Genomic DNA, 288,358 nt, shown 5'->3' with positions numbered 1-288,358 from the left:
AATAGCTAACAATACTATTTAATATTAAAAAAACTAAAGCGGTCTTATGTGAAATTTTCTTGTTGAGGGATAGATTTTCGTAAAAGATAGGTTTTTCTTGTGTTGTTACGTGAAGTTAACCAACCGGTGCCAGAAGAGAAGTATCTTATTTTTATGTAAGAAGCGTTAAATAAAAAAAAAAAGTAAAATAATATTCTTTTTTGGCTCTATAACTCCGTAGACCAGACCATCTCACTTTGGTTTGGCCTTTATGGTCTTCACAGTCTGCACAATCCTATGAAGACCGTGTAGAGCTCTTTCTTTAAAGGATGCAGCCCCAGAATTGAGGTGCAGCTATAGTGTACTGTATAAATGAGCAGAAGTTGTCTTGTTACAGTATATCAGTTGTCATGAAGTCATAACATTATGACCACTTGCATAATATAGAGCAGGTCGCCCCTTTTCCACCAAAACAGTAATGACCTGACACATTTTTGTTGGAACCAGCATTAACCTTTTACTCAATTTGAGCTACAGTAGTTCTTCTATTAGACCAGACCTCATGGGAATGAGTGAACATTTTCCCCTGTATCCACTGTACCTCACATGTCACAGTCACATGATGTTCATTGTTTTTAACTGAACCTTGTTGTGGTCAATTTACTTGTTGTCCTGATGTGTCTAGTTCTTTATCCATGTTATGTTGTGGTAACATTAGGGTGATAATTAGCCTTAGCATTAGCCTTGCTTTTTGGATGTCATGTTTGATTTTTGGAATGATGAAACCCCACCATATTAAAAGGACATACAGTAGGTGAGTACCCTGTATGTTGCATGATGACCATACAGTACTCAATGGTCTTGAGTTACCCCTCATTTCTTCATATTAAATTTAATTTAAAAAATGGTAACAAATATTTTACTGTCACAAGCTGCAAAGATTCAATTCAAAAAATCGGTTGTTTGTGTAACGACTTCAGCAGCAACCTCATTTCCCCTCTTGTCTGTTCTGACCACTCAATATTCAGCATCACCGGTATACTAATCACCAGCCTGATCATCTGTCATCATCCGCTACGGTTTCTCACTGATTCACGTGTTTATGCTTGTAAAAAAACATTGCTCTGAAACCGCTCAGGTACAGCGACTGGACTGAAAACAAGAGCTATAAACATCCTTCGGGAAGCCTACAGCGGTCCTCCAAAGTCCTCCAGCGGTACCTCGAGGGACGAATTTAATCCATTCCAGAGGCAAGTCCTTAAGGTGAAATTTCTTATTGAAAAACACTATTTCCTATAGGAAATCATGTAAATGCAGATAATCTGTATCAATCATATAATCATATTTTTGCATAGAAAAACAATCAAAACATTTAGAAAAGACATGTTTATAAGGTAAAATATGAAATAAATAGACATTAAACCTCAATCAAACTTAGTTCTATGATTAGAACAAGGTGGTCGTTGCTTGTAAGCCGAAAATGCTTTTGCAGAGGCAAAGCCAGGGTGCTTGTATGTTGAAGTACCACTGTATTCCTTAAGACTACATCAAAAATAGAGGAAGGTTTGACTCTTTAGAAGCCAAATATGAAGAAATTGTGTGAGTTGGTTGGGGGTTCAAGACAACTCATGCCATGTTACTCTATGAACAGTTTACACTGGGTTATGTTAGGATCATTTTACATTGAGTTATTGAGTGTAAATAATGATTATAACAAGAAGGGAATGTCCACAATCACAAATTCGTATTCCTGGATGCTGAGCATGTATCCATTAGCTGGTGCTGTATTTACTACAAGTGCTGGTAAATGTGTAATATCACACTTCTCAGTTCCACACTGATTACTGGCTGCTAAAATTTGGAGCTGAAACACTGTTGGATATACAGAACATTGTTTCTTTAGCTAAGTCTGTGGTGTCAACATGAGAGTGAGAAATCAACTGTAACAATCTGTTCACGGTTTTTTTTTTCCAGGAAATTCTCTGCATTAGTGTAGTGATTGAAGTGGCTTTTGTTACAGCAGAGTTTAAATTGATGAAATCTGAACCACTCGGTGCCCTGAATTGATTATTCGCCACTGTTATGAAACTTTATTGCTTTTTCAGATGAAACAATTTGACAATAGTTGTAGTATGTCTTATTCATAAGCAAAAGATTTGCCATTTTTATAAATTTTTTTATAAAAAGCTGAAAAAAAGAAAGAAAAAAAAAAACATATTCACTTGCCGGACTAATGTAAAATGAAACACTTTGGTTTCAAATCTTATTTTTGTAAGTAGCTACTCAACGCCAATACTCAAAGGTGCTAAAGGAAACTTTCTAGGTAAGGAGCAGAAGATATTGGCATGAACAGGTTGAGATTATGTCACCTTGTCAATCACTCACCACCCACACATCAACCTGGGGCGACAGCAGCTGATGAAAATCCACCTGTGTGAAAGCATGGCCGCGGCTAGAGTACTAGCAGTGTTCAGTGGGTTGTCATTGCCTGAGATGTCATTGTCCGTTCCTGTTTCGTGTTGTTACAGGTGGCAATTTTCTCTCTGTCTTTCTCACTTCACTCCTCTCTCCTTCCTTCTATCGCTTTCCCTTCAACTCAGTCTGACAGACTGGCTAACTACTCAGCAGGGAGATTGCTAGAGCAGCACAGCTGGTAACCAACTGCCTTGATTTAAAGCACCACAAAAGCTCCTGCAGATGTCCTGCGTAACGTTTCTGGCAGCTCCTGTAGCGCTAGCCCGACAAGCCTGCCACTGATAATGCGGAAGCTAGTGCCGACACCTAATCAGCAGCATGCATGTATATTGTACAGCCTGTCACCTGAAGCCATGAATGGCCTTCTAAACTGAGATGATTTAAGTCTTACTACAAAGGTAATCAGAGACAATCAGAGTGCAATCACTGGAGAATGGAGTTACTGTAGGGTGAATTACGGCACAAAACCGTATATATATACTGTACGTATATATCGCACATTAAGTTAACGGCTAGCACTAGCAGGTATAGTTTAATTTGGATATTGCTATCTATGATATATTGCTGGCCAGAAAAAGTGGCCTACATTGCTAAAGTTGTGACAGGACATTTATGAGACGTGACAAGCCAAATGATTTTCATCCATAACTTTTAGCCTTGCCGTTTTTTAATGTGCACTTTATTTAAGTGGGTAACCAGTAACACATTGCCCATAAAACCTTCCCTCCACTTTGGCCCTTGGCCTTGTCTAAGGGAAGCAACTTCTAGTAAAAAGTCAACCAATCCGCACGCTGGTGGGAAACATGTGAACTTTAGCCTCAGGGTAGGTCAGAGACAGGACACTGGTGACCCTTTGTTTTAATAAAAACAAGTGAATGCATTTGCAATGACTAGCAAGATAAAGTGTGAAGTTTTGGATATTATAGAAATATAATGCCTTGTGCTTTAAAATGGAGTTGGGCTGATGTTATCTACATAAACACTCTTGTACTTATAGCATGTTTTTAGATTCACAAAATAACCTATTTCTGCATTCAGCTTTAAACATTTCCTGCCATAAAGAACCTCCTGCATGACATAATGGTATGAAATGGTGTACAATGATTGTTCAGGACAGTATGACAAAAAGTGTTATTTATTTCAAAAATAAAAATCAGTCAAAAAGGTTTTAAAGTTCAGATTTTCTGGAACATCTACACTTAGATGATTAGGGGTTTTTGGCTTCCTAAAAGTGTTGTTTTTAGACCTTATTATAAAGTGGACATCCTCTGTTCTATGGGTCCACATCAGAATATTATGAGTTTCCCGAAGGAACAAACATTCCATGCAAGGTCATTTTTATTATAAAAAAATATGCATAATTTATAATGATAAATGGGTCAAAACCATATTGATTCACTACAAATATTAAATCTGCACTACAAATGGTAAATATTAAACGATTTATTCTCTGTACTGCTTATTTTGTACAAGGTCACAAGAGGCCCGAGCCTATTCCAGGGTACTTGGGAAACTAGGCTTGGTAAACCTGGGACGTTGAGCTAATCAAATGCAGGTCACACAAACACTCATACACACTCACATGCTACAGGAAATTTGGAAATGGCATTTAGACTAATCTGCAAGTCTTTGGCATGTAGGAGGAAACTAGAGTACACCGATGAAACCCACCAAGCACGGGGAGAACATGCAAACTCCACACACACCGACCTGAAGCAGAAATCAAACCCCTCTACAAATGTAAATGTCGAGCATTATAAAAAAGCATAAAAATGCACAAAAATGATAAAAATTACAGTACAAAGAGGAACAGGAAGAAAAAGAGTAAGAGGATGATAATTGCTGATATAACCATTTCATAGTTAGTGAAAAAACATTGAAAATTTTTTTATGTTAAAATTCACTGTTTAAGCGTGGTAGAGTTTGATAGAGTTTGTGAAGGACTGACTCAAATGTCACATCCATATTTTACTCTAAATCATTTATCACAAAAATGGCAACCTTTTTCTCCAATCTACATTTTTTTCATTCAAGTCTCTTTCACAGAAAAAAAAATTAAGTTTCTGCAATTACTTTTAAAATTCACAGAGTTTGTAGAAAACCTACACGTTCAATGGTTTGTTAATTTAATCCATAATGTTGAGAAAATACTGTTTACTGAACTAATTTTATGTCTTTTTAAGATTTTTTTTTAAAGATTTGTTTTTTTGTTTTAGCTGAAGAGATTACATTACAAGCTTAGTACCAATTATGCAAAATCATTACTGATACTAAGCTTGTCCTGGCACCGAGGCTTTTTGGTTTACCAATATGGGTCCAAATGTCACATCCGTAATACCTGTAACTGCCCTATGGGCTACTAAATCTAACCCTTTCTTTCACAAGGCTTTGCTAGAATGCTGGTCGGCTAATAAAATTTAATTATACAACAATCTTTTTGAATTCTGACAGTAGTTCTAACCGGAGGGTAAATTAAAGGTGTCAGCAATGGACATGGTTCCACATTTATTATAGTAATTCTATTATATTTTGTACAGAAATAGGTCTTCAACTTGTTCTTTTATCTTGAGAGCATAGAATGAGTGTTTTTTATCATAATACTTACAGAAGGTTTTTCTTAAAATAATTCAATGTAATTGAGTTTACTGTAAATCAGCCTTATTGCCATAACAATACCAGGCTTGTATAGTATAACAAAACACTATCAGCCCACTTCTATGGTACAAGAGAACATATTAAGACAGTTGTACATGTTTTATTTATATATATATATATATATATATATATATATATATATATATATATATATATATATATATATATATATATTTATTTATTTATGTATTTTTTTTTTACAACAGATAATGCTTGTTTTATTATCCGTGCACAATCAAAAATTAATCGCAGCTGGCTGACTCAGATGTGTTTTTTTGTATTCCAAAACCCTTACACATTTCCCTCTTCTTGTTTATTTAAATTTGCCATCATGTCTGTTTCATGATCTGTATTGCATTTGTCAGACTCAGTGTCCATTAAAAGGAGCATCACTTATCCAAATACATCATCTCGACTGCTACAGCAACCCCCGCCTCGGTCCTCCCTCTTCTTCCCCACAAACTAAACAAAGATCTGCACCCTGAGGCACTCACAGACAGTATCACTTTCATAACACCATATGAAGAAAGCATCAGATCACTCGGTCTTTGGAGATACAGGCTGAGGTGTCCACAGCGGGTGGTGGTCTCTCACAGAGACATTCCCAACGCTTGGGTGTGTAATTTTTAAACAAGGTGCTATCCAGTTCTGTAATCTCTGTGGATTGTTTCTCTGCTCCCAGGCATCCTTTGGGTCAGAGTATTTGTTCATGTTTTTCCAAAGAATGACTGTAGTGAAACCAGCTGAAGCAAACAGTCTTTAGATGGTATCGTTGTATTTAAGTGTAAACAGGTGCGAAGAGCATCACCTGGGCCAACTCTGATTTCATCAACTCATTATATTCTAGTGGTGTGTTGGTATAAGTGATCTTATCCTTGATCTCTTCTTTCTTTAGTGAAGTAAGTCAATAAGACACGCCCATGAGAACTGAGACAGGGAACTATATTCTATATGGGTGTTTCAGAGCAAAGTCAGTTTTGTATGGATAGGCATGGAAGTACTGTAGAATTCTGCCTTCAGTTCTCTGGACAATGGAAGAGGAGTAGAGAACCACAGAAGTGTTGCTCATCTCCAGGATGAAACTATCCTTCAGCAAAGACCCTGACTTTACCACCAGATGAATGTCAATGACAGAATTAGCAACAAGGCTGATAGTGATTTAGACTTGAGGTTCTTTTAGATTACTTTTATATAGTATATTATATACATATGTGTGTGGTGGTGATAAATAAGAAGGATGAAAAAAACACCAAACCTCCCACGTTTCTGTATATTTATGTGGAGCAGTTGTGCAGAGAGGAGATGAGGGTTAGATGAAACATTTCCACAAATGCGACATAGGCAAGACCAGAGGCAGTATGTACTCAATGTGTTTATTTCTGCTTCGGCATGATGCGTAATCATTTTGAGGGTTAAAAATTCCAAACACCGGCATGCAGAAGAGGTGAAACACAACATGAACAAATTCATAAATGTACACAGTGGAAGAAGGCAGATAAGGTCGAAGATATGGGAATGCGGGATTTTCGGGTAAACACAGGAAGAGGAAATGAGGCTCAGAAACGCTACATACACAAGCAAAGCTTCAAAAGACATAAAGGGAAACAGGGAGCATATACACAGACCGTGATTACACGGCTAACAAGGCGCACATGCAGGTGATAATGAGCAGGTGGCGGTTGGGTGAAGGGGAACCAAAAATAGATCAATCAGATACAGTTTGGACATTGACACCATTTTTATGATTTTGCCTCTTTCTAGCACAACAATGCCTTTAAAATGAAGCAAACGATTTGCAATAAAAGTCTAGCATTTCATGTTTATTGTAAAGGTTTTAATAAAAAATAAGGTATTAAAAAAGTGAGTGGACAATTGACTGATAACAGTTTAATTATATTATTTTACGACAAATAAACAAGATAAAAAAATCTAGAGCTTGGCAATATAATAAACTATTTATTAAATTAGTCCAGTAGACCAGAAAAAAAAAAAGGTATTTTATACCAGATAGACAATCTAAAAGCTGTCCAGAGGAAATAAAAAGGGTTGGTGGAGATGTTATAAGGGCAAAGCTTGACGTACAAGTTATTACAGAGCCAAAAGTTGAAGGCAAATGCCATGCTTGAATATTGTTTTTTTTCCCCACATTTTATATCCTGACACCTCGTATCTAATAAATGTCTTTATTTTTGTCCTAAGGGTATGCAAACTTGTACTTGCACTCAGCTGTTTCAGTAATATAAGTAGAAAATGCACTCAGTGCTGATGTTATCTACTTTTTTTGTTTCAAAAATATATCTCTCAAAGTGTGTACATGATTCATGCCCTCCATGCTGAGAAATAAAGTTTATAATATATATACCTATATTAAAAATATAATACACAAGTCATGCACTTCAATATTTTGTTGGGCGCCATTTTGCTTCCATTGCGGCACCCATTTGGAGTGGGATCATTTGGATAAACTTATACAATGTCAAACATTTGTTTCAGTCCAGAGTCACATTAATTTCTTTGCAAGATCCTTATTAATTCATGTGTTAAAATGATGTCTCAAGCTCCCTGAACCACTGTTTAACAATTAGAGCCCAATGAATCCTGGCATCGCCTTCTACACATCATTGGAAATATGCCCATGCCATTATGGAAGAAAAAAAATATATCAATGGAAAGTCCTAGACATTCCATACACGTGGGTTGTCAGATGACTTCATTTTATTGCCACATAACGTTGCTGAGCCTGGACCAACTGAAGCAACCCCAGATCATAACAGTGCTTCCACTAGGCATGTTGCATCACTTTATCCGCCTCTCTTCTTCTCCTCCTGATGCGCACATCACTCTGGGTAAACAAGATAAATCTGGATTCATCAGATCAGACAGTTTTCTAAAGTCTACACAGCTGTTTAGACACTTTCCCTTGAGTTCTCTTTGCATTGTACATGTAAAAATGCTTTTTAAAGAATAGAACAATGTGTTTTATTGATGTTTTTTTTTTTTTTTTTTTTTTACAATTATTATTATTTTTTTTTACAATTTGATATCACCAAACTTGTTGTACTGTAAGGGATCTTCTTTGATGCTCATTCAGGGTAATTTTCCGACCATATTTCTTTCTTGAAGGTGATGGTTCAACACTATCCTTCCAGCAAACTCCTTAGTTGTTTTCTTTGCTTGATGCAGGTCAATAATTTTACCCTTCTGAAACAGACTACGCTCTTTGCACCATGAGCACAGGATATGACTTCTGAAATGGTGGTTTAGCAAATGAAAAGCTACACACTATTAGTTATATAATAATTATTTGCCAGTTGAGACATAATGTATCAATCACTGTATGTTTCCAATGGAAGGCTCTTAACTATTTGTTTAATTAAACCCAGGTGGTGACTTTTTTTACCTGGGCAGGGTATATACATAAACATAAATATATATTTTGATGCAGTGGATTACAAGTACTTTGTACTTCGAAGCTCTTAGTATTTAAGTGCTTAAATCATTTTTAATTTCTGTAGTTAATGCAGACAAACTGTGCTGACGAACCAGCCTAAAGGCAGGTCCTCACACTAAAATTTTGTAAAACTTTACATTTCATAATGGATTTCAAAGGGGCCAGACACAACCTTTTCCAGGAAAAGCTTCCGTCCTTTGCTTGAGTCTCCAAGGCCATTTTCTTTCATTTACTGTCCATGTGCTGTGTGTTCTGGAGGCTGTTACAGAGGCCCCGGTCAGGCCCATTTTGGTACAAACATCTGCTCCAGGCTATAATGACACCGTAAATGTGTGAGCGCTCATTGTATTGTTGAGAGTGCCGCAGGCAAGAGAATCCACCATCAGTTCAACAGAAAGAATTTGTAGTACATAAAAATCATTAATTAATAAGATCAACAATGAACTAATTTGTATTTTTATTCTGTTAAAAATAACATGGAAACACAAGTAGTATTTGTTAGAAAGAACAAATTAAACCAATTTTGGCATGTCCAGGGATTTATTTTTTATTTTTTTTTTTACATCTAATATAATTAAGTCTAATTAGATCTTTTTAAAATTTGCACATAAATAAAATCAACAGTATAGTTTTAAGAGTTTGATATTAAGATTTAGTTTACAAACCGTGTGTGTATATATATATATATATATATATATATATATATATATATATATACACACACACACACACACACACACACTAAGAAGAATAAACTGTTGCAAGATGAAAAAGAAACACTCTTACATACTCACTTATCGTCTATACTGGTTTATCCTGTATTCAGGGTCACGGGGGCCTAGAGCCTGTCCCAGAAGAGGACATGAGGCCGGTACACCCATAGGGCATCACAGGATACACACACATACTGTACACACACTCATTCACACACTACGGGCAATTTGGGAATGCCAATTAGCCTAATCTGCATGTCTTCAAACTGGTTAAAAACTCTCTTTATGTCTTTATATAATCGCCTGCTACACTAAAGCACTTATCCCTGCATTTCACTAGTGCATGGATTTCATCAAGGTAGAAAGTCTTCTCAGTACGTTGGATGATGAGTCCTCCATGATCAGACTGCCTGCTTCACATCTGAAATGCTGGCCTCCCAGGAACTCTTTTAATGGCCCAAACATGTGGAAATGGCTTGGAGCGAGAGCAGGACTGTACCGGTGGGTGGATATGGGGATATGGCAATAACTCCAAGCTGAATTCCTGTAATGTTCTAGTGGTATTGGTAAATGATTGTGTGCACATTTTCCACAGTCTCTATTGCAAGTTAGCCAAAAAGTTATTTGTTGATTTTCAAGAATGAGGCGTTCCACTTGCTGAAAGTTCATGTGAATGGATGCAGTCACTTATGGACATATCTCCTTATTTTAAAATGTTTATTGTTTAAATGTTTTATTAAGACTCTCATATACTGTACTTGAAGTCTTCTGTAAATGTCAGTGGTTTTATGCCTTTGCTCATAATAATGCTCCTCATATTTTATAAGTGATATTAATAAGATATTTATTAATATATTACTTGAATATCCTAGAAAATAGATAAAGAATGTTCAAAGAGACTAAGCAAGGTTGTTAATAGTCAGCATTCCAGGGCAACACCTTGGGATAGCACAGAATCCACAGGTTCCTATATTGCGGCTGTCCTCAAATAGGGTGTACCACAAATCAGTAGATCAATTCTCTGTACAGCAAAAACAAAATGACTTTTATGATGCAGAATGTTCAGCAAAAACAGCCAGGACTCCCAAATGCTTGTGGTGTATAAATGATATCTAATCTGACCGAATTCACTGTGCTTTATGTATAGTTTATGTTAAGCATCCTGCAGTTTTGTTCACAGCTGTGTCCGCTGCAACATTAAAGCATGAGCATCCCTGGCATGGCAGATGCTTATCAGACGCTATCAATCAACACAAGGCGACACTTCATATGGAAACTGATGACTGCCAGATCTCTTGCTACAGTATGTGTGACCACTTACGCTGGCAGTCTGCTTGCCTCAGGGATTCAGATTTAGTTAAGTTCAGAGTAAATATTTGCTCATTAGAACCACTTTGAGATTTTCTCGCTCTCAAGCCATGTTTATGAAAGAGCCATGCCTCCTTCCATATGTCATACATGCAGCTGATGGTGTTTACTAGAGAGGCTTGGAAGTAGGAACACATGTTAAGGAGGTGGCCAAGGCATTTATGGGCTAACCAGAAGCCAACAGGAACTCTTTAATCTTGCCCAAGGAAACATTTAACCCCTGAAATGTATCTGGGATCCACCTTTAGATGGAAAAAAAAAACCTCAAGGTAGAATAATTTTATATTAAGAATATGAATTTAGATTTGAAGCACATACCGTAGCTGCCCGGCTGATCTGATTTCAACTGGTGATATTATGACAATTTGATATTTTAAAGTGCAAAGTGTCAAAGTGTAATTAAACCTTCCAACCTGCTCCTGGATGCCTGATATGAGTACAATTTTATAATTACAGGTCCATGTTTGAAATGGACACCTTTCATACTTCAGAAGGAAATGTTGATTTCACAGTTGCTTAGATACCGAGACAACCCGTAGCAGACTAAGTTGTGGATTTGATCTATTTTTAATGTTAAGGATGATGTCTTGAAAAGTCAATAGGTATAGGAAATTCGGACAAGGATCAAATAATCTGAATAGAGATAGCGCTTAAGGTTTTCCAAATAACACAGTCAACTTTAATCCTATATTCAGATGAATATAGAAGTATCTTGAACTTACATACATGGATTATGGAAATGAAGATAGTTTATGGTGGTTTCTAGAGGTACTTTATTTTCTCTACCTTCATGAAATAGAAAAATACACTAAAAAGTAACATAAATGTCATTTAATGTTTTACCGCCTAGGCTATCTGCAGACCTTACAGGGGTTCCTAGATTTTTTTTTTTTACTAAATATTCCAAAGGACAGTGCGTTCAGAAAGTCTTAGCCATGTAGTAGTAGTAGTAGTAGTAGTAGTAGTAGTAATAGTAGTGCGTCGATGGGATCTTGTTTGGCGCCACAAGTCTTTAGTACGTATCCGAGAAGTTCTTTGCTTACCGTCGCCGTTTTTTTTGTTTTGCCATGAAAAAATGTTGTTTTCTAGCAAAGCATGCAATTAAAGTGAAAGTAATATTAAACATGAGTGAGAAAATTAATAATTGTATTAAAGGAATATTTTCTCTACGTGGCTAATGTGGAGGGACTGTACTGTAGGTACACATGTTATTAGGAATATTATTAGGATATTCATAAAATTCCAGGAGTATGATAGCAGATAACTCTAACCTTAAATTTTGTAAATTAAAATTTTTATACTTTTATATGTACCATAAATGATTAAAAACCTAAAGGAGTATTGCTTCCACTGGATGATTAGTTAAGTATTTAGCACCCTGCCAATTAATAAATCAAACAATCAATAAATTGGACCCTTTTGCCAAACATTCAAAAGTAAGTAAGTATTATAAAATTCTATTTTAATACATACAGAACATACAATTATACTCTCAAACTTATGGCATGGCTGCATACAGTACCTTTGTCCTTTGTTTTTTGTTCTTTCTCTGTTTTTTTTTTTTTTTTTGTCTAAACTGGGCACCTAATGGCTTTGACCTTCTCTTATTTATTTATTTATTTATTTATTTATTTATTATAATTCGATGAGCATCAGGACATCACCCACTCCAATTAAGTGCAGACTGGTTATATAATGTTTTTAACAATTTTGCACAAAACATAAGAATGAATTGTTATTATTTATTCCCCGTGTTATAAATGAACTGTGGTTTATTTGTTACCATCTTATAGTGTGATTGATTTTACTTAGATTAGATACTGTATGGGCTGTGATGCAGTCAGCTTCTAGTGAGAATACCTAAGATGATGTCCACTCAGCCACCTACACCTCGTACAACTAAGTGAGGGACCTTCCTACTGTGGTCCTGTCCCCTGCCTCGCTCACAAAGTAGAATTTGGGGACCAATGAGGATAATTGACCGGCATGGTAACATGAATGTGACATGCAAACAAGTGATAGAAAACCAATCACATAAATGTTAAATTCTGGATGTGTCTCCCTTCCTTAAATCTGTCACTGATGTGCAGAAGCAACAGCAACATGAGCAGTATAGTTCATGCACTCATTGTGAATCTTATAAAACAAAAATTTAAAAGCAACACACATAAGATGGCTTGTCAGAGCTGAAACATCCGTGTTCATTAGGTTTCCAGATCAAAGTGTATAAAATGTTTTGTGATGCTTTTCTTTTAAGCCTCCTTTTTGATTGTAGTCATGGGGTACATCTCAGATGTAGAACCTAGACCATGCCTTTAAAAGGATTTACAAATCTCTGGTACATAAAACAGACCTTTTTGTAGATTAGACGGCGTCATGACGAGTTTCTTTTTTTTTTTTTATTTAAATATCAACTGTAATAAGAAAACTGGTTAGTGTTAGTGCTCATTAGAGATCCAGAATCTAGCAGTTTGAGAGCCAGTGCTAGGTTGTTTTGCGAAGAAGATACAGTATTTGTCCCTTTTTTCATCGTTAAACTATAATTAGTGCAGAATGTTGGACTAACAAAAGAGACCAATACATTGTACAGGTTCAATGCAAGCATTCTTGAGGAATGTTGTAAAACACCAGAAAACAAAATCTACCTTTGCTATATCTAAAATAATTATGTAAAATAAAAGAATGAAACAGAAATGACTGGATGTCAAATTGTAAATTTATTAACCCATGGGCGGTCAGAACCCCTAGTTTGCGATCCACTTCATTATGTAGGTTAGGAATAGTTTATATATATATATATATTTGTGTAAAATGAGTTGGCATTCCATCTAGTGTGTACCTCCCCTCGTGCCCTAAGTCTCCTGGGATTAGCTCCAGGCCTTCCATGACACTGTATAAAGGATAAAGTGATATAGCTGATGAGATGACCAAGCTTATGACCAATCAGAATAAAGCCTTCAACTTAGCTGTTATATAAGAGTGTTTATTAAGAACAAAGTGTTTAAAGCACAAACGACACTACTGTACTGTACCTGTAACACTTACGTCAGCACCACACAAATTAACATGCCATTATCTTGGCAGTGTCACTGCTGTGCTGAGAGTAATCCATCATTTGAACAATATCTGGTCAGTGCTGGTCCTGTGGTGGTCCCCTTTATTGATGGGGGAAGTAAATAATACTTGACAAACTGATGAAAAGTGCACATAAGCTTGAAGAACGTCTTCCCCTGAGCGACATTTTAACATTCAGTGCCTTGTCATGTCATGCTAACAGGATGTTACTGATGCACCAGGTATCAATAATGCATGGGATTGGATCAAAAGTCTTCACAGTATAGTTTCCTATTTATAAAAGATACTTCAATCACAGAAAAGCTACTGTAGTTTGAGGATGTCTTTCAAGGCCCTGTTCATCATTTATTCCATGGATGTACCCATGCTGGCCTTCCAACTCTATTTCTTTGCGACAAAAGAAAAGAAAAAAAGGGTGAATGTATTTCCAGTGTGCAGCGCTAATAAAGATCAAGTCCAGCCAGCGGAGCATGCCTTTTCTTTTGGGTATATTTATAGCTTTCGTGATTGCAGATTGTTGCACATACACTTTCCATAGCGGAGTCACTCGGTTTGATTTATTTGGTGGTGACCATGAAATATTTCATCATAAAGTAATATCAGGGGGGATAAAAAAAAAAAAAAAAAAGAAGATTTTGGAGTTGGTTTATATTGCAGCAGATTTAAGAATATGAAAGGATTTGTCCGAAGCCAGGCTTCTTCATTCCCTTGTTACACCCCGTCACCGCTCCCCTACCCCTCTCAAAGCTCTCGGCTCAAATCTGACTTCAGGTCAAAACATGGCTTTAGTACAGCGTCCCATCTGTTTTAATTAAAAGACCACACAACTACAAGAGACTGTGTGCATGGTCACCGTGCTCCTGCTCCCCTGTTTTATTTTGAGTTTTCCGAAAGCTTGTTTTGTCTGTGTAGTGGTGTGTGTGTAAACATGACTGAAACAAGCCAATACATAATATATATCATTATATCAAACATTGTCATTGGTTGTAGTATCAGTAGTTTTACTTTACTATATACGTATTTTCGCGGCACGGCGCCTTGCACCTCCAGGGTTGAAGGGTTAGATTCCCGCTTCGGGTATGTGTGCATGGAGTTCCTGTGCTTGGTGGGTTTCCACAGGGTTCTCCAGTTTTCTCCCACAGTCCAAAGACATGCAGATTAGTCGAATTGGCGTTCCAAAATTGCCTGTAGTGTGTAAATGTTGACCAGAGGTCCTACCACGGTTTGAAATAAGGCCTTCAATGGTCACCTTCGTCCTCTACGGTCCCTAGAATAGTTTCTAGATGGATGGATGGAGTGATGGATACTCATACAGTATGTGTACGCATATACAGAATATGCCTTTATGTAATTGTAGCTGATATTACTACTATTTATGTACATTCTGAGTCACATAAACAGGACGTACTAACGTAGTACACCATTATAGAACGTCTGCATATTGAAAGCATGTCCTCCGAACGAATGTTTCTTCAGCACATCATCTAGTTTTATATATTTCTTCATTCGTTTCGGCAGCAATCATCACCGCCGCAGCAGCAAATACACTGAGATCTCCCGAGTGCCATAAAGAAGGCAAATATGTTTTCGCTGTGATTCTGTTTTGAACATAGGGAGCTCTTTATAAAATGAGAAGATAGTATTATAGCCCTCGTGTGCCTCGTCTTGCTGCCTGTGATGCTTATTAATTCTTATAGCAGGGTTCAGAATGGAGAGCAGAGCGCATCGCCAGGCACCAGCTGTTCAGAATGGACACAGGCACGGCCTCCGAGGGACAAAATCTAGCCTGCAGGGTTATAAAATTGATTCAAACCGTCAAACTTAAGTGTCACATTGAAAGCACAAGTGCAGTTTGTAAGTATAAGAATGATTATATAAGTATATACAATAAGTAGTGTTTATACATTGTCACTGTATGGTACTTTTACTGTATATGTCTAATGTATGGTTGAATGAATTGGATTTTTTTTAAATAATAATTTGAGAAGGCAACTAAACTTTTAAAATAGACTAAATTGAAAACATAAGCAGTATAACTTTTTACTGTATAATGAGTCGTTATGAGTTGGCACAGTGGTGCTGCTTGTAGTGTAGCAGCCTTACAGCTCCAGGGTCCCTGGCTTCACTCTCAGATTACTGCCTGTAACTGGCGTTTCCGTGTATGTCCTGTGCATGTCCTGTGCATGTCCTGTGCATGTCCTGTCTATGTCCTGTGATTGTCCTGTGTATGTCCTGTCTATGTCCTGTGATTGTCCTGTGTATGTCCTGTGAATGTCCTGTGCATGTCCTGTGAATGTCCTGTGCATGTCCTGTGTATGTCCTGTGCATGTCCTGTGCATGTCCTGTGTATGTCCTGTGTATATCCTGTGTATGTCTTGTGAATGTCCTGTGCATGTCCTGTGTATGTCTTGTGCATGTCCTGTGTATGTCTTGTGCATGTCCTGTGTATGTCCTGTGCATGTCCTGTCTATGTCCTGTGCATGTCCTGTGTATGTCCTGTGTATGTCCTGTGTATGTCCTGTCTATGTCTTGTGAATGTCCTGTGCATGTCCTGTGTATGTCCTGTGCATGTCCTGTATATGTCCTGTGAATCTCTTGTGCATGTCCTGTGTATGTCCTGTGTATTTCCTGTGTATGTCTTGTAAATGTCTTGTGCAGGTTTTTCCAGCTTGAACGCATGTGGAGCTGCAATAATCGTTCTTACACCCGCAGTGGGAAGCGTATCGCAAATGTAACGTGATGTTTTCTGATTTTCAGCTCTAAAGCAAAACAGTGGAATGCATGTTGCCTCGGTAACAAACAAGCATCACATGGCATAAGCAGCAGCTGTGAGATGGACAAACATTACCTTCAGCAACATTTCCCAACACGATTGCGTGTTCAGTTTTTCAGTGTTCAATATTTACAGAATTTATAAGAGTCATGAATGTTGCTTTTAATTAGTAAATTAGAGCCAAGCGAGAGGGTGGTAAGGAAATGATTTTTAGTTGTATCAACATGAGTAACAACAAGAATGCAGCTATTTTGCTGATGTTCTGCAACCCTAAATATACAGTAACTACAAATAGATGAGCTATTTTGTTCTTGAATAAAAATAAATAAATACCAGATATTATTGTATATTGACATTAGTGTGCCAAAAGTCATCGTCCTGTGGGCCAAAAGACATTGGGAGCAACTGACTTCATGCTATTCTGACTTTATGTATTGATCACCACATCTGCACTTTTAACCTGGACAACAAGTTAGAACAAACAGTGAACTTGAAATTGTGAGCAAATATGACACAGAGACGTTTGACATGATTTGTGCATGATTATTGTCGGAGAAGTTCCTCACCCATCCTACTGCAAATAATAATAAGGTGTTATTATATGTTATGTGCAAATAATAATAAGGTGTTATTATATGTTATTTATATTGTAGTAATAAGTATTAAAGTATTTTTTTTGTAAAAAAAAAAAAAAAAACTAATCTTGAAATGTTTTATCACTTTGTGAAAGTAAGACAACTTTATAACCTTTAAAATATAAATATCACTGTAAAAAATAAAATGTTGACTCAAAAAAAAAATTAAGGCAACTTGTTGCACAGCTTCTTTGAGTTCGCTCAATTAACTGGGTAAGGTGACATGTCTTCCAAATTATATTTTTTTAAAAGTGTTTTGATAGTTTAAAAGACTTATTAATTTAATAAATGTGAACTTGTCATATTTTTTTACATCCCGGGTTTAAATTTATTGAAGCAGGTTTTTTGTTTTTAGTTAACATGTAACACAATGTAATGTAAAAAGCTGTAAATGCATGCTTGAAAGTTTCTTCCAAATTGTATTTTAAACCAAAAGTAACACATTATCACAAATAAAATTAAACTAAAAAGAAACATGACAAAATGCTTTCACAGTCTAAACTTCACAAAACAAGGAAAATAGTACAAAACATTAATAATAATTATAAAAAAATCCATCACAACAGTGAAGTTTATGACACTGGTCAAAGTTGGTAGGGGAGTCATCATCTGCAATCGCAATAGGACGCCCACTTTCATCCCTCTGGTATGTCTGTCACCAGGACAGTGCAATAAACAGTATAACAACAACAACAACAACAACAACAACAAAAATCACTTTTGAGATCTATCTTTTCAATGTTGTTACATTTCTTTTTGTTTCATAAAAGTCTTGGATCCTACTGTACTAGAATAATGTAGACAAAATATATATAAAAAAAAAAACACCTCATAAATTCTTAAAATTAGTTTGTCTCTGAGCTAAATAAGTTCAAGATAATCAGCTAAAGTAAAATAGGAGCCTGTTCTCTCAATTCTACATACAAGGTGAAGTCCCAGCTTCAGGAAATCTGGAAATGCATTTGAGAGAATGTGTTCTAAAATGTAAAATGCAACGATTACAAACACATTCATGGCACAAATACTGTATATTTTGATGAGTTTCGAAGAGTTATTAGGAAGTCTTCCAGCTTTTTCACTGTCTAACGTTAATTAAACAATTGCACCAAGCACTACAGTATGTACCTTGCAAAAAGCACCATATAATAACGCTCATTTATGTTAAGAGAATTTCTACAAAGGACTTCAATATAAATAGAGACACTTACCGAAGTTTAAAAAAGTTGTCCGTTAAACGCTAATGCTGCTAATTTACATGATGTTCAAAATGCGCACAGCGCCCACCATGCATGTTTAAACTTCCAAACCAACTTCTACTGTATGCATGTTAACTTGCATTAGCAAGTCTGTTCAGTAATTAAACCTTAGTTGTCCCAGCGTTTTTTTTAATGAACTTGTTTTCTCTAGTTTAGTCAGCTTTTTCATGTCTTATTGTCCAAATTATTAAGAAATACTCGTTATGCCAACATTTTTCTAGTTGGATTTTTTAGTGTTTTAAATGCATCAATGTTAACATTCTGCTTGCTTACATTCACATTGGTTGATAACTCAGTGGACTGTAACTGTAAAATCTCCAATGTCTAGATGATATTATTACATTCAACTTTAAGTTTTAGCTAGTATAGAAAAACAAACTTACTACATCATATACAAATGCCATTGTTCATGATCTTCAAGGATCTATTAGCCTTTAGAGCATGAATTTCTGTAGAATCATCTTTAAACATCATGTTTTGGATTACATTTTAAAGGTTCCTTATTTTCCTTATTTCCTTACCAAGTTAACGAGTCTCAGAGCTCCTCCAAAGTGTGTCTGTTAATGAACAATTGACTGTTATTACAGTACAGCGTTCTTTAGGCATGAGCAATGCCTGCCATCTTTTCATATTGTTCCACTATTACAATTATATTCACTTTTGTCTCCATCATTATTGCTTGGCACTTCAGCAGTACCAGCTTCATTGCTGGGGCTTTGACGGACAGCCTGGACTTGTACTGTACTTGCAGAAGATGCACGCCTCACGCTTGTAATAATGTATGCTGGACATGTGATCTAAATTCCACGATTTAACATGTGCTCACTCATGTTCGTATCTTCGAAAGTTTGTAACTTGAATGCTAGTATGTAGGGAACTTACAGTATTACCAAGCCCTGTCTATTATGAGCACTGCAGAGCTGAGCAGTAATCCAGGGAAGTGTTATGCTTTGTATGAGGTCACATCGGGAGGAACATTTAATTTGCTTGTTTAAGCTCAGGCCAATAAAAAATTCTTCAATGACAAAGAAAAAAGCCAATTTCGCATAACTACTGTATATATTTTCTTCCCCCTTAAGAAACTACATCATAACTGAAAGCAGGAAATTGCATGGTGAATTTGTGTTTGCTATTGGCTTCTTTATCTAATGTGAATAAACTAGAGTTTAACAATACAGCAAGCTCCAAAGACTATATGGCATGTCTGTGTAATGACATAAATGTGACAGTGATACAAAATCCTGACATTTGCCCAGACAGTAAGACTGAGAGAAAGATATTAAATGATATTAAATATATTAAACAACAAAACCCCCCATTAACTTCTATTTATTGATTAGCTAATGTATTTAGTCACTGTACTTACAAAAAGATTGAATCTTTTGGGTTGTTTTTAATCTTTAAAATTCAGATTATTAAAAGATTGATAAAAAAAAATGTGTGTGGTGATAAAAAAAAAAAAAATCCAGTGGAACATGTTATCCTTTCTGTCTCTTCTCCTCCTATCTTCATGGCTGCCCTTGTTTCTTCTGACAGTCTACATGCATGCTGTGAATTGAGTCTCTCACCTCAGGCCTGGACATGTCTCTTTTAAAAACGTGAACACGAGAGAAAATCAGAGAACCATATTTCTATCTCCACATCATTTCACAAAAAAACATAGCTTTGACAGGAAAACAGTCTCTCTATAGCTGTCTTCTCTGTCAATTTGTCTCAAACACCAGCCTCTATGTCTTAATCTATTTCTGTCTCAATTTTCTCAAGTTTCTCTCCATTGCTCTTTCATTCACTCGATCTTCTTTTCTCTTTCTTAAATTCAAATACAATATTAAAGGGGACCTATTATGCAAAATTTACTTTAAAATTATTTTGATATACAGTATACAGTGAGTTTTAAGTGTGCGGTGACTAACAAAAAAAAAAAAGAGCGGGAAAAAACCCTTGTGTAATTTTTTTATTGGCTGGGATCATTTAGATTTCACCCCTAATGTGACCTCATATACCGTAGGAAGATCCCCTCCCATAGTTCTCTGGTGGGAATTAAAGAACTTTCTTCGTTCTCTCTGTTGGTCTCCGTCTCTTTGTTTCTTTCTTTCCTCTCTGTCTCTCTTTCACTGCCTCTGTTTTACCTTTCTTGAATCTGCCTGTCTTTCTCTTTTTCTCCTTGTCATTGATTTTGTATCATTATTTTTAACTGTCTCTCTGTCTGTCTGTGTGTTTATCTTCCTATATTTTTGTGTCCATGTCTTTCTTTTCCTCTTGATTTCATTTCAATTAAACAGTGTTTTATTGGTATGATATCATTGTTAAAAAGCAAATAGTGCAAGTTGATTAAAACAAAATGTACAGAATACACTTATCTGTATCATATATGTCTTATAATATACATTTTATTTTCTTAATGAACGTACCCCATTGTGCATTTAAAGTAGAAATCTGAACAGTCAGTCAATGTCAGGGAGAAATTAAAAATTTTACTTGTTATATTAAACTAGACAGTGTTAAAAAAGCACAGGTCAATACTCTGCTAAGTGTTGGTTTAATGCAAAAAAAAAAAAAAAAAAAAAAAAAAGCTAATTACAAAATAACCAAGATCAGAGATGTCTGGATAAGACAGGACAAAGCTTTATTAATCTGTCTGCAAAAGAGTATTAAATCTTTTTTCCCCTTTAGTTAGCCAGTTACCTTAATGTCTTGACAATGATGAAATAATGGCTGTGAATAATGTTTAAAAAAAATGTTGTATGAAGATTAATATGAAAAATCTTTAATATGAACAAATGCCTGGATCCAAAACCTACAGTACGTATCTTGGGAATTCCGGGCATGAAGTGGGAGTACATACAGTAGTCAGTAGAACACATTTTCAAACACTTATTCATACAGTAATTTATAAATTTTAAATTATAAACTTTAAATAATGTTAGTTTGTTTTATTTTTTTTCTCTAATTTATACATTTTTATGAATATAACATATCTTTTGCATCCACTAAACAGTTGGCACCCCTTATATCTAGCGCCGCTCACTAAAGCTTTCAGCTGATTTGGCACTAGGTTTTGGGCTGGCCTTTGATAAATCAATGAATCTTTTATTATCCATGATAGATGCAAACACTCAAAAGTATTGATATAGTCTTGATCATTATTACATACACTACTGTATATGTGCAAAAGTATGTGCACTTCACTGTATCTGCATGACAGTGTCTCTGTGCACAGAACGATCTCCATGAAGACATGAGTGCTCACCCAGTATCAGTGCTTGACCTCAGTAATGCTCTTGTGTCCCAGTTACTCAGCCATACTCCAAAATCTAGTAGAAAAGCTTACAAAATGTGTATATTGTGAAATTAGATTTTTGAACAAATATTGCTAGGACTTTATGACTTTTGTTGCACCACAACAGAATTTGTGCCTCTAATGTCTGTTGTTAATATTCTGTTACGAATCTGTGCACGATATGAGTTACTTTTACTAGGACTTTGTGTTGGATCTCATTTAACACTAGTGATTTGATTGTTCTGATAAAAGTTTAAAGACATACACATAACGAGTTTTTTTTAATGTATCATCACGCAGGCAGCATGGTGGCTTAGTGGTTAGCACTGTTGCCTTGCACCTTCAGAGTCTGGGATCGATTCCCGCCTCGGGTCTCTGTGTGTGGAGTTTGCATATTTTCCTCGTGCGTTGTGTTTCCACCGGGTGCTCCGGTTTCCTCCCACTGTCCAAAGATGGATTGGCACCCTATCCAGTGCCACATGCCTCGAGTCTCCTGGGATAGGCTGCAGGGCAGAATTTGCTGTCATTCCCATAACATACTGTATCTCTGTTCAACTCGTACTCCTGAGTGTTTGAGCAATTGGTTTAATGCAGCATGTGGCACATTTACATAATACAACATGTGCAAGTGTGTTTCAATGTGTATCAGAGTGTGTACTATGTTGTAAGGGCATAACCATAGGACACTAGGTTGTGAACTCTGTCTGGGTTTTATACACTGCTGAGTTTTAATGAGATAAGATCATTAAGGTCATTCTGGGTGTTTTAATTATTAATTAAATTTGCATATGAATGCTTTTACAGTACAGGCACTGAAGGCTCGCAGTGACAAAGTCTGGTTGGTTTTCCACTGATCTAAGTTTTGTGGGTCCCGACAGCGCACTCGGAGACTATTAAAAAGAATAAAAAAGACAGCGATCCTGGCTAGAATAGGGTAAATCTTAACGATGGAAGACACTGCACTGGCCCTGCTTTTAGCTTAAACTAGGAGCAAATTATCTCTCGGCTTCGATTTTCCACAATTCAGACATCAGAAAAGTATCCACATCCGACAGATTTTAACTGAGCCCATTTCACAGTATAACACACTAACGCAGCCTTCAAGTGCCTCTCAAATGCTCCCACTTGGCAAGCCGTAATTATGGTTGCTCATTTGAACACCCATTTAGAACATACTGTTCTAGTCTCAATGAGTTCTTCGCTTTATCTAATAACAGCTTCTTGATCATTTCCACATATAGCCTTTTGTTAGTGCTGGAGTGAAGGAGCATTAAAGACAAAGTTTTTGGGAAACAGCCCACACATTCGCCATCATGTTGATCGACATGATGTCCAGCATTGCAAAGGCAAGCACACAGCCACACCTAACAATACGGAGGCATCAGCAGTTCCTCTACAAGTTTATAGGTGTGGTGGTCTGGGAAACTGTTCTAATATTAATGCTTGAACATTTACTGCTGGGAAGTGGCTTGCATAATTGATCTTTATTTTGTTTTTGTTTCATTAAAAAAATGGATCGGATTATACTGTATGTCATGAATGTACATGTCTGTGTTTGGCCTGGTTAAATACCTCAGTAATTGCATACTTGTATCAGCGAGTCAGTCAAGAAATCAGGATTTGAACTCCTACTCAAAAGTATTGCATAGAGGTTAGTGAGATCATGAACGCGTGCTATTGTTTTGGTGTTTTTATTTCCTTTCCCTTGGTGGAGGGACTAAGGGAGATTTATAAGTCCTAATAGAGTAGAGGCGGGTTTGTCACTGGAGATGGAGTTTCTTTATAAGCAATCTTCTCTTCAGACATGTATACTATAAGACCAAATCAGGAGCTTGGCACTACTTGATTGACCTTGATTGAAATTCTATATAGTTCTCGGCCAAATTGAGAGTGGAGTTTGGAAGAATTCTAAATTCTAGATCTAAAATCTTGCATAATAATTTCAGCACCTACTGAAACATTTATTACGTTTATTAACCAAACTGTTGGCCTTTAAAAAGCTCTTTTTATGTGTTTTAGATTCTCAGCAATTGACGGAGCAAAAAGGGATAGCTACAATAACACAACGCAATAAAATCCTTTAATACTAGCTAATAATGTTTTAAATTGCATGTGTGTAGTATGTGCATGTAGTACAACTAGTTTGCACACTTGACAAAAAGCCAACAAGCCAACGATTTAGACATAAGATGTGGTGTTCTGTGGCCACTTGAAATATAAAATACATCATTCTGTATTTCCTGTCAGCTACGGTACAAGTTGAGAACTGTTACTCTGATATGATATCTCAGATACTCTCATATCCACCTCTTACTTTTCCTGGTATGTACTTTCTGACAGTAACCCATCTTTTTCTAGGGACATTTTGTCAGTCCCTCTCTCTACCCTGTCAAACTCCACCTCCACCTCAGTCCCTCTATTTACCACATGGATCGATGGAAAGAGCGCAGTGCTGACCCAGTATTATTTGGGTAGTGGACCATTCTCAACACAGTAGTCTGTAAGTAACAGTAAGACAACAAAGCTGATTTCTTTCCATTCACAATGTGTGCTCTACCCTTTAAGCCCTGTCGCTTTTGACCACAGGACTGCTACTGGTTGTATATTTTCTAGCTAATGAACTGTTTTTTAGCACGGGCGTCACAGTAAGTTTTTTTGTGAAATCCCAGAAATACTGCTGTGCCTGATGCACTTGAAGCAGGACCACACACTACCAAGATAGCGTGACTGCTGTGCTGAGAATGGTCCATCACAGAAATGATATCAGGTCAGCAGTGGTCATAGGATTGTAGCTTTCCTTTGATGGACATGGTACTCTGGCTGAAAAATTGCACATAGCAACACTGTCATTTTTACGTGCAAAGTGATGGTAGATCCATCTGATAAAATGGCCAATCAGTAAAAAAAAAAAAAAATGCAATTCATGAAAGACAATTCCTGATTTTTGCTCGTGTTTAAAGGGAACAAAAACTCCAAGCTGAACAGAGTGGTGTGGAAATAACAGCATAGGGTGTGCAAGGACAAAGTGCCCTTCTCTTACTTTGATTTATGCGGCTTTAAACTAATATTAAATGGTAATATCCCATAATTACCCTGACCTACTTGAAGCATAATTCACATTCACTTTGTAAAGGTCCCCTTTGCCTTTCTTTCATTTCCCTCCAGGTGAAAAAGGTCAGCTGATATAACTCGGTAGCAGCTGCCTACCTTTTTACATTCTTCCCTTTCAGCTAATACTGAAATGCGTAAATGTCACAGACAATGTTTGTCTCGGTGACTGGGAAAAATTTAACTCCAGCACAAAGCTTTTGGTTTAGTATAAGTTGAGGGATTGGCTCAGGATTAATCATGTGTTAAATAGGTAAACATCTCATTCACCATGAACTGAAGTATTACGCTCTAAGATCCTGTAAATGTCAACTCCTGACATATCAGAGAAGGAGGCTTTAGATTGGATGATTTGTAACATATATAATATAATGTTGTAATAGAATATATGTATATAACACTGTCTGGCCGAAAAACCCTCATCATTTGAATTGAAATAAGCAAATACATAAGAGCTTTTAATCAGGTAATTAAGACAGTTATTTAAATATTTCTGCTTGTAACAGTTTCCTAAAGCTTCTCATTTCTTAACAACCATGTCAAAAGATAAACGCTGTTTTCATGAAAAAGATGTTTCAGAAGGGTCCAACTATTGGCCCCATCAAGCAAAGAAAACTGGGATTGGGTCGGGAACTGAACCATCAACTTAGAGGGAAAAAATGTATCACTTAAATGCTTGGTGAAGTTTTATCATAAAAAAAAAATGTCAGTACAAATCATAACTATATTTAATAATGAAAGAGTTTTTCAACAGGTGCACACTGCATCAAAAACTCACAGGATTGGGACTAAATAGCTGTGTGGCCATAAAAACAAAAACACTTGTGAGGCTTATACAGTAGGTACTGTAGCATATAAAGTAGATTGGACTTTGGAGCGATGGAAAATGGTCATGTGGTCTGATGAGTCCAGATTGACCCAATTCCAGAGTAATGGGCGTGTCAAGGTAAGAAGGGAAGCACATGAAGCGTGGCGCCCATCATGAATAGTTCCCATTGTACAGGTCTCTGGAGGCAGTTTTAAGATCTGGGGTTGCTTCAGTTGGTCAGGTCTGGGCCCAGCAATGCTACAGTACTGCATATGAAGTCAGCTGATGACCTGAATGTACTAAATGAGCTGGATATCGCATGTGTGGAGATTTTATTTATAGTGGCACAGGCATACTTCAAGATAAAAATGTCAATATTTATTCAGTTTAACTTGTGAAAGAGTAGTTTTAGAGCATAAACAATCATTTCCACACATGAGTTGCCCACTACAGAGTCCTGACCTTAACCTCATGGAAAGGCTGGAGAAGACCTCAAGAATGGATATAACTCTGGATGAAGATGAATGTTAAGTCATTGCTCAAGGTTGTTAAAACAATGTGGTCGAAGATAAATGTGGTCCAAAGAACCACATTTTTTAACAGGCAGTAAATATACAATATACTATACAGTATATATTAAAAGACAGATGAATGTTCTGTGCATTTACATTATAATACTGAAAAGTAAAATTTTATTTAAAAGTTCAGCAGACAGTGATTTTTTTTTTACTTAATAAACAAGTGCAGTCTGCTTAAGGGATTTCTGAATAGAATAGATTGATGAAAATTTAATTAGACTGTACAAAGCATTAAAAAATAATAAAATGGGAAGATTGGTCCAAACATCCAAGAGAACATTTCACTGCTTGCTGCAGACTTTCTCTCTCACCTGCTTGTTTTCTCTGCATGTTCTCGGCACAGAACATTGGCTTTGCCAAGGTGATACCATTAGCTGCAGAAATCGTTAACTTTTTCCTTTTTTTTTTCTTAACCAATTTATTTGAAGTTTTGGAATAAAAAGCTTTGACCAAAGTATAAAAAAATCTTAAGTTTCTAAGTATTTTGGACAGTACAGTACTTAAAAGTAGACTGAATCTCCTCATTAACTAGAAAATAACTTTTATGGACATGTTCAGTAGACGTTCATTTAATGACTATAATTCCCCCCCATCCCCCAATTTTTTTATTTTTTATTATTTGGCTCTTTATTTAAATGTTTGCAGTAAAAATGCCTGGTTACTTATAAAGCCCTTGAATTATTTCTAACTGCTGATCATTCCATAATAACTTTTGACATTATTTATTCTCTAACACATTTATAAGTTAGTTATTTTCAGATTTAGATTTTTCTATTTAAGTGAAAGTATCTATCAGTTACAATAAATCAAATACCAAGTGCTGTATACTGTACATTACCGTTAGTAATGATGCAGTGTGATTTTTACCAACCCATAGCAGCATTTTAACTTTGAGATCACACGGTATAGCAGCACATCTGCAGAACTGCTGATTCTATATGGAAAACTTTTCCCCCCATTTTATTTTGTAGACTGAATTCCTCCTTGTTTTTTTTTTTGTTTTGTTTTGTTTTTTTCCAGCAACAGCTACAACCTTTTTTGCTCTATAGTTAGAATTTTCACTATCAACCCACGGCCATCAATCTGTAAGTGTGAAGGCTCAGCTGTACCTCCTTCCAATGTGCAAAAAGCCTGATGCAGCACCTTTTCTACCTCCCAACCATGGAGCATTGTCAAACACCTCAGTGCGCTTGGAGGAAAATTCTGCCTGCTTGATCACACCACACTGCAGGTGTCTGGGCTTCTGGGACTGTGGGTGCTTTACAAAAAAAAGAAAAAGTAACACTAAGGCCAAAGAGATAGAACAGGTTTGAAGTAGGTTTGTTTGTGAACTCATATGAAAAAAATCGAAAGCGGAAAAAAACATCAAGTCGACTGATTTCGATACCAACATTGATTTTTGGAATGTAATGCCAAGTACAAGATTGCAGTGCTAAAGTAATGGCACCCAATGAATTATGAGAGCTAACTCTCAGGTCATAAAATAAAAACAGATTAAACAGATTAACATGATCAATATTCAAATTTTTTCTACCAAACTGGATACAGTACTTACTCGTTTATATTTTGTAAAAAATAATCACACCCCTTTAAAATGATCATAAGACAAATACAGATTTCTTTAATCCAACTGTAGTTATTCAATGCAATGTCTAACAACGCCGACAGGTAAAAAAACAAAACAAAAAAAAACCAGAATCACTGATTTTGAAAAGGATCATCAAAGATTTGATTATTTTAAAGGAAGGTGATTCTTTTCTCCACCCACGGTAGTTCTCATTCTGCAAAAAATACCTAAAAAGTAATATGATTAATATTATGTCTTGAAGATTGTCTGCAAAAATAACCATTTGACACATTTAGTATGATAAATCATATATTACTCGTTCCATTAAAAAAAAAGAAAAGATGTTAATATGGCATCAGTTCTCTTTTCTGTTTTTTTTTTTTTTTTTTTGGGGGGGGGGGGGGGAGTTCTCTTACTCATTGATAATGTTAATCTGTCCAATAAAGCAAATGGAATTTTGTTCTAATATAAATTCACTTGTGGCAAATTTCAACACATGATTTTCAGGAAGAAATCAAGCAGGCATGGATACGGCAAATGATTTCAAAATACTGCAGACGTCCTTTTTGACTCTATAGGCCCATCGGCTCCAGCAGGTTTTAAAAAATAAAGGACATTATACTAATCATCAAGTGTTGTATAGCAAGTTCATTGTGTAAAATCGGGGTAGCTCAGCTGTTAAAGAGTTTAACTACGGATTGGAAGGTCCTAGGTTTAAGCCCCAGTTCTATCAAGTTGCCAATGTTTGGCCCTTGAGTAAGGCTCTCAACTGCTCATATGTAAAATGAGATAAAAGGTACTGTAAGTCGTTCTGAATAAGGGTGTCTCCCAAATGTCATGATGTAAAATAACTTGGCATTATTATTATTATTTTTTTTTAAAGAACGTCATAAAAACATTAAATTTCAGTTTAGTCTTAATCCTTTTGGCCACCACTATCTTTTTTTACACTTAAAAAAAAAAAAAAAACCTGCATATAACGATAGCCAGAAATGTTTTCAGTGCATCAGTGTGTGTCTGGACTGGGATCCTGCAGACAATAACAACAACAGCAAAGCATGAGCATGAGCTGCCAGTTATAAAGCCCAAATAAAGACCACAGTCATGGTAATAGCAGGCTTTGGTAAGTGCCTAGCCTGGGTCATGGTGGCTTAAATTAAGCTGTTAATGTGTTTTTATGTGCATGAAAAGAGCTAACTAAATCTGTTTAAAAATAGCAGGAATGTACTGTAGGTATACAATTAACCCTGTGAGCAATTCTAAAAATGAAAAAAAAAAAAAGGTCCCAGACACGCAGAGATCAATTATGAACTGATTAATGAAGAAATGGTCAGGAATTCACAAGCCATGTTGACAGTACTGGCCTTTCTACTTCTGTTTTTTCCCCACATTCTTTTCAGGGGTATAGGGTTCATTTTAAAGGAACCAAAAGACCCATTCCTTTTCAGTTTGACACAATATCCCATCCTCTTCTACAGTACATCATGCTTCTCCCCTGTATGGAACTGACAAGGGCTTTCATGCAGATAGAAAGGGAACACATGCTAATTATTCTAATAGGTTATTATAAGTGTTATCCTTTCAAAATGTCAATCCAACAACATGCATTCTTTAGGATTTTTGTAATAGGTTTTCATGCTGGTACACATTCTTGAGGTGTCGACAAGCCGCTATGACAATGAGCAGCTTTGGTTTGAAGTCAGTGCTTAAGGTATCTGAATCTTTGAAGTCTGATATACTGTATGTATGAGGCTGGATAAAAGCAGGAAAGCTTTTGATGCCTTTTGCTTTAGCGCCCTTAAGAGTGAAAGGAATCATAGAGTTTGTTTTGGAAATAGTGCGGTCAAGAGAATAACATACAGTATTTATTCATGTCTATTGATGTGGGCAACAAAATTTAACTTTTATTCAGTTCCCTAGCCAAAATAAAGTCATGTTAATGAAATGACTTGAAATAGGTTAAGAATCGTCTAACACATTATTAAAACCTAGAAGTACAGCAATGGTGTTGCATTGCGAAAAATAACCAGTAGAAAGCATACAGTAGCTACTGGCATGTTTAACAGTAAACGTACAAGCATTTTCACACTTGTAATAAGAACCCAGAGGGTTTGGACTAAACAGCTGTGTGTCATGAGTCTAATATATACTGCATCTACAGTATATTGTAAATATCAGTTATATCAGTTAATATAATGCTGATCAAATTATTCATGACCCACACACACACACATCATAACTTACTGTATACATTGTTTGTGCCAATGATTGTAAAGAATGCTAATCAACAAAGGGAAATTTAAGCAAATGGTACTTATTCAATTGAAGATTATTTCAGAACAGCAAATAAATCAATAAATAGATGTTGGTTTTAAACTTATTGCGGTCTTTTAGCAGAAATGGAAATTGCATTTTTCAGTTCAGGAATATAGTACTGTATATACTAGGGTCATTTTAGTTAAACCTTTTTTTTTTTTTTTTTAGCAGCATAACAGAGCACAGTTATAAGAGTAAACTTTATACTAAACTAAATAAACTAAGTAAATACTAAATTAGTAAATAAAAATTATAATAAATAACTTATTTTTCTGTGCAATCCTCTGCTACAGTAATACCCTTATCCCAGTGTTTGTAGTACCATCGAGGTAGAAAGTTTGCTCAGTATGCCAGAGAAATAACTAGACTGCCTGCTTCCTCCCTGAAACACTGGCCTCCCAGGAACTCCTTTATAAGCCCAAATATGCTGAAATGGCTTGGAGTGAGATTAGGATTATACTGTACAGCTTTGGGGCTCTGAGCAACCTCGGCCGGGATCAGGGATTTAAGATTCAAGGATGAATAAGTTCTTTAAATTATCTATACCGATTAAATGCTTTACTGTGACTAGGGGTTTTATCACTGTACTGTGCTTGAAGTCTTCTGAAAATGTCAATCGGTTTTATGCCTTGATCACAGCTTTATATATACAGTACAGTGGAAAATATGAACATTTAACCATGCAGTGAACATATCTTCAGATAATAATTTCTTTTAATATATTTAAGGGAAAAAAACACTTACATACATAAAAATAATTAGACTGCTTATTGTTCATTATTTTATCTAAAGACAGACAGCACCACCATACTGTCTTTTAACTTTAAGTCCTGATTTATATTACAGACAGACTTGGGTGTTGGGCTTGGCTGTGTATCTTATTCAGAACTCAAGTGGCATGTGCTTCATGCTGAACACACATGCAGCGGGAAACAGATTGTCATGAAAGCAGCTTGCTTCCTTTAATGTAGGCATAAAAAGAGGGAAACTGTTTCTGTGGCTGAAATCTGTAAATTTCAGATGGTCAAATAATGGAAGCTTTATGATGGAAAGGGAACATTTTCCAGGAGTTAAGCACTGGAAATAGTAAAACAGCAAAGCTCCCGAGTGCTTGCATTGATATTTTTGGTCATATAGGTTCATAAGCATTTAAGATTAGTAGATTGTTGCTTTTTAAGTGTTTGGAATGAAGTTTTTACATTTCATGTTCAGATAGTATTTGCAGGTGGTTGAAATAGACAGAGTTTACCATTTTCTACCTTTTATCTTCCACCTATCTGAATGCTAAGACTTTTGGATACCCTTGATGGCTACCTTTTTAATGAACCTGGTATACATTCAAATAATAGTTAATAACCTTATTCTAGCTCGTTTCTAATGATGTAACACAGTATAAACATTGACATTGACATTTAGGCATTTGGCAAGCTCTGATATCCAGGACGACTTACAAAAAAGTGCGTTGAAGTTTCCATCATTGGATAGATACTTATACTGGGTTACTAGGTTACTAACTAAGTGCCATCAGTCAAACAATTGGGAAGAGGATTTACCTTGTATTTAATAGTTAAAAAGCGAAATATTGCCTTGTTGAATCATGGCTAAATTTACAGTATGTTACATAGGTAGTCTAATGGGGGCAGTTGTGGCTCAGGTTGTTGATCAGAGAATCTGGGTTCGAGCCCCTTCACTGGGGTTTGGGCCTGTTGGGTCCATGTTGAAGACCCTTACCTCTATGTCTACCCCGGCATGGTATGCAGTGCTGGCCCCAATACCAGATAGAAAAATGGGACAGGAACGGTCACCAGATGTAAATTGTACTGTATATATATATATATATTAGTGCTGTCAATTGATTACAATATTTTTATCTAGTTAATCACAGTCATAATCTGTGATTAATCATAATTCATACCATTTTAAAATGTTGGAATAAAGAAATGCATGAAAAACTGGTTAGAGTAACAGATTATGCAGTTTTATAATATCTCAAACTTTAATATTTAACAAATGTAAAAATCTCTCGAATCAAACCGACATTGCATGCTAGTCGTATGGGTTGGGGCAACCCACTGATTTCAGGGCTCAAACCCGGAGTGTCAGATCCAAAAATCCACACTGTGATTATGGAAAACCATTGAGGTCAAACTTGCTCATATGATTAATTTGCGTAAACAAAAACAGTAATGCATCAGAATTTCTAGATTGTATATAGCTTAATACAGTATGATCTTTTATAAATGCTTTTTTTATGTAAATATTTTAATAATGTTAGCTCAATGATTGTATAATGTAGATTACACAATATAATAGTTATTACAGGTTTAACTACAGTAGCTGCGTTGTGCTTCATTTTATTTGTAGTTCATCATTAGCTAGTTTAAGAAATTAAGGTAACTATAAGTGATACTGCTGTAGAAATATTAATATTAATATTAGATAAATAAATACATGCATAAACAATACAAAAGGTGTAAATATCCTGTGTAACCAGAGCTGCTTTAATCTCAATTAAAGTAAAGTTTAAATGTAGACAGATGTGAATCTAATCTGCGTCAGTGATTGCTCTAGGCATTCTTCCATACAGTGTGCTGATTAAATTTAAAATGAAAGTGAAATATTTTTTTCACAGCAGTGTGATTTCTAACTTGCTTCAGTCAAACACTCTATAAACAGTCATATTAGCATTCAGAATTTAATCTAATGAATGTTTGTAATATCCTCCCTACAGCTTCGGCTATATTGTGCATACTTTGAATACTTTATTTCTTAATTAGACCCCATCTATAATGGAGAACTGTTTACTTGAAAGGCAGTTTACCCAAAAGCGATTACACAGTGGATTATACGGATTATAGAGCTTTATTTTTATTGCTCCATCTGAAGCAGAAACATACACACACACACACACCCTCACACACACACACACACACACACACACACACACACACACACACACACACACACACACACACACTTTTTCTCTCTTTTATATATATACTCATGTCAAGGTTGGACAATAACTGATTTTTACATTTTTCAAGATTCTATTTTAGTCTTAATAAATACCTCTTAATCCTACTCCTAAAAGTAGGAGCAAATTGGCATCATTCTGAGAATTTTGGCCACTTACAGTAAGAGCAATTTCCTTCTCTGAGACGCTAAGCAAATATGGCTCAGGACCACTAAGTGACTGCAGTTGCCATCAGCCGAGACCAGGACTGTCTTCATGGTAAAATGGAACCGTTTCCAGTCAGCAGATGGGGACTCTTGACGGGGACTCAGATGGAGATCTTCAATCAAAAACAGCCCACCTGTATAAGACAGACAGTTCCTGAGGGCAATCAGTGCTTCCTCCTCAGACAGAGACCCAGTATATGAAAGACTGAAGTGAAGACTAGTGAGAGAAATCTTCACATGGAGTTTACCGATCAGGAATCAAAGCTAAACTTACCTACCTGAAACTTAAATCAAACAATGTAATCACTACATGGAATGAACAGACTATTAAAAGTTTATGCCTCCCCTCTCATTCCCATTGGAAATGCATTATGGTCTGACCGGATGAGGTAAGTTTATTCTGATTCTAAGACTGAGGTTTATTCTGAGATTTATTTCAATTGGCTTTTTATTTTAATTATTAGTGGAATATTGGAGTCATTGTAAATAAACTTTGTGTTCTGAGATGCTTTTCTGCCCAAGATCTGATTTACTGTAGCCTTCCTGTCAGCTTAAACCTGGCCCTTCGACGTCTCTGATTGTCGAGGTGGTTCAGACAATAAAACTGAAACTTAACAGGTTTTCATATACTTCTATGTAAAAATGAATGATCTCAAGTAATCATCTATTTCCAAAATACCCACGCCAGTTCATCTGGAAATAACAACATTGCCAAGATCAAAGGTCACATTTTGGTGATTGATGTCTGTCAACATTGACTGAACCTCTTCACATGTATCTGAACGAATTGATGCTGTATGCTGCTACTGTATGTTGGAGACAGTGTAGACTACTAGTATCCCTGCATTGTGTAAGATATAAACAAGCTAGTAGCCTAATTTATACCACCGTGACCCCGTCCAGGCAATTACTAAGGATGAATGCACCTTGCAAATCCAAGGTATTCGTTCACGTTTTCACATTAATGAATGTGGGCTTTCATCATATTCTTTCTAAGTCTTTTTGGTGTGTGTCATTACCATGACCAGACTACTTCTTCTTCTTCTTCTTAACATTGTATTGATTCAGATTTCAGCATTAGATTATGGGTGGCCAATTTATCATGTGCAGAAAAAGATATGTGTGCAACATAGACTTTTATTCCTTGGCAGTTAATTATTAATGTGGTTTCGTGTATATAAAAGGAAAATGACCAGGCCTTCCGTACTGTCATTCCTTTACCATGGGTTTACAATTATGCTTTTATTTTTATGCCCAAATTACATAGGCGAATCGTTATTGGCAGTACGAGCCGCAGAAATTCTTGGCTGGGGTATCTGGGGAATTAATTTTACACACAGCGGCAACCATTTGCTCTCATCTGTCATAGCTTACCACTTTGTCCCCACACACATACACGCACACGTTCCCACCGAGCCTGGCTATGAAGAAATGAAAATGAATTGGAAACTGTATTATGAAGCTGATCCGGCTCTCTGAGCCGGTATGGCTGAGGCTATAAAGAATCCAATTTGCTGTAGGGGTAATGGGGAGGATAGTACTTCGAGAGCACAATGGCGTATCTGTGTGTATTTCTTTTTGCTGATGTCTGCCAGTGGATTGTTCATTCTCCTTGAAAAGACAGAAAAGACACAACACATCTCACAAAGCATCCTTCCTGCAGGAGAAAAGGACAATCCTTAATGTAAGAAACAGTGTGAATAAATCATGTAATCCTTCTAATATGCATATTGTGACATTTCCACATATTTCTCTCTGACTAATGAATTAAGCTTTTCCGACTAGCTTGGCTCATTCGCAGCTTGTCTATTTAAGGCCTGAGGAAATAGCTGGCAGGCAGAACACTTTTGACACTGCCCTGCTCCAAGCTGTGATGGGCGTCAATGCTTTTAAGCTTACCGTACTGCTGTCTGCTCATCAGGCACCAGGAAAAAAAGAGTGTGTGCTGATCTGAATGAGTGTAATGGGGCCTGGCGAATACTGGTCAATGCGCTGAGAGCCTGAACAATTGATGTGCCCATGTGCCAGCAGGCCACATGCCGCCATGCGGGAGCTCCTGCTCGAAAAAAGCATCATGATTAAACAGCCCCTAATGCTGTTCCAGCCCTAATTGGTCTCCCTTTAGAGACAACCAACATGGTGGAAACTAGGGCAGTAGCTTTATCTCATGATACTAGTGAAAGCAAAGAAAATGCAGTACATTCAAAATGAAATTTATCTGCAGAATTTAAAGAGAAAATCGATGTCAAGATTTATTCTCAATATGTAATCTTCACTGATAAGCAGTGCTGCCAACTTTTCAGAAATGTTTGAAATGAGATTCTAAAAATAAGAGCATTGGTTCTGCACTTACACAAACATAATGCCTCCAAATTATTTATTTATTTTTTTTTTCTATTTAACACATTTTTTTTTTTTGATGGTCCGGTGGTGGCTCGGTGTGTAAAGGCTCTGAGTAACTAATCATAAGGTTGACGGTTCACGCCCTAGCTCTGCTAGGTTGCAGCTGTTGGGATGAATTGAGGCCCATAACCCTGTCTGCTCCAGGGGTGTCATAAAAATAGCTGACCCTGCGCTCTGACCACAGCCTTCTAACAAAAGAATTTGCCGATATGCGAGGAATAAAGAATTTCACTGTGTGGTAATGTACAGTATACAGTATGTGACATTGAACTTAACAATGCACGTATCCAGCCATTTTGTCTAACACTAACCATACATCTTCCTCTGCATGGCTCAGGCTCTGTATATTTCATTACTGCATATTTTAATAGATGCACATAAAAAATTTGATTATTGTTGGTACAACTAACATTTTAAATATTTACACAAAAAAAAAAGAAATAGGTCCTAGCTTACTCATTGGCCAATCACCTACAGTACAGTACATGCTCTCCAACAGCTTCATGTCTGGATCAAATTCAAATATATACAGTCATACACAGTGCAATATGCAGTGAAATGCTTAGACGACTGCTCGTGACTTTAAAATCTAAATTATCAATAGAAATAAATTGAGGAATAAAAATAAATAAATATAGAAAAGCTGCAGAAAAAAAGAACAAAATCCAATCTGTGGGATTTAAAAAAAATATTTTAAAAAGAAAAACCTAGCTGTACAAAATATACACAATAATAGCTGTACAAATATGCAAAATAATATGAATATAAATGTCCAGAAAGTATGCAAAATGAAATAATGTATAAATGTCTAGGTATGTCCAGGGTGAGTGCAAATATGAATGAATGTACAAATGTATGGACTATAAATGTCAGTTGTGAGAAATGTCCAAAACTTACATACCTGTACCATACAATTTTATTCCAGACTTACAAGGGCCCTCCCATTATTGGGCCACTGGGAAGTCAGTCCCAGTCCGAGGTGGGTAGAGTAGCTGCACTTCAAAATAATATTACTCAAGTAGAAGTAAAATGTAGTCATCCAGAATATTAGTAAAAGTAAAAAAGTATTCGTTGAAAAGACTACTCTAGTACGGATTAACTTTTTCAATCATAATGTCCGATTAATTTTTTTTAGAAATTATTGTAATTTACAGTACAATATATAAAATTATATCTATATCTAAATCTATATATATATATATATATTTAGATACAGTATACGGTAGATATATTTTGATATCTATATTATTATGTATACTATGTAGATATATTTTGATTATCTATATTTTATTCTGAATAAAATATTGAAATTTGAAACTTCCACTTCATTGCATTTTGTTTTTATTCACAATTTGTACAGTGTCCCAACTTTTTTAAAAGTAGGATTTGTACATCCAAACATTGCAACATTCAATAAAAACAGATAAACTTACCGCGACATGTTTTCTCAGGTTAAAAGTCGATAGAGATAGACAGATAGAGAACACACGGCAGTATGAAGCTTTTCCTTTGCACTTTGTGTAAGCGAAACATGTTTTGTATATGATGCCAGGGATGCCGGCTAAAGAATTTTTCCCGCTATGCCTCCAGTTTGTGTGTGGTCATGTGACTACATATGTTTATTGTTGCTGCATCTGATTGATGAAACAAGTATGTGGTAATTCGACCGGCTGCATGTGTGAAATAAATGGTTGGTGAAGTAATGAGTCGAGTGTAGCCGATGCAGCGGAGTAAGAGTAGCGTTTCTTCTTCACAAATCTACTCAAGTAAAAGTAAAAAGTATGGTACAGTAAAAATCTCATAGAATTAAATTTTTTGTTTAAAAAGATACTCAAGTTAATGTAATAGATTAAATGTAACTCGTCACTACTCACCTCTGGTCCCAGTCTCTACTACAACGCCCCTGAGGGCAGTGAAATTATCAGGGGCTAACACAGTTGATTATGAGAGATTAGAACAGAATGCACACAATAATACGTTAAATGCAGCAGCCATGCGAGAGCCGTGGAACAGAGAGAGTGTCGAAGAGCAGCAAGGAAACTTAGTAGATGAAAAAAAGGGTGAAAAATAGAAAAAATCTGGATATTATAAACAATAAGGACAGAAAGATCCCCCAATATAAAGTGGCATTGTGCTGGATGTATCTCTATTAATCAGGTTTGTTAGCCTTTGAGTGTTTTTATAAATATAAAACATGATTAAAATCAATGCAAATATGTTAATGCCATATTTTAAATAAATAATCACATACAATATATTTCCCTTTTTGCATAATACAGTAATACTATGTCACTCCAGCTGGTGGGTAACTTGGCTGCAGTCTGTAAAATGCATTTGAATGTCAATTTATTTTATTAATTATTGATCTGTTAAGCACTATTATGACTGTTTCAATTACTATCCCCTCTTTTGTGTTTAACTGAAGCCTTCACGCAGCTGTAAATGTGTGTTAACTTCAAGGCAAATATTATTTCTCTCTACTTGGAGAGAACAAAGCGGCGGAGCCTCGTGCCGGTGTGTTCCCGTTGCTTTACACCTGTGTATTGTGATGGCAAGTGATTTGACTTAAAAATAAGGGCAGTTTATGGCTGATTCTTTAGAAAGAGGTTGGAGTGCAGTGATTTTGCTCGCGTCTTCCAAAGACAATTGTTTTAAATATGAAAGTATGAGGAATTAGAAGTGTGACGTGAAAGCGTGTAAAGATGTGTGACGATGTAAGTCTCACTCTCAGTGATAAAATTTATTTTTTTATATTGAAATTCTGAGCTTTGGTTCAAGAATGAGGGACAACACTGAGGTATCTTCCTTGACTGCTTCTTATGATAATGGTCTTGATATAATTTTAATGTGAAATGATATAAAAATGCATATTAACAGTGAATATGTGTGGCAACATTCTGGCTTAATGGTTAGCAATGTTTGCTTTGAGCCGCTATAGTTGACGGTTCGAATCTTGACTCTCGAGATTTCTCCCACTGGCCAAAGACATGCAGGATCGGCTGATTGTTTTAAATTTTTCACTGTTTTTTATAGCCCGTAGTGATGTTAATGTTACAGTGGTATCTCAGGATACAAATGTAATCTGTTCCAAAGGTGAGTTCTTAAGGTAAGATTTTGTATTGAGAAATGTATTTTCCCATAGGAAATAATGTAAATGCAGATAATCTGTTCCAGCCACACAATATTACCGATATTGCACATTTACAACACTATAATCATGTTTTTTTGCGTAAAAAAACAATGCAAGCATTTAGAAAAGATGTACAGTAAATGAAGTTAAATATAATATAAATAGACCATACTTAACCTTAATGTATGATTCCTTTTGGCACCGACTGCTTTTTCTTCATGATACCGGTCTCGATATCATGGTGCTATGTTTTCATTAAATCTTGCACAAAATGCAAAAAAAAATCAAAGCTTGGCTTTCACACATGGGTAAAAAATAACATGCATTACAGATTTGAAGGGCTTCCTCTACTGTATGTAGAGGCAAGCCAGCACTAAGCTCGACTCGGTTTGGATGCTCGTATGCCGAAAATACTTCAAATGCCGAGGCAAATTTCTTTCCGCTCTTAAGGCAAATTCCAATGCCAAGGTACCACTGTATTTTTTGAGAAGGTGCACATTTCATGCTCTAAATTACAGCCATTTTGTGTTTGCATTGTTGAAAATTGCATTGTGTAGCTGCACCTCATTCAGAAACGTACTGCATTGTGTGTAAGGTTTCTCATATCAATATGGCACTTACTGTAACTGAAAATGCAAAATAGCCTAAAATAGTAAGTGAAAAAATAAGGTCTTGCTTATTAGTTTGTTGAAGCTAACAATGCTCCTTAGTTATGTTGGAGATGATTGATTTCATTGTTTTAATAATTGTTTTACATTCAATTGTAATGTAAATGCACTAACCATTTAAAAAAAAATTCTATCTACTGTATGATGTCATTGCGACAATAACCTATTAACTTTCCATGAGCATAATGAAAAACATAGCTAACCAACAAATTAGCACCATTAGAAGTATTTCAGGCTAGAGATTTCCTTTACATCCACACATGTTTAAATACCCACACACCCCATGCTGCACTCGAGTTTGCTTCAGCCATCCTTCCAGCATGAATAATATTGTGCTTGTTATTTTATTTTTTCTCACAGTGGACATGGGAATGCCAAAGGAAATGCCTAGGGAAGAAAAAAATACACTTTGTCTCCCCCCAGGTGGTCTTGTATGTGACACACCATGGAGGAAACATAAAATTCAATATTAAATCTCAGTGGAATAAGCTCCCCAGGTACTGTTTCATAATGTGTTGTGATTCTTGTAGTGCTGTAGTCAAAGAACTAGGTGTAATAACAGTGGTTTTTGCCTTGACAAGGCAATTCAAAGAGCTCTTTGAGTTTCAAAGTGTTGCTCCTCAAGCTGAAGGCCATTTTTATCTGAAACATTCTGCTTGTCTAATCAATTACACTGGATAAGGGAATGTAGAAGGGAAAACTACGGACTGTGTGTGCACTGATCTAAGGGGGTTGTGTACTTCATGCATATTATTATTTTTTTTTTTGGTTTTAGAGGAATCATGCTGAAGTGTTTTTGTCATGGTGTTTTAAAAATATCAAGGACTCGCACTATTAAGCAAATGTAAATGTAGTGATTTTCGTTTTTAAATAAACAGATTTGAAAAAGATCTAAAAGAATCACTTTTTTTTTAATATAATTTCAGCGTTTTTACTCTGGTCAGGGCTTTAACATCTCATCAACACTGAGCACGAGGTTGGAATACACCCTGGATGGGATGTCAGTCAATCAGAGAGCACCAGACAAACACATTCAAACATTCATTCACACCTACAGGCAATTTAGTCTTGTAAATTCTTTGACTAAACATACTGTACATGGACACAAAAAGAAATCTGGAGCAGCGTCACAGTGCTATCCCTAATCTGTGGGCTTCTTAAATACAAAGAGTGTTCAAGTCAAACCAGGACTGTTATAAGAGTTTAAAACTCCCTTTATTTCTCTATCTAACCCCCTGCTACACTAATGTATCATATTCACTCGAGCGTTTCACTACTGTTTGGATACCATCAATATAGAACTATAGAACTAGATATTTTCTCAGTACACCAGAACCATGATCAGACTGCCTGCTTCATGTCTGAAATGTTGGCCTTCATAATCCAAACCTATGTAAATAGTCAGGATTGTATGGGCTGTCACAGACATACCGCCTTCTTTAAAACCTTTCGGCTATGCAGCTAAGAGTCTCATTACTGTACTGCACTTAAATTATGTAAATGTCAATTGGTTTTAACCCTTTATTCATCGGAAATGTCAGGATTTACTTGAAAGCCCTTCTTAAAATGTACATGGTAAACGTTGTACTTTATAACAAGGTTATAAATCATACATTAATTATAATTTAAGTTTGAGAACCTGAAAATCTTTCATTAGATCAAAATCTTTAATTATGAGATTCTTACTGATCTCATCTATTGCTCAGTTTAAGTACATGTATTTGTAAAGGTCTAAATGAATAGACTGACAAACAGAAAGATACCGGGGCACTGGCCAGTGTTATCGTGTATACATTGGGTGTATGTGTGTGTATATGTGTGTGTATATATATATATATAATGTTTTTACTCCATTGCTTTCTGGCAGTAAATGGCGCTGAATAGTGCAACCTGATTTTGATTATCTTATGTGATAGCAGGCAAATGAGAAGCCTAGAAATTAATAAAAGAAAACAACGGAACATTTTGCAAGCTTTTGAAAATAGAAAGCACCATGTTGTAGGCAGGGAAAATTCTGCTGAGAGCAACAGTAACACTGTTGAGTCTGGCGTTTGAAATGCATGTGGTAGGGTAATGAAAGTTTTATGGTGTTGTTGTATCATAAATGTATATAAACACATTACTGTCAAGGAATAATAATAATAATAATAATAATAATAATAATAATAATAATAATAATGTTGCTTTTTAATGTTATTTCAATCAATAGATTTTCACATTATATTGTCAAATAAAAAAAAATATTTAAAAAATCTTTAACTTGAAAATATTTAAAAATGTAAAAACATTGTTATAACAAATTTCATGTGAATATTATTACATTAATTCCTATTATTATTATTATTATTATTATTATTATTATTATTATTATTATTATTGTTGTTGTTGTTGTTGGTGTTGGTGGTGGTGTTGCTGTTTATAACAACAACAACAACAACAACAACAACAACAACATTAATAATAATAATAATAATAATAATAATAATAATAATAATAATAATAATAATAATAATAATAATTCTACATCTAGTATTATTTTGTGGCAGCTAGAATGCAAAAAAAAGTTTCCATAGTAATGCTAATTAAATTTTTTTTATTTTTTTTTTATCTCTCTTGCGCTCTCACTCACTGAGTAGTCATATGTGCGTACATTGAACCACACAGTAAAGGTAGCATACAAGTGGGCAGGCGGTTCTGGTACATACTATGAAATATAAGCCTGCTGACACCCCTGGATGAAAAGACAGATATATATGTATATAGAGAGATGGGTAGATAGATAAAGATATTAACCCCAGATAGAAATAGATTACAGCAACAATCCTAAATATAGATTGTCCCACCCAGAGTGTTCAATATACCAAAAATAATCATATTCATTACATTTTTTTAAGTGGATATAGCTTTACACACATCCTCTGAGTTTAAGTGCAATACTGGACTATTAACCCAGAAGAAGACGAATGATTGGTGGGCTCTATAGTGCTAGCTGTGAAAAATTTCACATGAATTTGACTATAATCAACAGAGCGACTGTTGTACAGCTGTACAGTGCAGTAATATGATAAGTGCCATCCGCGCAGTAAACAGAATGCAACCCAGTGTCAAGATGTACCATATGTCCAACCAGCTTTCTAGGAAAGGGCTCTAATGCACAATAACATCTGGGCATAGTGATTAACTGTGATCGTTGTTGGCACGAAGGCTTAAAGGCTTGTGTCCAAAATGGTTTAAACATTTATTAAGCTTTAGAATACAACTTCTTGAATGAAGTATCTTCTAAATTTCATTTCTACTTTATATTATGATGCTGTCAATTTACATTTACAATGGTTATAAAAGTTTGCTTCAAATACAAATACATTTGTTTAAGAAGCGTGTATGTTTTACAGTATCTAGACTGAATGAATGATTTGCTTGATTTTTGTTTTAATAACTTTTATATTTGTGTTTTACAAAATTGAATGTAAATTATATTGACATATTATCCATTTAATTATTATAAATAAAATGACATATTATCCATCGAACCATCCATCATTTTGCTATAGCCCTTATTCTGTGTATTGGTCTAAACCTATCCCGCCCTGTTGCTTGGCACAGTCACGCAAATTCACATGCCCAATCATACACTAATGGCAAATTGCAAATATCAATCACCACATTATTACAACACATACCACAGGGTACCCGGAGGAAACCCACTAGCACATGTAAATTTCACCCTTTACAGTAGGTGTGAGGTGACAGTGCTAGCCACTTAACCATCATGCTGCCCTATATGACAAGTTATATTGTAAGTAGTAAGAACTGTATCTATTGACAAATTACTATGTTTTTATACTAAAATAATACTTCTTATACAAAATCTTGCTAACTGAGTGTTATTTAGGTATTCTTTTTTCTTTAATAGCACATAAATCCTATAATGCCAAATAAATTTAGTCTATATGTGTTAGAATATTGCTGTTAATGACTAATGTGCAGCACACATCCTTTAAATCACTTTCCTTCACATAAAATCCTCTGTGGCATGCCAATAATGTGGTTTAGAGGTCAGATAATGTGAAAAATATCTGATTTAAAATACACTTTATTTCTCAATGTCAGACATGCAGCATGTTCACTGTCTTCAATCTTTGACTTCCTTTTCTTATTTTATCCCTAGGCTTGTTAGGTAACCTGTTCGAAATATATAGCGAGATTCAATGACCCTGCATGTCTTTTCTCTTCCACTTCCTGCTCCAACCACAATATTTTCTTTTCAGCCTGATGCTGTAAATGGCAGTAAATTGCACAGGCAGTATTTTTTTTTTATTTTTTTTTTGGTTGACTACATAAAAGGGGGCATGAAGGGATTTTTTGAGCCGGAACAACTTATATGTGAGACACGGTCTAGTCTGAAGAGTAATGTAAGAGCTCCGCGTTTCCCCTGCTATTATGCTGATTAGGTTGAAGGTTGTTTACTGAATATAAGGACATCACAACCGGGTCTGAAGCTACCAGGACAGTCATGATGATTAAGATGCTATGCACTTACAGTACCAAGCTGTAGAGTTGATGGCAGTTGGTTGAAGCAATTTCCCACCCTTCAGTTTTTAAATCCAAATGGGAATAATAATTGTAAAAGACTAACTGTTCGAGGCACGCGGGCTAATTGACACAGCACAGCGTTTATCTTTTCCTCTCTGCTTTGTCGGGTGGGTCCGCCGCTGCCTCAGTAGGCTAATCTTGTCCTTGCGTTTGATTTTAATTTTCCTATGTCACACAGTACTGATTTATAATTCTAACATTTGCGAATAAGTATACCGATGCTTCTTGTGGGCCAGAATTACTTATTCATCGGTGCATGGTGTCAAGTGATATTACAGAATGCGTTAACGTAAAGAGCGCAGTTTCTCAACCGTCTCTTTCAAAGAGGACTTAAAGGGCACCTCTCCATTGTGTGAGTACAAGCAATGAATGTTAAAAAAAATACATTCCCATCGGTCTTGTGCTATTTTTTTTCTTTGTGTGTGTTAGCCAGGGCTTAAACAATCCCATTAGATTTTCCCCCTATTGTGACCTCATATGAGGGGAAACCCTCCCCCAGCTTGAGTTCTTTGGTGGGGCATGACTTGGCAGTAGCTTATTTTCAGCATGTAGGCACTGACACAATAAAATATGAGACCTTAAAACCGAACTATACTCTATATAGTACCCTGAAATAGCTTTTTTTCCTCAAATTTTCTTTAATTCATTTTTACATTCCTCGCACTGTTACAGTGGAATTTCTCCCTTCTTTGCCTGTGACTAAAAACCGTGATGCAACAGTGCTTTAGAAACAAAAAACAGGAGGTTCACAGTTTAGGATTTGAAGTGATGTGTTACAGTATGTATGGAATAAGACACAATGCATTATGATCTTTTAATAAAATTATATTCCAAACCATTGTAGTCTGATGTGGCTCTGTAAAAAAAAAAAAAAAAGTCTGATTGCGTTGCTATAACAGCACATCCCAAAATAACCTGTTAAGACTTTTTTCATACATTGCTGCACAGTCAAATCCTTTTCTTTACATATCCCAGGTTGTTAGGAAGCTGGAGTCAACCAGAATAACTAACCCCTGGAGCAGACAGGGTTAAGGGCCTTACCTTTAAGGAACCAGACAGCAACTGGGGCTTGAATTGCCAACCTCTTTGATCAATTTTATATTGATGGCTTAGAGACAGTGGCACTGAAGAAAAGACTGGAGGCAGAGCTGGAGGTAGCAGAGATGAAGATGTTGAGGTTCTCTTTGGGAGTGACAAGGATGGATAGGATGGAGAATAAGTTTATTAGAGGAACAACCCATGTTAGATGTTTTGGAGATAAAGTCAGAGAAGCCAGATTGAGGTGGTTTGGACATGTTGTAACGAGCAGCTAAATTTGGATTAACTGAAGCTACAAAAATTAAGAGATCTTTATCTTTGTGTTAGTGTTGCATTAAAAACTGGGTGAGCAAAAAGAACAAATACGTAAACAATTAAATAAATCAAACATGTATATTACAAAAAAAAATCCACCATAACAACTCCTGGTCCACCATAACTACTCCTCCCTCTCGCTCTTTCCCGGCTGTCCTTTTGAAGCCAGATCAGGTGACCTTTTGCTTTATCTCTTACTTCAGGCGACCGGGTAGGGTAGTTTCGCGAGGGGGGAGTGAGGACCAAAACACAATCCTTGGGATACATAACCGACCACGTCCTTTTTATAAAGACACAGCTGTTTTTCATTAATCAGCCTTATTTTTATGCCCTCGTTTGGCAATGCCTGAAAGGAAACAGTCGAAAGACAAAGAAGAAGAAGATTGTTAAGTATTTATTACCTATATGACTTATACAGTATAAGGGTGGTGGGAGGTCTGAAGCCTATCCCTGAAGACTTCAGGCAGAAGGGACTGGGTTCCAATCCTTGCAGGCCAGACACACACACACACACACACACACTACAATTCATCAACGTCTGTGTGCTGATACTCAGAGGAAACTTACCAAGGAAGAACTCACATGCACACAGACCCAGAGGCAGGAATCGAACCCTCGACCCTGGAGGTGCAAGGCCACAGTGCTAATCACTGTTCAACCTCAACGAAATATAATTTGTTTGATTTGATTAAAGTTGCGTTTAATATTGTGGATTCTCAGCAAAACAAGATACATCCTGTTATTACTTGTGTTATAGCAACTCTAAATAGTTGTTCCTTCAGAAGCGGAAATTTTTTGCCTTTCTTCTAAAATAAATAAGACATTTAAAAATAAGTTTTCTCATGCTATAGAGTAAAGGCAAAGTCCAGTGCTTGCAGTCTTCAAGACTTTCCTAATGTGCAAAATGAAAAAATCAACCTTAAGCACCAGCACCGGAGATTCCTTTTGAAAATGCTTACAGAAAACATCAACATTTTATACATGTTAATGATTCTGCAAATTTTTTTATTTTTACACATGATTTTATTTCAGAATGATGTTACAATACAAATAATAACATTACATTTACATAACATTTACAATAAATGCATTAATATAAACATGTGGATGAAACTACTGTCAGAGTTATTGGTACAGTATACTATAGATAATAATCATCACTTTCATGAGGCCCCGCCTCCCAGAAAACAGCAGATCTGAACAACAAGGCTCGTCTTATATGAGGTCACAATAGGGGGAAAATCCAACTGACTTCCTAAATTCCAGCCGACACATGTTTGGAAAAATAGTCAAAAAGCAGGATAAATAAATGCTTTATTGTCATGCTTTTAAACATGAAATCAAAACTAAGCATTCCTAAGCAAACTAAAGCATTCCTTCTTGTGTTAGATTCATGTACTGTATGTGCATTTTACAGTATGTATCCTGTGTGTACAAAATGTATGTGGTGTTCAGAAAAGATTCCCTACAGCACTGTTGCAGATGCGGCATGGGTAAAAACAGAAAGAAACAGAACGAAAGCAGTGACTTGTTTACAAACACACAACACACACAGAGTGAAAATCAGTGTGGCGGCACGTTGTCATAAACAAGCAGCACCACAAACGTCCTTTCTTCGCTTCGATATCTTTAAAATGCCTTTGGGTTTTAGGCCACATTCTGGGTTTGGAGTGATTTGTTGACTTGAAAGGATGACGTGTTTGTGTGTGTGTGTGTGTATGAGCGCGTGTGCGTGCATATATTCTAAATGTGTTTACTAAAAGCATTCATATTGAAAGTGAGGCATTAGTCATAATAGCATTAGGTTTATCCTCCATGACGCTGTAACCCCATTTTAAGAAAATAACCTGGTTTTATAAAGAGAAATGGAAACTCGGCATGTTCCGTGAAACTGGAATAAATATTGCTTTTTACTTTTTAGGTAAAATTTACTTTTATTTTTTTTTCTTTTACGTTTTAACTACAAAAAAGTCGAATTCATTTCTATAAATTTATTTGTATGGCACTTTAATAGTTGATAGGCTGACAAAGTGAGGTTGGCACGCTGGCATAGTGGGTGGCACTGCGTGAAGTCTGGCTGCTCTGCCCATTGTTGGTGGGTTTCCTCAGGGTAAATCAATTTTCTCCAACAGTCCAAGACATGCAGATTAAGCTAATTGATGTTCTCATTTTGGCTGTAGTGTGTGCTTACCAATGGATTAGAACCATGGACAATCTTCCTATGACGATATTCGGGTGTCGAGCTGTAAAAACACACGTGTGTTGAGTGCTGTAAGGATGCTCAGTGTGGGAATCCTGGGAAATACGAGTCCTTAGATAAGCATGAGACATTTTTCATGGTTATATATATATATATATATATATATATATATATATATATATATATATATATATATGAACACTTAACGTAGGTACAAGGTTACAGTATCAGTGTGTGATTCTCCACTGAAGCAAAAGTCATTCTTGGACATAAAGTGTGGTTGGGAAGTGTAACTCTTTGGAGTATCCACGTGAGATCATTCACTACAGCAATTAGTCAGTTTCATTCGGCTTTAGTTTACAGTGAGCTCTGTTTGTTCACCCACAGACTCAGCATGGGGCGAGGCACATTTAGTGCTTATGCAGCCAAAGCCTGCTTCATTTGAAAGCATCTGTGCGTGTGTGTGTGTGTGTGTGTGTGTGTGTGTGCAATGTGTGTGTCAGAGAGAGTGTGTGTGAGTGTGTGAGAGTGGGAGAGAAAGGGAGGGAGAGGTATATGCATGAAAAGCGATTGCTATACAACAAACAAGCAGATGGGGGAATGTTGATTGAATTTGCACGCTGAGAAACCACAAACAATGTCGACAAATTGCAATGGTCTCGTGCTGTTAATATTCTAATTAATATCTCTACGTCTAAATAGGCCTCGTTTGTGCCCTTGAAGGCAGAACAAGTAAATTTTGTAGAACTTGGGTAGAAGTTAACTTTATTTTAAATATTGCTCATACTGTTTTAAGTATTTTTCTTTATCCCATAAAAAAAGTGGAAATTTTAACCTTTCATGGCTTCAAGTGGAAAAATTATAAATGATCTCCCTGGCTCAAATGCTTCAAAGCGAGCATTTGATACACTTGATGTAGTTTTAGAGATATGCTCTAGCCTTTTGAGGGCCTTAGTTAAGATTTGGATTTGCTCTCTCAACCAGTATGCTTCTCAAGTAGGGCTGAAATGATGGCAGAATAAATTAACACATGCATGCACACTTACGAGGGGTGTTTGAATTAAACCGGGACTTTTCATATGCAGAACAGTTATGAGACCTTTTTCGTTATTTCTCTACGTCAAATGCAGCGTAGGAAGACACACCTGGATGACAATGGCATACAGTACAACTTGACCTTAAGAAAGCTGTATAAATGTGGTGTGGCCCCCAGAATTGAGAACACCGTTTCCATTGATGGAGAAGACCTGAATAGGGTTGGGAAGGTTAAGTATCTCGGCTCAGTTATTAATTCAGGTCACACCCACCCTGATGTCAGAGCAAGGCCGTGTTGGTGAAATGACAGAAAGTCACATGTGTCCTCTGTGACCCTAAAAATGGCCAAAAAAAAATCTGTAATCTGTAAGTCTGTTGTTGAGGTATTAAGTGAGTTGTGGCTAAGACCAAATCCTAATGAAAGTGAAACCAAAACATCAAGTTTCAGTTACATGTTGCATCATGTGCTTCCGTTCTCACCCTGATGCACAGTGAGGGAATAGGGTCACTATGGACTCATCCCCTTTTTTCAAATGCTGCAAAGACCAATTTTTATACTCACTAGTGCCAATCCTGTGAGCTCTCATCACATGGTGTTTAAGTGATCTCCATTCATGATTTATTTCTGATCATATTTCTTCCACAAACAGTACAGTTCAGCGCTATCCCTTCAGGTTTTGATAATGGATTGAAGGGTTCTTAACCTAGTTTCACATTTTCTTTTTTGTCTTTGATTGATGCAGACCAATTTTTAATTTTATTTTTTGGTTCTGGCAGTGCATGTTAGATGCTTAAAGAAATTTGTTAACAGATGTTTAAATATATTAGATAGAGTTATTTGTACTATTTGTGGTGCAGTGGTTAGCACTGTTACTTCGCACCTCTAGGGTCCGGGTTCGATTCCCGTCCAGGCTCGATTCTCGTCTCTGTGTACATGGAGTTTGTATGTTCTCCCTGTGCTTGCTGGATTTCCTTCAGGTACTCCGGTTTCCTCCCTCAGTCCAAAGATATGCAGGTTAGGCTAATTAGCATTCCCAAATTGTGCGTATTGTGTAAATGTGTATGGGAGTGCGCACTGCGAGGGATTGGTACCCTGCCCAGAGTGTACCCTGCCTCGTGCCCTAAGCCTCCTGGGATTGGGTCCCTGCGACCCTGAATACATGATAAAGTGGTATAGAAGATGAGTGAGTGAGTGTACTATTTGTAACCTTACTTTTTAGGGAACCTTAAAAGAAATTACAGTCATAGTTGTGTTTTATTTCTTGGGAAATTATTGGGGCAATAAGTATTTTGTTTCTGTTATTTGTAACATTGCTTACTCTTAGACATATTACCAACTTATTTGTCTATACTTTGCTATAGAAAGCTAATTTGCTCATCTGCTAAACATTTCTCTTCATAGTCAAGCCCCTGAAATTATTTTCGAACCAAAACAACAGCTGCAAATGCATTGAGAGTCATTTTGGTTCACAAATACTGAATGTTTTAAATTAGGCATGTTTTTTTTGTTTAAAACACATCAGAGCCTTTCTGATTTTCCACCCATCTAATTTCACATTTGCTTTGAAACATGACTTGTTTATCAAATCCTCTTGTGATGAAATAGGCCATATTCAGGTCAGCCCACTTTGACTCCACACGGAGACACAACAAGGCTTTTATTTCCATGTTTGCAAGTCATTAACTGCTTAGCTGACCCACTAGACAAGCCTGGGGAGCAGGAAGTCTGCTAATGTAAATGGCACGAGTTACCGAAGGCAGGAATTTAAAGCAATAGTTAATTGGCTTCTAGTGAAGTATGGCTCCTGTGGTGCCTTTCAAAAGCAACTGTGGTCTGTCTTGCGTTGATTAAGATAAAATGGATGATGACACATTAATTACATGACTTGTTAGCTTAGTTAGCCTAATGAGGAAAGATTTATAAATGTTTACTGTTAATAGTGCTATATTGAGCCTGGATACATAGATTAAAGTCTGTTATTTGCAAATTAACATGTATTACCTGACTCCTACAGTACCTTCAGTACATACTTATTTACTTACTTACGTTTTTACTTACTCACTTGCTGTGTTTACTTAAAGGTTATATTCTAAATAATGCCTTAAGGATTGCAAGATGTTTCACTTTCATTGACTTCATAGTAATGAAACCAAACATTTGCAAAACATAGGTATCCAATATATCTTAAAAAATCTTAAGAAACCTTAAGAATTTGTGCATTATTAAATTGAATTGTGTATTAAATCACATTTTGGGTGATTTGGGTTATGCATATTTACAGATTCCTGGTTCAGTAAGCTCCATTTTAATGCCAAGTTTATTACTTTATCATGGCCTGTTGCTGAGGTATGGCCATTGCACTTTAACGAGGAGTGCCTTGGAGAAAGTGCCTTAAAAATATGGTCAGAATATTGGTGATGGTGTTGATTTTGGAGCGGGGGCTTCTTTTTTGGATGACAACCTTTTAGTCTTTGGTGATAAAAAATACTACCTTAACTTTAGACAAGCAGTTCCAGGAACTTGTATACAACAGCTTGTTTATGGGGTTTTTCCTCTTAATCTAAACTAGTGGTGCATTGTATACCAATACTAAAACATAGCATGGTATTAGAGTTTTGCAAATAGTACAACAGCAGAAAAAAATCAATACTTTCACGCATTTTAGGGAAAACTCTGAGAGCAATGACATAGTGTGTGATGAAGCAGAAAAAAAAAAAATCAAGTTTGTAATATCACCCACAGGATGTGTTACAGTATATGAGCAGTGAGCAATGGTGGGGAGAATGGAGCAGATTTTTTTTTGTTTATGACTAGCCTTGAAAAGATGTCAGTATAAAGAGGGGCCTGAAGTAAATTATGAAGATATTTGTTATAAAGAAGTTGAAAGAGCCAACCCTAACCCTACAGTACATTTGGCAGACGCTCTTATCCAGAGCAACTTACATTTTTATCTCATTACACATCTGAGCAGTTGAGGGTTAAGGGCCTTGCTCAAGGGCCCAACAGTGGCAACTTGGTGGTTGTGGGGTTTAAACCTGGGATCTTCCGAACCGTAGCCTTATCCACTGAGCTACCCCGTGGCCCTATAGTAGCAGCACTCATGTGTACACATTGGTAAAACTGGTATTATACTGAATATTTACCACACATTCAAGTTTTGTATTTTGTTTTTTTTAAATAAGATGAGGGATTTGTATTTCTTACAATTAAGTAGACAGAGAAGCAAGTATAATGAAATATATAGGTTTAAAAAAAATTTATGTGAAAACCCAAATGTTAAATTCACGTTAAATTATCATACTGTATATATAATCAGTTTCATTAAAATGTTTTCTAGATATGGTATCAAGCTGACGCCAATGTACTTAGGCCCTTTTCTATGGCAAGTTTGTCACTGTCAGTTTTGTAAAATTAATGACTATCAAAACAAATATTTTGGTATTGAGAAAACATTATTATAAACCAATTTCTCTCAGATGAGCGTGGCAGTTTGGCCTCCTTTAAGATCCTGGTAAGGTGGTCCCACCTTCTAATCCTGTACTGTAATGTATGTGACAAATTAAAGGGTTAACTACTTACTGTACAATTGTTTGAACTGATCTTGGAATCTGCAGTTGTTTAGAAATAACTCCAATAGATACTTCACTTATGTAAATCTACCATCCGCTTTCTCAGATCTACACTGACCTTGTTGGAATTTCCCACTGTACTGGGTATTAGTCAATCCAAACAAGTCAAAAATCAAAAGTTAACAAGTCAAACCATTTTTATATTGCGTAGAGAAGCCACCAGCTATAGTCATTTTAGATGACACCAACATAAAGTTGAGTAGTTACTGTTAAATGGGCATAAAAAATTAAAATACATTTTGGATGGTCAGCACAACTGAATTAATAATCTAAGTGGGTGTGTGTTCATTGGAATTGATAGAATGTGTAAAATATATTGTGCTTTAAATTCTTGGGATTTTCTTTTAGAAAAGATGTATGTTGTACAATTATCCTGCGCCACAAAACACAAGTTCAAAGAAATCATTGAACAAAAACTTTGAAAACTTCTATTCATAACAGTACATGTACAAATCTAGAGACTATTTAAGATGTTGATACACCCTGTATTGGAAACACGTTTATTGCAGAGCACCACAGTACGTTTAGACTTAACTGCAGCTAATTTATTGATTGTTAGGTGGGGGAAACTGGGGAACCTAAAGTAAACTCTTAAACTCATGAGGCAGCAACACTGCCCATTACACCCTTAATACTGCACTGTAATGAAAATGCTATAAACCTATAGTATTAGTGTGGAGGTCTTCTCAAAGGTACAGCAATGATTGAGGATTTTTTAGTGATGGTTCTTGATAACTACAGTATCTGACTAAAGGTACTACCAAGTAAAGGATATAATGTTGACCCTAACCTTGAAAGATTATGGGTTCTGTGATGTCATAGCTGTTCATGGCTTGAAGTCTAAAAGAGCATAATTTCCATTCTCTCTGGAAGAGAATAAGTTTTTGAATACTATAAAAATACAGTTTATCACTTTTTCATTGGAATTGATAGAATTTTCGAAAAAAATAGTTTAGATTTTTTTTTTTTTTTTACAAAGGTGCAGTCTGACTGGTAAAATCCGTCTATAAAAAAAGAAAGCATTACAAGATAAAATGAAAGAATAAAAATGTTTCAGGGAGAAGGTGTGAGACTAGTAATGATTATTTCTGGTGGCAGTATGATTGGTGAGACTTCGGCATTTGATTGTATAGCACTCCTTATCCAACTGTTAGTTAGGATTGTAAGACATTGTGTGGTGCAAAAAAGATCTGAAGGGAATAATCCATGTGCTATTTTTCAGGACCATGGACAGCACATATGCGATTCTAACAATTAATAGCTTATTTTATTTTTTGTTTTTTACATTTTTTATTGTAATTAATCACTTGTATAATGTGCATCGTACTATACAGAATATTTGTTAGCATTTCAGTAATAAACAATGCATTTTTAATAAAAAGAAAATCACTTGTTCACATCCTGATAGTGTTTGAATAGAAACTAAGAACACCAATGTTCGAAATTGCGTCTCTCTCTCTCTCTCTCTCTCTCTCTCTCTTACACACACACACACACACACACACACACACACACACACACACACACACACACTATACTGTGCAAAAATAGACGTGTTAATAGTTTAATTTAGACGTGTTAATTTAGACATCCAAATTAACATTTGGTGCAGCCGCTCTTTGCCTGAAAAGCATGAATTCTTCTTGGTACACTTGCACAGTTTTTAAAGGAACTCGGCAGGTCCAGTAGGCTGTTTCAAACATCTTTGAGAACTAACCACAGATCCTCAGTCAACGCAGGCTGCTTCAAATCCTACTGTCTCTTGATTTAATCCCAGACAGACTATTGGGATCAGGGCTCTATGCCAAACCATCACTTTCAGGACTCTTTGTTATTCTTTACGCTGATGATAGTTTGTAATGACTATAATATGTTTTTGGTCATTGTCCTGCTGCAGGGTGAACAATCAGACACCATCCTGATGGTATTCAATGATGGGGAAGTGGTTGCCTGTATTTGTCAGGATTGAGGACAGCATTAATCCAAACCAAATCTTGATTTCATTTACAGAAATGTAGCTTCAAACTTGCAAGGAACCTCAGACAATGATTATTGTACCGTTTTTCAGTCCTTTGTCAAACAACCTACAGTACTGTACCTCCTGTTATCGGCACATATTTTGAATTGTGACTCATTAGTCCAGAGCTCCTGCTGCCATTTTTCTTCATTGTGGTTCCTATAGTACTGTATGTTTTAATGCATAGTTTAGTTGCTTAAGCCTTGTTTCCATGTTGGAGGTATAACTTTTGGGCCACAATTCCTCCATGAAGATGATTTCATCATAGACGAATGTAAACCTCTGCATGAAACAGGGCAAATCTGCCACAAAGACAATCGACATGATTTAGCATGCTTACGACGATGTTGCAATTAATTTTTTGGGGTGTTTGAGTGGTGCATGTTTTTTAAGGTTGCCATTTTAACACCACTGCAAAGATATCCAGCACAAACTGTGTTTGACACATTTTGAGAAGAATACTTCCAGGAAACATTCCAAAAGTGGCAGATGACATATATATATATGTGTGTGTGTGTGTGTGTGTGTGTGTGTGTGTGTGTGTGTGTGTGTGAAATATTTTCCTTATTTTTTTGTTGGTCTCTAAACCAGCCATGACGAGAACTTCCAGGAACTACTGTACTAAAGAAATTTTTATAGCAAACAATATTTCTAAACAGTTGCATTTTAAAGTCTACTGATGTCTACTGAAACTTTAAGCTGAACTTCCTTGAAATGAAAGAAATTATTCATATTTGTGTGGGGCTTTAAGCGTGCTGCGTGTTTGTTCAGGCAATCGGAAAGTAGTGATCCATGAAATGTATACACTCAGGAACTCACATTTGTGTTAATTCTCAAGCAAATGTCAATGCTGAACAAATAAAATAACTTTGTTATTGGTTTCATAGCCCATATTTTGCAATATATCATGATGCCTGGACGTAGACTTTGATCCAGAGAATAAGCTTTATCCCCCAGGTCCCTTTTTTTTTTTTTACTTAAACTGAAGTAATACACAAATAGATAAATAACCCATGCAGAATGCAGGCCATCTGAATGTTTTACAGTCAGTATTTATGGTTAGGGTGACCTTTTGTACATTATTTAGAAACAAACAGACACTCGGGCTTCTAGAGTGGAATGGGCCTGTGTTACTGGGAATGTAGCCATTTCCATTATAGCAGTGCATGGCTGAATGGAGTAATGGACTATGATAGCAGTGCATCCATCACAGTTTATTATATGACAGCATGGAATGTGTCATGTGCGGTGACTGACGAGAGCTTCGTGTCGAATTTGAGCGGGAGGGGAGAACATCATTGTAAATCTTAAGTGGGCACTTATCAAAACTGACACTAAATCTCCCACCTGAGATGGATCACCATCATCTACACTTTTTATAATAAATACGTAGCTCTTATACAGTACCTACACACACACACACACACACACACACACACACACACACACACACACACACACACACACACACACACACACCAACACACTGTCCACTTTATAAGTAACACTGCAGAAACATGCTGATCTGTGAATTTTATGCACATCAGTCTTTAGATGTTACATTACATTACAATAGTGAAATATCATCCAGTGGACAGACTTCTGTAAATAGAAACTCCTTGTTGAGATCAGAAGGGACTAACCTGCCTAGTTCAAACTGACAGGAAATCTATGGTAACAAGCCTTTATAAAAGTGTTGAGCAAAAATAACATTGCAGACATGGTTTGAAAATTTATGTGCACATCAAGTATTGATAAGGTCATTTCTTATTCATGATTCTTATAGTATATAATATAGTAAGATGGCAAAAAGTCATGATTAATTATGCAGATGAAGACTTATTCAACCCTGGCTTATTATTTAGAAAAAACAACCTAAAGCATTCAATCAAAAGTTTGCTTCTACACTAAAGAGACACTGCACTGAAAAAAATAACTGAGATGTTGTAAATGTAGCATTATTAAATCTGTGTAATCAACAATAAATAATTAAGTTTGTACGTTTACATAAATATATCAAAGTAAGAAATTAATCCCTGACAATCTTTTTAAGTGCACACACACAACAAGCAATAATCTTGTTCATTTTACTCAAATAAAACTGCCTCCCCATGGAAAAAGCATGGGAAACCCCGTATCAAATTTAAAGTGTACCAAAGCCTCATTGCGGTAGGAAACAACTCTTTGGAGCATTCTGTTCACCTCGTGTGCTAAAAGTTTTAACAAGCAGAAGACGACCTGTGGATTTAGGACCAAGTGCACTTTGAAGGAACTGTGGATGTTCAGGAGTGTATGCACATAATAGAAAGTGTTCTTACTTCAAGTTTTGTGCTGGATGAAGTTGCATTTCAAAGTACAAAATTACACAACTGGTATTTTAACTATAATATATAAGAAATGCCTAACTAGATAATGTGAGTATATGTAACTTTAAAATGAGACTAGGACATTTAATAAAACAAAGTAGGCCCCACTCCAAGTAGTATGGAAACTTTTAAAACATAGATAAATTTCAATTAAAAATACATATTTGAAACTCTTAAAGTTAAGTAGAGCATGGACACAAAAAAAGGCCAGGGAAATTATTAAATTAAGTAGGGTTTACTTGCTAAATTAAATAGACTTAACTAGCAGAATTAAGTAGACTTTACTAGCAAAAAATATCTTTTACATAAAGAAAAGTAAGTAGTAAATACAAAGAATAGTCTTGTTTGACCAACATAATAATCTGATGCAGAAGTTACCTTAATTTTTTTTAAGTAGATCAGGCTGTAAGACAGCTTGAATCATCCAAAGGACAATGACTATACAAACTAGAGAAAGAATGGTGAAGCTCATATCCTTTACTTTTGATCATTTATAGGTTCCATGTTGGACTCTTCAACAGAACAAGTAAACTGTCTTTGGGTAGATAAAATACATCAACTACTAAAGCACCTTTAGATACATTATGCTACACTTTACATGTTGTTGACATAGAAAATAAAATTATTCGGAACAAAAGGAATATAATTTTTGATGTTTTATCATTTGATTAATTTATAATAAGAACAATATGTTATTTAATACAATAAAAGTGCTATACAGCAATCAATATGTATAGTATGAAGTCATTTTATTCTTCAAAACCTGCTGGATCTGGATGGGCATAGAGTGAAGAAGACGTCAGCAGTACTCTGGTGTTACTCGCTCAATTCATGACAGCTTGATTGCTTCATGAAGATCATGTACACAAATTTGCTTCAGGAAGTAAAAGTCCTGCCACATATTTGCTCAACCCATTAACTAAACTCGAACTAATCAGTAACATCTCCTGTTCTGTGCACAGAGAAGACTATAACGCCTGGCATATGTTGTCCTAATACTTTTGGCCACCACTCTAGTATATACACTATTTAGAACAATATTGCAGTGTTTTTTTATTGAACTGTAGGTTCTAATCAAAGTCTTTGTGGCAACTGAAGAACCCCTAGAACTTTTTTTTTTTTTTGTAGCAGACAACCATACAAATCTGAGTTAAAGAACCTTTGTTCACTCAGAAATATAGTAATAAAAAAAAATGTGCCATTACATGATTAAAAAAAAAATGGTAGTTCACATTTTGGTTGGCCAAAAAAAGTAATTTCAGAAGGGTCAAATTATTGGCCTGTATCAAGCAATGAAAACAGTAAATGAGAATGCTATTAGTAAAATTATTTTAAGAATTGTCCAATGCATCAACCTGGAAAGATACTGTACTGTAGTACTAAACCATCAGTTTGGAACATGGAACGAAATGTCATAAATAATTACATCAAATATTAAATGATTAATGGCTGTGATTGAAAATCACTTAAACACTTGGTAAAGTTTCAGTATAAAAATAAAACTGACAGGCATGTTTAATAGTTGAATGTAGGAGTACATTTATTTTTTTGAAATACATGTAGTATATTTCTACACACACAATGTGACAGCTAAACCACTAGAAAACCACTAGTTAGTAAGACACATCAAGCAAAAAGCTTCAATTTGCCAGGGAGCATACAGTAAAGATTGGAATTTAGCGTAATGGAAAAAGGTCATGTGGTCCGACGAGTCCAGGTTGATCCTTTTCCAGAGCGATGGTGCATCAGGGTAAAAAGGGAAATGCATAAAGTGTTGCACCCATCATGCATAGTGCCCACTGTACAAGCCTCTGGTGGCAGTGTTATGATGGGGTCACTTTAGTTGGTAATGTCTCGGCTCAGTAACATTCTGTAGCAATATAATAAAGTCAGCTGATGAACCGAATGAACTGTATGACCAGGTTATCCCATTAGTCCATTATTCCTTCCGGCCTGCCCAGGGTGTAGCGCACCCAAATTCATTTTTATACATGAATTGGCTACCAAATTGTTTGTCATAATTCAAACAAAAATTTTATTTATTTATTTTTCAAATACCTTTAGGGATTACCTTAATGTTATTGAACAAAAGGTCTTGCTTTTAGAACACTTTCAGTTAAAACCTCACATTTTTTGTGCACTTGTTTGTATCTGCAGCCTATTTCTGCAATTTTTCTTCATGTATCCATGGTAATGTCCATCAAGTTCTCTGCTTCCCCCGTATATCTAAAGCATGCCAGCAAGTGAATCTGCTTGTTTGAAATTCCCCCTAGGCATTCCTATCCACTATTCCATCCACCTCTCACCCAGACTTCCCAGGATGTCCAACGGTCCTCCAGATCTAACACAGCCTTGACCCTGAAGTACCTCCAGATGATGAATGAGTGAAAATGATGCTGTCGTGTATTCCATATGGGCGTCCCTGCAATTTATCCAACCCTCATGTCTAGTTGTCTCTCTATGGTCTTTTCGAAAATGGTTTGGACTGATCTCTGGTCACTGTCGGCTCTATTCAAGGCCTTTTGCATTGGCTGCGCCTCTCACATGTGTTGCTTTTGATAAAATGATCTGCCAAATGAATAAACGTAAATGCCAGAGTCTCTAACCAAACAGGAAGAAAAAAAGGTCTTAGTGACAAAGGTTTAGTGTATTGAGTGTGTGCTAAACATAGTGAGACCTCAATAAATCTACTATTTCAAGAGATTTTCAACAATAAAAAAAAAAGTCAGACTTTCCAAGGTAATATACTGTATGTCAGGAATGTCATAAATCACAAGAGCTGAGGCGACTCCAAGGAAAAACACAGGGATTTCTGCACTTTTAAACAAAGGCACCTTGATGAGACAGGAGAGTATGAATAGTATGTCCGTTTTTATAGTACTAAAAGATGTAATGCTACATTAAGAGTGCATAGTTTCAGTCCTGGAGGGACAAAGTCCAGTACAGTTTGGTGGGTTTGTAGCTTTTAGGGTTTACACCTGCTTCAACTTAGTGTGCGTTAGTGCAGAGAAAAAAAATTAAAAACACCTCCAGAGCTGAATGTGTGCCCTTGGTGTAGGAAAAGCCATCAGATATAGCTCTGGCCAACAGACAAAGACTGTGTTTTTGCGAAAAGAGCATTATAAAGATATTTTTTTACCTATACTATTTTAATGGCCTGATTTAAGAAATGATATATTTTACCAAAATGTTAAACATACTTATTTTTAACCTTCCCTAGGCTATCGCTGGGTGAAGGCCATGTTACATAAGAAAATATTTTAATACGGTGTTAAAAACTCATAACTTGTTTGAATATGTCTAAGACCTTGCGAGCCAAGTGTGATTTCCTCACCCAGTAAATGTCACATTTTGATTAAGCTGTTGTACAGCATAGCAAAACTGCCATAAACCTAAACAGTTCAGCTTGGAATTAGATACTGGTTGTCAAAATATCCGTGACACTTTGCACTGTAATCATCATGAAGTCTTATAACACAGTTTTCTCCTTTTCCTATTTTTAACTTGGTTCAGTTACATGCAAAAGAGAAAGACTTATGAGATATATAGTAAAAAAATATGTCAAAAGGGTTCGTTCTCCGGGCAATAATACATGCGTATACTAGAGCTGTTTTTAAACCCTGAAATAAACTGTGTTGTTTGAGTGAAAGCTAAGGTTAGTATGAGAAAAATTACAGTTATCTGCTAATTAGCTCAGGGGGATCTGTTGCTATGAACTACACATATGCGTGGTGTAAATGTAAATGCGTTGCATGTTATTTTGTTCATGCAGCTCAATATATTGAACAATGAACTAAACTTTGTTTAATTTAATGTAAAAATATAAGCAAAGGTCTTAGAGAATCAATTGTTGCTACACATTAATCTGGAAAGGGATTTTAAACAATTTCCAAGCAATTTGGTGTTTAGTGCTCTACAGTGAGGGATATTATTCACAAGTTGAAAGCATTCAAGACAGTTGCCAATCCTCCCAATAGTGCACGTCCCAGCACACTTACCCAAATGTCAGATCTTGCAATGCACAGATAAAAATGCACAAGGAAAGCACAACTGAGATTCACAAAACTAACTCTAAGCAAAGCACAAGGCTTCGGTAACAAGGTCCTATGGACACATACGACCAAATGGAGTTGTTTGGCATAAATGCCCAGAGCCATGTTTGGGGAAAACCAAACAGTATTTTAGCAGAAACACCTCATACCCAATGTTAATCATAGTAGTGGAGGGGTGATGATTTGGGCTCGTTTTTCTGCAACAGAAATTGGGCACCTTGAGAGTCATTTACTCTAAAATGAACTCCAGGGTACCCTAGAGGCAAATGTTTTATTTTTTTTAATTTTATTGTGATTATGGCCAACAGTTTATGAAAATCCAAAATCCAATATCTTAAAATACAGTAAAAATACATCATCAATACCCTATGCATATTCATGGAAAGTTGACTGGAAGGGGAAAAAAACCTGCACAAGCAAAAGGGATAACTGCAGCTTTAAAAAAAAAAAAAAAAAAAGCTGATTCAAAACCTTGCTGGAGGCTGGAGTCAGTGCACAGATGTCGTTAGGAGAAGGGTTACTGTTGCATTCTTAGTATCAAGCCACTCCTAAACCAGACAAAATGTTAGAAGTGCTATTACTGAGCTAAGTAGAAAAAAACTTGACAGTTGCTCAGTGGTTCAAAATTTTCTTTTCAGATGAAAAAAAAAAAATAATAATTTAATTTCTTCTGGAAATCAATGTCTCAGAGTCTGGAGGAAGAGACTCCTGAGCTGGTAATGTTTTTTTTTTTTTTTTTTTTTTTTTTTAAACTGGTCTGATAATGCCTCAGCAGGCCGATTCCCTCCATACCTTGTTGCATCCATGCAGTAATTCATGCTAAAGGAGCCCAGACAATTTGTTTCAGAAGTTGCACATACTGTATATGTAAATAATTTTTTGATTGATCTTAAGAAATATTGGTATACTTCAAGATTTCATGAGCTGTAAGCTGAAATCATCAAAATAAATAAAAATGCATGTTATTAAAATAAAAAGATTCAGAATACAGTATATAAATTAACCATTCTTTTCCAAGAGTTCATAAGCAAGGATACAGTATGTGTGTTGTCTTCTTCAACCTCAATGTATTATTTACCAAATATCATTTTTTGCTAACAAATGCACACTTCAATATGTTTATGCTAAATTGTGTAATTGAAATAATAATAATAATAATAATAATAATAATACATAAACAAAATTCTTCCTATTTTCTATACTGTAATTTTTTTTTCTTTGCACATGGTGGATAAATAAATAAATTCAAGTACCTTATAACAGGTTGTCAGCAGGAGGGTAAGTAACCATGCAAAAAGCGATTTTAGAGCAATTGGAAATAAAAATGCTTGATATGTTTTGTGTCTTATATTTAATACGGTGCTAAAAGTTTAAGATAGCTGACCTTCATACCCATGTGCTTACTTAAAATCCCAATTTGAAGTTGTCCCACTTTTTGCTCCGATAATACCCTCCACTCTTCTGGGAAGGCATTCCACTAGACGTTGTAGCATGGCTGTTTGAACTCCTGCCAATTCAGCCACAAGAGCATTTGTGAGGTCAGTCACTGACTTTGACCGAGGAAGCCCGGGGCACAGTCGGCATTCCAATTCATGTCAAAGGTGTTTAGGGCTTTGTGCAGGCCACTTGAGATCATCTATGTCTTTAAGGATCTAGCTTTGGGCATCTTGGTTCCAGTAAAATGAAATTGTAATGAATGTGAGGATATTCTATACACTCTTTGTACTTTTACCTTTGTGGTAGTGGTTTGGGGAGAGACCTCATATGGGTGTGATGGTCCAGTGATCACATACTGCATTTCGACCATACTCTATAGGTTATTGATATCTGTGTGTTTATACGAATCTATCTGAATAGAGACAAAACTTCTCAGATTACACCTGCCATGGATCTACGCAAATTACCTCATCACGGTCAAGTTCCTATCTCTGTTCAGTCACCTGAATGCTTATGAAATTCACCTGTTTGCAATCTCACTATTCCCTTAAAAAGACTAAACATTCTCTTGTAAAAATGAAAATTTACCATTGTTCCTTAATGAATAAACAATCAATTTTAAAATTTTCACTCTCTTTCATTTTTGGGACAGGGGTAGCTCCGTGATTAAGGTGTTGAACTGGTGATCAGGAGGTCTCCGGTTCGACCCTGACACTGCCCAACTACTCTTACCTGAGACAAGTGTCAATACATTTTCCTGATATTGAGAGAGACAGAGAGAGCGAGAGAGACAAAATACACAGCAGAAATTGCATTAGGTTTACCCACCATTTTTGTCGTAATTGCCATAGACATAAAACCTTTTTTGATCAATTAATCCATGATTAATTTGATTAGATGGGTTTATTCATTTATAAACACTACCATGCAGGCACTAAGAGGTGTGCTTTCTACAGCAGTGGGTCCCAGAACTGCACCTGTGGTATTAATAAGACGTGCGTCCATTTTTTTTTTTTATCAGTCTAACTGATGAACACACTCACACTGCTGGAAATTAAATCTAGCGCATGTCGACATTCTCTATTAAATCACATCACGCAGAACTATAATTCCGACATATTTAAAACGGCCTGTACCATTAAGTAAACATGAAGTGTTTTAGCTTCGAGCTGTATTAGATCTGTAGTGCTTATAAAGTAGAAGACCGGAGGCGAATCCACAGGATGCAAAAGTGCGAAGCGGATGTGTATTTCTTTTAAATAGAACGACATTTTAAAAAAATAAAAATAGCTCTGATAGTAGGACAATCGTAGGTAGATATTTATGCATTTGTTGTACAGTAACATGTTTCTGCGTCTTCACAGCTCATTCACAGAGACACGTATAGTGAACCTACATCATCTAAGCCTAATAAGTGCCATAAATGCACATAGTGTCTAAATGATTGTGTGTGTGTGTGTGTGTGTGTGCCCTGCAATTGATTACCACCCTATCCAGAGAGTACCCTGTCAAGTGCCCTAAGTCTCCTAGGATAGGCTCCAGGCCATTCGCGACGCTGTATACAAGACAAAGCGGTGTTGACGGTGATTGAGTGAGTAAGTGAGTGAGTGAGTGAGTGAGAGAGCACATCCCTAATTGTTTTATTCTATACTTAGTAATGAGATATACTGTAATAAAGCTTTTTATTGAGACCTTGCAGCTATATTCACCCTTTATACTTAATCTTCCGCTAAGCTAATGGAATAGTAGGCTATAACAAAAATAATAACAGACTGATAATAAACTAAAAGCTGTTCAATTTCTGGAAGGATACTATTTGCAAATTACAATCATTTTGCATTGTGTGTCTGTGTTTATTTTGGTTATTTAGGTTTATGTCTTACTGATTGAAATGGCTTGGTACCTATTTTGCTATCCATATAATTCTGCTTTATTGTATTCGTTTTTTAATACTGCTGCATGTGTGTGTGTGTGTGTGTGTGTGTGTGTGTGTGTGTGTGTGTGTTTGTGTTGTGCCACACAGGAAAAGCTTTAGCATCTGCTATTTTGAACACACTGGAAATGTTCCCATGTTGCATTACTGACACAATTCATTTATTCTGCAACTTTACTACCTCATGTAGTGCACTTTAACAATCAGACTGACTCCGACATGATTATTATTCAACCAGAAACTGTTCAGATCCCTAAACAATGGCAGATTCTTATGAGACTTACTTTTTTTTTTTTTTTTTTTTTTTTTAATCATTCGATTTTACTCCTGGAAACACATGGACATTTTCACAATTAGTCTATAAGAAATGCAATGCATAATTCAGAAAACTGTCTTCATGCGTTTCACACAGCAGGGCGGATCTGTCCATGTGGGAACCCAAAATTTACATGTCAAAGAATGTTTATACAGGTTGGGGTGTGACACTGCACCGTGTCTACGGAGGGTTGTGTTTTATTTCACAGCCCTGGGGCCAAGGTAGTGTGGAAACTTGCAAAGGCTCTCTAAGGACTGATACACAGTAGCTGTTGTTAAAATTAAACAGTGTAGCACTGAAAAATAAGGGGAAACCAGAATATGTTTTAGGTTGCTGAATAGTGGATTGGATTTATAGTGTAGCTGGCCGGATATATCTGAAAGCTCAGCCCTTCTCTCTCTCTCTCTCTCTCTCTCTCTCTCTCTCTCTTTGTGTTGCTCACTTTGACACTCCTTTTGCTTTGGACATGATTGATTATTCATGTTGCTCTATTATTGTCCAATATAAATAACTATTTCAATCTGAATTGAATAATCGCAGTCCTTTCATTTCAGCAGTCATTTAATAATCAGAAACTGAAACATAATCTTTATTACTAGGGTTTTAAAACAGCAGTTGGTTTCCGATCCATGCCAATTGGTGAGTGCTTGAAGTCTGTTAACTTCCACAATCACTAGCCTGCGCTGGATGTCTTCCAGATTTGTAATGATATCACTTTTTATAAAATTCTGAATGCCTTTTTTTTTTTGCTGTGTGTTTTGTTTTCAGCCTGCTCAGTGTGTTTAAGGATGAATGACCAGCATGACCAGTCTGGAATGTTTGATTTTTTTTTTCATCTTCAGAACTGCCTTAATTCTTCATGCCATAGATTCAGGAAGGTGCTGCACTTTTAACCCGGATTTTGTCTAAACCAAAAAATGTAAGCAGTCATTACGTATTCTTTATTGTTTTTTTAAAAAAAGTTGTCACTGCTAAAATGTATTAGTTGTTTGCACTATTTAGACAAATAATTGACTACACTGATCAAGTTAAGAAGACATCACTCAGTATGTTACGTTTTTGAAAAGGGGGAGGGGCTTTTTGAAGCAGGTCGCTTGAGCAGAGAGCTGCAGCTGCCTCAAGAGAAGGGTTGACGAGCCAACGGTTAATTTTTGAAAACAACGTGAATCGGTGAGTTTATAAAGAGTATTATCTGCAGATATCTTTCTGAAAAAAAGTGCTAACCCAAAATATGGACCGATGTTGAAAGATGACAAAGTGTTAATGTGCAGATAGACGCTTTTTTCCCCTGTCGGTTTAGATATAACGTTAACTTTTAATTCAGCCATTTTTGTCATTTCATATATTGTAACATTATCCGGAGTGTAAGTGTTTTTGTATGCTCACAGTTTAGCTGCAACGTGTTTATTTTGTTAACTTTTTTTTTTTTTTTTTCTGGTTCGCACTCATGCATGTAACGTTAAGAGTCCATGCATGTAACTTACATGTGCTTTCCATGTGGTTAATGCTAGCGTGTGTATTTTTTTTCTAATTTAAGTTTTGCATTAGTGATTTTTTTATATAGCTGTTAACTTATTGAAAATTGGAATAATGTTGTGTGATTTTTACTAACCCTTTTAATGAAGAGTTGAAAAAGCAGTCATAACCAATTCATACATTAGTTTGCTTGTGTCAGACTATTTGTTTAACATAATTAATAGCTATTTAATGACTAATGTCTTGAATGTGTTTTGTTAGGACTCTGCTGATGATCATGTGTTCCAAGACCTTGGAATCCTCCTTGTTGAGCGTGAAGGTCCTGTATCTCCATCCTCTCTGCATCTCAATCCAGCCTCATTTAAGATTGTCATCGAGGGAGAAGTTGTGATGGAAAGCATTAAAGACTTGCCAAAGGCTATCTAGTTTTAATGCATGTTCAGTCATTCAGAGGGATATGGCATATTGTTGAATACTATGTGTTCATGTTACTATAAGCAATTTGTACAGTTGTTGACTAGCAAACAAGAATTGCATGTCAAAAAATGTTACTTGTCTTTTGTATGACAAGTTCATACATGGATGAATACACTGTACTGCCTGTTTTTATAAGCAATAAAAACATTGGAATGTGGTAAGTTTATTTCTTTAACTATTATTTCTTAATTATAAGGCATTATGTAATATAACATCAATACTTAGAATTAATATTTAATAAGATTTTTTAATGTAAATTGTACACCAAAAAATAGTGTTAACTAATGGTTTTTAGTAAAGACTACTAATGCAAACCTGATTTGTCTACTGCACCCACTAACATTTTAATGTTTATAAAGCTTAACCCGTTTAGTTTTAGATTTGTAAAAACTAATCTTGATCAGTGCAACGGGTTTCCACGCAAATTTCTAGTAAAGTCAACTAATTCGGGTTAAGAGTGTGGAAGCATTTCTTATAGATTGTGTATTTCATATTTACGTAATAGAATAACGTGGTTGCTGAAGATTAGCTGGCTGCATATCAATGACACGAATCTCTCTTCCCACCACATCCCAAAAGTGCTTTATTAGATTGAGATCTGGTGACTGTGGAGGCCATTTATGGACAATTCACTAACTGCCATGTTCAAGATGCTTTTAGCATTGTGACATGGAACGTTATGCTGCTTAGAGTAGCCATCAGAAAATGGATACATACTGTGGTCATGAAAGGATGGACATTAAGGATGGACATTGGTACTGATGAGCCCAAAGTGTGGCAAGAAGTTCTCACCTACACCATTACACCACCACCACCAGCTTGTACTGTTGATACAAGGCAGGATGGATTCATATGTTCATGTTGTTTACACCACATTCTGACCCTACCATTTAAATTTTGCAGGAGAAATGGAGACTCATCAGTCCAGACAGAATTTTTCCATTTATTTGTTGTCCAATGTTTGTGAGCCAATGTGAATTGTAGCCTGTTCTTAGCTGACAGGAGAAGCACCTAGTGTGGTCTTGCTGTTGCCTATCTGCTTCAAGGTTCAATGTGTTTCTTATTCAACGATACCCCTTGGCTAAAGTGCTGGGTCGTTCATGAACGATTTGTTCTTTTTGAATGAGTCTTTAATGTGATTTAGAAGAAAGAGTAGTCTCGGAGAGTGATTTGTTTATTTTCTATTGGACGTGCATGCTCAAAGCATTTAAAAATCTCCGTAGGTTATATACAGGAAACAAAAATAATAGTTACTTTTAAATCTTTTGGTCTGAATCGTTCGTTCTTTTGTCACGTGACTCCCATAGACACTATGCTGTGCATGACACAGGAAACAGAATTAAGCAGTTCTTCTCAATGAGTCTTCTAGTCTGAGTCGTTGTTATTTTGTCACATGACTTCCATAGATGCAATGCAGTGCAGAAGATTCAAAAGAACAAACGACTCGGACTAGAAGACTCATGAGAAGATCTGTTCAATTCTGTTTCCTGTGTAATGCACTGCATAGCATCTATGGCAGTCAAAAACAAAAGATCGAACAAAAGAACAAACGTTCGAACGAACGACTCGAACCAAATGATATGAGAGTTGAGCTGCTCATACTGTTTATCCTAAAATGCTCTTAACTGCATTGTAATATTTAATTACTGAAAGTATAACCAAAATTTGTGTATGTAGAAGTGCTGGGGGTCTGTTAATAATAAAATGTAACATTTAATTTTATTTCTGATCAAAAGAATGAAATGATTAAAAAAAAGATTTGTTCATTTTGAGATTCAAAGAACCAGGTCACTAAAATGATTCAATGAATAGTTCCCATCACTACTGGCTATTTTCCTCTGACTTCTGGCATCAAATAAATATTTTTTACCTAGAGGGAATATGCAGCTTACTGTACCATATATTTTTCTTTCTTTTTTTTTTTGACCATTCTCTATAAACCCTAAACATGGTTGCAAATCCACTTTTTAAGTGATCATCTTGACCATATCTAAATACCTAAATGCAAGGTTTATACCATATGATTGCCTTATTAGATTGCATTGCATTAACAAGCCTTTGAAATTGAAATTTAAAATGTTTTAAAAGTGACGTCCATAGCCCCAATAACATAGTTGTCTCCATTATTAGAACATGATGATCGAAAGAGCTCAATATGATTTTAGAAGTCTGTCAACTCAAAGACCACCAAAGTGTTTAGTATCAAAAGACAGTGTCGCACAAACTGTTAGTGTGCTGATAAGAAGAAAGAATTGATTGGTGGACTAAAAGGAAAAAAATGCATCATTTTGAATGAGATAAGACCACAGCAGTGGATTATGAAGGAGTAACTGCTAGACAGATTAAAAACCTAGCCCTTGATCTGGTCCTAGCTGTGCCAAGGAGCACAATAAAGAAAGGAATACAGTGACATGGCCTCAGAGGGGTTGTGTTGAGATATAAAGCACAGGTAAGCCTCAGGAACATAAAGCCAGGTTACAGTTTGATGGAAGTAGTATGAATAAAGTCTGTTGAGCTCTGGGACTTATGGGCAGATGTGACAAAGCTGAACTTGTATCAAAGTGATAGAAAGAATAATGTGTGTGGGGTTAAAAAAAATAAAAAATAAAATAAAAAACTTTTCACCTCATCGGTAAAACACACTGTCATGGGCATCGGTGGCTTTTAGTCTTGTCATTTATTGATCTTGTGACTGCAGGCAAAAACACAAGATATCTGATGTGGATGAAAATATGTTGACCCTTTGAATGTTTTAGGAACTTGTTGTAGAACTCTTAATGAGTAATTCAAGATGCGCAAAAAAAAAAACCCAAAAAAAACAAGGTCCAAATTCCCACCAGGCATCATTGCAGTTACTCATTGTGTAAACCCCCAAAATACAGTAGGTACGAACTAAATATAACAGCATTGCACACCATCTAACAGACGACCTTCATGGAAAACACTCAGCATCTCTGATTATTATGTATTACAGACTAATTAAATTAAACTAACCAATAAATATTATGTTGCTCTTTCTCATCACTAAATGTGCTCATAAAATAGGACTGTTTATAAAAAGAAGCCTGTGGTTATATTTTAGCTGATACTGTAAAATTACAGCTGACGTTATGCACTTTAATCTCATAGTGATCGTTCAATTACATAAAAAAACGCATTGTATACGGGAAATTAGGTATTTGCTTTATATACTAGAAAACACAAAACCATAATTACCACCATCATCATCATTATCATCATCATCATCTTCATCAACAACAACAACTTTCTGGAAGGATAAATGATTCTAAAATAGATCCTATGTGTTTTTATGGGTTAACTTTATGACTGTGAGTTTTAAAGGTTAAAAGATTGGGATTTTAAATCATTAAATTTATTTATATATTAAATATAATTAATATATAATTAAATAAATTCTGAAAAGTTTAGGCTGTTTATTCATTAATTCATTCATTAACGCATTCTTTTTCTATACCATTTATCCTGTACAGGGTCAGGGTGGGAGAATGAATAAATTTAGGCAGTTCATTTATTTTTCTAAGTTAAGTCTACTGTATATTTGTTACATATACATTACTGCACTGTAAAATTCTTTCTTTACATATCACAGCTTGGGGGCTGGGGTCAATGCGCAGCATCAATACACCTCTGGAGCAGACAGAGTAAAGGGCCTTGTTCAAGGGACCACAATGGCAGCCTGGTGAGGTTTGGGTTTGAACCAGCAGAGACCTGCTGCCACTACCACTGGGGAAGGGATTAATATATTTATTTTTAAATTATCTTGTCATATTAATAAAACAGAAAAAACTAAATGCATATTGAAGGTTTAAAATTACAACTACTATTAATATTATTTTTTTTATGCTACGCATTTAAGTGGTTTCATAAAAGAGTTAGTTCGCTTGACCTTTATTGTGCAGGATTTTCTTGTTTAGTTTTGTCCTGCAGTGGTCAGGGTGTGTAGTAGCATTAAATTATCACAAGGATACGCAGGCTGTATCTTGCTTCTTACCCTAATTAAATTAATGAATCACACAGTAAAAATGTAATGTTTAAATTACATGTCTAAGTAAGTAATAATTAAAAAATCCAATCTGTAGAAGTGAGTCTGATGGTGTATTTGCCTGATTTTTGTGCCTTTCCAAGATTAAAATGAAAAAAGGTTGTGCAGTGCATCGGAGCAGCAATTAAAAATAAAGCAAAAAAAGGCAGACTGTTTTTATTTTATTTTATTAATATTATTAATTCACATAGGTCATTCAAATTGCACATGTTGGTAAAGGAACCTCCATATAATGGTGTCTAGTAATTCAACATTGTCTCTATCACAAGTCATGCATTTGTGTCAGTGTTGAACCCATTACTCACATCCTCTTTGAAAATCCTCTTTGCTGCTGTTGATGGTCTCCCACGCTGCAGATGTGCTACAGAATGTTTAGGAAGAAGACATCATTGACAAAATCAATGTGCACAGATGGATGAAGAATAGCGATAGAGCCATTATATAATTCAGGGTGCATTAGAAGAGAAAACCAACATTAAGAAACCAGCATTGAGGATAAAACCATGCAGTTGGAGACCATCAGCCATCAAAGAGATTTTCAAAGATGCCTGAAGAGTTGGGTTCACCAATGGAGCAAATGGATTGGTTGTAATGGAGACTTTGTTGAATAATATAATATAATACCTTTGTATAAAGAAAGAGTAGACTTAAGGAGGCAAACAAACTGCTACAGCAGTAATAGTGGACATGGGTCACTATCTAAACAAAGCTAATGTATTTCTCAAGACACCCAGTGGAGTTTTACCTTAAGTTTGCCAGAACTACAACCTTCCAGCTCTGACCTCAACCTCAATGTCAATTTATCACTGAACAAACAAAAACACTTATGATTTTCACTGGAAATGTTAACATAGCTCTAAATTAACTGATAACAAAGCTTGTTATTGTGGTACATTCCATATTTGTCCTAAATGTTTTCTTAAAAAAATATAAAATTTTCCCTATTAAAGGAAAGCATGATTTAATATCACAAAAATAATTATGTGTATCCTATGCTTCACTTAGCATGAAAATTGTCATAAAGTTGCCAAATCGACCAGTTTCCCACGTCCGCTTTTGCAGTCGAGGGTTTTTTGGTTTCAAGATAATAAATCAAAACCACAAGCATTAATAAACAACAATTTTTTAAAATTCATTTTAAAAGTTCAAATGCTGCAAAAATTACTATATTTACTATATACAATAGAAATATATTATACTGATTTTCTTATTTAAATCATTTAAATCATTTAAATCTATAAATTACTTAATGTCTGTAAAAGTTCTGCCAATAAAGTTGATAGCAGGACTCTATCCTGTAACTTTAAATTGTTCTGTCCCAAACCAATCTTTTCTCAAAAATGAGAAGTGGTCAGCCAGACGAGTTATACCACTGAAATTATTGATCAAAATAAGGATGTTATCATGTTATCTGTCAACTATGTTACCCAGTAGTGTACATAATCAGTCAGCAAAATATTAATAACACTAATAATGTCTAAGCCTTGCAACTAGCAAATATGTTATGCTATAAGGAAAGCATTTAAACTTAAACCACTATTCTATTGATAAATAACATTGTTTTGTACTTGTGAAATGCACCCTAATTTATACAATGTCTCTATTGCTATCAAAAGTAAGCTTTATTCTAGTGCACGCTTTACAGTACCTTTCCACAATGCCATTTCAGCATATAAGCGAACAAACCAAGCCACTGTTTGCGTCAGTGGAAAGCCAAGCGGAGCTAGTTTACATATTTGTTTGTGGGTTATATTTTTCAAGATTTAGTAAAGACATAGCACCATGGGTCCTAAAAATGTTATCAAGAACAGTAGCAGGAAGAAAACGGAGTTACCAAAAATTTTTGTATTTAATGCGGCCAAGACGAATCACTAATTAAGGTTAAGTAAGCTTTAATGTCTATTTATTTCATATCCTCCTTCAATTATATGTATTTACTAAATGTTTTGATTGTTTATATATACAAAATTATAATGATAGTGTTGGAAATTTGTAATATTGGTAATATTTTCGGGTGGCTTAGGCTGTTACGGAATGACAGACTCCACAGACAAAGATGTAGAAAACCTGACTGGGCGATTTATTAACAATGTGGATGAATGGATAAATAAAGATATTAAGCCGGAATGTCTTAATTGTGATGGAGCTGGAGCTGGAGGATGGATAACCACAGACTGGAGGAATGACGAACACAACACGGAGGTAGGTGGACAGACGAGACGAGAGGGTAGGAGATGAGGCGTAGGAAGATCGCACAGAAGTGTAGCTCAGAGCGTGGGAGTCCTTGTCCGTATTGGAGACCAGGCACTGAGGAAAGAGAAGTGAGGTGTATTTGTGTAGTGTTGGTGATGAGGTTCAGGTGTGTATGATTAGAATTCGGGTGATTGGGGATGTTGACTGAGGGCGGAGCCTGGCGTTTCTGTGACAGAGACAATTAATTTGCATTACGGATCGGAAGATCAGCGGTTCGAGCCCCAGCTCCGGCAGGTTGCCGCTGTTGGGCCCTTGAGCAAGGCCCTTAACCCTGTCTGCTTCACAGACGCCGTAAAATGGCTGACCCTGCGTTCTCTGCCCACCAACAAAAAGCTGGGATATGCAAAGAATTAAGCATTTCACTGCATATTGTACTGTGTATGACTGTGAAAATTTTAATTTTAATTTTAATTAGAATTTCCAGTATGCAACGTTTTAAATTATTTTTAGTTATTTATTAAGCTGTTATATAAATCACCTCTCTGAAAACCATTTTTTTTTTCTTAAGGGACTATCTTGCAGTCTGTAGAAATAGTTAAAAAGCCATAATCTTTATTATTACATGAAGATACTACTAGTACTACCACTGATAATAATAATAATAATAATAATAATAATAATAATAATAATGTTTTTCACTCATTGGTAATGAACATTAGTTAACATTCATAAAAGATGCTGTTTGTTATATTGAGACAGTTATATTTATTAGGCACATGATTGGCACCCAACCACCATATTGTCACTGTTGGACCCTTAAGCAAGGCCTTAACCCCCAACTGCTCAAACGTATAATGAGATAAAAATGCTGCTCTGAATAAGGGCGTCTGCCAAATGCCATACATGTGAATGCTGACAGCAGATAGTTTTTTTTTTAGCTACACCGTCTAAAATAAAACCTAAAGGAACAAATTCAATTTTCCTTTCTATTTTCAAACCTGTTTTAGATTTTCTTTAAGGACAAGGATGAAAAATCTGCCAATTAAAATATATCAGTAAATCTGAACGTTGTACTTCACTGAGCAGAATATTGGGGTCCCAGTGTTGTTCCTTTGAGAGCAACGGAGAAGGCGGAAGTCCAGGCAAAAGCAGACTGATAAGCAACAAACACAGACAGTGTCATTCTCTGCTTTATAAGTGGAGATCTGTGAAGATGAAAATAGCTTGGCAGCACAGTGAATACAGCAAATGAGCCAATATCTTTCATGCTATCTTTGTGAGGGAAGATAAAAAAAAACAGCCCAGACTGATATTGTTCTTGTCACAGATTGGAAAGTTTTGTACTTTTCATGCATTAGATGAAAAAGCTTAGGCATATTTAAAACTTTAACAGCTAAACACTGCCACACTTTATAATGATGACTCCAATCTAGACTGACATCCTAGTAAGAAAAGAATGTATTTAATTTGGCAGATGAAGCAGATGTGGCACGTTTTACTACTACAAGCGTTCCTAAAGTGAAATATGGTCTTTTTTTTTTTTTTTTACGTGCCTCTAAATCAGAAGTAATGTTTTTGCATTACAAATCCGTTTACTCACAAATATGAAGACAAAAGATTGTTTTATTCTAACCTTAAGTATAATATTCACTGTTTACTTCACCTCTTCTAACAAATCACTGTAGATCACTGTACACTTCTAACCTTTAATTAGTTGAGAGACAGACAAGATAATGGCAGAAAATTGTTGGAAACATTTGTTTTAACAATTTTTTACGTTGTCATGTATAGAATGAGGAATCACAAAGGAGTTTTGATTTTCTGCAATGGAAAAGTTCTCTAACTAGTTATTTCTATCAAAAAGTAACGCTGTAATGTTACTTTTTAAAGACAGTTATTTTGTAATGTAATTAGTAACTTTAAAAAGTAACGTCCACCAACACTGTCAGGATTGTACATGGGATGTTGCAATACCCATAAGTGGTGTTGGTGAATGAATGTATGTACGATTCCCTACAGAAGGATGCATATCTTCTCCAAGTAGGTGTCAAGTTAGCCTTCAGGCTTTATGAATCATTATGTACACTCACTGCTTTCTCTTTTTTACTGCTGTTTGTTGAACTGCCTCCTTAACCAACATAGTCTATACAGGCAGACACCAAGAAAAAGTTAGACAGGAGTCTAAATAAAAGAACTCCCATGTTGTTTTGGTAAAATATTGTTGCATCAGTAAGGAAGAAGCTTGACCAGGAACTTGCTCTTATTGGTTTATTGGTAAACTCACACAAGGCACAAACATTAGTCCTTGTGGTTCCCCGCAGAGTTTAAGTAGACCATGGACACCAGCAGGATTTATAAAACCCACCAGACTCCATAAACATAAAACACACTGGCAAAGACAACACAAAAACTGGCAAAAACAACACAACACAACAGAATTCTACATTACAATCCAAAATGAAATAATAATTAATCTTACAAAACTGATAAACCAAAAAAAAAATATATATATATATTAAAGTAAATAAGGTTTACCATTAGAATTTAGTGACTTATGAATATTATTAATATTTTTGGGTGAATTGCACTTATGGCTGTATATGTTTGCAAAACTAGGGTTTGTTAACCTCAAGGTGGTCTAGGACCCGTCACCTGTTTTTAAGTAGAAAAAGGAATCTTTAAGAGCAAGTTGCATGGCTGTGCACACTTCTGGAATGCAAATCACTGGACCTTAGATTACACCAAAACTTGACCTTTTCCCGTAAACAAAAAATCAAAAGCCGATTCATGCCATCTGTTTGTATGCTGTGGCTTAGCAGAAGTGCGAAATGTGTGCTATGCATGGCACTGGATAATTACATACTGGAGTCTAGATGACTCCCTGGAGAACGATGCCCAAGTTGTGGTTCAGAGTCTGTGACAGGGCAAATGCCACACAGCTTGTTGTTCCATAGATTTATGTTAAATGCAAAAGTTTACATCATCTTATCAATAAGTAGAGAAGATGAGCACGTTATGTTCAGCAACAAGACATTGGTACAACAGGTTTCATTGTACCAGCCTTATCATGTCTAAGAGCCACCAGACATATCAGTAAAAAGAATAAATACAATGGTATCAGTTCACAAGTTCATATACCCTAGCCTAAATGTGAGAATAGTATCTAATAACTAGAATGCTCGTTCTTTGCCTTTATATCTGCCTCTAATCTTTTCATATCCTTTAAGAAGCTTTTGTATCCTCAGTTATTTACCCTCCTACACCTTCTTTCTGACATTTGTTTTAAACACCAGGTTGCAAAGCAGCCTTGTATAATACTGTCCCATATATTATATAATTTTTCAGGTTAGATCTGAAGCTGATAAGATGATCATGGCAGGAATTTGATTTCCTGTTTTTCTTTTTTGGTTCTATTTAAACCATTTACTCATTATCTTTGGTTTGTCTTATTGCATGAGGCTTGCATAATTCATTTTTTAATTTCTCGAGACTTATTTGAGATTCCCTTGGGTTTATATTAATCATGTGCACAACTAGAACCCACACAACTCTGGGAAAGAAAAAGCCTATTAGATCACAGTACATTTAAATTCTAACCTTTAATTAATTGAGAGACAGACAAGATTATGGTAGAAAATTGTTGGAAACATTCAATGACTTTTATGTTGTCATGTATAGAATATGCATATATATTTTTTTCAATTTGAAATAAGAAGCTTGTTTCTATTTCTCTTATCCAGAAACCATAAGGGTGGACATTCTTCAAGGCACTAACATCCTACTGCTTCATATAAACCTACATATAGAAGTCCTCAAGCTGTTTTTTTGTTTTTTTAGCTTTGTGTTAATCAGTTTTTAAGACTAAAGCAAACGTTTATTTGGAACCAAGATACTGATATATGATCATGTTTGAGGATGTATATATATACATATATGTATACAGTATGTAAATATATATTTATTTATATTTCTTCTTCATGGTCAGGCCTTCCTTATTCCTTAGGAACAAGCTAAATATTAAAAGTTAAAAACAGCATCTTAAACACAGAGGGCTGTATTTTAAAGGCCAAAGGAAACCAGCGCTTTCATTTGACTCCTCAGAAATGCAGCTCCTTAATCCTCGTCAGAGCCACAAAAACTCTGCTGTCATTAAATGTAATGATACACCTAAATGAAGAATTGTGGCAGGTTTCAGTTTTATACCACACACACAGTAATTTTAAACAGAGATCTGTTATTATATTGGCCTCTCGATATAAAAATGGATTTAGAATAAACCTAAATAGCTGTTTAATCACTTCTTGTATTTGACTCTGTCTAAGCTCATTTCATGTTAAACTCGCACCGAAGACGGTAAAAAGGATATGAATAAGTAACTGCACATTACAAGGGAAGATTTCCTATATCACTTTCTGACATAATTACTATACCACTTTCATTTTGAAAACTGATTTTATGTCCTTTTTACCTAGGAGAATTATATTACTGAGTAATTTGGACTAAAGGCTTCTTCCTGGGACCCAGTGCAGTTATGCAAGGACACTAGACTATAGCACTTTTATTAAAAACAAGCTCATGTACATATAAAACCTAAGCTAAAGAAGCAAAAACTGTTTTTTCTAGTACGCCCAGACACAGGACTCACTAACTCAATCATCATCACTAATACCACTTTATCCTGTATGTAGTGTCGAGGGGGGGCTGGAGCCTACAGTATCCCAGAAGACTTAGGGCATTTGGCGGGGTACACACTGGACAGGGTGACAATATATCGGTGGGAAACAAACACATACAGTATAAACATACACAACGGGCAAATTGGGAACGCCAATTAGCCCAGAGGAAATTATCAAAGAGAGAGGAAACATGCAAACTCTATGCACACAGACCCCAAAGCAGGAATCGAACCCTGACCCTGAAGGTGCAAGGCGACAGTGCTAACCGCTACGCCACCATGCTGCCTGACACAAGACTATATAGTCAATCTACAGTGTAATTTGGGGTTTGGTACAGCCCAGGATGACAGATGGTTTGTCTTCAAAAAATCACATAATCATTATACTGTATAATATTATACTGATCCCTTTATACAGTACTTGTTTATTCAAGTAAAGTGGCAGCATCAGTGCATAAAATCATACATCTCTGTTCATATCCAACATTAGAATGGGGAAAATATGTGATCTCAATGACTTGGACTGTGACATAGTTCTCGGAGCAAGAAACATTTTAGGGGATTTTACACTGCCTACCTAAAAATATTCAATAAAATTTAATTTGACCAGGTGGTACAGTGATGTAGTGGTTAGCCATGTCGCCTTAAATTCAGGGTTCGTGTTCGATTCCTGGCCAGGTTCGATTCCTGTCTCTGTGTGAATGTTTGTGTGGCCTGCGATGGATTGGCACCCTGTCCAGGGTAAACCCCACCTTATGCCCTAAGTCTCCTGGGATAAGCTCCAGGCCCTCCATTACAGTACATACCTCCCATACAGGGTAAAGAAAGTATAGACAATGTGTAAGTAAGGGAATTTTTAGAGCATTTTTAGCTTTGATTTAAGTGTGCAATGTGGTGGCATATTCAGGTGTGAAAATGATTATCCTCCTACCATTACCAATCAACACCAATCAATACCAATTAAGCATGATTTAAATACCACAGGATACTTGATATTGTTGCTACTCTATTTTACAGCCATTATGTTTACAGAAACATCGAAAACACTGGGTACACTAAAAGATGAGAGAGAATGTTTTTTTTTTTTTTTTTTAACAGAACATTGGTAAAGTGAAGTAAGAGTTGGTGCTAAATGTCCCAAACTTCCATTTTGTCAGCCTTTCCTGCTGAGAAGACATGATCTCCTCTGAAACACAAAGGCCAAGGCCAGTATGCTCCCCTCATCCATCAAAAGAAATGCACTGCCTCTACCTTGTAGCTGTCCCAGTGTACTTTCAGCTGAGATAGCATCAGCCCTAACTCCCTCAGACATGCACTCGCTTTGTCTCTTGCACATTCTGCTTTTCAGAAAGCCAGCTTCTACTCTGCAAGACATCTCACGTTTTAGTGCTGGCTCACAGCAGGAATGTGTGTCTGGGTCATGGAGAGGAAGACGTGTCATCTGTTCAAAACATCTTTCCTTTGTACTGTATATTTCGTACTATGAAAAATACATACTGAATGTAGCTACTGCCAATGTTCACAATGTGAACTGCACATCACATTTTTGCATCACTGTGCAGTGGTTCATGAACTACTGTACTGTTACACATTTAACACATATTAAGATCACTTCTAATGAAAATTTGTCGGATGGCAACTGCTTGAACCAGCACAGATCAATCTTTTTACTAGTAATGATCTTAGCCAATTAAATATTTTGGCCAAAACGTCATATTGGTGCTAAAATGTGTCAGAAAAACTACAGATAAGATACAGCAACACTATTTTTTACAATACCTAATACTTCTTTTTTCAGAATCCATGCTTTATATTTTTATCAGATAAAAGAAACATATTTGCTATATGCCCTTTTTTGTAGTGTCCGTAACTTATTTTAATTAAAATCTTTCAATGATCTTAATTGACATTCAGATAACTCTTAAAAAAAACATAAACCTAAAAAAGTGCATTATTCTAAAATGCTAAGATGCTAAGGTATTGCAACATGAATTCGACAGATTTTTTTCTTTTACAACTTCTACCAAAAACCGAAGGGCTTTATTTTTTGTGTTTTTTTGGGAGGGGGGATTTTTCGGCGATATTCAATATTTTTAGTCGTGTCCAATTCCTCCCCGTCACTAGGAGCTCCCACATTAAGGCTACTACACCTGAGTTGGGAGGGTCGAAGACTATCACGTGTTTCCTCCGAACCACGTGATGTCACTGACTGCTTTTTTCGAACTTTTTTTTAACTGCTCGCTCACGTTGGACGTAACACACTTGGAGGACAGCGCTATCCGCTCCTTCCGCTTGCGTGAGCTCACAGACGCCCCTGATTGGCTGTAGGGCCGTGATTAATGTGAGAGCACTAAGTACCTTTCATCCCTCCCCTCTGAGAGAGCTCGGCCAATCAGCTCTCTCTAGACCTCCGGCTGCGAGAGGTTACAGCATCACCAGGGAATCGAACCAGCGATCTCCGGATGATAAGGCGAGCACTTTATCCCAGACGCCCCTCGGAGGGAATGCTTTCATTTAAACAACAATGTTTTTAAGGTTATATGCTTCTAGAAGCTTACACCAATTTCAGTATCAATACTAAAGAAATATTAATAATTTGCATTTTAAATTGTTATTGTAAAACAGCTGAAGTTGGCAACTTTTTTTGCCAGATTAATAATTTCGACAGTATGTTGTATAAACTTCATAAGTTGCTTTTTTGGCGCATACATTTTCTGTAGTATATGTGCAGCATAAAAGAATAAATAAAATTAAATCCACATTAGTAATGATTTTGGATGCCTAAAAATGGCTAAAAAGTCAATTTTGCATAATAAACCCTTCTCAAGTAATAATTGTGGCAAATATACACAAATGAGGCAAGCTTTTTATAACTGCTGTTACTTGGACAAACTTTATAGTTCAATGGAAATGCATACATACTAATAAGAGATGCATAACTATGATAAACATCTCAGTTGTTTACAATTCATATGAGAAATGGTGGAAACTGGTATTATCAGTGTAACTTATCTATTTTGGTTCAATTTGGCTTTGATTTGGGATTTCTTGTATTCATAACCTCTTACACATGTTGCACCATTTTCGATGGTGCAAACAATGCAATCTTTGCAAAGTACAATCATTACTTCAACTCCATTAGTACAGGCTGGTTGGCCGTCTGAATACTTGAATTCTGTCCCTAAAATGAGGCTGATTTGCTGAAAATGAGTTGTGTGTTGGAAAAAAGATGAATTGTTTCACTGAACTCTATAAAAATGTATAGTTTAATTTTTGGCTTTAAAAATGCATCAAGTCTGTCTATGTCAAAGGGCTTGAGTCTAAGTGAAGCCACAGGTCATGGATGTCAAAGGCGCATCGCAAGACTAATTAATGTCAACTCAAGTCGCAAGGTTCACACTACCAGCCTGGAGTAACTCAAATTTTTAATTACCCCAAGATCAGATTTTTTGCACAATGATCGTGTTTGCACAAATCTAATGTTTTTCAGATCGAATCTGAGTTCTGTATGTGGTCCTAGATCGATTACATATCTGATATTTGGTCATCCGACATGAATGAAAACGGTCCTGCGACGTTTTGACTTTTAGCGCATGTGTAGGGCGCTGACATCATCAGTCAGCACTGGCAAAGCAGGGACCAGCTGCTAAAACACCAAGTGACACAAGCGAGGTGTCTGGCTTTATTCCTTTTCCTGGACCTCAATAAATGCTGCTGACTAACTGCTTGTCATTCTCCAAAGGTTCCAAGTCATGTGACTCGAGTTCAGTGGCAAAAATGAATACAAAAAATGCTACCGATTGTTGAGTAATTACTATATTTAAAAAAAAGTGCTCTGATTGGAAAATATTCATGCTTACATGATGTAATGCCAATGATTTTTTTTTCTTTTAATGATTTATTATAGAGGGGATTCTCGTGTTCTTTTTAAAATGTTTCATTAACTCTAACAGATGTATGCAATGCTGTAGTTTGTTTAAGTCTAAATGAATGCACTCCATATTTAGCAGTAAACCCATCAGGGTGGCATTATGCATCTCTTCAATTTCAGGGCTCAATTAATTCCCCTAGGTCACCAAATTGAATTTAGACACATGTCACATCACATTGGAAATTTTATTTAAAATTTACTTTAAACATTTTGGTATAATTATTAATCACACTTAATTAAAAAAAAAACAGAACTCTTTACTGTGACTAATTTTTAATTCCTTTTTGTCTTTGTAACTTTTTTTTTTTTTTCCCCACCGAAAAAGCATTTTCCTCCAGGCCTGAGAAAGCAGCACAGTGTTTAGTTCAGAAATGGTATTTAAATGACTTGGTGTGAAAAACTACATATGAAGACGGGCTTCGTTTCAGAAGTCGACCGCAGCATTTTGAAGTGCTAAAAACCTCCGCCGCTCGGCTTCAATTAAAACCAGATGAGTTGCCGCAGCAGTGACCGCAGCACACCCGAGCAGGAACCGCCACTTACTTTTCCCATCACTCGGCCAACCTCTAACCTTAAACTTTCCCAAATTGGAGAATTAAAGAGCGGCCGCATTATTCCGACGCATTAAAATTAGGTTCCAATGCGTCCTCGAAAATGAGTCACCTTTTATGACCACTGCTAAACACATGCTGCCGAGGTCGTAAAACATGTTTAGCGCCGGATCGCACATAAATCAGATCCTTATTGAGGGTTTTGCTGGGGTGTTAAAAAAGTGTGTCGGCACTGAGACATCCACCCTTTCCTCCGCTGGCTAATTCCCATCCCTCAATGAAACGCTCTCTCTCTTATGATCTTTTACGTTCACGATGCAGTCTGGTAACACCAAGGACAAAGAAAGAGAGAAAACCTTCATCCAGGAGAATTAAAGAAGATCAAATAATGCTGCTTACTAAAAACATGTCCAAGAGACAACTGAGATCGAGTTCATGTGGTGAAACGCAATCTCCTAATGAAATGTAGCCTGTACTGCAACATCTACACTCCTTCTGTCTGTCTTTCTCTATCTGTCTTACTTTTGACTCTGTCTCAGTGTATGTCTCTTTTGTCTCCGTCTGTCTCTTTCTTTTTGTCTGTCTCTTTGCATCTGTCTTTATCTCTATCTTTTTCTTACTTCCTTTTTTCTGTCCATCTTTTTTCTTTGTCTGTTCGTCAGTCTGGCTTTTTTTTGTTTTTCTTTACCCATTCTCTGTCTCTTTTTTTTTGCTTTGTCTTTCTCTTGCTTTCTCTCTCTTTCCCACTCACTTTTTTGTATCTTTCCACCCCGTACTGTCTTTTGCTACCTGTCTCTTGTCCGTCTCTGTGTATCTGTCTTGCTTCCTTTTTTTGTCATTCTCTTTTTTCTTTCTGTCTGTTTGTCTTCGTCTGTTTTTTCTGTATGTTTTTTTTTCTTTAACACATTCCATGGCTCTGTCTTTCTTGCCTCGTCTGTATCTCTCTATCTCTTTGTCTCTTCTCCTCCCTCTTTGTCTGTCATTTTTTCTTTCTGTTTGTCTCTTTGCATCCTTATCTATTTTTATACTTACCTTTTTTGTCCATCAGTCTCTGTTTTTTTTTTACCTATATTCTTTTTTTATATTTTTTGCTTTGCCATTCTCTCTATCTCTAGATGTCTCTCTGTCTCTGTCCATTTGTTTGCCCATATTTTTCTCTCTCTCTCTCTTTCTCTCTCTCTCTCTCTCACTCCGTCTTTCTCTCTCAGGGTTGGGTCTGTGTTTTATTTGCGACCAAGCTTTAAATATTTTCAGACATCTCTCCTTTTTGACCCCCCTCACGGTGGGACTTTGCCACGGAATGTGTGAAGCTTAGAAGTTGAGGTTATAGGCCCCTACACACACACACACACACATGCACACACATACACACACACGCACATCCTTGTCTTCAACACTACTTGTCCTCTCCACTCGTCCACTTTTGATGTTTCTTGTGGTCTTTAATGTGGCTCATCTGGATGACTTGTCTACTTCCACTGTAGCGTTTCACACAAAACAATAATCCAGACACAATATTTCAGACAATGTAAAATCACACATTGTTCTCATCATCAGGAAGAAGTAGGTAGTGAATTCTTTCTTTGTTACACTTTGCCACACAGAAGGACTCATTTAAAAAAACAAATCAAGCATGATGGTTTGACCTTGCAATCTATTGATTAATATACGCATTAAAAAAGAAGTCGATGTGTGTGTGTTTATTTGTTGTACGGAGTGATATTTCTCCAACCCTTAATACCAAAATTACAGTTTGAGCACAACCTGTAATTACATTTCATCTTTGCAAGCTTGTTGTGATGGAAAATAATTACATAAAAATGCAGTTGCGTCAATATCTGCTGAAAGGACATCGCCTGATGTAAAAGGCAACATCCGCTCCGAGCTCGGCCCGTAGCTCTTTAAAGGACATGTGCAAAGCATTGTGGCAGAAGGTTTGAGGCGAGATATTACAGAAACCCAAACATTCCTTTCCTCCCACAGGAAAGCTTCGCCAGGAGAGTCTCGCATTGGATTATTCGAAACCGGTGGCGTATCTCATGTAATTCCTGTTTCATGGCATTTCCAGCAAATTTCTTCCAGCCTGGTTTGAGAAGACGTCATCTCTATCCATAACAAATCCCGAACACTGCTTTTCTTCCAATCTGCCAAATGTTGACCCTGTCTGGCTGCAAATGTCAGCACATGTGGCTTGTTATTTTTTGCCTTCTAATTGAAATCGGTTAACACTGGTTAGCGTCATCTCCAACAATGATTAACAGCAGCACGATGTGGAAGCAGCCGAATGAGAAATTGGTCTTGATTTACATAGCAAACTCTGAAAAATGTTTAGATTCAGCTGTTAAAAATAACATGACTGCATAATTGCAAAGTTGTAGCAAATTAAAAAAATATATCAAAAATTATCCACACTCTGGCTTAGATTTAATTAACTTCTTCTTCGACTCGCATTCAATGCGCTTTCGTAGTGACGTTACGTAGAAGTGCTGTAATAATGTCACGAACGCAACATTTATTATTTGTACAATAAAACATATATAGGCATACACAGTTTAAATGTGCTCTTTTCGAATAACAAAGTCTCTAACTTTTAGTTATATTTCATTTGAACTCATTTTTATTTGGTATTGATACATAAGTACAATTAAAATAAAAAGAAATTATGGGTTTTGAAAATGCTGGGATTGTGTTGTGAACACCTGTTACCTATTTTGCTCAAGATCATTTCCTATATAAGTCCCTTTACATGAAGCCATGTTTTAATGAGAGTTGATGTGAAAAAATGACACGGAAACCACAATTTACTACAAAAGAGCTTGCAGTTCTTTTGGAGGAGGTGGGAAACAATCAAATCTTGCTTTTCTACAAATTAAAAAAACACAGTTACAAATTCTGACAAACAAAAAAACATGGAATAAAATCGCACAAAAAATTAATGCGTCTGGAAATGGGTATAAGAGAAGCCCAGAGGAAGTCAGAAACAAGTGGAGGGACTTTGCAAGTGTGACCAAACAAGCAAGTCCAGTGGTGGCCTGAAACTGAACCCCTCCAAAAGATGCTATGTAATTGTAGTTACACACATTGCAGTCAAGGAAAATTTCCCGCTTTTTGATATGGGAAGAGGAAGATGACACTTCTGATGACGATATAATTTTTATTATTTTTAACCTATGAATAGTCCATATTCTACGTCTACTTCTGAGAGCACAACAAAGATACTCACTTAAAAACTCACCTTTTCTTCGCACAAACGAAACCAAGGCTGTGCTCCAACCGGCATAAATACAGTAATGCTTTCGTAAGGCACTTCGAAGGGAGAATAATTGCGATGGTATCGCTGTTATATCGTTTCAAAGTGAATTTGTAATCAAAATAACCGAAAAATGAATAGCCCAATATCTGAGCATTAAGTTTTCCAAATAGCTCAAAGTGGTTGGGACATTTTTTAGAAACTAATAGTGCGTAGGGTCGTGAACTGTGAATAGAACACACCCAGCCGCGGCAGGGAACTATGCTTCTAACCACAGGTCGAAGGCTGTAGTTCCAACCACGTAAGTTTGCGACGCTGTTTGCGAATGTTCGTTTGAACTATGGTTTTGAGAAACACCGAATTGTTGAACTATGTTGCTAACGACGGAACTTCCGACCATAATTGGCTAACGATGCTTTTGGGAAACGCACCCCAGGTAAGGTCTGGTGGAGCAATCCCAGGACTACAGGGAGGATGCTTTAACATCTCAAAACTAAGTTTTTGCAAAGTGTCGACAGAAGTGTGCAGATCGTCATGTAAGATCCCTTGGATAGCAGTCCTTTGTGTTTAATCTGAAGTAATCAACTCTTCAACAAGTGTCTCACTGTAATGAGCACTGTTGAATGTGGAACCTTTTTCCTGATAATGTTCCAATACTGGCCTTTGAGAATCCCAGAAAACTGTAAGCATCAAACTTCCAGCTGATGAGTGACTCTTAAACTTTTTCTCGCTCGGCGATTGAGGATGTTTCCGTTCTATACTGTTTACTGTCAGGCTTGAAGTGACTAATCCATGTCTCATCATCAGTAATGATACTCTCTCTATAAGAAACGTTCACCTTCCTTAGAATGTCCAAACGCTTCTGTTTATCAAAAAGGGGAATATAGCTTCAACATACTGTATACACAAGATTATATACTACTCTTTTACTACTAGTAATCTAGTAATCATTTTTTCAAATTAATTGGTTAAATTTTTTTTTACTGTTTTTGATAGCTGTATTTGACTGAGCTTGAGGTAACATATGGGTTTTGTTTTGCAATTGGCCCACAGGAAGAGAAGATATGCTACTTTGAAATTCTTATAGAAAATGCCTTTATTTCATAAAAAAATCAACCTTAAAAAAATCATTAGGTCATCTTAAAATTCAGCAGAGGGCATTGTAAATTTTTTAAAAAATGTGCTTATAAGTGTGCAGTTAAATTCCATGTGAAAAAAAGTCACGGGCATATCTAGTATATATTAGTGGTTTAAAATTCATAATAGTGAATTTATTAGTTTAAAAATTTTTAATTATTTAATGGATATAACCATTTAGATCATTCAGATTGTTATGTGTGTTTTGACAATGATTGATGTTGTATGATTTTTGGTCTGATTCCTCTGGTGCAAACAAAAATCCCAATTTTATTCTTTGGTCCCAAAATCTGTAGATGACAATCTTTAAGTGTAAAATCTGTAGACGACAATCTTTAAGTGTAGCACCGTTGAGATCAAAGACAGACGTGTCTTCAGGATGTGTCCGAAATTTCTGATCAAAATCCCACAGTGTAAGGCATCAATAGGAGGACGTCATAGGATGATACAATGCTTGTGAAACTGACAGAAAATAGTCATTATGTCACTATTATAAGTAATAAATGCTTTTGAGTAATTTCCTTTCTGTTTGCCAGCCTGTAATACGAATAGTTTCATCATATAATCTGACAAGGACAAGTTATTGGCGGTCATTCAGTCCAAATTTTATTAGGTCCGTCTCATATAATGTGACAAACAATAAGGTTAAAAGACAGCTGGAATTTCATGGGTTTAAAACTGGCACTTGCTTTCACCCCTAATATGAACTCTAATTATAATTTTTGGATTTGCATAAATAAAACTCATATAAGTTATGAGTTGCATTATATCTTTACTTAGCCCAGGTTTAAAGGGAGCTGGCGTTTGATTTATTCCTCACAAAGCTGCACTTGGACATTATCATTTGTCAAGGGAAGAGTGGTCAAGCATTACAACCTTGGGAATTTCATCTATGTACAAATATCAAACCTTCCAGTCTACCTCTAAGCCTTTTAAACCCTTTCTACCTGCCATCATGCTTTAGAGCGAGCCTGGGTCTGCATGAGAATGAACCCTAGATTATTGCAGAGGCCATGTGCAACATGCGTGCAACTTCTCCATTATGTATTGGTCCAAGCTTTCTGTTATTGCATCTAAGTGGGCTTTCAAAGAAATTTGGAAAGAGACTTCAAAGCATCTACGTTAGAAGGACAGAAGATGAAACGTGCACTAGCTCCAAGATAATGGCCTTGCTTCTGAATAATGCTCACACTTTACTTTTTTTTTTTTGTGCCAGCACCAATAAATTACTGACATGAATATGTGCAGTAAAAAAAAAAAGAAAGAAAAAAACACAAAAGGAACAGAACAGACCCTCTAGGACAGTGTCAATACAGAGATAATACAGAAGAGTGTATGTGTGAAACACTTCAATCTAACATGTGAAGGATAGCGAGGCAGTGAGGAAGATCACATCTTGTTTGGGGAAATTTCCCTTAATATATTCATTACACAGCTCGATGCTGCTGCTGCAGTTGTTACTCAGCAGTGAGCTTGTCATTTTTTGTCCTCTTCCATTTCCATCAGCTGTGCTTATCAAGGCATGAAGGACACAGACTGATCAGCGCCACGGTGTCACCGGATAAACACTATTATGTCGAAGCAAACAAGTCAGTGGTGTTGTTGGAGACTTTGCCGTAATTAGTCTCTCATTCTCATTACCTACAGATGAACCATTCAAACATCCAGTCAACTCATTTCCAAAAGGTGGAACGTTATTGTCGGGTTCATTGTTGTCTGAGAAATTTTGCCCTCCACTAATTTTATTCACAGCGTTAATTCCTCTTTGGAGCGATGTCAAACATATAACGTTTCAGCATGAATAAAATCTCTCTGAGCCGCATTTTATCCGAGAGCATGGCTAACATCACAACTTTAGTGGTGTTATGATTCCAGTGAGTCCAAGTCCCATGTTCCCTTAGATCATGTACAAGCTTTTGTGCCAGATTATTAATTTAACAAACACTGTTGCTTTGTGGGAAGTGTATTATTAATAATTAATAGTGATACTGTAGTTAAACATTTAAAGCACATAACACCTACTCCAGTTAATCTTCAGTAAAGTTAAATTCCTACAAAAGAATAAAATAATTCAGTGTTTTTTTAAATATACTAGCATTACCCCTCATTGACAGTTAAAGAAGTTATAGAAATAATAAAGGTTAAATCTAAAAATAAGCTGATCAGCATTGGACACATAACTGTCCATAAAGAAAGGACTGTGAAATATAAACAATTATAAAATGTCGTACAATGTGCTATCACATCAATTTGGGTATTAAGATTGTGCATATTCATGGTTCAATAAGCTCTGTTTTGGTGGTGTAGCTGTTAGCACTGTCAGCTTGCACCTCTAGGGTCCGGGTTTGATTCTTGGCCAGGCTCGATTCCTGCCTCTGTTTGCATGTTCTCCCTGTGCTTAGTGTGTTTCCTCTGGGTACTCCGGTTTCCTCCCACTGTCCAAAGATATGCAGGTTAGGCTAATTGGTGTTAGGCACCGTAAGTCGCCGTGATTGTCCGCCGACGTTCCGTGAAGTTCTATTAATTTGTCTAATTTTTCACGAGGAAAGATGGAAACGTACTCACAGCACCAAAAACTTGCGGTGAACCATGATAAACCGTACTTATGGCCACCGCGGGAAACTGCGTAGGTGGGATAGGGGTATAAAGCACATTTGAAGACAATGCTTACTCCAGACATCCCATCCTGCAAGGCTTTCCTGAACGTGAAGTACCCTGTTTAACAACCATCAAACAATAGGAACGTTTACACACAGTGCACTGTAGAATGTAGCTTGCCGTGGTTGTAGCTTGCCGTGGTTGTAGGTTGCCTTTTTAGAATGTAAAGGTCTGTGGATGAAAAAGGTTAAAGGTTCAATAACCAAAGAGACAAATTGAGATGGTTGTGTATGACTCAGAGCTGCTATCCATATGCGGTGGTATAAGACAACTATTCCCAATATAATTCCAGAGACAAAATTTGACACTAGATTGCAGATTGCACTCTTATTAAAACCTGCCTCTTACAGTTTTAATGAACCACGTCAGAAAACAAATAAATTAAAAAATCTCCTGACACACAGTTTTGTGGTAAAGGTTTATGATGAAATGTGCCTGACATACGATGTGTGTTTCTCTCCATATTTAAATCACACAAAACATGTTTTAAATAGCATTTAATTCCTATACGGAAAAATATATGTCTATTGATGTGACATTTGAACAGAAAGAAAAATGTCATTAGACTATAACAAAAGTGCAGAAACATTGGAATAATTTACCAATCTACTTTTGCGTTCATTTTTGCCCTATCAACAAATACTGATGACATGAATATGCAAATTGAAAATGCTCCTAATACCGATGAACAATATAAATGACCTCAAGTCATGTTTGATGGAAATTTCATGCAAATGCATTAGAGCAAATTCTTGGTCTAATGTACAGTAGGAATAATGTTTTATTAGTGGTATTGAATTGCTCTATTGCAAGGCTTTCTCTGTTTGCTATTACAATCCCCATGCCGGACGCATCCACGGCAACTTTATTTGACATTTCAACCGAGGTAACAAAAAGCATCAAATGTACCTAAATATTTGGTTGTGCTGTTCCATGCTGGATAAAAAGTGAACTTTACAACATGCTACTGTAGCATAAATGTAGCTAAAGTACATGTAGGTAATTTGTTACAACAGTTCGTAAAATTATTTGTAACAAACAAGCGTTTTGTTATGTAAAGTTCATCCTTTATTCATCACTGCACAGTAAAATTCTTTGTATATCCCAGCGCCCCTGGAGCTCAAGGGCCCAATAGTGGCAACCTGGTGCATCTGGGGCTTGAACTGCTGACCTTCTGATCAGTAACTCAGAGCCTTAACACACTGAGCCACTACTGCCCTACAGTAAATGTTTCTATTGCTACATACAGTATGTAGTACCTAGCTCTTAGTAATTTCAACAGTAATTTCATTTATTCATTCATTCATCCATTATGCACCCAGGAACCCCAGACATGATGTAACTACACACCCCAGATAGGAGGCCAATGCGTTGCAGTGCACCATACACATTCTACACACTCATTCGCTTGGCTAGACTTGGCTGATGCAGACAGCTGCTCTCCGATGATTTGTGACTGCAGTCACTCAAAAGTTCAGGACCGAAATTCCTACAGTTTTGTACCAGAGCCTACAATAAAAAAAGAAGACTCCATTTAACTTAAACACTTTTCCAGGTACTGAACTTCCAGCCTCCTAACCTACAGTATGAGTTCAATCCCTGCTCACACAAATAAGGGCGGGCTCCCTGTTAAGTCTGGTTCCTCCCAAGGTTTATTCCTTTTGTCATCTCAAAGATTTTTTCTTTTCCATCGTTGTCCTTGGCTTGCCAATCAGGGACAATCTGATCATTGTGATCTATACATATATTTTTACACATTCCGTAAAATAGCCTATATTTGTTTTACATTTATTGATAATTTTTTTTTTAAAACAATGACCCTGGCTAAAAATGCTACAGTATATAAATGGAATTGAATAGAATTCAATTTATTTGACAAGTTTCTAGGAAACCCATACGAAACCCACACAAACATGGAGATAACGTGAGAAACACTGCACTAGTTAAAATCCAAATCCTAATACTCTAAAACAGTAACAGTCATACTCAATCTAATGTGGCTAAATGATAATTAACTTTGACACACATGCTTGCTAAGGTTTTTGTCTGGCTAAAATGTTGCCTGAATGATGGAAGTCCTTAGTAATGGATAGCATGTTATTTTAGAAATCAACATTCTTTCACTCTGGCAGAACTATCACAGTGTGACTGAGAGCTACACGTTAAAAGCCCTAAGCCTGCTCCCTTCAACATTTTTCATTTTATTTACAGTGCTACAAACTTTTTTTTTTTTTTTTTTACTGAGAAGAGTTATTTGTAAACCTTTCAAAATGAGTCTGAAAGCAATATAAGGATAGTCTTCCTATTGTATTGTACCCCATTATAAGCGTTGGGTGTAGCGCGTTACAAAGTACAAAGCCACTTAGATAACTTTTTAGATGTAACGGGTAATCTAACGCATTAGGTCCGCCATTTAAGTACTCAGTTATTTAGTTATCTTTGTAATAAATGTAATCAGTTATTCCATTATTTAGACAATTTATGTTAACCATGAGCCATACAGCAGTCCTTCCCAATCCGTTAGTGTGTGTGAAAAAAAAAGTAAAAAGTTACGTCCCCTAACTCTGCCCATTAGCATCCAGATAAGAATCAGCAATAGACAGCTGTTGAGGAGGCACCTGCTAGTTAGTTTACAGTGTTTGTATTCATCTACAGTGCCTATAAATCACTTGATCAGCATTATGACCTCTTCCCCCAAATATTGAGTGGGCCTCATTTGCCACCAAAACAATAACCACATACATTCTTTCTATTGGAACCAGCATGAACCGTAACACCTCTATTGGATTGGAGTCCACAGGCCAGCCCTCACCCCCCATGTCCATCAGTGAGCCTTGGCCACCCATGACCCTGCCGCTAGTTTTTTTTCTTTGGATCACGTTTAGGATGTCTTGACCACCTCAGACTGGAAATGTTCCACAAGAGCTGCAGTTTTAGAGTTGCTTTGACCCAGTTTTCAATATCTAATTACAATGGTGGCTGTAATTGAGTGGGATATGCGTACAGTATTAGGCAGCAACTTAACCCTTTTTTTCCCCCTGAATTTAATGTGTTGACAGCAAAAAAAATGGGCAAGCATAAGGATTTGATCAAATTTGACAAGGGCTAAATTGTGATGGCTAGAGGACTGGGTCTGATCCAATAGTGCTAGTATAGATAGAATTGATGAAAAGGTTAATACTGGTTATGATAGAAAGGTGTCAGGACACACAGAGCATCACTGGTGGCAAAAGAGGGGACCTACTCAATATTAGGCAGGTGGTCATATTGTTATGGCTGATCAGTGTATTTTAAGCTCCTATTTGCTTTTTGTTTCAAGCATTCACAGATTCAGGGAATAGCAATAATTTCCTGGTTGTTTAGTCCTGGCCACCAGGTCACTAAGATTCGAAAAATTGCTTCGTAATCACAACAGCATTAACGTCATGCTGGTCTTTGTACAGCTTTGCTGATCATCGTTCTTTTTGGTAGTCAATATACATTTAAATTTTGTCAGTGATATTGGATTAGACTAGGACTGAGACTGATGTATTATGAACATTGACTGCTGTATAATTACTGAATAATTCAGTAACTTCTTTTCTGACCTTTATTTAAACCAAAACTGGCATTGTGCAACCTCAATGTTTTTTGATAGACGGCTGTAGAAACTGGAAAATGAAATTTTCACAGTAGCAGAGATATTACAAGCTAATGCACAACTGCAGTTGTGGGTCATTCTACAGAAAAGGTGGAATTTGAGGCATAAAAATCTCCTGTAGTGTGTTTCGTCTTTCACACCTACAGTAGAACTTCTTTTATAGCAATAACTTATGTCCAAACCTTATGAATCCACAAAAAGTAGAGCCTTAAGCATTTTTTATATATTCCATAATTACTGTTCCTTCTCATTCTCATGGTAACACCAATGACGGTAACACCGATAACAATTTTGAGAAAAATTATAACTATTTACAGAATGGCTTCCATGTGTAACACAGCATGATTTTCAATTGTGTCAAAATCAATCAATTATTAGATCTAGCCAGTTTTCATGTCTATTTTTGACACTTATAATTATACAATAAGTAACACAGATGACAGTTTTAAAAGCTAAGGCTAAAATTGCAAAATAAATGGTGACATTTCTAAACTAATGAACAGAGCCATCTGACATCCCTTTGGCATTTGTTTAGCGCTCTTCATTTAGTGACCTGTGACTCAGGAACAATTTCAAATCCTTAAATGTATTTCATAATGAAACTCTTTTTGTGTAACAGTAAGACCAATGACATAGGTTGGCGTGACTGATATTTATTAAATGTTATTAATTATAATCAATTATTGTTTTGTGATTTTTGTGGTTAATTTATTTGATAAAGTATATGGTCCCACTTCCATGTATGATTAAAGTGATAAGACATTTCTTAAACTTGGGTTTAAAAAAAAATATATAAAAAAATCCCATAATAAAATATTAAACATTAAAGTTAGAAAATGTATTTCATGATTCAAAGTACATATTATATTTTCTGGAGATTTGCAAGTAATGTTTCTGTTATGTTAATTTAAATTATTTTTGGCATCAGCAAAACTAAGTGACAGCACTTTTCTACTTTTCACCATTTTTATAGAATGACCCTTGTCATACCCACAGTGTGAAACATAAATAACCGATATCAACTCTTGACATGAAAACAGTATGACTAAATGCAGAAATTACCAATTTAAATGTTTTGATTGTTTATATATGAAAAAATATAATTATATGGTTGGAAATTGGTAATATTGGTAAAATGTTTGTGCAGCTGGAATGGATTATCTGTATTTACATTATTTTCTATAGGAAAATGTGTTTCACAATACAAAATTCCGCCTTAAGAACTCATGCCCGAAATAAATTAAATTCTTATGCTTAGGTACCACTGTATTTCTTGCACTATACTCTGGTGTTAGCTAGCCAGCTTTTGCCATAATAATATAACCATTTAACCAAAGAAACAAAGACTATGAAAGTAAAGTGAAAAAATAATGTTTTTTTGTGAATATGAACAATTTAAAATGTAAGATTTAATAAAAAAAAATATAATAACTTGATGTGTGACCTGTCATATCAAGTCAGGTACTAAATGGCAAGTAAAAATCTTAAATTTTGGTGAAAATCTTCTGTTGAGTCTTCCTCATCCTTCAACAAGATAGAAAAAGATTCAATCCTAAATATTGTTTTAAAGCAATTAATGAACACCGTTCAAGTTACTCCAGTCATGATAATTTTTTTCCCCTACTATCAAACCGCACTTTGGCAAAGTTTTTTTCATAGGTAGCAGGAAACTCCTGGTGTCAAAATGAGTCTGAGACTTCCCTCTTTACTTCGGGAAGATTTCCACTGCATTTCTTCAGGTACTGAAAAGGTATACAAATTTGCACTGGCCAGCAACCCAAAAAAAAAAAAAACATTTCTTGGATGAAATAAAAACAATCTATTGTCTGTAAATTGGTCAAAACTTGCTCTTTAAATGATATCTTTAAATTTCATACATTAGAGGACCCGAAACTAGAAACAATATTTTTTTTCCATGTCTGTCACAGCATCACACGTAACTTTGGCAGGGGTTCAGTATTTGTCTGAAACTAAAATCAAAATGTTGAGTAGAAGTGAAGTTATGAGCATTTATTCGACAAATTACATCACAGCATTTAACTCTTTTTTTTTTAAAACAAAAATAGCGGCTTTTTTCTTCAAGGTGAGCGTTGCTATACATGTCACTCAAAGATGAATGGACAGACCAATGTGTATTTATTCTTCCTGTTGTCCCATATGTTCTGTGGCGCTAATAAAAAAGCATGTGAAGCGCCACTATGAGTTAAAGTATTAGAGCAAACAAATAAAATATCCGAAACGAGAGCACAAAATAACAAAATGTTAAGTAGAAGTTAAGTTATTATACCCTAATCTTTTAACTATTTCTACAAACACTTTTTCTGTCTTCAAATGGATATTTATTGATTATATACTTTTAATATTATATACTTATAAATAGTTTGCAAGTCAATAGGCTGTAGATTTTTTTTTTTTACCTTGTTGTTGGAACTATTTATCCACTGGGCATCTGACAATCTGTTCCTCCCACACTATGTACTTTACTGCAGAATATAATGTGTATATAATATGTATACTATACTATATGTACAATTGTGGCCAAAGTATTAAAACAACATACAGGGGCATCGGGGAACTAAAATTGCCTTCAATACATATCTTTAATATCTACCGTGGGTGCAAAGTATGGATGTACTGTACAGTATGACCACTCCGTGAGTGGGTGAGCGAGTAAGCGTGAGATAAATAGACTCTGCGTTTTTTATATGTTAAGATACAACGCCACCATAAAAACTCTTATTAGCCTACTGCATGCATTTCAAAGGCCAAACTTGTGCTTTTGTAGCTCTTTGCAGGATTTTCACTGCATATAACATATCGCATTCTACTTTCAAAAGCTTTAAAAATGAACACAGTTACACGTAAGGTAAAAAAAAAGCCACAAATGTGCATTGACCTGCCAGATACCAGTTATGTAAAAACTGACCAAAATCATTCAAAACATTTGACAAATTGTGCGTACGGGATTACGGCTGCTGGCTCCCCTGACAGCATATGCCATGTATTATACAGTGGTTCTCTCTGTGCAAAAAACAAACAAGCAAAAAACTATTTCACTAATTAGTTCATCTGAAGAGTCGTGCTAACTAGAATTAACTGGTTTAGTTAATGGATGGAGCAAATACAATTTAGAAAAACCACGAAAACCACTAAAACTCAGGAATTCCCAAGTGATTTGGAAACTTCTGTGGCAAATTTCTGTACACGATCTTCAGAAAGCAATCAAGCAGGCATGGATTGAGCAGCGTACTGCACTCCAGCAGCGTGCCCACCAGGATACAGCAAGTTTTGAAAATTAAAAGACTTAATACTAGATATTGATTGTTGTGTAGCAATTTAACTGCATAAAATAACAAACCTTGATGTTGATTGAAAAAGAATGAAAGTTAAAATATCTTAAAAAATATCTAATTTCGCTTTCGGCCACCAGGACTCTTGATTGACTAATTACTCCTGCACCGTGTCGGCGTGTTAGTTCATGCACGGAAGCAAATTTGAGACGAAAGCGCAGAGTAGGGACAGGGCTCAGATGTACAGTAACGCTTCCACCAAGGCACAAGAAGACAAACTTCCGGCACTGCTGGTGCGATTTCACAGCCCTTCAAGGAGAAAAGTTCAAAGCATTCATCATGGCCTGGACCCAAAGTCTGACAGACATTATTGCACTAGGAGCGACTTTTTGTCAGAATGACAGTTTCATCGTGTACTTTAGCTTGTTGGTTTCAGTCTCAATACACTGAAGGGCCTGCAGTACTGCTTATAGTGGATCTCAAAAGGCATGGAAGGGCAGATAAAGAGCGATACTTAACACACACACAAAAACAAAAACAAAAAAGCAACACATATTAACAAAGTCTTGACAAAGTGATCTTGCCAGAATGAGAATCACAATCGAACTCTGACATGAAAATCAAGCTCCATATCGTGTGCGATGCATTTAATGAGTGAATTGATAAAAATTGCCAAACGGAAAGAAATTTGTTTAAATCTTGTATTATGGCTCTTTCTGTACTGTAGATGTACAAATGGTGGCGATTAGTAATTACAATGGGATTTGGAACGTAATAATATATTTTCATTATTGAGAGAAAAACACTGAGTTTTTCTAAATGAATCATGGGTTTAGTCAGCACTTCAGGAACACTAATAAAAGATGGATTTAGACTCATTATAGAAAGCCTGTGAACAAGAACCACAGTGTTAAATTCGATTACATCAGATCTTGAAGACAGATTTACAACTTAAATCTGTGCATATTTCTAAACTGATGATAATTCCTTTGTGTTTATGGATTAAGGTATTGCTTTCACCAGCAGACTGAGTTCGGGTTGATCCCTAGCTAAAGTGTTTAATTTAATTCAAAGTCTGTGCACTGTTTTTTTTTTTTACACCTATCAGTTAGGAATTTTTTCACTTTGAAGGTCTCTACATTACATGCTGGCTGTGATGTTTTTTTTTTTTATATAGGTATGATATAGGAAGCAAGTCTACCTATAAAATACTGTTTACACATTTTAATGTCTCATTAGACAATTATTACAATAATCAATTTATAAATGAAAAATATATTATACTTGTATATTTTACCAACCAGATCCATTTGGAGTCATACTGTATGTAATGTCATGGTATGTCTGCAACACAAGTTATTTCCAGTTATCTATTGTGGTATAATAGCTGTAAAGTCTGTCAATTCTTCACTACTGTCTCTATTTTTATCTTTAATCAGAACACAACAAAAATACAACCAGTCATGTTCCAGAGAAACCCATCCATCCACACCTAGAGTACCCATCATCCATCCATTGTCTGTACGGTTTATCCTGTGTAAGGTCATAAGAGGCCTGGAGCCTATGGCAGGGAACTGGCAGGTACAGTATACCCTGGGTGGTGTGCCAACCCTTCATATGGCACCTGCACAAACATTCATAAAGGCACTAAAATGCCAATCAGCCATGATACACCACATGTCTTTAGACAGTAGGAGGAAACCCATGAAGCAGAATGCCTCCCTACAGAAAAATCACAAAGAAAGAAATTCTTTAATGTAAAAGCTGTTACAAAACACCACAGTGTCGAGGGTTCGATTTCCATCTTGGGTCTTGGGAGTTTGCATATTCTCCATGTGCTTGATGGGTTTCTTTTGGGTATTCCAGTTTCCTCCTACTGTACAGTCCAGTTTAATTATTCCCACACTTCCACATTCCCCATAATGTGAGAGTGAGTGAATGCGCGTGTGCTTGTGGCTCCAGACTTCCCCTGTACAGGATAAGTGATATAGTGAGTGAAGTTTACACTGGAGATTTTTTTATTTTTTTTTATTTTTATGACTTATTTTTCAACACTATTTATTTTTTTTCTGCTGGGATGCACGTTTTTATAACCGAATGATCACTTTTATATGCGTGCATCATTTTTATTATTTAATTTAATTATAAAAAAACATCACATCAAATATAACACATCTTTAGACAATAGTGCATTAAAAAGATCAATTTATAACAGAATTGGATTATATAGATCACCTGCACCCTGAATAGTCGTTACTATAGAAACTATTATGTATCCGAGCAAATGGATTTATATAAACCTGTGATTTAAATTGAATTACAGTTGATACTACTGTCAGGGCTGCTGATGTAGAAAATAATCAGATTGTAGAACGCAACAATACAACAGCTATAGAGAGTAATAGATTATCATGTAGTACTTACAAATAATCCTTGAAACATTTGTTTTTATAAGATTGAGTTTAATATTTCATTATATGTGTAATAATGCACGTAAGGCAAACCACAATGTGTGAGAATACAAGCGAATACAATAAACAATAGCCAAACTATTCGTATTTATTCATCTTTATATAATTTTTTTTTTTTAATAGAAATGTTATAAACTATGCTACGGTTGTAATAAATATTACTTACTGTATTATAACTATATAATTACTAGAAATTCTTATTGTGACAATATTACTGATAACATATGATAAGATTAGTGATGATGTTTGACTTTGTATTTCTCTTTGCCATGCCATACAATATCATTTTAAATATACCTGAATAACTGTAGATATTTTTAGGTTCTTTATGTAAGACTTATATAAGCTACTGTAACTGACAAGACATGATCAATGGACATGGGGTCAATCGGAGGTAAAGCTTGTCTAATGCAATTCCAATTTGCCTCTCAGCCAGCAGGGGGCTCTAAAAATGACAAACTGCTCCTTTAAACATACAATTCTATGTTATTTACCGGTTCCTATATATGAAGCATGATCCATGGTATGTGTATAAATGAGCTCGGTCTTAGTGAACAGAAGATCAGGACGCATTGTCTCGTCTTTGACTGGTTACTGAGCTGTTGATCTTTAATTCGCAGCCCTGCTGAGCTCGGTGTATTGATTTGTAAATGCACACCATGTGTGTTGATCCAGACTAGATTCTTGGCCTTGTTTCAACGCCTCCATTTGCATAGAGAGGCTGCAGGCTGGGGGGTCGAAGTCAGGAGTCAGAACATCTCATAGATGCGGCTTAGCCTCTTCCTCTGCTGAAAGACATGGCTGAAGAAAAGAGGGAGAGAAACACGCAGGGTGGAAAGGGCAGCAGAAAGAGGAACGACACAAGTGATGGTTTGATGGACGGAAAAAAAGCCGAGGATTTGAAGGGGTGCGTTTGGTGGTGCTGGGGATTTCGGCCGCACACTCGTTTATATTATTCAGGAAAAAATAACTCTTTTTTCGTTGGTTATTTATTGATTGTGTTTTTTTCCCTATTTTTTTTTTATTCCTATAATTATCAGGATTTTACATATACAGTGATAAATTATAGGAAGCCACCTGTTAAATACTTTAAAAGCAGATGATGGAGCACTTCCCAGACTACTTAAGCACAATCCAAACACACTGTTTTCAGCATGTGTGGGAATGTATATATGTATATATATATATATATATATACTGTATATATATATATATGTGTGTGTGTGTGTGTGTTGGTATGAGGGGGGTTTTCACACAGCCTACACTTCCCGAAACAGTGGCTAGGGGGTGCACTCTGGCTGGAGGAAGGAGCATTAATATATTCGTGCCTGGCTGCTGGGAGCTGGTCACATGGGGAGGCTGAGCGAGTTTAAAAGTGTTTTAGCTCCCCTTCAGACAGAGCAGTGTGAGCCGCCAGTTAAGACACACACAGAGACATACATATACACAGCTCCAGGCAGACGTGCGCAGCACACGCCGTGCCGACAACAGAGCAACTTTGTCAGCTGGAGCTTCACGGAGACACGAACTGGTCTGCGTGAACAGATACATATCTAGTGTTTCAAGAGGACAGGAGACAGTGTGGAAGTGAGGGACAGAGAGGAGCAGGAGAAAGCATCTAAGTGAGTACCTTGCATTGCACTTTTTTTTCCCCCCTCTTGTCTTTTATTCTTGGGGTGTCTCAGGAGAAACCTCGCACACGGAGATGTAGACGGTTTGTGATTTTGGACAGGAGGGATGGTACCGACAGTGCGCACTTGTCATGATCTTCAAAAGCTTTGCTGATGGATCGTTTCTAGTCGTCCGTCAGCGGTCCTGGCTGCTCGTAATGGCAAAGCACGTGAGCGAGGGATATGAAGGGATGCCATCTGAGGACCATGATACGTGCATTTTTTTGAAGAAAGGTAGCTAACAAAAGTGGACGACTATGAAGGGAGCGACCGAGCGAAAAGAAAAAAAAAGAGGAATGAATAGAATGAGAGGGAATTTAGAGTGAAAGTGGCAGGGGCATTGAAAAGCTCTGACACTGGGCAGACAATTAGCCTCGGATTCTGTTATTTGTGGCTTTTCTGCTGCCGCTTCTCTGAAGGCACGGGTCAGGGGAAGAGCTGACCCTGTGTCAACACTCCCGCATGGGATCCATTATCAAGCCCTGATTGATTAGTTTTAGCGGAAATCCCTTCTTCGCCGTACCTCGTCTGCATTCTGTTGCTGGCTCTATTCTTTAGCTGCTCGTCCTCTCTGTCCCTTCGTTTTTTGTTAAGTTGCTTCTTTACTCCTAACGTGTCTTATTTTCCTCCTGCCTGATCTTTCGAATCTGTCCTTCTCCTATCTCCATCTTTGCCGCGATTCCCCGAGTAGTCTCCAGTCTTGCTGGATAAGCCGGAGACATCCATGCATGCCATGTCCTGCTTAGATAGACCCCTTTCTTTTTTACATTTTTTTTCTTTCAGGTTTTAAATACACTGCCCTCTCTGCATAAGCCTCTCTGGGGGGTAGAGGCATTAGCCCGACTAAGTTGACAGTGCTTTAATGACTCCCTGTTTCATGCCTTGTTGAGGGGAATGAGAGGAATGTCTGGAAGGGTGCAGGACACCTACAAGGCTCTTCTCCTCTTTCCCACTGCTGCCTTTTCTATTCATAAATCCCCCGCTCTAAGTCTTTAACGGCGTTGATGCTTAGTCGCCGGGTGTCATTTAGGAAGCGTAGTCTTATACTGTACCACATGCTCCTGCTTTGACTACGTAAAACTGCAAAAGAATGCAAAGTTCAATAGGATGTAAATAGAAACGAGATGTAGGACGCTTCCTTTAATTTGGAATAAAACTTTGATATTGTGAATTGCGATTTTAGCATTGTGTCATAGGTTAGAACCGGGGTGACCTGTTCCCCGTGCCCCATACCTCACAGCCGTACCCTCTCTTCTGTAATCTGGCCGTCCCGGCTCAGAGTAGTGTTTATGGTTTAAACAGAGGAAAAGTAAAATAACACTAGCATAATATTTCCTTTAACATACTTACCCCTAGGATAAACATCCTTAAACAGATGTCGGAACGGAGGGTGATCACAGGGAGCAGGGGGTACAGATGCTTCCCCTTTCTAACATACACAAATCCTATAAATTAGAAGCCGGTGTTGGAGGAATCCGTGACTTCTCACCTTTATCTCAGTATTCTGGTTAGGAGTTTGTCGTCAATCTGTTTGCGCATGACAACAGATCTGTGTACATGCTTGTACAACTCCACCGTCCGTACAGTACCAGCCACAAGTCACCAACTGGGTGATCAAAGCTGGTATGAATATGCAAACCCTTAACTCGACTCCTGGAGGGGATCAGATTTGCCTCCGCCTTCAAGCTAATTAATCCCGGAGCTGCATGAAATCTATTATTCTGCCCTTTTAAACACCTCCACAAAGCCCTGTCTGTTAGCCCAGTCACATCGCTCCACGGCCTGCATTACAATGAACCCATTTAGCCCGAGCATGCAACTAAACCTGAGTGTCCATGTCAGTCGTGTATTTCCATACCTCTTGACAGAGAAGGTATCCCGCCGCTACATCGTTACATCAGTCTCTCCTCGCCTGGTGTCACTCTAAATGAGAACGACTACTTCATGCTCTTCTTCAAAGTGACTGACGGGTCCAGGTCGGCCGTGTCTCGCAGGCACAAAAGCATGCTTTTGGTGGATGTTTTATAAAATCGTTGTTACACTGGGTTCGGGTTTTGCTTGGCGGAAATGTGTGCAACAGGTTCGTTTTAGGAATTCATTACCTTTTGTGCATTCCTTACAATCCCCGATTAGAACTTCTCTTTTAGCTCATTTATCATTTCAAAGAAACAGATGCTTGAGGATGTGATACTCAGTGATCGGAGTGCACAAAGAATTAGTAGGAGGACAAAAGAGGAGTAAGATGGTCCCAAACCAGAAAATAGCGACTGTACTCTCTGGCTCTCGCATGGGCTTTTAATCTATTAACTGCTGAATCTTAAAACACTAATCAATCTGGCCTTTTATATTTCCATTAAACCAGCGAGGTAAGTGAATAAATAAAGTGTGCAGTCACAGTAGAGGGCCTGTTCCGCTCTGAAAGCCTCTCTAGTACAGTTCCTTGCTCCGAATCACATGCGTCAGGTCAAATCGGGTTAGCAAGATAAGATGCCTCTTATTTGCCTGATTTCTCTTTCTCCCTCATGAAGCACCCACAACATTTGTGATTCCGCATTCGACAGCAAGCACGCTCAAGTATTAACGAAAGAAGCACGGATGCTTTCCGAGAGCTGGGAAGATGTTAAGCACAGGATGGAAAGCAACAGCTCTCTTAATTGCATTTGCATTTTCCGCCCATCACCGAAGGGTAAAAAAAACACCGGAGCGAATGCGCCGAGTTCATTTCAGCATGTGAGGGAACTTCAGACATCCATCCAGCCCAGTCTATGTGTCTTTTAATCGATTGTGCTTCTACAGACATTCCCATCCTTACAGCCTGAATAACATCGTGTTGCTCATGAGCAACACAAATACCGCATACTTTTGTAATAGGGTTCTTGATTTAATGACTTTTCTTGCCTGAGGCAATGAGAACGGAGAAGTGGCAGTCTAACGTACATTAGATTTAAATGAACCGCAAAGAAAGCGGTGTATCTCAGCAGTGAACAACGCTGGTAAAATATTTCTCTGACACAAAAGGAAAAACCACAGATGGCATTAAGATTTCATTTCTGTTGACAGCGTTTTCTCCCTTCGGTTCCGTCTAGATTTATTAGAGGTTTGCAAGGAGGAAAAAAAGCTGAGTTCCCTTCTCCATGTCGACCTCCTACCTCTCATACCTGCCTGTGTAGAAATAGATCCTAATTGAGAGAGTCTGGGTTTATTAACAGCTCTCGAGGTGGGCTCGATCTGTCCCATAATGCTGACAGCTGCGGTGTGATAAGATTCTTCGGAGATATTTACAGTCTGTTTAATTGAGTGCAGTGAAACAGCTTCTCTAAACTCGAGTTTTATTACTTCGTTAAACCGCTCAGTACTTTAAGTTGAGATAAAGCAAAATAAAAACATCGTTATGACTGCAAAAGGTGATAACTTCATTCAGATAGTCTCACCTTATGCAATAGCTTTATAAAGAGTTACTCATGCAGAAACGAAAGTGTGGACGTTATATCCAGATCGGGCATATACCAGCATGAAGGCCAGATTGGCTACTTAAAATAATAAGATATAATTCGTTAAATGACGAGGAGCCCGCAGTGAGAAATGAGTAATGTTGAGCTCCATTACCAATTTATTAATGCTGCATTTGAGCTCAGCAGGTTTCAGCGATAATTTGACTATGATTGCATTAAAAATGTCCTGCTTGATTTCAGACTGTTCAGAAACACACATGCCCTTATTTATTTATTTATTTACTTTTCTAACTTGCCCCTACCAATATATCCTGTCCAGCTTAATTATAATTCTTTTTTTTTTTTAAAGATGTAGTTTATATCCACTAAGGAAAAAGCAATTCTGTGTCGTACATGAGCTCAAAGTTCACGCATCGTGTTTTTTTTTTTTTTTTTCATTTAAGCATTTCATTTTACTATTTCCCGAGAATTTCCCCCGCTTGTTTTTTTTACGGTTGCCTGTTTAGCGATATAATACCCCTCAGAGGTCATGGTTTGATAATTAACACATGATTTGTATCAGATGGATGAAGCTGTGGTACAGATTTTTCACAGTTGCGTCATAAACTGTAATAACACATCAGAGGCAGCGAATAGTGTACACATGTGCTAGTCGGAGGATTAAGCGCTCTCTCTCTCTGCGCTCATAAAACGACACTGCAGATTAAGCTTCAATGAACACATCAAAAGCTTGTCTGACACGGAACACCACTTAAAGCCGTGTTCTCGCCTCGACTCGCGCAATCACACGCCCCCTCTGTGAGGCTCGGTGGCGGGAAGAGAGGTTCCCCGTAGTAGTCGGAAAAGCGACTCCATTAGGCTTGTAATTTCATGCGTAAAAGTTTAAGCACTTGACGTTTTAATGTTTGCTATGGAACTGAACATGACAGATGAGTCTTCTAAAGGAAAATAAGCCACAGAGGGTCAGCGGTGATGTGGCCGATGTGAAACAGACGTACTGGGACCATCGGAGGCACCATCGTTTTCCAATAAGGAAACATACCTAAGTGTTTCTTTTTTTTTTTTAAGGTTCTTCAATTACAATTTTTTGAATTATTAAAGCATGATATTAAATATGGTTTGATTTATTTATACAAATGTGGTATCTAATGTAACTGACAAACTGACACCGATCGTTCAAACCAATGCAAGCTGTGCATTTGCGCCATCGTCGAACACATCTCTTGAATCCTCGTCGAAAATTCTCTTTGTCGCAGTTGATGGTCTCTCACTGCGTGGTCTGTCTTCAATGCTTCTTTAAACCTCTTCTCCCATCTGTGCACATTGTCAGTGGTGTCATCTCTGTAAACATTCTGCACCCCTCAATCATGGGAGAACAGGACTCTACCGACAAATGCAATGTGACCGACACGTCAGTTAATAAAAATAAAAAAAATGAAAATCAGTACAGCCCTTGTATTTATATCTACATTTATGGGACAAGTTAATTCTTGTTATTGCTTATAACCGAGTCAATGCTAATAAGGTTTCCGAACTAAAAGAAGAACAAACTCCTTTGTCTCGAAAGTTTCCCATGATGGAAAACTTTTAACAAAGCGCTGACAGTGAAGACAACAACAAAACAAACAAAACTTCGCATTATGTTTTCCTTTGTTAAATAACAGCACACTTTTTAGCAATCTGGTCATGATTAGCCTTAGATGATATGAAGCGTCTGCTGTATCCAGTAAGTCCCTGTGACGTTACTGTAAAATGCTGTTCATTTCGAACGCCTGCATTAATACAGTATGAACCCGCGAGTCAGAATTAAGGTCTAACGGGCTGTTCAAGAAGATTAATCGACACTTTCGGACCAATCAGATTGGCGAACGTGCTGCGGTGTAATGCGCTATAAACCATGTGCTGAGTGCATATTCATGTTGGTGGTCATGTCCTGTTTGTGCGTGCGGAAAAAGGCATCCAGTTTTTCTCAACCAGCGCATATTGGGTAACGTTTCTGACAGGATGCAGATGATCAGATGCCTGCGATCTGTCCCTCAGCAGTACTTGAACTAATTCACATTAGCCAGCTACACAGAGTCAAATGAAAAGCCAAAAGCCACATATTTTAGGGCCTCATGAAATATTTACCTCATTGAAAGGCACTTTGTAGATCTCTGGGTGTGCTGTAAATATATGCCAAGCTAGTTTTTTTTTTTTTTTTCTTTCTTTCACGAGAATGTAGTGTTTATTTGACTTGGTGTTTATTTGATCTTTTTTTTTTCTGCAACATGTATGTTTAAGGGCAATTGCTTTGTAATTATAATGTGCCATCGAGATTGACATTTTACAGAACTGCAGCAGCCCACAATTGTAAAACTCATCAAGATGTGCAGGTTCGAAAATAACCAACTACACAAGGAAAGAAATATTCACGGCTGGTTTTACTCTCCGTCCCTGATGAGACGGGCCTGATTGAAATTTGTTCCTCCGCTCGTGTAGATATATGGTCTGTTCTCCACCCATTTCTCGTCGACCCTGCCGTAATTATTCCTCGCCTTCCACCTAGGGGAGTGTTTTTTTCATAAAAAGCCATTAATAATTATTGTACAAATGTTAGCTTTCAAACTGTAAATAGCTTCCCCCCACCTTCATCCTTCTTTCTGCTAATTTCCCGCTGCTAATATAACAAACTTCTGACGAATCTTCCTTGGTGCTGCAGTGCGACCCCGTTTATAGCACCCTCTACCTTTTCATCTCATTAAATATCTTCTAAACTAAAGAGACATTCGGATTAATTAGCAAAGTAACAAGTGGGATAGAAAGCAAGCAGGCAGTGTGCTAATGCCGGTTAAAAATATTACGCGTCACAAGAATGCATTAAAGGGTGTATAATTTAAGGGCAGTTTCTTGTGCAAAGTGTAGCATGACATAATTTACCTCTGTGGTGGAAATTCATCTGCTAAGTGAGAAAATCACTACCAGTAATTGACTGTGCTCAAGTACATATTTTATTCAATCAGCAATTGCTCACGAGCCCTTGCTAACCATGTCGTACCTCAGAGTGCTCCAAGGGTTAAGACAAAAGTCTAAAGTGTTTACATGGTTACAAGCATAAATGATTAATTTTTGGTTTATATTCGTTTTGTAAAAGACAGAGAACTCAACATCCTTTTGTATAACCGAGTACACTGAAAATCATACTTCCCATCTTCCAAACATCATCTTCCCATCACGTATCCCCATCATAGCTCTTCTTCAGTTATGTTTTGCCTTTGTCCTTCTGGGCTGATTGTCCGAACAAGGAAGTGGTTGTTGATAAAGATGTTACAATGTTGCATCAGAGCAATCGAAATATTATTCAGAACAAAAGGCTACAGTTTGCTAGAGCGCATAAAAGACGGAAAAAGATCATGTGGTCTAATGAGTTCAGATCGGCCCAATTCCAGAGTGATGGGCACTTCAGAGTAAGATTGGAAGCACATGTGGTGATGCACCCATCATGCATAGTGGCCACTGTACAAGCCTCAGCAATGTTATGAGGAAATGGAAGTTCTGGACCGGGACGTTCTGGACCGGGAATGTACCGAATGATCCGGTCTTACTATCCATGGAACGTTTCTTGTCTAATGGCACAGGCATCCCGTGATGACTATGCAAAGATTGACTATTCATAGGCCAAAAATGACAAAAGAGTGGTTCTGGGAAATATTTTCACGCAAGTATTTTCCACCACAACGTCCTGACCTTAAAACTATTGAAAAGTCTTTACAAAGTGGTAGTGTCCAAAATGTATGCAACTCTAGCTTGAAAAAAATGTTGCATAAAGTTGTCGAAACCATGCCAAAGAGAATGTATGCATAATGAAAGCTAAATGCGGTCCAACATTTCAGGTATCATTCGTCTGCTGCGACGATACCTCCAAACAAGGTGACCTGAAAGGAACATATGCAGCTAATTCATCTTATTGGGAAGCAGAAAAAACTTCCAGTGGACTGACTCCTATTTGTCTGTTTGCCCTTCCACCATTATGGTGTAATGGCAGTTTACACTAATGGTGGTACCTGAACTCAAGTGAGACTTTCCTAGCTAATTAGACAGTTTGATTCAGTCTTTCCACAGCTCTAGCTCTAGCGCAATGGCACTTCAAATCCAGATTTCCAGCGTCTGATGTTTGAAGATTCTCAGAATCCACTAAAGATGGCGGATCTGTTCTGATCATGCAGCCATCTATCTGTTTTTGAATCTGTGCTGCAGTTTCAGTTCCTTTATCATTATCATGTAAGAGAGGCAAATCATTTACATCAGTGAGCTTGACATCCGGTTGTAACCACATCTGTTAAGTGTATGTGAGATGTGACTTCACAGCGTGCTTCACACTCAGATCAACCCGTATGGGCTTTACACTTACACATAGGGATGGAACTGAGAAGCAGATCTAATAAGCTGGGCTAAGTCGAATAAGCACATAAGTTATAAGTGTATGATGAAAATCTTTGTGCGTTATGTGCTGGGTGTCATTAGTATCATACAGTGTTCTAAACACAATATCTATAGAGATTTTATCTACAGCTAGAAGACTTTAAACGATTGAGGCGAGGAATCTAACAGTCAATGAACAACCTTCTCCCAAAAATGTGCACCTCCCTGCGATTCACATTTTCTTAAACAATCTGTTCTTACTCAGGTTTGAACATCGGTGTTTACAAGTTATCAGGTTAGTAAATCCTGATTTTTTTCCATACCTGCAGGAGAGCAAAGGCAGGCTGCCCTTAGAAAGAGGCGAAGATTTAAACCTCACACGATCTGTCTGATCGGTAGATTTACACAAAGCACATACAGTAAGTCCCGGTTAAAAGATTCTGACAAGCATGTGTGTGATCTTTCAAACAGCATTTTCTATAAACCACATCCCTAAACGGCTTTGTGTGCAGATATTGACTGCCCATACAATGGTAGGGTTCTTCTCCATATGCAGTTATGCGTAAACATAGGGAGCACTGAAAAGCTTACTGTCTTTTTCGGCGGGTATCTTCAAGCAAATAATTCAGGCATTAAACGAAATATAAAACTAATCTTACTAAAAAAAAAAACAATCTTAGTTCGTATGGGCAGGTATTTGACAGAAAATATATTTTATTAAAAAGTATAGCAATATATCTGGTTAATGTATCTCATTGACTTACAGTATATAGAGAGCGATGTTACATTTCTCATTATGAGATAGATATCTATTCTAAATAGTAAACCGATCAGATACGTTTCATTATAACTTGGAGATACAAAACAATTATAATATGACTGCTTTATTCCAAGGTGTTTGTTCCCATTTCAACTTGATAATTGTCCTATTCTACAGGCAAATCATTTCTGCTTATTTACCTAGAATTGAGCCTAATCCGTCAAATAAATTGCTCGATTTAAAGCTTGAAATTAGAAGGGAAAAAGAAAAGCAGGAGTAATCATCTTGTATTTGTTTATCATACTCTCATGTGAAAAGGGAAATATATTCACTGGCTTCGATAAGACGTCCTTGTCTGCAGCGCGGTGTAGACGCCACACTGTCGCTATTAAATGCTGTATGAATTGCTCGATTCTTGAGAGTGAAAGTACGGAGGTGTTGCTTCTGCTTAATTTGATATCACACTTGTTGTGATCCATCTCAAGGGCATAGTGAAGACGTGGATAATGTTTGCACAGGATCACTGTGGGACTTAGTCACACCATGCTTATTGAAAAAGCTTGTGGACCGTCTGTGTTTTAGGCTTTACACTTTGTAATCACAACAATCCCTATGATTTCTCCTTTATTGACTTTGCAAATGATGTGTGAAATGAAGTAGCATAAGGAGTTAAACGACTGACAGGCTGTGTGTGTGTATGTAGGTGTGTATACAGTATACTGTACATACCTATGAACTTGCAATGACATTGTATCCAAATACATATCCTTCAATATGGAGTTGGTCCCCTTTTGCAGCTATAACAGCTTCCACTTTTCTTGGAAGGGTGTTCACAAGATTTTGGAGTGTATGTGAATTCCGTGTCCATTCATTCTGTAGAGCATTTATGAGGTCAGGCACTGATGTTGGACGAGAAGGTCTGGCTCGCAATCTTGTTTCCAGTTCATCCCAAAGGTGCTCGATGGGGTTGAGGTCAGGGCTCTGTGCTTGGGCCGGTCGAGTTTTTCCGCACCGAACTCATCAAACCATGTCTTTATAGTCCCTGCTTTGGGGTGCAGTCATGTTGGAATAGAAAAAGGCCTTCCCCTAACTGGTGCACTGTCCCCTAACTGACTTCTGTACAGTATTATAATTATATACATATATAATAAATCCACAATCACATCACATGCATACACACATTACAGCATCCTTAATATTTTATTATTATCTGTGCTGCGAATAATTCATACAGCCTAGGAAACAAGGAAACAGCCTAGTTACCCACTTTCCCATACCTACAGCAGTCATGTTTTTGTCTGCTCCATTAACAGAGAAGGTCAGGTGATAAAATACCAAATATCTCCTTCTATTTCTAACCATGATAAGTCCAAGATGATGCACTATAATGCCAGATGTCGCATCTGATCTCACATCCAGGCTCATGCTCTCAGACAAACGCCAGAGTTCTGCTGGATTCGGGTATACTGTAATTGTGTGCTGAAAGCAAAAACAGGTCATTACTACAGCATGTTGCAATTTTCTTTTCTTTTCATTCGCATTAAGGACACATGATGGCTACTTTCATATATTACGTTTGTACAAACTTGTAACAGTTTGCACAAAAAGGTGTGAGGAATTCAAATAAAGTTTAGCTCATGATTGTTTATGAGTTTTTATTTTTATGAAACAACATGAAATCTAACTATATCCCAGTCATTGATCATATTTTAATGTGATTGATTTTTATGAGATTGATTGATTTATTGATTGATTGATTGATTGATTGATTGATTGGTTGATTGATTGATTGATTTATTGATTGATTGATTGATTGATTGATTGATATTGAAGCAAGGTTGGAGGATTTCTGATCAAGTAGGTCTACACTTGACTCTTTTTTTGTTTGATTAAAAGAAAATAGAAATTAGACGAGCACTGGGTGGGGTAAGAGCAGGAGATTATTACTGTATGTTTGCAGCAGAGAAGGCAGGGAAGTGAAGAGAGCGCTGGAGAAAGCAATGCTGTACTGATTCATGCAGTTTTAAAGCAAGGTTTTCCTAGACATGACATGTTAATCAGTAGGCATAACTATAACTAAGGAGCATTAGACCTATTCTATAGCTAACTAACATATATATATATATATAATCTATTATGTCTTTCCATGCCACTTTTTTACTTTCTTATTGTTGATTAAACCAGAGGTGGCAAAAGCGTTGGGGTGAAATTCATGCTGTTGAAATGTGTCATGATTCCTCGTCTTCACAGCACATTTCCCAGCACTTTCTTGCTTTTCATTTACCTTGACATTTGCCTTTATTTAGACCCGAGTCTTGGCTCTGTCACTGTTCTGTCATTGGGCTTTCTACCCGATAGCGTCCATGTGTTCTGAGTTCATCCCTTGATTACCTTTTCTATTTATTCCCCGTGTGCCATGTCTCACTGCAAAGTCTCTGTTGCATCTGTCATGCGATTCTAAGCATTATTTTCTGGTTTTTCTGTTCTGGTTTTGACCCGCATGCATTGTCCTTGTTTGGTACTGTCTGCCAGAAATTTGACCTCTGACATACAGTATGGTTGTCAGATATGCTTGACGAACCACACACATGCATCACGGATATTAAACCATGGGTGGTTCAAAATGCAGGCGGGATGGTGGCATACTGTAGTGGTTAGTCACATTGCACCTCAAGGGCCCGGGTTTGATTCTAGTCTCTGTGTGCATGGACTTTCCTGTGCTTGGTGGGTTTCCTCCGGGTACTCTGGTTTCCTCCCACAGCAGATTAGGCTAATTGGCGATCCCAAATTGCCCATAGTGTGTGAATGTGTATACTGTATGTGTGTGCCCTGTGATGGATTGGCACCCTCTCCAGGGTGTACCCCGTCTCATGCCCATGGGTCTCCTAGGGATAGGCTCCATGCCCCATGACCCCGAATACAGGATAAGCGGTACAGACAATGAGTGAGTGAAATAGAGTGGGTTAAAATGTATTTATACCTCTTCAGGTTCACTATTTTTACACCATTGACAGAAAAATCTGTACGTGTAAATAACATACCCACAGGCAAGTGTTTGTTAAATGATCTGTGCCCCTAAACTGTTAAAGCCTTGGATGTCTGTGAGTCGTAGCTCTCTCCAATCTGAGACACTACCAGTAAATCAATTTACATAAAGCACAGTACAGATATCAAAATCGTTGTTTGCACTAGGATTAATGACAGAAAAAAAAACAGTATGTTGTGTGTTGCACTCCAGTACAGTTATTTTAACGGTTCGCTGCCATCAGGACATGATTTTCACGGTCTTCTGTTTGAAATGTCGAAATTAATTGGCATGCACAAAGGTTTCTGTTGTTTGTGGAAATTATGAAAAGATATATCTATATATGTGCTGAGACATCAGTCTGGTGCATCAGAGGCTTGTATTCATTACAAGATCAAATAAACTTCAATCAGCTCCTGTCTTTGGGCATCAAAAGCAATCCTTCTTAGCAATCATCTAACGGAGAAAAAAAAAAGAGCACTTTACATTACAGCCTGGTCCTCCAGTGTTATTGAGTGAAAAATAGATTGACCCGCATGCCAGAGGTCAGCCGTCCTTGAGCTCCTCATTGCACAGATGTTGTACGCTGAGTTTCCTGATGCTGTTGTGAAAAATCAATGTATCACCGACTTGGCATCAACAATAATGTGGAGCTTTTATCTGTTTCTACCGCTGCTTCTCCACAGCAATCACGACCTGGGTGACATTGCAGCGGTGTACAAATGACCCCGGTAATTCAGGAAGTCTCATAAATGCACCAAAGAGAGCCGGTCATTCCAGCACAGGCTATCAATTATGTTGTGTAGATGAGCCCCGCTAACCTCGGTTTAGCACAGACTCTACCAGCCAGCTGGTCCCTTACAAAGAGTCTTAATATGGTCTGCCCTTGCTGCATCTCCTTCTCGTTGGTTAAGTGAAATCAAGATTTATGGTGTGGCTCAGGATGACCATTGCATATATCAGGTCTGGGGAAAGACAATTGAAGCCAGTGGATTGCCATTACCTCTAGCGTGGCCTTGAATGGTGATGCATACATTACCCGAAACGCCAGAGCGTTTTATGTCCGTATGAGATATAGATGGGCTCGGTGGCATCATAACCGGGATGTCTATAGACAGCAACCTCTGTGCTGAAACGTTTCAAATGCGAGTAACACTGGACAGGAATCAACTCGGCATCCCGTTTATAGCCTGGCCGCACGTGTTACCCATCTGTAAAGGATTATCTCTGTTTATTTGTGTGTTTATTTTCGCGGTCAACATCTTTTTTCTTTGACAAATAAAAGCCTATATTAGCACTGTAACTCTCCAAACATATGAGCATATTGCAGTTTAGCGTGTATCAAGATGCTTGTGCTTTGTGTTAACACAGCTCTGCGAATATGCGATGCAAGTGTTCGCCAGGCGCTCCATCTGTTTCGGGTCAGATGAGAACGCCGTCTGTCTGCTTCGCTTTCATTTCTGCGTTCGTGGCCTTGCATGTAAAATAAAATAACTAAAAAAAAAAAGATACAGATCGGTAATATCAGCATGCGCAGTCAGACAGAAGGTTGCAGCTGCTGATCCGGACGAGGAAAGGTGAGCCTCCGCGCGCGAGAGCTGAGTGTTCCCGAAAGCCGGCCGTCTCAGCGATTCTTTAGCTCTTCCCTGGACTAAGCACTTTTCACCTGCACCGGTGTTATTCCAGTCCAGGTGATGGATTGAAGCAGAACAGGCTGGTTCAGTGAGTTGGACTCAATGTCAAAGAACAAGCGAGTGGAACATACCCGATCTTATTTAACACTGCAGTGAGTGCTACAACTAAAGGTGTTGTGTTTGAGTCTTGAAGATTCCTCATCTATCCGTAGCCAGGAGGCAAGATGCTGTGCTCTTTGAATTGGAGGGATGGTATACCATCTGCCAGGTCAGGTAAAGCAACACTAGCCAATCATGAGGTCGCTTATGTGGAAAAGGGCAGCTTTCCTCTGAGTGTGCCAAGCCACCATGTGATGAAGCAGCTTCACATTCAAAATTTGAATAGGTAAGGATCCTAGAAGAAGGATAATTGTCACCAATTAGCTGGTAGCTGTTATGTAATAATGAAAGACAAGGTACAGGTTAGGAATCTAAATAACCAAGTTGGGAAGGAAATTCTGAGAAAATGGATGATGTCATGGATCAGGGGGTTGCACTGCATTCCTGGGTTCTCTGGTTTCCTCCAAGCTTTCCTTTGATACATTGCAGTAGATGAATTGGCCTCTCCAAATTTCCCCAGGGTGTGAATGGAGGTGTGAATATACAGTAAGTGTGTGCAACGGCGTCCTGCCATGGACTGGCTGTATTCCAGATTTTAGCAGCTCTACCATCTTAACATGAGACACCCATCCACTTGAGAACATTTCTCACACACCCCACACACATTCCATGTCTCCCCAAACAAGCTCCAGAGAAGTTGCAGCTCAACATGATATGTTTTGCCGCACGGAAAAATATGGAGCGTCTGAAATGAAGAAAATGTGAATTCGGATCATGAGCTTTATTATATATTTTCACATCTGCTTCATTCAACTCTTTCAGTAATCACGAGCTCTTCACTAAAGACTGTTTGATTGGGAACTGGCGGAGAGGATTTATTCCTTGATGACTTAAGACCACTTCATTTGAACAGAAGCACTTGGCATAACACGCGTTACACGGCTTCTCTAACGCTGCTAATCTGCGTTTCATGCCTGCGAGCTGGAAAAAAAAGTAAAAGAGAGAGGCCCAGGAAGCGCTACCTGTGACGTGACGAGAATGTTTTCTCCATGGCTCGTTTTGAGCTGACACGCTTGAGAGGCAAACACCTGCTTGCTCAGGCACGGTATAGGAAACACTCGGATGGGTTTATGGAAGTGAACCGTGCACTGATTAGGACAGCCCTTTTATCAGCAAGCGCCCTTGAGGCACAAAGGTGAGGTCCGAGCGACTCCAGCGGAAGGTGTTGACAGGAAGACGCATGGCTGTCTGCGACTTGGTGGCATGTGATGTTGTTTTGGTCGTGTTGCTAAGTGTCTGTTGCTGCAGTGTTAGATGAAAGTGCGTAAGGACAGGGATTGGGTTTCCTGACATTTGACCAGAAACATAGTCGAAGAGGGATTGGTGAGGAGTTCAGCACGCTAAATTTGAAACCAGATCACATTTAGCCAGCCATGTGACTGTTTCTTCATGAATAGGCCAATAGATGCCGATTCACAAGGTCAGAGTTAAAGAGTTTCAGATCACATCTTTATCCATACTTTATTCTGGGCAGCTGGAAAAATAGATTTAAGTATAGGGAGATTTAAAAAAAAAAAAAAAAAGGGTGTGTGATGATGAAACAAGATTTCCAGAGTCAACAGATGTGTACTATTTTAAAATTTTTTTTATTTGCACAAGGCATTTAACAATAGCAACTAAGCAGCTTTTATGGAAATCTGGAGGTAGATTTCCATCCCTTATGTGCAAGCCAGGGGCAACAGTGGCCAGGAAAAAAACTCCCTACGATGACACGAGGAGGAAACGTTGAGAAAAACCAGACGCAAAAGTGAACATTACAGTGTGCAGATGCACTGTAAAAGACCGAAATAAAACCGTTCTTATAGCGTTAAAAGAATGTTCAGGGTGTAAAAGGTCCTGGGTTGAACACATACGTCACAGAATTTTGACTCTTAGAATCTGTTAAATCATGTTAAAATGAGGTGGTTTTGAGCTTTATAATATCCTTAATGTTTGTTTTTTTTTGTTGAGTTTTGTATTTTTATTTTTTATTAGCACTGAAAATAATTTCTGCTTCTAGAAAATGCGCGAATAAATAATGTACTTATAAATTGTATTTTTAGCTTAAACTAATTCAAAAGAAGCAAGTACATTACATGCTTTAATTTATTTCAGTCAAATACGCATACAGTAATATTCATATGTAAAAGCTACATACACAAGGTCAGAATCCTTTTTCTGAATGCTGTAAAACTGTGTGTGATGTTTGAGTCGTTTTTTCCTCCGCATACAGTAAATCTGCATTTATTGGCCATGATGAGTAAAATGAATTGAATAAATTAATTATTTCCAGCAGAGAAATGAAATAAGTTCTAATGATTTGGATACGTTTGTTACACAATGATTTGTTCAGCTTCTTTAAACACATTTTAAGACGCACACAATAGTATGTTATAATAATGTTTTGTGTAATATTTTATCTATTACACAAAAGTTTATTAATATGACTTTTATTTCTAGACATTGGCCATGCTGAATCATTAAAATGTAGTCATCTCATCTCATCATCTATACCGCAGGGGTACACCCTGGACCGTGTGCCATCTATCGCAGGGCACACACACATACATATACACACACTCAGACACTACGGGCAATTTGGGAACGGGAATTAGCCTAATCTGCATGTCTTTGGACTGTGGCGGGGAACCGGATTACCCGGAGGAAACCCACCAAGCACAAGGAGAACAGGCAAAATGTATTTATTTATTTATTCTTTTTTTTTTCTCATGATGCTGATTTGGTAAGATTCTTTTTTTCTTATATGGTATGATTTATCAGATTTTTTTTAAAGAATATCCAAATATTACAAAAGTAATAGTATAAATACAACCTAAATCCTCGTTAATACATGCCAGTGTTTTAGTCATTTCAATAATTGCTGTAACATGTTTGTGAAGGATACATCACTGTTTCCTAACAAATCTGATTCAATCAGGAATGCGTTTGTGAATGAAAAAGCCGATTGAACAGATCGAGCTGGAAATCCTGCTTAAAACCCCGAAGCTCATTGTGACTCCCAAGAACTATCACATGCTTAGGGCAATGCGTCTAACTCCATATGTCTATAAGATTATAAACTTGCCATCAAGGCTTGTGCGTCAGGACTCATCCCGCGTGTGATTGAGCAGCATGTAATCCCTCACATCCCTTTCTTGTTTTTCTCTTGCTGGGCTCCTGAGGAGTGATGGATGGTCTAATCCGTCCTGCAGTTCCTGTCCTGCTCACATGTGTTCAAGTCAGTTTGGGTGTCTCCTGCTTTGGCATGACTAATTTTCCCAAACAGTACTGGGAGGCACAGGGGTCGTCTTTAGCTGTCACGATGTCATGTCAGTATGTGAAGCAGGTGGAGTGCGAGTCACGTGCATCCCACGGACCTCTGGGGAAACCGAGCTTGTTTGTTTTTCTCCACTCGCCAAACTCACCTTCCAGAAATGGCAGTTTTTTTTTTTTCTGCTGTGGTTCGATGCCTATGGGCATGTTTTCCTGTGAAAAAAAAAAAAAGCTGTGAATGTGAAAAGAGAAATAGAGAGACGGAGGTGTCATTAGACATGATGCAATTGCCCTGTAATGTGTAGGGAGACTGGAATAAGTTTAATACTCATGAATAATGCAAAGGCTCTATGATATATGACTCTATAATTAGGTCTCTCTATGTAGTGATAGTCCTGACATTAGCTTTGTTTACATTGGATGGCATGGACACTGATCTAATACGATGCATTTACAGTATATACATGCTCAAAGCATTTTATCAAAATATTTAAGTTTAAAGGGTGGAAATTCCTGTTGTGAAATGCTTATTCGCAGGAAATAATGTAAATACAGATAATCTGTTCCAACCACCGCAAGATATTACCAATATTAGCAATTTCCAACACTATAATCATATTTTTTTGCATATAAAAACAATCAAAACATTTAGAAAAGACATGTTAATTAAGTAAAATATGAAATAAATACAGATTAAACCTCACTTAACCTTCATTTATGATTCCTCTTGGCACCGACTGCTTTAAAATCAATATTGAAAGTATCTCTGTTTTATTCTTGCTATCGTCCTTGATAACATTCTTGGCACCCATGGTGCTATGATTTCACAAAATCTTGCACAAAATGGCAAAAAACCTGCTTCGCTTGGCTTTTTACCTACACAAACAAGTTTTTATCGGTTCCCAGACCTTTGTGCAATTTAGCCGGTGTTCGGTTCGGCTCGGTCACTCGTATAGTGAAAATGCTAAACATGCCAAAGCAAATTTCGTATTCGTATGCTGAGGTTCCACATTTATCGTCATGTTTGAGTTGGCTCGGCACGCTTTAAACTATTTAATCTGTGGGAAATAAGACGGAAGAATCATAACGTACCATAAAGGAGAAAAGTAACTTTTTGTTTTTGCAGATGTTCCACAACAATAAAGTAACACTTAATGCTTCAAATAAAAAAAAAAGTATAAAATGTTGTTTATTATTAAATAAAAGTGGGCACAAACTGCTGTGGTATTGAAGGGAAATACTTCAGGCACTTTGGGATGTGCTGCTGTTGCACAAGCTAGGGTTGATTATTTTCTTATGACGTATAAGGCTGAAACATATACAAGAAATCCCCCACACAATGCTCTCGGGCAGAATTTATGTTTCAAAAGTTAAGTTACGTTACGTTACGTTACATTACATTACGTTCCTTTACTTGATTTACACCATGTTGTCAGCATCGTGACTGCATCCAGACCAGGACTGAGTCATCCATCTTTTTTTTTTCTTGCTTTCATTGCTGAATTGCTCCAATTTCCACATTTTGCCCTGCTATTTTTCTTCACTGACTTTGGGCTTAAGGCTTGAATGTTTAAAATCGCATCCTTCCTGTAATATATTAGCTTGTTTACACATGAGTTCTCTGAACATTTATAATTTTGAAATTTTACTAGGCCTAGTCCTAGTTGCCAAATCGATCTTAGCTGAATTTTACCCGTGCTGATTAATTACTGTCTGTGTTAAAAGCTTTACTTTTAGGAACATCTATAACGACATTCTGTACTTTTGTGTCCCTGTGTTGTGTGTCTGCGCTATCGTATCCGTGTTGTCCGTGTGCACAGCAAATGATGCACATTAGCGTATACCGCTGGTCCATTAGGAGCTGGCGGCAGCGCTGAATACCCAGGTGTGAGCAACTTAATGAAGTTAAACAGACCCCCCCAGCTGAGCTCGAATTCAGTAAATGAAACACCCAAAGGATTTTTTTTTCTTCACCTTTTTTAGCTCGAAAGGAGGAGCTTTTCCTATTCACAGCTCTGACAAAAGTAGCTCAGTGGTGGCCTAATTCTCTTTTGTGCTGTTCCAGCCATGAGACCTGTGTCGTTAACCTGCACTTACAAAAGACCAGCCTCCTTAACTGCGCTGGTTTTCAGTCCACTTTACAAACTGTTACACGTCGTAAGTCATCAGGGATGATATTCTTAGAGGCTCGGGCCTTCAGGGTGAGACACCGATTTAACCTGCTTTAACAATATATTAAAAGTGGGAGTGTATTGATATAGATAATAATCAAGGGTAATTAGGATAAATAACCATTATTGTGTAATAACCATTATTCTTATTATTATTACAAAATGTCACATGACCAATTTATTTTTATTTATGAGAATAAAAAATTTATGATCAGAACGTAAGGTTGAGCAGATTTAAAGAAGAAATTCTTACTGCCTGTTCATCATGTTAAACACGTTCGAAGTGGTGCTGTATCTTCCTTTACATTTTAGCCGTACACTTCTAAGATTTTGTTTTTTTGACTATTCGCTGCATCGTATCTTCTCCCGGAAGGTAATCGATAAAAACAATATTGATGTAAATAGAGGCTTAAATCCCACTGATGATATATTTGTGTGTGTGTGCGTGTGTGTGCGTGCGTGTGTGTGTGTGTGTGTGTGAGTGCACATATGTTTGCATGCACATGGGAGTGTTGATTAGATATGGAGGAGGTGCAGATTTTAAAAACTAATCATTTTAGCACTTTAACATTTTGCTCAGCTCAAGGTGACCCGAACATGAGATTCTTACCAGGAAAAAAAAAAAAAAAAATAAATAAGGCTGAAAAGTCATTCTGATCCAAACTAGTCTAAATTCTCGAAAAACTTAAATGATAAAAGGAGAATCAACGTAATGAACTTGGTAAACTTTCTTAATACCAGTCCCGATCTAAAATTTATATTGGATCTATTTTAATATAATTTAAAGCTTCAATTTTAAAATCTATATAATTCTGGGTGCAATACAGGTACTTACTTTACCCATATCATATCTGTACACCAGTTTGTTTTTAATATATTCATAAAGCAGCACATTACATTCCCAATATACCGCATATCAACTTAACAGCTGTATTAAATGTGGTTTATAACGTGCAGCCCTGGCGCAATAAAAACTGTAAATGATAATGCAGCCAGTCAATATGCACACATATTAAAAAAATATATACATAAATGTCTGTTCTTCGTTTCGGGTCTGCTTTTGATCCAGAGGGGATAGATGTACCGAGTACCCGACTTAGCCAGACATCTCTGCTTATGTGAAATGACGGCGTGTTTATTATGGCATGACCCTTGTTTACACCAGCCACAGTCACACTGCATAGACGCGAGAAAATGGCACCGATTTTTTCACTCTGATTACCGAGCTGTCAGAAAACACGCATGCACAGAATGACCAACGAGGTGAACCAGGAGGATGTGCTGCTCTGATAGCTGAAGGCTGAATCTAATGGACAGATTTTTCCCCCGCTTTGGTTTAAGAGTATTGTATTTGACGTGGCATTTGAGTCCGAAAGACTCCCATATGCCACTAAGGCTAAATCAAAAAAACAACCCTAAATGGCTTTTGCAGGCAATTAAAGTGCAATCAGGTTCACTTAATTGGAATTTTCACATAATGAGAATAATTAACAATTTCATAGAACAGATCAGGGTTTTAAAATTGACTGAACATTTAAAGCTGTCATAAATTCTTTGATATACGCACACCCACGGTAATAGAATTCTGTATTAATGCACCAGGTTTTAAACCTAGAAAAACACATTCAGAGAATGTGTTGCTTAGCAGCCAAAGCCCTTTTTTACATGGAGTTACATGTTGCATACTGTTGCATACAAACGATTTCAGTTTGGGTGTCTTAGCTCTAGTGAAGGGAAACTCTAACACTAGAACATCCAAAGACTTTCGAGACAACCGTGTTCTTTCGACTATGTTACATTAAATCTTTATTTTTCTATATAGCCAAGCTTGGGGGATGGAAGTCAAAGCACCCCCAGAGTCAGCCATGTCAATGAGCAGACAGGGTTAAGGGCTTTGCTCAAGGACTCATGATGGCAGCCCGGTAAAGCTGGGGTTTAAACCACCAACCTTGTGATCAGTAACCCAGAGCTTTAACCTGCTGACCTAAACTAACCTGCACCACAAATTGTGGCAACAATGTGAGAAAACACTATATACTGTATAAGTGAAATGGTCGTGTGTCTGCATACGTTTGGACTCACAACGTTATTATCTCCACACCTCCTAACAGTTTGGGGAAGCACCACACATAAGTGAGATGGTCAGGTGTCCGCATACTTCTGGCCTCCTAGTGATTTGGGGAACAACCACATACTGTACGAATGAGATGGCCTCATAGCGTATTATCTCCAGACCTCCTAAGAACTTGGGGGAGCACCACCACACAAGTGAGATGGTTGTGTGTCCACAAACATTTGGACCTCACTGTATCTCCAGACCTTTTAATAAATTGGAGAGTTTTCCTAGAGAGATCTAAAAACTACGAAGGCAGGGCTGCTTTAGGGGTTAGCCTGCTACACACTGTATGAGAGCTGTGTCAATCAATACTGTGGTTAAATCTAAATGTAAATAATGTCCTCTCGTTATTTCTCATGGTGTAAGATAAGCAGAGAGCCCATAGCAACATGAATGTTGTGCACAGATTTTAAGAAGAAACTCTCACGTAGAAACCTTCACCAACCGTAACCCTGCCATTTGCATGAGTTTTATGTTTATAAGGTTTTGATGTTTGTGTAATAGTGACCCCAGGATTTTGTTCCTCTGGTGAAGTAGAGTAACAAGAAGACAGGTTCAACAAAATTGGCTGAAAATCTTGTGCTTCTTTGACATTTTTTCCTGGATGGTGCAAGTGATTGGATTTTCCGTGTCTCCCTCCCTGAATTTACCCCACAGCATCTTTTATTTTGTCGCCGGCCAACTGCGATCGATAAGGTTGATACGGAAGGGTCCGCACGTCAGTGGCGAAACCGAATCAGGCACCAGAGACAGGGAACGAGACAGAGAAAGAGATTAAAAGGAAGAGAATGAGACAGAATGTGATGAGGAATGTGATAGAAAGCAAAAGATATAGAGAGCAAGAGAAGGAGACCGACCAAGGACTGAGAAAGAAAGAAGATGAATAAGAGTGCATGAGTTTCTCTTCCATTAGCTCAGTCTGCATGCATCCAGGCTTAGTTATGCAGATGTCTGTCCCACTGTGACTGCACCTCCGGGACCCTGGGGAAGGCTTAGGGCACATCGGAGCCCTGCGGCTTGACTAGCATTGCCACGGTGTTCCAAATTAAAATTCAGAGAAGGAATCAGAGAAGAAAAACAAATTAAATGAACGGGAATGAAAACAGAATTACTGAGCTGAAACCAAAATAACAAATATATTCCAAGTGATATTAAAAGAAGGTCCGCATCAAGCAAAGAGAACAACTAATGCGATTGCTGGAATGGTTAGAAATGGTTAATGAAGCTAATCAGAAGAAGGTTTCAGTTTGGTAGGGAGCATAAGGATTGGACTTTGATCATGACCTTTTTCCATTTTTTCCATTGTTCCAGAGTTATTGGTGGGAACCGCATGAAGCTTCATAGTGCTCCAGGGTTATGATCTGTGGTGGCTTCTCTTGATCAGGTCTAGGCTCAGCCACGTTATGTGGCAATAAAATGAAGTCAGCTGACGACCTGAATGTACTGAATGACCAGGTGATGACATCCGTGTATTTGTCTTTCATTTCTAGGACCTAAATTGTAAAAGAGTGGTTCTGGGAGCATTAGGAACAATTCTTATTCAATGACATTGCAGTGCTTAATCAAAGCTAATGGTAGTCAAATGAAATCTTAGAGTCTGTTTATTTTTTGGCCAGGCAGTGTACAGCACAATATTGAGTCAGGGGTCAATATACTATATAACTCGATGTTCTCTCAGTAATAAAGGCCCGAACAGCACTTTTCTTTGTCACTGGGGTAAAACCATCAAAACTACATAAAGTGTAGGTTGCAGCGACATTGATCAATAGGTAGTACTCACTTTTGCTACTCAGCCAAGAGAACGGATTCGATCGGCCTTCCATCACAGAACTGTGTGTGTTCATTTATCGATTTTTAGTCTTATACCTGGGAAGAACTGGTCATATCGTCAAAGGTGTTTGGACCCCACAGATTCCTGCTGGTTGCCATGGATATTTATTTATTTATTTATTTATTTATTCATCGGCTTAGCTTACAAACTCATACACATCATGTATATATGATATATAGAGACCAAAAAGTTTGGATTTTCCTTGTTACTAAGGTGGTAGCACCTCTTGCACCATTGGCGTGCATGCTTTACACGTGAGGCTGCATCATGTAGTGTACGTTTTAATTAGCTTCAATAAAAGTACATCTTTATAGCTATAGCACACGTCGCTAAAGTTGCTTTTGAGTATAAAAATAGATAAGAGAAGTCAGATTGCACAGTGACGACGAGAGTTGGGAACAATTAGTGAAAGAAAACGCGAGTGAAACCAAACAGTTGTGGGTGAAAGAGTCAATAAGATGGAAATGGATTCAAGTCTGGTGGCATTTACGCTGCTTTTTCTTTGCTACAGCCTTTACGAGTCCTCTAATGTGGTTAAAAGCTAGCGAAAGATGATAGTCCGCCAATTTATGATCATTGTGGAATTTAAATAATACCAGTTATTTTTGTTGTTGTTGTTGTTGTATCTGCTAGTGGACTCATGATCGCTGGAGAGTGACTAACCGGAGGTGTTTGTGTGTTTGTCCGTGTTTTTGTCTTTCAAACTCGGTTACATCAGACGAGAGTGAGTCATCCGGGGTGTCTGTTTGCCTGGGTGTGTATATTTTTTGCTCCGTGTTTTAGCTTGCATGACACTATTAACTAATGTGTTTGACAAGCCGGAGAAGAAAATACACACATTGGAAGTGGCCAGATGTGTCCTCGACACTGTGTTTTTATCTAATAAGCTTTCATGGGCCACGTCGATCTGCCTCGGATATGCTCTGCCGACTCTGATGCTGACGGATGAGATCAACAACAAAGCCACGCAGTTTTGCTCTTTTCTAACTGAGCTGGTCCTTAATAACGGAGACAGAAATAAAAAGTAACTTACTCCTGTAAGGTCAGGGAACACCCAGCAGATTTCCTCATAGGATAATATATCTGACATTAGTGAATGTTTGGCCTGCATCCCGAAGTGTTTACGACCCCAGGCAAATTTACCAGCGTGTCAGCGTTATATCGGTTCACCTCTGTGTGTTGTGTGATTTGGGACGAAGCTCTAAATTCTCTCGCAGTGTGTTTTGCTTTGCACTCGCCGACGTAAGAGACATAATCCGAGCATTGCAGCGCAACCAAGGTTATGAATTTTTCAGTTCAGTAGTTCATTCAGGTCTGCTGAAGGGGAACATGGTTTCAACACTTATTAAAGATTTATCAATTTTCCAGAATCTTGCTCTGTTTGAGTATAATTTAGATTCACCAATGCATCATGCTCCATATTTGAGTCAATTAATTGCATTAGCATATAATCATATCAGTGTAACTGGATTTTCGTCTTTACAGCTCTCCATGTGCACAACAGTGGAAGACAAAAAAGTTTTTTTTTTGTTTAGTTTTTCCCCAAATGTATCACAGAATCACGTGTCCCCAATAAAGACGACCTGTTACCCCTGAATAAATCATAAATGCAGATAACTTGCTGTTGTGTGGCTTTTATAAATAATTGATCGTGCATTTTTAAATAGCAGACTCCCTTTTAAAAACTTAAATTTTTTTCATTCATTTCACACCTTTATGGAGATAAATGACTTTAATTGCAAAATGCATGATTAAAATATATATTATGAACTTACAGTGATTATGCCTCGAGAGGTTTGCAAGCGTGTGACTCTGGAGGGATGCTGGAGGTGTTGTTTGCAATGTAGCACATCCTAATTCGATTAATTAGCTAACGAATAACATCAGCTTAGGTGCGTAATCAGAATAAGAGAAGATTTAACATAATGCTTGTGAAAAAAGTTATTTCTAATTAAGTCATTAGAAATTTCATTTACAATAAAGGTTAACTTTGTATTCAATGTTGGTATATTATAACAGTATTTTTTTTTGTTATGGTTATTTTTTACATCAGTAATATACAACAGATGCTTTAAGAGGTCTCAGTGGTGGACTTTGTACTGTATATGTTGATGCATTGATTACATCATCAACATACACCAATCAGCCTTACTGTAATATTAAATCGATTAACATTACAGTACAACCTCCTCGATTTTGGGACCCACTCGATTCTTAAAGAACCCTGAGGGGGAGCTGGTGGTGGTGGTGGTGTTAATGTTATGTCTGAATGGTGCCTGTATTTATTCCTTATGTACAGTATAGTGTATGTTACTGTATAATAAATCCCACTCATATAATATGTCCAGCAGGCGAGTGACCTCAGACTTGTCTTGGCTTTCATATTATTTTTACTCTGTCATTTAAAAAAGTTCAATTAAGGAATATTAAATTGTTCTTGAAGCCAGTCGAGTGCCCTTTGTTGGAGGGTAAGGACAATTATGTTTAATATGATGCCTGTGACTACTGCTGGCATGTGGAATTTTTATTGGATTTGATATAAAAACCATTAAATAAATCCGAGGCGGTGTAGTATGTTAAAATTTTGGAACAAAAATAAAGTTACATAGTGTTCATATAATGGCTGTGTTGTCAAAGCGTAATGTAGGCTTATGAGGACGCCTAAAATATAACAACAAAAGATTTTCAGAGGCATAATCATATAATCATTCTGACAAAGACAGACAAGCAGACTTCACCCCACCCAAACACCCCCTCATTTTCCACTTCTCTCTCTCTCTCTCTCTCTCCCTTCTTCTTCTCCTTTCATCAAAAATCTCTATTTTCCCCTTTCCTTTCTCCCCTGGTCTCTCTCTCTCTCTCTCTCTCTCTCTCTCTCTCTCTCTCTCAGGCATCCTTTGCAGTGTCCTCTCATTTCACTCCCTGCCCCCTCCCTCTTTTTATTTCATCTTGTCTCCTGTCGTCTCTCTCACCTTTCCTCCTCTAATTCTCATCTCCATTCGTCTTCATCTCTAATTTCTCCTCTTCTTTTGTTGTCTCATTTTGTCTCATTTTATCTCCCCGCAGTACATACTGTAGACTCCCATCTATTTATCCGTCCTTTCCTTTCTCGCCCATAGTCTCCTCTCCACTTGTCTTCATTTTCCTCTGTCCAATTAATTCCCTTTCCTCTTCACTTTTCTCTTTGCTCTATTTCTCTTCCCACTTCCTTTCTTCTTCTCATTTGTTCTCTCTTTATTTCCACACGCCTCACTTCATGCTCTTTTATTTTATCTTCTTCATGTACAGAATCTTTCCACTCATCTATTTATTTGCTCCATTTTCTCCTTTAGCCTCCCCTTCTCTCCTTTCTTGTCCTTTCTCCTCTTCCATATTATAAAAATATATATATATAAAAAAAGGTCCAGAGCAGAAGGAAGTTATTTACTCTGCAGGTCAAAGCCCAACCCTATCTGCTGCTCCCGTGTCTGACAGACGTCTTCAGTAATGTGTATCCTCACGTTTCACAAACCACCCCCGCGCCCACGCGTCTCCCACTCTTTTCCCTCTTCCTCACTGCCTCTCCCATGTGCACGCCTGATACTTCCATCCATTACACAGTCAGACAGTAACCCAAAGACTCCCAGCTCTGCTCACCTCCGCTGCTTTGATTTAATAAGAGGCAGGGGGCCGAGAGCTGGGAAATCTCACCAGAGCACCACGGCTTAGTGCGCGGCTGCTTGTGGACGGAAAATAATAAATAAACAACCTGCCATGACACTACTGCACGTAAAACACAAATATCGAACAATGAACAGAGGTTACATTATGGTATAATCAGGTTCATAATAAATAAACGAGGACTGAAAAGATAATCATATATTAATTGTAATTATGGTATTGGAATCCTCGGTTGTAATAGAATGGAAAGTTATTGAATATTATGTCAGTGACTGCGGCGATGGTGATTGGTTTATTAGATATACTTTATTAACTTAATATAAGCTTTAGTTTTAAAGCTTTAATTACTTTCAGTCTAATTATATTGACATTTATTTTTTTAATAAATAACCGTTTTTATTTCCGCAATTTAAATTAGTTTTAGTCTAATGACGTTTATATTAAACACATTTTAATTAGCATTAACCTTTATGTAATTTTTGTATTAGTTAGTTTATTAATTTGTGTAATTTTTCTGTCTTTGGTCTAATTAAATTTGAGACATTTAACTAGCACACTACAGAGAGGGTGAAAACAAATGCCAATATTCAGTTATAATATAATGATCAGGTGCAAAACAATCATTCTGGTTTTCTTAGTTTCTTAGTTTTGTCTAAATTATAGTGACACGTTCTTGATGAATAATGATTCTTTCATCTTAATGCCCACGTACAGAACTGTGCCTCGAGCCACACGTCGTTTCTTCATATTAAATTAAATTAAATTAAATTAAATTAAATTATGTAATGGGGACAAATGTTTTACTGCAAAATGAATAAAGATACAATTTAAACAATTGGTTGTTAATGTAACAACTTTAGCAGCAACCTCATTTTCCCTCTCGTCTGTACCAACCACTTAGCATTCAGTTCAATTCCATTTATATATCGCTTTTACCAATTGTCATTGTCGCAAAGCAGCTTTACACAATCAAAAGAATTATTTAAGTTTGTATGAAATGTGAGTGTGTATGAATCAAAATGATCAGATGGTCCCTGGTGAGCAAGCCGAGGGCGACAGTGGCAAGGAAAAACTCCCTGAGATGGTAATAGGAAGAAACCTTGAGAGGAACCAGACTCAACAGGGAACCCATCCTCATCTGGGTGAAACAGAAAGCAGTAATTGATCTGCATTTATACAGTGTGTAGGGTGGGAGGCAGTTCAGCTATAACCGTTGATGTTAATTGATGTTAATATGGAGTCCAGGCAGTTACTGGAGGCTCAGGTAGAAAAACATTCAGCATCAGAAGTATATTAATCACCAGCCTGATCATCTCACATCAGATGGGTTTTTTAATTCTTGAATGATTCATAATTCATTGTGTGGCTTAACAAACAAAGAAGAATCCCTCTGAAACTGCTCAGGTACAGGAACTGGACTGAAAATGAGAGCTCAAAACTTGCCAAAAATGCGAGCCAAAAGCGTCCTTCAGTAAGCCTGGAGAAGTGTTCCTCGAGACTACATTGTACGTGATTGATTCTTAGAATGCTACAAAGTGTTCTTTGATACTATAGGCTTATATTCTATATACTATATACTATTCTCTTTTCCTTCTGGTCTGTGCATGATCATCAATGGCGATGTGTATCAGCAGACAGTCAGCCTACTAATCTCTGCTTTCTGATTGGCTGAGAGGCAGAAGTGTGATCCTGTAACGTTGGCCGCTCCTCCTCGCTGGGTGTATTAGCAGGAGGACGTGTCGGTCAGATCGGCTTTCAGATCTTCAGAGCAAAGCCGCCCGGCTGCGTACGTCCTCAGCCGGAGTGTGAAGTGCTTAAGCCAAAGAAGTGAAAGTGATCTATTAGGTGAAATTAAGTAACGCAGAGATCCAGGAGCCTGGGCTTTTATGGCTGACAGTTTGAAGTACCTCCTCAGTGCCTCTTTAAACAAGTAGCCAAGGTTGACAGGAGGTCAACGAAACGTGTGAAAGAGAACACTCGTACCCAACAGGAGCTGGTGCAGAGAGATAAAAATAAAGAATACATACAGAAATCAGTATCAGCACATCTGGTCCAGTTCCCAAAATAAAGTTACTGACTGAGGCTCAGTTGGCTGTAGGAATTTCTAGCGAGAGTGTTCTGTGTGAGCGTGACGCTCATTTTAGCGCTGTGATGCTTTGGGGAAATAAGATTGATGCTTTTGTTTCAACGTATTTATTCGTTGTGGAGATTTCTGCTTTATTTGATTTGATTTTCTATTTCTTATATGTAATTACGCTTCTTCTGTATTACCATTGATTTTTGGCAAGGTGTTTGGTCCCACAGTAATTACTCTCATGGTGTTTTGTGTATGTATTTTTGACAGAGAGAGAGACAGACTTGTGTGTCTTAATAGCTTCAAACATTGAGAACTCCCTGTGAAGCTTGTTTTCATATTTTTTTTAGTAATGGTTATGTACCCACAAGATGACTGATGTTTAATGTCATCATCATCTACTTTATTAAAGTTTCTCTTCCCCTGTATTTATTGCAGTAATGTAGGCAGGACCGATTTGGAGTAAAACTTTCCTCCATCTTTGGTGATCATAAAATTCTAGCAGGCAGCCAGAACAAAAACAGAATTTTACTATCTATATTCTTCTATTCCCTCAAGACGTGCTGCAAGCAATAGTAAGAAAGCCTTGAGGCAAAAGTCTGGTGTGAGTCTACCTAATAATATGCCGCTCTACCAATTGGTTTACCAGTGAGCACAGTCCTGCATTTTTATTTTCTATTGCCTCACAAGTGGATGTTTTGCCAGAACCTCATGAATTTACATGTCACAGCTCGCCTAAAAAGAGAAAATAACCAGCATCTGATGCAAGTGTATCCCTTCCTGTTCAGGAAATTTATTTTTTTTATTCCGCTGGTATTTCTAAATTCTGGATTGGTCCAAAATTGTTTAATTTCTAAGTTGGTTTATATGCCAGTGTTGATGTTTCACGTCCCACTTGTATATATTTTATTATGACTAGCCTGGGAGTTCAAGTCAAACCGGGACTTTTGGTTCTGCATAATAACAGAATGGCTACACTAATGCACTTATTACCAGCGTTTCACTAGCGCTTTCTCAGAGCAATGATCAGACCAAGTTTGACACACTGGCCTCCCAGGAACTCCTTTAATAGCCCAACCATGTGGCTCGGAGCGAAGTCAGAAATGTACGTTATTGGGATGTGGCATTAACTCCCAGATGTGTTCCTATAATATGCAAGTGGTGTTCATACATAATTCTGTGGACAATTCCCATAGACAGATGTGTCTCTTGCAAGTTAATGATGAGTCATCCATCAATTCACAAGGATCATGTGTCCCAACAGCTAATGTTTAAGGGAACGTCACTCACAGACATACAGCTTTTTTTAAAAATGTTTGCACTGTTTACAGTCTTCTGTAAAAGTCAATAAGTTTTATGCCTTTATTCACTAGAAATTTCATCACATGTGCAAGTTTGACGTGAACATCCTTTTTATAATTAGGTACAGTAGGTTTTAACAATAGCTAAAAGCACAGTTGTATTTAATTCAATATAATTTTATTTCTATAACAATTTTAACAATGACCACTGTTACAAAGGAGCTTTACAGAAATAAACATTCAAGGTAAAAATAAAAAAGTAATAAATAAATGAAGAAAGCAGGGGTAGCTCAGTGGTTAGGGCATTGAACTATAGTCCCTTTGGAAGATCGCAGGTTCAAATCCCACAACCACCAAGGTGTCCCTGTTGGGCCCTTGAGCAAGGCCTTTAACCCTCAACTGCTTGGACTTGCAAGGCACTTATACTAAGCCACTGTGTGGTCTTACATTTTAATACTGATTTTTATTTATTTTCCTTTATATTTATTACAACCCTAAAGTACGGTATCATATGTATACCTATTTATGCACTATCACACTGTTTCTCTGTAAACTCAGTTTGTTCTTTCAATCTTATTTATTTCATATTTATCCAATATATTCATAAAAAAAAATCCGATCCCTTCATCTAAATTCACATAGTCTTGCATAACTCATGTTAAAACATATCTAGCCTTTAGCAGTCACGCTATCACAGCAGAGGGGCCATTCGGACTACAAAGCTGTAAATCCGTGGCCGTCACTCATCACTCGGTTTTAGCAATTCCGCTCATGAGCCCATAATCATGCCGAAGCGAGCAGAATTTAAGAAGCACTGTTAAGGACCTTCTTAATGCCGCCGTGATGAAAGAAGCTTAATGAACGGCATATTAAGCCGCTGTTTCCTCTGCATGCGCACAGGAAGACGATACAAGGAAATCATCATGCACTTTGTGCCACGTTAATGAATCAAAGACCTTGTTAGGCAAATGAATGGGTGGCCATTGATTAGTGAGAAAGGTGTGTTTGGAAAAGGGAACAAAGTTCATGGTTATGGTTTTCAGTTATGCATGCATATGTATGTACTACTTTGCATGCATGTACCCTTAATAAATAACGCCAGTAGGATATATCATGTGCACTTTTGTTTTGTTTTTTTTGTCAGATTTTCTCCCTAATTTGGCAATTATCTAATGAATAGTGTCATATTTATTTATGTATTTGGCAGCGAATTCAAATATGGGCACTGTTGGCTCAGTTGTAGGTGTTTCGTCTGCCATGTGGAAGGTTTGATTCCCAACCGATGCCCTAAGCCCGGATAAAGGGAGGGTTGCGGCAGGAAGGGCATCCTGAGTGTAAAACCAGTGCCAGGCCAAGTTCAAGATATGTTCAAGTCCAACCAGGATGAAATTGCTCATGAATGAAGGCGTAAAACCGATTAACACTGACAGAAGACTCCGAGTTCAGTACAGTGATGTGACTCTTAACTAAAGTAAAACATTTGAACTAACTATTTAAAAATGGCCGTACGTCCGTAAAACAATTCTGACACAAAGATGGCTGCATCGTTCAGCTTGATCCATAACAATCACGAACTCAATCATTTACAAACTGATCAGGAAATTCACATGTTTGGGTGACTAAAGGAGTTCCTGGGAGGCCAGTTTTTCAAACGTGAAGCAGGCAGTGTCATCATGAGAAATCCAGGCACTAGTGAAACTCTGGGTTAAGTGCATAAGTGTAACAATGGATTATATACAGAAATAAAGATGAAGGTAGTTGTTACTCCCACAGTTATGTTCTGTTATTGTTCACAACCTAAAGTCGCAGTATATTTTCAGCCTTGAATATGAATTTCACTGTGACATATTGTGGTTGAATCAATCCTTGACGTCTCTTTAGATTCCGTATGAAGCAGCCTGCGTTGTCGTGTGCCATGCAGTGCCACATTCTGGATGAGGCGTTTGAAAAAGTCCCTTCTTCTCATAGCTTTTCTGATGCTCCAACAGAAGGCTGCTGCACGCTTCATGCTTGGGTCGGTGCATGTTCAGTACGCACCATTAAACGACAGAGCCCTGGTCATGTCTGGTCATTAGGCTGATGTGCACACACGCGGGATACTAGACACGAGGCAGAATCAGACCGAGTAAGAGAGTTAAAAAGAGAGAAAGAGGAGCTTTGTGGTTGTGTGTGTATAGACGGTTCTAACAGCAGCCTGGATTTAATTCTATCCATTAGGGATTTTCGCCATAAGGCGCGCTGCTCTGCGTTCATCCATCAATTCTGTTTTTCCTACAGTAGAATGGCACACATGAGTAGGTTTTGGTGGTTGTAAACAAGGGTACCATTGGCTTTGATGAATCTGTGGGTACTGTGCTTTTAATCACACCGTGTCTGTGTTTGCTTCACACATTAATACTCACATTCGGATGTCTCCGAGCGCATTAGTGACCTTCTCATGCACCAGACATCGTTCTCCATGCCCTTCCTCTCTAATCCTCTGTATTGTCTACAAAAGCAACATGAGTAGCATGCCAGCCTCCACTCTCAGCACTCTGCCAATTTTATTATGCTCCTCCATCCCCATGGCTCTCAACACATCCCCGCCCCCCTCCAAACACTCCTCCACCTGTGTTTGTTCCAAACTTGGCTCATCACGCACTCCGCCGCACATACCTCCGAGCTGTAATCCAAGCAATGCTGGAGAGCTCCTTCTGCACACAGCTCCCTCTGCCTGCTTCTCCATCTGCCTCTGCGCTAGCGCAACACCAGAGGGCCAAGTCTATCTGGCTGTCTCATACTCTCCCTGGCCATGTCTCTGTCTCTGTCTCTCTCTCTCTTTCTCTCTCTCTCACTCTCTCTATCTCTCATGCACACACTCTGTCTTTCACTTTCTCTGTGCTTTCTCACTGTCTTCTGGTTCCCAGGATTTAAAAGCCTGACAGTTAAACAAGCTCTTATGACCACTATCTCTGAGTATGATGTGAGACGTTGGGGTTTGATTTCATGCACAGTCCTTTCACTTCTGAGAGATTGGATAAAGGGGTGTCTCAAATTTGTTTGAAAGCAAGGAAAAATCAATGTCTCGGTCCTGTATCTAAACCATTTCCAAAATGCTCTACTTGTTTGTCGAGAGAAAGAGAGAGAGAGAGAGAGAGAGGAAAAAGGCTTTTATGAATGATATTCTGGTACCATGTTCTGTTAGGTTTCATTAACTAAGGATATTTCCTACATTTCTTATCCTTACATTTCTTATCAATAAGCATTTATAGATAATAAGTATTATTAGCAGTAGAAAAAAAAATGTTAGCCAGTGTTTTAATTAATTTAGCCCTTAAAACTCAAAGCGTTTTAGTCATTAAAAAAAAAAAAAAAAAACTTTATAGGATTGGGAAGTATTGAGTGAAATATTCTTTTTTTTTTCGGCACAGGCAACATGATGAACTGAATTATATTTCATTTTATCCAAACATGACTGAGAAAAAAATTGAAAATAGGCAAAGAAATAGCACAGATACACATGATCACGTGTTGTTCTGGTTGTTTTTGGTTGTTTCTATGATCCCATAATCAATATACTGTGTGTGTGTATATATAAACCCAAAACCCAAATGTATAGTTTGATGACTGAAGCCTCCCCTTAACTTCATTGTGACCTTTATTTTGCTTCTGTCGTTAATCATAAAAAACATAATTTCTCCAGGTGTGAAATGGAGATGTTTTTCTAATGGTTAATAGTTATAACAAAATAAAATATAAGTACTTGAAAGTGGTACTTGAGTAAAAGTACCCATATGCTATCATAAAAATGACTTTAATAGAAGTTAACATTTTAGAATGTTAGTTGAGTAAAGGTCTTAAAACATCTGACATTTACTTTACTTTAGTATCAAAAGTAATTAAATATACTTTGAAGTAAAAGTGAAAAAAAAATAGAATTGTAATTGAAAGGAAAGGTGAAAGTATGGAATCGTTATATACATATATAGTGCTTTTACAATAGATCTTGGTCATTGTAAAGTTTTTTTTTCGATTTTACACACTACTCGTGAAATTTGTCACACGGAACCAGGTAAGAACATTGAGAGGCGAATTCCACAACCTTTGTTCTGTGCAAAATTGCATTACAGAGTTTAGCTAACCCTCATATGGGGCTTCCGAAATTCCACTCAACAAAATATTTGGTATTTTTTAAAGTTTTTAGCACAAATTAAATTCTTTTCTTTGTCTGGAACTAGCTATATGGCTAATCAGAACTAGCCATATGACTATTTCCAGGGAAAGAAAAGGCGGACTGCAGAAGCTTTACAGTATATGAGTCTCAGCTAAATTTGATGGTTGTGAAAATTTGCTTCAATTCCTTATTTTACTTACTATTCTGCGTGACAAACTTAATGGTCATAACAACCAAGACCTAGGGTAATGTATTTATATGCCCTCTGTTTCAATTTAAAACATGAAAAAATCTTAAGAAGACTTGAGACATGAAAAAATGCAAACTGTCCCTTTAACTTGTCCCTCAAAGTTAGTTAGCTACCTCTACAATGATCAAGTTCTAACTTATTTGTGGCTGTTTTGGTATGCTTTTGTAAATTTTTTCCCCTTGTGCCTATTATTATATGATATCTGTTTCGTAAAGTGATATCTGAATGTCAGTGCTTCATTTGAAATCAGCAAGCTTTAATACCTGAACAAATATATGCACTGATCTACTAATTAATGGCTTTAATCGAAATTAAATAAATTTCCTCATAAAACATGACTTCAACAGTGTTTGATAACTTAAACTGTGAATTGCTAGCCAGAAGGTTTTCATTGACCAGAATAAAAAAAGCATTAATTGGCAAATGCCGTCTTCAATAAGGACTCTATTGACCTAAAGTTCCTGGGCTTAAAACAAGAGTGCTTCAGTCCATAGCAGAAAAAAAAGCATGGTCTAGCACTCTGAATGTAGATGACTCTTTAATTTTTCCCCTATGCTGGCTGTGTCTGCTCAATTAAGCTGTCTCTCCCACTGTGGACGGCAGACACCAGCCGCCTGTCTTGGTGCAGCACTATTTGCAGCAAGGACAGCTCGGCCCATAAACAAATCCACCACACATGTCTATCAAACCGATGCAGGTCAACAACCTGAGGCAGCTCGGGAAAATGCTCCTCCTTACTTGCTAGCTGCTCAGAGGCTCTAGCTGTCTCACTGAATGGATTTTAATGTAGATTAGTATTGATTATTATCCTAAAGTTAGTCATCATATGGGGATTTATTGCTCTGGCTGTGTTGAGGTGAATAGATACTATATAGTATAGATATCTATAGTATGGACCTAGCCACCAGAAAAGAAGCACCTTTGGTGGGTTAAGTGTGTGATAATCACCATGCATAATCTGTCCTCCCACTTAAATTAACTTTTCACCAAAGGCAGTAAATTAGTACCATTCCCATTTAAATGCAAGTGATTCAGGAACAGCTTTTTCCTGGCTAGTGTTCTGGATATGGATCCAAAGCCAGAAAGGAATACATCTTAAAGGAAAACATAGGAAGCCATAAACAGTAAATATGGGGGGAAATCAATCTAGTTATGTATCATAATTAATTTGTATCGCAATTTGTGTATAGCCCCACCGACAATATTTTTTATTTTTTTTATATATGTTTGCATTTGAGGTTCCTTTATAATTCTAAAGGTTGTGCACTCTAAACTATTTACACACTGTCTGGCAGACCAACGGCCCATTTGGTTGGATATTGTTGGCAAAGTTTGTTTGGAATTTTAACAAAAAAAAAAAAAATTAGTGTTGAATTATTTTTTTTATTGAATTATTGACACTTGCAAAATTATAATATTTACAAAAATTGCAATATAAAATGATCAGCATCTACATATCGTGATAAACTCATATCAGCTTGTCCCTGGTGATTCCTATTCTCAATAAACAGACCTATTTACACCAGCCAGCAATTTTTGGTTTTTGTGAGGTGGAAGTAAATTGAAGAACCCAAAGGAAACCCATGTCGACATGGAGGGAAGTCCATGTGACACAAAACAAATCGTATTAAAAGTTTAGAATTAAACCAGGAACCTTGACGTAGCAAAGTGCTTTGCCAACATGCCATCTGTATGCAATAACATGAAATTAGAGAAAATTAGCATTTGGATCCCTGTTTCTAAACTTCAGTCCTGGAGACCTGCTGTTCAGTTTCGAGTTTACCCAACACAAAGGATCTCCATCATGACTCTTATTGATTTACTGGATCAGCTGCCTTGCCTCTGGTAGGTAATTTCTAGGAAATCCGCACTATGTGGACTAATGACCCTGCTAAAGGTCAAGGTTTTTTTCTTTTGTATTAAGATCCCAGAGACTCATTGCTTCACACAGGTTTAACTTTTCACTCCAACACATCTGATCCAGACCTTGATAATACAGGAGTTTGAAACTGGACTCAATGGGCCGTAGGATTGAATTTAGCAGCACCTGTTTGTGATTAATTCTACCTTTCATAATTTAGACCATTTTTTTTGGCATCTGTACCATGCAAATTGTCCTTGATGGTGTGCTCATACTAATTTTAAACTCCTAATCCACTGGGAAAATGGACAGGGTTTCTTATCTCTTTTTCTCTTTGTCCAGTGGCAGCATCATAATTCAAACAAAGACACAGAGGGATTGATGCTAATATCACGATACTTTTTAAGTTTACCTCCTGGCAACTTAGCACCTATTTCATCCATGAAATGTCAGTTCATAGAGCCATCATAATGCAGCATGTATCTGTGTAATTACACTCACTCAGCATCGGCGACTACCCTTTTGGCGAGTATTGCTGCACCCTTTGCGACAAATGCCTGGTTGAATGTCTCACAGCTCGTTCCAGTGTGAAAGGTCATCATTTCCTTTAGCTGAACACATTTATGCAAAAGGTCTTGGCTGCAGTCCAGAGCCCCACAAGGCCGGCCAAAGGCAGAGTGACACGTCCTCAACCTTTTCCTCAATTACAGCAGCACTGTGAAGCACTGTGGAGTGTTGTTTATGAGGGAAGCAGCTCAGAATAGGTCGAGATCAGAAATGTGAACAGATTTCTTTCATAAAAGGACTAATTCAGTCATTTAGTATGAAATCGCATGGAGACGACTCCAAGATCTGTCCGTGTGTAGACATGCCACACTTAAAACTGGCTTTTGAATGGGGTCTTTGCATGATTACCATCTAAAATAGGTTTGTTTGCCATCTTTTGTGAGTTTGAAAGAGTTTTACACTAATCCTACATAAAAAGGGATTTCTCCAAGGGCACAAACCAAATGATCTTCGAAGTGACGAGAGAGCATTCCCCTTTGTGACTGATCAGGCAATATGGTGTCCTGACTGTCAAGACAAGTCAATAAATATTGATTGTTATGAAGAGTAAATACCGTAGTAAAATTCACGTTTAGTACTGGGAGGTTTTATTAAATCTAAAACCGATGATGGTTACCTGTAAAGGTTAACTCTAACTCTCAGCCCTAATCTTGACCTTTGCCTTATCTTCATATAGTCAAATTAATGCTTATGCTATATATCTTTGTACTGGGGACCATCAAACTTCCAAGCACAGGGGTCTGTAGGGAGACCTATAGAGGGGCAGGTGCTCAATGTTAAGAATAGGATCAAGATCCCAAAACACCACAGCATGCCTACAGCATAACTTGGGAAACCTTCGCAACCGGTGTTCAACAGGACATAACAAACCCCTACATATTACAGGAATAGGCATTTACAAATTACTGTACATTCTTTTTTTACGTTACTAGACATCTTGAAGCATCTTTTTAGGGAATACAGAAGGGATAATAATAATTTCCAAAATCACATCTTGAATCAATCTATTGTTAAATAAAATTTGTCTTTGCATAATTTTATAAGGAAATGTTTTATCATAAATACCACATGATAACCATTGACCCAGATGATTTTAAACACACCGGCTTAAAATGGGCTGTAGGTTGTACAGTAAGTACACACATGGTCACATGATGTCGAATGACAGATTGCAGCCTGGACCTTTTATGTACAGGTAAATTCTCATCAAAAGGCCTCTGGCAAAACGTTTCTAAAAAATAAAGACTTGGGAACTGAAACATCCAGGGGCGAAGGGGCAGGAACGTGCAGTTGCAACTCAACATGTGTGTGCAAAGACCCCTTTGAAGAGTTCTCTTTCTTTTTCTTAACTTGTATGACTTAATTGCATGTAGGAAATACAATGAAATTGCAGTTGCCCTAAAGAAACTGGTAGAGTTGGGTTAAATCTGAGCTAACATGATTTAGCTAATACATATCATGTACAAAAAAAAACAAATTAAAAATATCCTTACCTATTTTCCATGACAGTGAAAAAGAAAGTACAAAGTAGTGAAAAGTATTAATATGTGTTTTTTTTTTTTAAATAAATAAGATTACATTCTGATAATAACCTTCAAAAAGATGAAAATCTTCACATGTTCCCTATTGCTATATTGGAATAAAGCCACTTAGGCCTTGTCCCTTGTGCTTTGGATTGGCAAGTTTCAGTGGAGAAAAAACCCATCATTTTTTTACGTCCTTGATGAACCTACTACGTGACAAGCTCCTTAGGCTGAGATTTACAATTTGCCTGCTCAGCTGTAAAATAAAAAAAAGAAGAAGAAAAAACAGGGGAAAGCTTAACTTTCGGTTCAAGTCATCGCACTTCAGGGACGGTAATTAAAATCACATTATCACAACTGAAACATCTGGGATGTAACTGCCAACTAACACTGGCGGTCTCTCGCTCAGTTTAACTATGGCAATCAGAATGATTTCAACTCAAAGTCAAAGATTCGCTTGTTGCCTCTCAGTGTCTTTTTGTTTTAAATACCTCTCTATAATTCTAGTCTTCATAGGTGCCCCGAGACAAGACAGATGTGTAAGTGGGTGTTGTCCGGCTCTTTTGAACATGATTATTGTAGGCTGATGTCATTACATTTAAAAGAATAGAAGAACAAAAATGAGAAGGAAAGACACCCTGAAGTGCTGAACATTTGTGTTGTTTAATTTTTCGATAATATAATCCAGTTGCTTTGGGAAGTCTTTCGGTCCGTTCTATTGCATCCTAATGCCAAATTTGCGCCTAATATGCAGATGATCATGCGGCACATGGCACAGGAGGCTGCCAAGTCTGTAATTCATCTCCAGCATTTGCGAAATAATCGTCATGCTGAAGTTTTAATGCCACCAACTTGATGCATAAACGATGGATTAACTATTGGTCTGCATGCGGCACGTCCTGACACGCATGTGCTTTTGGAGGATTGGTCAATGCTAACAAAGATATGTGGGGCCAGATGGGCAGTTTATCGCTTCTTCTGCCTACTTCCTGCCAAATGTACCATTGGTTCCATGGTAGACCCTTCCAGAGCCTCCTCTGTGACATTATTGCCTAATGTGCATGTCAGTTTGAATCAGCCGAGCACACCAGATGGCAGCTGTACGGTGAGGATGAGTCTGCCAACTGATACACTGGCCAAGCCAGATGCATGAGCACATAGTAGTGTGATTCGGAAGCGAGACAGGCCTAATCTGTAATGTCACTGCTGATAAATTCATCCGTTTCATTTTAATCAATGTGTTTTAATAGATAATGAATGTAAATGGGAAATGGGAGCAGATATGATATAATGCAATGCTATTAGTATGCCTTGCAAAAATATATATAAATATAAATATGATATCCATGAAATTCCTTCCTCAGTGTGGGCATCCTCAGAGTAAAATTTATATTGTTTAACACTAATGAGGGAAGCATTCAGTAGTAAAGCAGCTGAGACAACACGTGTATTCTACTTTACTTGCTCTATTTCCCAGTGCGATTTTACATCTGTAGTAGCTCAAGTAATTAGCTAACTACGACTCGAATAGCCATCAGTAAGCACGCTCGAGTGAGTATCGTCACGACTTTAGCTTGCTTTGCCACCCTCTTCCCAACCAGCCATCAGCTTTGAACGTAATGATAGCGCTCTAGGAAAAGTAATTTATACCACTGACTGCTCGCTCTAATTTGACAAAGCTGAAAGCGTTTAATTCCTCCTCTTCTGCAATGATTTCTCAAATGACTTCCACTGAAAAGGCAGCACACTTTCTTTCTTTTTTTTTTTTCTTTCCCCCTACAGTCTGCAGAGAAAATACATTAAAAACATCTGGGTTCGGGATGCACCACGATATCATTCGGAATGTGGTTAATAAACTAAGGATGCAGGAAATAAAGGTGAACGCAGCAATGGAATGAAAAGCGAAAGCAAACACATCCAGGACCCTTACTGATCTTTTAGGAGCAGAGATCTAAATATAGGCCGTGGCTTCATGTAATGTTGTCTTAGCATCGATTGTGTTTGTGATGTTTGAACTAGCGTGACTCACACTCACACATAATCCCCTGAAGAAAGTGATGCATAATGGAAAAAGAATCCACTCGAGTGAAATCTTAAGCTCTAATTGAACTTACCTCTATAGTGTAAGAGTCATCTGTTCGAGGGGTTCTAAAGCTATTTTATATATATATATATACAGTGGTGTGAAAAACTATTTGCCCCCTTCCTGATTTCTTATTCTTTTGCATGTTTGTCACACTTAAATGTTTCTGATAATCAAACATCATTTAAACATCATTTAAATGATGGTTTTTATTATTTAGGGAGAAAAAAAATCCAAACCTACATGGCCCTGTGTGAAAAAGTAATTGCCCCCTGAACCTAATAACTGATTGGGCCACCCTTAGCAGCAATAACTGCAATCAAGTGTTTGCGATAACTTGCAACGAGTCTTTTACAGCGCTCTGGAGGAATTTTGGCCCACTCATCTTTGCAGAATTGTTGTAATTCAGCTTTATTTGAGGGTTTTCTAGCATGAACCTCCTTTTTAAGGTCATGCCACAACATCTCAATAGGATTCAGGTCAGGACTTTGACTGGGCCACTCCAAAGTCTTCATTTTGTTTTTCTTCAGCCATTCAGAGGTGGATTTGCTGGTGTGTTTTGGGTCATTGTCCTGCTGCAGCACCCAAGATCGCTTCAGCTTGAGTTGACGAACAGATGGCCGGACATTCTCCTTCAGGATTTTTTGGTAGACAGTAGAATTCATGGTTCCATCTATCACAGCAAGCCTTCCAGGTCCTGAAGCAGCAAAACAACCCCAGACCATCACACTACCACCACCATATTTTACTGTTGGTATGGTGTTCTTTTTCTGAAATGCTGTGTTACTTTTACGCCAGATGTAACGGGACACGCACCTTCCAAAAAGTTCAACTTTTGTCTCGTCGGTCCACAAGGTATTTTCCCAAAAGTCTTGGCAATCATTGAGATGTTTTTTAGCAAAATTGAGACGAGCCTTAATGTTCTTTTTGCTTAAGTGGTTTGCGCCTTGGAAATCTGCCATGCAGGCCGTTTTTGCCCAGTCTCTTTCTTTTGGTGGAGTCGTGAACACTGACCTTAATTGAGGCAAGTGAGGCCTGCAGTTCTTTAGTTGTTGTCCTGGGGTCTTTTGTGGCCTCTCGGATGAGTTGTCTCTGCGCTCTTGGGGTAATTTTGGTCGGCCGGCCACTCCTGGGAAGGTTCACCACTGTTCCATGTTTTTGCCATTTGTGGATGATGGCTCTCACTGTGGTTCGCTGGAGTCCCAAGGCTTTGGAAATGGCTTTATAACCTTTACCAGCCTGATAGATCTCAATTACTTTTGTTCTCATTTTTTTCTGAATTTCTTTGGATCTTGGCATAATGTCTAGCTTTTGAGGTGCTTTTGGTCTACTTCTCTGTGTCAGGTAGCTCCTATTTAAGTGATTTTTTGATTGAAACAGGTGTGGCAGTAATCAGGCCTGGGGGTGACTATAGAAATTGAACTTTTAACTGTGATAAACCACAGTTAAGTTATTTTTTAACAAGGGGGGCAATTACTTTTTCACACAGGGCCATGTAGATTTGGAGTTTTTTTTCTCCCTTAATAACATAATCTTCATTTAAAAACTGCATTTTGTGTTCAATTATGTTATTTTTGACTAATAGTTAACGGTTTTTGATGAGCAGAAACATTTAAGTGTGACAAACATGCAAAAGAATAAGAAATCAGGAAGGGGGCAAATAGTTTTTCACACCACTGTATATATATATATATATATATATATATATATATATATATATACAATAATAAATTATCTGCTTTTCAGGATAGCTGTATAACACATTGCATTTCATGAACTTGAAAACTTTCTTTGATGTGATGTATTTTTAGGAAATATGATAGATGGTAAAAAATTGTTGATACCTCAGATGTGGTATTTAAAAAATATATTTATATAGAAATTAAAAACTTACAATTAGCACCAATATGCTTGTTAGCAGATGGAGAAGTTGAAAAAGTTGATGAACAGAACTATGGTACGATACAATATATGTAGGCAGTACAATGTGTATGGATGCAATAGCATAGAAGCGTACAGTTTTTGTCCCAATTTGTTCTTGCAATAACAGTATTGTCAAGTGCATTTGCAAAACCCATCAAGTACTAATCAGTGATGAAACTGGTTCACATAAAGACCTTCCCAGGAAAGCGGGACCAAAACTTACCTCTAAGCTTTAGATTAACAGCTTTAGAATTCATTAATTAACAGCACTTCAGTTTAAAGCCATTATAAAGGCTTTACTGTATGTACAGTAGCAGTCTCATCTCAATGTCAGTTTTTCGTAGGACATTATTGCATATTTTAAACGCCTTCAGCATTGTTTTAACATGTCGAAAGAAATAAAAATCAGGAACAAGAATAGAATTAGAAAGTGAGTCGAAACTTTTGAGTGGTACTGTATATGACTGTACGGTACAGTACTGTATGTATATCATACTGTACAGTATATGCTATAAAATGTGTTAATGAAATGCGACATGACATTTTTTTTCTTTCAGCTGCCTTTTTGAGTTATATTTGTTTAAGTGTCTGAAAATTGGCAGGTTGGGATTGGGAGTGTTTCGAAAAATCGCCCAAAGCGAGTCATCTTTCGGTGCTCTCACAGAGTAAGATCCCACTGATCCCACTAATCCGTGTGATTAACGAAATTTAGCTTGACTTATCCATTACAATAGTAGCCTCTGAAGGCCTTTGATATCTCCATTACATGGTTACTGTAGCTCGAGCTGCATTTCAAAAAAAAAGAAAAGAAAAAAAAAACTTTGGTTCTTGTCTATTCCTATACAGAACATTGTTCAGGTGCAGGTGTGGCATCACGGATAATCTTTCTCATCTCCGGCAGGGTAAAAAAAAAAAAAAAAACTTTAATTTTCCTCACGCTTACTCCTAGATTTCTTTGGCAATAGGATCTGTCTCAGAGGGATTTGCTGCCGTGGTATTAACAAAGAACGTCAACCTCCAATTCCACCATCGCTGTCGTGCCGCACCCCTCTCATTGTCGTGTTCGAGTCTCTGATTTATCGCTTCTAGTTGTGTTCTTTTTCGCCCTTCTCCGGTGCCTTCCCGCATCACTTTTCACCCATGTTATGTATTCTTCCTCCCAACCCCCTGAGTCTCTATGAGGCATAGCCCATTTTTTCACACTTCGACTAATTAGTTTGGTCAAATAGCTTCCCTTTCCAATCCCCCCCCCCCCCCCCCACACACACACACACACTAATCCTGCACTGCTGCTCTTCCACACCAGTGAACCTGCATGAGATTTGCAAGCTGTTCACATTTTTTTTTTCAATTAATGAAACCCCACCCCCCACACCGCTACCATCTTTTTAATCCACAGTGTGTCGTGCTACGTTTCCGCGTAAATCTATTGAATGTGGCTTCTTCCACAACGCCTCATCGGGTGTGGGTTGTAAACCTAGAGCCTAGGATCCCGTAGCATTCCCGTTTGATCCAGTGCCACTGATGCAGCTGCTTGTGGGCTGCTTGTGGTCTTCGTATTCTCTTACTCTGCCTCGAAGTTCACTCAAACCTCGCCTCTTCTCCACCCCGGCTTGGGATGACTTGCAAAACATCAGTGCTGTGAACCTGGAATCGCTTTCTTGTCTCTAGTCCCTTGTGGATCTCTGAGCCGGAGGATCCATCTCACTCCCATTTAAGGAGGTTTCCCTTTCATCCATGATAATATGAAACCGGATTCAGGCAAGGGTGCGCTGAGTGCAGCTCTGGCGGCCTCTCTCAGCGTTTTTTTTTTTTTTTTTCTTTATCGACAGCACCGGACTGGACAAGCTCACAGGGTTTTGCATGGCCCGCGGCTGTGGCCGGCCTTCTGATGTGATCGCATGTAAACCAAGCCCCACCATCCGCTAAAGGTCAATGTTCAAAGAGCACTTTAATAATGCAGCAATATGATTAAAAAAAAAAAAAAAAAAAAAACAGCAGCTGCTAGTCATATTCAGCCAGAAGCTCAATATTCAATCCATGTCTGTGATATTTTATGATCAAGAAATGGTCAGAGGGCGTGTCCATAAATGCAACATAAGTAAACAAAAGGATGTCTGAAAACAATCCAGACTGAAATACGCCCAGTTGTAACAGACTCAACAGATTCGTGTGGGCAAAATGAATAACTCATCACTCAAATATGTTTTCATAACTACCATGTGATCTTCAGCAGCGTCTGAGATTTTTATAGCTTCGACTTCCTACAAAAGCATGTTGTCTAGGTGCCTACTTTCCTCACAACACCATTTAGATGGAATTCACCCTTGTCTCAAATCGATGTAGAGTAAGAGACGCAGCATCGCTTGGAGGCTGATTTATGCTTCTGCCTCAAGTCCACACTGTACATCTGGCATAGAGGCATTCTCTACAGCATAGCCTGATGTGCACACCAACCGCAACAACTGCAATTGGTCCACCTGGTAGCATCGCTTTTTCCGCCTTCTTTCTCAGACGTTAATGTTTTGCAATAATTTCAGTAAACTTAACTGTTGCTCAACTTAGATTTCCTCCGTCTCCAACAAGAGTCTCAGTTTCATTCACCATTATTTGTAGTACACCAATAACTCTCCAGAGAGTGGCGAAGACACTCAGTACAGTAGAATGATGATTGATAACCAGATGGCCAACTAGCAGTTTGGAGGTGTGCTTGGGAAGCCACACTATCATACCAAGTATAAATGGTCACATCATCGCAGGCCACTTGTGTAACCGACCACGTTGGCTCCATGTAGATCTGATGCAGGAGCATAAATCAGTCTCGAGTCCTTTAGTTTAACTCTCTCACCATCTCATCTGTGCACTCTGCTGAAACAGATCAGCTTTCAAAGCTTCAACCTATATTTATACCACCAACACAACGGCACACATCTTATAGATGACTAATAAATTAGTCAAGCTGAGCCTCAGCACAACACATTCATCTTTAATCTCTGAATTGAAATAACATGACTGTTCCATAAACATGGAAAATGTTGAGTTAGAGAGGAAACACTATTTCTTTTGTTTTGGAGCCGATGGTTGAGATTTTTACTTTATTTACTTGCACCTCGAGGTTCTGGGTTCGATTCCCGCCTCACTTTTGTGTGCATGGTGTTTGCATGTTCTCCCTGTGCTTGATAGGTTTCCTTCGGGTCGTCCGGTTTCGCCCACAGCCCAAAGGCATGCAGATTGAGCTGATTGGCGTTCCCTAATTCCTTGTAATGTGTGAATGCCCTGTGATGGATTGGCACCCTATCCAGGGTGTACCCCATCTCGTGTCCTAAGTCTCCTGGGAGAGGTTCAAGGCTTCCCATAATCCTTTACACAGGATAAAGCTGTATAGACGATGAGTGAGTGAATGAATGAATGTTTCTGTAACTGTCCTTTTATGACATCATTGCTGAAAACAACTGCTAACTTTTCACAGGATTAAACTCCAGAATCGCTGAGCACATCACAACCTTTTCAAGATGTTCTTCATTTCTCCTTTTATTTTCCTCAGCTTTTAAACCCTAAACTTGTAACGTCTCGTCCAAACGGTCCATAATGACAAATGTGCTGGCTGATGGTCTCAGAAAGACAAGGACTAGATGGTGGAGGGGAGGGGGAAAGGAAGTGCAAAAAGGCAGAGTGTTTTATTCTAATCCTTTAAAAGCTGCCATGAAATCTTCTGCATGGACTCAGCTTTTACTCACTCCCTGATCCTATGAGCAAGGTTTTCTTGCGTAACCCTGTCCTTCATCAAGTTACATTCGACGAAACGCAACCGAAGACACGGATACAACAGAGGGCAGAGAAAAGCTATGAGAAAGTGGTGCTTTTATAGGCAAACCGCTGTTTAATAAAGACTTGTTTGCCTGAATGTTAATTACTTTTCGAATTTCAATCGGCAAATAGGATAAGAGAAGATTAGTCTGCGGTTGATTAAAGTCTGATTTCAATTATTTATTAGGCAGCATCTCATTGCCACGATCCACACTGATTTAAACAACACTACGTCTGATGTACGATTGCCTCTTGAGTTATTACTACATGTATTCTAATGTCACCACGGTCATGTGTATCAGTACACCAAAGGGCTCCTAACTATTAGCATACAGCACAATCCTAATTAAAATGAACATAGAGAATGCACAATGCACGATAGAGGAGACAGAGTGCCACTTTCTGCTTTCTGTTTCACACAGGTGAGAGAAAGCTTTTATCATTTCTAGTGAGGTGTGGAAATGAAAATTCATAGCGGGAGCCAAAGCCAAAATTTGGCACTGAATACCAAACAGTGAATCCCTGGTGCCCATAGTCCTTGGAACATCGACAGCAATTTTCAACGAAGCAGAACTATAAAATTACAAGGTAAAATCTTACCACTTGTGGAACATGAAATCACCGGCTATTTAGTTAGCTGGTAAATCTTTTAGCGTTTAAAATCTTAACTACTCATTAGAACTAGCATAAGCAAGTCAGGACACTTATTGTGGAGGCTCTCCACATAATTTCACAGCTGTCAGTAGCATGTCTGCAGATAAAAGTAAATAAACCTCCTTCACTAAGATCCTGCAAAATATACAAAATTGGACCATCAAGATCCAACAAATTGAAAATTTTTAAATCAATTAGGGTTTCTTGTCTGATAAGACGTCACAGTGGCATAGTGGTTATCATCATATCAACCAGGGTCGAGGGTTCGCATCCCACCTTCGTGGTCTGTGTTTGGTGTTTGCATGTTCTTATGCTTGGTGGGTTTCCTCCAGGAACTCCTGCTCCGTCTCAAAGTCCAAAGACTGATTGCTGATTGAGCTAAATGCCGTTCCAAAATTGCTAATAGTTTATGAATGAGTGTATGTGCTTGTGCTCTGAAGTGGACTGGCACCCCGTCCAGGGTGTATCTCGCCTAGTGTCCCGAAGCTCCTTGGAAAGACTGTAATTTCAATTTCAATTTCAATTTTATTTATATAGCGCTTTTAACAATGGTCATTGTCTCAAAGCAGCTTCACAAAAAATTTAAGAATTATTTATTTTTTTTTAGAAAAGAAAAGAAAATATTTGGAAGTGCGTATGTGTGAGAAAAATGTGTCTAGATAATAATTAGATGAATGAATGATGAATGAAATGTCTCTGATGAGCAAGCCAAGGGTGACGGCGATGGTGGCAAGGAAAAACTCCCTGAGATAGGAAGAAACCTTGAGAGGAACCAGACTCAACAGGGAACCCATCCTTATCTGGGTGATAACTGTACAGGATAAGTGGTATAGAGAATGGACATGTGGATACTTTGGCCAAAAAAGAGACTGTTCCTTTTAGCAAGATGATTATAATAAATAAACAAAAAAACTCCTTACATTGAAGTACTGCCTGTACGGACAGCTTCAGATGTTAAATGTTGCATAGCGGTGATTAAATATATCATGTCGAGAAAAAAAAAAAGTTATCATTATTTTAAAAAATAAAAACGCTGCCGGAATACTGGAATGACCTCTTAAAATGCTCATATTTTTTTATGAATTGTTAGTCATAGATACAACCAGAAACAACCATAAAATAAAATGTGATTAAATTGTATGTGTCTAAGTGACTGTTTATTTTGCTTATTTACAGTATATAGTTGGTTAAAATGAAATAAAATTAATTTCATCATATTGCATATAGCTTGAACAAATGATGCTCCAGGTTTTAAGGGTTAACATGAAACTAGCAAAACAAAACGAACAACAACACCAAGCACTGGAACAAAATAAATGCAGAACTGATCAACATGTGAGGTCACAATTCAAAAACCGATGTTTAAACATGAACCTTCACGGATCTGGAATAAATTGTCTGTTTCGGCTAATCGTGTCCTCTTACGGAACTGATAAAAACAATGTTCTTTCAGATTTTCTTCTTGTTTTATGTTTTTCGATTTTTCCATCTGTCCATCCGTGATTCCCGTTAGAGCAATGTCTCAAAAACAATTGTTAGGGGGTCAAGGTCACTGCAAGGTCAGTGTATGAAATGTTTTTATCTTCATTCTGATCTTTATTAACAAGCATATTGTAGGGCTATTTGATACATAAAAAAAGAGTAAGAAAAAGGATTATTCCTTGCATAGAGTTTTATTTGTCAGTTTAATTTAATCTCTCTTGTCTGGTTAGTGAAGTGGTGACTGGGGTTGTTGAAGATTAAAAAGACTACTGCATGGAGAATCTGCTTCGAGATCAGAATAGGGCTTTTATTTGTTCAGCATTTGTGGTGCTAGTCAGAAGTGGTAAGATGAGCAGCTGGTGTGAAACCTCTTTAAACCGTCATATTTATAGCTGGGAATCAGTGGTTAAGCATGAAAAGATTTGCGAGTAAGCCTTTGTAAGCAAGGGGTATTACGCAAGCGTGGAGCGTCGCACATTCTAGCTCGAATAAGCCCGGTGTTGAATATACTTCACACTCCAAGTCACTTTTTATTGTCGCTTCAGTCAACCAAATTGTTTTCAATATTTGAATTAGAATTCAAAAAACTTTATTAATCTCAGTGGGAAATTGCTGTGCCTTATTACAGCTGCTCAGTGTTCAAAACAAAAGGGGGAGAGAAACACAGCAAAACAAATAAATAAAAGTGAATAAATACAATTGAACTGATGTTTACAGTAGACAATGGGAGGTATCAGTGGGAATCTGGAAAACATGTTAATACGTCTGGCCGTCAGTGTTGTGTGTGTGTGTGTGTGCTTGTTTGGTAGCAGTAACTTTAATGACAGATGCATAATGTTCCTCCATATAGAGATACTGTAGATAACTTAGATGTAGAAAGAAATACAGCTTCAATTCCACACACAAGTGCACTTTACTATGAAAATGTGGACTGTCCAGTAATGCTGTACTCTACATTACAGGGACTTTTGTTTGGGGTCTTGCATGGTCGAGAATATCTCTGATGCTGTACTATCTGTATGAAAGAGTTATCAATAGTGGCTCAGTAAATATACTATACTGATGGAAAAAAGATACAAAACATTGTTGTTGTTGTTGTTAGTTTTTTGGCTGCTCCTATCGAGGAGTCGCCACAGTGGACCATTTGATCCGCAGAACGACTTAGCACAGGTTTTAATGCCGGATAGCCTTACTGACACAACCCTCCCGCTTTATTCGGGTATGTCAGTGACATACTGTCAGAATTGCTTCATAATACGGCTATTATATATATATATATATATATATATATATATATATATATATATATATATATATATATATAAAGCTGTGATTAAGCATCTTCGAATGGTCCGATGACTTATCCTGTGTAACCATGGAATACCAACAGCACAGCAGGGGTGCCATTTTCTGCACAATTTCTCAAATGACACTATCGAATTAGTCTGTCTTCTCTTGTCACTCTTGGTCCTCCAGACCTAGGTCAGTCATCGGTGGAACCAATTGTTCGGAATCTGTTCAGTTGTTCGGAATCATTGCCTGAAAAATGGTATTTGTGGCAAGTCCAAACCTTCTGGAGATGTCTGCTTGTGTGGCACCAAGTTAGAATACTTCAAGTTATGGGGCAGTGGTGGCTCAGAGGGATAAGGCTCTGAAGATCAATGGTTGCCACTGTTGGGCCCTTGAGCAAGGCCCTTAACCCTATCTGCTCCAGGGTCGCTGTATCATGGCTGATCCTGTGCTCTTATCACAGTAACGCTGGGATATGCAAAGAAGGAATTTTACTGTGCTGTAATTATATGTGACAAATAAAGGTTTAACTTAAACTTAAAGTTAGGATGGCTCTGTTTGTGCTAGCATTGTCTAAACAGTGCGTGATAGTGTGAAGACAAAATGCACAATCGGAATGTTTATCTTATTTTTGATACCAAGACATGTCAGCTGGACATAATCACATGGCCAGTTTTTCATTGTGCACTGTAAGATAGGAGATAGGCTGTTCATGTCTACTGAATATGACAGTAATGTCACCTTAGCTGTGTTCTTTAGATAACAAAGCTAATAAAATGATGAACTATATTTTAGGTTTTTGTAACAGCAAAAATTCTGTAGGAGAAGGCAACTCGAGGTCATCCTGTCAGACCAGTCCTTTTTTATATTTGAAAAGAGAACAGGTTCATTACTACAGTAAACATACAGTATGCATGCATTAATTTAATAGATCAAACAAGAAGTGATACATTTTGTAATTTCCATTTCCTTGTTGATGCTTCAGTTTTAATTCTCAGTGATGTTCCTGTGTCTCCCCTAACAATCTTTGGAAAAAGGCTTCCCAGGACTTACTTGACCTCACTGAGTGGTGAGGTGACCAGGACCGCATGCCTGAAAGCTAATTATATAAATAGCAAAGGTCACACAGTGCCAATGTTACTACTTCACTCCATCAAATCAGACTCAACAGACGCTCAAGCAGTTCTTTACGTCACCTGAATATCGAAACACAAAGCCGGTCTGTATTCATCATGAGACAGTCCAGTGATAAATTTGGCACAACATCTTCAAGAGCAAGCAGTGAGAATAAAACCCTGTCATATTTGCTTTGTTCAATTCATGCCTGATAATTTTCCCTCCATTTCACCATCGATCAAAAGCCGCAGCAGAAGACAGGAAATGCCTGCACTCCGTCTACGAGGCTGAACTCAATATGCTGATGTTACACAAGCTTTCCAGTGGCTGAGAGAGCTTGAAGGGCACGGCGGGCAGAGTGTGTCCCTGGCAGCGTGCCGCTCCAGCAGCAGCGGGTTCAGCCGGCTGGAGCTTAGGAAGCAAACCTCAACCGGGTTTCTCTCGTAGAACTCTGCTCTTTGATGAGAAAACTGAGTCCGACGATTACAATTACTCCATTATTGATCAGCTTGATAGCTTAAATAAAGAAAGCCAAGGGTGTAAGTACTATCGAAATTCAGGAGAGTGATTTCAGCTAAGGTGTAATGTTTTATTTCCCCTCATATATCATTGTCTTGTGGGAACCTCTGTGGGATATTAATTAATTTTAACATGTTTAAAAGCTTAAATCCTGGTCATAATTTGTGGTAAATCCAGTAGTAGTAAAACTGATAAAAATACATAAATGTATTGATAAATGTAATTAAATTATTATTATTATTATTATTATTATTATTATTATTATTATTATTATTATTATTTTGTAATCATAATGAATGATATAGACAATTTAAATAATATTCGTATTACTATTACCTTAATAATTGTTTACTTTTAATATGGTTGTAGGCCTATATACAGTACAACATTTATATATCTACAGTATCTATCCATCTCTATCTATCTCTCATATATATATATATATATATATATATATATATATATATATATATGATTTATTTTATTAAATATTTTAACAGATTATTTAGAAAAAAGTTAATAATAATAATAATAATAATAATAATAATAATAATAATAATAATAGTAAAAAAAACACTGCAGTATTTAGTCTTCTTTATCCTGGTTAGGGTACAGTGTTTAATCCAACAATATAAATCTTACTTCGAAAAAGGCACTGATGTTATAATATAAATATCACAGACTGATGTCTATCTAAACAGAAAGTGATTCACTGCTGATGTGCTTTTTTTTAAATGATGATTCTGATGATGGTTGTTATACTGTAATAGAAAAGAAGGTCTGTTCCATGTAATTTTGCTTCATAATGGATGACACGAGTAACTGAGATAGAAATACATGTTGGCAGTTTCGCAAAAAAACAAAACAAATTATGGCAAGTATTTCCTATTTAAAGTAAACATGCTGAGATCTCACCTGTAATGAGAAGCACGATGAGATGGAAAGAGAAGCCAGCTCAATATATAGCTCCCAGTCATCTCTTGCACTAACTTCTTTATGCTTCTTATATACTCATATCTCCAACTTTCCTAGTCTGGACACCCACTAAGAACTTGTTTGTAATTATGTAATGTAGCAGTGAAGCTTTGGCCGAGATCCAGGCCATGGAATAAAATGCACGCTCCTATCCTGTATCCAGGCTCTCCCTGGCTTTTTTTTTCTTTTCTTTTCTCCCTGTAGCTGTAAACCATGTTCAGAGGCGATCAATATGCTCTCCGGTAGAGCAGCTAATGCACTTGCCGCTGATTCTGCTCAGCATGACAGCAGCAGACAAGCCTGCGTGGAGTGTTTATTACAGACTGTCCGAAATGAGAGGATTGGGAAAGAGAGCCAGTCAATTGTGCACCAGCACATGACAGAACCAGTTAAGTGTCAGCAACTTCAACCATTAATATAGATATATATAGACATACTAATAAAGTTCTCCTGGTTAATATGCTTGAGGTTAATGCAGGTGTCTGGTTGTTTTTTTCCAGTTACACATCCATGCTGCACCCTTGATTGAAGAGCAAATCATTATACATGGAATCATATTGGCATGTCCCAGCCTGTCTGTTTTCCCCCTTAAACACAGCTTTATCCCCTCCTCAGACTATCAAAATGCTAATATCCTCTCTGCTTGAAAGGCGGATTGTCATTTCTTTTTTTTCCCCAGCTAATTTTCCTTTGATAAAAAAAGCGCTTTTTCGAGTTGCATCTGGGATCAATAGATCAGTGAAGCTTGAACTGTATTAGCTTACAAGCTGCAGACAATGTAGATGAGAAGGTGTAAAGAATAGTAAGTCATCATATCCTTGCAGGATTCTAGTCAATATGTGCACAAAAAGGAAACTCGACTCCATTAGACATTCCTATTAGCATGCCATTACCACTTAAATTTATTTTTTTTTTGCTGAGTTGCAGTCATGAGAGGATGGGGAAACATGCGAGATGCGCTGTCAAATGTCAGTGCAATCAATTTCATGTAGTGGATTGCAATCGGAAAGCATCTCTATATTTGTTCGGTTTCATCGCTTGTTTATCATTAGCATGTGAGGCTGCTGAATGGATTTGGTATTTGACATTTGTTTTTGTTTTTTTAAGGATCCTAGAGACTAATCTAGCACATTTTGAGCAGACGTTAGCAGCTGCTGGACTTGAAACAGCTCAGCTTGCATCGGAGCTGCTGTTTATGCAAGTTAAGAGAGCAGGTTAAGTGTGTGAAGCCTGAAAGTGTTGCATAGGCTGTATGTCCATTGACCAGTCACTGGTCACCACTGTCCCCACTGAAACCAGTAATGGATTGTTCATATTCCAAATAACCAATTATTGCCTGTACATGTTTCCCAATAACCAATCACCATAGTTGCCAACAACCAATCATTAATCATTATGTTATGCTGAGTTGGTTACAGTATGTTGCAGTCAATAACTTCTTGCAATTGTTTCCCAAAGGTGAGTTTAAGTCAGTTGTTCAATCTGTAATCATTTTCTCGGTGGCGTTCACGTCAAACTGGGAGTTTAAATGGTGCAAGCATTTTAAACAAGGCCATAAGTACTCGTTCCCATGAACATTCAGCAAATGGAATGACTCTTGATAATCTTTGAAAATCGACGGCATAACTTGTCAACAACCATACGCATACAGTAGATGCACTTACTGTAGAAATATTACTTGCACATTACAGAACCTTGTCTGGGAGATACTGCCACATCCCCAGTATAGTCCCGACCTCACTTCAAGCCATTTCCACATGATTGGGTCATTAAAGGAGCTCCTGGGAGGCAAGTGTTTCAGACATGAAGTAGGCAGTCCGATTATGGCTTTGGTGTACTGAAAAAAACCTTCTACCTTGATGGCAAATTAATCACTAGTGAAACTCTGGGATAGGTGCATTAGTGTAGCAGGGTATTATATAAAAAAATTAACATAGTGTTAACCCCATAATTGAGTTCTGTTATTCGTGAACACGCCTTGGGCATACATTTGGCGTATTCTATTCTATAGTTTGTGACACCATCTGAGCACTTCGAACAACTCTTGGAGTATGCTCTTGCTACTTTCCATTGAAAAGCATGGAACACTGCTACTGTAGCACGCTCCTAATTGCTTTTGCACTTATTACAGATATACTATATCACATGCTCTTTGCAAGCGGCAGCCGATCAGAGTTTCCACTCTATGGAATGGACGCTGTAAGATAAGATGGGAAAGAGCTGCCATCGTCTTGACTTTGAGGGCAATGATGGAGAGGCAGAACCAAATCAATAATCTAATTCCAAGACAGACGTTCTTGAGATGGGCATTCTCCAATATCAGTTGCACTCTAATGCGTCGAGGTGTTTTTTGCTGCCGTGAGCATTCTCATATTCATGCTTCTTCCACTCCTAGAAGACTTTCAGGTCAGTAGACAGAGGTCATGCAGACTGTTTGTCCTCGCAATTGAGGAGTGAGGATCAGTGGATGAAAGTTTCAGGTTTTTTTTTTTTTTTTTTTTTTAGAAATAATAGAATTTACTTTGTTAGAGTGTCGCCTGAATTCTCTTTGAAGCATCGGTCGGACTCGCTTCAGGCATCGGCAAAAGACACACTCCTTCAACGCTGATGGATCTTGTCTTTCTCAGCATAAAGCTTTTATCTGTTTTTTTCATCTTTTTCCCCTCTTATCAAACAAAGTTTTACTCTCTCCAGAATATTTCATTCACATTCGCTGCTTCACTCGAGATGGAAGCCCACCAGAGCAGAGAGCGGTGCAGCCAGGCTGCTGATAATCTCATAGTTGCTCGGTCAGGTGGGCCGAACTGAGGTTCGACTCTTCTGTGCGAGTCAGTGCGAAATCGATGGACTCTGTCAGGGAGAAGGGTGCAAACGTGACAATTTTCAGGCTCGCCGCTGTAATCACGCCGACTCGCTGGCCGTGGGAAGCCGATGCTTATCCCGCAGTTCTGCAAAATGAAATCTGAAATTAAACTCAGAATGGCTGCTACGGAAAAGAAACATGGTTTGCGTGGCAGGAACAATCCCAGTTGACGACAGTCAAAGAAAAGCAGAGAATGCACACGAGTCGCTTCATTTGCTTTGCGCCTGCTGGCTTGTGTTCATAAAGCTTACACATAATGATTTGTTTAATAGTCCATTTCACTGAAAGTGATATAGAAAATTACAGGCATAAACCTGGCTCTGAATTCCCACTTGATGCTGTGGGTTAAATCGGAACTGTGGGCTTCAAATGTTTCGATAGTAAAAAACATGGTTTCCCAAAGGTCATGAAATTTATATTTATATAAATATATTTTTTTCATTTTCAAGAGAATACAGCTTGATTTAAAATAGCTTGATTCATGGGATGTTAACCTTAATGACGGATATTGGAGAAAAGCCGCTTTTAGCCAAAGAACCTGCATGCTTATACTGTAGCTAGCTTACTCTCAGCCTCGCATGCTCGTCTTACAACTGCTGTATAGTCAGCGAGGCACTTTCAAACATTTTGATCCGACTTTCCAGAGTATGATACCAACATTTTACAACCTGATCGTATTCATACCCCTTGGACTGTTCCTCATTTGATCACATTACAACCACAAACATAAATGTATTCTATTGGGATTTTTTGTGATAGACCAACACAAAGTGGCACATCATTTACTAATTAGGTGATTTCGATTGGACTATTAGTTTTTAATAGATTTGAATTTTTTTTTTTTACGCATAAAAACAAATCAAAACCATTTATTATTTCCATTCCACTTCACAATTATGTTTTATTTTGTGTTGGTCTATCACATAAAATCCCAATAAAATATATTTACATTTGTGGTTGTAAAGTGTCGAAATGGTTTGTAAGACTAATAATTAGGTCAAATTTGTTAATAATATGATTATGCAAATCATGGCATACCGCAATCCCTAGCTAGTTCACGCCTCCTCTAGCAGTTGTACGTAGGTTAGATGAATATTAAGAATGTTTAATGGATCCTGTTGGTTGAGAATGCTGTTATACAGTACAACGGCGCTCATGTCACAGAGCATTTTTAGTTGTTGAACCTGTCAGATTGTGTTCCTACTTCACATCTGGTATTTGTCTGATATATAACTAAACGCTCTTGTTGAACATACCGTAGTATTCCACAAAGACCATTTTGAAAGATTTCCAAGGACACGTCCTTGGATATTCCCACCTCGGGTCTGTGTGCATGGAGTTGCATGTTCTCCCCATGCTTGGTGGGTTTCCCCTGGGTACTCTGTTTTCCTTTCACAGTCAAAAAACATGCAGATTAAGCTAATTATCGTTGTCAAATTGCCCATAGTGTGTGAATGAATGTGTGTGTGTGTGTGTGTTAGTGTGAATGTGTCCTACAATCGTGCCCTAAGTCTCCTGGGATAGACTCCAGACCCCTGTGCCCCTGTATACAGGATAAAGTGAGTGATGTCCTTGGATATTATATGCGCAGTCATCGTATTTTCTCCATAACAAAGCTCAGTATATGATTTGAAGGCTGATTTATACTTCTGTCACTGTGTTAGCCTCTTTATCTCCTGTTGCTTGTTTTTTTTTTTTTCCTTGACATTCCTTCTCTCCACCTCATGTCAGTGCCAGAGCGTGCAAGTGCCCATGCTGATGGAATATTTCCCCAGTGTGTAATTTGGGGAGCTGGTGTGGCCATCCTGTAATGGATTGTATGCCTAATAGGCAATGAAAGGAGCAGGGAACTGGGAATAAAATCCTAATAACTCTGTCAGGGCCATGACGAGGACCGATGCTCGCCACAACCTGGAATCGCAGCCTCAGACGCCCCCCCCCCCCCCCTGGGTTTCTTTCTAATTCTGCAGGCTGTCTGTACACTACTGCTAACAGTTCTGATGCTTCACTTCGGCCTCACGGGATCACTACGTATTAGGCTTGGGGGCAGTTTACTCACACTTATCCACCCCATACCTGAAAAGCATTGCATTACTATGCAAACTGAGCCTTGACGGAGCTGAACATGTGTGTATATATATATATATATATATGTTCATATAGTGCTGGCTATGCGCAAGAAGAGAACGTATACTGAGTTATTCAGCATGTGTCAGGGATCTCTGAGGCATCAGCGATGTGAGAATGAGATGAAGGGGGTAGAGAGAGTGAGCACACACACACACACACACACACACACACACACACACATGCATGTTGTTGACACCTGCACTCAGTGCCTCACAGAAAACGCTCTGTGAGTGACAAAGTGGCAGCGTTGGCTTGCTTCAGGGAGTACGCGGAGGTGAAAAGGTTTCTCTGCATGTTATGAGTCGAAAGCATGTTCAGTTCCTCAAGGCATGTGTACTGTATGCGCACTCTCTTTCTCAGTTTGTCTCATCTTCCTTATATTTTTATATTTTTGTCAGTTTGTTGCTATTTTTTGATGATTTTCTTTTTTTTTTTTTTTTTTTTCAAAATTATGCTGGTGTAGTGCTTCTTCCATACGGTGCAGTAATTTATTGGCTTCTGCTCGCTGGTTTGTCAGAAGAACAGATGTTGTCTTCCTGCAGAGGTGGCAGGCACGGGCACATTTAGCGCGCGTGCCGCCGGGCATGGAGCGTGCCCCTGCGCCAGCCGCGGAGCTGGAGCTCATCCGAGACTGATGCCAAGCACTGCCACCCAGCTGTTAGAGCTGCTTCCACTTTCAGCTTTATTTATAGCCGATATTCCATAAATAAATCAGCAAGAAAGCGAGACCAATGCTTTTTCGGTTGATATGGTTCGGAGGTTTATTAGACATGGTCCGATCAGAGCGATGAAGGATTTAGTGACTGGGTAAAAGAAAAGTTTGAAATGCGTAATATAGAAATTGTTTGAGAAGTTTAAAACATACCATGCATAAAGACTACAGGAATGTCAATCAAATCGTCCCTTTTTCTAATATTAGACCAAAAGTACCAAACTCTGTAAGGATAGTTGAGCACCTACTGTACCTACTGCAAAAAAAAAGAATTATTATTATTATTTTTATAATTATCATATATACAGTAGGCTCGTACAAAGGTAGCATGCTCCATGAATATCACTGGCTCAAAATGTTTGTTTTTAAACTATTTATTTTTAGAAGTTATTTTTATTTTATTTCGTAATGCATTACAGAAACAATTAATATTATGTTTTACTTTTAAATTGCATTTTTTTTATACATGTTCCATATTTATTTTACATAATTTCTACTTTCACACCCATGCCTTTTATGCCTTGCTCCTACATCACTTTGTACACACAATGTTCCCTTGGGATCAAACAATTTTATCTGATATCTTCTTGTAATTGCAGATCACTTTCAAACGAACAACAGAGATACGCATATGGAACACTTAACTCTATATTTAAATATGTATCTATATTTTGTCAGTACAAGAACAACATATTTTTTTATTATTAATTAGTAGTTAAGTGCTTGTAATGTAGTACTGATAATGTATTTATAATAATTTAATAAATGTACTATTTAATAAGTTTTTTTTACAGGCCAATTATGATATCTTATCTTTTAACCACATGACATTATAAAGAACATTACAAAACTACTGTTATAACGTGACCAAACTGTAAGGTATCAAGAAATTAGGAATGGTATAAGGGGTGTTCAAGTCAAACTGGGACTTTTGACAGTGCAGAATGACAAAACACAATTATAAGAGTAAAAGCTCCCATTATTTTTGTTAAATAACCCCCTGCTACACTAATGCACTTGTCCAAGTGTTTCACTAATGCTTGGATATAATCAAGGTAGAAAGTTTTTAGCATTCACATAACTTCTTTTTATCATGTCTTTTTTTTTTTTGGAAACCATCCTGTGTCGTTCATTTGTTTGTGTTTTTAGATGGTTGTGGCAGCTTGTAGGTGCATTACAGTTGTTTCTGTGTTTTCCACATTCTCCATCCACACACGGTAATCTATCATGTTGATTTGCTTCCTTGGATGATGCATATGGCCACGCCCACCTTGAGGGGAAAATGCTATTTTTGTCCAAAAAAAGCTAGATGCCGTGACGTGATCTGCTTATAACTCCACTTCTATGCAATATTCTGATTTCGTTCATGACGCTGTTTAACTTTATGCAAATATCCCAGGACTAGCAAAGTTTCATTAAATTCTATCCAGCCAGTTTTGCATGATGCTGTGACAAAATATGGCTCTCAGTCCCAGTTTGACTTGAACATCCCACGTAGATTATTATCTTTCATGACACATTATCAGAATTGATAAAAATGACTCGGAACTCTTTAATAATTTTAAAACCACAACTGTTACTACAATTACACAATGATTTGATTACATAAGTATTCATAAATCTTGGCTTTATAGAAAGTGTTACACTAAAGTGTGTCTTACTTTTTTTAATCACATTTTTTGGACTCCATAAGCATGATTATTTTTAAATGCTGATATCCTAGTGAATGGAGTTTCTTGGCTATTGAGTATATTAAACAGTATATTATTCTTTATAGGTTATTCATAATAGTTTAAAATTGCATGTCCCTGTACAGGTGTAAAATAAATAGAAGTTGCACAAGGATTGAAAAAGGTTAGTGTGAAACAATATGTACCTGTGTATTTGCAGACACTTTCTGGCAAAAATTGTGTCATCCCGAACAAATGTCGTTGGCCCCATTTAGGGAGAGAATAGCCATATGAGATATGCACAGTATTAGCTAGAGTGTTAATGATGAATGTGGGAATGGTTTAGAGCTTATTCTAATGACGAACGTGTGATGCGTAACTCTTTCTGGCAAAGCCTTTTGATATTAACACACTGTTGTCACCTTTTGGAAATGAAGACAGAAATCGAAATAAACAGACATTTTCATACACCCATCATTCTGTAACAGATGCTCGCCTTGGGCTAGAAAGCTGATCATTATTTCTCAACACATAGATCACCAAGTCAGTGTCGAACAGCTCTTGACCGCTTCGGCTCAGCAAACACAACACAAAAATGAGAAAGCGCAACAGTCTGATCGCGATGATCATCATCATCGATCATATCCATTCTTCTGGCAACCTGTTTGAACACTTGAATTGGCGCTGGCTCCATTATTGCCTCTCGGTACACTGTAATAGCTTTTTCAGCAGAAGGGCGGGATTCATAAACATTAGACATCGCTGGCGTATTGGTGCCGTTTGGACATATTTTCCCCCACGACTCGGTGTGGAGGAAGAAATCTGGGCCTGACTCCAGAAGAACGCACAAGCTGTCCAATCTGCATTCTGTTTACCAACACGCAGCGTTTCCAGCACCACCTCCCTCCATTCTGACCGTCAAAAGATTCATACATTTCAAGCTGCTATTCACAGCTTCACATTCATTTTATTATACACTCGCAACGAACAGCACCGCGATTATACACGACCACGTCTACACAAGCTTCCTTATAGAGATGGGGGGGGGGGGGGGAAGCATCTCGCGTGCATCCTGCTGGTGGGACGCTTGCTTATTTAGCCTCTCGGTAATGGGATGGGCTGCGTGGTGTGGTTAGCGCACCGGGTGGTCAGGGTTGAGCCTGAGCCCTGACCAGGAAAAGCCCCATTCATGAAGGCTGTATTTTGAGGACTTGGAGAAGCCGAGTAAATAAAAGTGTTTCTGAGCTCCCATACAGAGTTCATGGCCATATGCGCTTTCCCATCAATAACTAATTTAGAGCAGACGCTTGCAGAGTGAACCAGGGTAAATACGCGAGAACATTGGGCTTCTAAGAGGCATGCTGTAAAAAAAATAAAAAATTAAGCATCATTAAATCAGTTCAAATGAGTGAATGAATCAGTTGTTGTTACTGAATCAGTGATTTAGAAAACAGTCCGCCAAAAAGTCAACAAATTTGTCTTAGTCATAAAGCATTTATTGTCTCATTCATTATTGCTGCAGAAATATTTAATGGTCTCTCTTGGGCATTTATGGATATTACTATTTCAGCCACAAATCGCTTTATGAATTTATCATAAGGACCTTATATTGTTCAGAGTTTAAATGCAATGCCTATCGATTGCGCAGAATTCAGTAGCACATAAATAACACAGCTAGAGCAAAGTGTCAGCTCATAAACCTCGTATATCTCCATGTCCTGACAGCGATAACTTAAACCAGAGCATTCTGTTCCCAGCATGCACTAGCCGAATGGAGGAGTAACCTGACTTCTGCCACCCACCGTCCCGCTCTGTTTGCTTTGGTTTGATACACTCAACAGGGTCGAGAGGTCAGCCCCGGGGACCTGACCTGTATTTGTTTAGGGTGTGGTGCAGGTCGTCCGGGCTTGTGTACAGAATCCAGATGGCTAAACCGCACGTCTTCTTGCTAACCAAACACAGCTACGCATGCATGCTCACGCACGCTAGCCCACGATTCGCACCTAAGCACACATTTGCCCAAACACCCTGAGTTGACAGGTGCTAAAAGAGACGCGCAGGCAGAGGGTCTATTGATTTGCAGCGATTTATTCATATGCAAACACCAGACCTGCAGCTTGCAGCTCGAAGTCCACTCGTTAGGCAGGCCTTGACAGGATCGATGTTATCTTTTGCATACAATTAGACACAAAGCAGAGAAGTTAGGTGTTTGAATGCATGCAAGAAGGGCTGTGAGCCTGTGTTGCATGACGGCTAATCTGAGAGATTTCTGATAGTAGATGACTGAGAGAGAGAATTATCATCAGGAAGCCAGGCTTTAATTACAGGAGATTTTCTCTCAGGAGTTTTTCCTCTCTCTCTCTCTTTCTCCCTGTGGAGGAATGATTCAGGATGCAAAAAACAGTATACTATATATATATATGGGTGGTTGGCAAAAGTTTGCACTATATATATATATATATATATATATATATATATATATATATATATATATATATATATATATATTATGGTATTGATTGAATTATAAGTTAAAGAAAAATATTTTCATGCCAAACAGAGAAAGCAGCACATTATATAAGTGACCACATTTTAAAAATAAACAAATGAAAACAAAATGGAAGCCAAGTTTTGCTCAAGCATTGAGAAATACTCACTTTATTTGATTAATTACTGTATACTGGGCATTATACGTACAGTAGGTATTGGTTTGCAAGTGCCAAGAAGACTTTTGCACTATATATATATATTGGCACTTGCAAACCAATACCTACTATACGTATAATGCCCAGTATACAGTAATTAATCAAATAAAGTGAGTATTTCTCAATGCTTGAGCAAAACTTGGCTTCCATTTTGTTTTCATTTGTTTATTTTTAAAATGTGGTCACTTATATAATGTGCAGCTTTCTCTGTTTGGCATGAAAATATTTTTCTTTAACTTATAATTTTGTGATGGAACACTGATATTTAAAAAAAAAACAATTAACTCAATAATAAAGTTTTTAAATAGAAAGCAATGCATAGGAAAGTTTGAAACTCAGGCATAAGAGGGTATTGTACGCATTGTATATAATAATTAGAAGAAGAAGAAGAAGGAGAAGAAGAAAAAAACACTTTTAAAGAAGCTTTTATAGATCCTGTTGGTGTGCCAGTCATCAGCATGATGGGACTCAGAACTTTTGCTGTGATGGGATTTTTTTCCCTGTCTTTCATGAGGATTTGGCCTGGAATTTTTAATTTAAATGCAAATGGTACAGGATATCACAAAGAACCTGGGAAAAGAGAGAGAGAGAGAGAGAGAGAGAGAGAGAGAGAAAGAAGGAGAGAGATACACTCTTCGCCCTTAATGAATCATATATTTTAATTAAGAGGTGAGGTGAGACATCTGTTTAGGACAAAGGCCGTAAATAAGGAATGAATAAATAAAAATGGAAGAAGGTGAAGAAAATGAAGGTGCTCAGTATGAAGGGGTTATTATAATTTCTTTAGTGGCACAGTCTAACTTTGAGAAAATGAAAGATTTTGAGCTGTCAGATATTAAACCTTTTTTCCTAGCGTTTAACAGGCTAAATGCTAGATACACACGAAGGAAAAGGAGCAAATTCAAGTGCAGTGACAGGGAGTTGCAATTTTAATTTCACCGCTGTCAGTGCATTTTATTCCTGTAATGCTGGAGGAAATATGGCGTGTCAGTCATGTGCTTTGCCTGATGGTTGCCTTAAACCTTTCCACAGAAGCTTTGCTTTTAAACTGTGCTTGTAATTGAAAATATTTCAGAAGCATGGTTTATTATTTCAATTCAATCTTGCTAAAACTGTTATTCATTTGAAGTATTTTGAGAATAGACAGGATAAAACATGATAGCTGAGTAAAGCATGAGCAAAGTAATAAGAGGTGTATTTAGAGTCTTTTAACATTTAGCTGTACATCTTAGGGAAAAAAACGTTAAGAAATACTACAGCATGCAATAACAGTGATCATTATCTTTTAAAGGTCTCATATTATATTGTTTTTTTTACAAGTTAACACAGGTCTCAGATAATGTTTCAGCTGAAATAACCTTGAGACATCTCAAACTCACTTTGTTTCACTCCTCCTCCAAACACGCTGTTTCAGTGTTTACTGTTTGTAAATGAGCTCCCACTGAGCCACGCCAACTGCAGAGCAAGTCATAAGACATTAAAGGGGATCTGCTTACTTAAGGTCACAATAGGAGGGATTTCTAATTGGCAAGTTTAAACCCCAACCAATGCCACAATGAGACAACATGTTTTTTGTACATTTTTGTATACACACACACACAATGGAGACCCATCTATTGTAAATATTAAAAAATGACTTAAAAGTGACCTTTTTGCGTAAAAAAGGTTCTCTTTAATTTAAACCAAGCACATTGTTACATTGATTATTTACAATGTCTCACATTGTTAAACGTATTAAATAAAATTATATGCTAGGGCTGTTGAATGCTTTATTCTGATTGGGCAAAAAAAATTAATTAATCAATTAAGATCTATAATTAACAATAATTATAATTAATGCCCAACAGTGGTAACTTGGTTGGCATGGGGTTTGAACCTGGAACTTTCCCAGGTTCTTACACCCCATCATTGATTATGATTTTTCCGAACCGTAGTTCAAAGTTTCTGTGACCTTGTAGGTAGATAAATTCTTGTATTATTTCTTTGATACAGTGGTAAAATGTGCGTGTTGTTCCCCATGCTCGTCCATGTAAATGTAAATGTTTTAACAGTGAGTTTATTTTATTAGTTTGATATTCATAATAGAAATTAATAATAGCAGGATTAAAGAGAGTAATAAAAATAGAAAGGAGCTGTGTGGGTTTGCCGACAAGATGGGTTAGAGTAATATTGTACATGCACCAGTTGTTTACAGGGCAAATGTATTTTGTTAAAGACAGTAGCAGTAATAACACTTTATTGCAGTCTATTAATTCTTTAATGTTTTCTATCATTGCTTAGTGTGTGTGTTTTTATTGATTAGGTTGCCTGGGATGAGAAAATTATACTTAATAACAAGAATAGATTAGAATAGAAAATTGTACTAGATGGAGTGGAAAGTGTTAAGTCAGATAAGGAGACGTGAGTGAAAGAGGATACATTCTGTTAAAATATGGATCGCTCTTATTCAACAGGTTATCCTTTAAATTATATGGTATGGATTTACAATTTTGGTCCATCTGCCCCTTTTTATCTTTGAGAACATACATCTCCAGAGGTCTCTTGGAACCAGTTACTTCACTTTCCACCACAACACCCCATCATTGATTATGGTTTTTATTTATTTTATTTGTTTTCGTGATTTTTTTTCTTTTTCATTTAGTTATTTTTTTTCTATCCCAGGAGATTTAAGGTAGGAGGCATGGACAGGGTGCCAATTCACGCAGAACCCACAACCCTGAAGGTGCAAGACCAAAGTGCTAACGACTAATGCCAGTATGCCTCCATAGAAACGCAGTGGTATAATATATAATTAACTTATGGATTAATAAAGGCCAGCAAACTAGTCACTGGATTAAAATGCTTACATCTGCTCGAACTGAAGCTCAAAGAACACCGCTGTAGGGTTCTCCTGTACCATTTGTAGATCCTCAGTATAACAGTTTTTAACATTGCATTGCTATTGCATTATCATTTCTCGAAAAAAAATCATAAGAATTACTAAAATAATGGTGGCATGGTGACTTAGCGGTTAGCACTGTCGCCTGCACCTTCAGTCCTGGTCGGGTTCAATTTAGGTTTCAGGGTCTGTGTGTATCAAGTTTGAATGTTCTCTCTCTGCTTAATCTGGGTATTGTGGTTTCCTCCCATCATCCAAAAACATGCAGATTAGGCTAGTTCCCAAATTTCCAGGAGTGTGTGAGTGAGTGTGTGTGTAAGTGTGTGTGTGTGTGTGTGCCCTCCGCTGTATTGGCATCCTGTCCATGGTGGCTCCTAGGCTCCAGACCCCCTGCAACCCTGCATACAGGATAAACAGACAATAAGTGAGTGAGTGAGAACTAAAATGCTAAAATTGTAAAGAATTTTATTGCAAAACTTTAATGATTTATTTAAAAACTTCTTCTTTGCGCTTATGTGTCTAGTCTCAGGCTCAACTTAAAATTTTTTTAACACTAACTAGCCTCAAAAACAATGCTAATCAACCCTTAAATGCTAATTTAAGCATTACTAATCCTACTCTTGTGTGAACTAAGTACACACGCCTCCCCAAAAAAAATAAATTATTGATTCATTTCACATGTACTCTACGAGCGTTTCGATGTCTGTTTCTAATCTGCTGCAAATTTCCATGCGATGAATCCTGAGTGAATCCAGTCTGGTGATAAAAGCCTAGCTTAGCAGGCAGACACATAAATTAAGCTTTAATAAGGAGCAGACCTAAAGCTAAACATTCCCCTTATTCGCTGTGTGGACAGATAAAAGTACCACACAAATATTATCTCTGCACCACGCTTACGTATCTGTTCGATGTCAGAGCCTAAAGAGCGTTTGTCTTTTTTGCTGGTGGAAAAGCCCTTGCGAACCGGGGGAAAGACTATGTAAATACCATTAGCATCTTAGCCCTTGTGGCGTGTCACAATTTCCTGTTTTAATGAATGAGTTCTTGATGGGATTACAATGCAGAATGGAAACAAGTGCTAATGGCTAACTGGGAATTTTTTTTTTTTTTTTTAGTTGTTTAGTTTTTTCATGTCTTAGATATTGAAATATTGCACATCTGCTTTTGGGAAGAAAAATAAATCATTGCGGTTCTTCATTTTAATGTTTGAAATGCAGGAGATGCTTAGAGAGAGATGGATTGATACGCAGACCATTGGAGGTGTTGTTCTTGGTCTGGGTTTAATGCTCCATTTGAGAAGTGAGAAAAGAAACAAAAGGAGCTAGAGAGATGAAAAGAAGGAGGCTGAAAAGATTATATTAAACTATTCTATTGAAAAAGGAGCGAGAATTTTGCATGCAGTACTGTACTTTTTTTTCTTTTCTTTTTAAAATAATAACAAAGCTTGGCATTGTGCGCCTTCTCGATTTTTTCCACTTTCTCTCTGTACCCTTAGGCCAGAGAGGTCCGAGTTTGAGGTCAGGCTGCTCTTGGCTTCTGTCAGCCCTTTAAAGGCACGTCTGTGTATGTATGTGTGTGTGTGTGTGTGTGTGTGTGTGTGTGTGTGTGTGAGCGCTCCCTGCAGATGCTGATTCTCCTGAGCAGCCTCGGTAGAAAGAGAGAGAGAGAGAGAGAGAGGGGAAGGGAGGGTGAGTGATGAAACGAGGGAAGGAGGGAGGAAGGGAGGGGGGAGGGAGAGGAGAGTAACAGCAAGGGATGAGGAGGCAGTCAGAGAGGAGAGTGGAAGGGACAGAGAGAGAAAGAGGAATCTCCTCATGTTGACTCGGCATCAGAGGTGCTGGGTTTTATTCCAGGCTGGCCGGAAGTTTACCATTGCCCCCGTGTGTGTGTGTCTCTGCAGATGGCCAACATTGTGACGTCGGTGTGCTACATGGTGCTCGCAGCTGTGGTGGTGGTGTATGCCCAGCGACGCGGCCAGCAAGGTAAGACGTCCTCACATCCGCTCAACTTCCTCCCATCCTCTGCTTGCCTCTGCTCATGTTTCCTTTCTTTCCTCCTCCTACATGCCATGTGGGTGGGTCAGGATGTTTTACGGCTTTTAGATATCGATCACTTAGGATTTAAGATGATGTTTTATTTTCACCCTGGTATTCTTACCATAGAAGACAACTTCAGTGCTTTCCAGCTCAGACTCTGTCGATATCACTCTGCATGTTTTGCAATGAGCGGGATCTTCTTCGCAATAGGGTTAAAAAAAAAAGTTAGTAATGCTTAATTAGAAATGTAATAATGCAACCACAAATAATCCCTTATTTTGAACATGAATTATAGAGATTTGAGGCAGAGTCGCGACTTCACATGGTCACATGTTATGACAGTACTTACACAGGGAAAAGTTCTCAGTATTCAGACTCATGGTATGCACAAACATAACAACTCTAGATTTTATTAATAGCGACTTTTGTATAGACGTTTTTTTTTTATTTTCTAGGTAACATATGCTCTTCTTTTAACCTAGAAAATCAATATGGAGGATGAATCAGACAGTTTTTCCTCTTTGCTATCTATCTATTTATTTATCTATTTATTTATCTATCTATCTATATTCGTAATATATTTTCATTACCTTAAGGCCAGCTGTCTTGAACAGGATGTGGAAAGGATCCTAGATAATAATCATATTAATCACCCCATGGCTTCCATCCACCATTGCTTTAAATAAAACAGCATTTGATACAGGGTTTCCTAGCGTTTTTTTTTTTTTTTTTTTTTTGTCGTGGTGAACTAGAAATAGTCTAGTATTGTGTAAGTGTGAATCTCATGGAGGTGTGAAAAGCACTGCGTCTGCTGTTGAGAGTCTTTTATTTTTTTTTTATTCCGTGTGCCTACATAATATACCAGGCACATATTAATTAGAACAAATTTGATGTTGTGTGCTTGGAGTATTAATTGTTTCTCATATTTTGCTCAAATAAAAATGTGTCGACAGTTTAATCGTCAAGCTGACCGTGCATGAGTTGATATTGTGAGAAATAACCCTGACATAACCAGAGCTCTGTCCTGAATTGCTGTACAACTGTCACAAGTAGGACATGAGACTTTGGTTATGTCTACAATCTGAATAATGATGTGTACACATGCTTAACCCGCTCTGAGTACATCCCCTAGAACTTAATCGACCAATAAATTCAAACACTTTCATTGAAAGTGAGTAATTGGTTTTTCTGTACTTTTCCTCATTACACAAAAATGTGCAGAAATTCTTGTAATCACATGTACACATCATTCGGTTAAATATTATGATAAATACATTTAAATAGCTTGTACAAGTATGTAGGTCTCTGTGAAAAAAATATCCCCCTCCCCACCCCGACAAAATGTATCTAGTTATTCCTTCCTAAATGAATTAGAGAGACTTATACCAGCATTAGGACGATCAATTGCTGCTGGGTCCTTTGAGTGGCTCTATCTTACTTTATTTGAGTGTCTCAGGCTAATTAGTTCTAGATACACAAATAAATCAATTTGCACAACCTAATCTTTCCAGACTAATCGGTTTCTTTAAAACTCAGCCGAACTGAGTCTGTCATAGAGCTCTGACTGCACTGGGTTTATCCAATGCTCTCATTCTGTCATCATCTCCCAAATTACCGCGATGGTCATTGCTCCCTTTGGCCCTGCTTATATCATCACTGTGTACGATGATGTCACTGTCAGAGGACACTTTCACTTTGTCAGCACCGTTTGGCTGCTGTGCAAGTCATGAGCAAGTTCAGACATTCCCATATAGGGCTGCTGCCATGAGCAAAGAAAATCTGACTCCTATCTATCTATTTATCTATCTATCTATCTATCTATCTATCTATCTATCTATCTATCTATCTATATATATACATACATACATACATACATACAGCCTTTGGCAGAAGCCCTTATCCAGAGTGACTTACATTTCATTAGTGACTTTTATTTCATTATACATCTGAGCATTTGAGGGTTAAGGGCCTTGCTCAAGGGCCCAACACTGTCTACTTGGTGATTGTGGGCGGAGTTCAATGCCTTACATATTGAGCTAAAATAAACGTTTTAATTAGGGTTAACTTGTAAATTATACTAGCAGTTTTATTGTGTTAGTACAGTTTACTCAAACTTGAAGTAAGAGCTAAATTATTGCCAGGATAAATAATATTTTTCACATTTATTTCATTACCTGAGAGTTTTAATAGACCAATAAATTATCAAAACATTTAAAAAATGCAAATTATGCAGATGTTATTTCCTATAAAAAAACATAGACTTTTACAAATCATTAATCACCATTGCTGCTAAACTGTTTCAATCAGAAATAAAACTCCAATCGGTACATGCACTGACATCAGTTTTCATGAAGACTAAATTGGCAGAATCTTGAACTTGCAAAACAAGCTTTATTTATTATACACTACTTTAATGGCCTTCATATTCACATGGATGGATTTTATACAGCTGTGACATGGTGATCCAGTGGTTATTACAGTGGCCTTTCACCCCCAGGATTGAGGGTTTGATTCCCGTTTCCTCCCAGGTTTCAGAGTACTCTGGTTTCCTCCCACAGTCCAAAGAAATGCAGATTAGGTTAACTGCTGTACAAATTGCCCATAGTGTGTGCCCTGTGATGGATTGGGTGTACTCAGTATATTCTCCCAAGTTTTGGATAGGTTACTTTCGGATACTCCAGTTTCCTCCTACAGTCCAAAGACAGGCAGTTTTATTGGTGTTCTCAAAGTGTCCATAATGTTTGTTTGTGTGTGTGAACAACCGGTGAAGGATTGGCACCCTGTCCAGGGTGTACCCCGCTTCACCCCCACGTCTCCTGGGATAGGCTTCAGGCTCCCCGCGACCCTGTAACAGGATAAGCGGTGTAGAAGATGTATAAATTAATTATATTGGTACAAAACTTAAAACATTTAAACCAATTCTAATAATAATAATAATAATCATTATTATTATTATTATTATTATTATTATTATTATTAATAGATTTGTAAAAAAAAGGATTTGTTATTTGTTATAGGTTGTTTGTATTTTTGTCAGGTTGTCAGCTAATCAATTTTTTCCTGAATTAAATCCAACCCAAGAATTGAAATAAATAATTTTTTGTTGAATGTTGTAAAGATTAAGAAAGTGAGGAAGCAATCATCAAGAAACATCATGCTCCTGAGTGAAAGATTAAAGTCTATGCTCTTTGAAAAAAAGTTCAATCTTAAACCCTTAAGCTTTTCCCATCGAGACAAGCTGTTCTCTTTAATTTTTTTAGTGGTGTAGTACGGAATACTTATTTAGTATAAATGGACAAAAAAAACCCTTCCCACTATTTTAAGGAAACTTACATAATAATAATAATAATAATAATAATAATAGTAATAATAATAAGGCTCATAATCAACTTGATCATCATTAACAGTCATGTCAAGTGAATAGATTTTTCCTATTTAATGTGCATTGAGGCAAAATGATTTAAACCGGCTTCACTGAAACATCCATAAACACAAATCTCAGCATGGATGGACTAAGTGCACATGAAAAATAATTACAGGTATAATTAACATGAACAGTTGAAAACCTCTTTGAAAATTACACAAATTATAAAAAGACAATTTTGTGTACTTTGGATGAAAAAGCTTGTTAAGACATGAGCAGATTTTCTGTTCGCCGTGCTTACTGTTCTAAAAAAAGAAACCCACCAACCCTACATGATATTGCCTTAGCCGTCTTTCACTGTGTGCATGTCATACACGTACACGGTGCATAATAGTTTTGTGTCTGTGAAGAGATCCCACGCTGGAGAAATCGTTTTATAATTATATCCCTGAATTACTTACAGGTAGTACACTTTTTTTTTTTTTTTTTTGCCCAGCCATTCAGTAGCATGACAAGCTTTCACTGATTATTTCTACTGTATTTTTAACAATAACAGGAGTACAATCTTTTAAAGATATTCTAGCTTAGAACCCTAGAACGGAGTTTGATGTGTAGAAAGCACTAAATTATCTAATACATCAAGTAGCTAATGCTTGAGATTTATTTTGTATTAAAAGGTTAAATCTCTTAAGGTGAGAGTTAGAAGATGAGTTTTTCATTTAGGCATTTTTTTTTATTTTTGCATGTGAAAAAATCTATTCATATTATAGTTGATGTTTCAGATGAATAAAAGATTAAGCCTAAAAACATACACTTTTTCAGTAATGAATTTATTTTATACTAGCGTAAGTACCTGCCGCTGATGAGAAAAGAGCTTGTAGAAATAATTAACAGGATAAAGCTAAAAATAATCTGTTCACTGATTTTTATAATGGGTGATATTATTATTATTCCAGGTCGAAGCCCATGTACATGTCTGTCTGTCTTTCTGTACAGCAGAACTCTCTCTCTCTCAGAACTGAATACAGAGAAATACAATTTTATAAGCTTATGTATTTTATGCCTTGTTTATGCTAAGTTGTATTTCTTTTGTCATCAGCCAAATACATTTGGTTACCTGTTCGGTAATAATAAAAAAAAAAAAGTAGATCGGATAAAGATGAAGTTTTGCCTTAAAATTACTCAAGTGCGTAAAAATTCCCTTATACCACAAATTTTGATAGATATTTAAATAGATAGACACATTTAATACATTTATTATGGGTTAATACATTGTCTTGCAAAAACAAAAAAGATGAAAGTCACTATTTAAATTTAAATAAGCAAAACATTAAAGAGGCTTTAATTAGATAATTACTACAGTAATTAATGACTCAGCCACCCACAATTCTTTTAACCCTAACTGCTGTAGTGAGTAGATGCTCATTTCTTAAACAAGCAAGCCCAAGATAGAAAAACAACTAAGATGGTTGTGGAAAGTATTAGAATTGGTTTAAGAACTGTGCTACACATTAAAACCTGGAAGGATAAGGTAGAACTCTAAAAAAATATATCAAAATAAAAGATTTTAATGATTATGATCAGAGATAAGTTAAACAGAAAATCTACCATAGAAATCAGAGCTATGTTTAATAGTGAAACTACTGTAAGAGCATTTTTACACATAGGATGCAAGAACTTAGTAAATTGGGACTAAACCACTGTGTGAACATAAGAAAACAACTTGTTAGTTTTATTTAGAGAAAGGGTTAAATATGTAAGGGACTCAGTGGTTAAGGCATTGGACTATGGTTCGGATGGTTCCAGGTTCAAATCTCATGACCACCAAGTCCCTGTTGGGCCCTTGAGCGAGGCCCTTAACTCTCAACTACTCAAATGTATAATGAGATAAAAATCTAAGTCACTCTGGATAAGAGCGTCTACCAAATGCCTAAATATAAAGATAGGGGAAAAGGTCATGTGGTCTGATGAGTTCAGATGGACCTTATTCCAGAGACATGGGCGAATCAGGGTAAGAAGGGAATGCATAGTACCCAGTGTACAAGCCTCTTGAGGCAATGTTATAATCTGGGGTTGCTTTAGTTGGTACGGTCTACACTCAGCAAAGTTATGTGGCAATAAAATAAAGTCAGCTGATAACCTGAATCTACAGTACCAAAGGAACATCAACAGTGGTTCTGGGAGCATGACGAATCATTTTGGCACATGACTTGGCCACACTTTTGATGTCTTTGTGATGTGCTAGTGAAGAGTTTACGGTGAGGCCATTCGAAGATTGCATTAGTAGAGGAACTGTGAACGTGCCTCGTGCATCCTGGACAGGCAATCAGGCGAAGCAGCACCTGATCACTCGGTCATTGCCTCATGGGTAAAATACGTAACCACTGTGAGACTGTTTGGGAATCATGCTGAATAGGCCGGTGAATGGATAAAGATGTTAAAACACTCCGTACAGGTACATGAGCCTGCGATTATACTCAACACATAACTGATGTAATAAATGGGTGTGATTGAATATCATGCATCATGTTTGCTAAAGAAAGCCTTCACACGTGCTCACTAGAGACACATTTATAAAGCCAGGTGTGAGCCGCTGTGTGTCTCAGGTGTCCAACTGCGATTGGATCACACTTATAGATGGTGGGTGTGAATAGAGTCATAGTCAGGAACATCCATAAAAGACACTTACAAATACAAATACACACAGAATCGACTCAGGACAATGGTGTGATGTGATAATCATTTATGTCAAACACAATCCACAAGGTGGTAACATGAGCGCATGTACAAATGATGTACGTTAATGAAAATACCACTAAGTTAACTAATAATTCGAGTGACCTGATGGCTGATGGCACAGGTCACATCGTTAACCCTTCAGTGTGGCTCATCAATCTCCAGCGTAGGTAAATGAACCCAATACCATCCTCGCACACGTTTTTACTCGCAGACCGCCAAGCTACAGTATACAGTAGATGTAAACACAATATATAGACACAATTGACAAGCAGAGTACGATCATTTATAAAATGCATGCGTACAGCTGCTGTCTGCTTTCATTCTTCTAATGACAAATCATCAAAACAGCCATCGCTCCACTCTGAGTGTGTGGGATGATTGATTTGTTCTCGTGTGTATGCGTGTGTGTACACAATTAGATTTGTGTTGATGTGGCATGGCTGGAAGCTCAGTTATACTTGAAGCAAGACATTTGTTTTTTAGTTGTGCCTCTGCTCCTACAGCTCGAGAGTTATTAATAATCCTATGAAATAACATAAAACGTCAAACTGAGAGATTTATACTGTACACCTATAGACTATATACCCGTCATAGATAAAAATGCCTTACATACTGTAGCTAATGTATTTACTGTATTTTTAAGCTCTATGCATAGGCGGCAAGATGGCTTAGTGGTTAGTGCTGTCGCCTTGCATTTTCATGGTTTAATTCAATTCAATTGTATTTGTCTAGCGCTTTTTACAATTGACAATGTTGCAAAACATCTTTACACAATCAAAAGAATTATTTAAGTTCGTATGAAATGTGAATGTGTATGAATCAAAATGAGAAGACTGTCCCTAATGAGCAAGCCGAGGAAGACAGCAACAGTGGCAAGGAAAAACTCCCTGAGATGATAATACCCTTGTAGGGTTTTCTCCGGGTACTCCGGTTTTCTCTCTTAGTCCAAACGACATGCAGTGTAGTCTCATTTGTGCTTGCAGGTGAGTGTGTGTGATACCCCTATCTACACTGTGAGCCGCCATGATTGGCCGCCGAAGTTCTGCAAAGTTCTGCAAGCTTCCGCGTGGGCCGGCAAAAAGTATTAAACATATTACATTTTTGGCGCGGAAAAATGGAAACGTAACCACAGCACCAAAACTCGCCGTGAGTCAGGATGGATCGTATTTACGGCCGCGTAGGTGAAATAGGGGTATACGTGTGTGTGCCCTGTGATGGATTGGCACCCTGTGCAGTGTGTAGTCCGCCTCGTGCCCTAAGTGTCCTTGAATAGGCTCCAGGCGCTCCGCGACCCTGATAAAGTGGGATAGATGGTGAGTGAGTGAGTAAGTGTTCTATTCATTTACTTGTACAATATGCAATTTTGCTTATAACTGAAAATGTCGTGTCAAATAAAGGAAAAATCTACAACCGCAGTACCAGTGCATGCAAAAGTCCTTGCAACATCCCCATTATATATAAATATAGTAATTCTATTTATTGGTAACTAGTGCCCAAGTGTATTGTGTGCAGAGCAAAAAGGTGCATCTAGGATCACTTTCCATTTCACAACTGGTTATAAAACACCTTATGGGTTAGTACTGTAAAAGTTATCCTTCACCACGCTAGTTTGAGTTTCGCTAAGCTCTCCTTACATCCTGACCTACACCCGAACTGGTGCAACCGGCTGCTCTTGGTCTACTTTATAAGGCGAGCCCATTGATGTAATTTCAATAATAGGTTAAGGAAATAAATTTGCCCTGTTTCTATTAGTAACATTTATGTCCCTTCGAGGGCCAATACGGCTCAAGACGAAACCAAATTCGAAAGCGTAATTTAGAACACTTACTGTATGTTACGCCATCTATTATATCTATTAGACTATATTAAAGTGCTTTACTTTTTTTCCCCAGCTAGTTTAAAAGGAAGATATCCATTTATTCATCATAACTGTGCTCACATTACATTAAAAAAAGAGATCTAGTTCTTTTAATTAAACACAAAATTCAAGTGTTTTCACAGCCTAGAACTGTAAATGAATGCCATTTTAAGAGCCTGTGCTTTAGCCTTCATTAAGCGACGGAGGGCTGTATAGTGCTAATTCAGTCGATTTTTCTTCAGGACTCTCCCCTAGTTCTTGATCTCTCTCTCTCTCTCTCTCTTACTTGCTCGCTCACTCAGTCTCTCCATCAGGAGCAAGCAGACAAAGCCTCTTTTCATTCCATCAATCATTGCGCCGGGAGTCCAGACAAGCCCATCACTGGCATTTTAATTATTCATGAGCTCCTAAGTGCAAATGAGACACAATCTATCTGTGCACCCACTGTCCCGTCCACTTCCCATTCTGCTGAGCGCGGCACCGCTGTTGCCTTTAATCTACAGCTTATTTTAGGACGCGCTTCCTATAGAGTTCTCAGCATTCCAGGACCTTGTCGCTGAGTCGCGTTCTGTCATGTCGAGTCCTTGTGAGGCTACGCTGGATTACAGGAGCTATCAGAATATTAGATTTAGCTTATCCAAAGGTGTGGGTAGGCTTAGAGGAAAATGTCAGCTTGGATGTGAATCCCTGATCACACTTCTAAGGTGTTTTAAATGAAAAAGAAAAAAAAAATCCACATCTTTCCTAAAGAGGACCGAGTGTGAATTTTGCCACCGCAGCATGGTGCGAGGTGTGAGGGTTGTGTGAGTTTGCTAACACATAATCTGCGTACAGATGTTGTCAACAGCTGGAGCTTGCACTCGCACACAGCCTGGCGGTTGAGGGGAAAGAAAACAGGCGTGACCCAATGTGTAGAGCTAAAGGTCTCATTATCCAGTGAGAGAAAAAAAATAAATGAGAAAGAAAAAGAGAGAGGATGAGAAAAAATAAAAGCGAGCACAACAGCAAGATCACAACCCTCGAGCGAAAGCGCGGGGACAAAAGGTGTCAGGTGCATGAAATTCTAATATGCTGCCAGCTCGTTTTCACTTCCTCTTTGACTCGCTCTCATTCTGCTTATTATATCTCGTGTCAAGCTACAAAAGCTAAAAAGGACGTGCCTCATTCCTGCGAGCCCCCGAACGCCTGTTTACCGCTGTAGATGTCGGAAAATAAACAGCGTATGAATCATTCAAATGCACGTCTGTCGATACATTTCCTTTTCCTGCGATGAATCAACATCATAGATGCACTCTTCACCAAGAGCTCGGTATCCCAAACAAACAGGCCTCCCTTGTTCACCATTAAACACATCTTTTCTTCGTTTATTCCAATTGTGTTTATTGACTCAGCATCCTATGTGCAGATACTTTTTTTTTTTTCGGTACTGTACCAATCTGAGAAACTAGTTGGTGTCAGATGTCTCTGTCTGCTTGTGACTAATACTTGGAGAATGAAAATGATGAGCGATTGGGTGGAGAGAGTTTTTTTTTTTTTTTTTTTTTTGCAGGGGGCCTCAATGGAGAAATATGGCCCAAGTCTATTTACTGTGTGAAATGTGATTATTTCATAATTGGAATTGTGGATTCAGCATCCTGTGTCATTCTGATAACATCGGTCCGTAATAGGACCTCCGGAGTCTCGTCTACAAATCCCAGATGATCGTGATTCCGATCTCGGCGTCTCTCGAAAGCAGGAACATGATAGTCGGGTGGGCCGTATTGATAGATTCTGTTGTGGTGTTGTTCCTTCGATGCGCCCGCCTGCTCTGAATCTTCCCCCGAGTCTGCAAGACGTCTAATAAATTTGGCAACAACATGGAGTCCTTCACACAAGCTCTTCTGTGCAATAGATCTGTTTCTTTCCTGCCGATGGGCCAAACAACATGGCCAAGTGAGTCTCAAACAGACATGAGAATGTTTACTCGTGGAGGTCAGCACAGCAAATGTTGTCAGCTTGTGTGTATTCCAAGATTTTCTTAAAGACGTTTCGCAACGGAGCGCAGTTAAATTATGCCTCCATGTCCGCTAATTCATCTAACCAGCGAGGCAGCTCTGAACTCGGCTGCACTCTGTTGGACGAGGATATGTTTTTGCTCATATGGGCTAGTCTTATACACTGCCGTGGGTTCAAAGTGGAGCAACATCTTGAGATGGTACAAGAAAGTTCATGGCCATGTGTAAAACAAATGAGCGTTTTATAGGGAAAAAAAGTCAATTGTGTCAATGTGAGGACTGATTTACAGCCTGCCATATTTCATGGAATATTTTGGGAATACGGCATAGCGTAATGCAGAGTTCCCCAAAGGCCAATGGAGTTTGTTCCAAAATAGAATTTGTCTGTCAAACTTTAAGTCCATGAGTGTGAATATGAAAATTTTACAGACCCACGCACATATGATTGTTAAAGTTTTGAAAAAAAAAATGGTGTCAGGAATAGTTATAGTGTCAGGAACAGAAACTGAGTTGCAGTGTCTATATCTTTGGTAGCCCATGATCTTACCAGTATAAAAGCGTAGGTTTTTAACACCATGAGGGTTCATTAAAGCATTTTAATGCATGTTTCTGGTTATACCAATCAGCCATAACATTAACGCAACAAAACATTAACACATTACCATTGATTAACAATTATACCAGTAAACTTGTAGCAGGATCAGGGGAATCCAAGGCTCATTTATGCCTTTGGAGAGCAAAGGCCAGCCCGTCTAGTTCGTACTGGCCACAACAGAAAAGTACAGTATTAGAATGCCAAGTTCACCACAGCCTGTCATGCCCAGGGCCCAGCAAGTGAAGAGCCCAAGACCATTAAACCAGTATCCAAACTTTCCAGATCCCAATCCTATCATGCACTTATGGAATGTGCTGGACAGCAAGTTCGATTCACAGAGGCCTCATCCTCAACCCACAGCACCCAAAGGATCTGGTGACAACGTCTTGGTGCCAGACACCACAGCACACCCCCAAAGGTTTTGTGGCATCATGCCCTGGCACAAGTGGAACCTACACAATACTGGGTTTAATGTTTTATGTTGTTTATATATGTCTGATTGGTGTATATGGTAAATCTAAATGAACACACTTCACTTTGTACAAACGTACAGCAGCGGTTTGGCTCCTGACAATGGATGGCTGTAGCAATGCAAGTTCGAACCCCAGCAGTGCCACAGCCATCTGTCAGCAGAAAAGCATTAGCCATATGGTTGCACCAACCGGGAGCTCTTTTGCTTTTTAAAATCGCATTTTCTAAGCCATGGAACACTATGAACACTCTGTTTTACCATCACATTTGGTTTGGTTTCCATGACTATGTGATGAACATAATTCAGCAATCATTGCTTAACATCAGACAGATTCGGAAGGGACTGAAATCTCAGAGACACTCTGGAAATGATTACCTCACCCATCTCCCAATGGTAAACAGGTCCAATCCAAACATAGCTACGTATGACATAATCTTTACCACTAAATCTAAGCTAGATTACTATGCTTAGTTAGAAATGTCCGAAGGACATGATTTTGACTACATGGCTTTAAACAGGAAACTCGCTGAACTATGTTTGACTCACGGCCTTAAGGACTGAGACGAGGGGATCCCCGGGGTCCTATATTTTTCATGCTGCAGATAGAAAGATTGTTCAGGTGAAACTTTTCGAGCCTGTGGACAGCATTTTAAATTCCCTGTGTCATTCATGACCAGTTTTCTACTGGACCACTGTAAAAAAGGCAAGCAAGGAGACTGACCAAAAGATCAAAGATAAATGTTAAATAAAACACTGAATGTTTCATGAAACCTTTAAAGTCTGATATATGCACTACTGACACCAGTCATGTTTGATGTGTTTTTACGTAGCCTTTAATGATGCTCACCGAGCAGAATACTAAACCATATCCATGCCGAAGTATAATACAAAGCTCCAATGACCTCTAACTGTCGTCAATATTTCAGACTGTTTTAGTTCAGGGGGAAAAGCATGATCTGGTTCATTTCGGTTGAATTGAATTCGATTTGTATACTTCGTTCAATGATACACTTTGGCACAAAGCAGTTTTAAAGAGCTTATACATAAATTATACTTTAAACATATTCCAAAGTGGCAAACCTCCCTGACCCGATATGAAGAAGAAACCATGAGAGAGGCATGAGACTCGCAAAGAAACCCACCATCATAATTATAAATTATTAAATAGTTTTTTAATGCAGTTCCTAAAAAGTGTAGCACAGAATTATTTACCCATTAGCGTAAAAGCTAGCATTAAGCCCTTATTAACTTTCAGTAGCTGAGGTATGATGTAGGACTTTGTTTACAAAGAGCTGAACCATGGGCATATCCGGTTATGATTTGTGATGGTCCTGGTGGAAACGTTGAAATAATTTAAAGATCAACAAGTTCAAAAGCCACACTCATAAAATTGTATGCATGCTTTTCTTGATCGGATTATGGGTTTATCATAAACTAGAGAAAAGTCACAAGACTGTAGAACTGCTCTGTTAGAGCTTATAAAGGTTATGGAATTGCCTCGTTCTGTTTCACGTGAGGTTGTGCTTATGGCTGGATGTAAAATCATGCTCTTTATGCTGGTTTGAGAACTGCTTCCTTTAGGCAAGGGTCACCTGAGCAAACAACCGACCAAATGCTGAAATCTATCATGTAGTTTCTCCCATGTCACTTCTCTGTGTTACTGTATTGTAACCTAAAAATGCATTTTATACATTAACTGTGTGCTTTGTTTAACAGGAAAAAAATAGACCCAATGTAAAGGAATAAGGAAATACGGATGTTGAATATACTGTAGATAAGCATCTGATTAGGTCTAACTATTCACTGGAAGGGAAGGGTTGTGGGACGTGGAGGATTTTGGTTGTGAAGTCTTCTCTGTGGAAGAATGTTATTGTTATGTATAGCTTACACTATACACTGATTAGCCATAAAATGAACCAAACAACCTCAATCAATCATTATATACGACCAAACTAGTGACAGGATCACAGGCAACCAATGCTCACCCATGCCCGTGGGGACTAAAGAACAGCCCGTCTGGTCCAATAATACTGAAACGCCAATGTAGCACAAATTGCGCCGACCCGGTCTCCGAAATCCCTGATCTCAATCCAAATGAGCACCCAGTGTATACCCTGGAGAAACAAGTCTGATCCACAGAGGCTCCACCCCACAACGCACAGCACCCAAAGGATCCGCTGCCAACACCCTGGTGCTTGTCACTATAGTATACCCTCAGAGGTCAGGTAGAGTCCCGAGGGGCCAGAGACACCCTGGTGGCACAAGGGGAACCGAAATGCTTGTATGCTATGTCAGTTCACATCTACCTTTAAAAGAATGATCTCATTTCATTAAATGTATTGTTAGATTGGACACGTACAGTAGGACGTTTTTTTTAACACATTTTCAACCAATGGAATTCCTCTGACTAACCTTAACTAAACTTTCTATCAACATATCAGTGTATAGCCTTGGGCATTTTTCACTATCCAGAAATCTTCAGACATCTGTTTGTTTACACACACATACACACACACACACACACACACACACACACACACACACATTTTTCACTATATTTGTGAGGACCTTGTTTGATAACCATAAATCTAACCCCAAAGGTAACTTTAGTTACCAAAGATGATTTTTTTTATTTCTTATTTGTTTTCAAATAGAGCTGCATGTTAGGTGGAAAACAGGATTTTATGATGATGATGATTATTTATTATTATTATTATTATTATTATTATTATTATTATTATGTCAGAACTAGGATAATTTTTTTGTAATAGATATAATTTTTGTTCAGACATTTAGTCCATTTGGTCTTCACAAGTGGTTAAAAACACCCACACACATGCACACTTACCCCCATGCACCCGAAGACCCTTACAAAGGCATGTTACAAACCCACCCAACACACACATTTCCAGCTTACTATTCTTGTGAGGACCTTCAATTGCTGATTTTTAAAGCATTATTTCTAAACCTAAATCTTATCTGTCTTTTTTTATAATAAATAAATCTTGGTTAAAATTATCAGATATTTTTAGAATACAAACAAAAATCTTGCCCCCACCTTCACAAATGAGAATACACAAAAAACTTGTTTAACACCCCTTTGTGAGGACCTGCATTGACATAAGGATTACTGTAACTACTTAACACTACACCTTGACATAAATCCAACCACAACTTTAAACTCTATTATCAAAAAGGAAACTATTGCAGTTAAATATAAAATACATCGATCCGCCCCCCCCGCCCCCCCCAGTATATCATGGACTGTTTTACCAAGATAACATAATTCATAGTCCTACCCACTATATCCCTGGAATAACAGGATTCTTTTTTCTTTTTTTTTTTTTTTGTTTGTGAGGACCGGGTGATTGTGAGTCTATTATCAGACTATCCCTCTTTTATGAATAGGATATTGCATTATGAGGACATTTAGTCTCTCACAAAAGCCTAAACAGACACATAGACAGAGAAACAGACACAGACACAGACAAAGACACACACATACACACATGCTCTGTACATCCTCATCTTTGTCTCAGGCTGACACTGCTTTGTAAATAGACGCTGAATGTGGCCTTGGCCTAAGTGTTTGTGGGATGGAGGGGCGGCTGGTGTTTATCGTTCTCACATTGTGTTGTGTGCATGTGGATTTGTGGATGGCCAACCAGATGTGCTGGAAGGTTACGGAAACCGTTACTCTTTTTCTCTAGACCATTTCGTGGAAAAGCACTCCTAGAAATTGAACGCCTGTGTGTTGAAGAATTGGTTCAGCGCAGGTGTGTTGGTGTGTGTGTGTGTGTGTGTTTGAGTGCCTGTGTGTGTGTATAGGCGTGCATGCACACAAATGTGTCCTGAGCTCTTCTATTAAGCTGTAAATGCCACGTATAGAATATAGAGTATATACTGTAGAAGTTCATATTTAGCCTGGAGACATGTTAAGATTAAAACACTGTTCAATGGAAAATAATCTATGGGTGGTGTAAAGCTGAGTTACTTTTGGGGTTACATCTCACCGTTGGACAGCATGTTTTAATGACTTGCTCTATTATCATATCCAATTGCCACGATTACTAATTTACATTGATGAATTAATTAATAAACAAGACCTCATGCAACATTTAATATGATGGGAAGTTTCTGAAAATGGTTCTAAAATATATTTAGAAACACATTGTCACGGAAAGATTCACTAAATCACAATGATTTTTTTTTTATTATTATTATTATTATTGTTATTATTGTTATTGTTATTGTTATTGTTATTATTATTATTATTATTATTATTATTATTAATACTACTTCTACTGCTACTACTACTACTACTACTGATAATAATAATAATATTAATAATAATTAAAAAATATATAAGCATACAAAAATTCAGAGCAACCCCCCCCCCCCCCACACACACACACACACACATTTTTTTTTTTTTTTTTGCTTCCAAAGAGCCAAGCTTTTTTTGTATTTTTAATGTAGTCTTGAGAAATAGTTCTCCAGGCTTCCTGAAAGACTTTTTGATAACAGATAATCAGAACGGTGATTACTGTGGTATACTTGGTGATGCTGAATGCTGAGTGGTTGGAACAGACGAGAGGAGAAATGAGGTTGCTGCTAAGGTTGGTACAGAAATAACACATTTTGAAATTGTATCTTTAAGAACTTTGCAATAAAGCATTTGTTTCCATTTCTGTAATTTAATCAGCATATAAAATTACAGGAAATATGGAAAAATTGACACAGTGTGGAATTTTAGGCTATTTATTCATAGTCTCAAATTATGTAGATCATCGAAAGCGTGACTCCTTGAAAATGACTTGTTACTAAAGAAACAATACAAAAAGGTGCTTCAATATAAACCCGAGACAGGAATTAAAGCCAGAGATAATGCTACGGAAAATTAATTAACCAAAAAAAATCAAGCCAGATAAATCTAAACCATGCGGTGCACCAGACAGCTCCCAGGATCCCTCTTTGTGCAATTTAAAAGAGATTTATTTCCAAACACAATCCTTCATGTAATTTTCATCCTTTTGCTTATATATTATTTATTTATTTATTTATTTATTTATTTACAGTTGTATGTATCTGATAGACCTATTTCCATTATTGTACAATGTCACCATGTGGTCACATTCATAAAAACATCATATAATCTAAAACATTATTACTTTTATGACATTAAAGGATTTTCTTTTATGAGCGCATTAGATTACAGTATGTGCAGTATAGGGTTAATGTTCCACTACCCCGCTGTGTGTCTAATAAGAGTGTGTTCCAGCTTAGTTAAGCCTTCACACTTTCAGCCTATGATTAACTGGCTGTCAAAAGTCAAAAGGCATCAGAGCTACTGTAAATGTTTTAGAGTACATCCAAGAATAGCCACGAGTTTACGGCAATAAATTAACTGCAACTCGTCCAGGCTGTAAATCGTACAATCATCAATGCTGTCGGAAATGGTTAGGGTCCTCATCGTGAAGACGGGAGACACACAATAAACAATTACACACGTATATAAAGTATTATAATCCTCCTGTAAGGTTTATTGCTGATTTCTGAGAGCGCGAAACTGATTTTCTGTGTGATCGTGCATTCCCCGTTAGCTAGCAAACGAAAGAGAATTACACAGCGGCGTTGTTTTGCCCATGACCTTTTCAGCCAAAGCAACATAAGCGATTCCAGGTTGGAAATTGGTTTAAAGTGCCGTAGAATTGGATTCCCTAAGCACAATGGAGTAGATGCATTTAGCCTGAGAGAATTTCAAGCAGACACTCCTGATTGGGGGGGAAAAAACACAGCTAATGCCAGCATGAATTCAACCACTTTTATCATTCTGTTTGACCTGGTGCTGGTTTAGCAATGGTTACAATATCATTGTGATGGTGAGCTACAGTATCATCATACTGGCCATCATGGTGAACAGTTCATTATTTTACAAGTTGAAGTAATAATCCTCTTGTATGTGTCTTTATTTTGTATGGGTTTTCTTTGTACTTTTTTTGTTTTACAAGGACTCAGTGGTGTAGTGGTTAGAATGGTCACCTTGCATCTCCAGGGTCCGGGTTTGAATCCCGTCTTGGTCTGTGTGGATGGCGTTTGCATGTTCTCCCCACGCTTTGTGGGTTTCCTCCCAAAGACATGCAGATTAGGCTACTTGACTTTCCCTTATCAACTACTGAGTTTTGGGATAGGCACCCTGACCAGGGTGTACCCCACCTAGTGCCCTAAGTATCCTGGGATGGGCTCCAGACACCCGTGACCTTATAGTATACAGGATAAAGCGGTATAGACGATGAATGAATGAAGTTGATTTTTGGTTCCAGACTCCGTTTCCCATCATGCACTTCACCACAGCAACATTGTAACTGTATTCACCTGCACCTTGTTCAGTTTGATTAGCCTGTTTATATGAAGCCTGTGTTTGAGTTGGTTCTTTGTCTTGTATCTGTTGAGTTTATTCTTCTGTTGTCTGTTCTGTTTAGTGTACCGCAGTGATTCTTTGTTCATGTTACCTTGTTGTTTCGTCGTGATCATTATTAGCATGAGCTGTAGACTTAGCCATAGTATTTAGTGTTTATCCTCCTGTTTGTACTTAACAGTTTTCTTTAATATGTTGAAGTTCTACTCCGATAAATATCAGCTTGCACTTGCATGCTGCCTCTCCTCCACTAGGCAGCACTTGATGAAAAATGAGGATCTATTTTACAAATTCTGAAGGATCATTTTTTATGCAAAAAACACAAGAATAATTATGTAATTTAACATCATTTGTATGAATGATTTCTCGAATGTGATTGGTCAGCGGGGAGTTGATTAATCTTCGACAACGGCTCTGAAAACAAAAAATATGCGCTGCAAAAATGTAGAACCCGCACATTTTTTTTCTGTGCCATAAAAGCAATCGAAAACACCCAAAAAACATGACCATATGTGCCTGTGCTATTTCTTTGCCTGTTTGAGCAATTTTTAACTTTTTACTCAGTCATGTTTGTGTAGTAATAATGTTAATAATGAATGAAATAAAATTCATTACATTATATTGGCTAGGTTATGCTAAAATGAGGGATGTTTATTAAAACTGATAAATAAAAATGAAGAGCTACGCATTGTAATTGTTGTCAGACTGCTGACAATGAGAACTTGTACAACTTTAAAATACTGAACTTTGGAGTGAGTATCATCATCATCATATTATAGTGTTGTTGATTATTTATTTATAGCATCATGCCACATTATGTTTTATACTTTAGTATTATCAAAGAAATATCAATAAAAGTCAAACTATATTATATGGTATAATATTACTATTATTATTCTTATTGCTGAACTACATTGCAATACATTTTAAAGTGGAAGACAGGAGCTGATTTGATTGAATATCACAGCACTAGACCTTTTAATGATGTATCAATTACAGCTCCACTGCTTATTACAATCACACCACACTTTACCAGCCGCGTCAATTGTCTCACAAATCTTAAAAAATATATATATTTTTATTATTATTGTCGTTTTGCATTGTATGTTGATCTGCAAGCGGTCCTGGGTAAACAAAAATCTAAATTAAAGACTCACATTTCATTAAAGTCATTCCGTACAGTCATAGTGCTTTATTCTGTATTTTGTCTTATGGCATTGAGTACTAACCATGCTTTCATGTTGAACCTGCCTATCCACACTAACAAGCAGTAACACGCCGATAAGCTCCATCAATGGATGACGTCCGGAACCAGGAGTAATTGTGAGCACTGTACTGTCTGCTGAAAAGGCCTGGCTGGCTGGGTGTGCTTTACTTCAGGGTTTGATTGCAGGTGATAGGAACTTATCTGAAACAGTGCAGGCAAGGCTGCTGTTTATCTTCTGAAGAGTATCGATCTGCTCGGATCTTAGAGAGCGGGAGAGAGAGAGAGAGACGCCAAAGGCCTGGAACATTCGAGTCTTTCGGATGCGTTTATCCCTTCCTCTCTTTATTTCTGCCTCTATTTGTTATTCTCTCTTATCATCTCAATCTTCCATTGGTTATCCCTTCAGCTACAATATTAGGATATTAGCCCCATAGGAACTATACCGGACCCCTGATGAGACGTCACTGTTATGCTTGGAGATGCAGAGATCCTTCTCAGCGTGTGAACATGTTAGGTTTAGTTACAAGACTTCTGATTGATCAGGTTTATAGGTTTCTTGTAAAATCTATTTATTTCTGGAAGGAGTCACCAGTTTCAGTGCTTTGTAACTCATCGTCTATACTGCTTTATACAGGATCCTGTATACGGGGTCAATACAGGGGCCTGGAGACGATCCCAGGAGTCTTAGGGCGTGAGGAGGGGTACACCCTGGATGGGCTGCAAATAAATCCCAGGACACACACACACCCACACACACACTTACTATGGGCAATTTGAGGAAAGCCAGTTTTGCACATATTTGGACTGTGGGAGGAAACTAGAGTACCAGGAGGAAACTCACCAAGCACGGGGAGAAGATGCAAACTCCACACACACAGACTCCGAGGAGGGATTCAAACCCAAAACCTGGAGGTGCAAGGCAACAGTGCTAATCACTACACCATCGTTCCGCCCCTTCTAATTGCAAGTGTGTTTTTCACTATGGAAATGGATGACTTTACTGTTTCTAATTTCTCTGGACCAGTATGAGTGACTTTTCTTGTCGTCTTATTCATTTGAAGTGAGAAAACTTTAAATGTAAATTCTAATCCAACTTTGCACAGCATAAAGTTTAACAACTCCAAATGGTGAAAAGCATCAAGTGCCATTAAAGTTTGCTCACTCACTCACTATTGCCCTTATTCTGTTCAAGGTCATGAAAGACCTGGATCCTATCCCAGGGGACTCGGACAGTAGGTGGTGTAAACCCTGGACATGGTGCCAATCCATCGCATGGCACACAGACACAGACACACACACACACCCTGGCACGCTCACTCACACACTACAGGGGATTTGGGATTGGGATTTCCGTTAATAAACTTGACTAAAAATAACTCTGCTTGGCGTTGGGCCTCCTCACACCAACTCGTTGTTGATTATTTTTCAATAAATGCTTGTCCTGTTGTGTTTCGTTCCTTGCAGATTACATTTTCCCTGTTCTGTTTAAAACAATACAGTATAAAGCTGTTCTGCTTCACCGGCAGCCACCTCAACTTGAATTATCATCAGTCATTAAAAAATCAACGTGTCTGCTTTGTTTCTCTCTCACTGACTCTCTCGTGCTCGTCCGCTGTTGTCGTCTCTCTCCAGGCTCACAAAGCTAAACACATTAAACCATGGAGGTTGTAATTTCTCAAGAAACACTTCCTATCTCTGAGCTTCATTAATCTGGGAAAGGAAGGAAATTTGAACCCTTCCCCCAATAAAAAAAAAAAAAAAAAAAAGAAATAGCTCTTTGAAAAGCGTCAAGCGTTGCACCCTGGTCCCCGAGCACCTCACAGAATTAGTTAGCGCGACAGATATAACCTGAATGCAAGGCTGATGAAAGTCTTCGACTACAATGAATGTTCTGATGGATTATGGAGGGAAAATGCCACTTGAGGTTCACCGGGAGTGGAGGATGTTGGCAATGGGTTTCATTTAGAATGCAATGCGACGACCAAAGGAAAATGGTGTGTGAAAAACCTGATGCGTCTGGGTGTTTTTAATTGGCCCTCGCAAACGTATGGGGGTGCGCTGAAATCTGTGTGCATGCTGTGAGAGGTCAGGGCCTATTTATACAGCGAAAACATTCCCCTGTCATTCACGTCTGTATAGCTGCTTGTTCATCGTGACAAAAAACCACACACGGTAAGGGTGAACCAGCTGACCCCGGCTCCCAGTACATAGTCCCCGGTCTGTCTCAAACACCTTTTGATGTATCACGCGCCGTGCCTTATGGTCACAAGCATAGAACAGTGCTGAGTAACTCGGTGGAGTCGGTGTTGATAGTTATAGAGTGCACCCTCACACATTCCCAGGCTCCAGCAGCTGTGGGCGACCTAAAGAGCAATCTTTTACCTCGGCGTGATGAATACCGTGTTTTTCATTCCGTACTCTGTCATGCTAATTTATCACAGTGATCCTTGCATTGTGTGTATATGCAAGGCTTAGCCTGACGAGTGTGTGTGTGTGTGTGTGTGTGCACACTTGCAACAGAACAGAGAACCCACAGCAGTCAGACAGAAAGCATGGCCCATTCATCTTCACACCTTTGTATAGAAGCACGTACACTCAGAGGTGTGTGTGTGTGTGTGTGTTTAAGAGACACAGAGAGAAAGAAAGGAAGAGAATGCAGGTCAGGAAATCCACAGTTGTTAGCATTAACCTTCCGCATAAACCTTCACTAACCTCTGCGTCTAAAAGGCGACAAAAACGAGCTATACAGCGCCGAAAGCTGCAGCGAAGCCATTATGATCCTGTTACCTCTCATTTACAGTTTCGCCTCTGAGTGGAGGAACGCGGCCTTGCTTCAGAGGGCACTTGCTATTTCGCAGGCTAATAAAAAGGCGAATGCTGGATAGAAAATCAGTACACACAATTAGCAGCCATGGAATGGGCTTTGAAGGTCACGGTTCATGTCAAGAGATTATGCATAGCGTTTACGGTGAATTGGTGTGTTCTTACAGTACACTTCCTCAAAGTGGCTTTAGTCAAACCACAGCAAGATGAGATGTTCCCAGCTGCATAAACCACGACCTTGCCGTATTAACCCAGTCTCGATTGGAATTTGTAGTTTACTGTGACAATAAAGCACATCTCAAGATACATTAAGCAAAGTTAATTATGCTTTGATACCCCCATAAATGCTAGAGATATATATGTACATTGAGTCGTAATATCAGCACAATTACTGTATATGATCTAACACCTCTTTTTGTACACCTGGCAGGGCCTATAAATCTACACAAGGAGTTTCCTTCGCAGACTGGAGGATGATGAGTATGTTTAAGCAAATGAACAACTAATGCCTGCACTTGCTTTTCACTTTCTGTGCAGACTAGTTGTTGAGTCGTGGTCTCTAAAAAGACAGAGATTTGTGACTTAGTGGTTCATATTGTCGCCTCCAGGGTTAAGGTTCGGTTCTTGCTTCAGTGTCTGGGTGTAAGGTCTCCCAATGCTTGGTGGGTTTCCACTGGGAACTTCAGTGAATGAGTTTGTAAGTGTGTTCCCTGCAATGGATTGGGACTGGTACCCCTTCCAAGGTGTACCCCACCTCATACACTAAGACTCTTAAGATAGGCTTCACACCCCCCACAACCCTGTATAGGATAAAGTGGTTCAAGCAAGGCGACGATAAGTTCAAAGAAGATTTAAGTTCTCCAGCATCTCCATGCAACTTTCCATGGCAGACTTGACTACTGGACACATTCATTACCAAGGTGTTATACTAATGCTAGCATTGTTTTCCATGAGCAAAAAAGGCATGTTGGATGCAGCTTTGTGGTGTGTTCATTTAAAACAAGCATACAACCACATGCCCATCCAGTAGCCATAGAAATAGCACGTTTCCACAAACGCACATGCACTTTGATGCATTTGTGTCAGTAGAGTATTTTAAGGTAACATCCATTTAAAAAAAAAAAAAAAAGTGTTGCACAATCGACCACTTCTCTGTCTCAATGTATTGTCAGAACCTTCATCAGTTGAAACCTTCGTCCACAGAGATGCACCCCCTCCAGCCCACCCACCCCCACCTCCCTGATTGTTTTCTCCCAGGGATCCATTATTGCAGCGACACACACAATGCAGTCCGCCCATTTCCTGACTGGAGTTAGATTAGCATTGAGTGCAAGGAAAACAAGGCCTGCACGCTATTCTGGGTGGAATGTGACAGACCCAGTGAGTAGCATGCCACCCATGAGGCTAGAGAATAGGGTTCTAAGCAGGGCAATCAGACCGGGATTACCCTAAAGTAATAGAAGAATTTAGTTGACGTTGCAAGAGCTTCTGGCTGTCTTGCACCAAGCATTGGGGTAAGAAGAAAGAATTGCTAAACAGAAAGCATTACAGAGACAAGTGCGTGGAAGAAAGATGTAGAGAACGTGATAAGAAGGGAGTTTAAGTAAGAGGGAAGACAGGGGTGAAAGATAGGAAAGAATATGAGATAACAGAGACACAGTATAGCAGAGTTCTGGATAGCTAGTGGAACAGAATTCTGAAGGCTCCTCTCACCTTTCTTGTCTAATGTTTCAATGCCTCAGTGTAAGTCTATTAGCCATCCTGTGCTACGTTATTGATAGAGGTGGTACAGCAGGCCCAAGGTAAAGTGTTGATAAAGGCCAGAGGAGCATTGCCGATCAATACTTCTAATGGTTTTGCATTATAAGTGCATGACTGAGAACATCCTCTTAGTCCTCAATTAGATCTCATATAGCATGGTGAAAATGTTTGGAAAAAAAAAAGAGTTTTGCCTCTCTCTAAGTGAGAACAGTGATCTGGGTTACAGAGAACAGAACCTGACACTTGAACAGCGACTTTCCATTGGTCGACAGAATCCAGTGGCTTGAATAAGGAATGCATTCACATCTTATGAGTTGCCAGATCTGGGTAGTGGTGTATGCAATATTGTGGAGGTCAGGTGATTGTTTCTATTGTTTTTATTTACTTTGACCAAAAAAAGAATTTATACGAGGGGTGTTCAAGTCAATCAGGGATTTCTGATTGTGCAGAATAACAGAAAACATTTATAAGAATAAAAACAATCTTTATTTCTCTACACTAATGCATTTATTCTAGTATTTCATGAGTGCATAGATACTATCAATGTGGAAGGTTTTCTCAGTACAAAGAAGCCATGATACTCCTTCATTCACAAGAAATTTCATCACAAGTATGGGTTTGAACTGATCCCCCCTATCGTACGTCCCTGTTGTAATTCAGAATCCCTTTGTTCATTGTAGTCAAAAACAAAACGACCAGGAATTGTCTGATTTTGAACTTTGTAACAGAAAGTTTTTTTAATTCTTTTATTTTTAAAATGTGCCTAGGTCTCCTGACATGATCAACGATCTGTGAACAGTAGGAAATTTATAGACTTTGGCACACAAAACTCTAAATTGGAGATATGTGAGTGCAAGTGTACATCACCATGTCATAAAATTCCACACACACACACACACACACACACAAGTTTCCCCTCTGTTGCAAACTTAACAAAAGTGCAAAAGTGCCTTTTTTTGCATTGGGATTGATTTGTGGAAAAAATAACAATGGCTGAGCAAATGGAGACAAATTACAGTGCGGGCTGTTGATGTGCCTGTCAAAATCGGAGTAAAAATGAGAGCTGGGATTGTCTCTTGGACCCTGGGAGAGGAGAGTGGCGTGGCAGGTTTAGGCATCGCTGAACTTGACGTAAACTCTGGGAGTGTTTTATAATGACAACCATGTATGTTTGGGTGATGGGCGCTCAGCCTTGGTGGACGCGTGCGTGAGCGTGTGCCTTAAAAACTGGAGATGGACACCAGGCAGGTTCTTTCCCCAGATGAAGAGATCACAACAGCCAGGGGCTATTTACATTCCACTGGCAGGCCATGCATCTTGCTCATTTATAACCAAGACAAGGTTTAGCGAAGGGTGAACGTGCAAGTGATCAAGAGCTAGAGCAGTGTGTCTCTCTGCAGTCCTGCGCGTGATTGAACAGGTACTCCTGAATTTGAAATGAATATCAATACGGCACCGTGGGACATTGAGTAGACCTCTGCATGACCTGCGCTGTAGCTCTATTAGGAATTTCTTCCAGAATAATTTTACAAATCGGTTAGGATTTCCGTGAGAGTAATTTGCGCTTTTAAAAAAAAGAGAGATGAGACTGGGACAGCCGCCCAAATATCTCACAATCACCATAACTTCATAACTGAGCGGTACTGATGCCAATTTCACATTTTACTGACAAAATTGATTCCGCTAACAATAAGTGTTAAGTAGGTCTGTCATATTTCATACAGTGGGAATTTCAAATTGAATTTGAAAAAACTTTCTAAGATCTTATTCATAAATCAATATAACCATTTTTCAAAGTCTATTTTTAAGGATTCCTTGTTACAGGGTTTCATAAGGAGTAACAATGAATAATAAAAAATATGTTGCAAGATGTTATATGCCTATTTGCTATTAGGCCATAATAAGACTACAGTTGTGTGTGTCTGGATGTGAGGGTGGGACAAAAAAAAAAGGACACATTTTTTGGCAACTTCCTACCCTTGTGTGAGGATGCTTGGTGCTACATAATGTATGAGTTTCCTTGCCATTTTTGGAAACACTCAGTGATGACATTTTACGGGTCTTGAAATGAGCCACCCCTCATTTCCTCATATTTTGTACGAAGGTGACAGATGACAGATGATCAGGCTGGCGATTAGTTCAGTATGCTGCTGATGCTGAGTGCTCAGTGGTTGGAATAGATGAGAGGGGAAATGAGGTTGCTGCTAAAGTTGTTACATATACAACCAATTTTATCTTTAGTCACTTTACAGCCTGGCGGAGCAATTCCATTTGTTCAAGACTGTTGCACAGTATTACAATATATTACTATACAGTAGTTTATTATTACAGTACTATATTTTCATTTCTAATGATTTTCAGGTGACTATAGTTGCAAAGCTTGTGTCAACAACACATTGCATTATAACTTAAGTTTTAGAATATGATTTATGATTATAGCCTTCATGGAAAGCATAATCAGAATTCTTCTACATCCTCTGCAAGTAATTTTAGAAGTTGTGTTTTTTTTTTAAACGGGGGTTTCTAGTAGCTTGTAGAGCCAATGACTCCCAACAGCCAATGGCAGCTTTTCTATTCAGGTCACGTTTAAAGCCTATAGAGGCCACAGAGCTTGCTGGTTATTTGTGAACCTTGTCCTGACCTCTTCAGTGGCCTGAATCTTACTTATGGACTGTAAATGCACTTTGCTCAGAGTTGTAAGATGGGGAAAAAAAACATCTTGGCTTAAGGAGTCTCTTCAAATATGAATGAAGCATCCAGTTAAAAACTGAAACTGAGGTGAAGTGCATTGAGTTTTGACCCCATGTTTTTGGGGGGCTTTCAATGAAAACTCCTCCACAGCTTTGAAAAACAAGTGAGCATTGTGTACGGTTCAACAAGTCGGCAGTGGAGTGGTTTGTTCGCGTTCTTATAAGCCTCTTGTTTTAGACAGAAACAATGAGGCAGATGAGACTGGGCCAGCAGCCCAAATATCTCGCAATCACCACAACTTCATAACATAACATTACTGCTACCAGTTTAGCATGTGCCATTGACAAAACTGATACTGCAAACAGCAGTCTAATCATCATACCAGTCAGAATTCATACATTAAGAGGTAAAAACAGAAAAGGTGCACTTCTTTATATATAGAGATGTGTGAGTGTGCCAAAATTTATGGGACAATGAAAGACCACAATATTAACTTACTATACTGCAGTTAAATTTGGTAACTGCCTGGTCAGGATCAAAATGGTTTAAATTTGGCTACTGGTTAATTTTTATTTTGCCATAAACCCAGAATGGGACCAACCAAAATCCTTTAAAAAGCACAACTGGCAGATACACATAAATATAACAACTTCATGAATGGGATGTTAAAAAGTCACTCACACATCTCTAGTTGACCACCATTATAAACCCAAGAGATGTCGCCGAGGTTGTTGGTATTGCTATTCAGGTAGTAGCGTCCAGGTGTCTCCATTGGCGAATGTTTCATTGTTTCAATGTTTCAGGTCAGGTTTAAATCCAACAACTGACATAGATGTGGACATTTGGAGCACCAACCATATACACATACAGATACAGATAGAGATACAGAAGCAATAGTGAAAGCAGTCTTAAATTCTTAATGGCACTACAGTATGTAGGGAAAAAGCAAGGAGAGTAAACCATGGAGGTGTTGGACAGTCCTGTAAATCTAAGAGAATAGTCTCTCTTTACATTTTCAATTACTCTGCTTTAGGATAACCTGGGGCATTCGTGGTTCAGTGATAGGTCTCTCGCCTGCCATGAAGAAGCTCCGGCTTCAATTCCAACCCAATTCCCATACCCCAGCCAGTAGATGCAGCGCCGGTCCCAAGCCCAGATAAAATGGGAAGGTTTGCGTCAGGAAGCGCATCCGGTACCCAGTTGTCAGCAGAGCGGATACTGTAGTCTACTGTGGCAACCTCTCAATGGGAGCAACCAAAAGATTAATTAACTGTTTTGGGATAACCCCTGTTTTTTGGTTATATCCCAAATAGTATACAATGAAAAGCTAGTGTGCTATATGGTGAGGAATGCCTTGTTCCACACATCAAGTAGTGCTCTTGTTTAGGGGTTATCAAACAAAGTGGTGACATCAGTCATAAACCTTCATTTATGTTGATGAAACTGCTCCAGAGACTGAATTTGAATATGGGTTGTGGCAAGCAGCTGCTCTCCACTCTTTCCAGGACCATGGACCATCACTGATTGTTTTAGCGGTAGACAATACCTGCCGAATTTTACCTACAGTATGGTTATACTCTTAATAAATGGTATATGGAATTACTAGCCCATGCCCATGAAACTCTTAACTTCTAGCTAAAGGGTTACCTGAAGGTGCCTCATTTTTCTGCAGATTTTTTGCATCTTAGAAATAATGCATTAAACTTTTGAAGGTAGAGAAGGGTCCTTAATTAATTCAAAGATTTGAGTTGTTGCTGTGCAACCCATTCCTAGAACAGGGATCTATTTCCAGTGATAGCTGTCTCTGCATATTAGAGAAATTGCGGTGAGTGTTACTGGGTGCTTTAATCGACACTATTTCTGATTTGCCTTAGTGTGTGGCCTCACGTTCCATTTATTAGCAGACATGGTTAAATTTGCATGCACCTCATTTCATGTCATTTTACGTACAAGTTTCCGTTGACATGATGAATGTGTTACTGAGGATTATCAAAAATCAGCATACTGTAATAGTAATGGCGATTTATTGATTTAAATCATGGTGAAAGAACATTAGCAGTAAAAAAAAAAAAAGTGGAAAACCTTGCTTATGATCTATGACTTAAAAGGTCAGGGTGTAATCCTAAGTGATTGTTCTGCCACAATTGTTGCTTCGAGCAAGACACTTGACCCCAATCCACAGAAAGATGCCACCCGTACAGATCTCTACAGGTCTGTGGTCCTTGCTTCGGGCAAATGTGTGAACTAAATGGCCTAGGAGTTACACTGACATTTTGCCATGCTCTCTGCCTGAAGCTGTTGGATGTTGCAGCATGGACCTGCTCCAGTTTAGGTAAAGCCGAAGGTCTGATGAGTTTTATCCAGCATACTGTAGATGATCTCTTTTTGATGTTTTGCTTAGTCAAACAAAGTGGAACAAGAAGTCCAAGAACTAAATCCCAAGTATCCTTTCCTTGAGATCCATGTGATGCATCGTGGGAGGCCTTCGAGAAACAAGAAAGAGTTAAGAGCGGTGCCATGCTAAGAGTTAGCAAAGGCTTCCACCTTACAGGCTAGAGCAAGAAAATAACTGCTTGGTGCAGCCATACTGTAGTTTTATTTCCTGTTTTTAACTTGTGTCCCACTCAGGTAGCAGTCCGATCTTGCACTCTCCGGTCAAAGCTCTCATTAGAGATGAATGAGCAATTATTTATTTTAGATTTATTCATCTATTAAAATCCATCCTCGTGATCCTAACTAGTTCCCACCCTTTACGGGTGCTTAGTTTCCATTCGAGGAAATGAAACCTCATCAGCACCTGATTAACCTGATCAACCAGGTTTGCATTTATAGAGGCAGCTTCTGGCTAGCGGCGGTGCCCTGTTTGCACGGCCACTTAGCCGCTTTGTTTTTTGGCTGCATGTTTCGCGAACACAGACACAGCTGTTTCTCATCTAGACAGCAGTTCCAGCTGTGGATCAAATCCCCTGTACGGCTTCCCAGCCCGGCTTGCACATCTCTGCCTCATAAAAAATGTCAGAGATCTTCCATGTGGGTGTGGAGCGGCCTCTATCTCATTTCTCCCCTGAGCCTTTACTAAGCTTTACGTCCGCAATGTGAAATGTCAATTTTGTCTCTGCTTTGCATCTCAATTCTGTTTTGTTTTTCTTACTCCATTGCAAAGGCACTCGGTGATTGTCCTTGAAGCTAGGTGTTGCACTCATAGTACATTAGTGTGGACTGGCTGATCTCCGAGGATGTCTAGGGCCGACCGTTTGGCTCGTACGATCGTGTTTGAAGACAAAATACATACATTATTCAACTGACAAAGACCTGATGTGGTTTGGCAGCAGGTTGGAAATGGCCAAGGTGACGATATTTGCAGGGTGGAAAAAAATGGCTTTGGATAATTCTGGGACAGATGCACCTTTTGAAAACTGCATAATATGGATTAAGCATTCCAGACCATCAAATAGTAGCAGATATGATTTAATGCATCCAGGCTTTGTTTTATCAGACTGAGGGGCAAGCGATTAAGTGCCCTATTACTGCCTGTTCTGGATAAGATAAGCAGGGTAGAAAAAAAATGCATTTATTTGCACTTTCAAACAAGCCGGCTGCCAAAAGCAGCCTGGCAAACAAGAGAAATGGGAGACTATCTCTTAATGAGAACCCTCAAAGAGAACAGGCCAGAGGGCAAAGCAGTGACTCCAATGCTGAGCGCGCTTTGGAGAGAAGCTATTCACTGGCTTGTTTTACTCAGCAATCTTCTTTGAGTGCTCAGTTTTGAGGGCATACCTATTAAATCAACACCTTTAAATGGGCTTCAGCGAGCATCTCTTATCCACTAGCTGATTTTGTTCTTTCTTTAAAATCTGAACGTGTTTCATGTTCAGAATGTTATGACTCTAATATTGACCAATTAAATCATGTCTTAGATTGGAGCTTCTGTTGCATAAAGGTAGATTAAAAAAAAAATCTATCTATCTATCTATCTATATATATATATACACACACACACACACATTATATATATATATGTATATATTCATTATTTGGTGAACACACATTACAAATTTCGCTGTAGACTGTAAAAGGTGCTGAGTCTCTACTGCTAAAGCGTGTCTTTTTTCCTTTCTTTTCTTTTCGTTTAAAAAAAAAAAAATTAACATCCCTGACATTTATACATAATAAAATTTTGAGCTGTAATTTAAACTTTGGGGACCTGGAGATTTACCAACATGGCTGATAGATGCAGATAGTCGCCTGGGGAATCATAGACATGAAATAATGGCAGTTGGAGAAATCAGCTTGGTGCAGGCACCGTGAACACACACAAACATCACACCATGTGGAGTATTAAACAAAAAAAAAAAAAGCAATATTATTAGCTCCATTAAGTAGACCATCCTTAGTTTGGACTTCTTTAACCATTTTGTTGCATTTTCAACATCCAAAATCTAACCAAACCTTAACGATCAGCGACTTAAAGCCCGGAACTGAAATAGTAGTACAACGAGTTATAACGACGCTGATAGGCATAATTTAGTCAGGCATATGACTAGGGTGTGAGCCATTTGGCACAAACAAGTAACTACAACAAGTAACTACATATGCGCACGGTGTAAAGTTTCCCCCTGACGTACAGCCAGTAGCAATAAAAACACAAGCAAACGCAAAGGGTTAACATATTGTTTTAAAATATTTAAAACAGAGTCAGTGACAGGGAGAACTACAGAAAATACAACCAGCAACCCAAGGAAATGTGCCGCAGTTAAAGGGATGAATGCATGATAAGCCGTGGCAAACAAACAGGGAAACACAGAAGGTATAAATACACAAACTGATTAAGGGGAAACAAGGAACAGGTGCACACAATCAGGGGGAAAAATGAAAAGCAGACGCAATGAGTAAGGGGAAACTCTGGCGGCGAAATTATTGGCACCCCTACAATTCTATATTTCCGATCGCCTCACCTACTGCAATGAGATTTTAGTCTAACAGAGTTAAAGATAATTGCTAAGGGATTTTCCTCATCCCGTGCAAAAATGCATTCTAAAATTTCAGCTGTGCATCATATAAAACTTCTGCAGGCCTAATGTTGAATACTAAAGCTCTGAATGGCCAGGTACTTTGTCTGATTTGATATATGATGGATGCATGGCATACAGTATCCCTGATAATGTTCTGCTTTCTCACCCAGGAGGCAGAATCCAGTACGCGAGGCTCGGCAGCAATGTGACGATGCAGTGTGGCTCTCTGGACAACGAAGCCTCAGTCACGTGGAAGGTGAATGGGACAGATGTGAAGGCCAAGAGGAGGGAGGAAGGACCACGACTAATCCTCATGGAGGTGGACATGAGTAGCAATGGCCTGTACAGCTGTTTCCAGAATCCCGATGGCCAACGACGTGACCAGATCACATTTCGCACCGGACGTGAGTTTAGACGTTTTTGCTCGGTTCGCTTTTCCTCCTATATATTTCCTTTTATCTGAATGTCCTTTTTTTTTTTGTTTATAATTCTTTCTGCACTTTATGATCTTTTTCTCATTGTTCATTCTGTCTCCAGTATTTCCTGACAGTTTGACCCCATGCACTGTTTACTGAATCTCTTCTTCACTTAAACTTGCCCATCGTTGCTTAATGCTCATACCAGCTTGCGCTGTCAAGAATGTGAACTTGTTTTAAAGCCCATCACTTAAGAACAGTCTTGTATTAATAATCATAAACATTATCATCCCTTCATCCGTCCGTTGCCCTTCAATCCGCCCAGCCTTCCCTACTTGATTCATGGGCTGTGTTTGAGTCTTCTCTAAGTGGTTATGGGGTGTGGTGTCATTTTGGACATTAAGCCCCATCCAGATGTTGCTATTTCAAAAAAAGAAATGCTGCTGTGCTAAACGGGGTCATTGGCAGGCCATTCGATCAGGCAGGAGATTCCTGCAGCCCTTTTCACCCATCCTGAAAGACGAGCAGCAGTCATCTCCATCCCGAACGGCAAACACAAACCCAAATCCTTCTTGGAATGTGTACACAGTTTAATGGACTGCTATCTTGTTCTGGCCTAAAAGACCATAAATCCCCAGGTTAGTTAAGCCTTCAGACTCGCAAACATTATGAACACAGGTGGTTCAGGGAGCCGGTTTTGTCTGAGGGATTTTTTTTTTTTTTTCCACTCGTGAACAAATGGAAGCAAATTAGCATGGATGGCCACATGGTGCCAAGGACTTTAATCAATAATGGTAACTAGATGCTACCCATAATGCTCTCTGACAGCAATTAAATTTACTTATTAAATTAAAGAAATTGGAAAACCAGAATGAGACAAGGCTGCTTATGATTGCGCAGTAAAGAATGTGCTTTCTCGGCTGTGTTTGTCTTCACAATGCCAGGATGTAAAATCAAGGAAAACATGAGATTAATCGGCTCAATCGGCCACAAAATATGAAATAACCACTTTCTTGGTTTATTTATACACAGCTCAGATTCATGCACCAAACAGCGTTTTTTATAATTCCGTCTTCTTTGTTAGTTGACCTCACTGCCTTGGCTTCCTCATTTAGAAATCATTATCAAATCTCAACAAAAGATGACCATCTTTTTAACCCCCAAAAATAATAATAATAAAATAAAATTGAAATCTCTCAGCCTGGTACCACTAATTAAAATAAAATGCTAGAGGTAACAACTTTTCATTTAATTTTATGCTCCGTTGTATGTGTTAACACGGTGAGTGATGGACGGAACAAACAGGTCTACTCTGGCCTGCAGAACTCCTACAGTATGTTTCCCAAGTTTTCTGTTCCATCCCTTTATATCATGCTCCACTTTAGACACTTACATAAATATATAATTACTAACTATATGACTCAGTTGTAGGCGGTGATGATCCAATATGCTTATGTTTCTTCGTGGACCTTTTACAGTAGTTCTGTACAACACTTGCAGTGTGTCTACATGCAGAATTTCTATGGTGGGATGGTTGTACCTTGATTAGGCCATTTAACTGCTATTATTGTTCTAGTATGCAAACACTGAAGTTTATTGACCGGAGTATGTCTGACACCTTTACGATAAGTGGCAATATGCCCCTTTTCACCTTGTTAGTATTGGACCTTTTCCTGGGTTGACCTATTACGTCACAACCAAGCTAGCAAGCAGAAAACTGGCAGCGAGTCGGGAAATGGGAACATGGACAACTTTAAAGCCTCATACAAGGATGAGTCAAAATATATCAGCATTCTTGAAAAAATAACTTACGTTTTTGTTTTGTTTTTTACAAAATTTCCATCTCCATCTAATGTCCATTTAATGTCCATTTGTCAACACACTTTCATTTTCCCTTATTAAAACAATGTTTCGGGTTGAGCTGTAAGCCACAAATGCACCGCTGTCTCCACTTCTTCATCAGAAGTGAATCTTGTAGGGCTGCTTTCAGGGGACCAAACAGGTAAAGGTCCAATAGAGCAAATCAGGACTATAGAAAGGATGCTTTAACACCTCAAAACAAAGTTTTTGCAGAGTGAGAAAGAACAGTGTAGGAAGAAGTGAGCATTGTCATGCAAGATCACAACCCCATTTAGGCTTCAGCTCTTCAATAAGCATCTCAATGTAATAAGCACTGTTGATTGTTATTTTTTTTTCTGATAATGTTCCAATACTGGCACTTGAGAAACTCAGAAGGCTGTAAGCATCAATTTTCCAGCAATTAAACCCTTTTCTGGAATCAGCGATTGAGGATGTTTCTGTTCCATACTGTAGTGATGAATCCGTGTCTCATCACCAGTAATGATTCTCTTTGACAAACTATCACTTTCCTTAAAGTATCGGTCCAAATTCAGCTTGCACATATTCAAACGCTTCTGTTTACGCTCTTCCGTGAGTAGTTGCACACCATTTTTGTTCTCTCTCTCTCTTATCCTTTTTTTTTTTTTGCTTTATTCGCTTTTTGTGCCAGCAAAGTTTTCTCTTGCTATTCCGTAGTCAAACTTTCAGTGACAACTATTCCTGCACGTTACACAGCACAAACCTTTCAAACCGCAATGTTCCACCTGCTGCAATTGAGCATCAAGAAATTCTCTAATTCTACCATTCAGCTTAGCATTGAGGCACTGATTGAAAAAGAAATTAGATTTTCAGGCTGAATTGCCATTTAGTTTGCATTTGCTTCTTGCAGCTCAACTTTGCTTTTCCATGAGAGGGAAAAAAAAAAAAACATTAAGAAAGCATGTACCCTGGAGAGAAAGCTGGTATCCACCCAGATGAGGAAGCCTGTGTGACTCGGCGCTGTGGTCAGACCCCGAGGATGCCACTTATATAGTTGTTAGCGATATGGTGTGTTTTGGTGGTTTATTCCTTTAGAGAGCTCGTCAAGACGCTCAGGTCAGCAAGTTAAATTAACAATTAAAATGTTCTTGCTGTTCTAGCTTTATGGGGGAAATTATAATGCACATTATGTTTTTTTTAATATATATATATATATATATATATATATTGTAGCGTTTTTACGCCGGGAAGAATGCTGGAGAGACGAGTGAGCTTATTTGCTGCCCAATGCAATGGCTGGGAGTACTTTATTTAGCACACAGCATGGAAGGCATGAGCAGCACCTTCACTCAGGAGCCTACATCTAATTCAGCGTTAGCCTGAACTAGAGCACATTTCACACGTCACACACACCTCAACACACACACAACAGGGCCGAAGTCACTAACCCAAACACCTTTCCCCATCATGGTGAACACACCGACATTCCCGCAAAGCATGCTGGTCGTCAGCCGCCGCCCCGCCCACGCCACACTGCCCCCACCCGAGCTGTGACCGTCCCTGGTCACCATGACGAACTTGGTTTCGAAGGCGTGGAGGCGGTCGGCGCTGGCGGTGGAAACGCCGGCGTCCTTTGGCAGGTGAGGGATAAACGTGAACATAGTCCTGAGGCGGTCCGGCCTCCACAGAGTTCGATGTTTCATCGGCGTGCGGCTGGTAAGGCGCAAGACGGTCCCGGTGGAGCAAAACTCGTACCCGCCCCGCCAACCGCACCCGGTAGATGACATCGGAGAGCCGAGCAATTACCGTGCCGGGGCCCACCCAGTGAGACACACACCCGGTCGAGAGCCCCCTCCTTCTCCTTCCGGAGGAACACACCCACACCTGCTCGCCAGCAGCAAAATCTCGCCCCTGGCTGTGAGTGTCCAAGCCCATTCGCTCAATAGGTGCCCCCACCCGAAAGTCTTGCAGCGGTGCCCGCGAGCGCTGGGTGGGGCCCTTCTGCCTGGCGAGGAGCGGTTCACAGTTCAGCTGTGAGACCGGCGGAGCGACTGCGGGTGACGCTGTAAGACGGCTGCATGCTGGTTTGGACGGCTGATCACCAGGAGGAGGACCTGGAGGACTGCACGGGGAGAACGTCCTGCGTCGAGGGTTCTACGTCGTGACGGCGCTCCACTTGCTCGCAGTACCAGCCACGCGCTTTGCTGCCCGCCCGGCGAGGTAGAGCACCAGTGTTAGCGCGCAGATTTCCCGCTCGGTCTGCTACCGGAAGTTCCGCCCCCCGGGTGTGTGCTGCTAACCTGGCTACCCCGAAGTTACCACGCAGAGTTCTGTTAGCCAAATTCAGCACCGCACCCCATCTCTCCAGAATGTCCAACCCCAAAATGCAGTCTTCCCCGACATTCCCCACAACAAATCCGTGGGAATAAGTTCGGCCACCCACCTGGACTCGCGCTGTGCGACACGCCAGTACCTTGTCGCAGCCCCCAGCAACGGTGCGGATGCTGAAGGCAGGATCAGGCTGTCGGCGAACACGCTTGCTTTGCCCCAGTACTCCAGAGCGCAGCAGCGAAACAGTGGAGCCGGTGTCCACGAGCGCTTGCAGTAAGACGCCATCCAGCACACAGTCAATGTAAAGCCCAGCGCGGCTTCCCACGCGTCCTCCCGGCGCTAGTTTAGCGGCTGCTGGTGTACGCTGTCCCGTGCCTCGGCCTCGCCGCGAAACGTCGGAGCGCTGCTCGTTGCCTAGCCGCGACGGGTAGCCCTGTCCCCGGCTAGGTTCACGAACCGAGCGCCACTGAGCTGCGGGCGGTCGCTCGGCTCTTCCGCCGTGATGTACCGCCGATATGGGCTCAGCGCGCTCGGCCTCGCGCAGCGGCAGGTCGCTTTGCCGGCTAACGGCGCACAGAGCTGTATCTTGCTCCGGCGCTTGCGCAGCGCCAGCCTCCGCCCCGAGATCCAGCGCTGGGATTTTCACATGCCGCTCCGCGTTGGTTGCCGTGGTGTGCTCACTTTAGCGCCGTCGGAAAGCGCTTTTTCTTCGCGAGTAGTCGCTCTGCTACTCGGCGGCCCGCTTGGATTTTCAGAAGGTCCTCCATTGTGCGCTCAAACCCGTTACTCTCCATCCCACTTCTGACACCAATGTAGCGTTTTTACGCCGGGAAGAATGCTGGAGAGACGAGTGAGCTTATTTGCTACCCAATGCAATGGCTGGGAGTACTTTATTTAGCACACAGCATGGAAGGCATGAGCAGCACCTTCACTCAGGAGCCTACATCTAATTCAGCGTTAGCCTGAACTAGAGCACATTTCACACGTCACACTCAACACACACACAACAGGGCCGAAGTCACTAACCCAAACACCTTTCCCCATCATGGTGAACACACCGACATTCCCGCAAAGCATGCTGGTCGTCAGGCCGCCGCCCCGCCCACGCCACAATATATATATATATTGCAACCAAATCTAAAAATAAAGCAATTAACCTTAGTCGCTATTGTGATCCGTCTGTATTCAACAGCCAGATGTCATCTGTAATCGTTTCGCTAATGAGACACCGGTGTAAAAAAAAAAAAAAAAAAAAGTAGACATCTCTGCAGCCTGATACTTCTTTTTTTTCTTGAAAACTATTCCTTTCTACTGTACTTCTAAGCGAAGCTGAATGTTTTTCCACTGCCAAGCATTCCATTCCCAAAGGTTCATCTCAAAGAGCATGAACAATCTTCTGACCTATTGTCCAACTTACTGGATGTGACAACAAAAGTGGTGTTGCTTTTTCTTAATCTCTAACACACACACACACACACACACACACACACACACAAAGCAACAAATGTAAGTACAAATTGAACAGTGGGCGATTTTTCTTTTGTAAATATATTTTTTAATAAACCGTAATGGACCATTTTTATACCAGATATGGTTTGAGTATTTTTATTTTTTTATTTTTTAAGAGATCCGTTCTTGTGTGTATTTAATTAAGACCAGTCTCGCCACACGGACAGCTTTGTTGAACGTGATTGATATTTTGTTTACTGTTCTGATCCACTGGGATTGTGGGGAATGGGTCAGCCAATGTAGCAGACACTAATTATATCATTTCTGGATGGAAAATAATACACTCGGAAAAAAAAAAAAAAAACACACACAAAAAGATAAAAGCAAACTAAAGTCATCCTGTGAGACAGGGCCAGATTTTGTTCTTATTAATCCTTCTTTAGTTTGTTTTTATGGCTTACACTGCGGGTATTTTCTTCGCCCTGGGGATCTTGATAATTTTATATATTTTATTATGTTTTTTTTTATATAATTATTAATGAAATGGTGTCTCCAGAAGGTAAATCGATGCATCTGTAAAGGATAAATAGCATACAGGTCTTATATCTTGTCTGTTCCTTGCAGAAGTATTTTTTATAGTGATGGTATAAAATCATATGCAGCGCTGTGTCAGCAGACAGATGATTTAATCGCCCGGGGTAGGCGAATAAAATGTAGTGCGTTTGATGGATTTGGCAACCTTTCCAACGATGGCTGTAAATTTCGCCCTGGATATAGAGCAATGGAATCTCTTTTCAGTCACTTTTTGGAGTTTTGCACCTACTGGGATTGGGGAAACACAAGAAAAGGAAGAGAAATATAGAAATATGACACTGATGCCATTTTTCATCTGTGCATTTTTATGAGGTTCTGCTGCTTTGTGTAACCTTTAGGGGAAAAAAGAGATGCTGATCTTTGGCTTTAATTTACAATCCGGTTCCTCCAGGATTTCCTCTGTAATCCAGCGTCCCATCTGTCCCGCACAGAGTTTCTCATGAAGACTGAGAAGCAGAGTGAAAAGAGGTGAAACGGAGATAGAAAGACGTGTTTCTGAGGGTTAAAAAAAAGCATTCAGACAGTACATGCATAGATTTAAAAGATCTGTTAATGTCCTTATTAAAACAAATATTGTTATTGTCAAACATGTCCCCATTTTTAAGACAGATGCGACACTGAAAGAGCAAGCGATCGATAAGTAATTTACATTTTTGTGGTTCATTTCTCTGGGCAATCTTTTCCCACAGTGGCATAATAGTATTGTTATTTCTGAATTGATGATGACGATGATGATGAGGATGATGATGATGAAGACGGGGACGATAGCAGGAATCCAATGACACACTAGATACAAATGACAGCATTTCTAACACAATGTAACTTTAAAGTTTTGATCGAAGTAAATCTAAATACACTAGATGTAGGTATGTTATAGCACTTCATTTAGATTTGATTTACATTCAAATGACATCATATGAATCAAAAGTATTCGGTTAAAACCTCTGAGAGTACAGTAACAAAACTTATATTGTTGAAATAGATCAGGATTAAATACTACATTTTAATGCTTAACCGTCATTTATTGATGCCACTTTTTTTTAGCCAATCAGACAAGGTTTAATTTAAGGAAATTTGTTTAAAAAAATAATAAAACATTTTCTGATACAGTGGTACCTTAACATATGAATTTAATCTCTTCTGGGAGCAAGTTTTTAAGGTGACATTTCGTACCGCGAAACACATTTTCCTATAGGAAATAATGTAAATGCAGATAATCTGTCCCAGCCACTCAAAAATATTATCAATATTATCGATTTATAATCATATTTGCATATAAAAACAATAAAAACATTTAGAAAAGACATGTACTGTAAATGAAGTAAAATATAAAATAAATAGACATTAAACCTCCGTTTATGATTCCTCTTGGCACCAGCTGCTTTAAAATTGAAACTGAAAGTGGCTCTGTTTACTTCTTGCAACCGTCCTTACTAATATTTTTGGCACCCCTGAACCTACAGTATGTCTTCACTAAATCTTGCAAAAAATGTAAAAAAAAAATAAATAAAAAATATATATGTATATATATATATATATATATATATATATATATATATATATATAGTGTGTGTGAACTTACCCCACTTGGCTTTCCATTGATGCAAAGACGGCGCCCAGATGTGTGCATTTCTTAACCGGCGTTCAGTTCGGCCTGGTTCGTTGCTCACATGCCGAAAAAACTTTGTGTGCAGAGGCAAACTTTTGGCAAAATGTCTGTTCTTAAAACGAAAATCCGTGAGGCTGGCGTTTGTATGCCGATGTACCACTGTATAATCTTTCTTGCCCTGTAGCCAGTTTCTGCTACAATGAGATTCTGTACCTTCAGCTGCATAATGTACATAAATGCCTGTGATTCTCTATAACAAAGGATCTGCTACAGAAGCAAACCTAGCTCATGTATAGAAATCTAGAGCTGCAGAAATACAGTACATTACACCTCCCCACCACCACCACACACACACTGTGCATAAATTTGCTCTGGGACAGTACTCGGTTCATTCGTATTTAAAGGATCGCTTCTCACTAAGGGTGAAAATAGTTTTAAATTCTTGTCGAAGGTATGTAGCCAAAAGCTGAGGAGAATAAACATGGAGGTGATGGACAGTCCTGTGAATTTTGTAAATCCTGTATCTCTACAGAATAAATATGTCCACTTATTCTGTTTCATAATAGCTTCAGCTAACTAACTGTCCTCTGCAATTGATGTGCTCCCCGTGCCAGATGTACCCTGCTTGTGCCCTGGGATAGGCTCCAGGCCCCTTGTGATCCTATATACAGGATAAGCGGTACAGAAGATGAATGAATGAACTAGCTGTCCTGGGGCTGAATCCCAAAAGGCATACAATGGAAAGCTATTGCACTTTATAAGGTGTAGAATCCCTTGTTCCACACACCTAGTACAGTAATGCCATTATTCAGGGGTTGGAGAGGAATCTGGAATTCAGCCATATGTTAGACGCTAATAAGCTTTCCTAGCTTGTGCTAGCCATGAAGAGCGGTGAGGTGATAATGAACCTGTTCGCGTTGCTGGCTGAAGCTTCCGGATCCACGCATGCTCTTTACACTTAAACAAGTTAAGCTCCTTTAGAACATGTGCATTAATTCGAACCATCTGAAAGTTTCAGCAGTGGAAGCTGACTGAGAAACAGTAGCCCAACTTTTACACATTGTGCACCATCGAACTAGGCCACACCAGATTAACAGCTGTGCTCTTATTGGCTGTTTAATCGTGTGTAAAATATTCCGCACAAAAGATCCAGGGTCCAGCGAGTTGTAATACCAATATAGGAGGAATGAAGCAGAAAATGTTGAATTCTGGCTTTTGTCGATCCCACATGTAAGTACTTTGGGTAGATGAAAAGAAGCAAAGCAGAACAAAATACAATAGCAAGTTCCCCGGGATGAGCCGGCTTTATTACGGAATAACATGCGTCTATTGCTCTTGGCCTGATTGAAGTCTGAGTGGTGGGTACTTTTTTTCCCCCCACACTCCAGCATGCGCCTGGTAGACGCGAGAGTTCAGATGCTCGGCTTGATGAAAGCGTGAAGAAAGCCTGTTGATCTGGGGAGGTTTAACTTCAAAAGACGTGCAGCCCACACAGATACGCATTCACACACAAGCACACACATACATCACTGGCCTTAGGGAAGGGGGGTGATTTTGTTGCCAGTCTCTTCGTGCAGAAGTCTAATGCGTTACAGCATCAACAGTATCAGAAAGTGAATGTCAGGAAGGATTTGGATGATGGGGTTACTCTGAAAAACCTTAAAGTCTTGTTAGGATAACTGTCACAAGTTAAAGCTGGTTTAGACAGTTTGCGTTGACGGTAACTTCCTGAGGTGTCTGGAGAAAGCTGTTCAGCTGCTCTCTGGTAAGAGAGTACAAATGCATACGAACTGAATGTGATCACATTTTATGCACAACAGTTGTCAATTTACTTTCGAGAATATTTCCTCAATCTGATCGAAATCATTTGGATTGGAGATTTAAATAATGAGAATATAACTTATTTTGACATGTGCATGGTGGTTCTGCTTGCTGTGAAGCATTAAACTTTCAAGAAATATAACAGAAGAAGAAAAGGGTAGTCGGCGTAGTCACGTAGTGATACCTGCACCTAGAGGGTTAAAGGTTTGATTCCTGCTTTGAGATCTGAGTGCAGAAAAATTGCATGTTCTCCCATGCTTGGTGGGTTTCCTTTGGGTACTCTGGTTTCCTCACACAGTCCAAAAACATGCAGTGTTCCTTCGTCAGGCACAGACCCAGCGTATGAGTGTACGTACAGTTGGGAGAGATTTGTTCTCTCTGAGTTTATCCAATGTTGCCCCATGTGGGGAAGACATGCACAGAAACAAGATATTTATTCTGACAAGAGAGAAACGATCAGATTAAATGTTTACAATGCTAATGTTTACCTGTTGAACGGATTATCCAAGGTTTGCATCACCCCACTCATTCTGATTAAAAATTCATTCAGACTGGACTGGATCGGGTCAGACTGTCCGCAAGGAGGTGTTTACATGATGCAGTTTTATTCCCCTATATTTTGGTTATTAGTGGGATATTAAGGTTCATGTAAACACACCTAATGTTGACTTTGTCTGTCTTCTCAGCAAAGTTAACCAGTAATGCACTGTATTTTTTAAGGCAAAAATAAATATATTTTTATCTGTTCGCTTTTGGCTAGGATCTATTTAGTTTTGGGCTGAATCCTAAATTAAGTCATGTGCACTTTACAGGACACTACGCCGTTATATTCTATGTAAAGACTGAATAATAAAAAACACTACATAAAAAACAGCCTTTAACTTGATTTCACTGTGTGTGTTTGCAGAGCTTAAATAAACAACAACAACAAAAAACTTTTGATTATGCAGAATAAGAGAAAAGTTATAAAAGTAAAATCTCCCTTTATGTCCCTATATAATCCCTGCTACAATAATGCACTTATTCCGGTGTTTAACTAGTTCGTTATATTTTTATATTATTGTATAAGCTTTTCACATTGCCTGTTTGATGTCTGAAACACTGGCCTCCCAGGAACTCCTTTAATGGCCCAAACACGTGGAAATGGCTTGGAGTGAGGTCAGGACTGTATGTGAGATGTAGCAATAACTCCCAGCGAGTTCCTGTAATGTTCAAGTGGTGTTTGTGAGAAATTGTTTGTACATGACTGTATAGACTAGTTTGATGATTTTCAAGGATCAGGTCGTTTCTCTCACCAAACATTTCCAGTCTGTAACTTTATGTTTGTTATGCAGCTGCAAAACAATTCCTGAGCAGAAATTAATTAATGAATAAATCAAATGAATTCATTCAAATACTAAACCTTTTAAGTAAAAAAAAAAAAAAAAAAAAAATTGAAAAGGGGATTCGATTCCCGGGCAAGCTCAATTCCCGTCTCTGTGTGCATGGAGTTTGTATGTTCTCTATAGTACGTGCTTGGTGGGTTTCCTCCGGTTACTCCGGTTTCCTCCCACAGTCCAAAGATCTGCAGATTAGGTTGATTGGCGTTTCCAAATTGCCTGTAGAGTGTTTATGTGTATGTACTGTATGCCCTGCGATGGATTGCCACCCTGTCCAGGGTTTACCCCACCTAGGATTGGCTCGAGTGAGTGAGTGAGTGAGTGAGTGAGTGAGTGAGTGAGTGAGTGAGTGAGTGAGTGAGTGAGTGAGTGAGTGAGTGAGTGAGTGAGTGAGTGAGTGAGTGAGTGAGTGAGTGAGTGAGTGAGTGAGTGAGTGAGTGAGTGAGTGAGTGAGTGAGTGTTTACATGCATCAGAACACATTGGCATTAAAGCTAGACATGTGACCGTAAGCATGGCTGCCCACATCTGCACATGGTTTTCGTCATCACAGCTGTGCTTAATGTTGTCCACTTGTGACAGGATGACTCCAGACTGATGTTAATACCAGCTCGGCATGCCGTCTCGTTTACCTCGTCATTTCAGAACTGCATCTGAATCAATGTTCTTTTGTTTAGTTTTTTCTTTCTCAGCCGATGGGCTCTATAAGACTGTGGCCTACTGCCATGGCTTGTCTTTTTAATTAATCCTACCAAAGCACTGAGTTACTTCAGTGTAAATCTCTATAGACTGACAGCAAAAGCAGGTCTTTGCAAGGAAAAAAAAAAAAGCCACGTCACCGGAAACACCACGAACAGCAGTCCTGCTTTCTGGCTGCTTTCTAGCTACATGTGAAATGTTCAAAGCTGATCGTTCAGAGGGTGTTGATTAATTTTCTAAAAGCAGCTCTGACAGTGGACACTCTATATAATCTGATTATAAAAAAAATGTGTCACTGATGTGTAGTGACATTTTCTAGAAAGAGATGTCTATTATGCTTGGAAGGAGTCTCCAGTGTTAGTGGGTTGTAACAGGAAAGCTGTTACATTATGGCAGTGGAAAGCCTTGAAGATGGAGAGTTTTGCAATTTCTCACGAAAAAGAGAAAAAAAATTGGAATAACATAACACGACAAGCGATACTGGTACTTGTTATACAAACGTGCCACAAAATGAGATACAACTATAAATAGATAAAAAGTGTTGTGTTCTTTATTTAAAAAAACAAAAAAAATGCCATTATATTAAGAGAATAAGCTCTACGGGATGTGCTGTAATTGAAAAATAATCAACTTCACACCATCACACCATGGCTTGTTGATTATTTTGTTATAGCTGCGCAAACTGTCTTCTTATATAAAAAGCCAAATCTCATTATTTGAGTTTTTTTTTTCCAGGAATCTCTACGTACATCTCCGTTTGCTACAAAAGTGCTGATTTTTTTTCCCCCTCCTTCCAGTGAACGCATAAAACATCTGGATTAAATGATAAATAATTTAATTCTCATCAATGACACTTCGTGAAAAGGTACCAGCGGGTGCGGCGGAGTTCAGATTAGTTTTATCACCTTTTTTTTCGAACGGACGAGTACATTCACGCTCCATGCAGTCTTCTGCATTCTGGGTCATTGGCTCATCACAGATAATCTAAAAAAATAATAGGCGAAAGGCTTAGCTAAAATAACAGAACCAGTCCACTGTTTCAGGTATTTTTTTTTTATTTTATATTTTTTTATTCAGTGCTTCAGGTGCACAAACCTAAATAAATGCATAAATAAATAAAGCAACCATGAATAGATCAGTATCGAATAGGTTTTGAGCATTATAGAGGCATTAAAACACAAACATTTGCCTTTGAGTGAAAGCGACAAGCAGATTATTAGACGTTATTTTTTTTTCCACGGCCTTTGGAGTGTGATGAAAAATAAACGACGTTCATTATGATCCGGATCCCAGCCAAGCATATAAATAATGTAGAATTAATGTTTGAGCAGCGTGTCTCTTCAGCTGTAATGAGGGCAAAGTCTATGGGTCTATGCTGTGAATTATTAAAAAGCAGTGCAATTACAAAAATTACACTACATGCAACGGAAAGGCTATTAACACAGATTGCATTAGCACGCACCTTCGCTGATGGACTTCCAAACGTGTAATCTAGTTCCGCTCTCTGCTAAAGGGAGCTTCAGGATGCGAGACTTTTTTCTCTTCTGTTCTGGCTCAGGTGGCACCTGAGTTCCATTAATTTTTTTTTTTTTTTTTTCCCACTCATTTTCTGCTAAGGTGTGAGAGACCAATTAGAATCCTCGGGAGACTCCGTTACAAGACGCCAGAATGTCTTAAGATTTTTATTACACTGTAATGCAGAAGTTCCAAAAGAAATGATGTTTGCTTTAGCGATGTTTGCTTTACGCAGGCAGGCGGATTAAGTCTCCCTCTTCCTCATGTACACTCGCACATCCTCTGACGCAGCTTGGCATTATAAACGACTTAAATCCTGATGTTTTATGACCTGCATGAGGCTATTACTTTAATAGGACATTATTGATTTCCTATAGGGAGTACATCGGGATTAGTCATAGAAGTCAAAACGACCCTTCCAAGCACATTAAGTACAGCCACTTTCACCATCTGTTAAAAATAATTCAGAATAAAATCCACTGGCTGGATTTTTCTCTCTGGTCAGAGTACGGCATGTTCATTATTTATTGCTTTTTTTACTTGTTTAATGATATGAAAATTTTAATTTAAAATACAAGTGCATTCAAATCAAACCAGGATTTGTAAACTTTGTACTTTTTTGTGAATGAAGAAATAAAACCATTGACATTTAAAGATCTCAAGCACAGCATGGTGATGAGACTCTTAGCAGCAGTAAAGCATTTAAATGGTGCATAAGTTTTAAAGAATCAGGGCCAAAGTGGCTCGCAGCTCACTGGAACACCTAATCCTTGTAGAAGAGAAACATCTGTGTGTGTGTGAACTGTGCACACAATCATTCACAAAGACTACAGACTGATCATCATCATCTATACCGCTTTATCCTGTCTACGGGGTTGTGATGGGGCCTGGAGCCTATCACAGGGGCATGAGGTGGGGTACACCCTGGACCCTGGTGACAATTCATCCCAGGAACACACACACACTCACGCTACAGACTATTTGGGAATGGAGGAAACCCACCAAGCATGGGGAGAACAAGTAAACTCCATACAGACCTGAGGTGGGAAACGAACCCGGAAGCTGGAGGTGCCACGCAACAGTGCTAATCACTGCACCAACTACTTTTTACCTTGTTGCTATCCAAGCCCTGGTGAATCACCTAGTGAAGTGCATTAGTGTAACTGTCTTGTGTAATTCTGCACAAGCAAAAGTCCTAGTTTGACCTGAACGGCCTCACAAATTTAAGCATATAGAATATGAAGGTTTACAAATATATATATATATATATATATATATATATATATATATATATATATATATATATATATATATATATAATGTATAATATGTACCGTATTTTTGTCTTTGCTTGTTTTTTCATTATTTCAGATTATTCCGCAGTGAGTGATCTTTACTGACCCAGATGTTTATCAGCAACTAGCTGATGTACTGTAGGAGGAAGAGAGTAGATAAAAGTTTTCCATTACTTCTGATAATATCGATTACACGCTTTTTAAATATAGCAAGTGATTATTAAATTCAAGAGAAAAAAATAAAGAGGCTGCCGAGGAACTGACTTGCTTTCCAGCATTAAATTTACCAACTGTAGATAAAATGTAATGTATGCTTTGTACTTTATTATTCAATTTAAACCAATGTAATCACTGGCAGATTTAGACTAAACTGGGACATAATCGAATCAAATGATAATTGGAAAATAATCACCTCTAGGGTTCTAATGTTATCAAAAAAAATAAATAAATTGATCATTTTTTCTGTAACATTTTGCCCTATTGTGTTTTATCCTTCACATAACAAGCCACATGACTCTAATCTCATTGTGTAATAAAAGACCACTGCTCTTTTAAGGTTATTTTTTGTTTGTTTAACCTTTTATTTTACATAGATTTATCTCCAGTGTGAAATTAACAAACAGGCGTGCACCCGGATGTGTATCAGTGATTATTGCACAGCCAGCAGGAAGAAGAGAATAGATTAAAGATCACTGTGCGTGATGTACTGCTATGATGAATCACTATTTACCTAAAAAAAAAAAAAAAAAGCAAGAGGATGGTAAAGAAGGAAAACATGGCCGGTGAAAATGGAGTGCATGGAGATGTGTACAGTACATGGAGTTGCATGTTCTCCTTGTGCTTGGTTGGTTTCCTCCGGGTACTCTGGTTTCCTCCCACAGTCCAAAAACATGCAAATTAGGCTAATTGATGTTTCTAAACTGCCCGTAGTGTGTGAATCAGTATGTGTGTCCTTTCAAATAGATTGGCACCCCATCCAATGTGTACCCCGCCTCGTGCCCTAACTCTCCTGGAATAGGCCCAGGCCCTGCGACCCCGTATTCATCATAAGGTGGTATATACCATAAATAAGTGAGGCTTCTAGTTCGCTGTGTGTCTGGTTAAAAATGTCTACCCTAGATAAACATTTTTTTCCATATTTCAATTCATACTTGAATAGATTTCTAGCTTTTGTATGATGAAACAACACGAAACAATTATAAATGGTTTAATTTCGAAACAAATGTTGTAAAACAAAGGTGGTAAAAGTATAAGAAATGGATTATCTGTGCACAGAAAGTGACCTGAAAGGATGTGATGTGTAAGGACTGTCTGATCATGGATGATCTCTTTGTCTCTGGAGGATATTTAGTATCTAGTCTGGTCTGGTTTGGTCAAATCTTGTAATTAAAAGCACACACTTCTTGGTGTTCAAGTTTACATTTATGTTATCATCCCCTCTTATCGGAAAGAAACATATAGAGCAGGTAGGGAGCCTAAAGAAGAGTAAGACAGAGGACATTACATAACAATTAAAATAACCTGTTTATGTGTGACTGAGTTCTAATATGCAGGTTCTTAGGATCATGTCCCATTGGATAGAAATAAAAATGAATAGAAATGAGGTGACTTGATTTATTTATGTACACGCTTATGACCCAGACCTATAGGTTTCATGGAACTGAAAGATGCATGAAAGATGATAAATGCAGTAATGTGCATGGCAAAAGATAATGTGTAATTGATCTCTCTGAGATTACGGCATGCACATACACACACACACACACACACACACATGCACACGCACACACACACAACTGTCAGAAATCCCCAGCGTATGGCTCTAGTGAGGCCAGTAACATTAAGAAGTGTTTAGCTTTTTGTTGTTTAAATAGCTTTTTATAGAGTATTAGTTTCACTGTACCTAAAGGTTTTATACCACATAACTCATATATTTTTATAAATTAGTGCTTTAGAATGTATTAAATCTTTTGTGAAGGGTGTGTAGGTTTTCTTGCTGTGAGTTTAATTACTGTTGTTTAGCGAATGAATAAAAGAAGAAATTTCATTTATAGTTGTATTTATTTAATGTAATAAAGCTTTAAAATATCAGTAATGGAAGATAATTTTAAGCTAACAGTTAGTTACGTTACAGTATGAAGTCATTAAATTGAATTGACCAGAATACCTACAAATAAACCCTAAATAATTAAATGCTAAATAAATGACCTAAAATTTATTATTATCTATGAATACTGAATAGTCCATAAATTTTGTTTAGTGAAGGAAAATCAAAATTCAAAAATAGTAGCTTATACAAAAAGTAGCTTCCAAAACATTTTTTTTTTTTTTTTTTTGCATCTTAAAAAAACTGAGCCTTAAAACTTCCAGAATTGCTTAACAAATATTTATACAACAGTACTATTTCTTAATTCTTAAATCTATCATCTTTTCCACAGTAGCAGACCTGACAGTAGCTCTGGTTGTGAGGTTTGTGAGGCTTTAATATATTACCATTATCGATTTTATATTATATAATTTTACATTATTCTATAGTTACTGATTGATGTTTCCAAATTGCCTGTAGTGTGTTAAGTAAGTGTGTGAGTATGTGTGTGCTTGTGGCTTGCGATAGATCTGTATCTAGGGAGTGCCCCACCCGTGTACCCTGAGATAGGCTCCAGGCTATCCGTACTCATGAACAGTTTAAGTGTACAGAATGAGTAATGGAAGGAGTCTCCGGTTTTAGAACTTTGTAAAAGTCAGAGGTAAAGATACAGTATAAATTTATTTATACTGAGATTTTGAGGTCTCAGGGTTTGTAGCCATCTGTGTTTTAGTTTGATTAATTTCAAAAGAATACGAAAGAGATGACAAGGCAGACTTCAGAACATCCTGATTCCTCTTAACCACATTTATTATATTCCTACCATATATATATATATATAATGTGGCGTGGGCGGGGTTTCGGGTAATAACCATCATGCTTTGCGGGAGGGACTGTTTATGTGTTCACCGTGTTGGGGAAAGGTGTTTGGTTTAGTGGCTTCAGCCAGGGTATGTGTGATAGGGTGTTCTTCTTAAGCTGTCTCATGTGTTTGTGTTGTGAGATTGTGTGCTTAAATAAAATACTCCCAGCCATTTGCATTGGGCAGCAATATAAGCTCGCTCGTCTCTCCACCATCCTTTCAGGCGATAAAAACGCCACAATATATATATATATATATATATATATAGTAGAGCTATAGCTACTCTAGCTATGTTACATTGTGTTACAGTACTGTGGAACTGTCTTGCTCCACCACTCATTTCTTCATATTTTGCTTCGAAAGAGCTAGACTTTCTTGTATTATTAATCTAGTCTTGAGGAATAGTTCTCCACACTTACTGAAGCATTTTTATTGACTCTCATTTTTGGCAAGTTTTTGTCTCACGTTTTCAGTTCAGTCCCTGTACGTACAGTACCTGAGCACTTTCAGAGGAATGATTTTTGTCTGTTAAGCCACACAGTGACTTATGAATCTCTCAATCATAAAAAAATCGTCATGAAACCAGTGAGAAACAGGTGAAAATGATGACAGATGATCAGGCCGGTGATTGCTTATTTCGTTTAATAGGAAGAAATAAGGCAGGCTCAAGGCTTTTGCACATTACTGTATGTTACACTGTCTTATGTCATGTAGGAATTCTTTATGACGAAAAAAAAATGTTTGTACATGATAACGTTAATACAAGGTGGTTATGTGATTAACACCATTGGAACAGAAGTCATGGCCTGTCTCATGATGGACCCTGGACAGTAGTTCGGCTATCACTGCTTGTAGGTTCTCAAATTTTTCAGCAAGCACTTTGAGGCACAGAGCAGCCATCTTGTATCCTCTTTGGCATTTGATCACTATGACGTCTTTATCGATTGCCCTCCTCTTTTCTTAATGTTCAGTGCCATTCAGTAATTCTGATGAATGGGGATCATTAAGGTCATCAATATGTGCAGGCGTGTAAAAGTTCAGCTAATTACAATGATGGTATGGGCATGGGTGCGGTCTTGGGTGTTTGCTGGTTTAAATAACGCAATTTTTCTCCGCATGCACGTTCGCAATACTTGTGCTTGGCGACTCACGTGAACTGCAGCTATTGCACTTGAGCAACTTAATTAGTGACCCGAGAGTGATGAGACGCTCTCTATATCACCGCGCTTAATGAATATTCATGCTGGGATAGTTAATTATGAATATAATTAGGGAGCAGAGACCCTGAAATAGAGTTTGTGTTTACTTCTGCCATTAATTATTGTCCTTTTTGGAAGCAGCTTGTTAGTCTAAGTTCACATTTAAAAATGAGGTTATCATTGCAGAGTGCTAAAATCCAGACTTGGATCCATTTTTTTCTCTCTCTCTCTTTCTCTCTTTCTCGGTTATTAGATTAGGCCTCCAGTAGTGAAAAATGCTTCCCCGGTAAATGGATGTCATTTATTAGTTTGACAGTCAGCAAATGATGACTGCTGCCATTAATCAACCAGAGACTGAAAAAAAATGGGAGGAATATGGGAGAAAAATGGACGATGTTCATCATGTGTCTATTCTGAAAATGTACAGGATCTTTTAATGGCACGGCAGTGCATCAGGTCTGTTGGGACATTTTATATAGTGATCCATGGTAGAACTGGATCCTTAAGAGTAAAAGTTCCTCTCTGTATAGTCATTTGGAATACATTTAACAAAAAGGCATAAAATCTGGCTTAAAGGGATTTTTTGAAATCAAGAAGTTTTTTTTTTTTTTTTTTTTTTTAAGTCTGGCATAAATCAAAATTGCATGTAATTTGTTTAGTGTTAATTCAGTGCAGCTCAGTTTAGATATAAGGCAGAGTTGTGGGGGGAAAAGAAAATATATATTATATAAATTATATATAAATATTTAATATATGTAAATACATTACAATAGGTCTTGATTGTTGTAATTTTATATATAAGGTTGGTTGGAAAACCTTTTTATAATGTTCAAAGGCTGGACTTTAAATGGCTGGACAAATAGTTTTGTTTTTTATATTTTAGTTTTTAGTGCAGTACTTTAAAAAGGGGGACATGAGAAGGGTCTCACAACTGTCCTTCGATAATTATGGTTTCTAAAAACTAGCAATCTTTTTCTACCTCGAATCTAATGTCAGATCCAGACACCTGGACTCTATCACACACTCACACACTCCATAGTACTCAAGGACACTGATTTGGTGTGATGTAAATGCTCTGTTTTAACCAGTCATTACCAAGCACTTTGTTTCTCTGATTGCTTTAGAGTAGTTTGACCCTGTGCCTGTTTAACCAATTCCTGACTCTTACCTGCCCCAGTCTGTTTTAACATGCAGTCCTGTCCCTTGCCAGTATTCTGACTTTGATTTTTGATACCTGTCTTTGTCTCTTTGCATTGCTATTGAAGTCCTGCTCATCTACTCTTATATCTACCAGCATATCGCTGACATCCTACTGTTTCAGGGTTTTAGACAGGAACCTTAGGGGTTTATTACCAATGATCAATGATCAGTAGAATCCTTTAGAGTGCAGGACTTCAAGAACGGTCCTCTGGGGGTTTTCAAAGCTTCTTTTGTAGATCTTTGCCCTGTTTTAACACTGCAACATTTTTTTTATTATTTACTATGATATTTTTACCATCTCTAACGCGCTGCTGACTTTACGAAGAGTTTGCATTTCGGACTTCTGACTAAAAATAATATACAGTTACATATACTCTTTAAAATAAAACAAAAAAACTAAAAACTTATTATATAATATTTAAAGTATGGCCCCTTTAAGAAAACTCATAAAACTAAACAAAGAACAAATTTTTCAGTCGCTTGAACAACACTGTATAAAAAGAAGTTCTTCAAAGAAGCTAAAATAAGGGGGAATTTTTTTTTCTACTATGCAATTCTTCTTAAGATCAATTTATGATTAATATATGATTAATAGGGCAACGGTGTCTCAGACAGTTAAAGCTTTGGGTTACTGATTGGAGGGTCGGGGGTTTAATTCTCACCAGTGCTGGGTCACCTCTGTTGGGTCCTCGGGCAAGAGCCTTCACCCTACCCCCATACAACCCTGTCATTGCATGTACAGCCAGTCCCATGGGAAGGTTGCGACAGGACAGGCATCTGGTGTAAAATCTGCGCCAGATCATATGGAGGGATCAAATGATCCATTGTGGCGACACTTATAACAAAAATGACAAATCCAGAGGGAAAAAAGAGATAAAGAACCATAACTAGATGTTATTACTCGTTACATTGTATATAAAGTTACATTGTATAACTTTGGCTGTCTATTAATTTCACTTTCATTGGCCTTGTGATGGACCAGCACCCAGTGTACTGTACCAGGGATAAAGCTGCTACTGAAGATGAATAAATGCTTAAATGAATAAATGATTAGTACTGCTATTGATTTTTCTTTTTCTTTATGTAAACCCTGACACTCAGTAAGCGCTGGCACAAGCTTTCACAGCTGCTTTTACATATTGTCCTGTCAAGTGTAAACCAACTAAAGATTGCTATTTGTTTCAGAATGAATATTCATATTGTAATACTTGCTGGAAACTCATTCCTGATTTATCTGGTCTATTGACACCAAAGCTTCAGAGATCTTGCATTAAGTCGTTTACAAGGTCACGTGTGGACGTCTAAACAGAGATACAGTATTTTAAGAATATGCCGTGTTATGACATAGCAGTTGATGATCTGCTCTAAATTATAATGGCTTTGGTCACTAGGCATGACTATTGGAAGAATTTAATCGCCGATGCCTTAAGCTGTTATGCTAATTAGCGATGTGACATACTGTAGTGAGATACTTTTAAAAAACAAAAGTGCTAAAGTAGTAGAGCGTTACTTTGGGAAACGTTTCCTCTGCAGAGAACAAATCATGCGTGTTTTGTTCATTTTTTTGTGTTGAAGGGGCTTTAGTGGATAAGGCATTGAGAATTCCCACCCAGTTTGTGTGTATGTGAATAAGCTTTGGGACTTTCCCAGGGCTTAAGAGTACAGCGAACCCAGGGGTCTTAGTAGGGTCTCCAATGGACAAGATTAGTTTACATGCTTTTTACAAGTTTAATGCACTCAATGTGTTCTGTTAAGGGAGAACCCTGATAACACTAGTGTTTGTTTATCCTATACATAAAAATGGACATTCATTTCTCATTTCTAACTGATGTTAGCCTTTTTGTTAGATGTGCTTTTAAAGAAAAATCTTGGGGTCAGGAGGTTTATATATATATATATATATATATATATATATATATATATATATATATATGTGCCAACGATTAGGACAATGACAATTCAGCCCCTGCTAGAGTGCGAGAGGATGAGCCACCCAGTCTATGGAATATACTTCTGAAATGGATTAAATGCACTATGCAAGACGAATACATTAAATGTTGTCAACTATTGTCTGCACACTGTCTAGCGCATACTAATAGCAAATGCACGCAACACGAAAAAACAGTTTCCCATTTGGATGCGCAGCTCATCTTTTAGATGTTTGATTAAAATGTATGCGGAAAGCAAGCCGTCTGCGGTCTAACCCAACATGTTTGTTTCTTCTTACATAAGAGGGCTGTTACATGTTTAGTCTGTTAGTCTGTTTGTGTCGAACCCTGTTTTGTGTCGTCGTCGTCACCTCTTTGATGTGATTCATTTATGCAGGTGAAAACACAGCAATCGTATTTGTTGCGCGGAACGCAGCAGTTGGTCTAATGTGGTTTGATCGCAGTGAGAAAACAATTCGACCCTGAATTGACCCGAATGCAGGAAGTGAACCGAACAGACCGTGTATTTCGGGTGGCATGGAGCATTTTTCATAGATGTGAACTGCTGAACAGAGCCTCGAGGTGCAAACTGAGGTAAAGGACAGAACTACAGCGCTGTAGCAATGTCATGTTTTATGTTCGAGATATTTGGACCAATATATAAATTCCCTACACACCCCTTAGCCATTTTTTTTTCTTTTTTAGGTTTGTTAAAATTATGTGCAGTCTGAAACCTACGCGAAACAAAAGTATCAGTTTTACTAGGAGACAGAGGCTATACACAGACTAATAGGTGTTAAAGTGGCCTGGGGCGCTGCTGAGTTCAGTTTGACTTTCAGAAACTTTAGACATTTTGTTTTATACTTTTATGCTATACTTTATATTTCATTTGTCTGACACAGCAGTAAAATGTCCGACCTATCATTTGGGGAGTCATTGTGAGTTCAAATCCCGGATGATGCTGTAGTCTCACGCAGTTGATTGGCTGGGCTCTCTTAGAGGGGTGGGATGGAAGGCACTTAGCTCTTTGATATCAATAACAGTCCTACAACCAATCACGGGCATCTGTGAGCTCACAAAAGCAGAAAGTGCGGATAGCGCTGTCCTCAGAGTGTGTTACGCCGGTTCGAAAAAAAGTTGCAGTTAGTGGCATCATGTGGCACGTTAATACTATGCCCTCCCTGGTTGGTTGTTGTAGCCTCTGATGAAAAATAATACTATACCTACTTTTTGATACTCATATTGGTCATGGTTGTTTAAGAGCTGCTCTTAAACAATGCTCTCCTGCACATAAGATCAATACCTGTATGATAATCCCTTACTCATGGCCATGTCCAATTTAATCCCATTTATTACTTAACGTGCGTGTACACACAGCTTGCTGTGATCCAGGAGTCGATGTGTTGCACCAGGTGATATACACGTACCGTAGAAGTTCATTTTTTTAAAGACCTCTACGGACGATGAACTATGAATGAAAAATCGAGCCGAAATAGGAGTGTCATGCATATTTCATGAAAAAAGGAAGCCTGCTGTTTGTTTTTTTATCTCCTGACACACTCATACTGACAGTAATAGCTCAGAAAGGCGCAGATGCCTATTCTGAATGGCGATCTTGTCGTTCATAAAGAATGGATGACCACAACAAGCAATATGAAAAAAAATTGTGAATCAAAAGGATTTATTTCCCACCCTTAAGGCTTAGAATGCATTTTTACTAGAGCTTACACCAAGCCTTTGAAACTAGAACAGAATAATAAGTGCCATGCGGTGAGACTTGGGTTTACTTAACATATTGAAAGTTTAACTGAAACATTTGTGGTGAGAGCTTGGCTCTCATATTTGAGACTAATTGTTTGAGGACATCATACCTATCATTTATATAAGACTGGTTTGTTTAGTTCTGTCGTAACCATGGTGACGCTCTCCTGAGAGGTTGATCAGGTGTAGATGTAGATAATAAAATATGTCTGTCATTGTAAGAGATGCCATTGGGACATTCTTCATGAGTCTGTCCTAGATAATGAGTCATGGTTCAGGTTGGATATCAGCAATCCTAACAGAGACAATGGAGAAATCTTAATAAAGAATGAGTGGAGCATAATTCTGTAGACTAAAAACTTATAATAGGTGTAAAAGAAGAAGAAGTAAATTTTACTTACATTTACTTTAGAGGTCCAAGCGACAACTATTCCAAAGCTGTATTTGAATTTTTGTAGGCCGAAAATTTTAGACAAAATTGTGGCTTTATGGGCCAATTCCTCATGCCCTCCCCCACCCGGATATGGGATGCTATTATTTTGTAAGGATTAGAACAGAAGATTTTCCAAAAGGCTATGTGTGGGTAGTGGTGGCCTAGCGTCGTGGCTCAGTGGTAGGATTCTCGCCTGCCATGTGGAAGGCCCAGGTTCAACTCCCACCCAATGCCCAAGCTCCAGCCCCTGGATACAGCCTGGATAAAATGGAAAGAGTTGTGTCAGGAAGGGCATCTGGCGTAAAACCTGTTCCAAGTTGTGTATGGATCAGATGGTCCATGAAGGACGCCCTAAAAGACAAACAACAACTGGAAGACTGTAACAATTTATATGACACCAAAGAGTCGTGTCTCCTTCTTCTTTTTGGTTTACTGTGACATTTACAATTTGAAGCATTTAGCTCTGACTGATTCTATCATGAGAAATTTGCATAGCATCACCTCCTTTTGAAAACTAGTGGATTTATTTGGATTTTTATTTATTTATTTATTTCATTTTAAAAAATTGTCACAACGTTGGTCTCAAATTACTCAGTCTGACAATCTAAATGGGATTAATTATTAAAAACATGTTGACATTTAGGAGAAGTTGGGCAGAGCTTATTTAACTGAAACAGCTGTAATTCCCGACGGATTGCATGGATTTACACAAAATGTAATAAACAAGATGCTGACAAGATTCAAAAGAATGACTGATGAGATCGGGGTAAAGTTAAATCCAAATAACAATTTCTGAGGAGCAGTAAATCTGTGTGAGCTGGAATGTTGTGTATTGCATATTTGTACTAAACATTCAATAGATTTCTAATGGAGAAATGATTACTCTAGCAATATGGCCTCCATCTGCCAATTAACTTTCAGGAGTGAATTTAGGATGTCAGACTTTAAAAATGATAATTGAGCCCATTTAAAAATAAATAAATGAAACTTGATGAAAATGTATTTATATGTGTGTGCTATGCAACTTGCCACATGGTGGCCACTTGTGTGTATGATTTGACCGCTCTCATTATTATTATTATTATTATTATTATTATTATTATTATATTTATTATTATTATTATTATATATTATTATTATTATTATTATTATCATCATCATTATTATCATTATTATTATTATTATTATTATTTTAAATCACCATCCTTGGGTGTACTGCAATCTGCTGTCTTTTACATTATGATACCACAGACAGTAAGACAAATGATATCTCATTGTTATTTATACTTGAAATTCAATTGAAATTGAATGACAACTCACAACTGGAGAATAAGTTTGTGACTCTAGTCTAAGACACGTTTCCTTTAAGCATAAAGAAACGTATTCTTCTGTCTTTCCAGGCTTACAATAGTCTCTGCATACCTGGGTCTCAATTTCCTTTCTTATTTTACAATTTCTTAAAGTCTAAACAGAGTGCAAAATGGTGTAGTTATTCCTTCTTTACTTACCACTCAGTGATATCTGAGGGCTGGAAAGATTTCTTGCTTTCTTGTTCATTGTGCTGATCCTTTAAACATCTCAGTGGATCAATAAAATATTCTTCAAGGCAATGCTTTCCAAGAAAATTACCCTTTAGCCATCTCTTAGCTAGGCTGCATTGACAATCGAAGACATTACACAATAAGCAACATTCACACCCCAATTGTACAATCATTCTACTCAACAAATAAACTAAACAAAACAAGACAACATACTTCATACTGTATGTAGTAATCAGGTATTTCATATTATATTTGATATCATTTTCAACTCCTCTCAGAACACTCACTCACACACTCATCTTCTATACCGCTTTATCCTGTATTCAGGGTCGTGAGGGCCTTGAGCCTATCCCTCGAGGCGGGGTACACCCTGGACAGGGTCCCAACCCATCGCAGGGCTCACACACATACACTCACTCACACACTACAGGCAATTTGGAAATCCTTTAGAACATTTTTTGAAAAACATCATTAATTTGTTAAAGAGATATAAGAGGGATTTTTAAGAGCATTTTATTCTTATTAATGTTTATAATAACTTTCTTCGAGGTGCCTCATTGACACACTTCTCCCAAATTAACATAAGAATATTTTAGTTTAATAGCCACCAAGGACTCCAAACTATACAGTATGCTGAAAATATATAAGTGAATCATATTTGTAGCTCAGTTATGTAAAAGATGTCCTGTTTTTGTATTATCAAGTTGGTGCTGAGGGGCATCAAGTCGCTTGAAAAATGATGCATAATTTTTAGTTTTTACCTTTTTACTCAAGGTCAAGAAAAATGTTCTGGAAATCAATTGTTTCTTCCATCTGCTTGTTATTATCTGACCTGATACTGATCTGGGTCACCTGAATTTGAACCCAAATGAACTACTGTTCAGAAAATTTCCCTGAGGAAAGATATGATATTGAAGAAAAAGACAAAAAGTAGAGGTTATTATTACTGTTGCTGGTTATTATTACCGCTCCTTCTGTGCTGAGATTGGGTTGGTTTGTAGAGGTTCAGATGTTCTCCCTGTGTTTGCATGGATTTATCCCAACAGGGCAGTTGGTGCATTGGTTACTATATATTTTGTGGAAGTGGAGCCTTGCGATGGATTGGTGTCTGAGACACTGAAATCTTGACCAAAATAAGGCATTAACTGACTGTATATGAATTAATTAATTGATTGAGCAATCAACTGAAGTCTATTTTGCATGTATGGGCTGATAAACAAAATATAATATATATGATGCTGGTCATGTCCTGTTAAATACAACATGTTGGGGAAACCGGGGTATCTTTCATGAAAAGATCCATGTGTGTTGACCTGAAATAATATGCGAAAGTGTTGAGCCAGACTTTCTTGTATTTTTTTTTATGTAGTCTTGAATGACTTTCTTGGCTTGGCTCTCTTTTTTTTGGGGGGGGGAGAGGGGTGGTTAAAGGAGAAATGTTTTTGGTGTTGTACAGTAACCTACAGTATGAATTATTCAAGCATTAAAAACAAACAAACTGAATGCTGAGTGGTTGGAACAGACGAGCGGGGAAATGAGGTTGCTGCAGCCAGTTTTTGAATTGTATCTTTATGCACTTTGCAGCCTGTTGCTGTAAAACTATTTTTCCAACTCTTTTCATTTAACCTGCATAATTGAATAAAATGTTATATTTAAAAATGTATGGTAATGTGTGACAGAGTGACAGAGTTTATTCCGGGCTGCTTTCCATAAGGCCCTGCTAATGGCGGGATGTGTGGAGAAGGCACTGGGCAGTCTGGCCTTGGGCGAAGATTGGACTAGCTACTGTGCAGTCTCCTAATCCCATTAATTATTACACACAGTCATTATACTGTGTATAGAGAGACATAATCCCACTGAGAGACTCAATCCTTTTAGGAGGATGACCAGAGGGGAGATATGGAGAGCACCACAAACAAACAAATGCTTTCACTTTATTTGATGTTTTATTCATTTTTGTTTTACCTAGATAAGCTTCTTTAAAGAAAATTATTCTGTATCAGACACTACAACAGCCTGTAGCATGTAGAAATATCCTTGAAATGGTTTTACATTATTTAGTACCTGCCCATGGAAAGTGAGTATTTTGAAATAGTACGACATTTAGTGAAAAATGAATTCATGCATGAGAAAGAAACGTAAGATAGCTTACTATTAAAATTGCAACCGCAATGCTCTTTCACGGTTAGCAAACAATATTAGTTAGTATCTGCAAAGGAAATCATTTTTTTTTATTGCCGAAACTTGCGTCTGTACACTGTTTTTCCTCCTCTCTCTCTCTCTCTCTCTCTTTCTCTCACTCTCTCATTCTTTTTCTTTTTTTCTTTTAAATTGTGTTTTCCAATTTGTAAATGGACCAGATGTCTGAGAGTGAATCTGACCGATTCTCTGGAGATGGAAGCACACTGTCTGCGGAGGCCTGGTGATTTGTCCTCATTGCAGACGTCACTGGCATTAGTAGAGACAGAGGCTTGTGTGTCTAGCCCATAAGCCCTAAAAGCCTAATGTGAAATTGCATATTTTCCCCAAATCACTGTCCATGCTGTAATCCGTGGTCACCACTGAGTGCAGTGCAAGGGTGCAGTTTGTATGGCAGTGAATGGCTCAGAGTGTGGGATAATACAGTGGCAGCTTTGGTTAGGACATTCACTGGTGTCAGGGTTGTCTGCTTGTTTATATCCTTCAGCTTGGTTTGGTTTGTCCTTTAAATGAATCTGGTTTATAACTTGTTTGACACCAAAAAGAGACATTTTGCGTAATTAAGCTTTAGCAAAACACCTCTTTATCACTTTTAGATAGGTATTGTGTTATTCTTGTGTAATTTTTATAGTTATTAATTGGTTCTGTGGCTGGCTATGGAATGTCATTGTGGTCCAGACTTGGATAGTCTACACCAGGCATTAATGGGGACCCAATGGCAGTGCCTACTCTAGCCACAAAGGGTATGTTTCTCTATTTGCCTCCACAACACTGCATCAATTTGAAGAAGGTTGAAGAATGTCCTTTTTCCACACTTGTCCTGGGAGACAGAGATAAACATGATAACCCTTTGGGCAATCATACCTTCTTGAGCTGGACATGACCCCACCATTGATTTCATCCTTGTGGAACTGGTGCTATTGTGGAAAGAACATGGCCCCAAACGCAGCTGCAAAGTGCCATAATCAATTCCTCACTCCCCTCTTTACCCTGCTTCCTAAATTCAATATTCAGTTACAGCTGCTGGATGTCATAGTGCTGGAGGCAATCTGTCTCATTTTACCCTCGCCTAGCATTCCAGCTGACTGTTATTCTAACCCTTTAGGACTCACTTGCTTTCTTTTTTTGGTTGCTTTCAACATTTTCTAGTTGTTTGTGGAAAAGATGTTCTTGACTCAGGTCATGGAGTACCCACAGTTCTTCCCATCTCAGTGTCTTTCCTAGGCTAATGAGCTAACTAGGACCCCTGCCTGAATTTAGGTAGGAAGGGAAGGGTTACAGCAGGGACAAGGGTTGGACAGGGGGTAATACAAGACCAGAGTTGGCAAGCAGCACCTTAACCCTTACCCATGAATGAAGTAAAAAAAAAATAAAACAATAATTTGTATGAACACCTACCATGATTTGTAGTTGACGCAAATTGGTTCCAATCGTCCACTGTTTTTTACTTGGGTACTGAGAGATCATTTATGCTTTCTTTGAGAGCAGAAAACCAAGCTCCCATGAATCTCCTTCTGGGATTATTGGCTTTCGAATCAGAAACATTAACCTACCTCATATTTCCGAGGGAAGGCTGTTGGTGAGATGGCAAATGCTATAAAGGAACCTCTCAGCTTGACTTGTCATTTTAATCTCATAGAAAATTAGGCTGAAATCAGAGAGCGCATTTCATCCACAAAATAACTATGTCCACCGTGTTTGCTTAACATGTCATATGAGTTGCCATACACTTATTTCAGTTGCTCTCGTATCAATCTTTCCTCTGGTAACTGCAGCTTGTTGTGATGGAGGAGCACAGTGACATTTTGGACAGCTCTCATATTTGAAACCAACTGGAGGAACCTGCTGAAGTATTAAAAACTCATTCCCACAGGTCAGATGACCTAGCACACTCAGACGAATTGGAATTCTGGATGAAATCGAAGCATTCCTTCTCAAAGGGGAAACAGCCATCCGTCTTCAGCTTGAGAAATGAAGCTGTGACACATTATATGCTAGAAATCAGCTTGCCCAGGACCCTGTTCACACTGCAGGTGTATAAGTTGACCCACCGTAGCCGGTTCATTGGAACGACGTGTTCCTGCTACACCTTTTCTACTGCAGGAATTTCACTATGCTTTCAGTTTGAGTGCCAAAATCCAGACATATTTTAGACTAATCCCCTTGATGGGACTTCTAATCCACAGTTTAAACCCTAAACTTTCTAAGGATCTGCTGCATTTGGCAGACAGCCACTGAATTAGTAGCAAATACTGAATTGTCTTTGAAGTTATTGTATACATGTTTTAAGGGATATTATAGCATGTTTACCTAGGAGACGACATATTCCTACCCAAGCTTAGCCTCTTCTAATATATCCACTGATGTGTTGTGTCAGGATGAAAACAGGCCCTTGTTCACTGCTTTCTAAAAGTGCCCATGTGGCATTAAACTGCAATTGCATTTGGGCCTGCCACGCCAGATTACCTTGGCATTTTAAGTCATGTCTTGGGACTGGGCTGGCCTTTTGATTTTCAGCTCAATTACTCCTGCTGCTAAGATAATAAGGGAGCAACAGCGGCAATGTACACAACTTTTAGTGCCCTGCAGCTGAGTTTGTGAGCCCTGTTACCTGCAGTCAGGACTCATGCACAAACTGCATGAAAATATTTAACCTCAGGTCTGATTTCCACAGAATTAAAGAAGCATTTCCTTGACTTTACAAGAGCGAATTCTTGACTGATTGGAAACAATAGAGACTGGTCTGAAGCAGGAGAACCAACGCGGTCAGCAAGGAGGGGAAACCCCCACAAATCTATGCCCTGCTTAGGCTGTTGCCCTCCTCCTTCCTCTGAGCCCTAATAGCTGGGAAGGCTATGCGACAAAGGGAACAAACAGGCATGTAATGCTGCCGGTTCTTGCGAATGACACGGGGGACAGGAATGCAGAGGTGGGGGGATGCTGGGAGCCGGAGTCCACTGTCAGATTAAAGCCATTAGCATGACTGTGGAATGACAGGGAGCTCCGCCGACACAATGGCCTTCATTTATCCCCTGCCACTCTGTGTAATATTAGAGCCACAGCACCAGAGACTGGGCAAGATACCTCCCAGAGCTACACTCAAGCATGCTTTCACATTTAGTGTGTGAACCACCAACAAGCGATTTTATTTGAAGAAAAGAATAATCGCTAAACCTGTTTTGGTTTTCTTTAATGTTTTTCTAACTCACAACTAAGTAATCTGATATTAAATGAAATCTGTGAGATGACAGAACTGGCAAGATCTAAGAGCTGCAACTTGACGCTTGGGGTATTTGTTGCTGCCCGTCCTTTGAAGCATGTCTAAATTCCCACTAACAGAAAATTATTAAGGATTCAATTGACACCAGGTTTCTTTGCCATACCTTCTAATCATGCAATTATTTCTGGGAAATGGAAAGATATACTGTATGCCGACATTCAGTGATCAAAGTGTGGCATTTGACTCTCTGCTTAAGCTGTTTGAAACTACTGACACTTGTCCTGGTGTTCTTGATTAATGACACATCTGTTCAGATCAACTTTACACAAAGATACCTTTGTCTTTTGCCTTAAGCATGCATTCTACTGGATCCTTGAATTATGGCTGGGATGGATATGAAAAATTCATGGCATTATAACTCTGTAATACAATCGCACAGTTTTTTTTTTCTTCAATCTCAGTCCAAAATATAACATTTTTAATTATTAATAGTCGCCTCAGGTATCAGCTAACTTCACTCATTCTTTCAGTTAATAACAAATGCTCATAAATATAGCCTAAGCATATTTACTTTATACATTATTTCTGATGTTGGTTCTACTTTAGATGTTTGTCTGTATTGGGGTATCTCCTCCACCCTGTTGGATATTTAGTATGTGATTCTTGATCTTTATACACCAGGCTGACATGTGTTAAAGGCTGATGATGCACAGCAAATTAAGGTTTTAACTGTCCTTTAAAAGTCCATTTAGACTTGTTTGTTCTATACAATATATGAAATAAATATTATCCTGGCCCTCTATTTCCAACTAATTAACTATGAATGCCTGAAGGATCAAGCCGAGCTCCACAAGATTACCGGCTTAGTCATGCGCCTTCTGTTCATTCAATCTTAATAGGCTTATTAATGATGATGTTTCACTGATATAAGAGCTCAATTTCAGGAAGTCACCAGATGACTGTCCATCTGTTGAATGAAGACCCGGTGTTTAAATGAAGATATCAACTGCACTGTAATGAACTCTACAGTCTGTACTTTTTTTTAAAAGTAAATATATGTAATTTTGTTTCTGTAAGTCTGTTTTTTTTCCAGTAATAGTCTATTTGACCTCAAAGTCCGGTCAGAGTAGCAGAACCTCCCCAGAACCTCCCGCAGGAACTCCCTTAAACATCCTAAAATATCTATTTGTCTCTATTCCATAAGTGGGCAGTAAACATTTATTCAATGGAAGCTAAATAACTGATTTGCTCCAGTAATTCTTAATTCTCTTAGAACAGAAGGCTAACTGTATCTGTGGTCAATTTCAGCATGTTAGTATTTTTCTCTAGATTCCTTTGCCTCTTCCTCAGACTGGTATACACTTGGGGATAAAGATTACATCATACAGTAATATTTTAATATTGCAGTAATGCATACTGTATATTGCAAGACACCTAAAGTAAAACAGCAACCGTAGTCCTGGTGGTTTCCTTTTTTTATTATTATTATGCAACATATAATGTAGTGGAAATTCAAATATTTTGATTACATTTTTTTATTGTTCTTTCAGTTCTTAGTTCAGGTATGTAGTCTCACTCAAGCAAACTGATTCTGCATTAATTCACTGGTTTGGTAAAGCCCAAAATATGTACCTTCTCTCAAATATCATTTTACTAAAAAGCTTCTTAAAAGCTGTGCTTCCTTGCTTTCCAGGAATTTGTAGGCAGGCATTTAAACTAGTGCAACAAATCTTGTAGGCACATGCATACGACAAATGAAGTATTCTCTTTATGCATAACAATATTGACTCTTTGACATACTGTACAGTAGTTGTCTATAAGGACAAGCATTGCAACAATTAGCAACATTCTTTCATCAAGCCTATGAGTACATTATCAACTCATAGTTTTCATAATAATAATAATAATAATAATAATAGCATATTTTATCTTGTGGACATGCTTTTAAACACCCGCTGTGACAATACATGTTAGGAACACTCTCCTTTTTAAAGGATGTCAAAATAATGTCTAGTTTCAAGATTCAGTGGTTCGGTGGTTATTTTATTCTAAACCCTTCTGCGTTTTGTTATGATTGCAAGTCATGCTTGCATAAGATAAGGCAAGAGACAAGTCCTTACACAAATGATCACCTTTTCTGATTGGTTACTTTAATCTGTGCTTTCTTGACGTTTGTGCAAACCTGAAGGTGATGTTGTTGCCCTCTTATAAGTGCTACGGTTTGCAAATGGGTTCTTTACTTATCTTCCCACTGCAATCTCAGCTGAAAATATCTTGCCAGGCAGAATTTTTAGGGCAAAATACAAAATTCATGAACTGCAGAGCCCACAGGCAGTTATTGTTCTTAATTGGGAGTAATTTGCGAATGATAGACTGTAGTCTATCGGTCAGAGGCCAAATATCTAGGAATACCTAAATGTGTAAAGTGGTTCTGGCTATTTTATGCAGTCTGAATTTGAAACGGCTCAACCTATTTACTGTAATTATCCATGATTAGGTAGAGGACCCATAATATCTATCCTGTACGTGCACCCTGGCCCATTTTGGTGTGGATTGCATTAGGGCAGATAATTTCAACAAATAAGGTTTGTCTGCCCTTGCTGCTTGTTACACACCAGAGAACAGATGTTTATACACAAATCCAATTTTGTCTGGGTGCTGGTTTCCCCTCTGGCCTCACTAGACTTTTAGCCTGAATTATGATATATAGTGATGATTATGATATAGTCTGACCAGTGAATGGGTATTTTGGGCTGTGAGACAGCAGCCGGATGTATGATGACCTCTTTTTCTCTAGGGATGTCAGACCAATCAGTGTGTAGTTGTAATGATTGGCATGTGAAATGTATGATAAAGTGCCAGGCACTAAAACATTCAAATTTTCCTTTTAGGACCATGAAGTCAAATCCCTGCAATCATATAGAGCCACTTGAGGGCTGATAAACAACCATCGAGTGCACAGGAGTCTTTAAATATCAACAAGTTCTACTTTATCAAATATACTGTACATTCCAGATATACATTTTAAGAATCTTTTCTCAGAAATAAAATCATTTTAATAATCAATCTTCTTTTTAGGCAATGCAATTTTTGATTTGATTCAATATTATTCATGTGCATTGTCTGATTTGCCTCAAACAGCTATATTTATTACAGGATTTAAACCATTAAAACATCTAATAATGTCTATAAATGATTAAATATTGTACTTATTAAACTTATTAATGGTTTTTGAATGTTATTGATTGTCATGACAATATGATTGTTTTTTTTCTTGGAAGTAATTTTCTGCTCCACACTCAACCAAGAGCACATAATCTAAAAGGAGAAAGAAGTGATACTCTCACAAAATGGGAGGAATTGCAGAAGATGGAAGCAGTGTGTATTTTCTATGTAATCTGTGTTTATTTTTAGTATGTTTAGTCAATTATTCAATTTTAGATCATTTTATATTTGAAGGTTAACCTTGTGAATTAAAAAAAAACCTGACCCATCAATTCAATTACTTTTACATTTACACATTTGGCAGACGCTCTTATCCAGAGCGACTTATAAAAGTGCTTTGAAGTTTCTGTAATTAATTAAACTGATCAAGAACATATTGACTAAAAAGCATAATTGATTAAATCACATGGCTCCATTCATGATCCTCATGATTTGTGGCATCATAGAAGTGTTATTAATCAAAGTTGTGTCTTAATGATCACTGCTTTAGACTGTTGCTAGGAGAATAAGAATGAGTTCAAATCCTAGCACAGCCAAGCTGCCCCAGTTGGGTCTTTGAGTAAGGCAATTAACCCTCTCACCTGTTCAGTCTTAATTATAATTAAGCCAATGTGTAAATGTAAATGAGTAAATAGGTCATGTAATGACCCTAAATGTGTCATTATACTGCTGCAGTTAGTGTTGTTTTGTCGAATAACTAAAAGTAGGGAAACCAGGTTGCTATTCCTGAAAAGAGGTGGACGAAGCTTCTTTCTTCGTGGTAAAGGAAACAACATTTGCTTTTAAATCATGTTTTTTAAATTTTGCCAAGACTATTTCCATATGACCCTGGAACATAGATGCAGCATTTTATAGTCCAAGAAATTTAAATTGTATATTCAACCAATTCACTGCAAGTTTTTGGATGCTCTCCATTTTTATAAGCAATACCCACTTTGATATCTTGAATACTGTAATTCCACGCTACAAGTCAAAATTGATTGACCTTCAAGATAGGTCTTGAAATTACTAGAGTCTACACAGAATCGCAATCTACCTTCTCTCTTGGATACCAATTCAACTTGGTGATGGCCAGAGATGATGTTGGAGGAATAGTTATGCCCTTTCAAGCATGGCATCAATTTTCTTTTTGATGGTTTGTTGCTCTACAAATAAAAATGCGTAAGGATTGGTGTCTCATGGTTGGCCCCCCTGTAATGCTAGTATGATGGATTGTGGTGCATGTATGCTCATGTTAAGTTGTGAAGAATAACAAGCTACGAGTTTTTACTATAGATTTGTCCACTTCCGTGCATTCAGGTAGTTCTGGGTTCTTCTATGAACCTTGTAATGTAAGTTTGTTACAGTTCTCTCATTCATGGTTTATTAATGAAATGTAGACTTCTACATTCTCCAAGCTCCTTTCTTCACTCTCTCCAAATTCCCATCCACCTTAAAGTGAGATAGCGGTTTCAATCCCTAGGTTCTTTTTTCACTTTTTTTTTCCATATTGCCTTTCAATTTTCCAATTCCCAACTACTTGCTAACTTTACTCCACCAAACAATGATATCCACCAGGGAGAGTGAGGGAAAGAATATGTTTCTACCAAGACATTGCAGCTATTCCAAGCTATTCTAACTCACCTGTTACACGTATACATAAAATAAAAAAAGCCCATGATTATTAATTGATGCTCTGATTAACATAAGAGAGAGTATTGAATGTAATTTTCTTTTGGATGACTCAGAAGCCCCCCTAAGGTTCTTCTGCCATTCCCATTTAATTGAGTCTTTAAAAGTCATATTCTGGGACTTGTCTTTTCTTGTTTTTTTTTTTTTCTCAATCACAGCAGAACATCAACACTTAAAAGTATATATATATTAAAAAAAAAAAAAGGTATTAAACAGCTGTGACCATAAATTAATGGGGTAGTTCTCAGTGGTCTTTACTTGTGTAAGGCTGCAAAAAAAATCTACTTCTTTAAAGCTGTATAACTCAAAAGTGTGATACGAACAACTCTTTTACTTTACTTTTAGGGCCTTCGAAATAGGTTTTAGCCTGCCCTGACAACAATGCTGAACCAAACCCAAGCCTTGACCTTTTAACAAATGAAATGCATTTACAACGCATGCTATGTCAGAGCTCTTTTATACTATCATTTTAGTGAAGAAATTGCATATTCAGTGTTTTTTCCCTATGCATTTCCTGTTGAATGGATTGTTAAGCGTCCACAAAATATTACCTAGTGATTTACTACAGCTAAGGGGGCATTGGATTTAGCCTCGATGACATTTTAACATCATTTCCAGCAAGGCTGCTGACTCCTTCCTTTCTTCTCCCTTTTGTCTTTCATTCTGTTTGTCCTGTTCGTGAAGACAAACAGCAGAGATGTAAAAATGTTTCTGCAGCAAAATGCAGCTAGCGTAACACCACCATGTTCTGTTTATATGAGAGTAAGCAGGAGCATAGAGGGTTTTGTGGCTGGATAATCAGAGACCACTGGTCCTGTTCATTCCTACGTATTCAATGGAGATTGATGATTTATTGGCACATTTCATTTAGCCAAGTGTGTAAGCTGTGGTCTCTTATATGCCAGGCACTCTCAACTTAGATAAGCACCTCCGTACAGGATTTACAGGGCTTTCTTTATATTGGACGTTCGATTAGCATCCAAGACACGAGATGAATTTACATGCACGCATCGAGGCAGCTGAATCGTTCCCCGAAGAGATGCCAGTCAGGCACTTTCACCATGGACACCAGGGTAATTTATGATAATGGTTTTTCCCATTTGAATTCCTGACTCTTCTTTGCTTGTTGTGGATCTTTACGTAGAGATACCCAGAGAAAACCGTTTAGGTTTAATGACATTGACTACAGACAGTGTGGGAGCAAACGTTGAAGAAAATCAAGGGGGGGGGTGTAAATTAGGTACACTTTATGATTGTTCCTCGCATCTATTATGGAATTTAGAAATACCAACTTTCACTTTCAGGACATTTAAACAAGCATTTTCCCATTATGTACATTCATGCACATAGATTCACTCACTCACTCATCGTCTCTACCGCTTTATTCTGTATTAAGGGTCACGAGGGCCTGGAGCCTATCCCAGGGGACTTAGTGCACGAGGTAGGGTACACCCTGGATAGGGTGTCAATCCATTGCAGGGCTCACACACATACACACATACACACTACAGTCAATTTGGAAACGGCAATTAGCCTAAACTGCATATTTGGACTGTGGGAGGAAACTTAAGTACACGGAGGAAACCCACCAAGCACAGGGAGAACATGCCAACTCCATGCACACAAACATGGGAATCGAACGCGGACCCTGGAGGTGCACATAGTCTATAGATGATTGTCATTATGTATGTTTAAAAAAACTTTTTTTATAATGTAATGACATTGATGGCACTGATCTTTTTTTTTTTCCTAACTTCATAACTAAACAATTTTATAATTCTAGCCTGACAAAAACACTGCTAACTTAGTCTGCAACTGCCTGAAATACAGACGGTGCAAATACTTTCCAGTTTGGAATTCCAAAAGCACATATAATGCAAGTTTTAAATCGGCAAATCAGTGAGTTACGTAAGTGTCTTGTGCCTGTTAAGTGTCTGAATTAGCTTGCTGTTCATTTAGGTGGGTTTAAATGCTCCTCTGCCTCCCTTTCTCATCCTCATTCTCTCTACCTCCATCAAGCCCCCTTCACTAATGTCTGCTTCCAATTGTTGGATGCATAGCTGGCATTCCATACCTGTTAAAAGGAAGCAATCGGGAGGGGAGTCACTACTTAAAAATGATAAGGGGAGTTGCCCTGGATCCACTCACATGCCTTTCATGTGACCTGTCTGCTTGACGTTTGTCAGCTGACCCCTGCGACCGTGTCTTTCATTGTGCCGACACTTTAACTAACTTTAAAGATTATGCAAGTGATGAGCATGAGGCCATGGGCTCCTATCTGAGCAAGGAAATTTTGTCAGAAGAATTCAATTGTCAAAGTGGAATAAAGTGTTGAGGAGTTTACCTGAAGTTCTAGAGGGCTTGGACTAGGAGTAATTCTTAAATTATGTTGTCAGCACTCTGTGAGATGTCTAACGTTGGAAGGTAAAGTGGGGTTATGGAGCATCCAGCCAAGGCCAAAGACAAACGGTTTCATATGTTACAAGTAAATTGAGTCAACAGTCACCAAAGGCTCTGGACGCTGAACAGAACTTTTCTCGTCAGCGTGATTACTGTTTCTGACAGCTAAATCGGTGCACTCCGTTGACTTGTGCAATTATCAGCTTTTATTACAAATAGTACTTAACTCCTTTTGTACCTTCCCTTTAAGGTTTGCAACCACTGACATGTTTCCGAGGGTATGGTTTAACTACCCTACATAAGACGTGACACCGTTTCGGAGTAAAAGCACAAGCTTGAGCTGCTTCGGTTTTCCTATGGTCACCGGGGATGGGAAAGCTCTCGAGAAGCCCTACCCTGCTTTCTTCATGCACATTCCTGCGTTGAAAAGAGTACAAAGGAGAGGCCTGAGAAACGCTGGACAAAAGTCCACGTAGACACACACAGTTAACCTTCTCATTCAAATCCACCAATCCATCCACAATCACTTCTTAACAATAGCAATCTTTTTTTTTTTTTTTTTTTTTTTAACTATGGTGACTACGGAATGCTCCTTTTTGAGCTCTTCACGTCAGTTAGCTTTTGAACACGACATGCCTTTGGAGGTGTAATCAGGGGTTGATTAAGACGTATCAGTGAGCTGCAATTGTCTTACTTGTGAAGCAAATTAGATTAAAGTTGTGTGTGCTTTTGATAAATTGGTTTGCCAGTTATTTGCAATTAGGAGTTTTTTTTTTGGTAGGCTTAAATGATTACTTTTTTAATCTAAAGGCTAAAGCTGTTGCTGTGGCAAAAGAACCTTAGATGAAATCATGACAAAACCCAAAAGGGAAGAATGCAGATGTATTTCTTTGTTGTCACTTCAAAAACATTGTGCCCTCCGAAAAAAAAGGGGGAAAAGCGAAACATAAAGGGAACAATAGAAACGTTGCTAGGCAGCAAACACTCCTGAAAAAGCAATCTTGTTTTGTTTTGCGGCTTTCGCCTCTTTACAGAACGCGTCTTTGAGATGCTCCTCTGTGTAGATGTCCGTCTGCTTTCATTTGAAGTGAAGTGTATGTGTGTGTGTGTTGGTGGGGTTCCGGTATATGTGAGCTGTCAGAGTGCCTGTTTGGCCCCGGGTTGAGGAAAGGCCCCCTGTGGCCAGAAGGCTGGGGCGGAATGCGGCTCCTGAGGAGAACCTCCAAAGCCTCAGAGTGACAAGCTCACGGCAGGAATTTTGGGGTCATCGTACTCTCTGACATCCAGCCCCTTCATCCAAGGCTCACTCTGCTACACCAGTCTCTTTCTCATCTCGAACACAGTGAAGAATTCTCCGATGTTCAGACTATGTATATATATCGCAACCCCCTTTTGCAGTCGCATGTTGTTCAGGCTGGGCTGATGTCATCTTCTACAGATAGGCTTGCTCTGCTCATTGAAAGCCCATAGACCATTTGTAGATTGATCCTCCAGTGGGACTAATGAATTGAGTGTCAGGGTCAGTTGGAAGGCAAAAGCAAAGTACAGAATTAAATAGAATTGGTTTCTTAGAGGAAATTGGAAAGCTTGGAAAGATTTTATGTGGAATATATTGAAGATGGATCAGTATGTCAGGCAGGAATCACACCAGTGCAGCATCCGAGTGAGGCGATCTCGGCCCTTTTAGAGCACAGTGTGATTGCGGTAAGAATCTGAATCCCTGAATTCAGCCAACTGCAGGAAGTGAACCAAACAAGTGGTGTATTTTGGAGTGCAGGAGGCAATTTTTTTTTTACAGATATAAACTGCTTAATTAAAACAAAGGGCACACTCACTCATGGCTTTATCCTGTATACAGGGTTGCAGGGGGCCTGGACTCATCCCAGGAGCCTAACCCTACACCCTAGATGGGGTGCCAATCCATACACTCACACTCTCATTCTCATTGCATTGGCATTTTGGGAATCCCAATAAGCCTAATCTGTATATTTTAGGACTGTGGGATGAAACCCACCAAACACTGGGAGAACATGCTAACAGACCTGAGGTGGGAATCGAACCCTGACCCTAAAGAGGTTTACATGCAAGGCTACAGTGCTTACCACTAAGCCACTAGGCATAATTTTTTTTATAATTATTTCATTGTATTCTCTAGTGCATTTTTTTTTATTTCTGTGAAATGTCCTTTTCTTTACATCGAATAAACATATTGTATAATCATTGTTATATAATGGATGAAGTATTAAACATAATATTAAGAAACACTCGATGAGGTAACCTAAATTTTTCAACTAGTTCCATGATGTAATTATTGAATCATTTATTTACCACTGGCTCTAAGCTCTCAGGTGATTTTTCATGATCTGACAACACTCATTTTTCCCATCGCTGTAATTCTGACAGTTTTACAAGAATCTTTTTTTTTTTACTTATATGTGTGAAACCAAACGAATCCAATTAGCAAGCAAAAAAGTATTAATTCTGCACTGACTTGGCAAACAGGCTGCTGAGTGTTAAAGCACACTTAGTGTATTAGTCAGTCGTGCACTGCCATCAAAATGGGCTTTGTAACATTACACTATAAACACAAGGAACACTTCAGTTGAAGGCCTTTCGTATAATGGACATGGCGCTCTCATCATTACAAGTCGTCATCATTATTAATGACTTTTCCGACATTGACAAATGACAATAAATAATGTACTGTAAGTGCTAAGTGCTAAAGTCTCGTACATAACTCTTTAAATGCATCTAACTAATATCAAGTACCACACGACTATCAAAATACAGTAACTTATTTTTTTTGACATGCTGCACAGTCGGTCTTTATTTCCTGTCCTCTTTGTGTTATCAGGACAGTGGTTAATGTAATCAGTGCTGAAAGGAGCTGAGGCCTTAAAGCGGCTTTGTTTCTGGTGGAAAAAGGAAGTGCTCACTTGGCATCGAGGCTTAAGCCCGTGTCTGCGGCAGAAAGGAAGAGGCGGTTAATATTATGCATCACCCGGGCAACTGGTCCGAGTCATCCGTTTCAATTTCAGTGGTGAGCGGCACGGTCCAGTGGTGGTGCGAGAAAGAGTCCTAATCTGAAAGGAGGGCTGGGGCGGTTATTGCATTTCTCCTTTCACACCCACTTCTCCACTCCTCCTCTCTTATCCTTTTTTCCTCCTCTCTCCTTTTTTTTTTTTTTTAATCCTTCACCAAAGAAAAGACAAATAGGTTTACATGCAAGCTGTTACTGCAGGCCAAGAGACCTCTGGGACTGATGTTTTGGACGACTGATGGTTATCTGAGGAGTTGCAGTAGGCTTGACAAAGTGCTTATTTTCTTCTCTCTCTTTCTCCTGACTTCCCCCCCCCCCCCAACCCTCTCTCTTTCTCTCGATAGTTCCTCCGAGGGAACCGCAGGTGACGTGCCGATCAAACACCTACCCCAAGGGCTTCTACTGCAGTTGGCACCTCTTGCATCCCACATACATCCCTACGGAATTTGAAGTCGACGTCCAGTAAGATATTTTGTCACTTTTTTTTTTCTTTCTCCTATACGGCTAGTCCCCCCACTTTGCTGATATCTGCTTCTATTACTGCTTACTGTCTCAATCTTCATCTGGCACCCAACCCTCCCTTTTTCCATTCTCTATCTTGTTGTCTGTCTGTCTCTTTCTCTTTCTGTCATGTGGTGTCTGGCCTCGTGTAAGAAAGCGGCCCGCCTGAATCAGTGATCTATGCAGTCAGCTTCTCCCTGGTGAGAGCTGATTAGGCCTGTCTGACTAGGAGAGACAGGACTCAGAATCTCAGCCCATAGCCCTTGTGGGATACAACAAGACATGGACTAGAGCTCCCTCTCTCTCTCTCTCTCTCTCTCTCTTTCTCTCTGTCTCATTCTGTCACTTTCTTCTTTTTATTCTCCCGCTATTGACATTTATTTACATTTTCTCGTTCTGCCGATATGACTTACATATCCTTGAGCCAGGATACAGTGGAGCAGCAGAGGGTTACGTGCCATGCTCAGGGATTCAAGGTGGTCCTGGGATTTAATCTCACATCCTTCTGATGAGTAGCCCAAAGCCTTAAGCTTTGAACCATAACTGCTGTTACTCACTTTCTATATCATTTATTTATTCTTCTGCTCTTCGTCTATGTTTTTTTATTTCTACCTGGCACTATTTCTAAAAAAAAAAAACAAAAAAAAAAAACAAACCTTGTCCTTAATTATCGAAATCTACGCGATTCACGGTAAGCCCTAGAGAGGCCTCTACAGAGGCAGCCTCCGTGTCTCGGCCTTGTGCCATGCCGAAGAGCTGCCTTTCTGGGATCATTTTGTTCCGATCACAAATGTCACTAGGCAATTTCACAGCAGACAGCTCCTCATTAATATTCTACAGCCAATATGTCACATTTGAATAATCGTTTCTGTGCTTCTGAACTCGCAAGTGTGACTTTCAACACATTGATTAAAAATTGGCCCTTAATTAGGGAACAATGGCCTTTATTAACCAATCCTATTAACAAACGAGGTAATAATTTAATATCCTAATTTTTGAAAGTGTTAAAACTAGAAAGAGATGAAACAACTCTCGAAAAAACAATATGAATGCCAGATACTGTTAGCTTTTGTAGATTGAGGCTTTTTTTTTTTTTTTTTTTTTGCCAGTCCCTTTGCTCTAGGGAAAGGAAGTGATATCAGAAGAACAGTAAAGGCTTTCTGGCAGGCAGCACCCTGGGGCAGACTCCTGGCAATGTCCCACTCAGCAAATCTATTCTTGTCTTATGCTTTGTGGCAAAACTATCCCTTTGATAAAAAAAAAAAAAAAAAAAAAAAAGGAATGCTGGACGCTAATGAGGAAACCATATAAGTGATGTGATAATAATTGTTCGGCAAATGATAACAGTGTAACGAGTGAGGAATAAAGCGTAAAGGTGCATGCTGTTGAATGAAATTAATTAATGCAATTTGCTTACCATTACATTAGAAACATTTGCATGCAGCATGTTCTTGGGTGTTTTGTTCTTTTTATTCCTAAACAATTCACCCAATATTACAGGTTTATTAATTAATAAACAAAATGATATAATCATAGTCACTGCCAAACAAGTCAGTTTTTTTTGTCAAGTATGTTATAGCACCTTTAAGCAGTCATTCTGATGGTAAATTTAATAAAAAGACAAAAATATACAGCTTTTTATTGAAGAATCTGTGGAAGAGGACTGACACTGGAGACTTCTGCAAAAATGTCAAATAACAACATGCTTTAGAAAACTTCAACAATTGAGAAAAAATGTTTTTTTTTTATCAGTCTGTATAGAAATGTTAGAAAGCCTAATTTATTAGAGCATTAATGAACCTTTATTCATATGAACCTTGCATCCAGCATCACTGCAGCTGATATAAGATTAGACCAAACCTTCTGATTTGTGCATAAGAGCATTTAACAGCAATGGGTGTCATGTGTAAGTGATCTAAAACTCTGACAAAATGCAAAACATTGGTAATAATTGAATGATTGGCTCTAAGGTATTAAAGAGTGTTCAAGTTTAACCAGGATTTTTGATTGTGCAGAATTACAAAACGCTGTTATGAGAGCCAACACTTTATTTCTCTGTATAAATCAGTGCTACACTAATGCATTTATCCCAGAGATTCACTAATGCGTGGATTTTATCAAAAATAAAAGTTTCACGATAGAAAGTTTTTTTAGTATGTCAGAGCGATGATCAGACTGCCTGCAAACGCTGGCCTCCCAGGAACTCCTTTAATGGTCCAAACATATAGAAATGGCTTGGAGCGATGTCAGAACTGAAGGGTACAGGCCCAGTTCCTTTAATGTGCAAATAGTGTTCGTGAACGATTGTGTGTAGAGTCCCCACAGACAGATGCGTCTCTTCCACAAGTTGGTGACAAATTATCCGTCAGTTTTCAAGGATCAGGCGTTCCACTTGCACCACGGCAGTGATAGATATTCATTCGTGCCTTCTTTAAAAACGTTCGCGGCATTCAAATATTTTACTGTGGCAGAGTACTTGAAGTCTTCTGTAAATGTCAGTAAATCAGTAAATCTGTTTTACAGCTTCATTCATAAGATATTTCATAAGTCTTGGTTTGACTTGAACGCTCCCTGTGCATTTGAAACTTTAAACAAGAAACTGCATACTCAGTTCTTTATTTTATTTTTCCTGGACATGACCAAATTTACTAACCAGGTGTTCTTTTTTGTGTGTGTGTGTGTGTGTGTGTGTATGTGTGTGTGTGTGTGTGCTTCACCCAGACACAACCAGAAGTCTCTAGAAGTGAAAAGAGACGATGTCCATAAGAACAGATGCCATGTGAAGTTTCCTGAGCTCTTCTCCAGTTTTCCTTACCGAGTCAACGTCACGGCGATCAACGAGCTCGGGAGAGCGTCCACAGCAGTCAGCTTCGAGGAGTCAAACATGGGTGCTGCTTTAATTCTCTCTCACACAAACTTCTCATGTGAATAATCATGATGATTTGCATGCCATGTGTACAACATATCCATAGTATATCTCTATAATTCTTCTTGGGACATCTGCACTCTCACATGTTTTTTTTATGCTTCATGAATGAATGTCCAAAAACACTAAGCTCTTGCCGGCATTCACATTACACGCCTTCAAAATAGGACAATGTAAAAGTAGCAGCAAGGGATTAGTGAAGTAGTAAATACCTAAAAATAGACATTTTATGGCCCGTAAAAGTGTTTTGATGGACGAAGTGCTGTGTGGGTTTGACCAAATGAATACACTTAGCCTATAAACATCGACATAAGCTGAACATGCTTAAACATAACCCTGCCTTTGCCAGTCAGCTGGTGGAAGACCATTGCTGTCCACAGCCATTCGTATCAATTACCTAAATCATGTTTGGCATCTCAGTCTGTGTTTCATGCTCAGCCTGAGAATAGCCCTGTAATCATTTAGCGGGGGCAAAAGAATGGAAGTATCCAAAACATCTGGCTTATATTGTCAGACACGGAGATATCTTCGGACTGCTGAAATGGTCTCTTAATCGAGCTGGACGACCCCATGCAGTGACTCTGCACTGGGAAAGAAGGGAGTAGCTGGTCTCTGGAGGATGAAAAAAAAATCCAATAAGTATGGGGGGAAAAAATTGCAGAGGCTCCCAGGAACTAAATGAAGTGTTTACATGCATGGCTGCATGCATACTTGATAGTAATAAAAATGCTAATGCCATCTGGATTACTGGATTAACTGCAGAAATATTTGCCTCCTAGTGATGGAGATGATTTATGGGGCGAGAAAGACTCCCGTTTTAAACGGGCCACAGCAAATTAGATTTGATTCAGAAACTGAGTTATGATTAGTGTATGATTTGGGAACGGTTAGGTAACGCATGCACGAATCTGCATGCTGGTTTATTGGCGGTTTAATTCTAAGTATAGTGGTATTGTTTATGTTATAGATGCGCTGGTGTCAGCTCTAATGCCTTGCTCAATTACTCATACAATACTGGTATCACGTAATACCACTTGACTATTGGGGCAGGGGAGCTCCGTGGTTAAGCTGTTGGACTGTTGATCTGAAGTGCCAGATGCCACTGTTGGGCGCTTGAGCAAGGTCCTTCACCTTCAAATGCTCAAATGCAATCAGGCATCAAGTTTGCAACAGGTATGCCTGACAGGTACCTCTCCAGGGACTGGATAATTTATCTCCAATATGCCTGATGCCACATGGACAGACCCCTCACCCCTTACTTTTACTATGTGTACTTTTACTTTTACTACAATATACAGTAAGTAATCTGATATGCTGCTACAGAAGGTTCAATACCAAGCCATTCCCCAAACCCCAGCCACTGGATGCAGTGCCGGTCCCAAGCTGGGGGGTTGCACCAGAAAAGCCATCCAGTGTAAAACCTGTTCCAAGTTGTTGTGTGGATCGAATGGTCCACTGTGGTGACCCCTCAATGGGAGCAGCCGAAAAACCAACAACAAACATCTTTAATTGAAATAGTGACGGTGGTTGTTTGGAGTGTACACAGCAGAATCAGCGAGTGTGTTCATTAAAAAATAAGTGCAAAATGCCATGAATGGTGCGCACACAAAGGTAATCATGTACACAGAAGCAATTACACATGAGTCACTGAGCACTGAGGCACACGTTCTTGACGGGGTCTACAGTTTGCTCACAAGTCGAGGTGAAACGTACCGCGCATTTCAACCCGAAAAAATAATTGACATTTACTTGATATAAACTGATATGGCTCTACCCACTCAAGTTGGCCATTCTCGCACTTTTCATACATATAACTTAACAGCATAATGTTATGAACTACATTCAGCATGCTAAGGTTATGGCTAGCAGGACAGAAAAACATCACCTGGGCTAAACAAAAGGTTTCATAGTCCCCCCTACAAAGGGCAAAATGTTTACATCCTTATCAACAAGAGAGAGAATGAGTGAGCACTTTGATTTGTTGCCCTTATGTTCCATTACACAGTCATGCCGCTTCATGTCCGTCCTGTTAGGTCACTCATGCATTTGTTCGTTTTTTGTGTACAGGGCATCGGCGCCTGCCCTCCTTCCATAAAAGCCTGAGAGGGGTTGAAAGAAGGCTAGTCGTGTGTTTGTCCCAGGATCGGTTTAAACAATATCCACACAGTGTTTCCGAGTTGTAAAAGAGTGTTTCAGCCATGCCAGGTCAGGACTCTGCATATAAATCTAATCCAACTGTGTGTACCATGAATAGTTAAGACACAGGAGAGGGAGGAGGTTTGGACGGAGCTTACCCCCACGGTTCAGGGCATCTCTTTGTCCTTGTGTGTGTGTGTCTGTGTGTGTGAAGCTAAACCGCAGAGCAAACACTGTGAACCTCAGCCGCCATGGGGAGGGAGGAAGAGAATGACCATGCTGTTGTGCTCTGCCCATTTCTCATAAACCTCGGCTCAATGGGGCGACCCAGAAAGAACTGCGTGCATTCAGAGATGTTTTTGGCCTAGAGACTTTCTCGAGACGTGTTGCAATGCGGATGTTCTCAAAGATGTGTGTGTATTATGTCAAATAGATTTTCCGCTCAGCAGGAAGAGGGACACTTAGACGCCATTGTCTTGTGCATATTTCCCCTTTTTCTAATCAAGTGCTTTTTTGATGCTGTTTGTTTGCACTAATCCCAAGTGGTTGCTCTTTTCCAAACAGCCCTGTCCCCCAGTGCTGCGATTAGGACTCAATGTAGACACAAGCTCTAATAATGTCCTTGTTGATCCACAGTGAAACCAGATCCTCCAGAGAAGGTGGTGGCCAGACCAATTCCCAACAATGCACGCAGGCTTGAGGTGACCTGGAACAGCCCATCCACATGGCCGGACATCGAGTCCTTCCCTCTTAAGTACTTCCTGCGTTACCGTCCGCTGATCCGAGACCAGTGGCAGCATGTAAGAGCTATTTTCTTCTTATTTGCAAAGTGGTCCCTAAAACAACATCTGAATGTTTTATTTAGTTTTAAATCTTGTCTTAGCTTTCTTTTAAAAAAAAAAAGTCTATTTTAAGTACTATTTAAAATGTTGGCCTGATTTGCAATTCACTACTTGGCAAAATACAATGGATTGCTTGCAAGTTTGGGATCTTTTGTACCAGATGGCTTGACCAAACTTCTAGAGTCTGTAATCCTACCTTCAAAAGCTTGTAAGAACTTACTGGCCCATTCAAACTAGTCAAAGGTAGCAGAACAATCAGAGCCTGTCGGACTTACAGTGAGACTTTAGCAGGCTTTCTTTTATCCAGACTAGAGTGAAAGCCCAATCCAAGTTTCTCACTGATGGCATCTAACTGGGATTATTGCGATTTAACACAAGGCACATTAGTATGATAGCAGGTGTGCACATATTCCACTTTTCATCCATTGGATCACAAAGGTGGCATTTCGGATTTGACAGCAAACAAGACCGAAATTGGAAGGATTACTGTAGAGGATGGAGGGTTATCAAATTGGAATCTTGCACCTGCATTGTTGATAATCTCTCAGGTTTTCTCTGTAAGAGACACTGATGATGCACGCTTTCTCCATAACCCCTGACTTCACATTTGCAATATGGCCTGATAAGAACAGGTAGACGATGTTATCCTTAACAGCGCTTTTCCAACCATCGAGGATTTGTCTAATGTTAGGGGACCAGTCACTCCCATCAAATCAGGCATTGAGTTGCATTTTGGGTGATTTGAGTTATGGATAGTTTTGAATTCCTGGTTCAATAAGTTGTGTTTTAATACCAAGTTGTTTACTGTATGATGTCTTGTTGCTGAGATATTGCCAGCGTGGGTTTGTTTCTGAGGAGCACCTTGGAAAACGCCTTGGATATCCCTGCTAGCCCTAAATATAGACTCACCAGATTTATACCAACAAAAAAAAAATGTATGTTTTTGTACCATGACTGGAGTAAACAGCATAGTATAGTATTCAGCAATGTGCTTTAAAACAATGTTCAGAATTCAAACTTTCTTAGTTCTGCTGAAGGTTCAGAAGCATAAAACGTTTAGAAACGGATTTTTGCTGACATTGAAGATTTTATACATTTCACTTACGGCCATACTGCATGTGTGTGGATACCACGTCGCGTTCCAAAACCATAAGTATTAATGTTTATCTGATCCTTCTTTGCATCCCTAGGCTTTAAAGAGATTCTGGACAATGGTTGTGGGTATTTTTGGCCATTCAGCCACAAGAGCACAAAAGGTTGGGCATTGATGTTGGCAAGAAGTCCTAGTGTTTTAATTCAGCTTAAACTTGTTCAGGTAGAGGTCAGGGCTGACTCACTGCGCAGGGCACTCCACTTCTTCCTTTACAAATTTGTCCTAAGGAACCTCACTTTGTGCACAAGAGCATTTTCAGGCTGGAACATGTTTGGGCTGCGTAATTCCAGGGAAAAGAAATTGTAAGGTTGGAAACAGAATAGTGTTGCAAAAGTTTTCTAAAGTTCTACAAAGACATGTCCATTAACCTTTAGCCATATAGCATACAAAAACTCTAGTGATGTGTCCTGAACTACATACTGTAATATACATAAAATACAGAAATATCTCCATTCTACATAGCGTGCACTGGTACTTATACACGTTAGAGCCCTAGGCAGCACGGTATCTCCTCGTACTATTAATCTGTCTGTGATTTGGGACACAAATTACACACTGCAAGTTCTACGAGCAATCATTTTTTAGAGAGAAATATGCGATCTAATCCAAGTAATATTGACGCTAAATAAATATTTAATGACTTCATAATATTTCAATTCTATAATTGCAAATTGCTCCATTACAGCTTCAATTTTGCATACACAGTTAAAATATTCAAAGGGAAAACATGTTAAGCAGATTTATTGCCGGGTCTGTGCCGGAAACACACTATTAGTCAAGAGTTTGGATTCACTCACTCGGAGAAGGTGCTTAAGGTTTTTTTTTTTTAACTCATTTAGAAAAATAATGAAGACATAAAAGATAAAAATTCTCAACCAGACCACTTTTATTTTTAATAGGACAACTCCACTTCTGTAGAGTGTCTCAACAGTCTAGAAAAGCTTAGTCTAGTGATAAATAGAGGGAATTAACATTTTTAGCAAAACATCTTTCATGTTTTTAGACAACTTTTAAGAATACCCTCGACAAAAGAGGAATGTAGTGAAACTGCTCTCATGGCTGGATTGGGAAGTTATCTCAAGGAACGTCTACGGAGTGCACTTATTTGCAGAACTCCAGATGTGTTAAGACAAGTTTATCAAAAAAGACTGTGTGTGTGTTTAGAGAGAAATGGCAATCGTGTTTAGGCTTTAAAATAGAGATATAAAAATAATATTTACTCCATGTAAGGGGACTTTTGGGATCTTTTTTTATCTAATAATTAGTGGGAAACTTTAAAATTCAACTAATTTTTTTTTTTATTTTAATAAAAAAAAACAAATTATTTACAATATATTTTATTAGGAATATTTTTTTTATTAATTTTTTTTTGTCACATACACAGTCATACACTGCAGTCAACTTTAGTTGTGTATGAAATATACTGTTTATGAACCTGTATGTAATGTGCATTAAATAAAGTTTACAGTTGCATTACATTTTTAAAACCATCTCCAGGCATTTTGGGGGAAAGGAATAAAACAATTATATCTCGTTGTTAAATCTAGTGTGTTTAAGCTTATTATACTGTACTGTATATATATTCAAATATGAGGGCCATACTGAAAGTTTTTTTTTTCATTATAAACTGAGATAGATCATTCAAATTGCACAGGTTGGGAGAGTAACTACTTAAAATATTCTTCACCACCAGCAATATATTTGAACCAGCGTTGAACCCAACTCTCGAATCCTCTTTGAAAAAAAATAATTAAATCAGGTATTTACTGTTACACCCACTTTTGGATGAGTGGTCACTTTTCATGGTCTCCCACTGCATGGTTTGTCTTTAATGCTGGTTTCCCCTTCTTTAAACTTCTTCATCCATCTGTGCACATTGCTCTTGTCAATGATGTCATCTCTGTAAACATTCCATAAACATAGTGCAGTGGGAGACCATCGACTGTGACCAAGGGGATTTTCCGAGAGGATTCAAGAGCCGGGTTCAGCGATAGTGCAAATGCATCATATGTGATGGAGATTATGTTGAATATAGAGGCAGAGCTACTCTACCAACATGTGTGATTTGAAAATATTATAAAATAAAAGGATGCCTACTTTTGCCTACAATACTTTCAGTACAGTAATAAATGGGCTAAGTTAAGCTGCTAATTAAAAGACCTTTCGTTTGTAACTTCATTATTCAGATTTCTTTCAAACATAAGCCTTTATCAGAATGTATTTAAGGGTACAAACTTTTGACGGACAGTGTATTTAAGGAAAGAGTGCTTTGGAATGAAGCAATGTGTAAAGCGGATTTATTTATCTTAATATCTCGGCTAATATTTGGTTAACCTCTGCCATATGGATAAGATAATATCTGCAATCGTGAAAAGAAAAAATTATATTTTTAGCGAATTATTGCAAGCCAAGTTCAAAACGCCCCGTTTCTGTCGAAAAACTGTCTATTACAATTAACTACACATCGACCACATTTATTTTCTGAAATTGATGTGTAGGTGGGGTCAGAGCATAAGCAAGCTGTGTTAATATCTGTTGAAAAAAGCAAATTGTAAATGGATTGCGGGTGGCACAGTGGCTTAGTGGTTAGCACTGTCACCTTTCACCTCCATGGTCTGGGTTCGATTCCCATCTCGGGTATGTGTGCTTGCTTGGTTTGTTTCCTCCCACAGTCCAAAGACATGCTAATTGGCATTCCCAAATTACCCGTAGTGTGTAAATGTATGTGTGTTCCCAGCGATGGTTTTGCACGCCATCCAGGGTGCACTAGTGTCTCCTGAGATAAGCTCCATGCCCATGTGACCCTGTATACAGGATAAAGCAGTATAGACAATGAAAGAGTGAGTAAGTAAATTGTTGTAAATGTATAGCTGGTGCCATTTTTCCAAACGTTTCCTCCAAGCCCTGTACATTTGTAAAAGAAAAATTGAATAAAATGAATGTACGTGCACCAGATATTCTTTGTAAAATTCTTTGTACCAATCAAGTACAAGTAAATGTATTTCCCTAAATTTTATTCTTGAACCTTCCCATGATTCACACAGGTATTGATCTTTGCAGGTCTGAGCCATATGTGGAGAGTTTATCAGCTAAAAAAAAGAAGGAAAATGTTTGGCTTCTCTACTTTCCATTGAACGCTTCATCTGTTTCATAGGGGCCCACATCTTAGCTGTCTCTCACATATGATATCACTCACTGTATCATTATAAGAGGGCTTTGGAGAGATGAAAGAAGCAGGTCAGAGTGTAGGAAGCCATCCATTTCTCTGAGTCAGACATCGCTGACTGATGGAACGCCTGAGCTCGCAGAGGTTCCTGTTCGTGTCCGTATTCGTGTTCGAAGTTGAAAATATGCAACCAAGCTCAGGACCAGACTGGTTGATCATTTGTGGGTTAACATGTGTTAGAATGCACTGCCATGTCCATTGTTCTGGACTGGAATTGTAATGGCTAGTAGTGTTACCTCACACCTCCAGGGACTAGGGTTGGATTTCGACCTTGGGTCTCTCTGTATGGAGTTTGCTCCTTGCGAGAGGCTCCAGGCCTCGTGTCGGTATAGAGAACGACTGAGTGAGATGCGCATATCGAGGCATGCATTTAAATATCAGTAGAAGTTCTAGAACCGTCAAGGGATTTGTTGTCGCAAAAAAGTGCGAGACTTGCAGTCGGCATGCCAGGATAGCAGTAGAGAGGATGAAAAGCTGTATATGATTAACAACATAACAGCATCAAAAATATGAACCTGAATGCAATGATTAATGTTTCACTGGGATTTAGTTGGAAGGAGTGATGCAAGTTCGTGGTTCACATAATTTCAGCACTCTTAATAATTCAAAAGACAGAAATAAAATATGAGTTTATAAGTATGTAAGACTAAAAAAAAAACTGCTCAGGGTTGATAAATTACTTATAACATTACAGTTATGGACGGCACAACCCACAACTGTGTATGCTGTGAACGGTTCTTGACCCCTAATTAACTTATTTAATATCAAGTTATTCAATTTTATTCAGTGCACGATATGCATTATTCAGCAACAGCAGTTGAGGTAAATGGAAATGTGTGTAAATGTAATCCGGTGAATTCAAGGTGTTCCAGGATCCCGTTAGATTAAAAGGCAACTCCTTTGAAAGAGCGTCGGGTTGATAAAACACTGTATTTCGCAAGGAGTCGCTGTATTAAATTCTAATTAGAAACCACTGTATTGATTACATCTGGTAGGAATGTGCGTCTCTGATTTATGTATGAGCTGATTCCTTTGTCCCCGTTGTAATACCCGAACCATCAGCATGATGTAACCGAGTACGTTATAACTACCTTGTGCATTCTCCGCATTGGCATTTCTATAATGGTTGAGTAGAAGTGTGATTTTTGCGGTATTGTTGAGAAGAATAGCTGCAGCGGGAAATTCAATAGATGCCTGTTCAGGCTCGATTGCCATTGATTGTAGCCAGGAACGAGGAGAAGTCTGCTGCCAGAGAGGCATGACGTGCTCCAACACGTCGCACGGGGCTGTAAAAATAACCGAGGCATCTCAGAAAGTTCATCGGCTGACCGCTGCTCGAGGTTCGCGCTCGAATGCAAATACGTCGTGAGATTTATTTCCGTATTGACAGCTTAGTTGTTGCTTTTTGATTTGCGCTCCTGTAAACGTCTGAACGGAAAATTCAAACAGCAAGGACTGGAAAAAACACACTATGCTAAGCATTAACTTTCCTTCTCGTGAGAAAAGGTGATAGATCGAGAACGCCGGGAGAGAGGGAGAAAAAGGCCCGAGAAGACTGTGAAACGTCTTTTTATTTCTTGTCCAATAAAAGCAGCAGGCTAGAGGACGGATGGAGCGGCGAGACGGGAGGAGGGCATGAGGATGAACATAGCAGGCCATTTTTCTTTCTCTTCCTTTTCATTTCCAGAAATGATGCTTTTAAAGATGAGGCTTAACGAGCGCCGGCGCTGCCACTCGCCTTAATGAGAAATGACCCGGCCGGAGGAGGATTCTGCGATTGTAAAGCATGTTTTGCCTTTAAGGATGCAGGGATTTTTTTTTTTAGTTCAGCTCCCAATGGTGTATCCTGTTACAGGCCATCATGCCTGTGTGACTGATCTGTGCTTATGTCTGTTGTTGTTCTTTTAACAAATGGTTAAGTTTTTTACATCCTGCATCCGATGCCAAAATGTCCATGTTAATCATCACAAGCCATCAAAAGAATAATTACTACATTAGTACTGTATATTTTTCAAAGGATCTTTAGGATGTGACACAACTCTGAAACGGTGGTTACTGTTTATGATTTTTATAGCAAAAAGATGTGATTAAGTCTGAAGGAAAACACTGTAGTAAAACCGATTAATAAAAAAGAAGAATTTTTATATCTGGTCTTTTTATTCAAGTGATTTTTAGAATAAAAAAAAAGAAAATAGTCAGCAATATAAAACAATGATTAAAGAAGATGCATGAAGCAAAAAACAGCCACTTCAGACTGATTGAAGGCTTATTTATATTCATGACATACTTACTAATGGTTAAGCCAGAAAAGTAGCTGTTGCCCATTTTCAATCTTTTTTTTTTCTTTTTTTTTTTGTAAGAAAAAGATTTTAGTTTAAGATTTTGTTGCTGTAGGATAATTTTGAGTCGGATTCCCATAAAAGTGGTTAAAACTCAAGTGGCACAGAAAGTTGTAGCAACATATTGTACGCTTATAAAGTGGCACAGTGGCTTAGTGTTCAGCACTGTCGCCTTGCACCTCCAGGGTCTGGGTTTGATTCCCGCCTTGGGTTTAATGCATAGAGTTTACATGTTTTCCCCACGCTTTGTGGGTTTGCTCCGGGTACTCCAGTGATTGGAGTTGTATCATAGTGTGTGAATTAGTGTGTGTGTATCATACAGAAAACGGCGTGTGTACAGCGGCTAGCTTGTTTCCCAAACAGGGGCTGAGAAAAGGAAGAGAAATGTCAAAGCCATCAAAGCCTAAACTTTAAGGGAAGCCTTAGATTTCTGAGATAAAGTTGGGCTGAAAATAATGCTGAAACCAATAAAACGGTATAGACGATAAGTGTGTAAGTGAACATGTGCTTACATGGAAGCCTTGCTGGTGTGTGGCAAGCACAATCAAACTGTGCATTTGGGTTTTCGGATATGTCGGTATATACTGTAGGCAAAACGAAAGTTAACATTATGAAATTTTATTGTAAATTAAAATTTCTTAATTCTTAAATTTCTTTAAAAAAAAAATCATTTGGAATTTTACCACTAATGGAATATTGGAATGACGTCACAACAATGTAGAACCCCTGAAATTATCATATTTTTTAACTTTTTGGGGGCATAGAAGCAAATGAAAACTACAGTACCATAACAATATGTGATCATGTGTAGTGTATTTGTGCGTATTTTGTTTCCTATGTGACCCATTATTTTTGCTCAGTCATGTTTGTGTAGGTGGTTAAAATAAACTAAAACTCACTTCATCATATTGCCTAATGTAGGTTGTGCTGGAAAAAAAGATACTGTACATCACTCTATACTCCACAATCCAGAGCCTTTTATATGTTTATAATAATAATATAAAAAAAAAAAGCTTTAAACGCTACATCCTGATTATAGTTTTTTCTTAAATTACTATGCTTTTAGATCGTTCCATGGTGCGATCTCTATAAAGTCCAGCGTTAACCACGATTTATTAATTTCCTGTCATTTATCAAAATGTTCAGTATTTATTCCTCAACATCCAGGAGCGTACAGGAACAACAGTCTGTCTCAAGGGCCGGACCATATAATAATATACTAAAATCTTTCAATTTATTACTTTATCTGGGATCTCTAATGTTTTCACAATCGCTTACGGTTGTATAAATGATGTCCTGTATTCTGGCCGAGGCATAATGCATTCACAAGTTATGAATTGTAGCTCTATTGGTTTAAATAGCACGTAGAATATTCAATAGTGCTATATTTATTCTTCTTCTCTTTTTTTTTGCACCTAGAGAGTATGTAGACGCAGAGGCTCAGATATCAATACACTGGCAAAAATATATTGACTATCTGACCATGTTTCAGAGTTAGCCTTAGCCATTAGACAGCTCACAGGCATGATATCACTTTTCAGTCCCCATCCATTTTGGCACTGATGGCAGTGAGTCATAATGCTGTGGGCATTGGAAATTAGGCCGCTCTATGTGTGTGTGTGTGTGTGTGTGTCTGTGTGTGACTTGTCTGTACAAGGATTTGTGTATCCAGGGCGTAAATGATCATCAGTACCCTGGTATACCTGTAAATATGGATGAGTGTGAGAATTCCTGTACTGCATTACTCATTGGCTCCCTCCACAAATCTGCCATTTAATTCATCCAGAGGTGAACCCGGAATGCTAGTGCTAATCCTAGCGCTCTTCCATATCAGTCCCTGTGGCTTTGGATAACTGTAGTATTCCCCACCTCATTTATCGATCTCATCTAAATGCAAAGCCTGTGGCTCCGGGGTGTGTTCCCTTTGCCCTTCTATTCCGACACGCACACTAACACAAGACTTGCATTTGCACCGAGACTTTTTTGGGGGGCGTCTAATTAGTTCATTAAGGAGACCCGCTCTGAAGCAGTGGCTCATCCTTAATGGGAAGCGCATCAAAAGCGCTCCTCTATTCGCCGTTTTCTCCCACACTCGAGTCATCGTCTCTGCACTCTTTCACACCATGAAAGAAATCAAGGGTCATCGGGAGACGCTTTCATCTGTGTGGCCTTTTCTTGCATTTCAATTTTGTTCCTGAGTTTTTTTTTTCTCTGTTGTTGTTCTGTTCTCTTCTCTCCAGTCGTGCTGCATGGCCCATCTCCTTCTCTGTCTCCGCTTGCCCTGGTTTTAATGGGCTTTTGTGCTTCTGCCAAAAGTCACTCTCCTCCTCCAGCCGGCACTTAGATTAATCAATAGTCCCCAGCATTGCAGTACCATTAGCATGGCAAAGGAAATTAGAGGCAAAAAAGGGGCCAGTCTGCTCTAACATCAAGCTCATGAAAGCCGACTCCTACGCCACTCCCTACCCTCCTCCTTCCTTTATCACGCTAACCAAAAAAAAACACCAGTATGTTCATCTGTTTTTCTTGGTTTTTTTATTTTATTTTTTTTTTCATTTTTTTGGTGTCCAATAATAACATTCTGTTTTTTTTAACAGTTTCGCACCCTAACACGTAATTGTATCATACCCGTAATCAACGACGGTCGCTTTTAACGCTGGTTGTGGCAAGTGGTTATTACTCGTCATTATCCATCATCACATTGATCAGTCCTTCCTTCTTATTCATTCATATGCTGACACTCAAACCTTTTTTAACATCTTATGCAGTCGATTTAGCAGAAAAGCCTTCATTCTGCTGTGAACAAAAATTATTTATTTATCTTGCGCTGTAGAAATGCAAACAATTCCTCATTGTCTTTTTCTGTCTTCCTCGCACTTCTTCCTCAGTCTGCTATCCCAATGAAATCCAATATGCTGAATAAAGAGCATGGGTTTCCTTTTTTTTTTTTTTTTTTTTTTGCCTGTGAAGAATCAGAACATTCTGATTGTTTTGTTGAAAAGTGTAGAGCGCAATTTAGACAATAGCGGATTGATGTGATTTTTAATGTAGCGGTTTATTCCTTATATAGATGGATGCATGGAGACATGCTCAAGCACGACTTAACAAATGTAAAAACTTATTAAATACTAATTACCTCTTGACCAACAATTTAAAAAGTCTTTCTATTTGTCAGATACAAGCTGATTTACAGTACAAGCGCCACTGATTTCCTCTCCTTTCCAAATGCTGCTAAATTTTGTCCCAGATCGTCTTCTTTTACATCCATCGAGTTACTATTACACCTCGGAGAACTGCAGCATGCTCTAATAGAGGTGCGTTGGGTCTCGAATCAGGCTGCCTCACACTCGCTCTTTACATTTTTTCAGCGGAGAAGCAGCAGCAAACAATGGCAGGAATTGAGTCATGGTTTTTACCCCAAATTGGTCTGGTTTGAAAATACTCTGTAGCCACCAGGATTATGTTATATAGCACATAATTGCAAAAGAAATTTCTACAAACAAAGGCGAGGTATAAGTGCAGACAGTGTGTCTGTGATGTTCTGGATTATTTTTTTTTCTATGGTGATATTTATTATTGGAAAGATGGGTATTATGGAGAAAACAGCGTGTGTACAGCAGAAATGAGCGTGGACCGCGGCTAGCTTGTTTCCCAACAGGGGCTGAGAAAAGGAAGAGAAATGTCGAAGCCATCAAAGCCTAAACTTTAAGGCAAGCCTTAGATTTCTGAGATAAAGTTGGGCTGAAAATAATGCTGAAACCAAGCAACTCTGGATAATATTATTAGATCCGTAAAAGTTACAGGACAAGTTACATGCAGCAGGGTCTACCTTAAAATAAGCTGCTCAACCGTAAGCTAGAAAAATGTATTTTGTCAACTGGCATTTTTTTTACAAGTTTACTGTACCTTACGTCATTTTCTTTGATGTTGTCTCTTACCATGAAAACGTATAACCACAGGCCACCCCTGGAGACAAGATACAGTACCGCTCTGCAAAAAGTCATATTTTGCTTCCTAAGAGCCAGACTTACTCATATTTTTAATGTACTCTTGAGGAATAGTTCCACAGGCTTCCTGGAGGACTTTTGTGGCTCTCATTTTTTTTGGTGAGTTTTTGGACCCTTATTTTCAGTCCAGTCCCTGTACCTGAGCAGTTTCGAGTCATGTTTTTTTTATTCCTTAAGCTCCACAGTGAGCTATAAATCATTCAAGCAACACTCTAACTGAAGACCAGTGAGTAACAGATGCAGATGATGACAGATGATCAGGCTGGTGATTAGTACACTGGTGATGCTGAATGTGAAGTGGTTGGAACAGACGAGAGGGGAAATGAGGTTGCTGCTAAGGTTGTTACATAAACAAACAGTTTTTAAATTGTATGTATTTTTTAATTATAAATCTTTAGGCAATTTGCAGCCTATTACAGTAAAATACAGTAAAAGACTATATAGTAGAATCCATGAGCTGCTTCCTTATTAGTTTATCATTAGTTCATGACTGACGTTCGCCTGGATATAAAATAATGTAAAGTGTCATGGAGCTGAATTCTGAAGTTCTGTCCAGTAATTTCCCTGATTAATGTTATTCATATTCTGATTAACTATAATATCTTTATGTTTTAATTTCTTTAATTAAACATGCTGTATAATTGTAATGATTTTTTTTTCCTATTGTAGATTAATTATAAACCGCATATACAGTTGAGCCTGAAAATTTGAAAAAATCAAGAGATTCATCGTGGGTTTAGTAAATCTTCACATCTCATAAGTTTGATTAAAAAATCAACAATAAAAACTTGGGCAATGCTATTTTTACATCATCATTACATTTTATCAGATCTTTTATTTCTTTTTATTGGTTGCGTCTGTGTTTATATTTTGACCAGACAGACAGGTAGACAAGCATTGCACTGGTTGTACAAACAAATATTTACAGATACCACAAATGCAATAGAAATAAGCTCAAATACAATTACTTTTATTTCTCACGCTCAGTTCTTGACTGCTATCGTACTTAATATTTATGTCATTCCATTTCACTTCATGTTCATGTCACTGTATAACACAGTTGTCAACTGTAATCCTCACTTTTGTAGTTTTTTTCCCCTTATTTTCTGCCTCTATGTTGATGTGTTTTTTCTTCCCTTTTTTTTCTTTAAACAGTGAGCAGCTATAACAAGGCAAAGTAATTTACCTCTGGGATTAATAAAGTTCTTCGAATCTTCAGTCTTGAAATAAAGCAGCACAGTGCACAAAAACACAATTATCTACTCCAAATTTTATTGTGTGGAGAAGCTATCTTATTTGTTTTTTAAATCTGGATCTAAATTTTTTTCCTAGTTTTGGGAAAAGGTTTAGTGATGGCGGTATAGTACAGTCGTGTCCAAACAGCATATGTCATGAATTATAGTTCTTATGCGCAAAACAGGTGATATCACTGATTATTTCAAGCCTATCTGGCTGAAGAGTTGTGCTAACTAGAATGAGGATGGAACACATACTGTATGTGGCAGGACGTGGCGTTATGTTCTGTGTTATGTTATCCACCTCTGCACAAAAACTTGAGTATGAATTGAATTGAATATCAATTGTGAACGTCTGTGGCAAATTTCTGTAAATGATCTTCAGGAAGCAATCAAGCAGGCATGGATTGAGCAAGTAACACTAGAGTACTGCAGACGTCTTTTGGATTTAATTTTAAGCCAGATTCATTCATCGTCTATACACTTTATCCTGTATACAGGGTCGCCGGGGGCCTGGAGCCTATCCCAGGAGACTTACAACCCACACACACATATAAACAGCTCACACTACAGGCAATTTGGGAACATGAGTTAGTCTAAACTACTTGTCTTTGGACTGTAGGAGGAAACCGGAGTATCCGGAGGAAACCCACAAGCAGAAAAAAAGGTGGAAAAAGTGCTAACCACTAACCACTAAATTATTTGTATCATTATCATAGATTGTCATTATTTACAAAATTAAAATGTCATTTAAACATTGAATTTTACAGTTTTCTTACTACCATTAGCCACCGTTCTGGGTCTTTTCATGTTTGACTGCTCACTGCCAACTGCTTGGGAATTCCAGTCTATTTACCTTAACTAAGACTTAATAAAGTGAAAGTGTTTAATGATTTAGGTCATTACATATGTTAACGAAGAACATTTAAATAAATTGGGTGCACAGGGATGACAGCATCTAAATATACTAATTAATATTACACTTAGACTTAGTTGTTTATTTTATATATATATATATATATATATATATATATATATATATATATATATATATATATATATATATATATAGTGATTTCTTTTTTACTTTGTGTTTAATCCTATAGAAGCTCAAAAAAGTTGATTGTATTGACTTCAAGTAAAGTGTGATGCTGTGAGAAGGCCAGCACATGACTGTTGTCATTCATATTTAAATCAATAAGAAAAGAATCATCTGAGCTCAAGTCCCTTCAATGGAAACGGCCGCCTGTCGATAAGCTATAAGTCCCCCACATGCAGTAGGCTCCACTGGGGATTCAAAGCGCTTGATAATCTATTACTCTTTTGGTTAAGGGATTTATACCCTTAAGATCCCAATATGCTTTTTTTTTTCAACGTTACATCAGTGACTTAACAGTTGGCAAAGTCGCTTGTCTAAAGTTGTTTGCTACGAGTGAGGCTTTTGTTTGTTCAGCACAAATCCTTCAGAGAGCGAGGGAGATGGTCCAAACTTTACATCTGTGCTGTAATTTTAGCCTGTCAAACTATTAATCATATTTACAGTTCACGTCAACCTGAGCACCCAAAGGAAATAGCACAGTCATGCCACTTATATAAAAACAGTATCGTGATGGCTAATTCACAGGGGCGTGTACGGCACACATTATATGCACTCTAGGTCTAATAAGGTTCCAATGAGAGATGAGGGAAGAATCACTTAAAGTGTTCAGCCATGCTTACCGGCCAGCTCTGACACTTTTAATGGCCAGGAGAGACACCCCCCACACACACTTGAGCATGTCACAGGAGAAAAGTCCTAGGTCACTTCCTGGGTGATTACAGGGTAAATAGGTGTCCCAGACATCTGTTACTACATAGCCATTTGTATGTCTATCATTGGAAGGCAGCACGGTGGCTTAGTGGTTGGCGCCGTCTCTTTGCACCTCCGGGGTCTGGGTTTGATTCTGGGTGGATGGATTGGCCCCCAGTCCAAGGTATAATGTCTCAAGTAATTCAAGTAAAGTCTCCTGGGATAGGCTCCAGCCCCACCATGACCCTGTATACAGGATAAAGCGGTAAAGACCGTGAGGTGAGTGAGTAAGTGAGTCAATATTACTGAAAGGAGAACAATGAGTTTACCAGTTTTCTTGGTAACAAGCTGACCGTTTTCGTCTTGTTTTATTTGAAGATAGAACATGTGAATGTTATAGAACAGCTGTTTCGAGATACAATAACTAACAGTAAGTGGTAATAAGCGCTAATTTATTTTTGTGGATGCTCCCCAAGAATAAAACTGTAAGCCAATTCAATTTTTGTTCTTTGCATAAAAAAGCCATGAAGTCCGAGGAAATGAACACCTTCGGGGAGCTAATCACATTACACCATCCTGTCATTGATTACCGTCAAGTTGTAGCATGTTTTATTCCATAATTAATATTTAATACAGCCAATACTTGTATCAGTGATAAATCAGGTCGAAAGAAGATCCGAGTTATTTTTCTGAGGTTGTTCTGATGACTAGAAAGACCTGGTGAAAAATGCACCCGGGTTTTGGGTATTATTCTACTGCTTCCTTTTCTACTGTTGTGGAAATCCTCAGGATGTCAGAGCATAAAAGGTTTGTGTATTGATTCTCCTTGTTCTGTGTTACAGCTTGCAGCAAACTTAGGTAACAACATTTATCATGGAGTAGAATCTTCAATATGACAGTAAACTGCTGTGAGCACAAGAAATCTATTCTGGCTCTTTTCTTTTGTTTATTTCGAACCCTAATGGCAAGACAAGTTGTGTTTCGTAATTAGAGAAAAAAAAAAATCCTTACATCGGATATTATGAAATCGGCAATAAGCAGCAGAAAATAGTTAATAAGCTCGGTTATTTGATAACAGAGTTTCAGGAGTCGCATTGTCATTTCTCTGTGATAATTGGGAAGGTGTTTCCACTTGCTTTGATATTAATTGCACCGTCGTCGGCTTGGCATCAAAGGCCCAGTAACCGGATGGACCATTATCCATTAAACCTGTTGGCGTGCTGCAGTAAGCCAATGGATAGGGGCTCAGGGAATTGCTCTCATTAGCTTGAGTGACAGCCCTGGCTTCGCCCGACCAATTTCATCCCATCACTGGAAAGTCAGATGTGAATGTTGGAAGTGGCACATAATTGCTTTTTATTTCCATGACAACAGACATCCTCCCGGCTCGGCCGCCAATCGTATTTACATTTTACGACGCAGAGCCGAGGAGGCGCTGTGGAGAGCTTTGCAGCCCTGTGATTATTTTACCCCTGCCTCTTTAGGGTTCATGTTCAGGCATCTGAACCTATTACACACTGTCATGCATGGCCAGTGTGTCAAAAACTATTTCCCAGGAAATAAACAAGAAGCAGGCGAAGGTTAACCCTGAAATCTTCCTGAAACCTGTCGAAGTTTTCATTTGCTTTTTGCTTTTTTTTTTTTTTTTTTTTTTGCTTATCCAAAGTGTAATATGCTTTCGTGCTTAAGAAAATAAAAACAATTAAGATTGTTCCACCAAATCTGCTCATGCTGTGGGATTATATTGAATTGGCCTTGGATACACAAGCAGCATGCAAGAGGCAGAAGAATTTCAGTCCTGGATAAAAGAATTCGAATCCCTCAAAGCCTCAATTTCCATACCAAAAGCCCGGAGTCAGGATAGGGTGTTAGAGTTAAATTGGACAGGATAGGGATGGGAGACGGGGGTCACTGGCCTTTCCCTTATGTAATCTCCAAAGCATGTACAAATCTTTCTTTTCTCACCGGTTCCCCCTCACTGTATGGGTTAAGCCTTTTTTTTAGCAGCCATCTCAGATATACAGATTAAAATAGAGCCTGTGGATGATACTCAATGAGGTGCCGATTGCGAAACTGCATGCTCAGAACTTTCCGAGAAATGGTATGAATTTAAACAATCCCCTCATGCTGGTGAATAGATGAGGAAGGTGTGCATATGTAGCTTTTATTATTATTATTATTATTAAATTTATAGAACCTATTTTTATGAATCGCACTCATATTTAAATGCTTGAGTCAAGAACCTTTCTTTGATTTAAACAAGAAATGTTTGGACCGAAGTTTTGATGGGGTCAACATTGTAGACATACGTAATTTTTCTGTTCTGGTATATTATATCTTCTCTCTACTTTAACGTTTGTCTTTAAATGCTCAGTAATTATTGAAAACCCATTTTCTTTTCATGAATGCCCGGCCGTGGACCTCACAGGGGATCACATTCTGTGTTCCCGGGGTTCTTGGTTCCCTGGGTCATTAATAAATTAACCTTGTTATTCTGTTTCAGACGAATATGATTTTGAAATGAAATATTTCCTGAATATTACCCAGTTCATTGTATTGGTACAAGACCTCGAAACCTTTTTAATCACAGCAAAACTTTGTGGTTTTGAAGAAGAATCTCATCAAACAAATCCTAGGGGAATTTTTTTTTCCCATTATGTGGTATATAGACCAGAGGAACATAGGACCCTGGGAACATGGGACCCTGGAAACACAAGAGCCCAGAACTGGGAAACACAGGGCCCTGGGAATGTATGACCCTGTGTCATGCTCCCATTATGTGCCATATAAATCTGAGGAGAATAGGGCCCTGGGAACATCGGGATGACCCCTATCAATGGGGATACTGTAATAGCTAACATTGCTGCAATAGGCTAACCTTCAATTGATGTAACTGGGATCGGCTAAAACATTATTGCGATTAACAAATCGTACCGTGCTTAGCTGATGTTACTGCAGTTAAATAATGTCACTATGATCAGCTAAAGTTGTTTTATTTTTCTTTTAACTAATTAAGTAATTTTATCCCAATTAGCTAGTGTTACTGAGATCGGATAATGTTACATCATGGCTCATCCAAGGCTACTGCGTTTAGCGAAATATTCCAGTGATCAGTTAACATTACGGAGATCAGCTAATCCAGCTGATTCAGCAACTAGCAGTGTTATAATTAGCTTAATTAGCGTTAGCATTGTTAAATTGTCTTGGAATGCATCATTTAAAGTTTTTTGTCTGTGTGTGTGTGTGTGTGTGTGTGTGTGTTAGGCTACCGCCACTATGTTATTATCATTCCATTGAATTTGACATGTGGAGGATCATGTGGAGGATCATACTAGTGCTTATGTAAAACTGTGTCTAAGATGTTAATCAGACACTAATCAATAAAATATGTTTAAAACCTGTGTCGAACTTTTAAAGCAAATAAAGAACACTATAAATAAACGATAGATAGATAGATAGATAGATAGATAGATAGATAGATAGATAGATAGATAGATAGATAGATAGATAGTGTAAAAACATGAAAAACCTTTAATAATTGACTAATAAATTGTCTAAACAACAACGAGCCCCTATGTCCTAATTCGAATTAAATTATATTAACTGCACAAAATATCATTAAGGCCAAACCCAAACCCAAATAAACTATCCCAAGGCTATTAAATGAAATCGAGCTATATTTTTAGATGGTCACTTTTTTTTTCCCCCTTCTCCTTGTTCGCAGCTCACCAGAGACTATGAATAATTTATTTATCAAGACTCTATTCTGATATTGTGCATATTTTATAAGCACTCTCAGGCAGAGCTGAATGAAAGGAGATTGGCACGCCGAGGTTCAGATCTGAGTCCAGTGGATTCACGCAACACTCTCATGCCTTTGGGAGAAATACCGTATGTGTGTGTGTTTGCTTAGGGATTAGACAGAATAGGTTTTTAAGATCCCTGTGTGTATTAGCTGGTCCATTGTGAAACTCGCCTTAACAGTTGGCGCTGCCTTTTTGTTTCACTCTCTGTCTGTTCAGTTCTTTACGTTTGGTTGGTGGTCAGAGTGAACGAGGCGCTGGTTTCCTTGGCTTTTATTCGTTCCCAGGCTATTTCTAGACTTTTACAGCTGAGTGAAGGGCCTTTGTGGGTGTTTTATGGTATTATGTGAATTATTTGGATCATCTCTCTCCCATCTGTCCTCATTAAGCGTAGGATGCACCTGCTTCCCTTTTTTTTTCTTCTTCTTCTTTCTTTCTTTTTTTTTGGCAGCCGAAGTATTTATCTCAATGCAAATTCCAGGTTAATGCATACACTTGGCAGGCTACAGACTCTATTTCTTTGTGGTTTTGGGTTGTTTGTTTGCAGGCTCGCAGCGTGAGATGAGGACGTTTACAATGCTAGAAATCCACCCGAATTAGCTTTCAATGGTCTGTGGTGATGAATATAAACAGTTAGAGTAACCGGCCCGACTGCCCGGGGAAAGTCGGAACGGAGCAGTTATTACCGCATACCTTTAATGAAATTAGCCCTTACAGATGTGATGCTTGAGTGTCCTGATAAAGACACACATTTCCTTCCTGAGTTCAAAGCCTGCTTTGAAGGTTAAGTGCTGAATTAGAGCAGGCTACAAAGAATTTCTGTCTCCATTGACTAAACCTGCTCAGGGCATGATGTAGACCAGGGTAAGGGGTTCGGTTATCAACAGCCTTACACTTCACCTCGCATAATAGCTAGATAAGTAAGGAATTAAAACATGAAGAGGTTTTTACGATGCTGTTATAGAAGAAACGTGAAAGATGAGGTGGTGTAATGTGAGAAGTTACTAGGAAAGGAAAAACGTTGATTATTTTCCAATCACAGCATGTGATAAAGGGTTATATTTCTCCTATATTATAGCAAATTGGCAAGGATTATCTTTTTTCGATTTATAGTCTTAGGTTATATTAATTATAATATAGCACTTATATACTCATCAACCAGTGGACACACAGACTAGCTCTCAGGTCATCTGTAGAAGGGCTTTACAAATCAAGATTCTGTAGGAGGTCTTCAGGTCATCTTCAAGGCTACTTCAGTAGAATGACTTTAGGAAATTAGCCCTGAAGACCTCTGGGGTGTTAAGATTTTAGGGCTTTAATGGGTTCTGAAGACATCATCCAGTTAAAAGTCTCTAGTATCTGTAGATCAGGTCCTAAAGTCCTAAGACCCAAACACACATGTATAAATGCACTTTGTCATGTTCACAAAAATGAAAAATAAATAAAAAAATAAATAAGAAATGTAAAAACCTTCTTTTACAGAGTAGTCACACAACTTTCAAAAACTTTACATAAGCAACACAGTAATAGTGAAGAGCATGGGTGTTTTGGCTACATTCAGGGTGATTTACAAAGAATAAGTGCTGCATGATGTCGGTTGCAAAATAGGGAGTTAAATCAATATTTAAAGGGCATGTATTATGTGAAATTCATTTTTTTTGTACATACATTGATCAGCCATATCATTAACATATTAGTACTGATTATCAATGATGTACCTGTAAACTGGTGACTGGATCATGGGCACCCAAAGTTTCGGTCTTTCTCATGGGCACCAAAGGCCAACACATCTGATCAAATTCCACAGAAAAGCCATCACGGTACAAAGATGGCTGACAGATCACGGATAAAAGTAAATTCCGGCTATGATAGAATGGCACCAGGACATCCATTGCATTACAGGCCAATGCGCATTGAGCCCAATTGTCAATGAGCCCAAAGCTGCTGATCCAGCCTCCAAACTCCCCATATCCCACCTGATCGTGCACCAATTGTATGTGCCGGACAAACAAGTCCGATTCCTGGTAGTCCCAAAGTACAACCCACGTCTGTCACTAACGTGCCAGCAGCAGACACCACAGTACAGGCCCAGAGGTCTTGTAGAGTAATGCTATTTATGTGGTAATGCAGTGTTGAACGCTGTAGGGTTCCAAGGTGTGTGGAAAAATGTGCTTGCACATCTTTTTTTCAAATGTTATGTCTTGGTGTGATATCATCATTATCATCATGCAGTTATAAAGGAACAAGGGGTGGGGGATTGGATAGTCCCTTCTCAGGTTTGACCTCTGCCCACTATATCAGAGAGGTTTCATTTTCTGCCTTCTGATTGACAAAAAAAAATGCACTACTGTACACTAAGGGTTTTGGGCTCTTTCTGATCTTTTTTTTTATTTTTCCCTGATTTTCTCCTTAAGTTAGTTGTGTCCAATTCGTCCCACATTAGGGCTACTACGACCATTCAGTCAGGAGGGCCGAAGACTATCACGTGCTTTATCCGAAACACGTGACACCAGCCAACCACATCTTTTTGAACTTCCGCTTGCGTGAGCTCACAGACGCCCCTAAATGGGTGTAGAGCAGTGATGGGAGCACTAAGTACCGCTCGGCTCAGCCAATCAGCTCTCTCTAGACCTCCGGCTGCGAGAGGTTACAGCATCACCCAGGAATTGAACTCGCAATCCCAAGATGATTGGGCGAGCACTTTACCACTGCACCACTCGGAGACCCTCTTTTGGAGTTTTTGAAACAGGAGAGAAATCAAATAAATTTCATGGATGACAGAATGCATGACATGAAGCACACTCCAGCTGGAACGTTAGCAGACATATTTTGGAGACTTATAGGACTTTTTATAGATTAACACGTTAGAGAGACGGTAAAGTAAAAAATCTTATACCTTAAAAAGCAGAATCTAAATGCAGAACCACAGAATGTAGACGTGGATGCACGGTCTCTGCGCATAAGTTATAGTGGAGAAAAAAAATCCTGTATAAATAAATCCTTTCTACAGACTGTTTGAATCAGAGATGCAAATGCGCACTGAATATTCAATAACAACTTTTCAGCGGTAATATCGCCATCACTTTGAGAAACTTTCTCATTATTCTAAAATAGTGGAAACATTTTCTGCAAAATGAAAAAAATAACATTTTCCATTTTGCCTTCAAATGGCAGAAAACTGGCTTCTGCGATTGTAATGTAATGTACTTCTGGCTGTAGTAAATCATACAGCGGGTGCTAGATTAATGTAATTGAAAAAAAAAAAAAAACCTACCGCTGCCCTGTGTTTTGCACTTTTAAGTAGTAACGCCCTATATTCCCTATTGCAATTTTCTTCATATAAAGGCATAATGCTCTGTAATCCCCGTTAGTACATCAGCTTTCAAGTGTCATCATGTTTCCATGTATTTGGTAAAAACTTTTAGTAAAACATTTTTATTTCCAAGAAAAATGTGAATCAAAAGCAATCATTACAAAGAGATGTGTGTAGGAGCAGCAGTGGCGCGCATCAGGCAGCTAATGTAGCATGTCATATAAATTATTCACAGCACTATCACAAACCTGAATGAATCTGTATGTCTTCTAGCTGGGGAATTCACACGGGTCAAGTCAGCTCTGACAGCGGTGCACACTGCCCTCCAGTCTCGTTGTACTGCTCACATCATTTTCTGTTTCATTTATATTCAATAATATGGGCTCTGTTTTTATGAGGTGGTTACAATTTTTTTTTTTTTTTAATTTTTTTTTAGAAGAGGGATGTTTTTTTTTCTTTATAACCTGCTCCCTGGTAATGTTCAGATATAAAAGATTTTTTTTTTTAACTGCTTCTTTTGCAAGACTCAGTTTATTATGTAACAATTTTATTTATTTATTTATTTTACTGTATATACCGAGGAGAGGATGGATTTCTTTAAGTTTTTTTTTTCTTTTTGCCAATATATCTTCTGACTGCATTAGGGATTAAATCCTGTAGTTTTCTATAAACCTTCATTGTGACAAGATTTACTGTTAATTTATAGCACTTTAAAAATATATATATATATTAATAATAATTAATAATTTGAATTTATGGAAGAATCTGCATAGCATATTAAGGTTAAAGACCACAGGGAGCATGCTTCATAATGATGTGATTATTCTAACATTATATTATCCAAGCCCATAAGAGGTTAAGTTTATTTGGTTGTTTATCCATTGTATGTACTGTATGATCACAGATTATAGTGTGTGATTTCAAAATTATGCACATAATACGAGAGTCAAAAATTATCCGCACTCTGGCTGTATTTTAATTAATATATAGAAATAACAAATATATAATTTTTCAACATAATCTCAATATTTAGAATTGTCACGATAATTCTGCAATACATTTTGTCCATTTGTAAATAAGCTTTTGTATTTCCACATTAAAAAAATGGTTTAGGCTGAGCTGCGAGCCACGAATTTTTCTCAATCAGCGATTGAGAATGTTTCCGTTCCATACTCTACCGTTTAATCTCAGGCTTATAGTAATGAATCCATGTCTCGTCACCAGTAAAGATTCTCTTTAAGAAACTTTCACCTTCCTTAGAGTATCAGTCTAAATATCTGTTTGCAGATATCCAAACGCTTCTGTTTATGCTTTTTCATGAGTTGTTTCGGGGCCTGGGATACCCCAGACCACTACACACTGCCCTTTCTTTGCGCAAATCCGAAAGTGCTGATAAGCCTAATAGAATTTTTGACATAACCATGGTGTGTGGATAATTTTTGACTCGTCTTTCATACATTAATACATAAATTAGTGCCATTTTGAACGAGTCACTTTCTGGGCTATTAGGCTTAACATTGCATGAATATAAACATACATACTGTATCAAACTATTTATGTGTTGTATTTTTTAACGTTGTATGCTTTTTGTGTATATCTTTCAACTGTTCAAATCAACATTTACTGTGTAGAGCTGTTTCTACAGCTGTTCTTGCAGCTCTTATTTATGCCAGACCTGCACTTGCTTCTCTTGGGTCAGTGACTCATTTCAGTCATGACTAAGATTTACTCAGCAGGTCAGCGTTTGAATCAGTGAATCTTATCGTTACAAGCAAGATTTTCTCCATTAGTGTTCAGCAGGTCAGCGTCTAAATCAGCAAACCTTTCAGTCAAGACCGAAATTCTCTTCCCTTCCTTTCTGACTGCTCGGTGTTTAAGCCAGTGAACCTCATGACTGAGATTCATTTCTTTCTCTTGTTCAGCAGAGTCAATTAGTTCAGTGTGGATCATTTAGTCTGAGTTGGAAGCATATTATAAAAGAATAGTTTTTCGCTTTTCATTTGGCTTAAGCTGTTTATCGTCCACCCTGTGAATCCATCCATCTAGGAACCTATGTAGTCCAACTAGGAACCGTGGAGGCCAATGGTGACTGTTGTATTTATTCCCATCTTGTACGACCCTGGTTCATTCACACACTATGGGCAATTTGGGAATTTTCCTAACTTGGACTGAAGAACCTGGAGAAAACCCACCCAGCACAGAGAGAACATGAAACCTCCATGCACACAGACCTGACATGGGAATCGAACCCAGGACCTGGAGGTGCAAGACGACAATGCTCGCCACTAAAGACATCGTGTAATGAATTTTTTACATTCAATTAAAGTAAAAGCCTATTCCAATACTACCATGTACTTAAACCATTCTACAACAACATAGCTATAACAGAAGTTTTAAAAAGGTTTAAGCCAGACTTAAACCCTGAGCCTATCATTTACACCACAGGTCCCCAAACAGGCTCCTCAAGTACCTGGAGTACCCTCTGTTTTTCACATTCTAGTGTTTTCCCTGCTCCCAGCACATCTGATGCAACTAATCACATAATTAATAGCCCTTCCTGAGTTGAAGTAGGTGTGTTAGAGCAGACAAAACACTAACATGTGCAGGAAAAGGGGGTACTCCAGGACCAGGATAGGCAACCTGTGATTTGGGCTAATAATCATGCGGAAAGTGAGTGACACTTTTAATATTACAAGTGAATATTAGAATAAAAGTGTTCAGTAATACCACTATAGTGGATTTTGATTCCAGAATTAATCAAATAACATTTTTTTACATTTTAATAGTATACATTACCTTATATCTCAAATAAAAAATAAAAAAAAATCAGGTATGTTCTTATTGATTAATCTTAAAGCAAATATTTTAGTATTTTTCATGTACATGCTTGGTGTTATTCAAGTACTTATTCACCTGGACTTATTATAATAATCGATAATTGATTGACATTTACAGAATGTTTTAAGCACAGCAAAACATTTTGAAAAAAGGCCATATATTTGTAAAGGACGATCCCTTGAAGCACACTGCACAATTCATCAGACAACTCATCTGTATTCCCCATACAGTCCTGACCTCCCTCCACATGTTTGAGGTGTTAAAGGTGTTCCTGGGAGGCCAGTGTTTCACAGGTCAAGCAGGTACCCTGATTATGACTCTGCCCGATAGATAGTATCTAGTAAAAGACTGGGATACGTGCATTAGTGTAGCAGGGGGTTAAACAGAGAAATAAAGAAATACAATTTTTACTTTAATAGATGTGTTCTGTCATCCTGCACAAGCAAAAGTCCCGGTTTGACTTGAACACCCGTCATACTTATTTATGTCTGATATAGTTGTCTAAATCTTATTCTGTATTATGTTCGGTGTTGTATCCCAGCTCAGGAGTCATCCAGGGCGCAGCATGCGAACGCATACATAAATGACTCATGCCCAACCAACACAATATCCGTGTTATTGAATAAGACTGTGGCAGAGACGTTAGACCAGAGAAACATCCTGTCCACTCCTGTTTATGTACTCGGCAGTCTCACTGTTACGTCCATATCCTCATAGACTGACCGCAAATCATTCTGTAGACTTTCAGACCTGACCTTGTGCTGAGGGTTTGAGTGTGTTGACCTTAGTAGCCATGATTATGGGGTATAATGTGGGTGTGTATGAGAAAGTGTGTGTTGTTCAAAAAAGCATTAAAGAATGAAAGTGCAGACAAGAGTGAGATCGACTATGCATGTGTGTGTGTGTGTGTGTCTCATTTGTTCGAGAGTGGCTTGAGGTTCAGGGGTTCCATGGTTCAGGTTAAATTCTGCCTAAACTTCTATTTGCATTCTTGGCTCTAAAGCTCCTCATAAGTGCCCTGTAATTGGGAGATGGTTTGTGGCTAAGACAAGGAAACGGAGCGTAGAATAGAAACATCCGTTCGACTCAGGATCTGTGGGAGAGAAATTTCACTCTGGGGTGAAATCAGCCTTGCGCCAGTCGACTGCATCCTATAACGAGCGCCAACTTCCAGCTGGCAAAGTTCACTGTGATTTTATCTTTTCGATAAAAGCGGTTAAATCAAAGGGGTGACAAATGCATACAAGTTTGATTTTCTTACAGCTTCAGCGTCTCGCTGTGAAATGTCATTACAGACAGGTTAAGACCTCCGCCGCAATGACAATCGAACGTCCGCTGCTAACGCATGAGCGTAAAGAGAGAGTTCTCACACTTTTAGAGGTGGTGGTGGGGGGAAAGGCTAGAGCGAGCAAAGAACATGCCTTAATCTAAATGAAAGGGATTTGGCCATTGTTCGGTGGGTTTTGAGGAACCACTGGGGAAATGAGCAACACTCTCTTCCAATTATGAAAGAAAATGTCCAATTAAAATGTAAATGCAAAGACTAAATGATATCAGTCCTGGGTTTGTGACTGTTTTCCTGCATGTCCACGGTGGAAATCCGGCCATACAATGGTATCAGAAATTCCCATCATAAGAAAAAAGAAAATAAATAAAAAAATAGTCTGATATTGCACTTTGTTTAGTTTTTTTTTTGTTCACAGTAAAGCGATTAGGTGCCACACAGGGGTGTATTCTTTCCAATTCAAAATTAAACCAAATCCACGCCCACATCCAGCCCTGAGCGTGCTGTATGTATCTTGGATGGAGAGGTGGGCAGAATGGTTGTCATTGTGTCGTGTCATTCGGAAGCTACGCCAGCATCTGGCATTGTGGCACTGAGTATTATGGCTGATTGCTTAACTGTGGGGGCATTGTTTGTTTTAGCTGTGTTGTTTTTTAAATGAGAAATGGGAGAAAATACGGGGAGAAAAAGGGAACAGAGACGAGAGCCGGGGTGCTGTTTGGAACAGAGGGGTGAAGGATAGCGGGTTGACTCATGAGCTTTGGTTGATCTTTGTCATTAGGCTTTCTCCAGGCATCAGCTTTAGTACATTAGGCACATTTCCTCTGTCTTGGAGGGAAACACTGGGTTCTGCTTTTGCTGGTGAATCCATCACAGAGCTCATAAACGCATGGTCTTCAGGTGTGAGGGTCCATCTCACCCCAAAGTCACACTTGGTTTTTTTTATGACTTGCACGAATTTCTGTACGTTTTGGAACCTTTGTTTGTTCAAGAAACATTATAAAGGTGTACAGTACTGTTCACCTTATTGAGCTACCTTTCATTTCATCAAATCACATTTAAATTAACTTAAATTACAACCCCACCAGCAACCTCATTTCCCCTCTCGTCTGTTCCAACCGCTCAGCATTCAGCATCGCCAGTGTACCAATCACCAGCCTGATCATCTCTCATCATCTGTAACTTTTTCCACCTTTTCATGCTGTATGTTGCTGTAGATTTGTTTTAAATGCTTGAATGGTTTATAGGTCACTATGTGGCTTAACAAACAACATTCCTCTGAATCTGCTCAGGTACAGGGACTGGAAATGAGAGCCAAAAAAACTAAGGGTCAAAACAGACCTTGAGGAAGCCTGGAGAACCAAGACTACATTTAAAAAATAATACAAGAATGTCTAACTCTTTGGGAGAACAATACGCAGAAACTAGACGTGGCTCAAGATTTTTGCACAGTATTATAAGTGTAATGCTGTCTAATGTGGAATAGTAGTAATCCCATACTGCTGCACATGGTCATTATTCTCAGAAGATTACAGCCTAACCTGCTGGAACCCCGTTGAATTTTTAATAGAGCTCTAATAATCTTATCTTCCAGTATGATGCATAAATGCATGCACATGTGCTAGAAATTATATGCATAGTACATGTTGTTTTTATGCATTTTTCCTAAACAGATGCTCAGTCGTCCATGCCACTGAATGACCACAAGATCTTTATCATACACCGAAGCATTTTTAATATAAATACATATAATATTGTGCTTGGGCTGTAGCTTGGGTTTAGGGAGGCATGTTATTAGTGAACAACAAACATTTCACAGTTTAAAATTATAAACCACAAAACGGGCAGAAGGTCACTCTCGGCAAACAGACTATTATTGGTAAGGAAAGAAAAAGAAAAAAGGTCATATTTCGAGATCTACAAACAAGGAGAAGGCTTGAAAATTCACTCGCAAGACTTGATGGGAAAGCTCGCATGCAGAGAATAGTGTATAGATACTGTATACAGTACACAACTGATTAGCTGATGAGGCGGAAATGGTGGATTAACAGTTATTTAAGGATGAAGTTTAAAGATTGATACAGACCATACACGGTTCTAAAAAATACAGTGTAAATACACTGTGAACACAGACAAGGTTCATCCTGTGTACACGCCCATCTCTGGCAGATTCATGAATATTAATTAGTATGCAAATGCAACGTCACTTAACAAGATGTAAAAAAAAAAAAAAAAAGATGTCGAAAAAAGCATCTTTTTGGGGAGGGGCGGGGCTGGCAAGTTGGCTCTGTGTCCACCATGATGATTGTTATAAATAAAATTATAATGAGGTCTCAGGTCACGTGAAGACACATGGAAGGGAGGATGGGCCTAATTAGCATATTAAACGTACAGGCTGCACAAAACCATAAAAAATACATATTTACATATATTTTTTTATTTGACAATAACGGTATAACTCGTCATTTTTATAATTATGCTTCTTATTTATTTATTATTTATTGTGTACCTGTATAACTCCAGTTCTCAAAACCTCACCAGATACAGTTTTTTCTCTCTGTATCTGCATACTTTTACTTTGAGTAAAGTGTCCAAACTGGGAAAGTCACCAAGAACACTAATAATAATACCTGGATGATGCAGTAAAACAAAAATCTGACAAATGAACTGTCACAGGTTGGTGAAAATAGTAGAAAGTGGTGGAGCTGCTTAAATTATCTGTAGTTATATTTGTTAGAGCGTGCACAGAGCGAAAAAAAAAAACATGCAAATGCAATAAAAAGCAAAGAATGTTTAGGTATTTAAAATTCCATTCTGAATAGTTGAGTATAATAATGTACTTGTTTTATTGGCCATTTCTGATTTGTTCTATTATAGTTTCTCAAACAGCAGGTGCTACACAATCAAGTGCATAGTCTTTCATTATAAATAAAAATCACCCCTTTGGGACACATTTGTATATGAGCATAATTGAACTATTCAAATATTAGGCTCGTAATTTTAAATAAAATGTGCATGGCTTTTTTTATTGATGCCCTAGAGCTTTGTTTAATCCTGAACTTTCCATTAATAGAAGACATTAGGTCGAAGTTGACATTATTTTTAATTAGGTTTGGATTAAACCCATTAATTTCAATTGACCAGTCAAACTGGGAGCATAATAATAAATTATAATAGGATTTGAGTTACGATTTCAGCCACTGTAATAATATCGGAATGAATCACAGACCCGCCCCTGGCTACGCTTCATAGAGCCCTCACTTCTAGTATATAGTGTACACTACATCCTTTGTGATACAGTTTGTGAAATGAAACCATGCCACTTTTAATTTGTCATCCCTGCTGAAATATGGCAAGTCATATCATGGCAGTGTATGATTTCATACCCCGGTGATCTAATCTTCATACTGTGTGGCTTATTCGCAAAGATCCCTGACTCTCTCTCTCTCTTTCTCTCTCTCTCTCTCTCTCTGTGATCTTGATGAACAGGTGGAGCTCTCAGACAGCACCTCCCACACCATCACAGACGCTTACGTGGGGAAGGAGTACATCATCCAGCTGGCTGCTAAGGACATGGAGATCGGCACTTGGAGCGACTGGAGCGTGGCGGTGCATGCAACACCTTGGACAGAGGAACCCAAACCTATCACCTCCACTACGGAGGTAGACATGCCTATAGGTGAGACTCATCATAGCGTTTCCATGGTTTCCTTCACATTTTTCCACTTGGCCCCCTTAACTGTTAAATTCAATTTATGGAAATTCAACTTGCTTTCATCACGAGGCCGTGCACTGCCGTCTAGCCTTTTATAATTAACACTGCAACGTCAGACTGCCTCCTGCTGGAACACAGTGTCGTTACAGATAAAACAGTGACAAGCATGTTCTCATCCAGGGGTTGTACAGATGCATCTGAAGTTTTAACATACCACACCTGTACTGCAGTTCTATAGCATTCTATAATAAGATACTTTAAAGAACAACAAAAGAAGAAGTAAGAAGGAATGTTGGCATAGTAGAACAAGATACACAGAAAATAAACAATCTGTTGTCTTTGATAAATCAGTTAACCCTACACTTTTAGGTACTAAGGGTGCTTAACCGAAACCCTTCCTTGTCACGGATGGTAGCGCATTTCGATGTACTGTTTTTTTCTTTTAGTAAGAAAGGCGTGTGTAAGCAGATTCTATTCATTTTACCAGTAATTCTGCCATAAAATGCATTAGCATCAATGGTTTAAATGAAAATTGGGTTTTGCACCAGAATTGAATCGAAATATCCAAAATGATATCTCTGTAATCCAGTTAGAGCGGGCGAAATAGAGCAATAAACTCAGAGCCATAAACTCAGCTACTAACAAAACATGCTAATATGAAATGTACATTTCAGATAAATGTCTATAATTTCACTAATTTAAGAGAAATCTAATATTTTCAGAACATAAACAGATTTATACTTGGCATTATATACCCTATGGTCTAGAATGAACTTGGCGCTCTTGCCTTAAAGCAGGTATCTTCCACAATAGATTTAGAAAAAAGATCCCTGATATAATTAGGTTATACTGTAGTCATGTACTGTATTTTAAATCATTTTAAATGTGGAATTCTTCTATTAAACTAATAAATATGCATACTAAGAGTATTACCGATGCACCCTTAAAAGACATCGCACCACTGAAAAGAAAGGTACAGTTTCTTTTTCCTATATATATATATACATATATATAAATACTTTCTACTTTTTGGCAGCATCAAACTCATAACGGTTTGCTGCAATTTTTATGTCTCACTATGGACACCGTGGAATTGACACATGACACGAATTGACACATGCTAGAAGCGCCCAGCCGTCTGTACTGTACTGTATGTACAGTAGTGACTTTAATTTGAGACCGCCGTCACACTGAGCCACGGTTCCCATACATTCTTGGCAGAAATGCAGTAGATACTAGTATCATCTCCCCTGATGTGGAGCTGCCATGCAATGATGGCATTGACCAACTACTGTAATACCATAACTAACACCTCACTGATGTACTACAAGTATAGTGAAGACAGGAAAGATTGGATGGTGTTCTGGCTGAGTTGTCATTGGGTTGTTGATGTCCCTGCGTTGTTGCTACATCAATGGAGTTCTCAGGGTTTTGATCTAACCCTAACCCTAACCTTCTTCAGGGTTGTGCTATGACCACGCATGTGGCAGGTTAGTGTATATACTGGAACAAGCACTGTTCTTGTTGTGGTATTTACACCAATCCACTAGAAGCATTAACGGTGTAGTATGAGCCTGGTAAGAGCCTGGTACGATCTGAAGTAGCCTGACCCATGGACAGGCTTTAGCTGGATATGTTTAAGTGCGAGACAGCCTTGACAAACTTGCCCGTCTGTCAGAAATGTCAAAATCTAGCAGATAGGACACTTCTATAAGACGCGTCGGCCGGAGCGACGCTGTTCAACACAGTAAAAAATAAATAAAGACAACTTGATCACTGTTATTAGAGGTAATATCTGGGTACGACTCCGCTTGTTTTGATCTAGCAGACTTTATTGAATTTCTCCCACTTTCCGAGTATTTCATTCAATCTATACTGTAGGTGAGAAGTGGGAACGAATTAGAAAGTCTGCAGAATTGTCAGTTTTCAATTGCTGTCAAATCACAGTCAGAGGCTATCCCCTCAATGTACAATTGCTTTGTGTGTGTGTGTGTGTGGTGGGTGGTTGTTTTTCTTTTTTTCAGGTTTCTCAATATCTTGTTTTTTCCTTTGCTTTATGTTGTACAACGCTATTGATCGCACGGAGGAACACAAGTCTTTCTGTTACACCATAGCAAAGTTTTCCAATAACAGCAGTTCCTGAAGTGTTACAGTACTGTATATTCCACCTTATAGTGCAGCAACACACACACACACACAAAGCAATTGTACATTATATGTTTATTAATTACATAATTGCATGTATTGTAGAGGATCATCTACGAAACAAGTTATCTCATTTTTAATCTGTCTTTTTTCTTTTTTCATAAAGCTAATAAGACAAAAAAGTCACTAAGGTTTACCCAAAGAATAAAAAGCTGCATTTTCCTATGATTGTCACAAAGCGCTGACACTGGAGACTCCTTCTATAAATTCTTCCTTACGAAAACTATATGGACTGGTATGCTGTTCATACTGTTGCCTGGTTGTCAGTATATTGTATACTGATATAGTCATGCATTAAAGGTGAACAATGATATAAAACAGACAGCTGCTGTTATCTTCTATGCATATAATAGGACTAAAGTTGGCGTGTCAAAATGATTTAAGGGGACATAAGATTAGTATTTTTACACATTAAGAATTTTCGTCTGTCTATTTGTTCGTGCACGCATCACGGAACAACGACTAAATGAATTTTAATGGGGTTTTCGACCCACGGGAGGAGAAAATGAGATGCTACTTTGAAATTTAAATGTAAAACGCCCTTATATATCATCACCCTCTCACACCTTCATTCTGCGCACTTCACGGTAACACAAAATTTTTTTTAGTTTATTTCAAAATTCAACACTCACGTTTTCGTAAATGTGCTCATGAGTGTGTGATTAAATTCCACGCGAACAAAGTCGCGTGTACATCTGGTTAAAAATGAATCAATTAATAAATAAATAAACAAATACTTTCTGACCAATCAGAATCGAGTATTCAGTAGCGCTGCACTTACACATTAAATAAAACATTCTTGCATGCATATATGTACACTAATTTTTAACAATGCAACATTATGAAATCCACCCTACAAATAGAAAAGCATAATGCCGCTGATTTTTTTTAATTGTACTTTTATACTGTACTTTTTTGTAATATATAGGTTTGCTCTGCCTTTAAAATTAATGCTGTTTATTAGAATTTTTTCCCCTTAAGACCTTGCTTCAAAATATAATAAAAAAAAAAAAAATAATATATATATATATATATATATATATATATATATATATATATCTGCTTGCTTATAACTGGCTACATTTTAGGATGATTACAGCAGTCATGCAAGGGCACTTACAGTAAATTTCCCTCCGGCTCCTGTCACATACCGAACCAGTCTATTGAAATACCCTCTATTATTACTGTCATTTTTATTTGTTATTCTCTTACAGTGCAAATGCATTAACTCACAGCTAGAAAAGCCAATATGCGTTGACCTTCCCAAGCAACCCACAGTTTATTTGAGTTAAACCATATATGTGTGTGTGGTCACCTTCTGTAATCGTGTTCGTGCAGAAACATTAATTGTAGTAGAGTTGACACTGCCCCAAAGGCTGCTTGTAATTGTTATGGTAATAAAAAATTATTAATTTGTGTGATGTCTCTACAGAGACCACTCCCTCTGCTGCCCCGCCCTCACCTAGGCCCAGAGTGGGTGGTGCTACAGGAGGATGCAGTGCCCTCCTCTGCTCATACCATATCCTCCTGGCGTGTGTCCTGCTGTCCATGATGTGGTACGTACAGCCTTTTTTTATCTACCTTATAAACCAGGAGTCCTCCTGTACAGTATATAGTCCAATAAGGACTCTCAACAATTGGCCATGATTCAGTTTTCACCTTACTTAAAAAAAAAAATACATCCTGTAAACTTGTTCTTAATGCTATCAAGTTTAAGCATTTGGTGTATAGGTTTCCTAACTGAAAGACTTTGATATGGGTTGATACCATGTAGCATTACTGCCTCACAGGTGCCTGGTTTGATGCTGAGCTCAGGTTGCCATCTGTGAATTTTGCATATTCTTTCCAAGACCATGTGGAGTTGCTTCAAGTTTCTCCATGCTTCTTCCTGCTTACCAAAAACAAGCTGTTTGCTTGATTAGCTACACCCCTAGGTGTGATTGTTCATACGCATGCTGTCCTGCGACGAATTGCTGGATTCCAAATCAGTGATGGCGATGAAAACACCAAGGTTTAGTCCTACCCAATGCTAGCAGGATATTTCCAGCAGGGAGGATTTACATCCAGTGTGATCAGGATATGATCCACAGTCTACTTCCATCAGCGTTAGCAGAATAAAATCTAATGAGTATTCACAATTAGCAATAACATGATAGGCTCCAGGCTGTATTCCCACCTAGAGTTAGCGGTAAAGACTCCAGGGTGTGTGGCCACTCAGTGTTAGCGGAATTGACTCCAGGGTAAATTCCTAACCAAATTCCTAATGTGATAGATTCTTGGGTATATTCCTAACCAGGGATCCCAGGATAGCCTCTGGGGCGCATTCCCACCCTATAGGGTGTTTGCTCAAACAAGGTTCCCTGGATAGCCTCAAAAGTTTGCTCCAAGAAATGTTCTTGATATGGGCTACATGCTGTATTTCCACTCTGTATTTTAAACCAGGTTCCCCAGGATAGTCTCCTGATTTACTTGGACATGAATTGCAGACATCGAACCAGCATAAAGCAATTACTGAAGATGATAAATATTGAATGTTGTGGTTGAAAATAAGTTGATAGGTTGGTGATGGTTTACAAAGCAGACGATGTAATTAAATTGTTACTAGTTGATGGATGATGCTGTAAGCAATAATAAAGCATTTCTGATTCCCATATTCTGTGCTCCTACCAGGGATGATTTCTGAGATTCAAAGCGATGGGTATCACATACTTACCCTGCATTTCAATGCTGTTTTCCAATTACTGCAATCTTATCGACTTGCCGTTGCCATCTCCCCTAGAGGCAATGCCTTATTGCCAAATTATGAGCTGTTTCAATACGTGAATTGGCCCATTTTAATGGCTGGCTGGTTGAGTCAACATAACTGGAGACTTTTTTTTATTGTATTCTGTAGCTCTGTAGGACAGATACATCGTTTCATCTCTTTTCAAGCATAGTTAGCAGGTTCATGAGATCATTGCAACGATCTGGCTACCACTTGGTCACTCATGTCGTGTAGAAGAAAAACAATTTAGACAAGCAATGACGAGTCAACTAGGGCATTATGTTTAATTGCCAGGTAGAGCTGTCCATAGAGACTACCAAGTCATCTTGTCCCAACACTCACAGAGGGCAGCCTAAACCAGAGACCCGAGATCAGTAATGTTGATCGATCCTCAATAGCTGCTAGTTGACAGGTCCGCCAAGTAACGAGCAGAAGATTCATTATGTAGGCATACAGTACACATGTTTACAGTGTGCCTATTCACCCAGAACTCAAAACAGTGGAGTAATGAGCACTGCTCTAATTAAAGCCTGCTCATGCATAGGATCAGGAGCCTGTGGCTCTACAGAAAATCTGAGGCAGGAAACTGGGTGACCTTCTAGCTTGATTGAATGTCCTGGTAGTCCTATAGGAGAATCTGTACAAAATAGTACTACGAAGTCCATAGCTAGATTTGTCTGCAAGAAGTAGATTAAATTGGCCAATCATTAAAGGTCTTGAGAATGGCATGGAGTCATCATAGGTTTCTGTCTAACAAATCCATAACGGCAGGGAGTATTTTGATGTGTATGGCTTTTCCCCCCTCTCAGAGTATGCAATGGTGAAACACTACTGAAGCCATTGCACTACTTTCTTGGAGAAAGTGATGTGATGGCAAAGCAGGGTTAGTGTTTGGATCATTAAGTCTTGTAAGATCAAACACCAGCTTTGTCTAAGCTTTAATGTTCTCCTGCTGTTGGCATGCAGTGCTCATGATCCTTGCCGTAGGCCAGCCTGAAGGTGAGGCTCAGCAGCCTTTTTTTCCCTGCAAATTCTACAAACTTAATTTAACATCTTCCCAAATTTTCCACAAGCGTCCTACAGTCAATTTAAACAAAATTCTGGCCAGGGTTTAGCATTGGTCTCACAGATTATCACTTGGTGTTGTTTCCATGGCAACAAATGACGTGTATGTTTTGGTCCTGTCTCCACACCGTACTGATATTTTTTTACTTTTTTTTATTAGTTCCTGATTTGATTTGATCTACTGTATGAAAGTTTTACACAGATGTAAAAAAATGCTGTAAGATGTTAATCTTTGCAAAAAAATAGATGTGTTAATAGTTTATTTTTATAAATTAACAAAATGGAGAGTAAATGAACTAACTCTGTGGTTAGCTAACATCTTGGAGAACTAAACATAACGTTTGTTCTCGGTTGTACTGTTTAAGACAATAGCAGTTTTAGTCAGCTAATCCCTAACAGTTTTTAGTCAATAAATACTTATTACACACTGACAGGGTTTGGGTGCAACTGCAGGGTTTTATTGAATAAAAAAGAACAAGCCAAAATCAAAGTCAATAGGCAGGCAAAGTATCAGGTGTTTAGCAGACAGGTTTAGCTAGGCTACGCAGAACTCAATAAACAAAACAGACAGGGTCAATACTGTGAAAGTGTGTGCACAAACAAAAAGCTCAGTGTTCCACACATCAAAAACATTCAACCGTTGTTGTTGTAAGTCTTTCGGCTGCTCCCGCCGAGGGGTCGCCACACAGGCCCTTCCTGATGCAACCCTCCCATGTTATCTGGGCTTGGGACTAGCACTGCGCAGTGGCTGGGGTTTAAACTTGAGCCTGCCACAAGAAACCTACCACTGAGCCACAAGTGCCTCTAGACGAGTAACAGTATTTTGGATTATATTTCTTGATCATGTTGATAATGAACCTGTAATTGTGCTTAGAAATCTGGGTAACAGTAACAAGTTGACTTTGGAGTTTGGCTAAAGTGTGTGTTCTTACACTATATAAACAAAAGTATTTGACCAAACCTGTTAATTATTGAATTTAAGTGTTTCAATCACACCCCTAATCCCCAGTGACGGTTTAATGTTAATGCTCCAGCATACCAAGACACCTTGGACAATTCTAGGCTTCCAATTTTGTACCAACCATTTGGGGAAGGTCCTTTTCTATTCTATCATGACTGAGCCCCAGTGCACAAAGCAAAGACTATAAAGACATGGTTTGATGAGTTCGGTGTGGAAGAACTTGACTGGCCCAAACACAGAGCCCTGACCTCAACCCCATCGAGCACCTTTGGGATGAATTGCAATGGAGATTGCAAGCCAGGCCTTTTCGTCAAACATCAGTGTCTGACCTCATGAAAGCTCTACAGAATGAATGGGCAGGAATTCCCACAGAAACACTCCATAATCTTATGGACAGCCTCCCAAGAAGAGTGGAAGCCTGTTATAGCTGCAATAGGAGGATCAACTCCATATTAAAGTAGATGTATTTGCATACAATGTTATTGCAGGTTTGGCCAAATACTTTTGTTCATATGGCGTATGTGGTGCGGTTCTTAAATTTTCCAAATGTGCTATAAGAAATTTAAAAAAAACTAAGTTTCCATTTATGCAATGCTAGCTTGTTCTGTTAGGGATATATCTACAGTATATATGAGGATCTCTAAAGCTGTTTAATAAGCGTAATTTAGAATTACACAACATTTTCCTAAAGTCTTTTTTTTTTGTGCTTTAATATTGCTGGGTAAATTTAATAATACAAAACAAAAAAAAGTTTTTTGTTTGTTTGTTTGTTTGTTTTAATAAAGCCATATTAGATAAGATTCCTACCTACCCATCCTACTCCAATTAGACAGACGGAAATGTGTTGTGTAACCTTCATACATATTTAAAGCCAGGTATAGCTGGATCCGGTATATTAAAGCAATGAAAACAATTGTACTTAATACAAACCTGCCTCATCATATTTCATATTTGTTTTGATTTTATTGTTAGTTTGTTTGTTTCCTTGCTTGTTAGAATAAAATCTTTTCATTTTAAAATATCACAATATGTAATTGAAGCAAACTTTTCAGTCTTGCACTGTGTGTGTGTGTGTGTGTGTGTGTGTGTGTGTGTGTGTGTGTGTGTGTGTGTGTGTGTGTGTTTTTTCCTTTCCTGATGAGATTACATTATCGCATGTTAAATTATTCACCGAATCATAAATGAAATACTTAAAACTGGCTGCAATTATGTTAAGTGTCATGTTTCCTGCTGCATACAGAGGAACTGATCAGCTTGAACAAACTCTCCAGATGAAATGTGCGAGTCAGAGAAGCTCAAGGTTCTGATATGAGATGTAATAGATACATGTGCAATTTAAAATTAACTAGTGTACCATCTAGAATCCAACTGTGAAAAGTAACATTTTTGAAATAAGGTGTTCTAAATCGATCTACAAGCTTCTCCGTATTTAGATATTTTAATGATAAAGTAGCTATAGTAGTACTACAACAAAAAAATCTCTAAACATGTTTCCAGCTGCTTTATGGGTAGGATGGGTAAACATTTCATGTTTTGTGAACCCCTCCCAGTAGGAGTGGCATTTAAGGGGCATTTAAGTCAAACCAGGACTTTAAACACAGTATCTTACCGGAGTTAAATGTTTAAACGGTGCAAACATTTTAAAGACTGCTGTACATCCAGGCCATAAATCTACAGTACAAATTGTTGCCAACTTGTGGGAGAGACTCATCTGTCTGTGGGAAGTGGCATGACAGGCATGACCTCGTTCCAAGTGATTTCCATGTGTTTGGGTGATTAAATGTGTTCCAGCATTTCAGACATGACGCAGCAAATTATGGCTCCGGCGTACTGAGAAAGCTTTCTACCTTGATGGTATCCGTCATAGTGAAACAATGTGCATTAGGGATTATATAGAGAAATAAAGGGAGTTTTTACTCTTATAACTGTCTTCTGTTTTTCTGCGCAATCAAAAGTCCTGGTTTGACTTAAAAAAAAACAGTAAGCATTACTTTACTGTCAAACATTTAAACAATCAGGGTTTCCTCCACAACCGATGGATCTGTTGATTTTTAACTAATTATGTTAATCAGAAATAAATTCATCCTCTGTAGCTGTAGCACAAACCTGCTGTTTTTATTCTAAACCTGTCCATGCTTGCCTGAGGTGCACACTCCTACATGCATCCTACATACTAAACAAGACTTAAACTTGGTTACTGACAGATATAGCAGTTTACACCTTCTGATTTGTTTGATTTAAAAAAAAAACATAATAGCATCCAGGATATGTGTAGAGAGAAACAGGGTGGTATTTTTTTATGAAAATTATAAGTATCAGTTGTATTAGTGCTATTTAAAAAATAATCTTCATACTGCCATACTTTATAAAAAAAATAATTAGGCTGTATTTTTTATTATTATTATTATTATTATTATTATTATTATTATTATTATTATCATTAGTAGTATTATGATTATATATATTTTTTATTCCCCACATTAAACCACTATATTTGGGGACAAAACATAACTTCTTGTTAAAACTATTGTAAAAAAAATATATATATATATATATATATATTATTATTATTATTGTTGTTGTTGTTGTTGTTGTTGTTGTTTTAAATATACATTATTTATATACATTATATATTTATACATTATTTAAACTTTTATTTAATTACTTTCTTACACTGGTCACAAAAAGTCAGTAGGTACAGGATATTATTATTATTATTATTATTATTATTATTATTATTATTATTATTATCATGTAAATAAGTAAGCAAATAAAAAAAATAAGATAAAGCCATAAATATTTATAGCTGGCTACTTTCTTACATGGTTCATTCTGTGAATATCTTGTTCATGGTAAAAGCAGGGATCTAAAATTAAGACGCTTTTACGCAGGATGACAAACAACATCAGCAGATCTGTTCTTCTTATTTTTATTTTATTTTAAGCATTAAAGTTTTAAAAAAATCCCTGCGCACGTGAGAATAGCTGCTCTAGGGTCAGACACCTCTGTTGAATTACCATCTAGAGTTTTCAATGACTACTGTACAGTGTCGATATAGGCCAGAAATCAGATGAATCAGATGAACACTGAATGTGTTAAATCAACACTGGTTGAAAGTACAGTTTTTATCATTTGTACAATTTAATTCTATTTTATTTAAGAACAGAAGTGGGGAAGAAATGTTTTACTGTGACAAGTTGAAAAGTGCAGAGTTTATGTAATATCCTTCGCAGCAACCTCATTTCCCCTCTCGTCTGTTCCAAGCACTCAGCATTCAGCAACACCAGTGTACTAATCACCAGTCTGATCATCATCTGTTATCATCCGCACCAGTTTCTCACTGGTTCATGCCTTAAGTTAGATGTTTTTTATGCTTGATCGATTTGTACATCAGTATCTGGCCTAAAAAAACCCTGCTCAGGTACTGTATATGGACTGGACTGAAAATGAGAGCCAACAATGAGATTTAAAAAAGTCCTGCAGGACGTCTGGAGAACTATTCCTTAAGACTACATTAAAAAATACAATAGTCTGGCTCTCTAGAAGCAAAATATGAAAAATTCATGGGTGGCTCAAGACTTCTGCACAGTTGTAAGTGAAGCATGTTGGAGATTTTTCTGAATTTTACGGAAGGAAAAAAAAGTCTATATTTATGAGTTAATTCTACAGTACATCCGTAAAGCTGTGGATGACAGAAATGTTGCTTTATCTTAATGTATATAAAAATATATGCTTATTGAATTCTCTCTCTCTCTCTCTCTCTCTCTTGCAGATAATATAATTCATTCCTGTGGAAAGTCTTCGAATTCTATTTTGCACATCTAAATGGATATCGTGCATTGATAAATTAAGTTTTTTTTCTCTCACAAAAAGAAAAAAAAATAGTGCGATTAATAAACAATGACTTTAAGAACCGAAAGGGGGAAAAATAAAAAAGGACTGAAACGCATCATGGGTGGCGTGGCTGAAGGTGGAGTGAGCGCAGGCACGGGACTCTGAACCCCAGGGAAGCTAAACATATGGGGACACACGAGTCAACAGGCTTCTGTCTCACAGCAGCACAACAATGAAAAAAACCAACCAACCAACCAACAAACAAAGCATCCATCCTTTTTTCCCCTTTTGATTATTATTATTTTTTTAATAAATCAGAGCCTTTTTTGACGTTTTGCACACACACTGGAGACGGTAGTACAAGCTCAACCTTTGTGTGTCATGAAATTCAGCAGCATACAGCTAACTGGTCATGCCAAAGACGTGGAGATTTCTCTTTCCCACGATCCTTAGCTTCCCCAAGCCTGTGTCTGTGCGAGGGACTGGAAGCTGCAGCGCAAAATCTCCATCCAGCAAACCGGAGCTTCATAGACTGAGGACTAACAAACTTAGAATGAAGGTCATCATTTCAATTAATTTTCTCTTTACAGCATTTAGCTTTCTTTCTTTTTTTTTCTTTCTTTCTTTTTATTTCTCTTTATTGGATTTGGCCCTTGATAATGAGAGGCTGAAAGACAGATGCTTACACACACACACACACACACACACACACACACACTTTAAAGAAAACAGTGTCTTACTCCATGGTGGTGTACTGGACTGAAATTTTTAAATGGAATAAACATGAATTGTATCTGACCAATCTGTTTATTAGTTCTATGTAGAACCACTTTTATCGCTCAAGTCTATACGCCTTTTTTTTTCTTAAATCTGATTTTCATAGCCAATGTCCAAATTTTCTGTTGCATTATTCACCGAATACTGTTGTAATTTTATGGGTTTTTTTGTTATTGTTTTTTTAATTAAGCAACATACATATAGCATCTTAGTTTATTTTTCTCATTGACAATTGCTTAATTCTCCACGATCATATTTTGTAAACTACGATATGTATCTTTAACATGGAAAAAATACTTTATTATTTAATAATGTATGTATTAGCCTTAGATTCTTGTAACCTGTATCTGGGTTCTTTTTATAGATGTATATAAAACAAGAGGTTGTTCATTAAATGTGACCATTTCACAATGAGTTGGACTAGTCGATTGATTGTTTCCATGATCAGATATGAATTCATCAAAGAATACAGCAGGTAACAGTTTCTTAGTAACTTATTTAATATTTCCATAGTATTTTTTTTTTCAATTGTAAGTGTTAGCTGTTAGTCCTAATCTGTTCCTGTTAATGCAAATTTATTTATTTAACTCTTAGTCTAAGAGACGTTCATGTGTAAGTAAGAACTTTATGAATATCCTGGTAACTTTCGTCACAAGTCATTTGACCTTGAGGGTGACACCATCTTTGTCGGCAGGTGGCCGCTATTCTTGTGTGGCAAGTATTGTTTTTTATTATTATTATTATTATTATTATTATGCTGCTACTGTAGAAGACCTGCAATGATAAGCCTTCATATTGGATTGCCCTGAAGGACAGGAGGTGCCCCGTTATTCATAATTATATATTATATATATTATTAAAATTCAAATCAGACATTATATCAGTCATGTAAACCCACCATATGAACAAAAGTATTTTTAAATTCAGGTTTTCCAATCAGGCCCCTTATCCCCACTGAAGTGCAATCCCAATGCCTTAGCATACCAAGACATCTTGGACAATGCTATGCTTCCAAACTTGTGGCAACAGTTTGGGGAAGGCCCCTTTTTTATTCCAACATGATTATGCCCCAGTGCACAAAGCAAAGACTATAAAGACATGGTTTGATGAGTTCAGTGTGGAAGAACTTGACTGGCCCGAACACAGAGCCCTGACCTCAACCCCATTGAGCACATTTGAAATTAACTGGAATGAAGATTGTGAGTCAGGCCTTCCCGTCCAGCATCAGTGGCTGACATTATATATGATCTACAGAATGAACGGTCACAAAATCCCACAAAAACACTCTCTTGTGGATCCAAAAGCTGAGTTTGCAAACATGCAGAACAAAAAAATCATGAAGAAGACTAGTAGGCTAGTAGGCATATATATATATAAAATCAGTAGATGCCTTCTAGGCTTCTTCATGATTTTTCTGTTCTGCATGTTTGAAAGTGCAATGAACCAAATCATACAATATTTCAGCATAATTGTATCTTGCCCCGCTGGAAGTCACAGCTCTTTAGGCTTCATTTTGAGAGACAGATTGCTAATATAAATGCCACAGTTTAAAACAACTCTGCACCTTTTATCTACTAACTTGTAAATTAAATAATGAGGTAAAGACACACACACTTGGCTACAGAAGAGCTGAGCAGCTGTTTTGCTTCCTTAAAAAGTGGCAAAAGCAGTAATTTAGCCTAAATAGGTGGTTAATTTGCTGTCTACAATAATTCTTTTTTAAAGGTGGAATGAACAGGACAGGTGAGCATTTATGTGTGCACACAGTTTATTGCTGGAAGTGAATTTGGTGCAGTGTGACTAATAGGCCATGTACAGCACACAGATAAAAACTGCACACACGCTCTGAACACTAAATTTACTTCCATTCCATCTATTCATTATCTATTATACTTATCCTGTATAGAGTTGCTGGAAGAACTGGAACCTCTCCCAGTGAGATCGGGACACAAAGAGGGGTACACCCTGGATCACATGGAAATGATGTCAAATTATGTAGCATAAGAGAAATAAAACACTTAAAGTTGTTCTGTTATTAGAGGAAAAACAATTATAGTTTAAGAAACGTTCATACAAAATTTTTATTTATCTAAATATCCATGTAAAATACGTCATATTGATTTTTATTGATCAGATTACACATTTTTATCTATATA

At 38.0% G+C, this 288,358-nt stretch overlaps 1 protein-coding gene across 1 annotated transcript; it reads left to right on the top strand.

Moving 5' to 3' along the window:
• Nucleotides 1-99,555: 99,555 nt before the first annotated feature.
• Nucleotides 99,556-286,616, top strand: cntfr (ciliary neurotrophic factor receptor). Its single transcript, XM_053476323.1, has 9 exons — nucleotides 99,556-99,784; nucleotides 166,730-166,811; nucleotides 197,970-198,203; nucleotides 239,833-239,950; nucleotides 242,711-242,877; nucleotides 245,688-245,851; nucleotides 274,371-274,560; nucleotides 278,234-278,357; nucleotides 285,364-286,616. Coding segments are annotated over exons 2-9 (1,080 nt in total). The 5' UTR covers nucleotides 99,556-99,784; the 3' UTR covers nucleotides 285,365-286,616.
• The last annotated feature ends 1,742 nt before the right edge of the window (nucleotides 286,617-288,358 follow it).

Source organism: Clarias gariepinus, chromosome 17 (genome assembly GCF_024256425.1).
Source record: "Clarias gariepinus isolate MV-2021 ecotype Netherlands chromosome 17, CGAR_prim_01v2, whole genome shotgun sequence".
Lineage (NCBI taxonomy): Eukaryota > Metazoa > Chordata > Actinopteri > Siluriformes > Clariidae > Clarias > Clarias gariepinus.
Note: the sequence above shows the minus strand (reverse complement) of the source record. Positions and strands in the feature narration are given on the sequence as shown.

Bases quoted from the DNA above. Each gene is read 5' to 3' on its own strand.
- cntfr (XM_053476323.1), top strand. From the start codon at position 166,730: ATGGCCAACATTGTGACGTCGGTGTGCTACATGGTGCTCGCAGCTGTG. The intron at 166,812-197,969 runs GTAAGACGTCCT...TTTCTCACCCAG, and splicing joins CCAGCGACGCGGCCAGCAAG to GAGGCAGAATCCAGTACGCG. The intron at 245,852-274,370 runs GTAAGAGCTATT...CTTGATGAACAG, and splicing joins TCCGAGACCAGTGGCAGCAT to GTGGAGCTCTCAGACAGCAC.